Genomic DNA, 284,770 nt, shown 5'->3' with positions numbered 1-284,770 from the left:
ACCCCACTGCTGATGACAGCAGTGCTGCGGTCACTGAGGAAATGCCTCCCCTGGAAGGAGACGACGACACGTCCCGCATGGAAGAAGTAGACTAAGCGCTGCCTGAGGATCGCTTGGCTGTGTGTTCAGCACTCTGTCTCCATTCCCTCTAATATGTTTTCAAGTATTTCTTTATTTTTGTTAACGTTTAAAAATCGTATGGCATGGTAACTACATAAGGGGAGGATAAGATTTCTTTATACTAAGTGTGATACTGTGATACTTTTAGCACTAAAGCAGAGCTAGTTTTTTCCTAGTTTCATGTTGGCTTATTTTAACAGATGGAAGTAGTTACGTTTGTTGTAAGGTGTGTGTGTAACCTGTGTTAACTTTGTGGTCTGAAGTGTTTAGCTATCAAGCGGATTCTTTAGTAGACCAAAATTTTTTGTCACTGAAGTGTTCTGAAGTATATACCGTGATGTTTAAAAGAAACACTTGTTAAAGCAAGTTTTCATCTTCTGGGATATACTTTTTAAAACTTCCATCCCCTGTAGTTATGACTGCATGTGCCAGGCCTCTAGAAGTTAGTGTGTTAAGCTGAACCAACTTGATTGGATTCGCTGTCCGTACATAGGGCTTGTTTTCCAAAGAAAAATATTGTTTAGAGTAGCAAACTTATAAGCCTGCTCAGGCATGTTGTAAAGCCGCTGGAAAAGTAACTTGGAGCAAGTTTTGTGAGTGGAAATGCAGTGCTCAAGTCACATTCTGCTTTAAAAAGTTGTAACAAATATAGATGAATTAAAAAAATTATGCGTAATGTCTTACTTGTGGGGCTGGTCCCAGAATGTAAAACGTGAGGTGTGCACCTCTTGCCTAGGAGAGTCAAGGAATCGGGTGGTTGGGGTGGAGTCCCTAGAGCCTTACTGCTGTGACCTTAGGGTGCTCAGGCCCCATGTGTGGGGTGAGCCTCTATCCTTAAAAGACAGGAGAATAGTCTCCCCTTGGATGGTATTGGTGAAACGGGATGTGCAATATAAATATAGCCCTTTTTACTGCCTTGCCCTTATGAACCACACCTGTTGAACACCTTCCCACATGAAACCATCTCTGCTGCTTGTTCTCTGGTTCTTTATTGAGCCTCAGGAAAGGTGTGTCTGGCAGGCTACTGAAAGCCGTAAGCAGCACACAGCAGTTGGAGCGGGCAGGCGTGAGCATTGCAGTAGCTGGTGGGAGGTCTACCCAGGATTTGGACCTAAAGCCCGAGAGGCGCCTGGAGAGTCACAGACTGCGGAAGGTCTGTCGTGAATAGTAAGCACTGCTGGGTAGGAAGTGCCTGGTAAGCAGTAATCTTTAATCCTTAATCTAATGCAGCAGAAGTGTTTAACTCCTGTTAGTCTAAGGAGGACTTCCCTGATATTAGAGAATCTGCTTGCAATGCAGGAGACCCTGGTTCGATTGCTGGGTTGGGAAGATCTGCTAGAGAAGAGATAGGCTACCCACTTGCATTCTTGGGCTTCCCTTGTGGCTCAGGCCAGTGGCCCTGCTGTTGAGGAATTAGTAATTGAAGGGCAAAAAGGTTTTTATTTCCTAGCTCTAGTAAGGAGACTAAGAATTCCATTCAAATTGAAAGTATTAGATTCTCTATAGATGGTCTCCAGTGGGGAAAAAAAAATGCCCACAGAGCATTTCCCCCGTGAGTTATGGAAAGTGTTTATGGCAGGTGTGTAATTTGAACTGCCCCCTAGCAAGCCTTGTGCCAGAGATAGACCACGGAGACCACAGGTGCCCACCCCTGGGGGTGAGAAGATGAGGTAAGGACAACACCAGGCTGGGAGTGACCTCCAGTTGTCAGAGGGTCCCCAGCCTACTGCCAAATCCAGTTCTTCACACTTCGCAACTAGTCCCACCCTGATGAGTGTAGAGCGCGCTGGAAAGCAGAGATTGATTGGTATGTGCTCAGACGCTAACTCGACCAACTGCGACCCCCAGTGGACTGTAACCCGCCAGGCTCCTCTGTCCATGGGCAAGAGGACTGGAGCGGGGTGCTATTTCCTTCTCCAGGGGATCTTTCCTAAGCAGGCGTTGAACCTGCTTCTCCTGCACTGATAGGCAGATAGTTTACCACTAAGGCACCAGAGTGTAAAAGGTTTCTCTGACTCAGGAATTATGTGGTTGTGAGAAATCTACAAAACCGGCACAAGGATTCATCAACAGAGCAAAGTCCCAAGATGGGAGATCAATATATGAAATGCAATTTAAATTTTGTTAGGAAAAAAAATCATCAGTGTTATAAAATGTCTACCAGCATTTTAAAATTGGTAATAGAAAACAAAAACAACAAATTTTAATAGCATACTAAATAGGAATAAATTTTACAAGAAGTTATGCAAGACCCTGCATCTGAGAGCTGGAAAGCAGAAGACCAAGGTAAACAGAAAAGACCAAAGTAAACAAAAGTGAAAAGCCAGACAGAAAAAACACTACCTCCTGTGTGATATTTCATAGAATTTTAGAAAAGGTACAACTATGACGATGGAAAGCAGGAACCCTAGTGGGGACTTGACTGTAGGGGGTCCGGGAGGGAACTTGTGCCCTAAAACTAGAGACAGCTGCACAGCTCTGTGTGTGCATTAAAATTCCAGCTTAAAATACACAGAATGCGTGACTTTTAACCGTGTTTTGTACATAAACAGCAAATGAAAAAAAAGCTAAGCTATAGAAAGCAGTCTGTAGGGATTCAGAAGTGAGTTTGAGCAAGTCCTGCACCTCATTACTTCACTTGTAAATCAGCTAATATACTCGGGAGCCTGTTCTGGTGTTTTCCAGGGAGCAGGTGCCTGGTGTTAAACTGGGACTCACTACTCAGGCGGTCACCTTGCTCAGCCTCAGGTTCCCCCCATACTTTCTGCAGTGTAACCTGCTGCAAGCCCCAACCCAGGCCTCGCCCTTCTAGAATTTTCCCTAGACTGCCCTGTCCTTGCTGTTTTTCTGTCCTCTGAACTCACTAGTTGCTATCAGGCATAGATTCCTCATGGTTTCATTGAATACCAGCGAAGGACCAGCCCAACACACAGATGAAAGATGCATCACCAGGAGGTTTCCCTGGTGGTCCAGTAGTAAAGAATCCCCCTGCCAGTGCAGGGGACACGGGTTAGAACCCTGATCTGGGAAAATGCCTCGAAGCAGCTAAGCCCGTGTGCCATGACTATTGAAGAGCCTGTGCCCTAGAGGCCCTGCTCTGCAACAAGAGATGCCACCGCAATGAGAAAGCCCACGCACTGCAATGAAGAGTAGCCCCAGGTCACTGCAACTAGAGAGAAGCCTACACAGCAGTGAAGACCCAGCCAGCCAAAAATAAATAATTTTAAAGAATAAAAACTATAAAGAAACGCATCATTGGGGAAGGCAGCCATGGCAAAGGCCATGGAGCCCCAATTGTGGTTGGAAGCACAGAGCGAGGAGGGGCTCAGCTGGCGGGGCAGGGTGGGCAGGGGTGTGGGACGGCTCCAAGGGGGTGGTGTGTGTGGGAAGGGTACTCCAGGAAGAGGGTGACTGCTGATACAAAGAAGTGGGGGGGCACTATCCAGTGTAACCAAGTCTTGAGAGCCTGGATGTGTTAGGTCTTGAGAAGAGACCCCTGAGCGTCTGAGTGATGAGAGAGAGCTAGAAGGTGAGACCTACTGAATGCACCTTGAACAATCAGCCTTGGGCCTGATTGGAGACTGTCCAGCCACTTAGGTGATGGGAAGAGGGTCGCTGTGGTCTGCCATGGGGCTGCTTTTTCAGAATAGGGAAACATCCTCAACACCAGGAATACGGAGTGGATTTGGCGTGATGAGTCAGCACCACCATCTCCGTGAAGTTGTCTCACCTTCGTGCCAGGTGCACCCTCGTTCCAGCTTATCCTACACGTGGGAAAAACAGTCCTGAGAAGCCCAGGGCCCAGCCACACTGGCCATCCCACACTTCGGTCTGACAATCCTATCTTCAGTGATGGGGCTTAGGAAGAGCCAATAGGACCAGTCCTGACTCCCAAACATAGACGTGTGTGTTTGGTTAAGTATCTGTATCCAAAATACTTCATGTTTGGCACATGGTAGGCACTTAGATATCTGTTTACAAATGAGTCTCAGACCTTCACAGTTTACAAACACTTTAACTTATAGTTTCTAGTTTCTTTGTCAACTTTTCTTTTGTAGATTTCTTTTTTTTTTTTTAACCACTAAAATAATTTTATTGGGGTGTAGTTGATTTACCATGTTAGTTTCAGATATACAGTAAACCGAATCAGTTATACATACAAACACATTGGAATCCTCTTCTCTTACAGGCTATTACAGAGGACTGAATTTCCTGTGCTATACAGGTCTTTATTAGTTATCTATTTTTTTTTTTTTTTTTTAGTTCTAGTTTACTGCTACCAACCCATCTCACACATGCTCAGTCATGTAACCCCATGGACTGCAGCCTGCCAGGCTCCTCTGTCCATGGACTTTTCCAGGCAAGAACACTGGAGTGGGTTGCCATCTCCTTCTCCAACTTTTGTAGATTTCTAAAGTGCATGCAGAAGTGGAGAGAGACGAGTAAGTGTTGACAAGGACACAAAGTGATCGGAGCCCTCACACACCGATGATGGGAATGTAAAGTCGTGCCATTTTGGAAAACAGTCTGGTAGTTCCTGGAAAAGTTAAACATAGAATTACCATGTGATCCAGCAATTCCACTCCTAGGTATGTACCTAGGAGAAATGAAAACATATGTCCACAAGAACACATGCAGTCCTTCCAGGGTGTCTGTCCCTCAGGGGCTTTGTTCCAGGACCCCCGAGGACACCAAAATCTGAGGATGCTCAAGTCTCTTGTATGAAAAGAAGGGTGAAGTCAGCCCTCTGTGTCCTCAGGATATGTGTGCACACATTTTCGTAGCAGTATTATCGATCCTAAAGGAAATCGACCATGAATATTCATTGGAAGGACTGCTGCTGAAGCTGAAGCTCCAGTACTTTGGCCACTTGATGCAAAGAGTGGACTCATGGGAAAAGGCCTTGATGCTAGGAAAGACTGAAGGCAAAAGGAGAAGAGGGCAGCAGAGGATGAGATGGTTAGACAGCATCACCAACTCAATGGACACGAATCTGGGCAAACTGCAGGAGATAGTGAAAGACAGGAGAGCCTGCAGTCCACAGAGTCACAAAGAGTCGCACACAACTTAGAGACTGAACAGCAATTATTCATAAAAGCCAAAGGGTGGAGACAAACCAAATGTCCATCAACTGATGAATGGAAAATAAATATTCCATTGCAATGGAATATTATTGCCATAGAAAGGAATGAAGTACTGATTCACACTATAATATGAATGTACCTTGAAAACTATGCCAAGTGAAAGAAATCAGTCACGAAGGGCCACATTATTCCATGATCTCACTCATATGAAATGTCCAGAATAGGCAAATCCACAGAGACAGAATGTAGCTGCATGGTTGGCCAGCGACCTTGGGGAAGAGACATGGAGAGTGAAAATACTAAAAGTCAGTGAACTAAAATAAATAAATAAAAGTCAGGGAACTGTACATGTTTGAAAATTTTTGGCTGTGCAGGCTTTTTGTTGTATGATTCCATTTATTTGTTAAAATTTAAAAAAAAATTTTTTTTTTGCCTGTGTTGCACAGTTTGCAGATCTTAGTTTCCCAACCAGGAATTGAACCCCAGGCCACAACAGCAAAAGAGCTGAGTCGTAATCACTGGACTAGCAGGGAATTGCCATGTATGATTCCACTTGATATGAGGTATCAAGAGGAGTCAAATTCATAGACACACAGTACAAGGGTGATTGCCAGGGGCTGGGGGAGGGGGAGTTGGTATTTAATGCGGACAGAGTTTCAGCTGGGGATGATGGAAAAGTTCTAGAGATGGATGGTAGTGCTTGGGGGCACAATGATGTAATTGTACTTGATTCCACGACCTGTACACTTAAAAATGATTGTTGTTCAGTTGCTGAGTCATGTCCGACTCTTTGTGACCCCATGGACCGCAGCACACCAGGCCTCTTTGTCCTTCACCATCTCTTGGAGCTTGCTCAAACTCATGTCTATTGAGTCGGTGATACCCTCCAAGCATCTCATCCTCTGTGGTCCGCTTCTCCTCCCGCCTTCAATCTTTCCCAGCATCAGGGTCTTTTCTAATGAGTCAGCTCTTTGCATCAAAGTACTGGACTTTCAGCTTCAGCATCAGTCCTTCCAATGAATATTTAGGACTGATCTTCATTAGGATGGACTGGTTGGATTTCCTTGCAGCCCAAGGGACTCTCAAGAGTCTTCTGCAACACCACAGTTCAAAGCCTCAATTCTTCGGCGCTCAACCTTCTTCATGGTCCAATTGTCACATCCATTTAAAAATGGTTAAAATGGTGACATTTATGTCACATCTATTTTCACACACGAAGCGGAGGGAACTTTTGTGAGCCGCTACATTCCCGTCAGCCAGTGTCAACAATTATCGTTACAGATCTCACTTGAGTTTGGAATCTTCTTTTTTATCTATAATTTTATTTACTTATGACTGCTCTGGGCCTTCATTAGGCTTTTCTCTAGTTGTGGCGAGCTGGGGCTCCTGTTCAGTCGCATGGCATTGGCTCCTCAGTGCAGTGGCTTCTTGTTTCAGAACACGGCTCTAGGGCACACGGGCTTCAGTAATTGTGGTGCGTGGGTTTCGTTGCGCCTCAGCATGTGGGATCCTCCCATATCAGGGATCAGACCCGTGCCTCCTGCACTGGCAGGCAGATTCTTTACCACTGAACCACCAGGGAAGCCCTGGAATCTTCTAAGGATCATTATTCATCCCTTTGACAGATGAGGCCACTGCAGCTCCGAGTGGTCCTGGGTAAGAGGGGGGTGCCATGAATGGACCGTGTCTGCCACTACTCACTGCTTAGTGGGTTGTCCACAGACCCATGATTTTTTTCCCACACCAGCTTTCCATTCAATGATCCCATTCAAAGTGTGTGATTGATGGCACCTGATCCTCTCCCCGTCTGGCCTCAGTTTACCCTGCACCCTCCCCCTTTGACGCATTTCTCACCACTGTCCTGCAATGACTAGTCTGCAGTCCATCTTCCTGCCTCTCCAGTGCCTGTTGGCCGTGAAGGTTAAGTGTGTATCCAGTTTGTCCACTGTCAGCCCAGTGCCTCTGATATATATTTGTGGACTGAATAATTGGTGCACACAACTGGTACTTCCCCCTTTCCAGTGGGGATGGCAAACTGTTTAAACAATTGTATAATTTGGGAAGATGTTCATCCCTTTTCTAAGCCTTCAAGATCTTCTCGAACCTTTGAAAGTGTGATAGCAGGTTACTCTTCTATAGGAAGGAACATTCCAGGAAGCAGGGCTCTTTGTGAGTCATGGTGTATTAATAGCACCATCAAAGTCTGAACAAAGATCCTGTGACGCTGTTTCGGCTCCAAGGAGCTGAGCATATTTTCTGCCAAGTGTATATGTCTGCTTAGAACATAATCACCTCCTTATGAAAGTACTTTAAAGCCTCGACACTTGATCAGTGAAAGTTCTAGAACTTTAAACATGGCCCAAAATGCACTGTTTTTTTTTAATTCCAAGGGAAAAAATAAAAAGAACGAATCAGAGTGAAAAAATTGATGTCAGCTCTCCACCTTTTAAAAAGTTGAATGGATAGGGAATTCCCTGGCCGTCCAGTGGTTAGGACGCTGTTCTCACACAGCTGAGGGCTTGGGTTCAATCCCTGTTTGGAGAGCTAAAAGATCCCACATCCCACAAGCAGCGAGGTGCGGCAAAAAAAAAAAAGGCTGGACGGATGAAGCCAATCAAACACTTCACATCTGAACTCCATTCACTGTGCATGGAACCCCATGCGCCCATCATTGTTCCCATCAGCCAAGTGGTCGAGGCCAGTCCTGCCCACACTCCGTACAACCCGCTTCTGTCCCCCACCCAGGCTTTCTGAAGCAGTTTCTGAATTTCATTGAATCATTTCATCTGTAAGTATTTCATCTTTTCCTTAACATTTCTTTGTAATTCAAACAGACTCAAGGTGCTTGGCACTACAATTTAAAATGCAAAATTAAAAACTAGACAGGATGGGACGGCCCTGGTGTTGCAGTGGGTAAGAATCCACCTGCTAATGCAGGGGGGTATGGGTTTGATCCCTGGTCGGGGGAGACTCCACATGCCACGGAGCAACTAAGCGCCGTGTGCCCGTAACTACTGAGCCTGGGCCCCAGAGCCCGGGCCCGCGGGAGACACCACGCAGGGAGAGCCGGCGCCCCGGGCCGAGGGGCCGCCCTGCCCACCGCCGCTAGAGAAAAGCCTGCGCCGCAAGGACCACCCAGCGCAGCCAGAAATGAAATAAATAATAAACACAGATTCAAAAAATAGGGCAGGATGTTCATTTTTACCACCTGAATCTAACACCATCCTGGAGGTTTCAGCTAGGAAAGGTAGTCAAGATAAAAAGCACCCTGACTAGACAGATAGTAAAAGTGATCTCTGTTGATGACATGATTGTCTACATGGAAACCTGTAAGGAACACACACACACACTCTCACACTCACTCATACACACACTCACTCACACACACAGAGTGGACTATTACTCGGCCATAAAAAAGAGTGAAATACTGCCATTTGTGGGTAATGTGGAATATTGTGCTTAATGAAATAGTCCAGAAAAACAGAGACAAATATCATGTGTATATGAAATCTAAAAAAATACTACTAATGAATGTATATACAAAACAGAAACAGATTCACAGGCATAGAAACCAAATTAGTAGTTACCAAAGGGTAGAGGGAAGGGGGAAGGATGAATTAGCAGTATGGGATTAACAAACTACTATGTATAAAATAGATAAGCAAGAAGGATTTACTGTATAGCATGAGTAACTAAACCCATTATCTTGTAAATAACCTACAATGGAATATAATCTGTAAAAATACGGAATCACTGTCACCGGAAATTAAATACAACATTGTAAATCAACTATATTTCAATTAAAAAAATTAGTGACTGTGCAGCTAATATTTGTGGCATATTAATTTGGTAATTCCTTTCATCATTCACTGAAAAAAAACACTTTTGAGCAGTTGTTGTGCTGTGCATATAACCACTATCCCCAATAAAAAGAAATGCAAGGAGGCAAAGTGGTCGTCTGAGGAGGCTTTACACATAGCTGAGGAAAGAAGAGAAGTGAAAGGCAAGTGAGAAATTAAAAGTAAACCCAACTGAATGCAGAGTTCCAGAGAATAGCTAGGAGAGATGAGAAAGCTTTCTTAAATGAACAATGCAAAGAAATAGAGGAAAACAATAGAATGGAGAAGACTAGAGATCTCTTCAAGAAAATTAGAGATTTCAAGGGAATATTTCATGCAAGGATGGACACTATAAAGGACAGAAATGGTAAGGATTTAACAGAAGCAGAAGAGATTAAGAGGTGGCAATTATACACAGAATTATACTAAAAAAAATAAAAATCTTAATGATCCAGATAACCATGATGATGTAGTCACTCACCTAGAGCTAGACATCCTGGAGTGTGAAGTCAAGTGGCCCTAAGAAGCATCTCTATGAACAAAGCTAGGGGAGGTGATGGAATTCCAGCTGAGCTATTTCAACTCCTAAAAGATGATGCTGTTAAAGTGCTGCACTCAATATGTCAGCAACTCAGCAGTGGCCACAGGACTGGAAAAGGTCAGTTTTCACTCCAATCCCAAAGAAGGGCAATCCCAAAGAATGTTCAGACTACCGCACAATTGCACTCATTTCACATGCTAGCAAGGTAATGCTCAAAATCCTTCAAGTCAGGCTTCAGCAGTACATGAACCGAGAACTTCCAGATGTATAACCTGGATTTAGAAAAGGCAGAGGAACCAGAGATCAAACTGCCAACATCTGTTGGATCATCGAAAAAGCAGAGGAATTCCAGAAAAAATCCGGAACACCAGACAACCTTACCTGTCTCCTGAGAAACCTGTATGTTGCTCAAAAAGCAACAGTTAGAACCAGACATGGAACAATGGACTGGTTCCAAATTGGGAAAGGAGTACGTCAAGGCTGTATATTGTCACCCTGCTTACTTAACTTATATACAGAGTACATCATGTGAAATGCCAGGCTGGATGAATCACAAGCTGGAATCAAAATTTCCAGGAGAAATATCAACAACTTCAGATGTGCAAATGATACCATTTAATGGCAGATAGTGAAGAACAGGGAAACCTGGCATGTGCTGCACTCCAAGTGGTCTGAAGAGGATGGGACTTAGCGACTGAACAACGAGTACATGGCGGAGCGTAGGACTGAAAGTTCCTTGGCTCACAGGGTGACAGACAGTCTAGCGAACCAGGTAGAAATCAATAGGCAGCTTGATTATACCGTACAGGCTGGTCTGGCCCGCTGTGGGTGGGAGTGCAGAGAAATGGCTCCTACCCAAGACTTTTAGGTCAAGGAAGGCTTCCTGGAGGAGGTGCCAAACTAAGAGGAAGAGGATAAAAAGTCAGGGGTTGGGGCAAGGAGATGGAAGCCTTTCCAGCAGAAGTCGGAGCCCGGGGTGGTTGGGAGGGAGGGGTCTCGGTAACTTCCGGCATCTGGAAGGAGAGGTGGGGGCAGGCGCGGTTTTTAGGTCTGGATGCCGCCGGCAGGGAACGTGGGGTTACGGTTTGAGGGTCTTCTCCGGGCACGGGGGAGTCACTCAAGGTTTTGCGGCAAAATTGTGTCCGCGAGTGGAGCCGGGATGGGGGCGCCTAGTGCAGCGGGGTCACAGGAGCTTCGCGAAGGGGCCGCGGGGTCGAACCGCCGGAGCGCGGGGGCCGCGGGCGGGTGGAGAGCCGCGGCATGCGTTGTCATGGAGATGCCTGTGACGTCACACCGGTCGGGCCGCAAGACCCTCCTTCTCGACCCAGTGGATGGTCACACTGGGAACAAAATGGACATGCCATTCAGAAGGTAGGCCCGCAGTGACAGGCCTGTGCCCTGCGACCCCAGCTGCTCTGAATAAACAGCACCCCGGTGCCCACCTCACCTGAGCGACCTCACCCCGGCCCTCACTTTAGTAAACAGTCCGCCCCCTCGGAGTCACCCTGGGGAGCCAGTTCCTCGCTGAGCCTGGAGCCGCACGGGGCGCTGCGGATCTCGGGCAGGTGGGCGCAGGTGTGCGGCCACGGGCGCCGCCAGATGCTCCCGCCCCGCACGTGGCGCCTTTCCCGCGCGCAGGGGGGCCATTAAAGCCTCGCGGGCCGCCTTAGGTCGCGGGGGGCCTCAAGAGGCCCCAGCGGCCAGGAGGGGCCCGAGGCGGCAGAGCCCGGACCCTGCGTAGGCTCCCTGCCCTGTGGGCGGAGGACCGCCAGCCCCGGGGAAGGGGTGGCCCCTGCCGTGTGGGAGTGAAGAGAGCCTTCCCCCGTGGTGGGGCCCCTGACTCATGGCTGAAGAAGCCCGGCCAGCACTTTGGGGCATCTCTGGTATGAGGAGTGAGGATGGTTCCTCCTCCCTGGGACCGGGGTCCCTGCCTCGGAGAGAGCCCCCTTTCTTTCACCCTTAAGGAGAAATACCTGTTGAAGCAAAGCGAAGTGAAAGTCACTCAGTGTCGCTCTGCGACCCCACGGACTAGACCATCCACGGAATTCTCCAGGCCAGGATACTGGAGTGGGTGGCCTTTCCCCTCTCCAGGGGATCTTCCCAACCCAGGGATCGAACCCAGGTCCCCTGCATTGCGGGTGGATTCTTTACCAGCTGAGCCACAAGGGAAGCCCAAGAATACTGGAGTGGGTAGCCTATCCCTTCTCTAGGGGATCTTCCCGACCCAGGAATCGAACCAGGGTCTCCTGCCTTGCAGGCGGATCCTTTTCCAACTGAGCTATGCTGTCCTCCCCCTACTCCCCTGCCGGGGCCGGTGAGGGCTGAGGTACGGCCATCCTCAGGCGTGGAGTGAGGGCTTGAGAAGGGGCGCGGCTCCCCGCCAAGGTGGGGTGGCCTGGGCCAGTCCTGACCAGGTGAGAGTGGGAGGGTGACCCTGCCACCTCCTGGGACCTCTAGCAGCCTGGAAATTCCCCTGCCCCAAACCCACAGGAGAATTCTGAGACACCTAGGAATTTACTTGAAGCAGGAGACGTGGGTTCCATCCCAGGGTTGGGAAGGTCCGATGGAGGAGGCAATGGCAACCCACTCCAGTCTTCTTGCCTGGGAAGTCCCATGAATAGAGGAGCCTGGCGGGCTACAATCCATGGGGTCGAAAAGACTGACTATACAACAACATGACTTAGTGACTGAACAACAATAAAATTAATGTCTGTGTGGCAAATTGCCCAGTATTTTTTCAAAATAAAATATTATTCTAACCTGTAGTTCCCCCTACACAAACCAATTTGAAATAAGAAAACCTCAGATGGTCTCTGGCTTTTATGTGGGTTCTTTCAGCCTGAACGGGATTTCTTCTGTTTTGGGTGCAGAACTGGGTGACCTTGATGGATCCTGAGAGGAGCCTGGGAGCTCTGGAGAGGCCGACCTACACACACAAGGTACCATGAGATGTGGCCGCCTCTGAAACTGCCTCTCCCTTTAAAGCTTGGTCAGCACTGTCTTGAAGTGGAGTTGTAAGTTTTGATCTGTTGTTCAGACAGGAGATTGCAAAATGAAAAAAAGAAAAAATCCACTGTCATTTTAAAAAACTTTATCTCAGAATAATGGTACCCAAAAGTGTCTGATCAAAGTAATACCAAGTATGGTATGAACGGGTTCATCTGAAAAGTTAACGCTGGAGGGCTTCCCTGGTGGCCCAGTGGTGAAGAACCCACCTGTCAATGCAGGAGACACAGGTTCAGTCCCTGCTCTGGGAAGATTCCACGTGCTGCTCAACAGCCGAGCCCCTGAGCCACAATTCCTGAGCCTTTGCTCTAGGGTCCGGAAGCTGCGACTACCGAAGCCCGAATACCCTAGAACCTGCACTTCACAAGAGAAGCCAGCTCAATGAGAAGCCCGTGTACTGCAGCTAGAGAGTAGCCTATGCTCTGCTCACTGCAACTAGAGAAAAGCCTGAGCAGCAAAGAAGACCCAGCACACCCATAAATAAATAAAAACAGTTAACACTAGAGAAAGAAAACAGAAGAAACTTTCCCTGTAGTTTGTGCATGAAGATACAGATTTTATTGTCCCCTGCCTCTCCCAAGAACCTGACCGAATATACTAGGCAGAACGTAACTCTTTGGGGTGTGCATTCTTCCTTTCTTTATTTTAAGCCAGGGATCAAACCCAGGCCTCCTGTAGAGGAAGCAAGGAGTCTTAACCACTGGACTGCCAGGGAAGTTCCGGAGGGTTCCAGGAGGTGCAGGGGGTAATGTTCAGCCTTCTGGCCTGCCGTTAGCTTATTACACTTGAACAGTATTTCCTGAGCACCTGCTGTGGTGCAGGGGGTGGAAGTTGAGCTTGTGAAGGTGTCCTTGGAAGATGTACACACCCAGGATTGTTTCTGGTCAGAGTGTGTGTGTATGTGCAGGAGTTTATCTTTAGAAATTTGACCTTCAAAGACTTCTTGCTCTCTCGGGTTCCCAGTCCAGGAAAGGTGCTCAGATATTCGAAACTTGACCCAGATCTTGGTTTCACGTGGGCAGAGACATAAAGACCCCGCATACTGTGAAACGACAGACCATTTCCATGCTGCCTTAGAAACCACTTTTGGGGGAAGAGGAGCTTGGGAAATCTTTCAGGGCAAATTTTATTGCAAGGAAAAGACGCCTGTTTTGAACTGCTGGTTAGTTTTTGAATATTGTTAAGGGAGAGCTTTTTGAGTGTGTTTTTCTTTTAAAGCGGAAATGCAAAAGTGAGTAAAGCACGGAGGCCAACTTAGAGATGCCCAGTTCTGCACCCCAGACCGCTTGGTCCCCAGCGTGCCTCGTCCGTGGGGCCCTGTGGAAGCTGGGGGCGATGCGGTTCACGATGTTTTCTCTCCTTCTTGGCGGATTTTGAGAGCAGACTGGCTGAGCCCCTCTTTGGCCAAAGACCACTTTGCCTCTCTGTTCTCTTCTTCAGACCAGCGTTGCTTCCTCCCAACTCTGCTCGCAGAAGCCGGCCGTCTGGCTTCGCCTCCACCTTCTGTCTGCAGCCTCTGCTCCCGGACTCCTGTCTGCAGGCTGCTCCCGGACTCCAGGTAGGAACCTTCACAGGGGGCTCCAGTTCGGAGGCTGGCCTGTTCCTCTGGGCGCTCCTTGTAAGCGAAAGACTAGGGGGTCCAGGAAGGGTCCAGGAAGGGAGGAGGAGGGAGCCGACTAACCTGGGCTGCAGAGAGAAGGCCACCCCAGGCTCTGGGGCTTTGGACTGTTCGGGGAAGGCCCCTATCTTTTCCCTCTTTCTGCCTAGTGAACAGGCGTTTAAAAAATCATGTCTGTGCTGGGGCTTTGTTGCTGCGTATGGGTTTTCTCTTGTTTCGATGAGCAGGGGCTACTCTTGAGTTGTGGCTCATGGGCACTCACTGCAGTGGGTGTCTCACTGTGGAGCACCAGCCCTGGCGCATGGGCTGTAGTCGTTACGGCATGATGGCTTAGTTGTTCCGAGGCATGTGGGATCTTATGTCCTACGTGTGCCCCACATTGGCATTCAGATTCTTAACCACTGGACCACAAGGGACACATCAGCAGGCATTTTCTTTTTTTTTTTTTTCATTTATTTTTATTAGTTGGAGGCTAATTACTTTACAATATTGTAGTGGGTTTTGTCATACATTGACATGAATCAGCCATGGATTTACATGTATTCCCCATCCCGATCCCCCCTCCCACCTCCCTCTCTACCCGATCCATCTGGGTCTTCCCAGTGCACCAGGCCCAAGCACTTGTCTCATGAATCCAACCTGGGCTGGTGATCTGTTTCACCATAGATAATATACATGTTTCGATGCTGTTCTCTCGAAACAGCTCACCCTCGCCTTCTCCCACAGAGTCCAAAAGTCTGTTCTGTACATCTGTGTCTCTCTTTCTGTTTTGCATACAGGGTTATCATTACCATCTTTCTAAATTCCATATATATGCGTTAGCATACTGTATTGGTGTTTTTCTTTCTGGCTTACTTCACTCTGTATAATGGGCTCCAGTTTCATCCATCTCATTAGAACTGATTCAAATGAATACTTTTTAATGGCTGAGTAATATTCCATGGTGTATATGTACCACAGCTTCCTTATCCATTCATCTGCTGATGGGCATCTAGGTTGCTTCCATGTCCTGGCATTTTCTTTAAAACCCAAGTATAGTTGATTTATGGGCTTCGCAGGTGGTGCTATGTGGTAAAGAACCCCCCTGCCAATGCAGGAGACATAAGAAACCTGGGTTCGATCCCTGGGTTGGGAAGAGCCCCTGGAGGAGGGCATGGCAACCCATGTATTCTTGCCTGGAGTATCCCCATGGACAGAGGAGTCTGGCGGGCTACAGTCCCTGAGGTCGCAAAGAGTCAGACACGACTGAAGTGACTTAGCATGCATGCATATCTTATATTTCTTGGGGGTTCTCAGTCCCTTTGCTGGATCTCCAGGTTGGGAAACCTGTTGTCGGCCCTAGAACTTTTGCAAAAGTGCGAGAACTTCTTGGCTATAATTATGCTCCAGTTTGTGGGTCGTCTGCTCGGCGGCTCTACAGCAGGGCTAATGGCAACCTCCTCCAAGAGGACTCATGCCACAAGCCATGCGTTCCAGGGCTGCCGCAGCCAGAGCCCCTGTCCCTGCCGCAGGCCACTGCCGACCTGTGCCTCCACAGGAGACCCCCAGACACTCAAAGGCAGGTCTGCCTCAGTCTCTTGTAGGGGTCACTGCTCCTTTCTCTGGGTCCTGGTGCACACAAGGGTTTTGCTTGCAGCCTCTAAGCATCTCTGGTGGGTATGAAGTTTGATTCTAAACACGATTTTGCCCTTCCTACCATCTTGAAAAACATCTATTTCTGCTTCATTAACTATGTCAAAACCTTTGACTGTGTGGATCACAGCAGACTGGAAAATTCTTCAAGAGATGGGAATACCAGACTGCCTTACCTGCCTCCTGAGAAATCTGTATGCAGGTCAAGAAGCAACAGTTAGAACTAGACATGGACCGACAGACTGGTTCCAAATTGGGAAAGGAGTACGTCAAGGCTGTATGTTGTCACCCTGCTTATTTAACTTATATGCAGAGTATATCATGAGAAACGCTGGGCTGGATAAAGCGCAAGCTGGAATCACGATTGCTGGGAGAAGTATCAGTAACCTCAGATATGGAGATGACACCACCCTCATGGCAGAAAGAGAAGAGGAACTAAAGAGCCTCTTGATGAAAGTGAAAGAGGAGAGTGAAAAAGCTGGCTTAAAACTCAACATTGAAAAAATGAAGATCATGGCATCCAGTCCCATCACTTCATGGCAAATAGATGGGGAAACAATGGAAACAGTGAGAGACTATTTTGGGGGGCTCTAAAATCACTGCAGATGGGGATTGCAGCCATGAAATTAAAAGATGCTCCTTGGAAGAAAAGCTATGACCAACATAGACAGCATATTAAGAAGCAGAGAGTTGTTATTTTGCCAACAAAGGTCCGTCTAGTCAAAGCTGTGGCTTTTCCAGCAGTGATGTATAGATGTGAGAATTGGGCCATAAAGCTGAGTGCCAAAGAATTGATGCTTTCAAACTGTGGTGCTGGAAAAAACTCTTGAGAAACTCTTGGACTGCAAGGAGATCAAACCAGTCAATCCTAAAGGAAATCAGTTGTGAATATTCATTGGAAGAACTGATGCTGAAGCTGAAGCTCCAATACTTTGGCCGCCTGATGTGAAGAACTGACTCATTGGAAAAGACCCTGATACTGGGAAAGATTGAAGGCAGGAGGAGAAGGGGACAACGGAGGATGAGATGGTTGGGTGGCATCACCGACTCGATGAACATGAGTTTGAGCAAGCTCTGGGAGATGGTGAAGGACAGGGAAGGCCTGGCGTGCTGCAGGCCATGGGGTCGCAAAGAGTTGGACATGACTGAGTGACAGAACAACATCTGTTACATTCAAAGCTCCTCATTTATCCCTCCCTCTTCCCCTTTGGTAACCGTAGGGGTTACCTGTTTTCTGGGTCTTCTGAGTCTATGGGTCTGTTTCCGTTTTGTATGTGAGTCAGGAGAAGCCACATTATTTTTTTATTGGCTTGCTTCGTGGCTTGTGCGATCTTGGTTCCCCAACCAAGGATCGAACCTGGAACCCAGCAGTGCTGGTGCCAAGTCCTAACCACTGGACTGCCAGGGATTCCAAGGAGCAGCTCCTTTAGACGTCTGAAGTCCTGCAGCCAGGTTGGTAGCAGACTGGGTTTTGGGCCCAGGAAGCATGGTCCCAGGCCCAGCAGCTCTTCAGCTTCCAGGAGAATCTTTTTGGTTTCTGGCTTAGGGGTCCGGGAGGATGGTGGAGCCCCTTTAGGTTCAGTGGAGTGATGTGTGTGGTTTACCCCGGGAACACTCACAGAGCACTGGCCAGTGCTCTGCTCCGGGCCAGGCCTGGGGGACACAGCTGTGGACACAGCAGTGAAAAGCCCGGGCGAGTGTGAGTTGGTTGAAGGGACAGACAAGGAGGATACAGAGAATGTTAGAGATGAGGACCAGGGAGACAAGTGTAGCCTGCGTGTGAGCGAGAGGATTGGCGGTGAAGGTGGGGAAGATGAACTCGCAGGAGATAAGGCGTCTCTACCAAGAACTGGTGCCTTCGAACTGTGGTGCTGGAGAAGACTCTCGAGAGTCCTTTGGAAGCAAGGAGATCCAACCCGTCCATCAACTCTAACTGTTCACTGGAAGGACTGATGCTGAAGCTGAAGCTCCAGTACTTTGGCCGCCTGATGAGAAGAGCTGACTCACCGGAAAAAAACTTTGTTGCTGGGAAAGATTGAGGGCAGAAAGAGAAGGGGGCCACCAGATAAGATGGTTAGATAGCATCACCAACTCAATGGATATGAGTTTGACCAAAGTCTGGGGGATAGTGGAAGACAGAGGAGCCTGGTGTGCTGCCATTCAAGGGGTCGGACAGGACTTAGCGCCTGAATAACCCGGGAGATGGTGAAGGACAGGGAAGCCTGGTGGACTGCAGTCTTTGGGGTTGCAGAGTCCAACGTGACTGAGTGACTGAACTACAAAAGATAGGATGGAAGGGAGGGGCCGGTCAGATGCAGGTCGAGGGGGGCTGAGCCCTGGGGGTGGGAGCGCCCTCCGGTGGGCGCTGCAAGAAGGCTGGGTACAGGGGCAGGGCTTGGGCTTTCTCTGTAGCAGGGCATCGCTCTGGGCTGAGGATGGGGCAGGGCTAGGCGAGTGTGGGGGTGCGGATGGTGGTGAGGGGGTTGGAGGGGCTTGGGGGTGGGTAGGCCAGTGAGGAGACACAGAGGAGAGTGGCTGGGTCAGGGAAGTGGGGGCAGTGGCCGAATTCTGGGCTCACGGGAAGCACATTCCGTGTGGTTGCTCACTGAATGTGGGGCTTGGGAGAAAGGAGTCGTCATATGATGGGAAGGTTGTTGTAGCTTCCCCAAGCTGGGAGGACCCCGGTGGGGCCATTCTGGGGAAAGATCAGCCATTTGATCTTGGCCGAGTCAATTTGGAAGAACCTATTAGAGACCCTAGAGCAGGCTGGGCGTTAGGGCCCGGAGGAGTGGTGCGGGCGATGGACGGTGCGGGGAGTGGCCTGTGGGTGCGGCCTGTGTGTGTGGGCACAGGTGTGTGTGCATGTATTCGTGTGCAGACGCAGGTGTGTGCAGCGGGCAGATGCCGGGTGGGCAGGGACACTCAGGGTGAGAGCTTCCTGGACAGGACTTGCAGGTGGCGATTGTGTGGCTGGCGCTCAAACAGAAGGTCACTTCTAACTCTTCCTCAGGAAGTGTCTGGAGAGAAAGCCCGCGAACATCTCCCGGAGGGGGGGCCCCCCTGAGTTGTCAGCTGGGTTAGGTTGTGGTCTCTCAGCAGAGGCGGGAAGAGGGGAGGGTGGCTGCAGAGAGGCCCCAGGAGCGGAGGTGCTGCTCGGCGGCTGAGATGGGCTTGGGATCCTGGGGCAGAGCCCCCTCCCGGATGGAGCAAGGAGGGCGGGGTGGGCAGGCCCCAGCCCCACTTTGACCTTGACTCGGAAGAAGGGTCCAGGAGTGGCCAGGAAGGACTGCAGGGTGTGTGTAACCGGGTGGCTTCAATAATAATAGGTTTGGTTTCAAAGAATTCTCCAGTAGATCTGCATGATAAGGGCTTTTTAATGTAACCTGTGAGGGCGTACGGGGAGGGGGGGGGGTGGAGGGGAGAGTCCTGGGGTGTTAGGAATTTCCGTCTTTGCTCTGCTGGAGAAGCTTCTGGGCCAGGGAGTAGGGGGCCGGCCCTGAGACCTTGGGGCCCAGGACATCCCCCTGGTGACATATAGTGTGTGTGTCTGTGTGTATGTGTGTGTGTGTGTATGTGTGTGTGTGTGTGTGTAGGGAAAGAGCCCAGCCACTAGGACCAGCTGCTATCCAAGGCTGATGAGTGGGAAGATTATTTCAACCATTCTGGGGAAGGGGCAGAGATTTCCAGGAACTGGGCCACCACCCACTTTTTGGTCTTTGATGGTTGGAACGGTCCTGGCATCTCTGGGTGTGTCATCTAGCTTGAGCACGCACAGAGGATCAAGGTCTAGTGGAAGTTGAATTGATTCTATTTGATTCTAATCAGTTTCTGTTATACCCTCAGGCAATGTCATTCTTTCAAAGGTTGTGTTCTGCCCCCACCCTCCTGTTTCACCTTGGCCTAGAGAGGGTGTCTGACTCTTTCTGACCCCATGGACTGTAGCCCGCCAGGCTCCTCTGTCCATGAGACTCTCCAGACAAGAATACTGGAATGGGTTACCATGTCCTCCTCCAGGGGATGTTCCCGACCCGGGGATCAAACTCACATCTCTTATGTCTCCTTCATTGGCAGGCGGGTTCTTTACCCCTAGTGCCACCTGGGAAGCCCATAGAGAGTCCTAAGTAACTCACAGGGTGTATTCTTTTGGAAATCAAAATTAATTTGGGTTGGTTCTGTTAGAGGAGCCAGCTGAAGTTCCAGCCAAAGTCAAAACAAAATAAATGATGTAGTCTTTATTACAACCCAAGTATAGATGCTGGGAAAGATTGAAGGCGGGAGGAGAAGGGGATGACAGAGGATGAGATGGTTGAATGGCATCACTGACTCGATGGACATGAGTTTGAGCAAATTCCGGGCGTTGGTGATGGACAGGGAAGCCTGGCATGCTGCAGTCCATGGGGCCACAAAGAGTCGGACACAACTGAACTGACTGAAGTACAGAAGAGTCTCAATACTCTTGAGAGTTCCTGGGAAGCTTGGAGGTGAAACCACTTAATCCTGAAGGAAATCAACCCTGAATATTCACTGGAAGGACTGATGCTGAAGCTGAGGCTCCAATACTTTGGCCACCTGATGCGAATAGCTGACTGATTGGAAAAGACCCTGATGCTGGGAAAGATTGAAGGCAGGAGGAGAAGGAGGCAACAGGTGAGCTGGTTGGATGGCATCACCGACTTAATGGACATGAGCTTGAGCAAACTCTGGGAGACGGTGAAGAATGGAGAAGCTGGGCCTGATGCAGTCCATGGGGTCTCAAAGAGCTGGATGCAACTGAACGACAACAAATATAGAATGAAATGAGTCCGTGCTGATATGAATTAATGATTGAACAAATCAATCGTTCATTCGCTCAGTCGTGTCCTACTCTTTGCGACCACATGGACGGCAGCACGCAGAACTTCCCTGTCCTTCACCATCTCCTGCAGTTGGTTCAGACTCCTGTCCATTGAGTGGGTGATGCCAAACGATGAACAAATCAACAGGTGGGACAAAAACCACCCCAGCCAAGAAAGTTAGGCAGCTGCTTCCCTCCAAGGGGGCTGGCCTAACCCTCCGCAAGTGAGTGGGTGCTGCAGAGAGGGATGTCTTTCCAAAGAGGGCAGGATGGAGGGGGAGGTGAGACCAGGTCCCTGTCCGGTAGGGAAGCCTGTGGGGCATGGCCTCGGCAGGATGGGACACGCCAGGGTGACGGCTGCTCCCGTGACGCCCTCGACAGGAGAAGGTGCCTCACCTCCGGTGGTCCTGTTGCAGGAAGGGGGACCCCTTCCAGGGCCCGAAACTGGGCTCTTGTCTAACACTCGGAAATGAATTGTCCGAGGAGACACATGCTGACAAAGCAAGAGATTTTATTGGGAAAGGGCACCCGGGTGGAGAGCAGTAGGTAAGGGAACCCAGGAGAACTGCTCTGCCGCCTGGCTCGCAGTCTTGGGTTTTATGGTGATGGGATTAGTTTCCAGGTGGTCTTTGGCCAATCATTCTAATTCAGAGTCTTTCCTGGTGGCGCACGCATCGCTCAGCCAAGATGGATGCTAGCAAGAGGGATTCTGGGAAATGGACGGATACGCGGTGTCTCCTCTCGATCTTTCCCGAACTCTTCCGGCTGGTGGTGGCCTATTAGTTTCGTATTCCTTATCAGGATCTCCTGTCATAAAACAACTCATGCAAATGGTTACTATGGTGCCTGGCCAGGGTGGGCGGTTTCAATCAGTGTGCTTCCCCTAACAGTCCTCCACTCCCGGGGCCCCGCATGTGCAAGGGAGAGCAGGGGCGGATCCCCCTGAGGGACAGCCCACCAGGACGGTCAGGGTCATCAACGGCAGGGGCGTCCGAGACACTCACGGCCAAGAGGAGCCTCGGGAGACATGAACTAAATGTGATGGGGCGTCCTGGGTGGGATCCTGGGACAGAAAAACGACTTTGGGGAAAATTAATGATATCCGAATTTATGGACTTAATACAAAAAAGAAAAAAAAGATTTTTGGATCTTACCAGGAGCTTTTCTAGCCTTTAAAATGCGAATAGAGGGACTTCCCTGGTAGCGTAGCACAGAGGTTAGGAATCTGCCCGCCAGGGCAGGGGACACGGGTCCCATCCCTGGTCTGGGAGGATTCCATGTGCCAAGGGGCAGCTGAGCCCGTGTGTTGCAGCTACTGAAGTCTGTGCCCTGGAGCCTGAGCTCCCCGAGAAGCCGGGGCGTGACGAGGAGGAGTAGCCCCTGCTTGTCGCAACTAGAGAAAGCCCTCGTGTAGCAACGAAGAAGACCAAGCACAGCCTTTTTAAAAAGAAAGAAAGAAATTTAAAAACAAAAAGAATGAGGGGGCTTCCCTGTCTGTACTTCTGTTGCAGGGGGGTCCAGTTCGATCCCTGGTTGGGGAACCAAGATCCCGCAAGCCATGTGGCATGGGCAAAAAATAAACCAATAAAAATAAGTAAGCATCTTTAAAAAAAATAAAACGCTAACGCATATGGTGCTTTAGGGTCTGATTTGTAGCTTTTGCTGTTTCTGCCTCAGAACTGGTGTTCCAGGGAGTCCACTGTGGGGACCCCTGAGTGGGCCACGCATGGCGCCCTGGGTGGCGGGTGGTGTGTGTCTGTAAGGGATGTGTCTCCTGCAGGGTCTAGGGCGCCGGCCCCCGGGATTCTGGAGGGAAGCGAGTGACATGAAACAGCACGGAGGTGTGTGGTCTCTCCTCTCGGTAAGTCGCGCTGTGATCTGTCTTTTGTTTTCAGTGGATGTTTTCTCTGCTCTTCTTGGGCTGCATGGTTTTTAAAAAAATTGTCAAATGCTTTTGACGACCTAGTGCCTCTCGGGGAGGGAGTGCTCTCTGGGCTTGTCACCTTGGGCGAGTCTGTCCACAGTATCTGGGCTTATTTTTCTCATCTGTTAAACCAAAGCGGGGAGGACACGGGAGCTGGATGCGTGACCCCCGTCCCTGCTCCAGCCTAGAACTTTCAGTGTCAAGGACGTGTGACTTCACCCGTGACTTCTACACGACCGGGTGTCCGGGTGCGAAGGGGCTTTCCCCGAACCAAGGCGCTGCTTGTACGCGGCCCTCCCAGGCCACCAGCTGCCTGTGGCTTTCCTTTTAGTTAAAAAACTTTTTGAAAACTCCCTAGGTTTGTTTTGCTGAGCTATCACTCACAGTCACAGTCACCTCTTTGGGCACAGAGTCCTGACTTGTGACAACTGCATTAGCCCAGTGGAGACCAACAGCTCCGGGGCTCCAGAAAGTTCCCTACACTCCACGCCCCGGTGGTCAGCACGCCCCCACCCCTCCAACCACTGACCTGTGCCTTGTCCCCGATGCTCTGCAGTTAAGTGAAAGGTCCACCCCCCGGCCCCCGAGCCATGGCTGGTCTGCGGAACGGCCATCGCAGCTGCATCCGGGCTGCGTTCACAGCCAGCACCAGGGCCGGCTTCCAGAAGAGGCAGAGAAACAGGCTCCATCGCCTCAAGGTACCCCTCCCCTCTTGGTGGGGTGGGGACACGTGGTGGGGAGGGTGGAGGGGGCTGGAGGCCAGGGCAGACTGGGACCCCCGGAGAGAGCAGGAGCCCTTGCCAGGACCCCACCCCCTTCTCGGAATTAGTCTTCTCTGCGGTTCCTGGTGTCAGCTTCTCAGGTCTTCTCTCTCTCCCCCACAACTAGCGATGTTCAAATTCCTGTCCTTTGAGAGTCTGTCTTTTGATGAAGAACAAGAGTTGCTTTTACTGGTAGCCTGGTGTTAGAGGGGAAGGTTCTGGAATATGGGATACCAGCCTTGGGTTCTTCCCAGGGATCCTGAACAAGGCCTGGCCCCCCTGTGTGGGCCTCGGCTTCTGTGTCTACAAAGGGAGGGTTTGGGGTGGATGACCTGGAACCTTCTACCGTCTTCTGGCTTTGGGTCCAGCACATGTGCCGGGTGCTCTGTAGACTCGGGGGTCCTTCCCGGTGCGATGGTGGGCGATTGAACCTGGCTGTCTCCCGGTCGCATTCCTGGTTCTGCTTTCCCCTCTTGAGTGGCCCAGGTTTGCATCTTAAGTCCTACAAACACACTCTTGAAGGGGTCCCTGCCTGTGCTCAGCTTCCTGGGAGTGGGCCACCGTCCACGAGTGTGGGCAGGGCAGGACCGCTGGCTGGGGCAGTGAGCCCCTGGATCCTTGCCCCTGAACTTGAATCTGCTGTCTGCCCTCCTTCATAGAGAGGATGACCCAAACCCTTTGCTTTTCCAGGCCAGTCACAGGAAGAATCATCTGGACTTTGTTGAAGGCATCTGGAGAGAGGTACGTCCCCGAACAAGGCAGCCAGCAGCCGCTCCTGTCTCTGGGGATGGTTGGGGGCCCCCTCAAGTCCAAGTTCCCAGAGGCCAGGCCGAGGGCAGCCTTGCAGGCAGACCTTCCTCAAGAGGGCAGTCGCAGGCCTGCTCCGAGAACTCTGCCCAGCCCAGTGGTGTGGCTACATTTTAGAAAAAGCTTCACTGTGACATTTACATTGGTTGTTCATTCCTCTTCCCAATTTTTTAAAGAACAAAAGGCTTCAGGTAGTTTACCTGGAAGATAGATTGACGAGACCATGGGTTTGCAATTAGTCAATCTCAAAATGAATCTCAGTCAAATTAAATTCACTCTCACGGATCACACAGGTGTAGTAGGTAACCGTGGCCTCCTGGTGGTTTAAGACGCCAGGTGCCCCTGGAGAACAGGGCAGGCGTGCTGCTAAGTCCTTCTACCCCGAACCAGTGACTGGAGGGCCTGGCCGGGCGTTTCTTGGTTTGCCAGGAAAGATTCTGTGGGCTTATGAGGCCCACATGAGGCCCTCATCAGCACCCCCGACCCCACACCCAGGGGGGCTCTGGGCTGGGGCCTCTCGGGGACACTCACTGCTCTGCTGGGGGTGGGGTCACAAGAGCGAGTGTCTGCTTTGTGAATTCCAGCAATTCTGGCCAGTTTCTGGATCTGCAATGGTTACGGCTGCTGGTAGATTACGGTGTTTACGTTCATTTTCTCCTTCTGGAATAAATGAACGTCAGCTGTCCAAAGAGCAAGTGAGCTTTCTCGGGAGTTGTCACCACCCAAGGGAAAGGGCCCCAGGGGGGTCCCCTGCTGACTCGGGCCTGGGGTCCCTCTGTGCGTGTGACCGAGGCCGCGGGTCAGCGGGGAGGACGTGCTCATAGGGCGAGTCGTGCGGATCAGCCTGCTGGTTTGCGGGTGGAGCCCGTCTGGAAAGGTCTCCGTGCAGCAGGGGGTGGTCCCTGGTCGTGGGCACCTGGGCTTTCCGTAGAGACCGTTCCAGCCAGAGCCCCGGGACAGGAGTGAACGAGTAAGGAACAGGACCTTTCGGTCCCAGGTGGTGTGAGGAGGGTCCAGAAAGCTCTGCAGCCCCCGTTGGCAGCGGTAGAGGTGGGGGGTGGGGCGTTTGGCTGCCCTGGGGTGTCGCCTGCCCCTGAGGGGCCCATGGCCGGCCTTCGAGAACCACCCGGGCACCTTGGAAATAGTGAATGTTTTAGAGACTCATTTCCACCTCCTCGGGCGCCTTGGGTGGCCCCGTGTGTCGGGGGTGGGCGCTGAGGCTCCACAGCCTGCCCAGGTCAGGGGCCCGGGGCGGCCCGAGCGAGGCCCTCACCGGGGTCAGAGCAGGAAAATGAGCTCAGACTGAGGTGGTGGACAGGGGCTGCCAGAGCTGGAAGGAAGGCTTTAAACGATGGGGCTCGGGCTGGGACACCCCCACAGTGGGGCACCCTTGGGCTTTTAGGAGGCTTATTTATCAAATGTGTTAACAAGTATTTATTTATGTGGCTGCCCTGGGTCTTAGTTGCGGCATGCGGGGTCTTTCGTGGTGACATGTGAACGCTTATGTGGCTCACGGGATCTAGTTTCCCGACCAGGGATTGAACCTGGGCCCCCTGCATTGGGAGCACGGAGTCTTGGCTACTGGACCACCCGGGAAGTCCTTATCAAACGCGTTTAAAAAATAATTTAAAACATGTTTTTGCCTGTGCTGGGTCTTCGTTGCCGCACGCATGCTCTCTCCGGGTGTGGGGAGCGGGGGCGGCTCACTGCAGTGGTTTCTCCTGTTGCGGAGCCTGGGCCTCAGGGCCCAGGGTCTTCTGCCCTAGTTTTGCTGCTGCTCGACATGTGAATCTTCCCGGACCAGGGATCAAACCCACGTCTCTTGCCTTGGCAATTGGCTTCTTGACCAACTGAGCCCCCAGGGAAGCCCTTATCAAAGGCATTTTTGAAGATTTATTTGCAGGGCAGATTGTGCAAACTTTGCCAAGGTCCATGACGGAAGAAACTGTTTGTGCGTGTAAGGCGTGTATTCTCCGTGATTCACCCGCTCGCCGGCTCAGAAACCCTTTTGTTGTCAGCTTTTAGATCCTTACGACGCTGACTGGGAAGAGGCCCGTGGTCACGCCTCCTGTCATTTCAACGGCTGCTCCCTGGGTGCTGTGAACTGTGACGGGCCTCTGCACACGCTCAAGTCCAGGGGTCCAGGGGACGTGAGCTTAGAAGACCCCCTCTCGGCGAACCTTCCACTCCTGGTCCTGACAGCCACCGGCTGGGCCCCAGCAGCCCCGGAGGGCAGCGATGTGGACATGCAACCCGCAGAGGCTGGTGGCCTGGAGGCGCGGGGGCAGATGGCCCGGCTGCCTGGACCCCCGGAGGACACGGGGATGATGGAGGAGGACCGGGGGTCCCCTGAGGCTGGCAGACCCCAGGGCAGGGCCAGAGGGTCACGGCCGCCCCCCAGACTCGGGACTGAGAGGGACAGGGGGCCCAAGCTCATCCTCTCCAAGAGGAAACTGGAACTTTTACTCGCAGAGCCGGAGAAGAGTAAGCGAAAGAAGCAGTATGTGGCCTAGATCAAGTGAGCGGGGTGATCGGTAACGATGGGCCAGGGCCTCGGAGGTGAGGACGACGTTGATGAGCATAAAAAAAGAGCTTCCATGAAACACGTGGCTCCTTTTGTGTCTTCTTGTAAGGTTTGAACAACAGAAATGTATCATCGAGTTTCGGGGAACTGATGGTCTGCAATGATGCGGGTGTGTTAGTCATTTATGTTATAAATATGCAGGTGTTAGGCATTTATGTTGTAAATAACGCCTCTGGGCCCCTCCGCTGAGAGGGTTTCCAGCTCAGGAAAAGGGCCCACCTGTCTGTCAGAGAATTCCCTTACTTTTAGCAAATACGCCTGTATTTTTTTTTAAACCTTGACTCGGAGGCTGGGGCCTGTGGTCCTCTAGCCCACCTCCGTCCGTTCTGGCTGTGACTGTTTACCCCAGAGCTCCTCACGCGCGGCTGCCTCTGCAGGGCTCGGCTCCCGGGGTCGCTGAGAACAGCTGCAACACGGGGGGGCGTTCAGTGGGGGTGGAGGCAAGGCCGCAGGAGGGATTCTCCCAGCAGCCCCAGGGTCGTCCCATCCGCTTCTCCGGTTGTGTCTCCCCTGGGGACGGGGTCTGCTGAGCGTGGGGTCCTGCGATCGTGGCCCCAGTGGGGTGATACCTGGGTGTGGAGGTGCTTTTTCTCATGGAGCCTTTTAGGACCTTCCTGGCAGGGAGGATTGGCACCCCCCTTGCTGTGTTCGCTGCCCAGGAGCACACGGTCCCCATAAAGGGGTGTCCACTGAGGTGAGGCACGTGGTCTTGTCCCTCCTGGCCGGGGGGCCCCCCCGAGGCTCCTCCAGGGCACTGGGTGGGCAGTGGTGCCCAGGAAGTGCTGTCTGCCCTCCCCCAGGTCCCTTCTGGACCCCCTCTGCCAGCCCTGCCTGCTGTCCAGCCTGACCCGCCCCAAAGGCAGGTGAGGAGTGACCTAAATGGGGTCCAAGGGGACTGAGCTCACGTCAGGGTGAGGCTGGGAGGCAGCAAGTAGGGGCCCCAGGCACTCCTGGTGGGGTCCACGTGGACTCCCGACGGGGAGCTCAGTCCTGGGCCTGCGGTGCCCTAAACCCACCCCAGGACACTTGGGCACCAGGGTCTGGCGGCTGCAGCGGCTTCTGCCCCTGGCAGCTGCCCCTCCTCCCCAGCCAGGCCTTCGGGCCATCGAGGACGGCAGTCCTCCTGCACCCGGAATCCCTGCCTGGCACCAGCGGGCCCGTGTCGGGACCTGCACCGTAAACGGGGTGGGCGTGGGAGCATCAGGCGGGGCCCGGCGCCCGCAGCGGGCTTTCCAGGGGCTCTCCTCGGTGGTACCAGCTTCTGGGTGAGAGACCGGGGCGCTGCTAGACGCTCTGGGTGACGGAAGAGAAGCTAAAAAGCCCTACTTGTTGGCTCAGAGGAAAGCATTCAAAATGGGCCCCCACTTTCAGCCGAACACAGCTCTGGACGGCGCTCGGCCCCCCGAGGGACCCCAGAGCACGCGTCGTGGAGCCAGGTGGGCGGCTCTGGCCCTGCAGCCCCAGGACGTCTGGGGTGGGGGCCGGGCTAGAAAGGCAATGCCGTGGGGCCTCAGGCTGTTCCTCAAGAGCCCAGCTTGCTTCCCGCCGGCAGGACGAGCAGGTCTTTATCGCAGGGTGCCAGCACCCGGCCGGTCACCCAGCCAGCCGGGAGCTCCTGGGTCTCCGAACACGCTGGGAACCCGTTCCACGGGAGGCCGCGGGCTCCCAGCTGTCCCCAGGAGCCAGAGACGAGACGAGAGGCCGGAGCCGCGTCATGCTTAGTGTTTTATTTCATAAAACAAGCCCTGCCTCGGCCCTCAGAACCGCGGCCCTGGGTCCCTCCCAACCGTCCGGCTTCTTTCCGCTTCCTGCAGCTTCCAGCCTCGCACCGACGTTCCCTTGACAAGTCCGTATACTTTTAACAATGAACCTTCAGTACGTTTTAATAATGAATAAACATTAAATATTAATTTTACTGTTACACAAAGGGGACTAGAAAAGGCAGTCTCACTCGGTGCAGAGGACGGCCACGCCGCGCTCGTAGAAGCTGCGTGGGTCCTCCTTGGTGGCAATTTCGAAGTCGACTGTGAAGATGAGGTCGGCGCGGGTGAAGTTCAGGTAGACGGGCAGGGTCACCTGCGAGGAAGGCGGGGGTGCTGGCTGTGCGAGGGGAGGGGCTCCACCCGAGAAGGAAGCGATGCTGAGTCCCCCTGGGGAGGGGGGTCTCCACCCGAGAAGGAAGAGTGTCTCCACCAGAGAAGGAAGCGATGCTGAGTCCCCCTGGGGGCAGGGGGGCACGGCGGGGACACAGCCCTAGGGCACAGTGGGCATGCCCAGAGGAGGGAAGGGGGCACTCACCACGTTAGCCTTCTTCTCTGCGTTTGTCTGCTTGACCCAGCGCAGCTGCGTCAGGGGCAGGATGGTGGAGATGGCGTTGGAGAGCGACAGCTTGTTGTTGCCGCACGTGGCCCCTTGGAGCTTCAGGCCTATGGGGGTGGGGAGGGGCTGTCAGGACCCCGGGGGCCCCCGCTGTGCGGGCATGGCCTGGGGGCACCTCTAGCAGGCAGCCCGTGAGGGGCGGTGGCTGAGCCACAGGTTGGGGACAGGGCGCCCCCGCTCACCGGTGACCCCGAAGCTGCAGGCGTCCAGCGTGGCGCTCTGGGAGGTGGTGACGTTCACCTCCAGGCAGAGCTCCTCCAGGGACCAGCTGTTGGCCTGGGCCACGTACTGCCGGGTGGCGGTGATGTAGGCCTCGGGCACGAACAGGCCACCCAGGCACACGTGGATGTTCTGTGGGGAGAGCGGGGCGTGAAGGCCAACCCCCCACCCGAGGGCCCCCGCCCAGGCCCGCCTCGGCCTTGGGGAGCCGCCCTCACCTTCAGCTCCTTGGCGCCCCCGGAGGCGGCCGCCTGTGAGATGTTCTGCAGCTGCTTGACCCGCTCGCTGAAGTCGGAGACCCACTGGATGACGGTCATGCCGGCGGGCACCGTGTAGTGCGACCAGCTCCGAGGCAGGATCCCTGCAGGGAGGGCCCGGCCGGCGTCAGCGCCCACAGTCCCCCGCCGAGCGCGGCGGGGGGCCCCCGTGCATGTGACCCCCGAGGGAGTGAGTGTGGGAGCACCACCGCCCCGAGGAACCGCAGCTGCAGACACCCCCTCCCCGGCGGTGCGGCCAGGTCAGGCTCCCGAGCCGACGGAGACGCCTGAGGTCCTGCCCGGCCCGCCCTCGCTCCTCGAACTCGGGACTGCGGGAGGCGAGGCGAGGCCTTGGCAGAGACTCAGTGAGGCAGCAGGGCCAGGTCCTCGAGTGTGGGCCCGGGGGAGGGGAGGTCTGGGGCGATGCCGGGCTGCCCCGCGGAGCTCCCGGGCGCCCCCCGCGGCCCACCTTTCACCAGCTCGTTGATGAGTGTGCGGAGGTAGTTGGTCTGCTTCTTCCTGCCTTCGCACACCTGCACGACGTCGGCAAGGTCCTGGCGCACGTCCTGCAGCAACTTGGCGCCCATCTTCACTTCTCTCTCAAAGAATCGGAACAGAGGATCCTACGGTCGTTGGAAGAGAACAGAAGGCTGGAGTGGAGCGGGGAGGGGGGTCAGGGAAGAGGGAGGGAACCGGAAGTAACTCGGCCTTGGGGAGCCCGGGTTCACAGCATCGCCGGAACTCGACCTTGAACCAGACCTGGCGTGAAGCTGTGGGCACCTGACCACAGCAGCTCCAGACCACCCCGTGAAGAGGGGGAGGCACCCCTGCGTCCCGGAGGGTCACTGACCACCTCCACTCTCGGGCGTTCCAAGCCGAGCCCTCCGGCCAGGCCCAGGCGCATAGCTGCCCCGAGACAGCGCTGACCTCAACCGGCCCGGCCCCCCTGCGAGGACTGCCCCGAGCCCCAACACGAGGCGGGGCGCGGCACCTTGATGTTCTCCACGGTGCGCTTCAGGTGGCTGAGCGTCTGCGGGATGAGCTGCAGCCAGTTGGAGGCGGTGGTGTGCAGCGTCCGCATCCAGGCGGGGCGCCCGTCGGACGAGGAGTCGGGCCGCGCCTTCTTCTCCGTCTCCGCGTAGGCCAGGTCGTCCTCGTCCTCCAGCATCTGCATCTTCAGCATCTTGCTGATCATGTCCACACCTGGGCGGGGGCGGGGGCGCAGAGGACAGGCTGAGCCGGAGGCCTCCCTGCGTCTACGGGGGGACACTGCGCCTGTGAGGTGTCCCGCGGGCCCCTGTTCCTACGGCACCAAGGATGGGCGGGTGGGGAGAAGGCCCAGCACCACAGGTGGGGTCACGACTGCCAGGGCCGCAGCAGAGGCTGCGCGCGGACACCAGAGGCAGCTCCAAGACCCAGGTGTCCACTGTCATCGGGGAGCAGGCAGCCTCCTGAGCGCCCCGGGCTCGGCCGGCGCCCAGGGTCCCGGCCCCAGAGAGCGCGCCCTCCGAGCCCAGCGCTGAGCTGTCCCCTGGGGCTCAAACCTCACGGCCTCCAGGTGGGACACATGACCTTGGGCACCGTTAGCCCGGGGCCTCCTGCACAGGCCTGGGGGTGAGCGTCTCTGCAGAGCCCCGGCTTGCCTGGGCTCAGACACCCTCACTGTGGTGCCGAGGGGACCCCGCGGCTGCTCCCGGCAGGCAGTGCTGCAGTCAGCACCCTGCGTGCTCTCAGCGCACACTTCCGTACTGAGGGCGCCCACCCAGCCCCCGTCTCAGAGCCTCCTCTGTGTCCCGACTAAACCACGACTCAACCGCAGACAACCCCACCTCCCTCGTGGTCACCGTGGGGCCCACCACCTCGACCCCACAGCGAGAGGCTCGCGTCACGGTGGTCCTCAGGCCGGAGGTGGGCCCCACAGTGATGGGTCCTCGTTATAGAGATGAATCGAGCTGCTACCCAGCTGCGTGGCTTTGGGCACGTCGGTCTTCGCCCACAAAGAGAAGCCTGGGTCAGAGCGGTTCTCACACCCGAGTGTCCCAGCACCCACAGTTCTGATGCCGGGGTGGGGGGCCCGAGGACCTGCGTCTCTAAAGCTGCAGTCAGTCTGAGGCTGTTGGTCCAGGGACCACACTTATAAGAACCACTGCGTTAGATGATCTCTTGACTAGTCTTGAAGTTCTAATAAAAGTATATTCCAGAAACAGACTAATAGTTCTAAGATGTCACTTAATGCTAAGAACTTAAAAAAAAAAAAATTTGAACAGGAGGAAAGATGACATCACTTCTGAGGCCAAGACAGAAACCTAAATACAATCTCCAGACCCTACATACTCGCTACCGGGCCTGTGTCCCAGAACAGAGGCTGCAGAACAGGCCTGGCCTGGGCCGAGGGTTTCCCTGCCTCCCGGGGGGTGGTTGGAGGAGGAGTGCCCGGCCGGCCAGCGGGCCGGGGTACCCACCCTGTGTGGTGAGGAGAACCTTCTCGGCGTTGTTGGGCAGGCCCAGCCAGGAGGGCGTCTGCGTGTCGGGGAGCAGCTCCACCCACTGCACGAACTCCTCTCGCCTGGAAGAGCAGCACGTCGGTTAACACGTTCCTGTGGGGGAAGTGCCCGGAGCCCCGGCCCCCGGCCCGTGTGGTGGGGCGGACGCGCACCTGATGCCGTCCGGCATCTGGATGTCTTTGTGCCCGTCCACCTTGCAGGCCAGCTTGAACTCGCTGTCGAAACTCCGGGTGGTGAACAGGCGCTCCAGGAAGGTGTTGAGCAGACGCTGGTCGAACTCATTGTCCACCCGGCCGCCATAGATGGACTGGGCCATCAGGGTCTTGAGCGCGGACCAGGGAATCTTGTCTGGCGAGATGTTCTGTCTCCCCTGCAGGAGGAGAGGCAGGTCACGGCTGGGATGGAGGCGCCCTCCTCACAGGTCCCCCTCCCACGGCACGGCCCGCGCTTGCCTTGGCTGTGTCGTCCAGCCACGTGTCCACCGTGTCGCAGGCCGACCGCAGGTCAGACTCCCCAAACTCGTACTTCTTCGACCAGCCCAGGGGCGCGTATCGTAAGCGCTCCTGGATGATGGCGTGGAACCAGGCCAGCAGGAAGTACAGGCGGGCGCGCTCGTTGGGAGACTAGGCGGGGAGTTAGCAAGCACAGGGTCACCGGGACGCAGGCCTGCTCTAACTAAGAAGACAGTCCAGGGCTTGCTGCAATCAAGGTCTCAAAAAGCGCTCTGCACGTACTCGCGCTGGGACCAGCCTGACCTCAGTCATCAATGCGAATGGTGTTGCTAAGAGAACACCCCTCAGTTTTCTTAATAAAGACGTGCTCCTGATTACACTGCTAAGCTAAGTTATACAGCCGACAGAGTACATAGAAGACAAGTTTCTAAAAATGGCAGAAAGGGTGGATTATGGCCCAAAATAGCACTTAAGAAACAGAATTGATATAAACTTTTTTTTAAGGCCACGTTGTGCAGCATGTGGGATTTTAGCTCTCTGACCAGGGACTGGGCCCAGGTCCCCTGCAGAAGAAGTGCAGACTCTTGGCCACTGGGCCTCCAGGGAAGTCCTGTGATGCAAAATTCCTGCCACGACCCCCTCCTCCCACCCACAAGCCCTGGCCTCTGCTTGGCGCCCAGACAGCCGTGCAGCCCTGCACCCCAGCCCGACAGCAGGCTCTGCGGCGCTCACCTTGCATATCCGAGACACGGGGATGCTGCTGAAGGTCCTCAGCATGTTGGCCTTGACGCCCGGGGGCGGCTCGAACACGAAGATGCGGCCCGCTCGGAGCAGGTTCACGGGCACCTGCGGAGGACACGGGGCCCGCCCACCGTGAGCGCTCGGCTCCGCGTGCCCCGCTCACCCCCTGGGGCCAGGCCGGCGCCCTGAACCCCGCACCTTGGGGTTGATCTCCATGGTGAGGAAGAGCCGGAAGCAGGCGTGCGGCTGCAGCGAGTGCAGCTTCTTCTCCAGCTGCATCAGCCAGCCCGGGGCCAGGTGGACGTTCTTCAGCATCACCCACCTGCGGGCAGGGAGAAGGCCGCGGCCTCACTTCACGTCTCCGGCCGGAATCCTCGGGGACTCGGGTCTCAAAGCAAAACCAGACCAGCCTACCTGCCCGACTTCACAGCTGTGTTTATCGCCTTGTCTGCTTGGTTAAAGCCTTCTGCGGAGCCTGGGAACACACAGCTGGAGGGTCAGCAGGCGGACTTGGGCTCTGGGCCCCACCGTGATGTCCGGGGAGGGAGGGCGGAGAGGGGAGGGGACGGACCGGCCGCCCTTACCGATGGCGATGGACGTGATCTGCGTGTTCTGCTCGGCGGCAAGATCCTCCACGTGCCCGCTGGCGTCGTACCCGGGCACAGAGCACATGAGGACGGGCGTGTTCGGCTTGACCTGCGGGCCGGGAAGTCGGGCTTCGGTGAGGGGGGGAGGCCCACCAACAGCGCACCTGTTGGCGGGGAGGGCCCTGTGGGGGCTTGTGCAGACGGGCAGCTCAGAGCCCACGGGGCTGGCGCGCACCTCTGTGTCCACGATGTGGGTCAGGTCGAGCGGCTGCTCCATGATGGACATGAAGGACTCCCCGAGGTTGGTGGACACGAACATGTGTGCCATGGCCAGCAGGCGGTCGGGGCGGAAGGCCTGGATCAGGAGCAGGCGGTGGATGGCCTGCCCGATGGGAGCTGGAACGGGGCCGGGAGGAGGGTTGGCGACAGCACAGGCCTGAGATGCCCCCTGGCTGTCCCCGCCACGGGCCCCTGCCCCACAAACACCACCCCAGAGATCAGGACGCCCCCTCGTCCTCTCTGCCCGAGAATCGCCAGCACCCACCTCACCACGGCACCCTCTGGGCACAGCTGTGACAAGACCTCCGCCCGGGGCCTTCCATGGGTGACGGGCGGCTACTGACTCTGAATGACCACACGGTGCCCGTTCGAGAAGGACCCTGAAGAGCCCCAGAGACCCGGCAGCCACCGGCAACCTGTATCCATGCGGCCCCTGCTACCCCCTCCTGGGGCCCGGCTAGCCCGGAGCCGCACACTCAGAAACAGCCCCCCTCTCCTAACACCTAAGCCCGGGCAGAGACCTTCCGGCTAGTCCTCTGTTGGTCTTTCAGCAGGAGCTGCAATAGGAACAGGGAATTTTTTGCTTTCCCATGTCCACGCTGCCCCCGCAGGTTTTAGCACTGAGATGCGAATCTCAGGCATCAGTGACTTTCTGTCCCTGGCCTGTCCCTGCGTTCAGCCAGCAAAGCACATTCCACGCCCAGGTTCAGAGCAGCCACAACGGGGCAGGCCCTGAGGGCTTACTTGCGGGGTTCTCCTCACTCCAGAGGTACGGCACGGTCTGCTCGGGGGAACTGCTGTCCAGCCAGATGCCAAATTGCTGTGGGGACAACAGAGGACGCGTCGCCATGGGCTCTGCCCACCTCTGGGCAAAGCGGTTAGACTGACGGGTCAGACGTCTGACGGGAGAGAACGCAGCATGACGTTCCGGGCTTTACAGGGCAGGCGACTCCCTGGCGGAGGCCGGCTCCCCGCCAGGCACGCTCACAAGATCCTCACCTCGTCTGCCTGGACCTTGGCGATCAGATCCTTGAAGGCGGGCAGGCAGCTCAGCCTCACCACGGCCTCGGCCTGCTCCCCGGTCAGGCCCTGGATCTTGGGTGTCGAGCCTGCGCTCAGCACGATCTCCTTCCCCCTCAGGAAGTGCTGGAATTCGGCGTCGTAGGTGGGCTCCCTGGAGGGGGGGCAGCTGTCAGCTGGGGCGCCTCGGTGGGGAGTCCCGTCTGCTGTCACTGAGACAACAGCGTCCTCTGGGGGAACACGCGCTGGGGTGGCCAACTCACCCGACGGTGCCCTTGAGCTTGATCCTGGCCAGCAGCATGGCGAAGGTGATGTGGTCCTGGTGCAGCATGCCTCGGGCCACGCGGTTGAACGCCACCTGGAGACAAGGCGCGTAGCGCGCCATCAGAACGCTGCTGTCCCTGGAGAGCGCACCCCCGCCCCCCATCCCAGGCGCACCCCCACGCCGGGGCAGCCGGCCCTCGCTGTACCTGGAAGAGGTCCTTGGTGATGATGGACAGGCGCTGCGTGTGGTCGGTGACGCCCTTCAGGTTGGGGTTCTCGTACAGGACGTTGTGGTAGATGTCCAGGAAGAACTGCAGCGAGTACTGGTACAGGAAGTGGATCTGCAGGGGGCGGAGGGGGGCCGTGAGCGCCTGAGCGCGGGGGGGGGCGGGGAGCCCCCGGCCCGGTGCGGCCCGCCCACCTGCTTGAGGGACTCCATGGTGAAGTAGATGCTGCTGCAAGCGGTGGACAGCGGCAGGTACTGCTGGGACACGGTCTCCACCTCCTGCATCACGATGTCCGTCTCCTCCACCTTCCTCGTCACCTCAGCGGCCTCCCTCTTGAGGTTCTCCAGCGTCGTGATGATTGTGTCGTCGTCCAGGATGCGCCCCTTGACCTCGTTCAGAGCTTGCAGCAGAGACTTCTCCAGCTGACGCAGGCGCAGCTGAAACTCCCCTTTAAGGACCAGAAGGCGCAGAATTTACCCTGGTGCTGCCGTGAGGCTGCGACGCGGGCCCGGGGCACCTCGTCCTCGGGAAGCTCAGCCCCGACCCACACGGAGAGCCAGGGACCCGGAACCGTACCTTGGAGTTTCAGAAGGTCAGACCGTTTCTCATCCACGTCGGGTCTTTCTGCTTTGAGGACTTCGTTGAGACACTGGCTCTGCAGACTGCTACGGGTGACGGTGAAGTTGACGAAGGTCACCCGGGAGCAGAGATCAGGGGGAAACTCGACCTGCCAAGAGGGGCGACGGGCCGGTCAGCGTCGTCACATCCCTGGCCCTACCCATCGCTGCCCCGTCTCCATGGAGGTGGGCCCTGGGTCTTACGGTGGGGTCGCGAGTGGACAGGAAGATCACAAAGGACGGTGACAAGTCTATATCCTGGTCGCCGAGGGTGATCAGCACTCTGCCGCCCGTTCGCCGGACTTCGCGGTTCAGAACTGGGTTCAGAACGGGGTCGTAGCTCTCCACGTCCTACGTGTGTACACGCGAGGTGTCGCCAACAGTGAGTTTTACAGAGTGTGTTTCCATCCACATTCACCTGACTTCCTACTCCAGATAAATACACCTCCCCAGCAGCCACCCAGCCATTCAGACCCGCACTGCCTGACACGTGGCCGCTAGGTGCCCACGGCCACTTCAGCAGGTGAAGGGCTCTGTGCCTTGCTCTCAGCACAGGTTTCAGAGCCCCAGGGGATGGGGCCGTCCAGACTAAGTGGAGTTAGAGAGCAAACACTGCTTCTGCTGTGTTTTTACAGAGCTATCTCACAGCTTTATCGCTGCTTTTTCTTCTCTTTTTGGGCTGTGCTGCGCGGCCTGTGGGATCTTAGGTCCTCGACCAGGGACTGAACCCACAGCCCAGCAGTGAAAGCTCCGAGTCCTAACCACTGGACTGCCAGGGAACTCCTTTCTCACAAAGTTCAGAAGGTAGCATTGTACCTCGTGGCTCAAATCAACTGCGTTTGCAGATAACTAACAGCCCGAAGGCCTTCCCTCTGGCGGCGGAGAGGCACACACACCTGGACCAGGAGGGGGTTGCCGAACCTCAGCGCACTCTCCAGGTTCTTCCTGAAGGCATCGTCCAGGAAGCTGGTCCGCGTGATCTTCCGGTCCTTGTACTCATTCATGATGAACTCTGTGGCCTGCCCCGAGGGGTCGATGATCAGCGGGTACCTGGGGATGGGCAGAGGACGGGTCAGATGCCAGGGGAGCCCGAGGACGTGACGGGCAGAGCCCGGCAGGGTGGTGGGGAGGTCTCCTGGGCTCAGATGTGGGCTCCAGGTTTACGGGTGAGAGCACGTGACCGAAGGCTTGGTGCTAAAATCCTCCTTCTGAGGACCTCCTGTGGGGGGCAGTGACTCAAGCAGACTGCTCAGAACGGCTGCCGCCAAAGCGCAGTCTCTCCGCGGCAAGGACGCTGCTCTGTGAAGGCCAAGCATAGGCGCTTGGCTGGCTGGGAGGATTCGCTGGCCCGCGGGGCAGACTCCTGAGAGCAGGAACTGGCACCCCCGACCCTCAGGCCCACGAGCTGCAGGCGTGCGGGCCCTTCCACTCAGCACTCACGGGGACCCTGTAGACAGCTGTGATCACTACACCCATCTTATTTACGGAAGAGACGAGCCACAGAGGGGCGAATGTCCTCTGTCCAGGGTCACACAGCCAGTTCGGGTGTTTTAAAATACTGTAACGAGGGGGGGCTTAAAAAAATAAATAAATAAATAAATAAATAAATAAAATACTGTAACGCATGTGTGTGATTGCCCAGAACTCAGAGGCTAGCACAGGGCGCGTGGTGAGAACCCGCCGCCTCCGGCTTCTCCTGTGTGTGCACCCAGCCGGCCCTGCCATCCACTGCAGCCACCCTCGTGTGGGGCTCTGGAAGAAGGGCTCCCAGCTTCCTGCCGGGGCCGGGGGGAGACACACACTGTCTTCATGAACACTCACGCGTGCAGGCTTTGTGGGACGGGCACTGCAGTCTGCACTCTCGCGCAGGTGACCCACCAGGACACATAGCGTGGACATGCCCGCCAGCGCCCCCAGCGAGACCCTCTGAGACCTGAGGGTTGGTTCCTCTGGACCCCGGGGCAGCGGCACACAGCAAGAGGTACAGATAAGGTGAGACAAGAAGCTGGGGCTTAGTTTTGAAAACAGAAAGAAACCCCAGGGTGCCTGGGATTGGGAGCTGCCACGGAGGAGGGTCAGCAGGGGATCTCTGTGTAGGCTCAGTCCTGGGGCGCCTGTGGATGGCACCGTTGGCCCCTCCATGGCAGGCCTGTTCCTCCTCTGACTCCAGCCTCCTTAAGCCAAAACCAGGCAGCAGTTTCCCTTAACTCCGGCTAGACGTTTTCAGCTCTTACAATATTTTAACAGAGGGTCTGTTTTAATGTTCGCCCATCACAGAGCCACGCCCATCAACTTCACAGGGTTACGGGGGCCCCTCGTGCAGGGTCAGTGAGGATAGTCGCAACACAGGAACAAACCGAGCCGTGCACAGTCCGCTGTCAGAGGCAAGCGTGCTGGCCCACTGCCGACCTTCTGTTCACCTCTTCCCAAGGACGTGGGAGCCCGGCCCACAGACCTCTGCTGTCCCCCGCCGCGCACGCGCACGTTACCTGTTGAACCTCTTCAGCATGATGGCGTTTTCCGTGCACAGGTCGTCCGCGGGGAGCGAGCTGGCCTGCCAGCGGAGACGCTCGTCGGCGTTGGAGAGGTACTCGGTCCTCGCGATGTCTGTGCGGAACTGAGGGGGAGTGGATGGCGTGGCTTCCGGTGAGGCCGCGGAGAGCCCACCGACCCTCACGCGGCCCCGCCTTCTGAGCGTCTCTGCAGACAGTTACCTGGATGTTGGCTTGCTGGAGGTGGTGGGACCAGGTGGTAAACAAGTTCTGGCGCATCTGCTGGTCGAAGTAACCTGCGTAAGCGATAAAGGCGGCTGACAGGAGACAGTCCCCGGCGATGGTGGACATCTGGTTCTTGAAAGTTTCACTCGTCTTCTCCCACCGTTCCCGTTCAGCAGACAAGCTCTTCAGAAGAGCTGTGCTCCGGTTCACCTAAAAGGAATATCAAACAGGTTAGTTAGTGAAGTGAAAGTTGCTCAGTCGTGTCTGACTGTTTGCGACCCCATAAACTATAGGGTCCATGGAATTCTCCAGGCCAGAAAACTGGAGTGGGTAGCCTTTCCCTTCTCCAGGGGATCTTCCCAACCCAGGGATCGAACTCAGGTCTCCTGCACTGCAGGCGGGCTCTTTACCAGCTGAGCCACAGGGGAAGCCCAAATCAAACAGGACTTGTGCTGAAAAGTGCAAATTGGTTCCTGTCCCCTGCAGACAGGGTTCAGGCGGGCTGCAGAGAGAAGCAAGCTCAGTGTTCAGACCCCAAGGGGGTGGGACCCAGATCACATACGACTGGGGAGGAACACAGTCCTAGAGTCTGAGGGCCTAAGATGAGTGGAGAGAAGGAAGGGCCAGCCCTGGGACGTGTGTGTGAGCAGAAGTAAGGGCAGGAGCCTCCGGGGGAGGGCTGAGCTGGCGGGGCAAGACGCCCGTGGCAGACCGAGGAGCCAATTCTGGGGACCTGGGGGGAGTGTAGGTGTGAGTGATGGGAGCTGCAGAGGAGGGGACAAGGGGAGGGGCGGAGGCCCTGACAGGGAGGCCTTGGTGACATGGCAGACAGAGCCCGAGGCGTGAGGACAGGGAGGCCTTGGTGACACGGCGGACAGAGCCCGAGGCTGAGAACAAAAGGGTCTGGAGCCGGCCACGGTTGGGGGGTGGGGGAGTTCCCCGGCTTTAGACGGCTGGCAGCTATCTACCTAACACCAGTCAGTCAATGCGCAGGAAGGTGTCCCCAGGGCCCTACAGGACGTTAAAGAGCTTGTCCTCGAGAAGACCACGGCACGGGCAGCACTCGAGGACGCATCCCTTTCCCGCCAGGCGAGCCCCGTGCACAGCAGCGCTTCTGGGGCGGCAGGAAGCCGCGCTCCTGAGCACAACCTGACCTTGGCTTCCACGGCCGCCAGGTCCGCCTTGATGGCCTGGGCCTCGGAGATGAGCACGGCATACTCCTCCTTGTAGCGGGCGATGCTGGCCTCCAGGTCGCGGATCATCTGCTCCACCTCGTTGGCCTTCTGCTGGTTGTCCTTGGCGTCATCCTCCAGCTTCTGCAGCTCGTTGCGCAGCGGCTCCACGCGCTTCAACATGTCGGCGTAGTTAAGCTGCCGAGGCGGACGGGTGGTTTTTAGACGTGACCGGGTGAGGGGGCCCGCCCCTGGGGGCTCCTGGCCGGGCTGCTCACCTGGGCGATGGCCCACTTCACCATAGGCCCGCAGGCCAGGGAGGCCCGGTTGACGATTTCGTAGTTGTAGCTGGGGTTGGACATGTAGTTCTTCTTCATCTTCTCCCTTATGGCGTCACTGCAAAAGAGGTGCTGTTTCTAAGCACGTGGAGGGCAAAAGTGAAGGGGAGCTTTTCGCAAATCAAGAGCCAGTTCCCCTCTGCCACCTGGCTGACCACGGAGGACACTCCAGGCAATGGCGCTCACCTCCCACCCCTTCCCTGGTCCCCGGGGCCAGCTCTGCGCCCCCAGCCACTTGTGGGGATCGCAGGGGTCAAGGGATCAGAGAGCTGCCGTTAGGAGCGGGGAGAGGGAATCTGGCTGTCTGGGGTGGGAATGGCCTGGAGAGGCGTCTATGTGATCTGTGAGCCGACACTGCCTTCTGCGGGGGCCGCGTCCGAGACGCCCAGGCCCTGGTAGGCAGGAGAAGCCCTGGCCCCCGCCCGCCCGCCCACCTGATCTCCTCGGCAGAGAAGTTGACGATGGTGGGGATGAAGTTCTCCCTCATGATGATGGAGCGGATCTGCTTCCAGTCCGTGGTGCTCTCGCCCAGCAGCAGGCAGATGGACTCGAGCGCCAGCTTCACGGCGGCGGGCGGGTTGGCCATGGACCGCACCTCCACCAGATGCTGCTTCTTGATGGACTTCACGGCTGGAGCACAGTGGGGGCACGGTGAGGGGCCAGACCGCGCGACGCCCCGACTCCCACCAGGAGGGGGCGCCTGTGCGGGAGACCTGCGCCAACGTGGGGGTCCTGTCTAAAAGCCCCCTGGAATAGCTGCAGTGGCCAAAACAGCTACCAAGACCTTACGGTACTGAGCCCAGATCGCAACATTCTGGAAAACGGAGTTATCTGTAAAAATGTCTCAAAAATCCTGAGTCCTTTACCTCTATAAAGATGTAAATATTTTTAAAGAATTAAATTGCTCACTTATGTTATACCCATTAAATGAAGACATGTTCAGTCCATACTTCAGAAGTTGTCTTTACTGGCTGGCTGAAGATGTGGAATTAACAGCTCAAAAAAAAATGGCCAACACGTTCTACAAGCAGAAATATGCATTTTTTTCCAGCCTGAACTTTCATTAAAACACTTTTAAAAGTAATCATCTGGCAGGTGAGACCTAAATTAAATTCTAATTCAAATCCAACTCTGAATGAAAAGCCATGGTTTGGAAGGTCACTTCCACTCCTCTGTGGTGTAACGTGACGACCACAAGCAGTCAGGTGACCTGAAACAAGTCTGAGGCTGGTGGGCGGGAGGGCCAGGGTGGAGGCCTCTCCCGGTGCGGGGCAGACGAGGCCAGGGGCCCGGGTCGTGATCTCCTCCTGAGCATGTCTCAGCACATGGGGTGCAAGAGGGAGGTGGGGGGAGGCTGCCAGTAATTAGACTCGTCACTGCCGGCCACGACCAGGACACTAACAGTTACGGCAAAACTGCACACTTCATGACACTCCTAGACGAAATTCAAGCCAAGGATTTGCAAACAGTGTACTTAGGAAATCATTACCAGGTTAAGAAAATGTATTGATGAAAAACTTATCTTGTTAACTTTGTCTCATAAAAAAGGCCCAGGTGGTGCTAGTGGTAAAGAATCCGCCTGCAATGCAGGAGATGTAAGAGATGTGGGTTCGATCCCTGGGTCAGGAAGATCCCCTGGAGGAGGGCACGGCAACCCACCCCAGTATTCTGGCCTGGAGAATCCCATGGACAGAGGAGCCTGGCAGGCTACAGTTCACGGGATCGCAAAGAGTCGGACATGACTGAAGCACCTTGGCATGCAGGCACGGGGAAAGTGGACTAGCTCCACGGGGACTTCGCTGTCGAGATGAGGACAGTCTGAAGTAGCTAGAGGAGGTCTCTGAGACCTCTCCCTGACGCTCTCGCCCCGCGGCGGCACGCACCGTTCTGGGCCTCGATGACGGCCGGCTCCACCTTGTCCAGGTCCTCCTTCACGCTCATCTGCTTGTCCGCGATGACCTCCTGCTGCTTGTGCAGCTGCTCCTGGATGTCCTGGCTCATGACCTAGAGACAGAGGACGGCTCAGCCCTGGGGTGCGCGCTGCTCACTGGCTGAATGAGACCCAGACAGCACTGCTCACGCCGCCTGCGCACCCACACCACACACACACACGTGCACGCACACACGCACACACAAACCCGCGAGACGGAGGCGTGCGGCCCACACAGGCCACAGTCCCCGGGACAAGAAGCAGCACCTTTTTCTTCTCGGCCTCCTGCTGGTCCTTCACCATCTTCTTCAGCTTGTCGTTGGCCGCTGCGTTCTTCACCTCCAGCTCCTGGCTCTTTATCCTGAGGTCCCGACGCAGCTCTTCCACCTGAGGAGCAAAAGCCATGTCAGGGCAACAGAAACATGCAAGGCTCGCCCACACGCACGGGCCCGCTCCCCCCCGGCGAGGGCCGCTCGCGCTGCTGGACCTGGTCGACCGTCTCCTTGATCTTCCTGAGCCCCACGTTCAGGTGCATCTGCTGCTCCTCCAGCTCACTGCGCTTCTCATGGAACAGGTTGGCGTAGTGGTTGATGAAGTCCAGGTAGTGGCGGGGCGTGATGGCCATGGTGCGGCCACCTCGCTTGGCCAGCCGGGCGTTAGCCTTTTGGAAAATGAAGACCCTGTTATTTCTGCGCGGTTTAGCCTCAACACACTGTGACCGAACCTCAGAACGTGACTCTTTTGCTGGTGTGACGTGGTGGCATGGCCCCAGACCTCAGCAGTCCCGGCACTCAAGACCGGCTCCGGCTGCCTCCCGTGAGATGCCGAGAAGCCCTCCCACCTCTGAGCTTTCTCCTCCTGCTTCTCTGAGAGGAGGAGGGTGGTGCTGGCGGCCGCAGGGGTGCACTTCCCAGGAAAAGACCCCCCCTCCCCGACGCTGGTCGTCTCTACGTGGGTGTCAGCATACCTCCTCTACCTTCTGCTGATTTTCAGCAGAACCAAAATAAGAAACGGCATCGAGAGGGGTGAGGCAGATCAGCTGCCCCGGTCCCCGCCGGCGGAGGGAGGCGTGGAGAGGGCAGGGGGCAGTGGGGGTGGCCTGCGGGAGCGGGAGGGCAGGGCCCACAGGACGCCCGCAGGTCAGAGTGCTCTTCACAGAGCCCTCCGATGGGGGCAGGCTGGACTCCTTGATACAGAGTGCCCACTGAGGGACAGCTGGCCGCGGACAAGAGGTCACGCCCCGTGGGGAGGCCTCCGCACGTGGGGCTCCTGCTCGCTCACAGCCACGAGGCTCTCGCGCCACAGCTGCAGAGCAGGGAGGACGAGCAGGGACCCTGAGGGCCACGAGGCCTGAACCACCACCCAGCTGGCCCTTCACAGAGAGAGCATGGCCCCTGCCCCAGGGGAGGACGTGGGCCTGGAGAGAGAGGCAGCAAGACAGGGCAGATGGAGTCAACGTGGGGAGGGGGCCAGACAGCCCTGAACGTGCATCTGGGCCCCGAGCAGGTGAGACGTTGCTGACAGAGGCAGGAAACAGGCGGTAACGAGGCTCGTCTTTCCTGGGCGACGGTACAGTGTCAAAGCCAGAGCGCCTTGGGGGCTGCTTCTACGTCAGCTCAGTGCCACGTCAGCACGGTGGTCAGTTTCGCGTCTCCCGTGACCTCAAGACAGAACCCACCTGGTGCAGAGTTTGATGAACAAACACACAGCTGTTCACGATGGCCTCGCGGTGTGAGGGCGGCTGCGGCAGCTTGTCGTAGACGACCGGCATGTAATCGGGCACGACGTAGTTGGGCTTCTCCAGGTCCATCTTACTGGTGAACTCTTTGCCAACCTGGTAGAGAGCTTCTGTGGACCAGTCCCCAAACCAGTTCAGCACACACCTGCAAAGACGCCCAGGTCTCGGAGCAGCTCCCGAGGGGGCCTGCCCCTGGAAAGGAGCCGGGCGCGGGGGTGTACCTGTTGAACAGCGCGGGGGAGGTGGCCGCGCGGTCCTTGAGGCCCTCGGAGGACGGGTTCATGGTGAAGACGACGTGCAGGTTGCGGATGACCTGGCTGGTGAACCACTTGTAGAGCTCCTCGTGCGAGTCCAGCATCAGGCCCTCCTTCTGGGCCCCCTCCTTGCACTGGGTCATCAGGGTCGCGTACTCATCTCCCTCAAAGAGGCCGGGCACCTGGGAAACACAGTGGTACCATGGCCAGCGGGGCCTCGGAGCCCAGTGCCACGGAACGCGACCCGCTGCAGCGCGTCAGGGAGTGATTACCTCGCCGTTGGCCAGCAGGGTGTTCATCCGCTCCAGGAACCCGGAGTCCAGCACGTTGGACTCGTCCATGATGAACGCGATCTTCTCGTTTTTACAGCCGGAACGCCGCAGCACCGTGCGGAGGTCTTCGTCGAAGTCCTCGCCCGTGTACTTCCTGTGGACCTGCGGGAGCGGGGCGGGTCAGCCCCGTTCCCGCTCAAGGAGCTGCGGGCATGGGCAGGGAGCCACCGTGGGGATCAAGGGGCTCCGGCCAGACCCACCTTAATCTGGTACACGCTCAGCCCGTTCATCCAGGCCACGAAGCGTGACAGGGTGGTTTTGCCCGCTCCACTGACACCAATCAGAAGCAAGTGGCCCTGAGGCTGACGGAATATTCTGGAACATCATCAGAAGGGATGCAGGTTGAGGCTTTTATGCTCCACTCCCCCTTGGACACTCAAATGCTAACCTTTTTCAGGATCCAGTCTACAATATCTGGAATGCATTTCAACTTGTATTTGTACATTAAACATCTGTGGAGCAACTGTTATTTGCCACTGAGGCAGCAAAGGTCAAAAAAGACATGGCCCTGTCCCCAGACACTCTGGTAACTCGAGCAGGAGGGTGAGCGGCTGTAACCAAGGCAGGCAGGAGGCGCCTGGAGAGGCAGAATGAGGCTCTGCTTAGTGGGGATGCTGGGGACAGTAGAGCTGGACTCAGAGGCGAAGCGGGAATCATTGGCGGAGGCGCAGGGGCCTGTCAGGAGGCCAGCATGAGGCTTGGCATGAGCCCTCCCCCCACCATTAAATTAAGAGCAGCGTGGGTGAGTAGTGAGGCTGCAAAAATCAAAAGCCCACCGGTCAATCCTGAGCACGTGGTCCAAGACCTCGTTGAACAGGACCAGAGGCACGTCCAGCTCTTCCTCGTAGAAGACTTTCAGCCGGGCTTTGACATAATCTCTTAACTCCTCTTGGTCTACTGGGATGTAGTCCTGTAGCAAGGAAGGGAAGATTCACTTAACTAGGAAGAAATCACCTTAGTTCTTACAGCAAAGTGGATCACACCTCTACATACTGAGAAACTGTCATAAAGAAGGAGACAAAAGCAGGTATTTACAACATGGCAACAAAAATGGAAGTAAACTGGGATGAGATCTAAAGATTACATGGAAAATCTTTGTAGAGAAAATGGAATTTCACTGAAAGACATCACAGAACGTGTCAGTAAATGAAGAGACACACCACGGTCACGGAGAGAGAAACACAGGACTGCAACCATGCCAGTCCCCCAAGCAGCACGCGGATTCAGTGTGATCCCCGTCAGACTCGGTGGTGGAAGTCGCACTGGCGCGGCCTGACAAGCCAGCTCCAGATTTCATTTGGAAAAGGAAAGGCCCAGAATGGAAGGACCCCCGCCAAGAGAAGAACCATGTGTGAGACACTGTGATCCCAGCAGGCAGACTCACAGCCATGATCACGACCACGTGGCGTTAGCCCAGACAGCAACGAACGAACCAGCCAACAGGACAGAGCTCTGTAAAAGGCCCCTGCAAAAACCCAAGTGACAGAGCAATCCTGCAGAGCCCCAGTGCCAGGCCCTGGACACGCACTCGGGGAACCCCATACGCTAACTCAATTCAGATTGACTGAGGATTTAAATGACAGTGCGTTAAGAATGCGCATTCTTCCAACGACTCTATAAACAAAGTGAAAAGACAAGCCACTGGTAGAAGCTGTTGCCTGTCAGTGAAACAGGATTAGTATCTAGAGCCTAGGAACAAATAGGAAATTCCAGCAACACTGCACAAACCTCCCCTGTTCTTCCTGCTTCTGTGCCCTGCTTCCTGCAGCCCCTCGGTCTGCCACGCCCTTCCCGACACCCAGATGAAGGCCTGTGAACACTCACCTGAGCCCCCACGCCGGGGTCAGCCCTCCCAAGATGGAGCTGCTTTCACCCTGTGAGTCTGAGCTCCTAAAGGAAGACTGTTCTCAGGCCCAAGTCAGCACTGCCCACTGAAGAAATGCATGCCAAGGCTACAACCTTTTAAGACACCCTGCTCCCTTTCTGAGAAAAGGACAACCCCCGGCTATTCTCAAGACGTCAACTCTGCCTAGGATATCAGTACACGGAACACTTTCACACAATTTACCCACAATGCCTTGTTTTTGCTGTCAGGAAAGTAAAAGCAGGTGAGGCAAAGACTCCCTTCAATGCAAACACGCTGAACCACACCTTCTGGTGGTCAGCATCTGCTGCTCTCAGAGCAGCCTGCTCCTGGGATCGTCTGCCCTAAATTATCCATGGCTACAATTCTGCAACCCATCACGCCTCTGCCATGTGAGAGTTGGACCATAAAAAAGGTTGAGCAGCAAAGAATTTATGCTTTTGAACTGGGGTGTTGGAGGAGACTCTTAAGAATCCCTTGGACTGCAAGGAGAGCAAACCAGTCATTTATAAAGGAAATCAACCCTGAATATTAATTGGAAGAACTGATGCTGAAGCTCCAATACTTTGGCCACCTGATGCAAAGACCTGACTCATTGGAAAAGACCCTGATGCTGGGGAAGACTGAGGGCAGAAGGGGTTGACAGAGGACGAGATGCTTGGATGGCATCACCAACTCAATGGACATGAGTTTGAGCAAGCTCCAGGAGATGGTGAAGGACAGGGAAGCCTGGTGTGCTGCAGTCCACGGGGTCGCAAAGAGTCAGACACGACTGACCAACTAAACATCGCGCCTGTAACCATACCTTCCTTTAAGGTAAGTGCACATCAAAGATGCTTCTGATTGGATGACGATCCTAACTAAAAGGGCAGGGGAAAAGGAGGCCTGCAGACGCGCTGCAGACGCGTCACCTTGGACAGCCAGTTGCTGTATAGGATGGGCCGGCTCATGGCCTTCTCCTTGTCGATGTTGGGAAAGTGCTTCAGAGCAACCATGTCAATGTTCTCGTCGGTCCAGCGCCTCTCCTCGTCCTCCACGAGTCTGCAGAGGAAAAGACAGGCCGTGGTGAGAAAACACCAGGTTTTGAGGGTGCTGTGGGCTACCCCAAGACCTGGTCTTAGTCTTCTACTAGAAGCCTTCACTTTCTGCAATCGGAAGAACCAAAGAATCTGAACTCAAGAGGGCTTAAGTGATCCAGAATGTAGATGTTACTGTGCAGTGCTCAAACACATGAAATTAAAAATAAAAGAAAAATAAAGGAAAACTAAGAATCTGTCATAAAACAAAGGTTGTACAGAGCTATAAACAAAGAGTGTAAGAAAAAAGTTCTTGATATAAGTGGTTAACAGGTAAAAGAGAAAAACCAAAGCCCCAGAGACACATCTGCAAATCCTCTGTTGAGAGTAAAGACTAAGAACGAGGGAGGGCTCATGGCTACAGGACGGCACCCCAGGCCGTAGTGAGAAGGCGCTGAAATCACCTGTGACCTCTGCACTCTGACCTTGCATGGGGCCCACCCAACAGGGAAAGAGGTGAATTAAAACGCCTTGCCCAAGGTCCAGAGGTAACCAGCAGGGCAGTCACAGTGCTGACATCCCAGACAGGGAGTGGCCGTGATCGATTCCCAGACGCGAGGCTCCCCTCCACCACGGGGGCAGGCCAGCCTCGTGCAGACCCTAGCTCAGGCGGTCAACATAGCGGAGCATGGAGCTACCCAGACCCTCGGCTTCACCTGTCCTGGAAGAGCCGGAGCGCCTCATGTGCCCAGATGCGGATGAGGCCTTCCACAGGCAGCGTCTCCAGGGGCCGCAGGGCCTCGAAGATCCCACGCACCCAGCGGGTCATCTCCCGGGGTGAGTAGATGTAGTGCGGCTGTGTGTCCTGCGTGAACCGCTCCTGCGGGGAGACCAAGCCCCGCGTCAAGGTCCAGCGAGAAAAGCGGCAACGGCAAACGCTGCGCAACACGCTTATGTTAAACTGAAGAATCCAGACCCCATGATATTTAAGAAGAAAATGACAAATAACACTGGGGCTGTGATTTAGTACAGTTAGATCCAAGGTGCTCACTTTATGTTGAAATTAATTATGTCTTAAAACTTACATTAAGAAAACTAAAAGTAAATAAAACTACAGAAAAACTCTTAAAAAATGGACTTCCTAAGCTGAAGGAAAGCTTTTCTAAACATTAACTCAAAAAGAGAAACAAAGAAAAAAGTTTATGCTTCATGACATTTAAAACACGTAGTTTTACCTACAATCATACAAAGTCATACAAAGGCTGCAGTCATACAAAGTCTAAAGCATTTGCAATAACATGACAAGGGAGTCCTCACACAGGACTGCAAGCTAAACCATGTCTCAGTGCAATATCGGCAGCTCTCCTGCAGGAGCCCTTGTTAGAAACTAACAGAGGAATGCCAATCAAAACCATGAGAAGGGAGAAGGAAATTGCAACCGATTCCAGTATTCTTGCCTGGAGAATCCCATGGACAGAGGAGCCTGGCAGGCTACAGTCCATGGGGTCGCAAGAGTCAGACATGACTTAGCGACTAAACCACCGGAGGAAGACTACCCTCAATTTGGCAGCAAGTGATAACTGTCCTTAAGATTTCTTTTTTTTCCCCTGATAGAAAAAGAAAACACTAGGAAAATGAAAATAATAAATTTTCTATTCAAATGTAAACAAACAAACAAAACCACGAGAAGCACCTCTGCTCATCCAATGAGCAAAGACGGTTTGCATCAGCCTTTTTCCAAGGCTGACTGGACGAGGCACCATGCTGGGAGTGTAACTGGTCCAGCCTGAGTGTGGTGGCCACACCTGGTCACCACAAACACCATGGAAGAGAGTGCAGACCCACGTGCCCGGGCTGGGTCTGCTGAGACAGAAGTGTGCACAATTGCTTAGAAAGCGCACCGTCCAGTCTCAGCTTCACCAAGGAATGAAGACGCGCGTACAGGCCAGACCAGGACAGCAGAACAAAGGAGAAGAAGCGCCTGGTTGCGGTACCGGCTGAAGGAGTGACCTGATGAGGGCTCCACAGGAAGCCTCCAAGCTGAGTAGGCGCACCAGACGGAGCTCAGACTCTAACAGAGCCCTCGGCCCTGGGAGGGGGCAGAGAGGCCGCGCACCTGGGACATGGTGTAGAACTCCACCATCGCCGCGGTGAGCGGCTCCGCGTACGTGCGCAGCGACGGGATGAGCCGCAGCATGGCCCGGTTGAAGGTGCCGTAGATCTGCGTCAGCGAGGCGGGGCCCGGGTAATCCACGTAGACCACGGGCACGTGGCGCAGGAACCTGCGGGGAGAACCCGGCTCAGCGCGGGAGCAGCGTGCTCGCGCCTGAAGACCGCCTCCCTGCCCCGCCCCGCCCCGCCCCGTCGGGGGCTCCCTGCCCCGCCCCCACGCTCCACGTCCCAGCTCAGGGCGGTCTCGCACCGAGCAGCAGCTGCAGAAACCGAGTATGAAGCCAGCGGAGGTGGGAAAACGACTCGGGCTCATTTCAACCTCACCCGCCCTGCAGGCAGGTCTGGGTAGCTCTCTACTGCTTTCATCCTGAGTGTGTTTCCGAGGTTTCCAGCACAATGGAGGGAAACCCAGAGGAACCCCACTGACGTGCAGTATTTTGTTACCCTTTTTAATCATCAAAACCGTGTTTCTGTTATGCTATGTTTAAAGCAATCCTGGAATTGGTGTGTGTGAACCCAGGGAAGTCTACCAGCAGCGTCACCTGTGAGAAAGGGGCTTTCTCCCAGGGTCGGTGGGCGGGTTACAAGCCCCCACAAACTGGATCCTCTCCAGCTTCACCCAGGTTTGATCGGAGGTTCGGTAAAAGCCTCCGTGCTCCACCATCTGAGGAAGAGGGGGTGACGCGTCAGGAGCAGAGGTGAGCAGTAGCGTGGGCGGGGAGTCGGGGCCTCGCGGACGGGAGCAGACCTGTCTGATGAAGGATATGACCCTCTGCGTCCCGTATTTATCCATGTCCGGCAGGTTGATCTCGTCACAGAACAGCACCAGCCACTTCCCGAGCTGCACGGGGGCCAGGACAACCCCGCTCGGGGTGCGTCTGTACTCGCAGTAGTGGTCAAAGGTCTTCAGCAGGAGCTCCGGGGTGGTCGCGCTTGAGAAGTTAAGACCCACGACCTGCAGGAGGACAGAGGCCAGGGGAGCGGTGGAAGGCCGATCCCGTCCCTGGCCCCCGAGGTCGGCCGCCCGTCCCTGCCCCTTTACCTCCATGTCGGGCAGGGCCCGCAGGGCGCTGAAGAGCGTCATGGTCTTACCGGACCCGGGGGGCCCGCACAGGACCAGCGGCTTATGCTCGGCCAGCCAGGTGTAGAGGAGGGCCTCGTGGCGGACGGTGTCCAGAGTGGGCACCACCACGTCCGGGGCGGCCACCTTGTGCGTCTCCACTTCAATCTGCGGCACCTTGGCCTGCCACGGTGACCACTCCCCACTGATGGACACCTGCACACAGGCGGGCGAGGGTCAGCCGGGGTCCCTGAGCCTGCCCGCCTGCAGGACCCGCTCCCTTTCACCCAAGTCAGGACCTCCAAGTTAACCCGCCTTCCCTGTACCACGGAAGACTAAAGGGACAAGATCCCTCTATGACAGGAAAGGCTGATAAGGGCAGGCGAGGCTGCTGCGGGGTGAGAACCGGGGAGGACGCCGCCCTCCGGCACGTGCCTCGTAGTCGATGATGGGGATGTTGGGCGCGGTGGGCAGCGGCACCGTGGTGATCCTCCTGATATACTCGCCCAGCTCTGCCCTCATCTTCAGCCTGCTGTCTCCAGACAAGGACCAGAGGATGGCGTAGACCAGGTACCGCTGCGGGGGGAGGAGGCAGATCCCGATTTGAGTGGAGTTTCAACATTCAAGAAGAGACAGGTACAGCGACATCAGCCCTGAAGCCGCGGTGCCCGGAGCACCCCCCGCCGCCCCAGACCTGGATGTAGCGCTCCAGCTGCTCGATCTGCATGGGGAAGTCGGGGTGGTTGGCGTTGTACTGTGCCACGTTGCGGCAGGCCTGGTGCAGCATGGAGAAGAGGGCGCCCAGGCAGCGCAGGCGCGTCAGGTCCATGATGTGCTCCAGCTTGAAGGCGTGCTCCAGCGCCTTGGTGACCAGCCCGTTGGACGTGAAGTACGGCTGCATGATCGTCGCCGCGTCCCTCTGGATCTGCGAGGGCGGGTCAACGGTGCTTAGCGGCCAGCTTGCAAGGCTGGGGACTTCCACCTGCTCTAACCCCGGCCCGGGAGAGGGCCCCGTCATGATGAAAACAGTTTTATGGGTTGAAAAATGAGGAGTCGAGGCTTCAGTGACCAATCCCACTCCTTCATCCTGGCAGTTCTCAAAAATCACGTTTCCTGGGAACACTGGTTTTTACCATCGAAACTGAAAATAGGCCATTTTTCATTTGCAGAAAAATCTGAAAGAACTCTTTAAATTTACCATGCTCGTCTATGCTTTTGCAACTGTGACCACTGGCTTCCTCAGAAGCCGGTGTCAGACGACGCTGATTATGCTACCCTCCCATGAGTGCCAGGCTGCAGCGGGGGCAGCGCTGCTGTGGCGTGCCCGGATTCGTGAGGGTGGGGGACCCCTTGGGCGCGCACTCCCAGCCCCGCCCGCACCTGCAGCATTGGGGAGGCGGCCTCCTCGCCCTCGTCTTCCTTGCCCTTGCGCCGGCGCTGGGCCTCGTCCTCCCCCTCGTCCAGCGGGATGCTGCGTAGCCTGGCCAGGAAGTTGTTGAAGATCATGTCCGTGCTCAGCACGTCTTCGCTGAACCAGACCATGCCGCAGCGCGACACGGTGGCCAGCGTGGCATACTTCAAGTCCTGCACCTCAAACATGATCCGCACCTGGAGGGAGACCGGTAAGCAGATTTTTTTAGGTAGAGATCAGGAAGGTAAAGTTGGTTTACCTACCTACCTACTGAAAAAGCAATTTAACTCTAATCTCTCCACACTCCATTCAAAAGTAAAAATATCTTAGTCTGCATCATTGCAACACCCACCAACCTCTCTCCCTAAGAACCTGGGCAGGAAAAAAAACCTGCGTGGTTGGGAGAACGGGGAACTCCAATGGGACAGAACCATCGCTCCTGGACGGCGGGGCCCACAGTGAGGGGCTGTGGCCAGGCCCTTGCACTTGACCCTGCCAGGCCGGCCAGCAGGGCTTCCGTTTGCACAGGGCGTTGGCAGCCTCGCCGGGTCCACCGCTAGTAGCCGGTGGGGCTGAGAGACAAACCAGAGTCTGATCCCTGAGCCCTCACCTCAGGGCCGCCGTGCCTCACCAGGAGCGCCCCTTCCCCAAAACAGTCAGAGTCTACCGGGTGACGAGCTGAGGACAGAACCCGACAAATTGCATCAAGACACTCGTCTGCTGAGTGCGTATTCCTAGACCTGCATCTTGGTTTCTCAAGTAACATAACTGCTAATGGTGACCCTCTGGCGTGATAAGAGTACCCACTCACCCACTCAGAGGCCCTGCTGGAGCCTCCGTTCCCTCAACCCACCAGCAGATCCCATCGGCACGTGCTTTAACTCACACGCACAACTCAGTCACTTCTCAGTATCCCCACGGCCTCCCAGCTTACCCTGGCAGGCAAGCTACAGTCCTTGGTGACCCCAGGCCTGTCTCCCCACGGGTCCTGGCCCTACGTCCCTCTGTGCTGGCCAACCGCCCCCCTCCTCCCGGCATGTGTGGGCACGCCCAGGGGCTCCTCCCCCCACCAGGCCTCCATCCGAATGCCCGCGAGCCCCATGAGCCGCTCCCTCTGAATGCTGAAGCCGCCAGCGTCCCCGTGAAGCCCTGATGGAGCGACCTCCTGCCTCAGCCACACTACTCCAGCCTGCTCTCGCTGTGGCCCCGTGCCCACTGCTCCCTTCTGTCTGTGGTCACCTCTGTGAGCCCCGGCAGAGCAGGGGTTTTGTCTGTGCTGGTTACAGCTGTGTTTGTAGGATGTAGAAGGGGCCCAGCGCATGGTGGCACTCCATAAACATGGGGTCAGAGCACGAACACACGTCCACGTCAGGCCTGCGCACGGCTCCCCACCTATCAGGTGTTGTAATCAGAAGGACCCGTACCAGACGCTCATTTCAGAGGGACGACTGTCAGGTCCATGTCTAAATCCCTCACTGCGCCACTTCCCAGAAATCCCCACAACCCTACCCTCCAGGGCTGCAGGAAAGGCTGACTGACGATTACAGAGCGTGCCTAACAATCAGTGAGCAGCAGCAGGTTACGAATGAACCCTCTGGAACATCTCTCACTGGCCCTGTGAATGGAACAGCCCTAGCCTAGCAGAGAGGGGCCAACTGTGAAGCTACTGACACCCGGGCCACCCCAGGGCGGTGGGAGCCGCCCTCCTGGCCGAGGACACTGGGTGCGGAGTGCACGCAGGCCGTACATTGGGCGGGAGGCTGAGGCGCTCCCCGTTGGGCAGCGTCAGCAGCTTGTTGTCGTCCAGCACTGAGTTCAAGTTCTCCACCCACTCGGGGTCCACGTCGCCGTCAAAGACGATCCACTGGCGCTTCTGCAGCTCACCTCTCACGTTGTCTATGATCCTGGAGTGGAAGGGGTTAGGAGAGCGGTGACTCAGACTAAGACGCTCAGCTTGCACCCGTTTCTGAAGCGTTCCCAGGCTGTGTGAGAACAACGCACTGTTCCGCAGGGACAGGGCGCCAGGCCCTGGTTCTCTGGAGGCCCCGACCCAGCCCACGTGCACTCACTTTCTCAGAACATGTGTGAAGAGCCCGTCTGTCCACTCCCGGGTGTTGGGGTCCAGGGTTCCGTACAGGTGGTCTTTGCTGATGGCTTTGGGGTCGATGATGTGGGCCACGCCCTCCACACCCTCAAGCCTCTCCAGAGCCTTCAGAAGGACGCGCCAGGCCATGCTCTTCCCACTGCCCGAGGGCCCCACCATCATCAGGCCATGGTTGATCTGGGTGATCTGATAGAGCTGGAGAACCTGGGGGCAAACCCAGCGGCGCCGTCAGCACTCAAGAGAAGGCACGCGAAGGCTCCTCCCCGCTTCTCACTGCGCCCATCAAGAGACACGTGCTGGGAGCCCTCCAGGAAATGCCTGCGATCTCTAACCCGAGCCCTCCAGCCGGCCACAACCACAGCGGGTAGAGAAGGGTTTAACTGCACTGAGGAGCTGTCTGAGGAGTCAGGGAGGCCGCAGCCAGTGGAACGGGAGCTGCTCAGCAAGCTGCCTCAGGAGAGACCCCTGCCAGGAAGGAGAGCAGCTGGAGGAGCCCCCGGTCTAACCCGGAAGCGAGGCTCAGGCTCACAGGCACAGCCTGTGCACACGACACTCTTCTTCCTGAGTGACTCACAGTGGAGACGGAGGGAAGGAGCCAGTGCAGAAGAGAGTGTGAACTCTGTACCGAGGGGCATGTTGACGTTGTTAATTGTGATGCTGGACAGACCTGCTATCACAGACGCTTTTTTCCAGTGTCTGTCATTCCCCTTTAGCCAGCATTTTCAGACAGCAAACTATACCACGTAAGTGAACATTTCAGGTAGTTTTACTATCACTGCAGTTAAGAAAAAATCCTATGGGGGACTTGGGGACAAACGTTCACAAACCAGATGACACGCCTGGGGGACAGAGCCCCATCAGACGTAGCTCCTCCTGGGTGGGCAGGGCCGTCAGACGGCTCTTGGCCCCTGGGGGGCTCTGTGAGGCTCCAGCCCCACCGCCCCCAGGGGTCTGTGAGGCTCCAGCCCCGCCGCCCCGGAGGTCTGTGAGGCTCCAGCCCTACCACCCCTGCGGGGGTCTGTGAGGCTCCAGCTCTGCCGCCCCTGGGGGTCTGTGAGGCTCCAGCCACGAGGCCCCACTCACCTTCTCCACCCACATCCCGCCGACCTCCTCTCCGTCCCCGTAAGTCAGGTACATCTCCTGACACACTTTCTTGAGCTCCTCCCGCAGCGCCGTCATTTCGCCTCGGTGGTACTGGACGCCGGGGAACACGTCCGACAGGAGGCTGAAGAGCAGCGGGATGTCTTCGGCCACCAGCTTCGGCACCATCGTCTCACAGACGCTCTGGATCAGGATCTGTGGGGGAGACGGGCTGAGCTCCAGGGGCGGCGGCTCCGCGTTCCTGGCTCTGTCCCCGCAGCGACCCAGGGCCGAGGGCCCTGAGAACAAGCTCGGAGACCCAGCACCCTGCCCCACCCACCCCTGCCCGTCTGGCACGCGTCTCCTCTGTCCGTCCTGGGACATGGGAGCCACGACTCGGGTGCGGGGGAGGCGAGCCGGCCCGGCTGAGCAGGAAGACGCCCGCTCACCTCCTGCTCAGGCAGGTTTTCCGCGATCTCTCCTTCATCGACTGCCTCCCCGCGCTCCTCCTTCTCCCTCTTGATCTTCTGGATCCGCTCCCGTTTCACATTCCCCGCGCTCACCAGCACACTCTTCAAGGCTCGCAGGCCAAAGTCGTAGTGGCTTTGGGAAGAGAGCTGCTCGTCACACAGTCTGAAAGAGAAAGTGTTTCCTTAAGAACAGTATCCGCTGAGCACCAAGCAGCGTCAAACGTCAAGAAACGAGAGCGGACGTGTGGAAGGAAATGTAATTACACAGGCCAAGTTTAAATGGTGCGGTTAACACATGCCAGAAGCACGATTAGGAATGATGAAAAGCGACTCACTTGAAAAAAGGGACGATCTTGTTGGCGAGGACCTCGGCGGTGCGGAAGCCCTGAGAGTACAGCATGACCTGGGCGATGAGCTGACGGTCGGGCTTGGTCATGGCCAAGCTCCGGAACAGCTTCTTCAAGTTGTCTGGGAGGTTCGACCGGCCCGCGTAGCCGGGGTTCATGGTGATGAAGATGGCCATGTCTGGGCTCACCTTCACTTGTTTGTTCAGCAGCTCACAGGTAATGGGGGCAGAGGCTGAAATTCAGGTGATGGCGTTAAGGCTTGCGATGGTCAAAAAACCACCATAAAATCTGAAACCTCAAACCCAGCGCCCTGCTGGCCCGGGACCCCATGGGAGCCGCGGCCTGGCCTTTCGGCGGGCTCTCAGCAGCACGACACCCTCTGCCCGGGGAGACCCGTTTCCAGCCTCCCCGCCCACGCAAGAGCCACCCAGATGTGGCGTGGATCAAGTCACCGGAGCGGGAAGCCCACTACCCTATCTGCGCATCACCGCTGGGTGTCATGCGTCAGTGAAGAACAGAAACACAGCCTGACAGTAGCTACAGCAACAAAAACGGGTCCAGCTGTGATAAAGCCGACTGGCTTAGACCACGGGCATGGCCCTCGCCTAGAGCCATTAAAAACACCCACACACAAACCAAACCCCCACAGCTCTGCACACTCAGGGGCCAGGCTTCCTCCATAAGTGAGCACGCAGCTCAGAGGCACTCATTTCTCTGACACTTGTTTTATTCGGGTCTGGTAAGACGAGATACTATTTCTAGGGAATAAAAGGGAAAATAACGGGTAAACTACCCATCACAGATGTATTTAACTCCTCCAGCCCATGCGCCTAGGCTCTGTGTGGAACTAGCTCCCAGGGACCCCCAAACACATGACCAGGGTCTGGTCCCAACACTCCGGCCGGGAGGCCTGGCTCTGCGGGGACACGGTGGGAGCCTGGGGCCTCTGTCTGCAGAGGAAGGACCAGCCGCCCGCTAGCTGCCACGGGGCGAGGGGGGCAGTGCCATCCTGGGCCCCGCCTGCAACCGTGGGTCTGGGAGCTACACTGAAGCCTCGCGCATCTCTAACCCACAGCAGCGTAACTGGAGCAAGAAGACGGGCCTCACTCTTATCCAAGTTGGGGTTGGAGTGCTCGCGCAGCGCCTCCTGGATGCACTGCACCTGCTGCGACACGGCCGACAGCATCCGCTCCTCCAGGCGGTTGAACTCGTCAAAGCAGCCCCAGGCCCCCACCTGGCAGAGCCCCACAAAGATGCGCCCCATCGCCTGGAACGAGAAGAAGAAAGGAGCTAAGAGACGGCCTCGGTGCTGGCCACGTGGGGCTCCGATCTTGGCTTGGGTGATGGGTCCGACCCCGGGCAAGTCACATCCTGAAACCTGCCTGCTCCTCTTTGAAATGGGAATAATACCACCTTCCTCCCGGAAGAGTGCAGGGGGGTGGGGTAGACTGTGAAGGTGGAACCAGCTTCGCCGGTGAGGCAAGGAGCCCAGCCCTAAACGTAGCAAGTACTCCATACACAGCTGTACAGATATAATGTATTATTTTCCCTCGTCTCCCCAAAATATTCCAGTGACAAAGCTGACACTTTTCGTTGTTTAAAACAACCTTCCCTATTTGTTTTTCCTAAACACAGACACCAGAAAAATACATTACACCAAAGAGTTAACCTGGCGACGTGAAGCTCAAGTCGGTGTCACGCACCGGCTGGCCCCTCAAACAGCTCCAGTCACCCTGTTCCCAAAGGAGAGTGCTGTGTGCACGGCTCACGGCCCCCAGAGGCGCAGGCCTGCATCCCCACCCGGCCCTCAGCTCTAGGCAGTTCCCTCGGAGCTTCTCACCTGGAAATCAAAGGTCTCGTCACAGTTGAAAACTAAAACAAAGCGCCCCAGCTGATGGCCGAGAGCTTTGACAGACTCGGTCTTCCCGGTCCCCGCAGGCCCTGTCATGTGAAGAAAGGGAATCGAGAATAAAAGTGAGAACACGTCTTTAGCTTTAAGAACTGCAAAAAGCAATTCTTTTCCAAAAAATCAAAGTACAGTTCGCCCTCTGTCTCTACGCAAATCCCACTGGGTCCCACTGTCGGCCCTCCATATCCACAGGTTCCACATCCATGGATTCAACCAACCTCAAAAGGAAGCTTCAATTCACGGCTGGTTCAGTCTGAGGGTGTGAATCCTGTGAACACGGAAGGCTGACTGCACATCTATTAAAAAATCTGTGTCCAAGTGGACCCTCGCAGTTCAAACCAGTGCTGTTCAAAGGTCAACTACAAATGTAGTAACTGATGTAAAGATTTAAAGTTTAAGAATGTACCAGCCACGTAGTTAAGAAATACATTTAGATTATTTGCTTCATCTCTGAAAAGTAGGTTTACCGTTTGACTTCACCTGACCAGGTGCGTGGAGGGACTCACCGAACGGGGACCCCCCGAGCCTGGCCTCCAAGGCCTGCGTCATCGTCAAATAGCAGCGGTCGGTGAGGGGGGTCTGGACCAGCTTGTCCTGAACACCCAGGTACTCGAAGCCATAGTTAAACTTGGCATTTGCCATCTGAATCGACAGCTGCTGCAACACGTCGGTCTGCTTCGGGTCAAAGTAGAACCGCATCTGGCTGAGCCACTCGAAAGACTTGGCGTTGTCGACCTTGCTCTTGATCAGGGACCTGGTGACATCTCTCTGGTGAACCAGCTCTGTGATCTGAAGAAAGACTCACTTTAGGAGTTTATTGTAACGGACACTCCCTGCAGTACAGAAGTGCCTCCTCTGGGACTGCGCATTACTGAGGAGACTTTGAAATTGAGATCCTAGGTCCAGTTACGATGTAAATAAATATTCCGAAACATAAATTTACTTTTAAAAACAAGAGAACTGGTGTTCACACGATGGAATTACATAAAGAACTACAACAAAAACAAAGAAACAACAGAAACACCTTATTCTAAGTAAAAACTCTGCAACTTGCATAAAACATGATGGGAGAAGAGCAGTCTCTGACCTAACTGTCTGTCTGCTGCACAGGATGGTGCCAGCCCAGTGGTAAAGTGACGAGGCTCACAGGCACGCCTCCCGAGGGCGCTCTGGGAAGGCAGGCGCGAGAGCGTGAAAGCCCCGAGGGCGGAGCGTCCCTCTCTGTACCGGGAGTCACCTCTGTACCAGGAGGTCGTGCATTTGGCTCCTGTTCCCCAAGGTTGCCTTTCAATAGGAAGAGAGCGCCAAGGACCACCCAGCACTTGTCAACAGGCCATCGACTTGCTTTTCTCCCAGACGCCAATGAGGATATTTCTCGGGCTTGAGTTCTTTTAGCAGCTTGAGGGGAGGGCAGGGGAGCCTGGTCGGGAGGAGGAGGACTCACCAAGTGCTCCAGCTTGCGCCTGCGGAGTGGGGGCTGCTCCATGAGGACCGAGTCGGCCAGCACGTTGAGGGTGACCTCCACGTTGCTCAGCACGGAGTGCAGGGGGGCCGCGTCGCCGCTCCCGCCCATGCTGCTCAGCGCCGTCTCCACGTTCTCAGACCAGGCGATCTGGGCTGACAGGACCACCAGCTGGGCCTGGGAGACGCGGCACACAGGAGACCCAAAAGAGTGGTTTTAAAGATCAGCCGGTGTCCTCACCTCCAGACCGTCCCCCTTCTGCTGGACAGTACCTGGTATTTGTCAATCCAGGTGATGTAGGTATTTGGGTCAATTGATGTTGCTTTACCAAAGATCTCGACTTCAGTAACGGACTCAGCAAGGAGTTTGGCTAGCGTGACCCGCATCTCCTTCTCCACCAGCGTGAGCCACTCGTTGATTTTGGGATGTTCGGTGATTGACACGGGGGTTTTAAACATAACCTGAAATAAAGAAAACCTGAGAATTAAGGTGTGCGAAGACAGGAGCAAGGTTTTCTGAGTTACAATCATAAACGTTAACTACCTCCTCTCCTTCACGGGACGAGATGCCCAGGACAACAGAGTTGTCTTCATTGAGGATGATGCTCGAAACGCCAGCAAACATTTTCTTGAAGTGTTTCTGTAACTTAGCTACATTCTTACTGTTTCCAATGATTTCAAGCAAATCTTCATCACCCACAAAATAGAATCTAAAATCGAAACAGCATTTAAGTTGCTAAAACATGACACGTACAGAAGTAAGGTGAATCAAATAGTAAGAAAGGAAAGTGGACATGAATGGTGTGGACCATCTCCAGCCTGAATGCAGATCACATCCAGGTTTTCTCTAGCCCTCAGTAAAAGAGACACACTCACCTAACAAGACGCTGAAAAGAAATACTGCATTTCATATAATTCACTTCATGTCACCAATTTTTAAAAAACCTGCTCTATTTATAGTAAGTAAACTATTCAGAGGGCTTCCCTGGGCTCAGACCATGAAGAATCTGCCTGCAGTGCAGGAGACCCGGGTTCTATCCCTGGGTTGGGAAGATCCCCTGGAGGAGGACATGGCAACCCACTCCAGTATTCTTGCCTGGAAAAATCCCTGTGGACAGAGGAGCCTGGCAGGCTACAGTCCACGGGGTTGCAAAGAGCTGGACACAACTAAGCGACTTTCACTCACTCAAACTATTCAGAAAGAAAAAAAAAAAGCCACTTAGAAAAAAAAATCATCAGAGTGAGTTTTTTAAGAGAGGCAAGCTGCCTGGGAGGGGGAATAAGAGTTTAAATGGAACTTAGTATAAAAACCCACGGTAGAAAATAAAGAGGACTCACTCGATGAAAGGGAAACAGTATTCATCAAATGGGTCACTGGTAAGAAAACTCTTGATGTCAGAGTTAGCAACACACAGGCCAGGAGGGAGGAAACCGCAGAGCTGGACTTCCCTTCAGTCCACACGGGAGACTCCCCTCACCTGGGGAAAGACGAGCGCTCTCTTTCCAGGTACTCTCCCAGGGCTTTCTGGATCTTTCCCAGCAGGTCTGCCAATCTCTCCAGAGACCTCTGCACCCCCTGGATGTTCAGAACATCCATCACCAGGGGAGACTTGGATACTTTCTTCATCAGAGCCAAGAACTCCGTGCTGATGCTACAGGTCAAATTAGAAGCGAGGTTACTGTCAGCCTTCATGCAGAGCGTCCCCAGCCAAGCCCTCCCTTCTGCCCCCACCCCAGGAGGCCGAACCTCTGGAACCGCTGGGTCTCCACCGGCAGCAGGTGCTTGATGTCTGCACTGCCCGTGAAGATGCCCTCCAGGTAGACCCAGCGCCTCTGCACGTCGATCCACACGTCGAACAGGGCCATGATGCGGTTCAGTTTGTCTTCCCAGCTCAGGGCATCCTCCTCAAACACCTACCAGGCAAAAGAAGGCAGAGGTCAACTGCTACCCCTCTCCCCTCTCAGATACGCCAGAACTTACCCCAAGATGCAGACAAACATCCAATCAAGTTATGTGACTCACTTAGAAAAAGTGAGGTCCCTGGTAACTGAGCCTGACCATTTTTATTTTTAAAATATATATTATTTAGGCCGTGTAGCACTTGGGGTCTTAGTTCCCTGACCAGGGATCGAACCTGTGCTCCCTGCAGTGGAAGCCTGGAGTCTTAACTGCTGGACTGCCTGGGGCGTCCCCATGAGGCTGCGGGCATTATGGCAGATGTGCGGGAGGGAAGCCGCCATAGTAGTACCTTGTAATACGGAGAAAGTTTCATGGCGGACACGCTGTTGATGTGCTCTTTGACCTTGTTGAAGAGGTCGTCCCAGCCGCGGATCAGGCGACACTTGTTCTGATAGTTAACCAAGTCCAATTCGTACGTGTTCCACACTTCACGTATCTGAATTAAAACCCAAAGAGGTAGGTCATCAATGTATGGGCATTGGCCAGCCACATAAGTGGCCAGGTGAGTCAACAATATGAGGACAGGAGGGACCGCAGGTGAGACTCCGTCTCACAGCCCAGGTGGCGTCACAGCCTGACCCACACCTGCTTCAGGAACTCCTCCAGAGCCATCTCCCCCTGGGCCACAAGCAGCACGTCCTTGACCACAGCTTCGTTTTTCTGCAGGTCCACGTCCCAGATTTGGCCGAGGGTCAGCTCAGAAACAACCCAGTTCACGTGAAGCCGCTTCATCAGCTGTTTCCAGTGGCGGTCCTTAAGCGCTTCGGACTTGAGCTCGATCACCAGCATGTTTATCTGTGGGGAGAGGGAGCCGAGTCACCCGCGCGGCGTGTTTCCGGCTGACCTCCCAGCCCGCAGCTCTGGGTCACCCACCTTCAGGTAACCTTTCAGAAGCCTCTGCACAAACTCGTAGGACGCGTACTGTCGCAATCGGGCGGGGAAGTTTTTCAGCTGGTTCAGGAGGCCGTCTAAATTCTGTCGAAGCTGTCAAGAGAAACCCAAAATGGTATTCAGTTTGCCGACGTTCCTTTAAAGGGTGAAACATTTAAAAACAAGCCTTAAAAGAAATTTCAGATAAACGACTGGAAGGGACTTCTTGTGAGCTCGCGGTACAACTCCCTGCTTGCCAAGTTCCTACGTAAAGTCTCCAACTTCCACCATGTGAAGGGCAGCACGGTATCTGTGTTACTGACACGTACCTTTCGAGGCTGCACTGAAACCCACGGCTGCTCCTTCATCTGGTCAATCTGCTCCCAGACCTTAGAGAGCTCTGACCAAACGCCTTTGAGGTCCTGTAACTCTTCTAAGGCCACCTGCGATCAAGGACAGCAGAGCAGTTACACTTCGGGCGAGGAGCCACCTCGGACTCTGCCAGGGCCTGTGCAGCCGGGCTGGGGGCGAGGTCAGCACGAGGTGCCCGGGCCCACACGCCCGCGGGAGCGGCTCGTACCTGGACGCGCTCTTCGCTGCCGCTGAGAAGCCCCGTGTCAGTCAGCTCCAGGGCCTCCTTGGCCTTCGCGCACTTCTCGCGGTCGTCCTTCAGTCTGCCGAACTTCCCTTCGTATATGGTGAGCGCCTGCAGCGCCTCCTCTGGACGCAGGTTGCCCTGAAGCGGTCAAGACCAGCGAGTCAGAGCCAGGTTTCAGAGAGAGGGCCTGGCTCCGAGGCGCTGGAGGGGTCGCTGCGCTTCCTTGAGTGTGTCTGCATGTAAACGTTCAGAAGTGCGTGCTGGCGATGTGTGCCCGTTACTTCCAGGTCTGACCCGGGCAAGGGGAGCACCCGTCAACTCAGGCGTCCCCTCGCAGAGTACCGGGGAGACACTGACCTGGGTCCAGAGCGGGCCACCCCCACCAGGCACGCCCTCCCCGGGGGCACGGCCCTGGCATCAGGGACGAGGGAAGGTGAGGAGGAGAGCAGCATTCTCACCAGAGGCCGCTCGGCTTCTGCACTAACACGATTCACAGATCTCTTTCCACTTTAATAACCTTTGAGAATGACTATATCAAGTATCAATTCAGGTTCTTTATCTCTGTTTTGCCACACTGTGTGACTTGTGGGACCTCAGCTCCCTGACCGGGGGTGAAACCAGGCCCTCAGGAGTGAGAGCGCCGAGTCCTAACCACTGGACCCCCAGGGCACTCCCTCAGTGAGAGTTCTAACTGTAAGACGTCGCCAGTGGGGCGAGGCACAGATGTCCACGCTGAGGTGCTGCATTCTTGCCTGCTGATCAGCCCTCACTCCCCCGCACGACCTGGCAGTTCCGGCATCAGAGAAGCACAGCCTGCTTCACCCCGGGGCCCCTCGGACCAACCAGACACCAAGTGGGAGCTCAGGCCAGCAGCACGGATGGGCTGAGGGCAGGACAGAGGCCGACCCAGCAGATGTGCGTGTGTGCCGGGGGTGGCGGGGAGCCCGATCGGTCCCCAGGCCTCGTGTGGAGAATCGCAGCCCTGACCACAAAACCCGACCAGCACCTAGGACGTATTCACATCCTTCTCCTGCGGTGTTTACACGTGTGCCTCCATGTGAATTCCACCCAGCGAACCAGGCAGGCTGTTTCCTCCACGCCTGCACCCCATCCCGGCTGTCTGCACGCCCCTCTACTATCTAGGATGCATGCACATCCTTCTCCTGCGGTGTTTACACATGTGCGCCTATGAATTCCACCCAGTGGAATTAAGCGGGCCGTGACCTCCACGCCTGCGCCCTGTCTGCCCGTTTGCATGCCCCTCGGCCGTTGGCACACCTGCCTGCCCCCACTGGTCCCCACACGCCAGACTCCCCGCCGAGCAGTGAGGCACCAACACAATGCCCCCAGCACGCGTCTCCGTCTGACTTAAAATGCGTGTCCTTCCTGTTCCCTTCTCCCCTCTGGCTCCTGCGGGAGCGTGTCCCCCTGGGGCCAGGCTCCTCTCTGGTCACGGCTGTGTTCCTGCTGCCCAGAACACGGTTGGTGCTCAATACAAACTTGAACGAATGCGGAGGCCTGGCTGCGGCAGTCTCTGGGCACAGAGAGGCTTAACCTCTGCGACGACAGCGGCACAGCCCAGGACGGCCCCAGAGCACAGGCCAAGCAGTGGCGCCGGGGGACGCCTGGCCTGAGTCCACAAGAGGGACAAGTCCAACTTCTGAGTACAACTAAGAGGGTAACTTACGAGCAGAGAAACGTTAGGCGTTAGAAGCATTCCCTGACTTAAATGACTGTCGTGACGGGTCTGGGTAAAAAGAGGCCTATCTAAGCTGGTTTTCAGTTTCACATCCACTCTCTGCAAGGACGGCTCCCTTAATTGCAGGAAGGAAGCGCCCTCACCCTGGAGAGCTCAGCCGCGGAGGCGCCTCGGTCTGCCGGCAGCGACGGCCGGCTCTGTAGGCCGGGGAGCGGGCCGCGCGGGGCTCACCGTGACGGGCTTGGTTTTCTCCCAGTCGGTCAGCAGATCGGTGGTGCGGCTCTCCACGGCCCGGTCCTCCTGCACGATCTTCATCTGCAGGTTGGCCACCTGCTGCTGGATGGCAGAGTCCTTCCGCCTCATGATGTCGTTGAAGGCCCCCCACTCCCCCTCGATGTTGTCGATGTAGAGCCAGGATGGCGGGAACTGGAACCTCTGCTTCTCCAGCAGCCGCTGGCCATTGCGGTAGAGCTGGAGAGGGAACAAACGCACGGGGCTTTTTCCTCTAGAAGGGCAACAGGAACTACGGTCAGACTGCACCAAGAAGACACCCATGGGTACAGAACACGCCTGCTTTCCGCCAGGAACCTCCCCTCCCCACAGCGCTGAGGCCACAGGGCAGCAGGCGGCCGAGGGGCCCGGCTGGGCCAGCGCTGGGACTGCCCCGGCTGCACCGAGGCAGCCCCGAGCAGGGCCTGAGCGCCCCGGAACTGGGCTTCACACCCTAGGTCCAAACTATGAGAAGGAAATTGAAGTTTGAGGACTTGAAGATCAACAACTAAAATAAAAAGATTTCAAAAGACAAGAACCTGTGGTTCTCAAACCCCGAAGTACCTGAGGATCACCTGCAAAGCTTTTTAAAGTGCTGCCGCCTAGGACGCCGGCGTCCACCTTTACAGGATGGCAGGGGGTACGACAGAGACACCCCGGGGACCCCCAAGGCACAGCGAAGGACAGAGCTCACCTCGACTTGCTTCTCAAACTGCTTGATCTTCCGTTTCAGAGACTGCACGTAGGTGATGAAGGTCACCGCGTCGGAGGTGCTGGCCGTGTCCACGGAGTGCTGCTCCAGCTCCTGGCGGGACTGTGGGGGGACAGCACGGTGTCGGTCGGGGCGCCCAGGGGCCGGCGGGCTTGCCGCCCCGCAGGCTCCCGTCTCCTCACCTTGGAGATCTGCGAGTGGAACTCGGTCATGTTGGAGCCGAGCATCTGCCCAAACTTGCTGAGCACCTCCTTGTGCCACGAGTCGTACTTCAGGTTCACCTTTGACTGGACCTGCGGGGGGAGCAGTGTTCACACCGCAGCTTCCCTGCGGTCACACGCTGCGTCACGGCCACCGTGCAGGAAGCCGGCGGGGCTCACCTTGCCGTAGTCTATCACCACCGGTCCAAACTCTTTCTTGGTCTCTGCATTGTCGAAGGTTCCTCGGGCCTTCCTTATCTGGACCAAGAGAGCTTGCCACTTGTTGAGATCTTCCCCAAGCCGGTTATAGATGTTCTCGGCTTGCATGTCCCACAAGCACTGATACTGAAGCCAGACCTGCAAATGAAGAATGCAGTTTCGCACTACAGCTTGACTTCTCATTTTATGAAACATTAATACATATGGTCGTAATCTGTTAAAAAGGTTTGTGTTCTTTCATCACTGTTAGGGATAAACTCTCATTTCAAATGCTCAGTTTCTCAACCAAAAGAGAATAAAGTTTTCTGCTTTCCAAAATGATTAATACCCCAAAAGGTTCATTCTATTGTTCACTCCTTGCTTTAAAGTAGCAAACATTACCTCATAAATCGCATTATGTTTAGTCAGGACTTCTTAGCTGCACATTCATTCAGGCTCACACTGCGTCTAAGATGGATCACGCGCAGCGGAGGGAGAGGAGCGCCTCACCTTGACGTACTGCTCGACTTCGGTGACGATGCCCATGACTGCAGAGTAGGACTCCTCCAGGGCCACAGGGCCGTCTGGCATCCGCGTCAGCGCGTTCCGGTAGAACTTCTCTTCTTCTGTCAGTTCGTAGTGGACGCCCACCTAATGGAACAAAGCCGGAAATGAACACAGGGAGTGCATACAGAAATGTGAACCTCAGCTACCTTTCACTGAAGTCAACTGAAAGAAATGCTATTTAATGGATAACGTTCATTCATCCCAGTCACAAGTGACCCAAGTATATTTAACTCATCAAACCAAGAAAAGGAACATCAACCACAAGCTGGAAGGTGTGGCATCCCTGTTTGAGCAGGCGTGCCTCAGGAGCGGGGAGCAGGGTGTCCAGAGTGGGCCCCACGAGACCTGAGCCTCTCATCCCAGAGGGCAGGACCGAGGGTGTCGCCTCGGGGAGCGAGGGACCACCACCGAGTGTGAACACCAGCGTGCACACAGTCACTCGTCAGCGTCAACAACCTGCGGGCCAGTCACAGGCCAGGCACTGCTGCAGGCATTATGAACAGACAAAGACATCTGCTGGCACAGACTTAGGTTCTGCGGGAGAGGAGAGACAACCAAGGGAAAAGCAAAATACACAGGATGTCAGATGGTGAGCAGGGCTGGGGAGAAACGGGGTTGGGAAGGAATGCAGGGGGGAGGATGTATTTCACACAATGGGGGCACGGGAGGCCTCACTGAGGAGGTGACCCTGGGCAGAGACTGGGTGAGGAGGGGCACCGTGGGGACAGGGGATGAGCAAGGGCAGAGGCCTGGGGCCAGCGTCTGCCTGGCCTGTGTGAGGACAGGCGGGCCCCGCGCGCCGCAGCAGAGCCGGGGGCGGAGAGGCAGGAGGCAGAGTGCCACATGTCGGGGGCCCGCAGGCCCCCGTGGTGGGCAAGATGGGAAGCCATTACCAGCCTCCCAAAGCAGCAGCGTCGGGGTCCACACACACCTAAGAGGTACCCTGGGCTGCTGTGCTGACCGCAGCTTTTAGAGGGACGAGAGCAGAGACCAGTGAGGAGGGGGCTTGACTAGGCCTGCGGGTGAGATGCACCCTGCACGTCTGCAGCGCTGGACGCCACAAGAAACAGACCAGGGTAAGTCCTGAAGAGGCAGACGGTGGGCGTCCAGGGTGACGTCAAGATCTGCGGCCTGAGCAGGTTAGAGGGCGGGGAAGAGAAGACTGGGGGAGACGCAGGTCTGAGGGAGGGGACTGAGAGACGACACGTCTGCAGGTGGCCACGTGGAGCCGCGAGGAGGCAGCAGGGCCGGCCCGAGGAGTTAGGGCAAGGACCAGAGGAGACAGGAGCACGCAGGGCCAGCGCACGGCTGGTATTCATGACCAGCAGGCCGGATGGGACGCGGATGGCGAGGTGGGGCAGGCATGGAACACGCAGGAACCAGTGACGTGGACGTGCCGGCAAGGTGCAGGGAGAGCTGGGGGAGCTGGGAGTGAAGACTGGGCCCCAGAGGAGGGAGGAGAGAACGGAGCCACACGCACAGCTAAGAAAGGAGATACACTTGGGACTGTGTGGGGCAGTAGCCACGGGGAAAGTGTCAGATCACACTGCACCTTGTCCAGCTTTCTGCCAGAGCGCTGAGCTGACAGAGCGCTGAGCTGAGGTCCGGGGCTTCCTCACGAGAGCAAGGGGGCTCACCTGGTACCTCTGGCTCTGGATCCGGGGAAGAGATAGCACCACCATCTTCCAGGCGAACATCTCCTGGTACAACTTGTACCTGCACTCCTCGATGGGCGGGTTCAAATAGATGACCTGGTTGGTGATCCTCAGCTCGTGAACGACGTTCTGGAAAAGCAGAGGTGTCGTTTTGACTCAGCAGTCTATTTCAGTACAAGGGCTTTGATATATACCATTTTCTCTCTCTGAATCCTTACACTAGTTTCGGGTGAACCACAAACTCTGTTAAGTTACTAACAGATCCGGCCTTCTGTGAGTTCATGTTTGGCCTGCAGCCCTCCCCGAGAGCCTGGAGGAGGTCAGAGGGCAGCTCTGCATGGGCTCCTCCCGGGCGCCCAGCACCTGGGTGTCGGACACACAATAGGCGCTCAGTGAAGCGCCTGATCCGATGTGTGTGACGATGTCTGGACATGGAGGACCTTGCAACCTGAGAAAGCAGTGACCCAAGGCCGGCTTCACTGATGGGTTTACAGGCTGGGATCAGTCTGTGCCACCCACCAGTGCTTTGAGGCAATTTAAGAATTCCAGCTCAGTCTCCGCTACATATCTGATCAACTCAGACACCCTCACTTGCTTTCTGCACCTCAGTAATTTTTTTAAAAAAGTATGCCCTGGGGATGAATATCTGTAATATTCAAAAGTGAAAACATTTTAGGTATTAAAAGAAAATATGAAGTCTGGGTAGAAAAAAAAAAAAGGCAATTGTTTCTCTCAGATCAAAGTTTCTATTTGCCCAGTTCTATCAGGCTTCTGATTTGGAGACTTTCACTGGTAAATAGAACACAAAGACTGTAAACTACACAGAACTAATGTACGGCTTAATGGATCAGTATAAGGTGGACACGTTTATAACCACCACCTGTGTTACGTGCAGAGTTTAAACAGAACTTTCTGGGAAGCTTGCAGGCCCCAGTAGGCCCCCCCTCCACACAATGGGAAACAGCCGCATGGAGACAAGGGCTGCTGTCCAGCGTGCTGATGCATCCCTCCATGAGAATTCTACTCAGATTTTCATTAAAACTGACACTTTAGGGTCACCGTCTGAACTTCTGCTTGCAGCAGACGATTGTATTCAGTTCTTCAAATTGCTTCCTACGTACATCCTAGAAGAAGAGAAATTTTCCCCCAGTGTAGGTTCTAAGTTTTATTCTCCATTGAGGAAAATAACCTGGGACTTCGCTGGTGGTCCAGGGGTTAGGAATCTACCTTCTAATGCAGGGGACGTGGGTTCGCGCCCTGGTGGGGGAACTAAGGCCCCATGTTAATAATGAAGCCGTGAGCACAGCTACCGAGCCCGCACCGGTAGGGAGACCCCCGCACTGCGGCTAAGACGCGACACAGCCATCAGACAAAACGAGTAAAGCCCACTTACTCCTGAAAGCTGACGCAGAGCAGGGGTCTAACGCAGGCGTGAAGAGGACAGGTATACGCCCTCTCCAGCCTCAAGTGGTGTGATCACCAAAGCAAAGACACGAGCGCCAGCCTGTCGCTCAGTCGCGGGGGCTCTGTGACCCCGGGGATGGCGGCCTCGACAGACTCAGCTTAAGGACGGGCTCCAGTCAGACTCGCCGGGTCTCCCGGGACACTTCCGCTGGCGGTCACTGCTCCTCAGCCCCTTCCGTGACACTCTCCGCTTTTCCTGCCTCTCACGCCCTGGCACTTGGGGCGCCCTCTGTAGAGCGGTCCTCCTGCTGGGTCTGCCTGGCGCTGTCCTCACGGACGGTGGGGGGAGAGCCCTTCTCCTCACCTCACGTCACCCCGGGACGCTGACCGGGCTCAGGTCTGCCCACCGCAGTGGCCTTTTCACTGGCGCTTCCACTGGTGCTTTACTTCCTATGGGACCGGCTGCCCTGGGAGATACTCACCTTGATCTTTGGCTCTCCTCCAGGCTTGTGACTAACTTGAGGGGCATCTGTATCCATGTCAACCTCTGCTTTATCCTCCGCTTGTCCAAGGAGCACCTGGGTCCAAGCTCTCAGGCCAGCTTGCAGTCGGACGCCCAGTATCCTTTCGATCTACAGAGAAAACATGTCTAAGAACAGTGTTTCTCCCAAAGTTAGCTCGCAGAGCGTATTGACAGAAAACCGATGGTCCAGGTCCAGGACAGATTGTTCCTGACCACAAGCCTTCACCCCCAGTTCCTCAACCTCGTCTTCACCCTCCAGCCTCGGGTCACTGACCACCAGGCCGACTGTGCTCTCCACCTGCGAACTCCCGCTGACAAGTGACAAGACCAACACAAACACGCAGGTGTGGCGAAGGTCTTGATACATGTTCAGTATGACAGAAAACTTACAAACAGAAAACCAGCCTCACATATAAAACTAGAGAATATAATTTGGAGATGAAACCATTTTCTTTTTTAAATCGAGGCACAACTGATTTCGTTATTGTTGCTGTTCAGTTGCTAAGTCAGGTCTGACTCTTTGTGATGCCACGGACTGCAGCACACCAGGCTTCCCTGTCCTTCACTGTCTCCTGGAGTGTGCTCAAACCCATGTCCATTGAGTCAGTGATGCTACCTAACCATCTCATCCTCTGCCGCCCCTTCTCCTGCCTTCAGTAACTGACTATAACATTAGTTTTGGATGTACAGCATAAAGATTCAATATGTATACCTATTTGTGAAATGATAACCACAGTAAATCTAGTCAACATCAGTCACCAAACAGTGACCATTTTCTTTCAACAAGTGAAGGAAGTCGGAGATCTCTGATCTGTGAGGAGATTTCCAAGGACTAGGGCGTCCGCACAGCTTGCTTAGAGCTCCCTCGTGAGCCACTCAACCATCCTGGGAACGCTGTGGGGGCGGCCTGAGAAAACCTGGGACTCGCCCTCGATTCAGAAGACTGGGGCTTCTGAAAGCTCACTCTGTTCAGGGCCCACTGGAGGAATCGCTGCATTTTACTAATCCACTTTAGAGGAGAAAACCTGTGACCCACACACAACTTCAGAACTGACCAGCGACCACCTGTCCACTGAGTGATCTCTGCCATAAAACACCCTCCCTCCCTCCAGAGACTTCACAGATGCTCTGACATCCGTTGATGAGAAAGCCACACAGGGTGCTAAGTATGCTTCCAACACCCATCCCACAAGAGTGAGCCAAGATCCTCTAAACCAGGAACAAAAGGTACGTGGCTGCTGGCGGGCTGGTGGAGAAAGACAGGGTGGCCAGAGAAGGCGGCCCGGAGAGGAGGGCCAGGGAGAACCACCCCAATCATCAGCAGAGCTGACGTAGGAGGCTGTCAAACACCCAGAAGATGAGAGCACTCCTCTCCTCCCCCGGAGCGCCCTGCTTCCGGCGCAGGAGGAGGGTGACTGCAGCCGGCACCACAGTCAGCTCTGTCAGCTGCAGGGGATTTCTGGAAAGAACCGGATGGTCATGGTCACTGATAGCTTCCACAGAAAGAGCTTTTGATGATGAACCAACACTTATGGACCGGGGCCGCCCCCATGCAGATGGCAGACAATGTTACGTGTAGCCGGCGCCAGCCCACCTCCATGTCCAGCTTGTTGACCCAGATGGGCAGGTTGGAGTAGGAGTGCAGGTTTAGGTCGTCCACGGCCTTCTGCACTCTGTTCAGGATCTCGGAGAAAGTCTTGTGATCGTACATGCATGTCTCCAGGGAGCGGACTTCCAGGTCTATCTTCTCCTCGATGATCAGTAGATCGTCCACCTAAAGGAAGGTACAAGGGAGCTAACCTTACGTGCTGGCCTGACACCACACCCCCGTCTCCGAGGAGGGAAGGGAAAGGTATGGACGTCGGCAGCCTCTCCCCTTCCCACTCCCACTTCCGGGAAGGCGCCCTCTGGCTGCCCGTGCGGGAGCAGGACATCAATGCGCGCTGCTCAGCACCTTCCCTCCCTGGGAGCCAGCTGCTCACCAGACCAGTGGACTCCGTCCTGCCTGCGGCATGAGCAGGGCCAGGAGGTGATGCGGCACAGCCGGGCGGGGATCTGGGGAGGGGGGCCAGGCCTGGGGCGGGCCGCAAGCCGCCAGCCCGCGGTGCACACAGCTTTATCAGTGACGGGGCTCTCGGGCCCTTCACCTCTGCCCTGGCCCCCTACCTGAACGGGGACTGTCACTGAACGGCCTCCCTAAAGCCCCCACACCATCCAACAGCCTGGTGAGGGGAGAGCCTCCTTCCCTGCTTGGCGGACATGGCCCTGAGCTGTCGGGACCGTGGGCGACCTCTGTGGAGAGCTAACTGCTAACCGGCTGGCCCCCTCCGCGACGGGGAGGCCGGAAGCGGCACGCACCTTCTCCTGGAAGCTGAAGACCGTCTCCGCCAAGCGCTGCACGTACGGGTCGAGCTTGTAGGACTCCCACACCAGGGCGATGCCCTCGGCAATCAGCGCCTGCACCTCCTTCTTCAGGCCCGCCACCAGCAGGGAGATGGTGCTCCGCTCCTCCACCTTCTCGCACGTGCGTTCGTAGGTCCGCACGCTCTCGATCAGCGAGATGGCGAACGGGTAGAGCTGGTTCGCTTGGTGAGCCTTGTTCACGATCGCCAGCGGGACGCGGAAGCCCAGCCACTTGAGGTTTCGCACTTCTTTGGAGAGGGTGATGATCTCGGGGAGGAAGTTGACCTTTAGCTTGAGGACGTTGCCGGCGCGGCCCCGGACCCGTGTGCTCTCGATGGTGAAGATGCGGCCCGACACGCCCAGGTTGCGCTGCTGCACCTTGCGGGCCCAGTCGTCGAAGATCTCCTGCGTGTTGAGCTTCATGCGGAAGCTGTCCCCGTCCTGCTTCAGCTTCTGGCCCTCCACGTGGTTCTCCCAGCCCTTGCCCAGCACGTCCTCCACGCGCTTCATGTAGGCCGTCAGTTGCCGGTCGATCTGCTTGGCCCAGATGATGGATCCGGACACGGGTGGCAGGTCGCGCACGTGGCTCATCTTACACGCCTGGCTCTGCGGGTACTGGACCTTGAACTTGTCGTGAAGAGACTCAATGTCGTCCTTCACACGCTGGATCAGCTGCGTCTGGTACTCGCGGATGGCCCCGCGAATGTGAGGCCGGACGAACAGCGCGTTGAACCTGGAGAAGATCCGGAACATCTCGTTGGCGTTCTTGGCTGTGCCGAGCTGGTCTCGCAGGCGGGCGGTGATCCGGGTCTCCACCCTGTCGATCCTCTCGTCGTATCTCTTCATCGCGGCCTCCCAGGCCTCCGTGCCCTCCTTGGAGACGTCCAGCCCGTCCACTTCCTTGACGTTCTCGTAAGCCAGGTTGACCTCCTCTATGGCGTTCGCGTCGGCAGCGTCGAAGAGCACCTCGGCCACTTTCATGTCCTGGGGTTCAGGCACCTCCCCTTGGTTCTGCTGCGCAACCGCTGTGACCTGCAAGGACAGGGTTTGGAAGAAAACGGGTCTGCCAGGGGAAGACTTTTACCTCGTTGAGTAGCACACACCACACAAGGTGACCAGTCCACCACGTAAGCCTAACGTTTACTCAGACTTTTTACAGCCACAACTCAAGGCCGTGTAAGACACCATACTGAACGTTTTAACTCTGCTGTAAAGACCTTCAGACAACGTAGTTTTGTGGCCAAAGCTAAAAAAACACGTGTTGAGATCTGGGTTTTGGGTTCTTCCCTCAAACTGCACTGGGAAGCTCAGGACTTCACAGGAGTGCTACATACAAAGTTGGTATCCAATATACTTCTCATTTTTATTTCTAGAACTTCAGATTACAGCCCAGGGTCCACACTGCAGCACACGGGACAGGTAGAGCATGACAGTAAGTGAGAGGGTCCCGCTCAGCCCCCCACGCGCTCCTGGACAGACGGCAGAGCACACAGGCCCCGCGCCTCGGGACGTGGCGGGCCGCCAGGCACAGCTCACGCCACTTGCGCGGAATTCCACCGCGGGGCGGGGGCTTGATCTGGGGTCCACAGACGCCGCACATGAAGCTCAGACAGTCTGTGTATTTGGGGAAAATCACTTTCAGTAAGCCTAATTAAATCTAGCATTTTCTTCAATCATGAATGTAGGCAACCGTTATAGCTGTCCCCAGTGTCCTTCCACATCACACGGCAGCGGCTGTAATCCTGACAGCTCGTTTATGCTCACTACTTCAAACTCAGGCTCTCAGGCCTGGCACTAGGTCTTGCTCTTTTACATGTTCATGGAGAAGCACACAGATTACTGTCCACAGATCACAACTTCAAAACTGTGGACAACTGTTTCTTTGTAAACCTGTGCATTTTATTTTATATATTTAAAAACATTCTGAGAACTCCTGGCAATGACATTAGAGGAGCAAAATCTGCATAAAATGATTAAACAGCCATTTCAGGACAACGGACAACCGCCAGAGACAGCCAACACCTTGAGGTGTGCTGACGGCAGGTGAGAGCAGTGAGCCGACGGCCGTCCGGCCCGGAGGCGCGCCCGCCCCAGCTCGGGCAGGAAGACTCGCAGCTTTGCAGGTGGGCGCAGAAGAGCAGCTTACAGCAGGGGGTGCTGGGGACGTCCCTGGCGCCTGAGGGGATGAGAATCTGCCTGCACTGGTCCAGGGAGATCCCCCATGCTGTGGAGCCACTACGCCTGTGCACCACAACTACAGAGCCAGCGCTCTAGATCCCGGGAGCGGCTACTGCTGAAGCCCGGGCACCCCAGAACCTGTGCTCCCCAACAAGGGGAGCCACCGCGACGAGAAGACCATACGTGGCAACAGAGAGTCGCCCCCACTCACCGCAACTAGACAAAAGCCCATGCAGCAAGCAAGACCTAGCACATAAAATTTAGAAAACAAATAAAGGGGGGATTCTGGAAAAGACAGTCAGACAAGGGCCAGTGGAGTAAATTACATATACACACAGGAGACCCTGGGGAGCCCTGCAAGAACGAAAAGTCTGGACAGATTTACAACTTGCTGGCAACCAGAAGTTCTATAACCAGTGAAACGATCCTTCCAATGTGAGAGTGTTGCCAGCAAACCTACGGGACAAGAAATGGCAAAGCATTTCTTCAGGCTACAGAGAGAAGACGGCAGAGGTAACTTAGGTCGCAGAAAGAAATGAAGAGAACTGGAAAATATAAATCGGGGACAAATGTAGAAGATGATGTCATTATTTTTCTTTTCACCTGCTGATTTTTTCTAAGATATATGTGACTGCTTAACTTGTAACACTGTAGTGCTGGGTTTATAACATATGTAACAGTAATACCACATAATATACACGATATATATGCATTGTAAGAACAGCATTATTTCTCTTGTAAACATGACAAGCAGGAGGAAAGAGGTCTATATTGATTACGAGGTTCAGTCAGTATTGAGTACATCACGATAAATTAGAGACCGACAGAAATCCCTAGAGGAAATACTAAAAAAGAAAATTCAAAGAAATATAGCTGTTAAGTCTCTAGCAAACAGCAGCTCTGAATCCAAACTTATCAATAACTACGTTAAATGTGAACAGGCTAATCCTCCAATAAGACCATCCTGAGAATGCACGCCTGCACACGAGTTTATTACACACTTTACAAACAAAAAGGCAGTAATACACGTGGTTTACAAACGGAAAGTAGACAGTGATGTTTTAAAACAGGGCTATCTGAGAAGCACATGGCACGAAGGGCTGAGACACCCTAAGCTAGGACAAATCAGTCCCTGTCTCAAGTCTCTCACGGACACGGTAAAGGGTTAACACGTAAAACCAACCCACGCACACGTGCAGACATGGATCAGGACTGCACTAGGTCAGGAGACACCTAGTGCACTATTACCAACCCGCTCCACCCTCGGTGGCCTGCACTCCTCATTGGAGAATGAACCCAGATGGCAGGGTTTCTAGACCGGATTGCCCACCCCAACTAACACTACAGAATTCTCCGACTACAGGAAGGCTGAAAGAATCCTAAATACACACACGAAAGACCCCACCGAGAGCCTATGGTTAAACACCAACCAGTTAACATTGGCTATACATTGGCTTTATCACACATCTATCTGTTTACCAATTTGTCTACCTATACATGTATCAATCCACCTGCTCTTTCTGGACTGGATTGTTTAAAGGGAGAAAAGCAGTGCTCAAGAAAAGTGGTGAATTGAGAAGAGAAAAAAAAAAGCATGAAGAAAGAAAAGGAGTCATTTAATTGTTTCAATAAATCTGAGCCAAACGCAATTATTATCCACATTTTATAGATAAGGGAGTCTGAGGAAAAGAGGAAAACAATGAGCCCAGTCACATGGCTAGGTCAACAGCTGAATTAGGATGTAAACCGATGAGGTTTGGCCGTAGGGTCCATGCAGTTTGGGGATGGGAATGAATGGATGGAGAATGTTAAAGCTTGGAACGCAAACGCTATGATTCAGAACCAATAGATCTTCAAGCTGACTGTGACAGATGAAAATGGAGCTAGAGAAGTACTTCAGTGTAAGAGAAACAAGTAGGTGACTGTTAAAAAAAAAAAAAAAGAGTGAGTGTCACTCAAGCAATGCAGGCACGAAGTTTTAGACCGTGAGCCACACCTGCGGCCGCAGGACCCTGACGATGACGGCTCTCAGCTGCTCGTGCTGACGCCTGAACTTCCGCATCTGGTCCAGGCGGGCCTGCAGCTTCCTGTGAGCGGGGTTGATGCGCCACACCATCTTCAGGTTTTCTTCCCTCTTCCTTTTGACAATGTCTCTCAGTAACACCTGGAGCTTCTCGTATTCATCATCCCAAGTCTGAAAAACTTCAAAGCACGCGACCATAACCTGGGATATGATTTAAGAGGGGAAGCTTATTATTAAAGCACACTTTCATCGAAATGCCCTAAAGTTGGCTTCCTGATACATTACAACTTACTTTTTCAAATTCTTCGTAGGCAACATGCATCAGTTTCCTAGTGCCTAACACTTTGAGTAACTGAGAACTCAAGTCTCTTGAAATTGCCTCCACCAAACGCAGCGCCCTCTGAATGGGATATTTCGTGTTTCGGATCTTTCTCAAATGGGTGAAAATCGCAACAAGTGCCTGCCTTATTTTGTCCAGTTCAGTGGCAGACAGCAAGTCATTCAGAGGAAAATCTTTCATCAGAGGATTGTAGTCGTTCACAGTTTCCAAAGCCTGTTTCAGACCTAGATTAATAGAGACACAGATACACAGTTTTCACATGAAGTTTCAGCAGTTTCATAGCTTTCACATGAAGCCAGACAACTACAGGATACAATGTTATGTGTCAGTTACACCTCAGTTTTTTTTAAAAAAGTAACAGAGTATTCCTTCTAGGTTTAAATATTGGGTTGGCCAAAAAGCTTGTTCCGTAACATCTTATGGAAAAACCCAAATGAACTTTCTGGCGAACCCAATATGAGTTAGGTAAACTAGAATACATCCTCACAATGGAACATTTTGATGCTGCAAAATATTTAGTAAACACAGAAACTGTGCTGTTTGAAAAAACAATGCTATTAACAGGTGATCCCAGTGTGGTCTCAATTTTGCTTTTAAAGCGTGTCAGTTCATGCATACTCAAAGGCTGTGAGTGGTAGTCCCAGAGATGTCATCTTTGTTTGCTGTCTACACTATCTAAGCATTCTAGTAATACCACATTGGTTTTGTAAAGCTTGAATTTTATCAGCATTAAGAACACTGAGATTTAAATTTTATACACATGGCTCAAGCTAGTGGGAGTGTATTGTAGACATGGATCACAGGAAAACCTGGGTCCTGGTCTTTTTTTTTTTAAACTTCCTTTGGCCTAAGATTTTTAAAAAAGAAATATATTAGGAAAGATATAAAGGTTTTAGAGGCATTAAAAAAAATTCAAAGTATACATTTCAGTACTAGTGAATGTCCATATCTTAGTGAGCATATGAAATGTGGTCAAAGGAACTGAAAAGGTTTCCTCTAACATTTAAAATGTGGGCACCACAACCTTTTCGGAGGGGAAGGAAAAGAACATGATGACGACTGCTGTCCCGATGACTGGTTCTAACGTGTCTCTGGTGAAGAGCGAGGTCTGGCCACGTCCGGCACTCCACATCTGAGCGCCCGGTACACGCTCATTCAATGTCACTCTCCCTGCTGCCCATTCAGAAACTACCTTTATCCTGACAACTGTTCGGAACAGGGACGAGGGCAGAGAATGGGAGGAGGGGCAGGTGAAGAGCAGAAGAGAAAGTACTGACCAGCTCTCCTTCCCCTCTGCAGCCCTATGGGCAAAGAACTTCTGCTTAACGTAAACCCTGTTCCTGCCTGGACTGTCAAAAGCATGCGTAACTTTACAGTGAAAGAAGCGCAGCCTGTTGAGGGCACCAAGTAACTGGGACACCGAGGGGAGACCCCGGGGCTGCCTACACTCCGGCCTAGACTGGCTCACCTCCTCGAAAGCCCTAAAGGGAAAGGGAGGTAGGTGGGAAGATCATTTCCATCGCCTAGAGCTGGGGAAAGATGAGATAAGATGCAAAGGAGTAAGCAGTCAGGAGAGACAGTGCATCTATTACTTTTCACCACAAAACCCAGGTTGAGAGCTCACTGCATCAGCCTCTTAGCGCCAGGCTCGAGTCTTACCTGTGTCAGTGTCAAAGCTGACGGTGGCATGGAATCGCTTGCCGTGTTTCAAGATGTCCAGAGTCAGGAGAACTTCCGGGCTCTCTCGTTTCTCCTGGATGCGGTATAGCGCACGTTCCAAGTTCAGCCAAAAACTGATCTCCTGTAAGGCAGTTCCTGAGGCTGGATCTCGATCAAGTTTGGTCACCTTAAATACAAAATAACATTCAAGAGTACTCAGCACTTAAACAAAGGTAGAAAAAGGGTCATTGATTAAATATGTGCATTAAAATGTAGGGTCAATACTTCAAGTAGATTTCCGTCCTTGTATAATAGGTGGTTTAATTTGGAATCAAAGGACTGAGACCGCTGAGATTAAGGCTGTCTCAGGGATGGTATTTAACCACGTCACATGGTACCTCGGCCACTCCATGCGGTCGACATTAGTCCTCCACCAAGCACTCCCAGGACCAATGGGAGGGAGAACCAACAGGATCACAGAATTCACCTCCTTGACAAGAATGCGTACCGGTTTTCTCACAGATATTAAAGAGGAAAGCATTTTACATGACACTTCCAACACGGTGCACTTACCTTTTGGATTTCTCGGATCCAGCGGTTAACTCCAGACTGTAACTGATTGAGGAAGGTCGGGTCTTCAACCTTATCTCCAAAGTCTGTAACTTTTGGCTTCTCTCCACGCTCGTAACACTGCTTGGCAACGTTTGTGATGATCGGGTGAATGGGCAGGCTGATCTCCGGAATTTCAATGTTCTGCTGCAGGTGCAGGAGCCCCATCTCAAGCTCTGCAATCTTCTTCTCCACTGAAGGAGCCATTTTATCACCGTCCCTGAAAAGACAGAAAACATCTCACATTTTGGTGCGCTATCGTCTCCAAAGAGATTATATTATTTCAGGTCTGTCAAATATCAATGCTGCACATTAATGCAACCGATTCATATCCTCTGAGTTTACTAGCTTTATCCTCCCAGTTTCTGAATACTGCATCATTCTCTTCATGGTGTGTTATAAACATTAAGTAAAATACAACATTCAAACTAACGAAGGAAAACTGGTTTTTACCTGTCTGCCTTGCCAGACTCTCTGATATAGGACTTGAAAAAAGGAGCCACTGCATTGCTGATGAAAGAGTGCAAGGTTTCATATGGCGAGTCTTCACTGAGCGTGAGGACTCGGAGCTGGGAAGACACTGGCTTGTCTGCATCAATCACTGGAGTTCGTTTAATGAACGCCAAGCTGAAAGAAAGGAAAAGAAAACATTAGAACAAATAGTCTCATTCCTCATCAGTCTCAATGACTACAGACTTCTTTGTGCATGCAAATTAAAAATTCATTTGAATGTTTTAATTTCAAAATCATATTAAGAATAAATTGTTGCTTTTCTAATAGTGAAATACACTGCTTCTCTTTCTTTATTCACTTATGTGAGAACTATGGAATCAAGGTTAAGGTTGTAACACGTGATCATGAAACCAGGCCAAGTTAATTTGTCTTACATGGAGGTTGAGTTCATAATCTTGCCCTCATGAAAACAAACCTCCCTAACAACTGCAAGTTACAAGCTCTGAAGAACTTAAATCTGATCTCATTATAATCCGTCCCATTCATTTATGACATTAAATCACATGTCAGCTTGACCACAACAAAAGTCACCTGCAGGTTAAAGTGATGAGGGAACATTCCAGGCCCTTACACCTGGCCTAAACCAACTCTTCTAGTTTCATCTCCTGCTAGGCACCCCGTACCCGACTTGAGCATCCTTTAAACTACATGACCCATTCTCTACACAGCATGTGTTTTCCTGTAGTTGCTTAAGAAGCCTATATTCAACTGCTGAAATTCCAAGTTAACCTTCAAAACCCAACTCCAGCATCACTTCTTCTGTGGGACCCTCCCTAAGCAGAAGCGGTCTCCTTGGTCTTCTGGTTCCACAGTATTCTGCACCTCTAAGATTCTGCCAAGTCATACAGCTAGTGGTCTATCTGCCACTCTTCCTCCCCAAAGACCGTGACCTTCTGGGGAACAGGAGTTAGGTTTTACTCCTTTGCACACCCACTGCTGTTACCTTGCACATAACACAAGTGCTCAAAGGTGGCTGAACCAACAGCTTCAAGGGAAGCAATATCTGAATTTTCCAGTTCTCATATTATGTATATGGACTCTAGACACAATGCTTCCTGTTATTCTAAAAAGTCCATGAAGCTCCTGCTGCGACACACTGAGAAGGATCACAGTCACAACAGTATTCCTGCCGAAAATGTACAACTTGAGAGCATGGAGAAGCAACAGACAGATCCAGGGCAAGGGCGCTCCATCAAACTACTGTCTGCACTCAGCAAAGACACCAGTGTCATCAAAGACATGGAACTGGATTCTGGATCATGGGAGAAATACTGCAGGGGGAAGTACTGAGAAAACATGAATATGCACTGTACCTAGAGTAAACTGTTCTAAAATTTCGGCAATTTGAAAATTGTACTGAGGCAGTGGGCAATGATGTGGCTGCTCTTAGGAAGCGGCTGCAGAATGTTTAGGGACAGAGGGGCAGCCTGTGGATAACTCACTCAGGTGGCTCAGGGGAAGAATGATAATGCAGGCGTGGGAAAGGTTAACTGATGTCTGGGAGGTGCCATACGCTGTCCAGGCAACTCTGGTAAGCTTGAAATTATTCAAACTAAAAAGTTTTAAAAAGCCAGTGCAAAATAAACATTTATGTATTTGAATTTCAGTAAGTCTACTAGCATAAAAATTGGCACAATCTTTTTAAAAGGTGGGAAATCGGGCAAAGTGTGTTAAAGACTCTAATGGGGTATCTGAACCAGCAGTGCTATCTTTAGGGCTTTATCCTAACAAGAATCAGACCTGTATCCATGAATGTGTGCTACTTACTTATAATAATGAAAACTCAGATATAATCTCAGAGCATCATTAAACATGTTAAGTATTAATACACTGTGGCTCAAGGGCTAATGCCCTGACATGGCAATTAAAATACTTTAACTTTATACTGACTTGGAAATCCTCTTAATTTGAGTAGATAAAATCAAAGAAAAGAAACTGAATTAAAGAGTAGAAATCTTGAGAGTGTTTTCTTGGTAACTCTGACTTGATTAGGATTTACATTTAATTCTCACAAGTTTTATAGTCCAAAATAATGGTATATTCATACTACTCACCTATTGGACTTAACTCCATAGTGAATGTCTATGTTGATATTATAGGAAATAAATTCTTTTTCTTCTTCTCCTTCATCACTGACATCCTCTGCAAATCATAATAGACATTATATCAAATTCAAGTCAATATTTCAATTTTTAATTGAATTTATAAACTCCTCAGAGCCTGATGAGCCTCACCCCATCCCCAACCTGGCACTTACACCCCGTGTGACGTGGCTTGACCTAATTTTCCCCTCCACCCATTTTTTTCTGACTGCCGACAGATCCAGGCGCTTATTTGCTGTGTGATCCCAGGCAAGGTTCTTAACTTCCCGGCCTCTCTGCTTCCTTGTTTGTAAACAGGGGCGCGCTGGCATGCCTGGGCAGTTGAAGGACTGCCTGCGCGGATGCCCGGAGTAGGCCTGGCCTCAGGGGGTGCCGGCCGTGTCCACGCACCAAGGCCAGGTTCCCCCCACCCCATCCCAGCGGTCCCATCCCGGTGCTCCTGACACGCAGGCCACCCCCAACCCCCACCCCATCCCAGCGGTCCCATCCTGGTGCTCCTGACACGCAGGCCACCCCCGACCCCCACCCCATCCCAGCGGTCCCATCCTGGTGCTCCTGACACGCAGGCCACCCCCGACCCCCACCCCATCCCAGCGGTCCCATCCCGGTGCTCCTGACACGCAGGCCACCCCCAACCCCCACCCCATCCCAGCGGTCCCATCCTGGTGCTCCTGACACGCAGGCCACCCCCGACCCCCACCCCATCCCAGCGGTCCCATCCCGGTGCTCCTGACATGCAGGCCACCCCCCACCCCCCACCCCGGGTATTCTGCTCAGCTGTCTACTCAGCACCCTCTATGTGACAGGCATTACGTCAAATGTATCATACATTTAACCCTCACAACCCTGCGGGGGTGGCATGACTACTGTTATCCTTATTTTCCAAGCAAAGTATGTAAGTAAACTGCCTACAGACACGTGACTAGAAAGGGACAAAGGGACAATGCAGAAGTCTGATTACAAACCTGGGGTCCTCACGGGTCGACAGCTTGCCCTCCCCTCTCCATCAAGAAAACTGCTACCAAGAAACGCCCCCAGGGCCACAAGGGGGCGTTCACCTGGCCTTCCCCTCTGCTCTTAGAGCACTTTCAGAGCCTGCTCTGCTCAACCTATGAATGCAGCAGGAATTTTAAAAAGCTTACTGGAATGTAAAACTATGACAACTCAAGATCAATGCGAATAAAATTTCTGGAGAGTTAAAACTCAAAGTTGAAAAAAAATATAAAAAATTATAAAAAGGGGAAGTAATCCAAACCTCTAGACGTAGCACTAATCAACCAGATGCACACACCCGCTAGTTGAATTATCTCTGCAACATACTACATGCAATAACTGCATTAGGAAAAATAAATACGGAAGAATTAATCTAACTTGGTACATGTGATTTGCCTTTACTTCTAAGTCATGGTGTCATAGCAAAGGCAGCAGACTTAACTAAATGATCTTGGGAAAGCCATTTTTCTTCCCCTCAGCTTCAAATCTGTAAAATGTAAAAGCAGCATCAGAAAGGGGCTGGGTACTAAACTAGGTGATCTGTAAGGTTTCTATAAATGCTAAAAACTATGAGCAAAAGCAGCTTGCTTCTTTAGCTTTAAGATGACACAAATACAAAATTCACACTGAAAGCACAGAAAATATTGGTATATTAATCAAGAAGACAATACTCTTCCAAAAGGTTGTTTTTGGTATATCTCCAGGAAGGAGAAGTGAGCGGCAGAACAGTCTAGTGTGCCAGGGACTTCCTAGCTGTTTTTTAAACGTTACCAACTACCTCAAAAAAAAAAAAAACCCCAAACCAACCGAGTTTTCTAACTACTGAAATGTGGACATACCAACAGATAAGATAAATCATACTGCCTGAAACCAACCAAATATGTAACTTCAGTCTGTAAAACACGAGCACAAAGAATATAAGGAAACACTCCCAAACTAAAGCAGCTGTCAGGGTGGTGGGATTATGAAATAATTTTTCCCTTAATTTTTGGAACTTTCAGTAATGTTCTTCTATGGGTTACATAAAATACATATTAAAATAACACTCCAACAATAAACAGAAAATAATTACCAAAGGAAATTACTGACATAATTAGAAAATACAGTAATAACTTTGAATAATTTCTTCCTCCCGGACAAAGCATCATCCTCTATATAAATGAAATCAAACATGCTGACTGGGAATAGCATCTAACCACGTTGCCCGCACGTCCTAATGCAAACGGGGTTAAAGGAGGCGGGCAGGAGGCCAGGCGATGAGTCACGGCCGGCTCCGACTCTGTCTCCTTCTCAGGGCCCGCCCAGCCCACCCTGGAATCACACTGCATTGCAGCAGGAGGCACGCCCCATGACATCACCCTCAGACAAGGGTGTGCAAGTAGGTGCCCTCCACGGCTCCGTAAAACTGCCTCTGATGACAGTGACTGCTGGAAGTCGTCATTAATCAGCTGAAGACCACATTTTGAATTAGGCTTTTTAATCCTGTTCCCCATAAACACAAGGACCACACGAAGCCTGAGTGGGTCTGAGTCCCATTACGGAGAACTCAGGACCTTGTTTTGTAAATGGCCAAACAATTTAAACTTTCCTGCCTCTTCATAAATTATTACATATTCCAAAGAACAGTAATTTTACTTCTGCAGAAACATTAAAAAAAAAAATTGTTTGGAGGAGAGAAAGACACTTATTAGTTGATTCCTAACAGAGACGATCAATCCTGCAGTATTAAAGACATACACAAACACAGTCTGCATGTTTTATCAGGTAATATACCACTTTCCGTGAAGTCTGAGCCAGTTTCCTAACGATGCTACAGTTCCTGGTGAATACACAACAGACTGATACTGTGCTGCCTGTTAATACACGCACGGAACCGAAGCACCAGCCCAGTGTTGTGCCCGCCTCTCGAATTCCTCTGCGGCCAACCACCCTGATACACATTACAGCGGCCTGTGGACATCTCTCTGGTTGACTTCTGAGAGTCTATCGAAACTTCTAGAGATGTTCGAAATGTCTTTAAGCACTACTCTGCGCATACTTCTATTGAAAGATGACTGTATCTCAAACCGCAAATGATTTATATCATTACACTGTGAATTAGGTGAGCAATAGCCTCGCTGAATGAAATACAAACAGATACACGCTCACTTCCTCTAGGACTCACACCACCTCCCCCAGGTGGAGCGGGTGCGTGTCTGCAGTCTGGCGAAGAGGCCAGGCGAGGCTGGCCTGCCCGTGGCCACTCGCGCGTCCACTGTCCCCTCCCAACTTTCTCCAGCCACAGGGCGAGCCTCTTCGCAACCAAGCAAACGAGGCCACTCATTTTCTTTGGCCAAATTACTTGTTACGTGTTTCTGGTTCTCCTTACTTTTCCTCTTCTTTTCCTTTTAAAATCCCAACATACTGCTAATAGCACATTATTTTGGTCAATGGCGACCACACACCCCCTCCAATTTTTCTCCAGTGGTCACTCCAGCTCTTCTCTTTCACGTCCCTGGGACTTTCTCCAGTCATCCCCACGTCCATCCTCTGCCCTCCTTCAGAGGCTGTGACACTCTCGGGGAGAGTCCTGAGCCTCTTCACTCATAACACCACTAGGAATATGAAAGAAGGGTTAAACTCCATGTTCCCCTTGTACCTTAGCTAAGTCTGGGGCTCATTTTGACACTTCCAGAAAAACGAATAAGTCAGTAATGCCTAAGAGACGGAATGCTTTTTAAGGCTCATACTAAGTCAGAAGAACCGCTATGAAGTAAATAAAGATGAACAGCCCTTTTTAATGGATACCAAGGAAGTGAACAGATAAATTAGTTTTTAGGTTTCAGAACCCTCCTTAAAAGCATCCCTTTCCTAACTGGGTCCTAAAAGCCTGCAGTTTCGGTTTCCTCACTCATGATGGAGTAGGCTGGGCTACCTCTCTCCTGCTGCTTCCAGCCAGATACTTTGCAATGCCAAGCGACGAAATTTCCACTTGTTTTTAGCTCTCAAAAAGTAGTGACGACTGTTTTTCCTTTCCTGTCCACGAATTCCACTCGCTGTGAAGCACTGCACGTCTAAACTCACCCGCTGCAGACCACTGTGACCTCCCGAGGGTGGGGGGCCGCCTACAGCACAGGACAGTAAGGTCCAGGTTGAGGGACTCCCGGCCGGCGCGCCAAGACAGTGCGGAGTCACAGGAAACGGTTCCTGTTAATTTCTTAATCATCTTATTAACCATTCTGGGGTCTAAGCAAAGGCCAGAAAGGAATACATTTTACTCATCAATCTATTTCTTCATCTTTTAGGGAAATTAAGTCTTCAGAAAAATAATGTTTCAAACTCCACAAAAATATTCCCCATACATCTTTCTACACCACTACATCTCTAGGAGGGCTAGTCCTGTAAAAACCATGAGCTTTCTTTCATACTCTGGTCGCTGGCCAGCTCCGCACTAGCGAAGTGGAGGTAAAACCCCCTCAACCACGTCTGTCAGAAAAAACTAAAATTCCAAGTTTAGGCTGAGGATGGACTAAAGGCGGCCACTATTTTCAGTCTCATCCAAGGATACGACACCTGAGTGGAACACAATAAAACTAGAACCCCACAGCACCTGCACCCCAGACCCTCCTCACCTTCCCCCCGCTTCACCACCCAACCTCTCCTGGGGATGGAACTCAAACAAAAATGCACGTCAGGTAAAAAACGCTACAGAAATGTCACTGCCATCGTAAAATGCCCATCACGTAATGGTCACCTACCTGATCATACTTTCAAAAGTACGCTATGAGGAAAACACTTTTCCACAGGCCAGGAATTACAGGAGGGAGATTTCTCTTTTTACATCAAGGAGCCACAATTTAACCTTCCCTTTCCTACCAACTCTCCGCTATCAAAATAAAATTGTTAGGAACTTCCCTGGTGGTCCAGTGGTTAGGACTCAGCGCCCCAACTGCAGGGGGCATGGGCTCAATCCTGATTGGGGAATTAAGATCCTGCAAGCTGCACAGGGCAGCCCCCCCAAATAAACTGCTAAATTCATAACCTTTATTCTACACTGCAAGGAGTGCTGTACTTTACCAAAAAAGTTTAAAGCTAGAGGCAGCAGTTAAAAAAAAAAAGAAAAACAGAAATACACCGATTTTCAATATAAAAAATGCTTCCATATTCAATTATGTGTTTGGAAAATTCTTTCCACAAAAAAAGGGGGGTAAGTGAGGGGAAGATAAAGTAGAAGTAAATAAATTCATTGAATAAATGATATGACTTCATTGTTGGTGGTGGTCTTTATTTGGTTTAAATCATTCAGATTTGTTCTCAGTATTATAATGGAAGCCTACTTTTTCACTGTAAATAACTACTGGATGTTCATATTTGTTTAAAGGAGCAAACAGCAACACTAACTCAAAAAAACCACCTGGAAAACACATAGTCCTCCTACTATGGGACCTGGGCCTAAGCTTGTGTCTAAATTATGCTAGCGCAGCCAGGATGCTAATTAGACTTATGGGACCACATAAGTTTTCCTCAGATTTCTATAAGTGAAAAATAAGTTACAGACCAATTGAATTACTAGAGATACTTATGAGACTTTTATAAATACATGAATGAGGTAGGATTTCAATTTTAGACAGTCTCATTCCTTAGTCAATGTTCAAAAGTGCAAGTCATTATGGAGCCAAGATTCGAATGCCTGGATCCTGAGAGCAGAAAATGGACCACCAAGAAAACAGAGGCGATTTGTACCAGAAAGCATTCAACAGAAATAGGGTTACCCTCCAATAATTTTAGCAAAAGTTCAATCCTAAGATGTTGAGTCAAGTGAACCACTAAAGAGAACCCTAGAAGCAAAGAACAAAACTTACAGTTTATTGTCCGTAAAAAGAAAGTGAGACCTAACGTAGAAATCACTGATTTCAAAACACACACAGTGCAATGAAAATATGATCAAGAATTAGCCAAAAAAAAAAAAAAAAGAATTAGCCAAGGTCAAGCCACTCAATATACAGTAACAACGCAGATTAAAATGTATTTTAATAAAACAATGTATGTTCACTGAAAAACCACCACAAAGACAGACACCAAAAGGCTGACTGTGGTCATAACGAGGTCAAAGGATTCCAGGTGATTTTAATTATCTGTTTACTTTAATTTTCTACTGTGACCATATACTTTAAAAGAAAAAAAAAGGAAATGAGTTCAAAAAAAGTTTTTCAAACACTGGTGGTTTCCAAGTGGGAAGACAATCCCAAACATAAAAGAAAACCCTAAACAACCTTAATATTCATATAACATAAAATATGCCTGGATGGTTTACTAGCTTTGAACATTCTCTGTGGATCTAAGAAAAATTCTCCTTCCCCCTGGCTGACCCTCCTGCAGAGACCGACCAATGCTACAATGAAGCATCTACTGAGTAAGAAAAGTCTTTGAAAGAAACAAATTATCTGAAACAAATATAAGTCTGGGGGGAGGGGGGAGGGAACAGGACCAGGAAGCAGACAGCACAGCTCTTTGAGATTACAAGAAGCTTGCCCCCCAACACTTCCAGACAATGCCCCGTCCTCGGTCCTAAGCTAGAATTTACCTGGTCCTCATCCTCTTGGTTCCTGGATGCACCCGGCCACACCCATACTGAACTGTCAAGACACGCGGGCCACTGGCTACAAATGGTGTCAAAGCATCCAGGGGAAATCCTCGTCGAAGGCTAGCTCCCCTCTCAAGAGGAGTCCAGCCCTGCTTTAGGGAGGTCACTACTGGAGGAGACCGCTGGAATATGCAAACCTTTGGCCCCCTCCCTCCACTAGGTGCCTAACCTGTTTCAGTATACCTGCTGCCAAAGCAAGCACGGTGCCTAACCCGAATCCCTCTGCTTTGAAGATGGTAAAACGTGCCCAACATCCATAAGATGTTAGGGGGAAAACCCGAAGGAACTTTCTGACCAACCCAATAGATTCAAAGACCGCTGGGTCACCGTTAGGATCATCTTAAAACAAAGTGAAGTCGCTCAGTCGTATCCGTCTCTTTGTGACCCTATGGGCTGTAACCTGCCAGATTCCTCTGTCCATGGGTTTTCCCAGGCAAGAATACTGGAATGGGTTGCCATTCCCTTCTCCAGGGGATCGTCCCCACCCAGGGATCGAACCCGGGTCTCCCGCATTGCGGGCAGACGCTTTACCGTCTGAGCCACCAGGGAGTATTCCACAAATACAAGGTATGTCTGAATGAAAACAAGCAGACTGGAAACTGAGATGCTGGGTCCAGTCTCGGGAGGATTAGCTGGTGTGACCTTGGACCAGTCGTTTCAGCTGGGCCTCAAGTTTTCTCGAGTATGAAGCGGGGGTGGGGAGGGGTGCGGTGGGGTGATGTACCCCGCCTCGGCAGGGGACAGCGTGAGGTCCAAAAGGCCGAGCTGCGTGCGCTGTCCAACCCAGCACAGGGGAAGCCCCGCGGGGCAGAGCTGCCGTGGTCCCTGCCCTGGCCTCGGTACGGGGCGGGAGGTGGGCCGCCGGGCCCTCCCCCTACATCCGGGCGACCGAAGCGGCCACAATCCAGGCCGTCCGTCCGGGATCCCTCCCGAGGCCGGCGCGGCCTGGACACAAACCGAAACCGAAGAGCTCATGTGACAGCGGAGGCCGGGATGCAGCCTCCGCCCGCGCTCAGCCCGGGAGACGCCGGTCTCCACCCAACTCGGCCATCTTGAGAGGCCGAGCAGACAAAGCGAACCCATTGTCCCCGCGGGTCTCCGTCCCCGGGGGGGCGCCCCCGGCGGCTGCGGGCTTGGCGGGGCGCCCCCTCCGCAGCCCCGGGCCCCGCACCTTTGAGCGTGGAGCGCTCCACCAGGACCGTGTGCACCTGCGGGTCCGAGAGGAACTTGCGCATCTGCTCCAGGGCGCTCTTCTCCTCCAGCGCCGCCTCGAGCGCGGCCGGGGCCTCGCCGCCGTCCTCCAGCAGCAGCGGCACCAGCTTGCGCAGGTGCTTCTGCAGCACCGACACGTCGGCCACGTTCTGCACCGCCGACACCTCCAGGCCGGCAGAGCCGTCCTCGCCGCCGCCCCCGGACTCCGACATGGCGCCGCGCTCGGGACCCGCGCGCAGCGCTGAGGAGGCGGCCGCGACTCGGCGAGAGAACAAGCGAGCGAGCCGGCGCGCGAGAAAAACGGGCGACGCGGGCCGATCGTCCGCTACCCGCGGCCGACTGAGGGAGAGCGGGAGCCGGCTCCGCCCTAAAGGCCGCCGCCCGCCGTCCCCGCCCCGCCCGCCGCGGCCACGCCTCGCGCACCGCCTACGTCACGACGTCGCGCGCCCTCCCGGCGCGGCCACTGGCGCCTCGCGCGGAGCCTACGTCATGGCGTCGCGCATGCGCACAGGCGACCCCGGAAGCCCCCTCCCCCCACCGCGACGCCTTCTGGGACTCGTAGTTCCAGCGCTGGGCGGAGCCCCCGCCGTTCCGTCACCTCGAGCCGTGAAGGTGGGAACTTTCCTGGGCGCGGGGCGGGGTGGTCAGGGACTCCGTTCTGTCCTGTTCACTGCTGCGGCCTCAGGGAGCAGCACAGAGCCTGAGACACTACAACAATGTTGAATGGATGAATGAATGAGTGCATAAATGAATGGTGTTAAACCAGTTAACGCTTTTAGAGCACTTCTCTCTTGCTTGATGTTGTTCTAAGCCCTTAACCTGTGCTCTTTCTTTGAACGAATGAATGACTACGATGTATCGAGCTAAAACATAGCTCTCTGTGTTTTAGAACACATAGGGAGAGTGGGGATCTTTTTCAGAGGGGGAGGAGAAGAGGGGAGTGTCACATTGCTAGCCCGGAAGGAGGGAGAGTGGGAGGGGACATTCCCAGCTCAGGTACCAGCTTCTGCAAAGACAGAGGCCTGACTGCAGGAGAGATCTACGGGAAAGCCACAGGAGGTGACACTTGAACCGTGGGGTGAAGCCAAGCTGTTGTGGGTCCCGGTTGCTAATGGCAAAATGATTACCCCCAGGAGGCCCCGAGGACCAAGAGAGAGACCTACATGAGAGCATCCGCATAGAACGGTGATGCTCCCCTAGCATCCCAAGCTGGCACTGTTTCCGAGGGTCTCAGCCTCGGGGGCCACACAAGGTCGGGGCTGCGGTGCCTGCTCAGTAGGTCTGCCCCCGGCTCCGATCTACCTGGACCTCCTCTGGTACACCGAGATGACTTAAGGGCCAGAATCCATGCTGCTCAGTTTTTGGTTTAGAAGTGACAGTTATTATAAAGAGTGATAATTGGCTTTTGAAAGTTCAAACTTATAACTCTACTTTTTAAGTTGGGTGGAGGAAGGGAAGTCAAAGGCCCTATTTTTGTATCAAAATGCACAGTCAGAGAGCTAAGTCCTGATTGGTGGAATGACGATGGGCTGATTCGATTTCCCCAAATCATCTCTGGAAAACTGCAAAACATACAGTATGCCTATTCTTGCTCAATGACCGGGTGCCAAGTCCCAGGAGCTGCTGGAACATGAAGACTAATCAGACGAGTCTTTAAGCAGCTCATGGAAGAGGGGACAGGTTAATAGCCCATCCTCTTCCTGACCTCCATCAGTCCATTTTTTTGTGTGTGTGGAATTTTTTAAATTGCAGTATAGTTGATTTACAGTGTTGGGTTATTAATAGCTTCATATGTATAGCAAAATATATATACGTATATATTTTTTGTTTCCAATTCTTCTCCATTATAGGTTATTACAAGATATGAGTGTAGTTCCTTGTGCTATACAATAGGTCCTTGTTGTTTGCCTGATTTATACATAGTAATGTGTATATGTCGGTTCCAAACTCCTAATTTGTCTCCCCTAGCCCACCCCACTAGGGCTTCCCTGGTGGCTCAGATGGTAAAGGTAGGAGACCCGGGTTCAATCCCTGGATTGGAAGATGCCCTGGGGAAGGGGATGGCTACCCACTGCAGTGTTCTTGCCTGGAAAATTCCATGGACTGAGGAGCCTGGTGGGCTACAGTCCATGGGGTCACAAAGAGTCAGACAGGACTGAACGACTTAACATTTTCACCCCACCCTGCTATTCCCTTTGGTAACCGTAAGTTTGTTTTCTACGTCTGTGAGTCTATTTCCGCTTTGTAAATAAGTTCATTTGTATAATTTGTTTTAGATTCCACAGAAGTACTATCATATGATATTGGTCCTCTGTCTGTCTCATTTCACACCAGTCCACTCTTGTATCATATGCCTGAACAGACCTCACTAATGTTCCTGGGAAAAGACAAAGCACCTTTAGTGAGTTTGTGCTGTGATCATAATGGTAACGAAAAACAGTAATGCCACCAACAACCAGCTCTGACGGTGCGTCATTACCAGGCACTCTGCCGGGCGTTGCTCCCTGCCTCGTGTCCTTTGGGGTAGGGCTGGGATGGAAAAAGATCTATTAGGTGCAGGTTAGTGACCCCTGAACTGACTACACACCGTCTGGGCCCCAGAAACCCAGCAGTGACCTGGCAGATGGAGAGAGGCTGCTTGCAGCCTGCATGGTGACTCAGCACCACCCAGGAGACACACTTGGGCCTCCATGGGACTCAGATGTCTGCAGCCTGGCTCTGAGCCAGGGCAACAGAGTATCAGGCTCCAGAGGTGCAGCCCTATATGTCTGATGGCTTCAAAATTAAGTGTTATTTCTAAAAGGATGGCAATCAGAGGAACCTGAGTAATCAGGATCCGAACATTGATCAAATGTGCTTGCATTTCTGTTTTCCAAGGATGTTTTCCTGATGGCTCACTTGGTAAAGAATCCGCCTGCAATGCGGGAGACCTGGGTTCAATCTGGGTTGGGAAGATCCCCTGGAGAAGGGGAAGGCTACTCACTCCAGTATTCTGGCCTGGAGAAGTCCATGGACTGACTGTATAGTCCATGGGGTCGCAAAGAGTCGGACGCGACTTCCACTTTTTTTGCTGTTTAGTAAATACATAGTAAGAAGAATTGTCAGCGTTGATTGAGTGCCAGGCATTGTAAATTCCTTGTTCTGAGGGCTAGCTAGACTGCCCCAGGCTGACAGGGGAGGGGGTATTTTTGTGAGATGCCGCCTTGGCCTCCTGGGGCAGGACTTCCTGGGAAGCTGACTCTTCGTGGAGGTGCAGGCCATCCATCCAGAAGTGGCCTCTCCCCTTCTCCCCTGCATACTTGGTTTGCCATCTCCGCTTTCCCTTGTCCATAGTAGAATCTGCTTTCTGTTGGCAGTGGGCAGTGCTGGCGAGAGAATCCTTTCTAAGGTGATGGGGATGGGAGTAGCTGCTGGGCCACTTGTATTTTATCTGAAATTGGTGATGAACCATTCCAATGTCCATTCCCTGCCTTCTTGTACTGCCCCGGATGGCTCTTCAGATCTAAGTAGGGGACTCGCTCTTAGCCCCACCCACCTTTCCCCTCCTCCCGACCCTGGACCACACTGAGCTCTCAGCCCAAGCCCCGCTGGCCCAGCACTTTCAGGTTCTGCGCCTGGGGTCCCTCTCTACCCCGGGGAAATTCCACACTGGGCTCGCCCATTCATTCGTTCATTCATTTCATGGGCCGGTTCCCAGCACCAGCAGGGCCTGGACCCACATGGGCGCGTGGTTGGTTGATGGCTGTGAAACGAAGGCCTCACGCCCGGGGAACGGGGCCGGGTGGCAGCGGCGGCTGGTCCACAGGGCGCACGTTAGGTGTGGAAGCTCCCCAGCTGCTTGAGACCGGGCGGCGGCATCCCGGCGCCGGCGCGGGACTCCACCCACCGATCGCTCCCCCGGGCTGCAGGACACTTTGTGATGACGCTCGTCCCAGCCTCCACCCCCTTTCCTGTCTCGGTGCCTGGTCTATCTCGCGAGCCTCGGGGAGAGGCTGGAAGCGCCCCGGGCTCCTGGCGAGGTTGGGGCGCCGAGGGGGAGTGCCCCAAAGGAGCAGGGCGGTGTCGTGGCGCCCGTTAGTGGTGCCGCGGAGGACCCGCACTCCGGGGCCGTCTCCCGCCCGAGACCTCCTCCCAGCCTGCTGGCCGGGTCCATCCCAGGGATGGATGCCTCCAGGCTCACCTTCCCAAGGTCACCCGGGTGACCGATCCAGAGGCGCCAAGCGAGCAAGGGCACTGACGGCGGGGGCGGGGGGGATGCCCGCCCGTGGTCCCGCCTGCATCCCGCCACCCATTGGTAAAGTTGGGGAAATTTGCCTCTAAAGCAGGCACTTCAGTCTCTCTCCTGAGCCCCAGGCCCTTTGAGACGCCTCCCGCTACCCTGACCACTCCTCTCTGGAGGGACCCAGCCCCTTCTCTTACCTGAGAACGGTCAGTGTTCCCAGCCAAGGCCACTGCTCCCTGGGGGCGCTGGAGCCCACCCCCTCTCAGGGACATCGCCTCTGAAATTCTCCCCGCCCTCTCAAACATTCCCTCTCTCCCTCCTGGACTCTCATCAGCCGTGTCCAGCCTTCCCCAACGCACCCTTTCTTTGAAAAGAAAGAAGAGAAACCCCTGCCACACCTCCTGCCAGCACGGCTTATGCTTTTCAGCAAAACTCCTTGAAAATGAGTGTAGCTGGGGGCTGCCTCTCAGCCGCCCCCCGCCCCCACCTGCAAGTGCTGTGGTGAAGGTCACCAGATGGCCTCCACGTGGGCAAATCCACTGACCCCTTCTGGGTCCTCCTCTTTCTTGATCCTTGGGTGCTGTGGACACAGCGGGTCTTGTGTGTCCTGCCAACACCCTTGAGCCCTGTGACACTCAGTACAAATGTGCACGGTGACCCCCAACCTTGGGAGGTACTGTGACACTCAGAACAAATGTGCACAGTGACTCCCCACACCTTAGGAGTCACATCCGCTGTCGTCACATGGAGTGTTCCAGAAGATGCCTGTTCAGCCAGCTTGGCTGAAGTGTCAAGACTTTATACCTGTGCTGCTCGTTCTATTGAGAGATATATTGAACTTTCGGCGTGTAACTGTGCAATTGTGTCTTTCCACACAGCTCAATCTGTTTTTGATTCCTGTATGTTGCAGCTCTGTTATTAGACACATAAACATTTCACGTGGTTGTGACCTTTTCATGAATTGATTCCTTGAACATTATGAAATGCCTCTCCTAGTCCTAGTGGCATTATTTGCTCTGAAACGTAGTTTGTCTGATGTCAGCACATTCTCTCGTCTTTCTCTGGATCAGTGTTAGTCTGATGTCTTTTCCATCCTTTCAGTTCAGTTCAGTTCAGTTGCTCAGTCGTGTCCGACTCTTTGCGACCCCATGAACCGCAGCACGCCAGGCTTCCCTGTCCATCACCAACTCCCAGAGTCCACCCAAATCCATGTCCATTGAGTCGGTGATGCCATCCAACCATCTCATCCTCTGTTGTCTCCTTCTCCTCCTGCCTTCAATCTTTCCCAGCATCAGAGTCTTTTCCAATGAATGAGTTCTTCCCATCAGGTGGCCAAAATTTTGGAGTTTTAGGTTCAGCATCAGTCCTTCCAGTGAATATTCAGGACTGATTTCCTTTAGTTTTCCATCCTTTACTTTTACCCTGTCTGCACCCTTACACACACACACACACACACACACACACACACACACACACTTAAAATATTTATCTGGTTGTGTCAGGTTGTAGTCATGGCTCGTGGGATCTTCCATGTATCAGGTGGGATCTTGCTCACACACTCAGTAGTTGCAGCATATGGGCTTAGCTGTCCTGTGGCACTTGGGATTTAGTTCCCCTACCAGGGACTGAGCCTGTGTCCCCTGCATTGCAAGGCAGATTCTTAACCACTGGTCCATGGGGAAGTCCCTGCGCCTTTATATTTAAAGTGGGTTTCTTATTGGCTAATAGTCAGCTCTTGCTTTTTAAAAATCTGACAATCTGTACCCTTTATTTGGAGGGGGCCAGTTAGAGACATGGGGCTCCCAGGTGGTGCTTGTGGTAAAGAACCCTCCTGCCAGTGCAGGAGATGTAAGAGATTCGGGTTCAATTCCTGGGTCGGGAAGATCCCCTGGAGGAGTGCATGGCACCCCACTCCAGTATTCTTGCCTGGAGAATCCCATGGACAGAGGAGGCTAGTGGGTTACAGTCCATGGGGACACAAAAAGTCAGACACGACTGAAGTGACGAAGCATGAATGCATGCGTGATTGGAGATGTGGCTGGGTGAAGTCACCATCTTGATATTGGTTTTGTGTTTGTCCCAACTGATCTTTGTCCAGAATTGAGCTCCCGATTCCCCTCAATACCCCCTCCCAGAACTCCCCATCTCAGTGAATACTGCCTCCCCACCCCACCCCCACCCATGCTGGGTGGGGGGTCCCTCGGTGCCTCTCAAACAACTCCAGGCCCCTCCCACCTCCATCTGGTCCAGCAGCAAATCCTGCCCCTCTCCCCAGATGGCTCCCAAATCCAACCACTTTTCTCCAGCTCTGCTGCCCTGCTTCAAGCCCTCGGGCCCTTACCCAGGCGTCTCCAGGCACAAGGGAAACCGTCTTTGTAAACACAGACCGGAACGGTCAGCTTACCGCCTCGCGCACCTGTGGCTTGGCCATTTAGGCCCTTGGCTCTATGCCCACACTCACTTCCCATCTTGGTCTGCCTCAGCCCTGCTGAGCTCCTGTTGTCCTCAAGGCCAGCAGGCTGGCCCCAGCTTGAGAGTCTTCTCCTCTTTCTAAAATGCTCATCCTAACAGAAAGACTCAGACACAGAAAGCAAACTTATGGTGACCAAACGGGAGGAGTGGGTGAGGGGTACACGGGGCTGGGATTAACAGACTCATGCTACTATAAATAAAATAGATAACAGAGATTCTCTTCGTTGGGGTTGAGACCCAGGCGCCTCCAAGATGCCGGCTTACCACTCTTCCCTCATGGACCCTGACACCAAACTCATTGGAAACATGGCACTACTGAGTATCAGAAGTCAGTTCAAAGAACCTGCCCCTAGAGAGACAAAAGATACAGATATTGTGGATGAAGCTATCTATTACTTTAAGGCCAATGTCTTCTTCAAAAACTATGAAATTAAGAATGAAGCCAATAGGACCTTGATATATATATAACTCTCTACATTTCTGAGTGTCTAAAGAAACTCCAAAAGTGAAATTCTAAAAGCCAAGGCGAGAAAGAAATGTATACACTGGGAATCACTGATTTTCCCATTCCTGGAGAGCCTGGTTTTCCACTTAATGCCATTTATGCCAAACCTGCAAACAAACAGGAAGATGAAGTGATGAGGGCCTACTTACAACAGTTGAGGCAAGAGACTGGACTGAGACTTTGTGAGAAAGTTTTTGACCCTCAAAATGATAAACCCAGCAAGTGGTGGGCTTGCTTTGTGAAGAGACAGTTCATGAACAAGAGTCTTTCAGGGCCTGGACAATAAAGCCAGTCTCGGGTGGACCCCGGCTCCACAGCCGTGGCAGCATTCACAGCAAGATGTACACAGTTCTTTGCCTTTATTTCATAAAGTTTTATACAGAGGAGAGAAGAGCGTGTGTCTTTACTTGAAGAGCTCTTTATCAAGAATTTGGGGTGGGATGGGTGGGAAAGAATGAATTGTTGCCTGGTGATTTGAAATGTCTGCAGTATTAAGCTGGTGCTTAATAAATAATAATAAAGAAATTTCTAACATTTCAAAAAAAAAAAAGATAACCAACAAGGACCTCCTATATAGCACAGGGAACTATATTTAATATCTTGTAATAATCTATAATGGAAGAGAATCTGACAAAGAATATACATATATATATGGTGTTGCTGTTCAGTCGCTAAGTCATGTCCCACTCTTTGCGACCCCATGGACTACAGCACGCCAGGCCTCCCTGTCCATCACCATCTCCCGGAGTTTGCTCAAACTCATGTCCGTTGAGTCGGTGGTGTTATCCAACCATCTCATCCTCTGTTGTCCCCTTCTCCTCCTACCCTCAATCTTTCCCAGCATCAGTCTTATCCAATGAGTCAGTCCTTCACATCAGGTGGCCAAATTATTGGAGCTTCAGCTTCAGCATCAGCCCTTCCCATGGATATTCAGGATTGACTTCCTTTAGGGTTGACTGGTTTGATCCCCTTATAACTGAATCACTTTGCCGTATACCTGAAACTACAGCAGTGTAAATCAACTATATTTCAATTAAACTTTTTTTAAAAATAAAAATAAAAATATATTCCTCCAGGATCCTAAAGGGTTCGCTCCTTCTCTTCACCAGACCTCCGCTAAAGCAGGACCCTTTAGAGGAGCCTACAAAATAACTGCTCGCCCCTGCTCCCCACTGCTCCCCACTGCTCGCCCCTTTATTAATTGCTCCATTTTCCTTAGGGGCATGTTTCTCTGTACGAGATATACTTGCGATTCTTGCTCAGGGTCCACTCCTCCAACTAGAATGTGATTCCACGCAGTGCAGGGCTTGCTCTGGTTAACGCTGAAATGCAGGGCAGGCCAGTGCCTGGAACTGCATTTTGCTCACCATGAGTGAGGAGGGAGCCTCTGAGACCTGAGGAAATAGAGTGCTTCTGTTCCTTCCCAGTGAATTACAAGGTGATTCTAAAAAAAACAGAAGATTTTTAAAAGGTATGACTCAGAAACTGTTACTGAGAGCATAACAGGCAGGAAGGCCAGGGATCTCCAAACAGAGGAAATAGGCTGCCAGTGTCTCTTAAAATTCTGTGTTGCTGTGACAACACCTGGTTCCACCTGAACTTAACTTTTCTCAAACCTTGAGCTAAGAAAAGCCAATGCTTTTTTCTTTCTTTTTTTTTTTTTTCAATGCTTTTTTCTTATGGGAATGTTTTTCTTAAGCTATGTTAATGAAACTATGTATTTGCTTTGGAATTTGCCTTTCTTTAAAATGCTTCCACCTAAGACTAACTTTTTTTCTTTTCTCAAACCGTGGGCTAATAATAGCTCCACAAACCAGTATTCACATCAATTGTTTTATGGCTGGGGGATGACACACCTCATGCCATCCTATCTCAAAAATGCATTTTTTGGAGAGGCGCCTGGTGAAACTCCTTCAGCCTTGAGGTGTCTCTCTTATCTGAGTAATAGCTTTCTAGCAGACATACAACAGCTAAAACTAACAAGAGGGGGCACTCTTCATCCCCCTTCTGATGTCTGTGTCAGAAGCTTTCTCTGTCTGTTTTTCACTTTAATAAAACTCTGCTACACAAAAGCTCTTGAGTGATCAAGCCTGGTCCCTGGTCCCAAAGATAAATCTTCTTCGGAGATCACAAATCTCACACCGTTCACTGTAAGCTATCATCACCTGCAGATACATCAAAGCCGACTTGTAAAGAAATGGTCACAAAAAAAAAAAAAAAAAGAAATGGTCTTGACATTTCCACGATGCTACATACTAAGCACCCCTCCTGTCACACACACACTGTGATCTTCACTCTATGTCATTCCAGACCTTTGGAGCTTAGCTCCATCCATGGTTGAAATGGTACCCATGATGCATTTCTTTAAAAAAAAATTTTTTTTTAATTTATTTGGCTGTGCTGGGTCTTAGTTGTAGCATGTGGGATCTAGTTCCCTGACCAAGGCTCAAACCTGGGCCCCCTGCATTGGAAGTGTGGAGTCTTAGCCACTGGACTGCCAGGGAAGTCCCCCACAATGCATTCCTTCATTTCCTCAAGACTTTGGGAAGGGGCAACACAAATACAAATTTCTAGATGTATCTTTATCAAGAGTCACTTGGTGGGCCGTCTGGGGATTTGAGAGGCCACTTGTTGTGGGCTGAACTATGTCCCCCCAAAAGATATGTTGATGTCCTGACCCCTGGAACCTCATGTGACCATATTTGGATATAGGGTCTTTGCAGATGTGATCAAGTTGAGATGAGGTCATTCTGGATTAGCGTGGGCCCTAAATCCAGTGCCTGGTGTCCTCACGAGAAGAGGGAAATTTGGACCCAGACACACAGACACAGGATGAATGCCATGTGACCGTGGAGGCAGAGACTGGAACGATGTGTCCATAAGCCAAGGGTTGCTGGCCACCACCAGGAGCCAGGAGGGGCCTGGAGCAAATGCTCCTGAGTCTCCCGAGGGAACCAACCTGCCCATATCTGGATTTTGGATGTCCAGGCTTCAGAACTGGGTAAGAGCACATTTCTCTTGTTGTAACCACCCAGTGTGTGGTGATTTGCTACAGCAGTCCTAGGGAAATGAGTGCACCGCTATTCCAGAGACAGCTTCTTCATCTGACCAGAACACTGAATCCTGCATCATGGAAGCTTCGAGACTGTGGGGTGGGAGGAAGCTAGGCATCCATCTGCAGAAAATGAAGCTGTCTGAGACCTCCTGTGGCCGTGGGATAGATCACCCCACTGCAAGTCTGTCACCGTGTCCTCTGCAAAGTAGAATGAGCCAAAGACCTGTGTGTCTGATGTGTCACCGGCCTGCCTGCCTGCCTGCTCAGTCGTGTCCGACTCTTTGCGACCCCATGGACTGTAGCCCACCACGTTCCTCTGTCCGTGGGGTTCTCCAGAATACTGGAGTGGGTAGCCATTTCCTTCTCTGGGGGATCTTCCTGACCCAGGGACTGAACCCCTGTCTCCTGCATCGCAGGCGGATTCTTTACCGCGGAGTCACCTGGGGAAGCCCAGTGTGGCAGAGACGTGACCTTTTGGCAGCTCCCTTAGGAGCGTCGTTGCAACACGCTGCTGTCAGCATCTTTGTGCTGCAGTAGGTGATTCACTTGGATCCTGACACAGAGACAGTCTTGTCACTAAGTGGGAGGGACCTGCAGAGGGAGCTTGGTCTTCCGGGCCTCTGATGCCTGCAGCAGACATTGCAGGTGCAGATGGTGCGAGTCCACGTTCCGACCCTCGTGAAGAGTTTACTGGACCATGAGGTGAGGGATGACCGGCAGCAGGCTACGTCTCTTGTCGGTTTCCTGGGATTTCCTTCCTGAAAGGTGATTCATGCTTCCTCAGACACAAGCTCCTGCTCCGGGCCCTCTTTCTGTTCTATCCGTTTGTGTCAGCCATAAATACTAGGACCAGGTAGCAATTTGGGGGGTTTGGGTTTTTTTTAAATTTTTCATTTTATGTTGGAGTTAGCTGATTTATAGTGTTGTGTTAGTTTCAGGTGTACGGCAAAAGGATTCAGTTATATCTATTCTTACTCAGATTTTTCCCCATGTAGTCACTACAGAGGATTGAGTGGTGCTCCTGTGCTAGACAGTAAGTTTTTTTTTTAATTAAACTTTTTATTTTGTATTGGAGTATAGCCCGTTAACAAGTAGATCCTTGCTGATTATTTTATATCTAGTACCGTGTGTGTGTTAATCCCCAGTTCCTAATTTATCCCTCCCCACTCCTTTCCACTTTGGTAACCACCCTAAGTTTGTTTTCTATGCTTGTAAACCTGTGTCTATCTTGTAAATAAGTTCATTTGTACAAATGTTTAAAAATAATTTTATTTATTTATTTTTGAATTTCCCTGCTGCACACAGGCTTTCTCTAGCTGTGGCTAGGGGGGGCTACTCTCTTGTTCCAGTGCCCAGGCTTCACGTTGTGATGGCTTCTCTTTTTGCAGAGCACGGGTTCTAGGACTCCCGCGCTTCAGTAGGTGTGGTTCCTGGGCTCTAGGGCACAGGCTCAGTAGTTATGGCACGTGGGCTTAGTTGTTCCGAGGCATGTAGGATCTTCCAGGATCAGGGATCGAACCCAGATCTCCTGCACTGACAGGCAGATTTTTTACCACTGAGCCACCAGGGGAGTTCCTACCAATTTTTAAATTCCGCACATAAGTGATATCATTTGACATTTGTCTTTCTCTGTCTGACTTACTTCACTTCGTATAATCATTTATATGTCCACCCATACTGCCAATGGCATTATTTCATTCTCTCTTTTTTTTTAATGCCTGAGTGCTATTCCACTGTATATGTGTGCACATCCTCTCTATTTCTCTGTCATGGACAGTGAGGTTGGTTCCATGTCTGGGCTGTTGTAAGTAGACCTGCAGCGAACACTGGGGCATGTGTGTCTTTTTGAAGTATTGTTTTCTCCAGATACAAGCCCAGGAGTGGGATTGCTGGATCATTTGGTAGCTGTATTTTTAGTTTTTTATTGAACCCAGGGGGAGGCTTTTGAAATGATCTCCACACCATAGTCACAGAACCCAGTGGAGCAGACACCACCCAAGACCGGGGAGAGGATGGGTCCCCGTTCTGATCACAGGAGGCTGGGCTGGGCTGCAGTGACAGAGGACACACACATCTCAGCGGCTCGAACAGTAGAGGCTCATTTCCTGCCCCAGATACGTGTCCACCGGGGGTTGGCTGTAACCTTGCCCCGTGTGATCTTCTGAGATCCAGGCTGAAGGAACAGCGTCATCTGGAGCACTGTCTGTGGTGTGGCCAGTTCTGGCCGCTGTAACAGAATACATTGACTGGGGGCTTAACCAACAAATGTTTATTGTTCACAGTTCTGGAGGCTGGGAGCCTGGGTTTGGGGGTGCAGCATGCTTGGGTTCTGGCAAGGGCTGTCTTCCTGGTTTACGGATGGCTGCCTTCTTGCTGTGTCCTTACATAGCAAAGAGAGAAATCATCTCTGTAGTGTTTCTTTCTTCTTTTTTTTTTTTTTGGCCACATGGCTTATGTGGTCTTAGTCCCCCAACCAGGGATGGAACCTGGGTCACGGCAGTGAAAGCACTGAGCCCTAACCACTAGATCACCAGGGAATTCACTCTAGTGTGTTTTCTTTCTTTTTTTTTTTTAATAAGGGCACTAATTTCATTCATGAGGAATTCACTCTCATGAACTAATTCCCTCCCAAAGGCCTCATCTCCAAATATCAGCGTGGGGGCTGGGGCTTCAGCATGTCCCCTGGGGCAGGGTACAAACAATCAGGACAGGGGATACAAACAGTCAGACCAGAGCACCCGTTCTATGGCAGAAGGAATGAACTATGGAGAGAACCACATGCTGGCTCTTAGGTTTCTGCTCAAAAACGACATGGGTCACTTCCTCTCATATTTCATTGGTCGAAGCAAGTCACATGGCCAAGTGTGACATCACTGGACATGGATATGTAAACTCACAGAGAGGGGAAATGAAATGCTGCAGTAAGCAGTGAGATGTGAAGGCAAAAGGAGTTCTGTTTCTAAGAAAATGAAGTTGAATTTTTTGGGAAGACCAGATAAAGGCAAGTCCCTAAAAATATTGTTGAATTACATTCAAGTCAGATAAATGAAGACACTGGGGAAATCATAAACATCCAGGATTCTGTGTATCACCTGCTAACACAGTGCCTTTCAGCTCTCACACTGAAGAAACCATGAAATTATACACAGTCTATCACAGGTGTGGACTGTGCATGGAAGATGAGGAGGCATTTGAATGGGCATCTTCCCCAAACTAAAGGCTCCACAAACTTAAAAGCCATTGTGGACTCATTTAGTGTTCAGGCCAGGAAACAACCCACTCCAGGTATTTTAAGTAGAAAGGGATTTCATAGAGGGAGTTGAGTGCTTACAAAAAGGCACAGACATCAAGGTCTGATCCAGACCTGTGCTTTATGGCCCTGCCACAACAGCTGTCACCCAGAAGGCAGAGCTTGTTCCTGTCTGATCACCCACACCATGAAGCAGGTGACCAGGCAGAGGGGCTTAGGTCCAGCTACTGCCAACGTACATGTCTGCCAGAGTCTGCTTGACCCCCATTGCCCTAATCTCCTTGGAAAGATTATACCCAAGGCTTGCATGGATATGTTCAGTTGGTAAAACCTTATGTCCAACAGAATCCTAGCTGCAAGAGAGTCTGGGAAATGTAGGGTCTTTATTTTAGTGTTCATACCTCAGCAAATAGATAGAGAGTTAAATGAGGGTTGAAAGAAGCTATGTATCCAGTAAAATTGGCAAATACATGAATATACTTTTATATGTAAATGTATTTTTCTTTTATAGAGTTTAAAATAAGTTGTTAAGGGTGCAGACACTCCAATGATAAAATGTTATGATTCCTGGCTTTCACCAGTTTCTTCTTCTTGAAGAACAAGACCCCAGTGCATCAGGTAATTAGGTATTAACATAATTCAAAATATACAAAAAGCTTGCTGGGTAATGGGGTGCCCTCAGGAGGAGTGCTGGGAAGGGAGAGCTGGTTGACTGTAGAGAGAGTGGATTTGACTTGGGGAACTATGGTGATAGTCAGAAACCTTGAACTACTACTTAATGATAAAGATAATCAAAGCAGATAGCTATATATCTCTTCCTAATTGTAAAGGAGTTTTTTTTTCTTTTTTTTTTTTTAAAGGGCAGATGCCAACAACTCTCTTCCAGAGGCAGTGCTGTCTCATCAGTTTGGAGAGACAAAGAAAGTGTCCCCTGGGCATACCTTGCTCAGAGTAGGTGCCCCACCACGTGCCCTGGAAGCCCAAGGTTTTGTATCTCCAGCTCCTGGAACAAAGTTCAGCACAGAGCTAGGACTCTCTGAATATTTACTGAGTGAACGAACGCGCAATTATCCCTAATTGATAGCTGAGGAAACCAAGTCTCGGAGAGATTGCATACCTCACTGAAAATGACAAGGCTGGATGGTCATGCAGGCAGGCTACAGGAATGACATACTGGGCTGATTTCTCCGTGAGAGGGTAATATTTTGAAGTACAAGGAGTCTGATTTGCAAGGTAGCGTGGGACTCTAAAAATGACTGCCCCAAGTTGAAAACATGCAAAACCACCTTAGTCAGTGCGTGGGGGAGGTTTGCAGGATACCATTAATATACTAAAAGCCACTGAAGTGTACACTTTAAAAATGGTTAAGGTGGTGAATTGTATGTTATGTGAACTTTGTCCCAATAGAAATTGTTTAATGAACAAGTGATAGAAAAAAAAAAATCAGTGGGGAAAGTGTGATTGTTCTATGACCTTCAAAATATTAACAATTTTCTTCTTGGTTATAATTACATAGGGAAATAAAAAATAGTACAACTAACATTTATCTAGTACATTCTAACTTAAAACACCAGAAGCACGGAGAATTAAGTGCTCTGTTTCTTTGTACAAAGGTCACACAGATGCTAAAACTGGAAAGATCCAGAGAAGGTGAGCACAGTTTTGCCCAAAGGTGACACAAATTCACGAAGTGGTCTGACTTTTTACAACAGTGTGAGTGGACTTAATGCCACAAATTGTATACTTGGAGGTGGATTTTATAGTATGTGTGTTTAACCACAATTTTAAGAAAAACTTATCAGGAGTAGTTTGAACAGTGCTTGCCCCCTTCTGACTGTATAACTGACGATAGGGAACAAGCCTCTTTTCTCTGCCATGGTGAACTGTCAATGTCCTTTCTAGATCTGGACCAGCCTCTGACGTGGCCTTTGCACGTTCAATGATTTGAAACATCTCTGAGTTCCTTTACCATGAAGGTTTTTATTGGCATCACTTCCTCGGAGTCTTCCTCCTTCTCATCACTCACCAGGTTCCTCAGCCGCACACTCTGGCCCTGGAGCAGCAGTGGAATCCACACCTCCCACCAGTTCTTCCTTCTAGAATTGTCACATGCATACTAAGTCACTTCCTCCTAGACCCAGGGATTGAACCCACATCTCTTATGTCTCCTGCACTGGCAGGCAGGTTCCTTACCACTAGCGCCACCTGGGAAGCCCAGTTCACTCCAATTTCACTTTCAGCATTATTAGCAGTTTTTCACTTTCAGCATTATTAGCAGCTTTGGTACCTGTCCTGCACTTCCACCTTTTGGCAAACTCCCTGTGTCAGTGATACATTTTAAAAAATTTATTTATTTTAATTTATATATTTTTAGGTCAGGTCTTAGTTGCTGCAGGGGGGATCTCTGATCTTCACTGCAGCATGTGAGTCCTTTAGGGCAGGTGGCTCTTAGTTGTGAGATCTAGCTCCCCACCCAGGGATTAAATCCAGGCCCCTTTGCATTGCGGAGCACAGTCTTAGCCACTGAACCACCGGGGAGGTTCCTCAATTGATAGATTTCTGTAACATGTTAAGTGGGTTTGTCACAGAAGCCAACACAGCTACGGACGTTGCGGGCGGTGGGAACCGAGGGGCAGGTGCGCCGTGGGCGAGACTGTGAAAGCAGCACCGTGATGGGTTGGTGCAGGCTGAACAGCCCGCAGCGCAGTTTGTGCTTGAGGCAGTTACTCACGGTCACACACTGATATCCCAGCCACGCCGGGGGCTGCTGTTATTTAACTGGCCCACAGGAACTAGGATCTGTGCCTGTCGGAGCTGTGTAAGCAGGGGCCGCCTACCTTGTCACTTTCCTTCCCTCTTCCTGCTCCTTTGCCCCCTGCAAGTAGGAGCCAGCCTGGGCCCCTTGCCCCAGGACTGAAAGCGGAAGGTGCCTGTGGGTATTTCAGACTTTGGCTTTTCCCCTAAGTCCCAGACAACAAGGATGTAAGGAAGAGGAAGGAAGAACTGGTGTCTCCCTTGTGGGCAAAGTGTCCTGGAGAAGTGGTGGGTGATGAGGTATCCTGGGCTGCAGGGAGAGGTAGGTGAGGAGGTCCCAGGCCTGCTGCCCACGGGCCCCCAGAGAGCAATGGAAGGGGTGCGCTCAGGTGCAGGACCCCCGACAGGCTCACCAAAGCAGCCCTCGAGGCTGGGAGCAGCACTGTGGCATAGGATCCAGGGGCTGCAGGGACTGGTGTGGATGGGTGAGGAGTGGCCAGCAGGTCCCATCACCCCCAGCCCAGACCCTGTTCCTGCGGGAGTCCTGACTCAGGAACGTGCAGAACTCTGGAACAGACCCCGTGGAATCGTGGGATGGGAACTGGGGTCAGAAATTAGGCTGTTACAGAAAATGGAGCCAGTGGAATGGCCCGCACACGTTTGTGGCTGGACAGTCATGCCTGTAACAAGCATGGCTGTGCATCATCATGAGCTAGCCTGATCTGATGGCTTTATCTGACATCCACAACGTTGGTGAGATAGCTTACTATCACCGCAGTTTGAACACAGGGTGATACGGTCGAAGGCAGAAGTAACCTGCTTAAGATCTCATAGGTAGCAAGACCATACGAAGAGCTCAAACTCAGGTGATACTGCGCATGCCTAGAGCCCTTTAACCATCAAGACAGTGTGGGCTATCTCTCCCCCCCCCACCGTCTCTAATGTAGCACCAAGCACAGAGGGGCTGCCATTGCTCCCTCTCTTGCCCAAACATCCCCCAGCAGCCGCTCTCTGAGCCTCCACTTTCCATCTGTAAAATGGTGACCACTGGCCTAGGGTGGCAGCATGGTCATCCAAATATCTGCTCGGAAGGTTAAGCATCCAATTGTTCACTTTGACAAAAAAAGTTTCCTCCTTTACTTCAAGGGATGGACACATTTTACAGCCTCCCCCCGCCCCCGACCCAAATCCCCAGTGGTACTCCCTATCCGGTGAGGTGCAGAGCACAGGGCATGGTGTCTTGCTAGCTGGGACTTTGTCGAACCTCAGTGCAACGGTCCCTTTTCAGCATGAAGGCGGAGTGGACATGTCCACAATTTTATTGACAAGATAAAACCCCATTTGGCCCTGAGAGTGACAGGACGTAGTGTTTCATCAGCAAACACATACTATTTCCTTGACCCCAATAGATGCTGGAATCCCCTGTTCACTGCTAGTCGGCCTTCTTTAAGTCTGACAATTGCTGTTTCTCTATCCTAAGCAATTTTGTATTTATTTTCTAAATTGAGCAAGAAGGGGCTGTGGTTAAGCCACTTAAGCTCTCTCTACGTCTGTTCCTCGCCCGTGAAGACATGAGATGCTGTGTTTAGAAGCACATCGCCCAGTATTGCCTGGAGAAACTGTGCCTCGTAACCTGGAGGGTGGGGGCTGGTGGTACGTTGAAAATGGGCCTCTGAGATCAAGTGAGGTTGGGAATCCCTATGCTAAACAAAGCTTAAGGACAGGACTTTTCCGCGGCATGTGAAATCTATGCGAAAGCCACATGATTCTCTAGGGGGCAGGGAGGTGCGGTGTTCCCCAAATTACTTGGCTACGGAATGTTTTGGTGGAACTTGAAATCCAGCCAGTGTGGGGCTAGAGACCTCCAGGCGATGCATGGAGCACCCCAGCCCAGAGCAGACCCGGGTGCTCAGTAAACTGGGGCGGCGTTTGACACAGCAGGCGACCAGCGGCTCCTGCTGACAGTCCTCAGTTCCACAGGATGAAGGGCTCCGCAGACACCCACCAGCCTCGCTCGCAGGCTTGTTGAAGGATACCTTTCTTCTGCTACCGAGCTGCCTTTGGAGGGGTTTGGAATGTGAGGCTGGCATGGCAGGGGGTGGTGAGCAAGTTTTGGTTCTGCTGCGATCCTGGTGCTGCCATTACCAGCGGCGTGACCTTGGGTGAGTCCCCTAACTTCTCTGTGCCATCTTCCTCGTCTTTAAATGAAGCTAACGAACCTAACTGCTCCTGCAGCTCTGTGAGGAACCCGTGAGATAAGGCGGTAGAGCTGCCAGAACAGTGAGAGATCACTCACAGCAGCTCTTGTTAATGCTGTTACCAGTAATAGTGATGGCAGTGATGGAGCCCCGTCTGCACTGAGCCCTGATCCCAGGTCTGGGAGGAATGTAGGGCCTTCTGGGCACAGTTCTGTTTAGTTCTGAAGCATATACATACAGGTTTCCTTTATTGAAAAGCTAAGACCAGATATCTATTTTAAATTGCATATTTATTTCCTCAGCTTGAAAAAAAAAGTGTGGTAAAATATACATAAAACTGGGGCTTCCCAGGTGGCGCTAGTGGTAAAGAATCCACCTGCCCATGCAGGTAGACATAAGAGACACAAGTTTGATCCCTGGGTTGGGAGGATTCCCCTGAAGGAGGGCACAACAACCCACTCCAGTCTTCTCCCCTGGAGAATCCCATGGTCAGAGGAGCCTGGCTGGCTGCAGTTCACAGGGTCGCACAGAGTTGGACACGACAGAAGTGACTTAGCATGCATGCACTCATACATAAAATGGAAGCATTCTAAGTGTACAATCGGTGGCAGCTATCACCACTGTCCGTGTCCAAACAGACAATTTCTACTCTAAACAATAACTCCCCATCACCCCAGCCGGAGGCGCTGCTCTGGAAGGAACTCCTCCTCGGAGCACTGCCTTTTCCCAGAACCCAGGGCCCCCTCGGCTGCCACTTGTCACACACAACACAGAACGCAGCCCCCAGCAGCAGCTTCCGCCCTAGCATCCACTCAGACTTGAAGCCAAGGACAAAGGAGTTCAGCAAGTCTGTGCTTCTTTAACCTCATCTCTCAATACTGCGCCTTCACAATAAAAAAGTGAGGTGGACAATCACACGTGATGCAGTATTCTGGACGGGATCCTGACAGAGCAGAAACATACTGGGAAAAAAACGAAGAAACTCTGAACAAGCTGTGGACTCCAGTTAACAATAACGTGTCTATACCGTTTAATCAACTGTAGCAAACGCACCACCCATGTAAGATGTCAATAAGAAAGGAAATACCAATGTAAGATGTCAATAACAAAGGAAATTGTGCTGTGTGTGGTGGTGGCATGGGGTGTAACACAGGTACCCCTTTACTCATTGCAGCAAACCGAACACCTTTTAAGTCTGTTAAAGAAAGGGAGGCAGGGGCTGTTGTGATGACCGCATGGGTCACAGAGCCCCTCCTCTCGAGGGGGATCAGACCTCCTAACGAGGCAGTGGGTGGCTCTGGTTCTCTGGGGAAAGGGTCCCCGGGTGGCCATGCCGCGTCTGCTCAGGGCCCGCCCCTCCCTTTACGGTGAAACTCGCAGCTCCCGCCCGCCCTTCCAGCATCCTGAGTATGCTCCCAGAAGACCAGGGGCCTGGCCTTCCGGACACCGGGGTCGACGATGGAGATCAAAGGGGCACGAGGGCCAGGCGGTTCTCACTGACGAGAGCCGAGTCCCTTCTGGAGGAGCTGCATGGGTTCCTCCGGGTGCAGGAGCCACCTAGTGGAAGGCCTGCGGGCTGAGCAGGCGGACACCTGGGTCCAACCCTGGCTCCTTCGCGTCCAGGCTGTGTGGCCTCAGCACTGACCCCCTCTACGACGCCGACCCCCATACCGCTGCTGTTAAGACCTAGTAAGACAACACAGGGCGAGAAGGCGGTTCGCACCGCCACACACCCACTCTGGACGGCTGGCCCCGGAAGTCAGACAAGGACAGCGGGCTCTGCTCAGCGCGTAAACCGCGGTCAGCTTCCCGGGCGGTGGAACCGGGCACCCGCTTCCCGGGGCTGCCGAGTCCCGCCTGGCCTTCGCCCCGCTTCCTAGCCGGCGGCGCGTTCCACGCACCCCGCCTCCCCTGGCCTGGGGGCAGCCCTGGGCCTGTCTCACAGTTGAGGGCACTGAAGGCCGGACCAAGTTTCCGGCGGGCTCCTTATTCAGTCAGGGTTGGGACTTGCCCACGGCGGCGGCGTGCGGACGCCGGGACCCGCCGGAAGCCCGCCAGCTTCGCCGGCCGAAAGCCCGTCTTGATTCCATATCTCTCTAAGCCCTTTACCCCGGGCGCGGCTCTAAGCCCTTTACCCCGTCGGCGCGGTCACGTGCCCCGCGGCCCTGTGGACCGGACGCCCTGGGATTGGCCCATCCCTGCCAGGGAGGCGGGAATCTCTCTCCGAGATCTCCGTCCTCTGCGTGAATCTCGCTCGCTCGCGAGACTGCTGTCTGATTGGTGAGTTTAAGCCCCAGAATGCATCGGGCGGGGAGGACGTGCGTCTTCGTGCGCAGCTCGCGTCATCTTTCCGAGCCCGCCTGCAGTTTGCAGTCTTTCTCACCCGGAAACCTATACTCGGCTCCCTTGTTTCTGGCGAATGGGACGAGTTTCTCAAAATGGGCCTACGGGCCTCCCGTGGCCGTCCCTGCCCTGGCCCTAAAGGCCTGGTTCACGCGACCTCCTCCGAAGCCTTGGGTTCCGCCCTCGGTTTTGTCTTGACTTGGCTCGCGCTCCAAGCCCTGATCTGAGATTCCTCGTTCCATCTAGACTAGGGCTCCTTAAACCGGATACTTTGACTGGACTTTCTGGGATCCCCTTCAGATTATATGCAGGATAGGCCGTGTGGGAAATGGCAGTCCACTCCAGTATTCCTGCCTGGAGAATCTCATAGACAGAGGAGGCTGGTGGGCTACAGTCCATGGGGTCGCCAAGAGTCGGACACGACTGAGCGACTAACACACAGGCCGTGTAGGAGCCCCTGTGGGTTGGTGGTGGTGGGGCCTTCATCAGGTTTATATGCTAAGAACTCTGGCAGGACTAAGGGGGCCCCACTTAGTCCATCCTTTGGCTTTTTTTTTTCCTCAGCATAGAATCTGTCACAGATGTTAAGACGTGCTTATTAGAGGGAAGAGACTATCCTAACGTTATTTCTCCAAGTTACCCCGTGCACACGCCTCAGTCTGCTCCAAAGGAACACTTGTACACACTTGGTATTACCTGTAGACAACTTTTGATTGCACAACTGCCTGGTGGAGTCAGCCTCTTCTTTCCGGCGGATGGTTCAACCATTCATTCTTTCATCCGGCTTTGACTGAGCTTAACCAGCCAGTGGAGGGTGAAGCACAGCGCCAGACCCTGGAGGCACAGTGATGAACAAGACGGGCGCAGGCTCTGTACCCATTGAGCTCACGGTCTGCGGGAGATACAGTGAAGTTAGAGCTGAGGGACAGGTCGTGAGTGCCTCTGGATGGGTCACCAGGGAAGTCTAAGACTGAAGGATAAATAGCTAATAGCCGAGTCAGGGGGGAGGGGGGAGCAGCCTGGATAAGATGCCAGCTGTCACAGGAGGAGAGGAGAGAAGGTGGCAGGGCCAGTGTTTTGACCCTTGGAGGGTTGCTGGGAGCGTGCGGACTGATGAGAGGAAGGTGAAGAACTCGGGGTGCTCTCGCAGGAAGAGCTGGCTGGCTGTTTATGTGAGCAGTTCAAGGGCAGGAGGCAGTTGGGCAGACTGAGGTGGTAAAGGGAACCGCTGAACAAAGGCTGGTTGTGGAAATCTGAACATTGGCAGGAGCCTCTCTGGGCCTCAGTTTGCCCATCTGTAAAGTGTGGGGGCTGGACCCATCATTAAGGTCCTCCTACCTGTGATTCAAATTGAGCAACACTTGAGTTAGGTGAGGATTTAGAAGTGATTACAGCGTGGAAGGAGAAGGAAGGCAGGAGAGAGTGACAGACACAAAGGGGACACTGGGCAGAGCGGGACTCAGGGCCCTGCCCGGTCAGAGAGCCGGCCCTAGGGTCAGACCCTCGGTCATCCAGCTGGGGGACCTTGGGCAGTTCACTGCAAATCCCAAGGGCTCGAGTTTTGTCTTTATAATTTGGGAATAGTAGTAATAAAAATTCTGGGTGACACTGTTTTTGGGTTTTGGGGGAGACCACAGCCATAGCCGTAGGCAACTCTGAATAAAACAGCATTGATTGTATTACAAACATTAAAGATAATCTCTGGAAAAACAAGCAAGTTTGCCTCTGGGGAGTGGAACTGGGTGAGTGGACAGTTTCAGGCAGGGAGGGCGCAGAGGGTTGGAAGGAGAGGGTTTTTTGCCTTTTTTTTTTTTTTTTACTGCTTTTCATTTTGAATTTCGAACAACATGGCAAGTCAGAGAGTGATGCCAGGCCTTGGTATTTCTGCACTGGTCCCAGCTGGGCACACACCAGACTTGAAGGCAGAGGGAGCATTAGCAAGAACACATTCTGGATATACCTGGACACCTGAGTTCTGATTGCGGGTCTCCCACCAATATACCTTGGATTTATTTTCTTAAGCCTGGCGCGCTGCAGTCCCTGGGGTCTCAGAGTCGGACACGACTGAGCAATTGAACAACAACAAATTCATAAATTTAGAGACAAGTGAGGGCTTTATAGAGGGTAAACAAAATCTTAGGACCCCGCAGGCCTGCGTTTGGATTCACAGTCTATTAGTGACTAGCTGGTGAGCTTGGGTCAATCAATCCCTCGGAATCTCAGTGTTCCCATCTGAAAAGTGGGGATTAAGAACACTAACCTAATTGTGAAAATTCGATAAGATGCTGTGTGCAGAGGGAAAGTCCAGCATGTTGTAGGTGCTCAGTTAGAATTACTTCTGGGTGGGGGAGGGACGGACTGGGAGCTTGGGGTTAGCGGATGCAAACTGTTACATATAGAATGAATAAACAACAGGGTCCCACTGTATAGCACAGGGAATTATATCCAACATCCTGTGATAAACCATAGTGGAAGAGAATATAAAAAAGAATATATATGTATAACAATCACAGTACAGCAGAAATTAACACAAGATTGTAAATCAGCTTTACCTCAATTAAAAAAAAATTCCGTTCTCCCCTTCCAGCTTAGAAGAGCCCACCATGATCTGGACTAGGCTGGAGAAACATAACCGAGTTAATGTTTTTTTCATCTCTCAAGCTCTTAATTTCATTTAAAGGGTCTGATGCTGGGAGAATGCATCAAGAAGCACTGAGTGTTCAGTTTACCGCACAATCTGACCAGCAATTATGTAGAAACAGTTGAACATGAGGCGGCTCAGGCATCCCATATGCCGGAGGGTGGGGAAATCTCTGTGGGCGCTTCTGGCGCCCTCTGGTGGTAGAGAGGGAGACTGCAGATCAGCGTAATGGCCTGAGAGGCAGAGGCCCGGCTGACTCCAAATGTTGCATTGATAGGTGATGCATGATTTTTAAAAAACCAGGAACGTACATGTGTAAGATCAGTGCACATATTCCAGAAATATATAAGCTCTTGGAATATTTAATTTTTGCAATACTGACATTATATATAGCGTATGGTATAATACATATTGCTGAGTTGTGTCCTATTCTTTGGGACTCCATGGACTGCAGCACACCAGGCTTCCCTGTCTTTCACTATCTCTAGGAGCTTGCTCAAACTCATGTCCATTGAGTCGGTGATGTTATCTAACCATCTCATCCCCCTTCTCCTCTTGCCCTCAATCTTTCCCAGTTTCGGGGTCTTTTCCAATGAGTTGACTCTTTGAATCAGGTTTCCAAAGACATATATATATATATTTATTATATATAACACATATTCATAATACATATGAATTTGAGCAAACTCTGGGAGACAGTGGAGGACACAGGAGCCTGGCGTGCTGCAGTCCATGAAGTCGCAAAGAATCAGATACGATTTAGTGACTGGACAACAGTAATATATGTATATATATGTTATATTTTGGGATGCTATATATATGTATGCATATAATGTCATTCTATTATGCAAACTGTTTTGAACCTTGCTTGTTTCATCTAAACATATGTTTTGAATAACTTTCCATGTGAGAACATACAGTTTTAACACATTGTCCATTTTTAAAAACTGTCATGGAACTGTTGAAAACATAAAATATGTTCATCTTAGGCCTGCGGCTCGATATATCTTTCTGTGTGCACACTCCTAATGCATTCCTTTTTCCGACAGATGAAAAATGATAATAATCATAATAATACCCTGAATGTGTTCCAGGCACTACTGTAAGTGCTTGGAGAACTTTCATTAAAGTTTACACACTGTTCCATTCTACGGGTGGTCAAGGGTAAACACAGCTGACATCGGCTAAAATGGTGAAAACAGGTATCATTCAGTCACTACAGACTGCAGGGGGAAAGCTGAGTTCTGCTCTGACTTATGCAGAGGTTACAGGTGTTTTAAAGAGAGGATGAGTGGGTCAGAAGGGGCATGTGGAGGGTGGGGGTTCAAGTGCAAAATCACCAAGGGTGGGTGAGTGCAGATCAGACTGGGCGGCTGGGTCAAACTTCTACCTCCATGGGAGCTGTATCCTTCCTTCTGAGTCCATTTCAAGGGAACGACTTTCAGGTCCTTGAGAAAGACACTCCTGGGCTGTAGGAGGTACCTGTTCACCTCAAAGGGGCAGAGGAAGGTTCACAACTGCAAGCCCTTCTTAGTAAACGCTCTAGAAGGGAAGTCAGGGCCTGTGGTCAGGGATCGGCTGGAACAAATGGAAAATCCTCCTGGGGGAGTCCCCTGGCTTTCTCAGGCAGGTGTTTTAATAGGGAGGGGGGTCCTGGGGTCCTCCTAGGGATACTGCCTCATGCCACAGGACCCGGGCTGGAGTTTCATCATCTCTTCGTGCTGGGGTTTGGATGGAGCTGTTGTGTGCCAGGAGCTCTAAGTTCTCAGGATGCACCTTTATTTGCGAATAAGTTCTCTGTGGCTTCCACCACTTTTCACTGTAGAGAACAAGGCTCCTGTGACCATCTCAGGCTGACAGCCATCATTCTCTTCTGCAAGTGTTACTGGTGGCTAAGTGCCTAGAAGCCGACTTGCAGTGTGAAAGGCATGACATTTAGAAGATTTTTTTACAGATTTCTTTTGGGATGTGAATCGCTTTTAAAGTCTTTCTTGCATTTGTTACAATATTGCTTGTGTTTTATGTTTTGTTTTTTTTTTTGCTAGGAGACATGTGAGCTCTTACCTGTCCTGACCAGGTGAAGGGACCCTCTGCATTGGAAGGTAAAGTCATTTTTTAAAAAATTTACTTATTTAGTTAGTTGGCTGCGCTGGGTCTTCGTTGCTGCATGAAGCCTTTCTCTAGTTGCGGCGAGCGGGGGCTGCTCTCTAGTTGTGATGCTCGGGCTTCTTCGTGTGGTAACTTCTCTTGTTTGCGGAGCATGGGCTCTAGGGACTGTGGGCTTCAGTCGCTGTGGCACTTGGGTTTCATTGTCCCATTGCTTGTGGGATCTTCCTGGACCAGGAATCAAACCCACCTCTCCTGCATTGGAAGGTGGATTCTAAACCACTGGGCCACCAGGGAAGTTCTCAAAATATTTTTAATATTTAATATTTTAAACATTACCCAACTGCCCTTCTAAAGAGTTATACAGGTTGCATATCCATCAACAATAAACGAAAATGCTCTTTCCCCCTGCCCGCCCCGCCCCCCCCCACTGCAATGTGAATTTCTTTCTCAGCTCCATGGTGACCAGCGTATCCCACCAGGGTGGCTGACTTTCCATGGATGAGCCCCCTTCCCTCTCAGAGCCCTTGTTTTCTCGCTGTGAAACGGGGCGAGGATACATCACAATTACAGCAGGTGCCATCTGCTGGGCTTCCTCTGCCTGCTTTAAATGATCATCTCTTGAATCCTCCCAAACACCTCCAAGGACTAAACTATTATCTTCATTTCACAGATGGGAGCCTGGAGGGCGAGGGAACTGGAATCGCAGCCCGAACTACAGGCTGCAGGACGCTTTCCTCCCTAGAGCCCAGCCTCGGAGGGCCAGCTGGAAAGCGGCCATGAGTGGATGGGTCCTCTGGCATCATCGGGACTGGGGAGCGTTACGGTAATCGCCTGCTTGACGTCTCCTCAGAGCTTAGAGGGACGCACCCCAGGGAGGACCCATCAGAGGAAACTGATTCTTTTTCCTCCTTTATAGTGAGAGAAGGGCCAGCTTCCTCTTGTGAATTCTGGGTCATCACCTGTAGGGCCCTTGAAAGAGTAGGTTTCATGGAGAATTAATTCTATTGTTGTTGTTCAGTCGCTTAGTCATGTCCGACTCTTTGCAACCTCATGGACTGCAGTACACCAGACTTCCCTGTCCTTCACTGTCTCCCATAGTTTGCTCAAACTCATGTCCATTGAGCTGGTGATGCCATCCAACCATCTCGTCCTTTGTCGTCCCCTTCTCCTGCCTTCAGTCTTTCCCAGCATCAGGTCCAACTCTCACATCCGTTCATGATTACTGGAAAAACCGTAGCTTTGACTATATGGACCTTTGTTGGCAAAGTGATGTCTCTGCTTTTTAGTACACTGTCTAGGTTTGTCATAGCTTTTTTCCCAAGGAGAAAGGGTCTTTTAATTTCATGGTTGCAGTCCCCACCCACAGTGATTTGAAGCCCAAGAAACTAAATCACAAAACCTCACTCCTGGAGGAGGGGGCAAGCAGGTGGTGGGAGGTGGGGCCTCCCCCCCCACCCCGCCCCGTGCGGCCAGAAAGAATCACAGCACTGGCCTCACTTTCAGTATAGCCTCATTGCACACTCAGGATTCACTGAGAAAATCCAGGGGATCAGAGAGCTCCTCCTTCCTCTACTTGCCCCAAACCTGTGCCTCTTCGTGGATTCCTCCTCCCTTCCTTCTCTTAGCGCTGCATCTCCTTGCGAGCATGCATATGTGCTCAGTCACTCCAGTCGTGTTCCTGTGGACTGTAGCCCACAGGCTCCCCTGTCCATGAGATGCTCCAGGCAAGAACACTGGAGTGGGTTTCCATGCCCTCCTCCAGGGGATCTTGGTGGCCCTGGGCTTGAACCCATGTCTCTTACGTCTCCCACATTGGTAGGTGGGTTCTCTACCACCAGCAACACCTGGAAGCCCCCTGATCCCCTTGCTGCCCCTCTTTCTGGCAGGCCTGCCAGGTCTGGTCAAGGGCCTGGGTGGGCAGGGGCGGGTGACAGATGAGAGCAGTGTTTGGATTCCCGTCGCCTGGATGAGGTACCAGCTCTGCTCTGCTCAGGATGGGGCAGGCCAGGTGCCCTCCGAGTCTCTGTCCCCGGGCTGCCTCCTGGGTCCGCGCACAGCCCGAGAGAGACCAAATGGACATTCCCCGTGGGTGGCATGCCGGCCATTCTCTGTGCAATGGGGTCCTGCAAGCCTTCTCCGGGCACCGCCCTTCCTCCCTCTGCCATCCAGCCTGACTCCCTGGCACGGCAGGGTCTCCTCCGCCGGGTACCCCGAGTCCCAGCAGCAGCAGAGACTTGGCACCCTCAGGCGGCTCCAGCCCCTCCCAGCCGGTCCTCACTCTTTTGCGCGGGAGCCCCCACCCACCTTAGCTCTCGTCAGCTTGCAGGGTTTACATGTCACCTGCCTGTTCTAATCTTGTCACTCACTGTGGGTAGAATCCTTTTCGGTTGCCCACTGCCCACGGGCTCAAGTCCGCATTTCGCTGGCCCTTGCACACATCTACAGCCTCATTTCATGACCGCTGTCCCTGGGCCATCTGGTGACAGCATAGCCCAGCAGAATTTCAGGCCTCTCCCACCTCTAGGTCTTTGAGCGCATCCCTTTGCCGGAAATATTCTCCGCCCTCAGTGGGCGCAGCCCAGTGGGGTGCCCCTGCAGCACCCCACCCCCTCCCTGCCCGGGTGCTGGGGTCTGTGCTGCTCATCCCCACCATCGCTGCCTGGCGCATCCCATAAACACCGATGGGATGAGGGCCAAAGGGTCCTCTTCCCCACGGCCGCCTCCTCCGGGAGCACAGCCCCTCTCGGGCGGGCGTCCAGCCCTTTGTACCTTCATTCGCTTAACCGAGTGAGCAGAGTATCCCAGGGACAGAGCTGGGCACAGGTGACATACGATGAAAAACAGGTGAGGTCCCTGTCTGGGGGTGGGGGCTCTTAACTGAGAAACAAAATTGCAAATTGTATCAGGGCTCTGAAGGAAAGGGGGTGGACTGAGAGTAAGGGGGATATCCAATTCAATAGGGTGGTCAGAGAAGGCGTCTTTGAGGAAAAGACATGGCCATTTAGACCTGGGGGATAAAAAGAAGTCAGCCAGGCCACTTTGGGGATGGCATGGGCACGACAGCCTGTGCAAAGGCCCTGAGGCAGGAAAGAGGTGAGACTCAGACCAGTGATGGAACAGGTTGGCAGGAGTCAGATCAGGGGCTCTTGTTTCCATAGCAAGGAGTTCAGGCTTTAAATGTCTGGTGAAGCCGCTCAAGGGTTTTAAGCAAGAGGGTGAGGTGATCACCGTTTAAGATGCTCTGGAGAGAAGGCTGTCACACTGTCCAGGGGACGATGGAAGCCGGGGATGGAGGGCCAAGAGCGAAGTTTGGGTAAGGCAGATGGACAGGTGCACCTGGGAGGTGTGGCCTCCAGGATTTAAGACTCCAAGTGCAGGGAGAATCCAGGCTGGCTTCCGGATTTGACCAGCGGTGGTGGCGGCGCCGGTCCCTGGGATGAAGATAGCAGGGTCGCGGCTGGGAGGTGGCAGACAGGTGTGGCCCGTCCTGCAGCGCCGGCCCCTGTGTGTGGGGTCGAGACCGTCCCAGGCACCCTGAGGCCCCAGCACCCACACATGCACAGACATCTGTTGTTCAGAATTCTTTCCACTATCTTCACTCAGGTCACATCTTCACTCTTAGCAGCCTGGGTTTGATTTTTTTTTTGTACTCAAATTTTGCAAGGTCAACAAGTGAAAAATATGGTACTTTTTTAAAAATAGAAAATGTGTGGTTATAAATGACTGAGCACTTCTGGTACATCCTGGATAATGGGCTGAAGATGATTCAAAATGCTTTTCCTAAATGTTCTGAGAAACTTGGATTTTAATATTTTGGGCTTCTCTTGTGGCTCAGCTGGCAAAGAATCCGCCTGCAATGCGGGAGACCTGGGTTTGATCCCTGGGTTGGGAAGGTCCCTGGGAGAAGGGGACAGTTACCCACTCCAGTGTTCTGGCCTGGAGAATTCCATGGACTGTATAGTCCGTGGGGTCGCAAAGAGTCGGACACGACTGAGCAACTTTCACTTTAATGTGGGCCTTATTTATTTATACGTGCTGTGCGGCTTGGGGGATCTTATTTCCCTGACCAGGGATGGAACCTGGGCCCTGGCAGGGAAAGCCCAATGCTAACCACTGGGCCACCAGGGAATTCCATGAGAATTTTTTTTTTTCACTCTGAAAATATTTAAATTTTCACTTGTTAAAAAACATTTCTATATGAAACTCATTGCCTATCCTAAGTATTTCATTTTCCTAGAGAGATATTTAAAAAATTCACAACCTAGAAAGAATACAAGTGGCAGACAACATAGAGGATGACCCACAAACACACAACTCCGAGGCGTCATTAGACGCGTGCGACGGGCTGGGTACCAGCATCCTCTAGTTTCATCCGGGCTTTCCAGTCTCTGGGTCTGCTTCATTCTCTGTAAAACAAGGGTTTTGAACTAGACCAGGGTTCCTAGAATTCCAGATTCCGCAGGTCTGGAGGCAGATCGACATTGCTGCCGTATTACTAATTTTTCCCGGGGGTGAGGGTCGCACACAGTAGTGCCAATTGTTGTCAAGTGGGGAATTACTAGGCAACTACTATTAATGTTCGTGCTTCATGAAGGCTTAAGTGTGGCGGAGAAGCCACAGTGTGGAGGAGAAGCATGTCGGGTGAAGGACAGCTTCCTGACCCAGGTGGCACAGTGGTAAAGAGCCTGCCTGTTGATGCAGGAGATGAAAGAGATGGGGTTCGATGCCTGGGTTGGAAGATCCCCTGGAGGAGGAAATGGCAACCCATTCCGGTATTCTTGCCTGGAGAATCCTATGGACAGAAGAGTCTGGGGGGCTACAGTCCGTGGGGTCACAGAGAGTCAGACACGACCAAGTGGGCATAAAGGGAGGCTCAGTGCCCTGGAGGACAGAGGAGCCCTCCGTCATGCCCAGCACTGTGTGAGCAGACAGGCGCAGACAGGCGGTGGGGAGCCGGGCACGGCCATCAGGGATCCGACACGGTTCCCGTGTCACCTTAGATGGGGCAGATTTGGGGTCTCAGATCATGTCGACAAGAGCAAGGGGCTGGGAATTGGGAGACGTGGCTTTTCTGCTCACCGGGCATCTGTGGACCTGGGTCTCCTCACCCATGAAGCACCTTTGCTTTGAGAGGAAGTCATGCCCGTCTCCGGGCTGGAGAAGAAAGATCTCAAGGGAGCGATCTGAGAGTTACTGGACTTCGTCTTGGTTTGGGCAGTGGTAACTTAGAGTTACTGGTAACTTAGAGTTACTGGACTGCGTCTTGGTTTGGGTAGTGGGCCTGCAGTGTTCATCGTGTTATGAATGAACGAGTGAAGTCAGGAAGCCTCTTTTGCCAGAGATCCCCACCCTGGAGACTCCTGGGCCCCTGCCTGGCTGGGCAGGTAACCAAGACGACTGGTTACCTAGACACCTCCCCTCCCCCCACTCCTTCGTTACCAGGATGCCCTCGCCGACCAGCCTATTCTAGAAGCCCAGGGAGCAGGGAACACGTTTCCCCCACGTTCAGACTCTGAGTTGAAGGGGAAAATGTAAAGCGAGGCATATTTTCAGGTTTATTTGATGTTGATATTGAATACAAGTCACCTCTGGGCCACTCCCGGGTGTGGAGCTGTATCTCCCGGAGCGATGGAGCCTCCTCTTCAATCTCTGTCCCTCTGCCGGGCAGCTCATGAGTCTCCTCTCTGGAAGCTTCCACTTCCTCAAGCGGCTCAGTCGGAAAGCAGGTCTCACAGTTCAGCCGGCAGCCCCTCCTCTTCCTGTCTCCACGTGCCTGTGTGGTGGAAGCAGTCAAAGGCCCCGCACACAGGTGCCACCGGGCCGCCTGCTCTGCCCCGTGCTGGCCGTGGCCGGGACGGTTAACCCACCTCTCTGTGCCTCCCGCTCATCTGTGAGGCGGCTGGGCCCCCAAGGGCTCCCCTTGCCCCGACACAGGTCTGCCCTTTGCTCCCGGCAGGTCACCTCTCAGCCCTGGGAACGTCCTGCCTGATAAGCGTGTCGGTGTTCTGTCTGGGGGCCTTGGGCCTCCCTGGAGAGTCTGTGCTGATGGTGGGATTGGGGGGGGGCCGCACAGAATCAGCTCCATCTTTGGGGGGACTGGACGACCCTTGTCAGTTATGTAAGTGTGACTGACCCCCCGATGAAACTGGACACCAAGGCTGGGGCCACGATGGCCAGGAGGAGCCGGGGGGGGGGGGAGGAAGGGAGAAGCCAGGTGGCGGGGAGGAGGGAGGTGGGGGGAGGAAGGGAGGAGGGGGGTGGGGGGTGGGGAGGAGCTGGGTGGTGGAGCGGGGTGGGGAGCTCCCAGCCGGTCCCAGACCACCCCACTGGCTCACGCATCTCTCCCTGCGCTGACTTCCATCTGGATCCATCTGGATCCTTCTGCTCATGCACCGTGGGGACAGCAGCTCCGCTCACTTCTGCGTGCCCTTCCGGGGAGTCGGGGAGCCTGAGGTGCTGATGTTGGGGTGCTGAAACTGGCAACAGCCCCCCCACCCATGGCCTCTGAGTGTCAGGCCGCCCTCGGGCTCCAGGAGGCCTGTTTTCTCCTCTGCCCGTCATACGAGAGGCCCCCACCTGCCCTGAGGTTGGATTTGGCTCAGTTTACCCTCCACAGCAGGCTCTTTACTCCAGTCTTTTTGAAACTCACAGAGAAACAATCCTGGAAGAAGCAACCTCTAGGTTTCCTAGCGGAAGCGTTTACCACGGAATCATCTGGACTCTGACCAAGAGAGGAAGCTTTAAGTCCATCCGCTGGACAGGAACACTTCCTGTGGACACCGCCTGCTGTGTGCTCACCGGGGAAGTTCTGAGGAGCCTGCCTTCAGCGAGGTCCGAACACCCCGTGTCCCCTGGGGCTCTTTCCCCTGCTCGGCCGGAGTGGAAGCTTCCACTCACAGCCCTCCCTCGTGGGCCCTGGGGCTGCAGGAGGCCGTCACAGTTGCCCTTAAATTGACCGGGAATTTGAGAGATTTCTAGCAAGTGCACTCGGAGAGGGCAGTGAAGACTCACAGGGCTCCCGCCCGGGAGAGTGCAGCCTCAGGCCGACTCCTCCAGGCTACCTTTGGTGCCGGGCCGCCCTGTCCTGCCCCTTGATCAATGCCAACCCCCTGGCGCATATTCTGACTCTGCGTGTGCTGCTGGTGTGAGCACGTCGGGGGGTGTGTGTGTGGGGTGGGGAGAGGGGGTGCGGGCACGGGACGGCCCCGTCTGAGGACACAGCCGCTCCGGCAGCTGCACCAGTGCTGAAGGGCCGTCACACCGGTACCCTCCGCGGTGGGGCGCGGCCTGGGTGCGTCTCCAGAAGGGTCACCAGACAGGCGGGGACGTCCCCAGGGTGGTCGCCGAGCCCCGCTCCAGGAGCAACTCCGGCACTGTTGTCGGTGGGGGTGGGGTGGGGTGGGTTGGAGAGGAGTCACAGGGACGTTTGACTGACAAGGAAACGGAGGGGCCTGGGTCACAGCTCACCCGCGGGGGGCCTGAGGAGGGCGAGGCTGTCCCCATGACTCCAGGCAGCGGCTGATCCTGGGCGACTTTTCTGTAACCGCACCTGTGAGGACAGGGAGCCCCCGGGAAGATGAGGGGGGATCAGCTGGGACCCCAACTCCTCCTCAGCCATCCTCCTCTGCGCTCAAGGCTTTAACGGCCCTTCAAGAATCATTTTAAACGTCACGGTTAGGGCTCAGATAATTCCATTCCATTTCTATACACTGTTCTGACTCCCATTTGCCTACTCGCCAAACGAGTGGTGGTCATTAAAAAAGTCATCTCTACTTTTTTTCCATTAGAGAAGCAAAAAAAAAAAAAAAAAAAAAAAGAGCTTATGGAAGGCTCGGGGAAGACAGGGCTGTGGTGGACGGCAGGGTGGCCACCCAACCTGTGTTGAGCGAGGGCCTTCCAGCCCGCCCCTCATCGTCACCCGACAGCAATCGGCACCGGCTTGCCCAACACCATGGCTGAATTTAGCGTCATGATGAGCAGTAAAAGTCACAGGTTCTTTATTTAGTCCATATAATACACCATTTTTTAGAGTTTTTCTTCTTTGAAAATTAGATAAAAGAGCATATTAAATGGCAAGTGTATGAAGTTTCTCCTCATAAACAATGTCAAAACGAAAAGTTCTGAATTACAAAATGTTAAAAAATATGTAGGTACTTAACATTTCACTAAAGCATAAAGTTACAGATATTCTCTAAAGAAAAATAATTGTGCCACTTACCTATTTTTGCTGTTTCTATGAACTTTTTTTTATTCTGTACATAGGACATTTTGTACAAAATATGAAGTCTACATTTTTATTACTCATTACCATAAAACAAAGATACAATGTATGTACAATATTAAAAGGAAGCCATACTAAAGCCGCACTAAAAAGACACTCGGAATAGTGACATTTCTGATGTACAGATACGTTTTGGAAAGAGTGAAGATGCCAAACGCAGAACTTTATGAAGAAAAACAGTCACCAGTTTATTTTCAATGCAGTACTTTTGAAATCAATTTGGTACAGAATAAACAGTGTATCTATGTAATAATATGTAAGCTGAACAATTACACAGGGAATCTGAGTTCTAACTAGGAAAACTTTAAGAGGCCAAAATATTAAATAATACTCTCATCAAAGAAAATCATTTTCTCTCAAAACCTTTTTTTTTTTCTTTCCCTTTTTGGTGAATGTTTGTCTTCAATAAAGAGCAGAAGGAAAACCTAGACAAAAAGATGTTCCTAAATGCTGAGCTTTCCACGTCACCCAGACACCGAGGTTTTGGTTTTTTCCCTCGGGCAAGAGAGGCTTCCCAGAGACCTCTCGGGGACACGCCGAGAACATCCAAGTTGCGGGCATCTGAGCTCCGTCAGCTGAAGACGGAAGTTCAAACAATGGTTTATCGAGATACACAAGACGCTGCTTTATACAGTGAAAAGCACCCTTTTTCCCTCAAAAGGAGAAGGCATCTGAACTTTTTTTAAAATGATAAATTTCATAATGGCAAAGTGGAGGCAAAGTGTCAAGTTTCTCAGGAAGGTTTCTCCTCCCGCTTTCAGCTGGGGCGGCCTCCCAATTGACTACCTGCTCCGAACACAAGGGGTCCGCTCCCTCCAAGTGACAGGACCCAGGGAGATACACGCCGTCGGGGGTGGGGGGCGGGCGGTTTAAGTGAGACCCACAGGCAGGAGGCTCTGAGCTGCACAGGGAACCATGTCCGCTCCGCTCCTCACAGGGTCTGAGTGGGTCCCCCCAGACCTTGAGAGAGAGAGAGATCCTGACGGAAGCCTTTGAAGCATCAAGACATTTAACATCAAGTTATAGCATCTTACGCCAGAGACACAGGAAACTAGAATCACTGGTTGAGGGCAGCGGTATGCATCTCAAATAGCTTTCGAGCAGGATAAGTCAGTCAAAATACTGGCCACCAGGAGAGACATCAAGAACAGAGCCTTAAGTGTAAAGATTTTTCTCCGCGTGCTGGTCCATTGAAAACAAAGAGCTTAATACATGCAAGGAAGTCTGAAATATTTAGCAGCATTGAAGACCACTGAAGACTCAGACGCTGTATTTTCCTTTGAGGCATCGACTAAGGTGTCCTCTTTGCAATAGAGACTCCTTGGAGGCCGTCGCTGCTCAGCTGCTGCCGCCTCCGTGAAGCCCTGGGGACTGCACCATGGGAAGCGGGCAGGGGTTGCTTGCCCACGGCGCTGATTCTGTGACTTCTGCCCAAAGATGGCTGTGGCCTGCCTCAGGCCGAGAGCTGGCCTCACTCAAGATGATTCCCTTCTGACTTTCTACAAAGTGTGGAATTCTCAGAGAATTTTATCAATTGAAGAGCCTCATTCAAGGGTAACAAACATGTTAAGTAGAGAAAAATCATCTGCAAAGTAAGACATTGAACGCACCACTTTAAAGTTCCAATTCCAGGCAAGAGAAAGCTATTTTTTTTTTTAAACAAATTTCTCCTATGAGCTCACTCCCGGGACCCTGGTGCTGGACCACAGACCTGGAAATATGGCTTTTGTGACACGCAGAAGCAGCAGGGCGTGGTGCGCACGGCACTGGTCAGAGTAAAGTGATACCTCGGGAAGACACAGCGGCGAGGACGGTCACGTCACTTTCCCAGCGAGCTGTGTTAAGATCAACAGCATAGAACCACCTCGAGGGGATTAAAAACAAAAAACAGACCAAAAAAAAAAAACCAAAAAACCACCCAGAAAGAAAAGAAACTGCTGGCATAACAATCTGAAGGGCTGTACAGTCTTAAAAAATAGGTGACGCTCTTTTACAGTGTTCCTTTGATTTGAAAACCATTGGTATTCTCATAGGACCCACCTATCCTAAATGATCGCAAATCCCATTTGGGGAGAACGTGAAGGTGACGACTGGGGTGCTTTCCTTAGCTCTGATTTTGGGGAACCGTCTTACATGGGACCGTGCGGCGACCCCGGGGGTGGGGGGGTGGCGCGCACGGCCTGGGCGGCCACCATTGTTTGAACTCCTAGTCTCGAGCCGAGGCAGAAGGACGTGATTGCCTACAGACGGGGTTGGAGAAAGCTTGGACTTGAGTGTGACTGACTGGTATGGCACACGGAGTGTGTCTTCGCTCCGGGCGGGCGCGGGGGCTAGCGCCCGTCCTGGGGCTCTGGCTCCTCTGCGCGGCCGTGGGCCTCCAGGGTGCTCTTGGCGTGCAGGTCCTGGGGAAGCTCGGACTTGCGGCGCGCCAGGGGCCGCTCCTTCTTCGGGTCCTTCTGTGCCTGCAATGGAAACGCACGGCGTTGGCGACAGACCGGGCAACCCGGAGGTGAGCTCGCTCTGCTCTGAGCTGGCGCAGCCCACGCTCCGGGGCCCCCCTGAGGACTCCGGACGCCCAGAGGGCGGGGTGGCCCTCACCCCCGCAGTGACCGAGGGGGGACGCCTCGTCTATTAAGAGATAACCCAGGGACCGAGTGCGCGGTGTTGGCATCGCGGTCTTCTAAAAGGTGCAGTTTTGCCCAGGGTATTGGATACCTCTGTTTTGCAAATTCATCAGCTTTAGTACATCTCATAAATGGCAAAATCTTCCTAGTTCATAAAATGTCACCGAAACCATTTTATGGTTGTGTCCCTTACAGAGGCATTTCAGGAAGTCGAAATTTCCCTTGGAGGTAGATAAAAAGAAAGAATGAACAACACATTTAAACTGGACTCAAAGCCAGCAACAGGTCTAAAACTTCTATTAAATTTGAAAAAAGATACTTAAAATGAGAGGTATTAAGTAGGTCATGTAGGGGGAAAACCTTCTAGAACTTAGAAAAACTATACATTTAATTATCTACATAAAATTTCCTAACATTAAGGGTACGATATAAGACTCCCCTCTCCATTCCATTTTTTCCCTAAACTTAGGACATTTTGGTCTTACTAGGGGAAAAAAAAGAAGGAAAAAAATTAAATGAGCCCCTGTTTGCATGGGGATTTAGAGAATTGTGTCTGCAGAGAAAGGGTGGTCTGAAATACGGGGAGTTTAGATACCAACAGCATCCATTTCCACGAATAATAGTTAAATTATTCAATTTTGAAGTAGGGCCATTGCATCAATACCAGTATATCTGAAACAAAACAAGAAGCCATCAAAGTTACCGTATGTACCAAGAGGCAGCCGGTTTGTGAGGAACTTTGACAAGAACCACAACTTCCTTTTTAAGTGTCTCCAGCAAAAGGGAGATGGTACTTAAATAGAAGTACTCGGGTGGTGCTGAGCAAACAGCTACCAGAAAACACTTGTACTAAGTCAACCACTTGATAGCAAAAAGCACACATCTCTGACACTCCCCCGAGTGGCCAGCTTGCCAGCACCGCTGGTATGATATGCAAAGGATGCTTCTCTGTGCTTTAAAAAAAATATTCAGGGGCTTGCAGAAACCATATATGAAAAGTGCAGTTTTGCAGAGCTACTATTTCTTAACGGTTCTTTGCAAATTTATCTATGAAAACCATAGCAATGTCAAGGTTTGGAAAGAATTTTGTGTCACATCATTTTAGGATTGTTTCTAGAAATGTTATTTGGTTATTAAGGTTCATTTATGGCTAAAGGCAGGAATTCTGATTTTCTGTCCCGGAAACTGGTGTAAGATGGCTTCAGGACCGCCAGCACGTCGGGAGACTGGAGGCCCCAGTCCCCGAGGGGCTGCCCGTCATGGTCACGCCCCTTGTAAAAGTGCTCGCATCGGTGAAGCCTGTTTGCCTTCGACCCAGGAGAACCTCAGAGGGAAATTCCACCCTGAATTTTATGTCCGTCCCATGTTGAGTTGTAAATCAAGGCAAAGTGAAGCAAAACAAAAGCATTTCAGATACTTGAAATATTTAATAACTGCCGCCGACAGGCATTCCAAAGAGAAGAAACATTTTCATAGAAAAAGGCGATAGTAAAAACCTGGGAGCTGCAAACCAACAAATGCAAATTGAGAAGGCAAATGTGACCAGGGAAACTTCTGGAAGGAGAGAGAGAGAGTGAGGGACCTGCTGAGTCTTCCTATGTAACCATTTAAAACCAGGGTGTAAAGCAGAGAGCAGTTACACAAGCCACAAAGGTTAAAAAAAAAAATCAGAAACATGGGCGGCAGGAGAGAGACGTCATGCAGACGGTCACCCTGGACGAGTGACCCTGGTGGAGGGGTGTGCTGGTAAGCATGGTGTTGATGGTGGGGTGGACAAGACAGATGGAAATGCTGCCCTGGACACCTCCGCGGAGATGGGAGCCGGAAAGATCCGGTCTCTGTCCGCAGCGGGACAGCAGCTCTGAAAGGCCCAATCTATTCAGGAAGTGGGGAGGCAACATCAGGGTGGGCGCACGGTAAGAGTGCACGCTTTCACTACTTAATTTAGGACAGAACTCATCAAAGTCTCCTGAGGGACCAGATTCCTTTGTCTTCACCATCACAAGCTGGAATGACAGGGGGAAAAAAGGGAAAATACTTCATGTACACAGCATTGTCAGTTCTTTTCCTAAATATAGAAAAAGCCTTATAAATACACTTCTACGTACTGAGTGAGGAATACCTTCACTTCCCACCTTCCGTCTTTCTACACCTTCCTTAACTGCATGCTCGACACTGCTTTCCTCCCGACCGACTGTTAAAAATGAGAATTGCACAACATTTTAAATGTCTCTGATATATGAACGTCATTCACATGAACTTTACTAGCTCTCTTTGGAGGTTCTACATAGGGTTACACAGTTTTCTCAGAAGAAATACAAACCACAGTTCTGACGGGTAAATACGTAATTGAATTTCTCCGCAGAATCCCAACCCCGTACGCTGCACGACCAGTAGGGTCCCCTCCGCTGCAGAAGAGGCTCCTGCACTGCTGCCGTTTACCTCACGTGAGCTGTGAGCCCACATTCAAATTACTTCGAAGAAGTGTGGAGTTATTTTGGAAAAATAAACCCAGCTGAAAATAAACTGAAAGGGGCATCGAGAATGTTCAAATGACTAAATATAAAAACTGAAAAGCCTAGTTTTCAGCATAACCTCTTAAGTCTGTTTGGTCTCCGAATGATGAATATAGATTTCCCCTGCATCTCAGTTATCTTCTCTTTGCTTTAACGACAGTGTTTTTGAGGATTTCAGGAATATGACTCCAAATACTTTCAAACTGACAAGAGCCTGTCATATCAAATATTATAGCTAAGAGACTGCACTATAAATTTCTTCATCTAGGTAGGTTGCTATTTGTGGGGGGGGGGAGGAGTTCAACTGATCCATAGAAATCCATATTAAGTCTTGAAGTTGGGTGGTGTTAGTCTTCCAACATTATTCTTTATTCAGAGTTATCTTAGCTATTCTAGGTTCTTTGCATTTCTGTATCAGTTTTAGAATTAGCTGGTCAATGTCTTTAAAAAGAGAAGGGGGACTGTTGGGATTCTTGACTGGGCTGCATTAATTTGGGAGAGAACCGACACCTTAATAGCACAGTCTTCCAACCCAGGAATAAGATCCATAGACATTTAAAGGTAACGTGGGGCGGTGGGGAAGGGAGAGTTTTGTAGCAATGTCAATTACACAGAAAGCTCCGTCATATCATCTAATTTCAAGAGTTTCATGAAAATAAACTGGCAAACAAAGAGCTCTCCGAGAGACGCCCTGTCTACACCCGTGACTCAGGACTAGGGAGTGGATGAGCAGAGAGGCTGCTTCCTTGCCCACCATGCAGGGAGGCGGAGGAGACACGCCCCCCACACGCCCTCCAGGGGCCGCCGGAAGATCAGCCAGCTGGGAAGGAGCAGCCACTGCGGAAATACTGACTTTCAAAGGCAGTCTTTCTCAAGGCGAGAATGCTGTTTTGTGCTCTAAATCCCCTACAGAGTGGGTCCTGAGTCAGAAATATACCCAAAGGTCGCACGGTTATGTAATATGTTCATTATACTTTGGGAGTAGTCTATCCTCTTCCTGGGTTTAATTATCAAGTCAAATGACATCCCCCAAAGAAAACCCCTCCAGCCCTAAAATACTTAGCGTATCAGGACTGGCTTGTAAGCTGCTGGTTTCCCTTTCTGTGTTGTCGGGCCTGGGTGACCTAAAGACCACCGTGCGGGCAGACTGAAGACCACCCACGGGCAGGCTTGGTGGCAGGAGGGACGCTGACATTCACGTCCTCTGGCTGCCTGCAGTAATGATGCCAGCACTCATATTTCTAGCCCACCCGAGGCTGTAAAATCCAAACGGCGATCAAAGAAATGACTTCAAATTCCAAGTTAAAAAGAAAAATCAAAACTTAGTAGGAAAATTAACACCCCCATAAGACTGAGAAAAAAGATAAAGGTTTTCGTTTTTTTTCATTCAGGCTATTCATTGCTAAGAATATTGTGAGGAAATGATGGAATCCAAACTGGATTAAGTAAAAAATGCATCACTGATGTTTTTCCACTGTAGTTTCAGTGTTTGCATCCACCTGCCTTTATCTTAACCTGAGGTCAAGAGCTAGCCGGGCAGGAGGGGGCATGGGTGGGTCCGGCAGCCCCGTGAAAAGGGGGTCTGGGCCCCTGCTGCCCGGTTGGAAGACAGTGCCGGCCACACAGGTAATTGCAGACTGTCTAGCAGTCACGCTGAAAAGGTGAAATGCAATAAATGAAAATTATTTGCATCATATTTATTATTTAAGCCAGTATGTCCAAAACAGTAGCATTTCAACACCTTGTCAGTAACAGAGAGCTATGTATGAGGGCTTCCTAGGTTCTCTTCTGTGTACTACGCCTGGGAGTCCCCCGGGTGTGTTGTTGGCCACAGACGGCCACGGGTCATGCGCGCCTCTTGGCTGCTGTGTGGGGCTGTGCGGTCTGGATGGCCCTGAGAGTGTGCCCGTAGTGACGTCCGATCCTGTCTAGTCAGGAGGGGGACACAATTTACTTGAATGAAAAACAAGAGTTTAAAAGAAAAAAAAAAGAACCCTGAGCTCAGGCTGACCATCTCATCTCAAAACCATTTGCATTCAGAGTGCGGCTTAATTTTAGCCTAACTTGTTTTTACATTTCAGGATTGTAGCGCTGGGATTCTTTAGGAATTCTTACGCAGCTCAAAGGGGATTCCAGTTTCAGAGTCAGAAAGGGCCATGTACCCAGATTTGGGGACTTATCAGCTGCCTGGGCTGAGAACGGGAGACACCGCCAGAGACATGTGGCAGCTGAGGCGCTCCTCACAGGCAGGGGCTCCACCCGCTACCCTCTGCAAAGCCTAAATCGTGTCTGCTCTCGATTCAGCGACAGGAGCCTTTCTATGGACCAGAGGTGATCTGAATACGCATCTCTGTGAAGTGGAAAGAAGACCACCTGAGTGTGAGTACCCAAGAGAGCTCGTAGTGAGCAGGACCCTGCTGTTGACAGGACGAGAGCTCTGCCCTGCGTCCTGGGGCCCCGGGGGGCTGGCAGGAGCTCTGCGGAGAAGTTAAAGGGGCCGGCCCTGCGCCAGAGCAGGAGCCAGAGGTGGGCAGAGGGCGCACACGGGGCAGACATGACCGCAAACCTTCTGAGCTCTTGCTCTAGCTATGAGCTGACTTGCAGTTAAGAGCTGGGATCATTACTCTTAAGAGTAAACGTAGAAAATACATTTCAGGCACGTATTAACCCTTAAAAACTGTTTCTACTAACTTGACCTAAGATGGACGGATGGGACGTTTCCCGTAAGATGACCAACGTGTGAGTTTCCACGCTATCTCACACGGGAGGCGCCGTGGTCCGCCACGTGGCTAAAATCGCACACACGTATTATGAGCAAGTCTCTAAGGGGCGCGGCCAGCTGAGCTCTGCGCGCTTTTACCTGGCGAGCCTCTTCGTTCACTGTCTTTCTCAGCATCTGCACATCTTCAAATAAAGGCCCATCTGTCTCCATTGCCACCGGGACGCTGATGGTGCTCGCTTGACTATACACTGCATACTGCAATGCAAAGCGCGGAGTCACTCTCGGCCAGCGCTCGGGGGGGGGCGGCTCCAGGGCTCCGCCGCCCTCCCCGGGGCCCTCCTGAAGGAAGCCTCTGTGCGGGATGAGCCTGAGCCTGGCCTACACCTGCCCACCTGCGGGCGGGGACAGCAGCGCAGCCGCCTTGGTTCCAGACTCTCCCAGCCCTGGGCCACAGGACACCTGCCCTGAAGCCTTGGCCTTGATGCCCTGGGCCTGCTCACGGGGACCGCTTCCCATGGAAACCTGCGCCTCCAGCCCCCCACCTCTGCACCCGGCCTTCGGGCCTCATCATGCCTTCCCCACGTCCACGTCACCCTCACTCAGGTCCCCGTTTGCTCCACATTCTCCAGACTCGCCCCAACCCCAGCACAGATCACACCCGCCCTTTGACGCACACACTCTGTTCTCCTCCTGGACGACGCAGTCTCAAGCGGTTCCGCAGCTCACACCTCACCCTGCCGGCCTGGGCGGCCCTGCGGGGGTCCCAGTGCACCCACAAGCCAGTGGGGTCCCGTCGGGGCACCCGGGGATGCTGCTCTCCCCGGGCTCCAGGCCAAGTCAGGCTCTGGTGTGAAGTGAAGTGAAGTCCGCTCAGTTGTGTCCAACTCTTTGCGAGACCGTGGACTGCAGCCTGCCAGGCTCCTCCATCCACGAGATTCTCCAGGCAAGAGTACTAGAGTGGGTTGCCATTTCCTTCTCCAGGGGATCTTCCTGAACCAGGGATCGAACCCGGATCTCCCACACTGCGGGCAGACGCTTTAACCTCTGAGCCACCAGGGAAGCCCTGGTGTGAGCAGGATGGTTTCTGACTTTGCTTCTGAGAGTGTGACTGGTGGGTGGTGGTGGTGAGCGTGCCTCACAGGTGGCGGAAAGGCCTGACTGTCCTTAGCACCCAGCGTCCACTCGTGTGTCTGCTGTAAGCTGGGTGCTACTCCGAGTACAAGCTATAATGTGAGTGCTAGAAGCCTCTCGACTGAAGGATTTCCGAGGTCCTTATGCTAACCCACCGAGGCTCCGGGCCGGTGGGGGGGTGGTTGATTCACACTCCCCGCCCCGCAACGTGCCCTCCTATCTGGGTGGAAGGCTCTCCAGCCCACAACAAGCCCCTCCGCCTGGGCTGGGGGCCTGGACCCCTGGCCACCTGCCTCCCTCCCACCGGGCAAGCACCCGAGAGAACCGCTCAGCTCTTGGGGGCCCTTCTCCTCCGGACCCCTCAGGCCTGGGCCTTGCCTCTCTGACAGGACAGTGGGCACCAGGCTGTGGGTGACCTTGTGCCCATGTGCTGACCACCATCGGCCCGGAAGCCGCCCACCCCCTCCCGGGCCTGGGGCGCCGGCCAGCCCGGCTCCTCTCTCCTCCGCCGCGGCTTGGAAGACAGAACTGTCCCTCCTCATGCCCCCCGAGGGTCTCGCAGATTCCCGCCCTCAGCCTCCTTGCTGTCCTGGGAAAACAGGCTGCCCCCTCGAGGAAGCCACCTCCTCGGGTCCGATTCCCCCACTGTGACAGGCGCCCAGGCCCCTCGGCGCCCCCACCTGCCCTGGCCAGCAGCGACGCGTCCACATGTGTCCACAGGCGCCCCGGAGCACCCCAACGAGCTTTCTGAACACCGGAGGGGATCAAACCCACGGACCCTGCTGCCTCTCCAGCTTCGGCCCTGACTCAGACCACGCCCAGCCCCTCCCCGACGACGACACCCATCCACGAGCAGCTCGGCCTCCCAAGCGGTCCCATCCTGTCCTGACCCCCGGCTGCCGAAGCACCCCCAGCTTAGCTGAGAAGCGTTGGCCCCACCTGCAGGCGGCCCAGCGCTCCTGGGGGGCTGAAGTCCTGGTGGTGTGGGGACACCCGGCTGTGGCCACCCTATCCCCAGCCTTCCTCTACGTGTCCCTCTAAAGGCGCGACCAGACCCTCCCCAGCATCACCCCGTGTGTGTGTCACCTGCCTGTCTGGGTCCTCTCTGCTCCCACCTGGCTCCCCTCCTTGACACTGGGCCCCGTCTCAGGCCCATCTGTGTATCCTGGGACACGCAGTTGGCACCATTGGCTGAGAGAGGAGGGGGCCTCATGCGACTTGCCCTGCAGGACTCAGGCTGGGCAGGGCAGATAGGGAGGTGGTGCGTGGGGTTCAAAGCAGTATTTCAGCTTTCGGCCACGCCAGGAGAAAATCGGTGCTCCATGCAGAACCCACCGACGAGCGGCTGTGTGAAGGCAGCGCGGGGCTCGGGGCAAAGAGAAGTTCACACGAGGATGCTAGGCAATGTCTGCAGGAAGTCGGGGTCACTAGCAGGCTCGGGGCGGCGAGGGGGGTGGGCACGGGGGTCTCACCAGGAATAAAAACCTTCCCCCGCCCGCCGAGGCTGACGCTCTCAACAGGTGGGAGAGGGAACGCACATCCCCAGAGAGGCTCGTCTCCCACAGGAGAGGCAGGCAGCCAGGTCCTGCGCCCCTGGCCTGCCACGCATCGTCCTCTCGCTGCTGACGGACAGAACACAGAGCCACGGCCGCGTCTGAAAATCACAGAGGTGCACCTGGTCTGCATGTCACGTGCTCCCCGCAGAAGGGAGGCGAGCGTTAAACCGATGTATGGCTTCTTTTGGTGGATTAGGAAAAACACCGTCACATTAGAAACCTTCCGTATTTCACAACTTTACAAAACTGAATTACGTCTGATGTTAAAAACACCCTAATGCAAGCTGCCACAACTGCTAAGACAAACAACCCGAATCCCGAAGGACCACAGCTTTCCGAACCCAGCGGCCTACACGGGGACCTGCTGTCACATCTCAGGGCGGATGGGGCCTGGCTCCGGCAAACCCCAGGCTCAGCACCAGGCAGACTGCTAGAGTCCCCACCGTGAACAGGGGGAGGGCTGGGGACCACCTTAAATGAGGAAGTTGCTGAACCACTTCTCAGTCGGCAGGTTCCAGCTGCAGCGTGAGCCTGCAACCACCCAACTACCTACTTTCATTACAGAAATAGAAAGCAAACTGTATTATCCACAAAATTATTTACTGTTTTTGGTTGTTATAAATGGCAAGCAGTGATTCAGTTCAGTTCAGTCGCTCAGTCATGTCCGACTCTTTGCGACCCCATAAACCGCAGCACGTCAGGCCTCCCTGTCCATCACAAACTCCCAGAGTACACCCAAACTCATGTCCATTGAGTCGGTGATGCCATCCAACCATCTCATCCTCTTTCGTCCCTTTCTCCTCCTGCCCTCAATTTTTCCCAGCATCTGCTTAGAATTTAGAAAACATTTTCTCTCTCTTGAGAATGAACAGCGAGCACCAAGGCCCTGATTTCCAGCCCTGAGATCCTAGCCCATGAAGTATTTTCCGTTTCAGACAGTGAGCGGTGGACTGCAGTGTTGGGAGGGGCTGGGCCAGGGTGGAGGGTCTCACACACAGATGAGGGATGGGGCGGTGCTCGGCCCCAGGCTCCGCAGCACAAACGAGGTGCACCCGGGCAGAGCCCACCCCACGGACGCTGCTAACACAGACGCCGTGACACAGAGCGGCCAGAGGAGGGAAAATGCGATGGATGAACATTCAAGAAAGGTTCAGAGACAGGGGAATGAGGATGATATATATATATATATATATATGTTAGCAGGATCTCCCATGGGGTTTATTCCTATTTTCCAGGTAAAACAAATAAAATCAGACCCTCTGATCTGTACACATTTCACTTGTTTTTCAAGGGTGTGTGTGACGGGGGCCCTGATGACCTTGACTGGTCCCGAGGCCCCATGTGACCTCAGCACGGGTCCGTCAGAACAGAGCGAGGCAGCCGGGCACCCCGTCAGGCTCGGCCCGTCCACCCACATGCCCCAGACGCATGGCTTTACAACAGACGTCAGCCAGTATTTTAACCTGATGTTCAGCATAGATTCTGTTCTTAAAAGCATACACCCATAGCCATCTGCCTCAACCAACTACTGCACAGTTTCACAGTAATCTTAAAACAGCACTTCTGCATAAGCGCGTGGAATATAGACAGCTAGGGAATACAAATCAGCATGTTGATACAAAGGTGAAGGACATACTTTCAACTTTGAATGATGTGTCACTTTTTATTAAAACGCCACGGAGATTGAGAACCCACAGAACACCTGAGGTCACGATGACTTGTGCACGCTTCTCACCAAAGGCAATGAACAGGCTGCGTGTCATCTGGTTCACCTTATAGAACCTTTCAGGACTTTACGGGGTAGCTGGAGCAGTTATCCTCAGAAAACAAACATCTTTTCTTTTCTGGGGAGCTGAGCACAGCCCTGAGAATTCTCAGGGCGGCAGAGACTCAACAGAAAGGCTCTTCAGGGATGGTCAGATGGACACTCAGCCCCAGGAAGAACGCCTGCCGGGACCGTGCTCCAGTCCCCTGACCAGAGGACATGACCCCAGCTCCGGCCCCCAACCCTGGCCGTCTGCGGGGTGGTGTCAGCTGGCTCACCTCCATGGCGACACTACTTCAGAGCCGGCGGCCCCAGAAGACATGCCCGCCAGGCCCGCCGGCCAGGGTGCGCCGGGACGGGAGAAAAGGATTAGTTGCTAAAATGACAGAAGTCAGTCAACTGTTAATGAGAAAGGCTCAAGCCTGCAGAAACCTCATTTTCAGAAACAGGTCACCGACTTCATACTTCACCTATTTCAAATCCCGTTTTTATTTTTTTTTTCCCTGTAGAATTAATTTGATATTAAAAAGAAACTGTTTCAACTACAGCATCTATGATATTTGAGAGAGAAAAGCATACTGTAATCTGGGCCCAGAACAGAGGTTGTATCCTGGCTTTCTTTTTACCACAGTATATTTGAAAGGTTTGTATCTTATTTAAAAAGCATAATAATAATAATAATAATAATAATAAAAACGCCAATCCTGTGGTAAAAACATTCCGGGACAAAATAAGTACTTATACGAAAGTTGGAAAGTATTTTTATTGCGGACAGTTTCATACACAATGTTAGTGAAGTGGGTCTGTCTCCCCTCCCACAGTGAAGCCACACTCCTGTCTCACAAAAACACTCAAGTCACACCCTAGACGTTTTCATGTCACTCTCTTTTTTAGTACCTGGGGGTTTGCTTTGGCTAGGTTTTCTATTTTAACCCACGCTTCTTCTCGTTCTTTCATTTTTAGCTTCTCTCTGAAAAATAGTAAAATGTCGTTGGCGTTAGAGAAACGAATCAAATTCAAGAAAGCGTTGGGGCGGGGGGGCAGGGCACGGCTGGAACACGACACCTCATTTCCCCTTTGTCCCTGTCTGGTCTTATTTCACGTAGGTCACGGCGGTGACCACCAGGTATGCAATGGGGAAAAACAAAAACCAGAACAAAAACTGGGCTTAGAGGAAAAAGAGCTAAAATTACAAACACACCAAAATGTAACACGTCTAAGGATCTCGGCTCTTAGGAAGGTCTGCACCAGCACCTCCACGCCTGCTTCCTTCCCTGGCTTTGGTGCATTGTCACAGGATGCTCACGGCTTCGATGAGAAGCTTACATGCCTGTGAAGGGTGAGACCGCGCCCCAGCGTGGAGGAGCCAGGTGAGGACATCCTTACAGGGACACAGCACGCAGGTCCGCACCCACGAGGCGCAGCACCTTCAGGAAATTGCTCATCACAGGACCGACTCTTTTTTTCTTAAAAATCTAGAAAACGTGTAGCCCGATGGGTCAGGTCCCTTTCAGGGATGCGATGTCCCATGAACGAGGATGTGCCATCAGACAAGCCCCGGAGGTCATGCACTTCAGCCCTGGACACTACGTCCACCTGAGGCAGGAGGGGGCCCAGGTAGCCTGCAGATGTGAGGACACCACGGCCGGCTCCCTGCACCCTCCTCCTGCTGTTCCCGTCTCAGAGTCACCGTCTCAGACTCATTTATGTTCTGCTGTCTTTCTCTGTCCGCACGGCCCAGAGCAGAAACTCCGTAAGGGCAAGGGGTTTTGTTTATTCACAGCAGGGCCTGGCATACAGGTAAACACACGCTGAGGGATGCACACGGCACTTGTGATTCTGATACCGGAGGGAGCACGCTGTCACCAGCACAGCCCAGGGAGGGAGTCAGAGTGTGTCCCTGGACAGGTGTGGGCTGACATCCTCAGGGCACGGGACCAGGGCCCTGGTCTTGTGAGGGACTCAGGCACCAGACTCTAGAGAGAATGCCCGAACTTACGGAGATCAACAATCAGAACAATGAAGTCACGCTGGGTGAAGGTCTGGCTCTCTTACACAAAACTTACAGGACAGAGTCTAAATTCCTGCCTGATGACCATGAGAAAATACTACACATTCCTGTCTTTAAGTGTCCCCTGAGAAATACAAAGTTGACTGAACTGGTAGAATAAGGGAGAGAATAGCTAAGGTCTCTTTTTTGGGGGTGGGGGTGGGCTGTGAGGCTTTTGGGATCTTACTTCCCCAACCAGGGACTGAACCTGGGCTCTCGGGAATGAAAGCGTTGAGTCCTAACCACCAGGAAGGTGCCAGAGGACAGCTAGCTTAGAAAATATGTTTTCATCACAAAGATTTAATTTGCTTTCCAGTACAAAAGCGCAGATTTTGCTTTGAAGTGAAGAATAACTTTTTAGGACAAACTAACGGGAGAGGTTTATTCAGGATTAAGGGGAAAAAAATCCTTGAAAGAACAACTTTTGAAAAGAGCGACTCACTTCAGTTTCTCTGCCTTAAACTGCTGGGTGCAGTCATCAAACAGCTTTTGGTTCATCTCCATGAAGAGTTTCAGCGCGTTGTATATCAAGCCGTGTATTGTCCTGTAAGGAAAGCTTCGTGGTGAACCTCAGGATGCTTCATCTTTTTGGATCCCTCTCCCTGCCCTCCCCCACCACAGACTGCTTCCTCTCCTAGCCTGTCAGCGTATTTCAACGGTCCCACAAGCCTCCGAAGCTCTAGAGTTAAAAGCCTGTGACGTTTTGACTCCTTGCTGGTTTTCTCAGAGGCAGCCCTGCTCCACACGCCTCTCATTGCAGCGCCTGGGCCTTCCGGCTCACCGCCCTGGCTAAAGGCAGCCCAAAGTCACCTTACTGGGAAGCCGAATAAAAAAATGCTGAACCTTGAACAGGTGCAGTTAAGGCAAGCTTAATCATACAGAGAATAATGGAAACGTTTTACTTCCTGTAGACGTCGGCTTCCTTTCAGTCTTACTGAGGACAAAAAACTAATGCTGACACTGCCAAAGCACAGCTTAGGAGAGTGTTAAATGAAACTACGACCGGTCAGCTTAATCCCGCTCAGCTCTCAGACGCTGACACCTACGAGAGGGAGGGCCCCACTGTCCCCCTCCTGGCAGAGCCTCGGGAGGACTCTGGTCTCACCTGTCATCAGCTGCAGCCACGTGAGGGACCCCCCCAGTGATTCGGGCAGAGGACTGCCCCTTGGAGCCTGGTCAACCCACAGAATTGGGAGCAACAACCAAAAACTCGACTCTCAAGTCTTAAGTAGTATTTAATTCACGATAATGAAACCAGATCCTGTTTAAGTGAAAGTGAAGTCGCTCAGTCGTGTCTGACTCTTTGCGACCCCATGGACTGTAGCCTGCCAGGCTCCTCTGTCCATGGGATTTTCCAGGCAAGAATACTGGAGTGGGGTGCCATGTCCTTCTCCAGGGGATCTTCCCAACCCAGGGATCAAACCCAGGTCTCCCGCATTGTAGGCAGACGCTTTAGCGTCTGAGCTACTAGGGAAGCCCTAGATCCTGTTTAGAAAACATCTAACAGGACGTGTCTTTCTTTGCAGGGGGCAGGGACCTAAGCCACCACTGCCGGCCTTTGCCGCGCTCTGAACCACACCCAGGAGCTGGGGCTCAGCTAGAGGGCTTGGTTAGCACCCGCTGAGCTCAACAGAAGATGAACGTCACGCGGGAGAGGTTGTTGACAGCGACATGTGAACACTGACCGCTAGGCTGCTATTTCCACCGTCACGGCTGCTGTCTGTCCGACTCTGGCCGTCGGTACCACTGCCGGAACTGCAGCCGAGGGGCTGCTGCAAAAGTGTGCTGCGCGCAGAGAGGTGCCGGAGCCTTACACTGAGCACATGCTCTGCACCCTGACCAACCCCCGCAGCACGGCGACGCGCTTCACGTGGACTGACACTATCCTGATCGATCGGTCACCACAAAACAGTGGGTGCCGACATTTTCTCTCTCTTTTTTTTCTGGTTGAGCCAAGTGGCTTGTGGGACTTATAGTTCCTGGACTCGGGATCAAACCCGGGCCCTTGGCAGTGAAAGTGAGGCGCCCTAATCGCTGGACCGCCAGGGAAGTCCCAGTGCCAACATCTTCTCTACTTTTCAGGTGAGGACGGTGTGGCCGAGAGAGAGCCGGTGGGCAGCAGAGCAAGTCTGTGAGCCCGGACAGCAGGAGGGGTGAGGGCAGAGCCCGCAGACAGAGCGGCCCACCAGCTCCCAGCTGCAGGCTGGGCTGCATCCCACCCCGCCGTCCCCCCACAAACAAGAGGGCAGGACTGGGTATCAGAGCTCTGTCCCTCCTGCTTTAAACTTTGGTTCACTGATTGTAACAGAGAAAGGGCAGAAGATGGAGAAAGCGGAACCCTGACTCCTTGTTTACAAGAACAACGAGGGTGCCAGGGCAGCCCAGAGGACAGCGGGGCTGGAGGTCTCAGCAGACGACCGCTGAGCGGGTCTGTCTGCTCACCCGTGTGAAGTGGGAGGGCGGAGCAGGGCAGGGGCAGCCAGGTGCCGGAGACTCCGAGGCGGTGTGTGGGCTACGCGCCCCCTTCTCTCTGGCTGCTTGGGCAGTGGGCACAGGGAGGCTCACTAGGGTGAGTGTCAGCAGGGCTCCGGGGGCCCCCACGGGAGGGGTGGCCTCTGTGCTCCAGAGGGGACTGAGCCCCGAGGCTGTGACGACCTTTAACTCCTCTGGAGGGAACCTAAGAGGAGGCCTGGAAGATGCACCTCCTGGCCCTGCCCGGGGACAAGATACGGGTGGGGAGAGGCACTGCGCCCTCCGACGTGGGCCTGACTTGGGCACAGGAGGCCAACGGAAGGGTGAGATACAGCCCACACTTCTGCTGGGTCACAGCCCACGGAGAAATCGGCATCTGATTTTTTTAACTGATACTGAGACTCGGATTCAATAGTAATCGGCTTCAAGTATCAGGAAAATACTGTATGCAAAATTTAAAAATGGCCAGCGTAGGACTTCCTTGGTGGTCCTGTGGTTAAGAATCTGCCGGCCGATGTAGGCAGGCGGGGCACGTGCGATCCCTGGTCTGGGAAGACCCGACATGCGTTGGAGCAACCACGCCCGTGCGTCACGACTCCTGAGCCCGCGCGCCTAGAGCCCCTGCTCCGCAACAGGAGAAGCCACTGCAGTGAGGAGCCGGCGCACCACACCTAGAGAGGAGCCCCCGCTCGCCCCAACTAGAGAAGAACCTGCACATAGCAACAAAGACCCAGTGCGGTCAAAAAAAAAAAGCTACTTGAATTAAACAAACAAACGAACAGACAGGTTAGTTAGAAAGGGGTAAAAGAAAGGCGGGCAGCGGGCGCTCACTTGTTCCAGTGGGTCTTGGAGTTGCGGTATAAGGATGGGAACATGATGGGTAGGATCTTGGCCGCGTTGTCGCTGATCAGGCTCATGATGTACTCGTTGTTCCAGTAATACAGTGCCCGCTCCGCCACCTGCAAGGCAGAAGGGCGCGCCGGGTCAGCACACAGGTGGCAGAAGGGTGCTCACCGGTCAGCACACAGGTGGCAGAACGAACTCGACTGGACGGCAAGGGAGGGTGGGATCACTGCTGCAAACCAGAGTGCTCTAGACTGGAACCCTGAGGCGCCTTCAGCAAAGAGGCGGCTGATTCCACGTCCCTCAAGATCGCCGTCACTTATTTTTCCATGAGTTCGACCAACACTTCTGCTAGACACAGGCCAGATGCTGAGGCCATAAGTCACATGAGCTCGCCCTCCTTAACCATCAGCCGCTCAGCACCCTCTATGGGCGTCCCCACCCGGGGAGGGCGTCCCCACCTGGGGAGGCACCGTCTGGCCCTGAGGATTCCGCGGGGAGGCCTGCAGGCAGAAGCCCTTGCCAGCAGGGAGCTTGCGCTCTGTGGGGTGAACGCATGACGGCGAGTGGTCTGACATGTTAGTGCTACATCGCGTGGTGAACGGCAGCAGGGGAGGCAGGGAGAGCCGGTGTGTGTGTAGAAATGTGGCTTCTGCTCAAAGCCGGTGGTGGCGGGCCCGTCCCTGCCAAGGGCCAGCGGGAGGGGGCGTGAGACGGCCGCGGGGTGGCCGGCTGAGGACAGCAGGGCGGGGGACGCGGGCGGAGCAGAGGCCACCGTGGGGCCAGCTCTGAACCCGCCGGCAGGACTGAGCCGCCACCTCACCCTCTCTGGCCGGATCGCGATTCCCTGGAGACTGTGAGGTTCTGCTCCTTTGGTGCCTACATTTCTACCTTGTTCACAAAGACTTCACCGTAAATACTGTCTTGATACAAAACGATGGGGTGGCCAGTGTGTTAAAAGGAGGCAGACAGGCTGGAAGAGCCACCGGGATGACCTCTGACGGGGGCTGGGAGGGTGTGAGGGCGAATTGGGAAAGGCATGGTGTGGCTGCGGCCCCCATGCAGGGACGTGGAAGGGATGGAAATCAGAACCACCACTGTTTTCTAAAACTCAAGTGTCAGAAATGGAGCGCTTATGAAGGGAGGGAGTGGAAGCCCAACAGTTGCACGTCCTCTGTAAATACTGAGCACTCAGCTGTGGACAGTAAGCTTGTGTGTGTCTGGGCGCCCGGGGAACACAGAGACGGAGGTGGCTTACAGAGAAGCTGCCCTTAATCACTCTTACTGAGAAGCGTGTCTTTAGTGGCAGGGCAGGGATGAGGCACTGGAGGCTTATTTTATAGAGCTGAAGCCTCAACGTGTTTCAGCGGAAGCGAAAGCCTGATTGTCACCTTCAGATTACCTGAAGGGCAAAAACATGACAAGCGACGCCCGACGACCCACCGGCTCCTGATGGGACAGACTCAAGGCCGCTCTCTGAGGCGCCCTACCTGGAAGTGGGGGCTGGAGACACACTTGGCCAGCTGCCGGAAAAGAGGCTCCATGATCTTCACGAACTCTGACGGCTCTATGACGTCCAGAATCTCTTCCAATTCGTTCAGGAACATGACTTCTTTTGGACTGTGGGTCTTTGGCCAGTACTTGAGAAGTGCCATTACCACCTGCAGAAGAGACAACATACAGGGGTCATGGGGTCACGGCCTGCTCCCCTGTTCAGGAGGCCCCTCTGAGCAGCCACAGATGAGGTGGTGCTTTCTTCCCTATGAGAAGGAACAGTGATTCAGCGGTTGAGAACGTGGGCTTTTATAGTTAGGGTTCAAAGTGTCAGTGGCTCAGCTGTATCGGACTCTTTGCAGCCCCGTGGCCTGGTGCCGCCGGGCTCCTCTGTCCTCGCGATTCTCCAGGCAAGAACACTGGAGTGGGTGGTTGCCGTGCCCTTCTCCAGGGGTCTTCCTGACCCAGGGATTGAACCCGGGTCTCCTGCATGGCAGGTAGATTCTTTACAATCTGAGCCATGAGCTAGATCTAATCTTACACACTTTAGAATCACAGTTTTAATTTACATGACCCACTCTGTTTAACCACCATGTTAGTAAGAGTCAGATCTTAGGAAAAAAAAAAAAAAAAGACAAAAAGACAGGCAGGCAGGCAGGCGAGTTTAGAGAAAATGAGACCAGTGGAGAAACGCAGAGCGTGTGAATTCGTGTAAGTGTCTTCGGGTGGAGACACGTACATAGGCACAATCCATTTCTCTCTCAAATTGACTGTTCATATATATTTACAGATATACATACATGGGGCTTCCCAGGTGGCTTAAGTGGTAAAGAATCCACCTGCAATGCAGGAGATGTGGATCTGATCCCTGGGTCGAGAATATCTGTTGACGGAGGAAATGGCAACCCACTCCAGTATTCTTGCCTGAAAAATCCCATGGACAGAGGGGCCTGGCGGGCTACAGTCCATGGGGACGCAGAGAGTCAGACACAACTTAGCGACCGCACACACATACACACACATAGCTGTGTACAGTTTTCAATGGTGTTAAAACACATCCAAAAGAGAGACGTGAAGTACTGTGAAGTACTGATGCTGCTGGCAAGCCCTCTGTGTGGCCACGGGCTGGTGCCAGCCCCTCGGTGCCCCGGAGCCCTCCTTAAACACCAGGGGGAACAACGATCCTCGCCTTGGGGCCGCTGACAGGACTTTATTACTAAGCCCACACAGGAGCCGGTGGTGCGCTGGCCGCAGCGAGGGGCTCAGCCTGGCCCGGGCCAGGACCCCAGTGCAGGTCTGTGCGGCCGTTCCCTGGGAGGCACGCCCAGTGGGGTGGCAGCGGCCTGGCTGGGGAGTGTTGGCCACTAGGTTCCTTGCCCATGACACAGGCAAAGTTCCTGCCGGCAGCCTTTCTTTACCGTGTTCCTGCATTTTCCAAACTTCCTACCAACAGAGGCCGTTCACCCAAAATATCTGATTTGTGATGTAGACTAGCAGTATGCCTAAGAGTTGAGCTACCTTAACGATCCAAAACATTATGCACGTGTCTGTAACGCGCAGATACCTACTTGCACGTGTAACTGAACGACTGCGACCTGTCACCTAAGGCAGCCATCTACCCTCGTCACGGCCGTTTCTGGCTGCCAGCGCCAGGACTGCGGTGACAACCACCGCTCGCGGCCTGGCTTCCGTTCACTGCTCATCCTTGGCTCCGCATATCACGCCAGCTCTGCTCCTGGCCTGGGCGCCATCACCGCAGGTAGAACAAGGGGCTTCCGAACAACATCCGCTGAGGGCAACTCTGCCTTGATGCTTCTGACCTTCAGGCCCCTGGATAATCTTCTCTGTTCTTTTTTTTTTTTTTTTTTAAATTTTTTTTTTTTTTTAATTTATTTATTTGGCTGTGTAGGGTCTTGCTCGCAGCACATGGGCTCTTTCGTTGCTCCTCATAGTACATGGACTTCCTTGCCCTGGGGCATGTAGGATTTTACTTCCCCAACCAGGGATTGAACCCACATCCTCTGCATTGCAAGGCAGATTCTTAACCACTGGGCCACCAGGGAAGTCCTTCTCTGTTCTTACACTTTACAAAACTCCAAATTTACTCAAAAGGTGCCCCCAGTTTTGAAGTCTGGTATAAAAATTTATGACACAACTGTCTTTAAGAGGGATCATTTTAAAAAATGCATCATTTGATGATTTTCCCACTTTTTTGCTCAAAATCATGTTAGTAGACATTTGACCCCCACTCTACTCTGTGTATTGGAATCATTTTTAAAATTCAACAGGTACCAATCACTTCACAAACCTACCACTCCTTGTCATTTGACAAAATAGAATTTTACTAGGAGAAATATGCTGATCTGTGAATTACAGAACACAACTGATTTATCTGCCCGATGTCTCTGGGAAAGATCTTATTTCTGGAGTCAGCATTGTACACTGGGCTTACTTTCCACACTGCTTGGAACGACTTCTGACCACTACCCAGCCGATTCAGCTCCTTCCAAGGGTGAGGGCGTTCTGCAGGAGCGGGAGTCTGCTCAGGGACTGCTAATCTGAGCCAACAATGGCTCTCGCTGTCAGGCGCACTTCAAGACTGAGTTCTCCTGGGGAAGCCAACAGGCGGCCCGCTCCTGGGAGAAGGCTGGGGGTGGCGGTGGCTGGCGAGCCTGGCACCCTGGGAGCCCCTCTCCTGTCCTGGAACACCAGGGGGAACGGCCACGGGGCAGAACTCGATCAGCCTCAAGGGACAGGCGGGTGGAAGAGGAGCGTGATTCTACTTCCACCCACTAGCGAATGAGCCTCTAACTCTAATAACAACAGTGCACGTGTTCAACATGCCCAGAAAGCTTTTGGGCACTCTACACAATTTACAAATAACAACAACAACAAAATAGTTACAGATCACAAAGGGGTACATCACGGGTGCAGGACCGTGAGATGCAGGCTGAGTGCCCATCCCAACACCTTCACAAGGGCTACACCTTCATCAAGTTGTCTACATGCTTTTGATGCTGAAGTCAGACAAAATGGGCTTTCGATTTTTGTAACATGTGAATTCTAAAGGAAGGAAATTACTGAGGCAAGGGTCTGAACATTTGTAAACATTTTTTTTTACATTAACATCTTTAATAGCACTTTGTAATCAAGGGTGCCGTTACATTACCTGTGCTATAGGAAATCAAGAAATGAAGTGGTTCTGGGTGGAAATATTGGGGACTGGGTGTGGGGGACCTGAAGTAGCTTTGGGTGTGTGCCGAGTCAGAGTTTTCTATCTACTATCCAAGACAGAAGGACCCCACTGAAGCCAGGACACTGTCTGTCTCCTGCCTTTTTTCACACAACTACAATTAAAAGCTCTCACTGCTGCAAAGCTGTACTAGCTTTATTAGTGGGAATTTATATGGCAGTTCAGCTGTTAAAGAATCCTCCTGCAATGCAGGAAACCCTGGTTTGACTTCCTGAGTTGAGAAGATCCTCTGGAAAAGGGACAGGCTACCCACTCCAGTATTCTTGGGCTTCCCTGGTGGCTTAGACGGTAAAGAATCTGCCCGCAATGCAGGAGATGGGACCTGGGTTCGATCCCTGTGTCAAAGGAGGGCATGGCAACCCACTCCAGTATTCTTGCCTGGAGAATCCCCACGGACAGAGGAGCCTGGCGGGCTGCAGTCCCTGGGGTTGCAAAGAGCTGGACACGACTGAGCGACTAGGCACAGACACATACGCTTTATCAGCGTCCGTATGACTTCCATGTGAGACAGAGACAGAGACAGAGGCGGGGGTGGGGGCACTCACTGCGTCTTGCTGGAGCAGGATTAGCAGGTTCTGACAGATGGTGGTGGTGGGGGGCAGGGCGGGGGGTGTGCAGGTGGACGGAACCTGCAGGGGGCAGCTTGGTGAGAAAACCTTGTTCCGTGATAAATGGAGGGCAATAAGATCCAGTGAATTCTTCAGCCATTAGACAGTATGAGAAATATGCACAAAGAAGTATCATAGAAGAAAACTACACACTTTGTTTCTTATTTTTGAAGTAGGAATAGTAGGAAAAGAACAGGGTTCGTGTTAAGATTTCTTCATGTAACAGTTTGGAGAAGAACTTCACATATAGACAGGAACTAGGATGTGCCACTAGAAAGACGTTAAAAACGGCTTTTTTTTTTATTATTAGTGCCATCTCATTTTTCTTTCCCTATCTAAACATGTCATCACTTTAGAAGGAGGATAAAATAACACATCCTCGACCTAAATTGCAGTAAATACGTTTTGTGTTTGGTTCAGAAGTCTGGTAAGATTTGGGACATCTCCTGGGTTGGGGGGGCGTCCAGAATGCTGGACAGAGCTGAGGCAGAGATGCAAGGAACCCCAGGGAGGGGCTGCAGAGCAGGGGGGCTCCCACTCCCCCCGCAGGCAGCAGCTGAGCAGTATGACCAGGGGCTTTCCCTGAATTTTAGGGTGAAGGGGGGTGGGCACATTTTAAATTTAAAAGCTTAAAAAGAAAGGAGAGATCAGAAAGAGTTTAACTCAGGATACAGTACTAAGAATTTTCTATTTTTTTTCCACTATAAACATTACAATTTCAACGAGGAAACTGTGGAAGACCACTAAAGGGACAAGAAAGATTCAGGAATTACAGGAGTCGCCTTTTTCAGTCCAGTAGTGATTTTTAAAAGTGTTCAAACATTTAAACTGGCAGCTGACACTTGCTTTGTTACTCAACAGTAAAACAACCCAATTAAAAATGGGCAATGAATTTAAAGGTATTTCTCCAAAGAAACACAAATGGCTAATATATATGTGTAAAGATGCCCAACATCGTTGGTCATTGGGGAAACGCAAATCAAAAACCACGAGATACTCCTTCACACTCACTAGAATGGTTACAGTAAAAAGAATGGAAAACAGCAAGTGTCGGCAGGGTGTGGGTCAGTTCGAATCCTTGTGGCTGTTGATGGGAACGCAGAAGGGTGCAGCTGCTGTGGAGAGCGGAATGGCATTTGCAGAGAATTACCATGTGATTCAGCACGTCCACCTCCAGGTTTACACACAAGAGAACGGAAAACAGGACACGAAGAAATGTTCGCACACAGATGTTCTCAGCCGTGTTGTTCACAAAAGCTGAAATGTGGAAACAGCTCAGGTTTCCACGGACAGGTGAACGCGCTAACCAAATGCGGTCTAGCCACACAATGGGACACGATTCAGTCCCAACAAGGAATGAGTTCCTGGCACACGTGACCGCACAGATGACCCCTGGGCACAGGACACTGGGAGAAATAAGCCAAAGGACAGATCCTGGATGAGTCCACTAACACAGGGAACCTAGAGCAGTCAAATGCAGATAGAAAGCAGATCTGAGGTCATCACGGGGGGAGTGGAGGCTAACTGGGGCAACGGTGTTTAACGAAGACAGAGTTTCTGTCTGGGGCGATGACAACGTTTTAGAAACAGTGACGACAGGTGTGCAACATCGTGAATGCAATCAGCGCCGTTATCGGCTCAAAGGACACGAGTCTGAGCAAACTCCAGGAGACAGTGGACAGGGAAGCCTGGTGTGCCGCAGTCCACGGGATCAGTCAGACACGACTATTGCAACTGGACAACAACAAAACTGTAAACTTTAAATAACATATTTTGTTATATAGTGTATTTTACCACAATTGAAACTAATAATCTAGTGTATAAAAAAAACACTGAATCACACACGTGAAGTGGGTGAGCTGTATGGCATAGAATTACATCTCAATAAAGCTGGTTAAAAAAGCGTATGCAAACGCTTCAACGGCCGCCTGACACACCCGACTTTGTGAAAGCTAGGTTACAGTGGCCTTTGTATTTTTAATAAAGGTAAAATGACAGGAAACTTGGAAATCTAAACACCGACGGTGGCAATCTAACCTTCATTTATGACATAATGATCATAAAATAGTTACACTCTAACTTGCGGAGAATTTTCAAAACAGTAAAACGTCTTTAGTACAGGCATTTTGAATCCTTACTACACTTCCTCTGGCTGAAGTCAGTAGACTGTGCTCTTAAACCAAGCGACGTGGAAGAATTAAACCGCATGCGATTCAGCAGCCATGCTGTTCATTCAGAGTAAAAGGAAACTCGGGATAAGGTGGCCACCTTATCACATAAAACAATCACTCTGACAAGCGGACTTGCAATTAAAATTGCTACAGTTTGAAAACTCGCAGCACACGAATGGGACCAGTTTGCGTTTGTCAGCGCTGTAACTTAGCAGGGAGAGGCTGTCTCGGGGAAGGAGCCGGACTGCAGTCTGACAACTGAGACGCGTGCACGACATCGCGGGGCCCCGAGCAGAGTGGCTGTACTTACCGGCTCCGTGAGCGTGCTGTCCTTCTCTAAAAACTGCACCACACAGTAGGCCAGCTACGGCGAGAGAGACAGAGGGTTAACATGGCACGTTACCATGGAAACGCTGCATCACCGTCAGGCGCCTTCCCCACGCCCCCCACCTCCCACCCTGGGACCCAGGACCGATGTGCAACACAGGTCAACTGTAGAAGGAACATCAGGAAGCTGAAAAAAAAAAACAAAAAACCCAGGAGATGGTCTTTTAGACCAATACCACCAAGTCAGCCAGCCCAGCACTGGTGAGGACTTTCCTTGTGGCCTTTCAGAGACTGTAATGGATAAGTAATCTAACTGCTGGGAGAAAAAAATAAAATAAAGTCTGTTTCCATCTTAAATCCCTAAACTATTAATTTCTAATATAGAACAACTAATGTGATAACAAACTGGTTGGCTGTAAAGATGTTGCCAGTTAACAGGAAGCAGAGAAAAAACAGTGTACCTAGAATAGCTGGTTTCCCTGGTGGCTCAGTTGGTAAAAAATCCACCTGTGATGCAGGAGACCCGGGTTCGATCCCTGGGTCGGGAAGATCTTCTGGGGAAGGAAATGGCAACCCACTCCAGTATTCTTACCTAGAGAATCCCATGGACAGAGGAGCCTGGCAGGCTACCGTCCGTGGGGTCACAAAGAGTTGGAAACTAAACTAACCAACTGCCACCAAAGAATACACTTTGTGACCCCGTGAGGCACACCCCTCGAGGGAGGCCCCACAGAACGCGGAGGGGTGTTTCCTGGTTCTTGGACCTAGACGAGGACCCAAGACTTCCCGAGCTGCAGTCAGTGTGGCTTATTTCTGTCTACATGGTACTTAGAATAATAAGGGTGAAGGAAAATCCAAATTTCCTGGGGGAAACGCAGCCAGACAACCCGTTAGAAACCATTTATGGATTAGTTTTTCAGTGTCATCGTAAACAGAGTTTTACAAAGTTGTCTTCCTCCAAGAGGTCTTCCTTGACCCCTTCATCCTGTGAAATGCTCCCTTTTCGATGCTGACAACCAATTTTGAAATTCTCCATTCTTGAGAATTTTCCGATATTCTTAAAAAGCAGTCTCCTTTTACTCCCTTATCCTTTCACTCATCATCAGAACGCTGATACCCAAGTGCATATGTGATGTAACAGAGAAAACACTGCCTGCTGGAGGCTGGGGTTCAACATCCCAAGTTCACTGAGGTCCAAGCAGAGACGGCCACGCTCCCTCCCGAGGCCCCAGTGACCGTGGAGGCAGGAGCCCTCACCTGAGGATGGTAGACGCTCAGAGACTTCACTTTGTGCAAAGGCAATAACACCTTCAATAAGAAAATCTTGTGCTCTTCTTTTAGTGGTAAGGCAAATCCATTAATTATACTGCGAAAACAGAATTTATTCAAAGTTTGAATATTTACAAATTCCAGATTAAAAAACATATCTCACTGTTTTTCTTTTAGTTTTTGTGTTCAGCATGAAAACCAGCAAGCAAATTATGAGTGTCAGAGAAAAGGAGGGTGGATAGTAGCAGAAATTAAAAAACTGTTAGGTCCCTTTCAGGAAGCACAGCCATTTCTATCTTTGGAACTCAGAATTTAAGAATTTTGAGCTCACAGGTAGCTACCCGGAGCAGCGGGAGCCTCTGGGGGCAAAAGCTCCTCTGCCAGGCGGTGCTCTGAGACGGGCAGCTCGGGTGGGCACCAGCGCCTTCCCTCAGCCTCCACCATCTTTTGGAATTCTCACTCACTTCCCCAGAGAAATCCTGCCTCTTTACTCTAGTGCTGGCAGAACAGAGTCTGCGTGTGCAAAGTGGGTGTCATTTAGAAAGCAACAAGAAAGTTGTTCCCTTCTGCAGGGAAGGGGGTCCCCTGCTCTTAACCTACAAGCTGAAGCTTTCACCTGCAACGTCGAGGACTTACGTAAGTTGCTGAGAACTGCAGAAGCGGTTACAGCAGTTTCTCAACTGGTGCTCTGTTCATGAGCCTGGTGCACTGGGGCACTCAGCGGGGGTTAGTATGAAGTGACCACTGGGGATGATTTGCTCATTGAAATGAGGGGACAGGGGAGGATCTCGTGTGTGGTGTGGGGGCTGTCTGGACGCGTCACTCGACTCCCCTCAGCCTCGCAACAGCCTCAGACGTGAATACGATTACCTTCCCACTTTACAGGGAAGGAAGCAGGGGGCGCGAGCGTTAAGTAAGGCCAGACAACAAGGGTGCCCACTCCCACGCTCGCTACACTCCGCTGGGAGAGAGAACCCGGGAGTGTGTCAGAGAGGAGTTCGCCACGAGGGCTGCTGTTTGTTTTACATTTTATCTGAAACGCGAGGAAAGTTGTTTTCAGAATGACTGGACCTCAGTTTGCCAGATAACACTGTTACGGTGTTCCAACAGCTTTGGGAGTTACTAGATTGAACAGGAGGACGGTTTCTTCCCTGCAGGACTCCTCAGAACCTTTAGCTTCTAACGTGGACTGAATCCCCAAGTGAGGTGCTGGGGAAAAAGCACTTTTGGGCTTATTCAGCCGTGGAACCCTGAGGAATGCTATTTGAGAATCAGTGAGTTAGGAGGCCTGAGAGAAAACCTATTGGTCATCGGTTAAAAAAAAATGATAGGAAGCAAGAACTCTAGTTGGATTAAGACGATGACATTTTGGAAATGTTAGTTTATAAGAATACACATGAAAAATTTATAAAATCAAAGCAATTTGAAATACTAGCATTTAATCAATACTCCAAATATATAATAAACGACCTATTCTTCTAAGTGTCAGATGTAAACCTTCTTAATGTGGCTATTTTTAGCACTGCTCTTGAGGAAACAATTGAGACTGGGTTCCCATAGTAATGCTACGGAGGTACAGACATGGAACAGTCTACATATGGAACCATACGAATGGGAGAGGCCTGTCATCCAGTCCTGATCCAGGGGCTCACGGGCCCTTGCCATTAAGTAAGGCTGATTTAAGTTCCTCTAGAGGACGGCCTTGGAGAAGGCAATGGTGACCCACTCCAGTACTCTTGCCTCGAAATCCCAGGGACGGAGGAGCCTGGTGGGCTGCAGTCCATGGGGTCGATAAGAGTCGGACACGACTGAGCGACTTCACTTTCACGCGTTGGAGAAGGAAATGGCAACCTACTCCAGTGTTCTTGCCTGGAGAGTCCCAGGGACGGGGGAGCCTGGTGGGCTGCCGTCTGAGGGGTCGCGCAGAGTCGGACACGCCTGCAGCGCCTCAGCAGCGGCGGCAGGAGCAGCAGGGGCCGGCCAGCCCTGCCCTGGGGCGGGGGGGGTGAACGCAGTGACCGGATCGTTCTGGTGTGAATCCCACCTAAGGCTGTTCACTGCCAATAACAGAGACAACTCACCTTCCCAATATTTCCAGTAATTCTGCTATGCCATTGTGATGCTCTGTTTCATAAATAAATCTGGAAAGAGCAAGATGTCATTTAGAATTAGAACCCTGAAATCACGGCTGGAAAAGACAAAAATGCTCTGAAGAAGAAAACAACGCTTTTAGGAAGAAAACCACGTAGCCAGGCAACAAGAAGCACTGCTATTTGTGAAAACCGCTCTGGGGGCAGCGCTAATTGTTACCAGAGACTCCTCAAGGCCTGGATGTGCAATACTCAAGAGGGCAGGGAGCGGGGGCTCGCTCCGGTTTCTCCCGAATGTTTTATTTTGAAAGTTTCAAACCTACATCGGGAAGGATGTTTACAGTGAGCGCTGCATCTCAACCACCCGGATTTGACAACAAACAGCTTGCTGTTTGCTTTTATTTTTTGGCCACATCTCAAGCTAAGTTGACACCTGACTCAATTGTAAAGCCTCCGATATTTAGCATGGTCTCTGCAAAGGGTACAAGTTACTTCCTTATCACTGGGGCTATCTCCCCTACTTCCTCCCTGACACCCCACACTTTTCCTACGTTGCTTCAAGTGCCACCTTCTGAAACCCCTGTCTGAGCAGCCGCTCCCGTGGGCCCCGTGCACGGTCCCCGGGGCTCCCAGCGCCTGTGTCAGCCTGAGGCAGCAAACGAGGACTTACTGTAACCACGTCCCTGCTGCTAGGGCTGAGCCTGGCATCTGAGACACGACTGCTGAGTCTCCTGGGGCCAGGGACGGGAAACAGGACACCGTCTTCTCTCTCCAAGGGTCCCCCAGAAACAACCCGCTGCCGCCCCACAACCAGGCTCACCAGGAGTCAGCCTAACCCAGAACACGCAGCGAATTCTGCCTGAAGCCAGAAGGGTCTGGTGTTTGAAAAACGTTCCTGCCTAGCAGACAAAAACTACCAGTTTAGAGCCAGCTCCGGGACAAAAATAAGCTCATGATGATTAAAAATTTTCACTGTCCTTGTTTGAAACAAATGGAATAGTGACCTTGAGGTAAACAGCAGGTGGGACACGAAGTGTGACACGCTCCCGAGGAGCGGGTCTAACGTCTCTAGATTTTGGAACCGATCTTTTAAAAATGCGGGCGTGGGGTGGGGAGGGAACCTCTTTGGCTAGAACAGAGGTGGGTGATGGGCAGGTGAGGCAGTCCGTGGAGGCCCGGACACCAGCTTGGACAGGTCGGAGCGGAGCCCACAGGGACCTGGGTGAGGACTGCTGAGCCGCAGGGCACAGTGGCAGGGCCGCAGCGCGGAGCTGAGGCAGGGGTGTGCCCGTGAGGGATCGCGGCGGCTGGGCTGGTGAGAACAAGTCTGCACGGCGCGCGGGGCCGTGCCAACCTCAGACATGAAGGCCCTGCCCTGAGCTGGAAAGCCGGCCCCGAGGGAGCCCCGGCCTCCTCGGACGTCTGCACCGGGAGGCGCTTCAGCTCATGGAACTCAAGCCTCCCTTTGCTTCACCTGTTTTACCTTAAATACTTAAAAACAGCTCAGATGTACAAAGTTACATTTTTGTCCATCACGACCGGCCCACTTCCATTCCTATTCCTCTGTGTCCTCCGGGCTGGCTGGGCAGGCAGCAGCGGGGGCCCGGGGTCCTGAAGCCTGAGAGCTCGGCCCTGGCTCCTGACGCTTGGAGGCGGCCAGGCCCCTGGGCGCCACCTGTGACCCAGCTCCACCAGCGCTGACATTTAAACAAGGGTGGCCTGGAGCCAGAAGCCATTTTGTTTTCCCATCAACTTTACTATAGTCTCATCGATAAACTCTTAATTCAGACTACTTCATAGATTTGGAGCAGGTACAGGAAAGAGAAGGTTTCCCTGGTGGCTCAGACGGTAAAAAGTCTGCCTGCAGTGCGGGAGACCCGGGTTTGATCCCTGGGTCGGGAAGATCCTCTGGAGGAGGAAGTGGCAACCCACTCCAGTATTCCTGCCTGGAGAATCCCATGGACAGAGGAGCCTGGTGGGCTACAGTCGATGGGGTCGCAAAGAGTCAGACACGACTAAGTGACTTCACTTCATTTCACAGGAAAGAGAAAGCAAACACAGCCCCCTGCCTTCTTTTCCAGAGGGGAGCAAGAGAGCGGGTGCAAAACGGGAGGCAGCCCTAAGGGTCCACGCAGAGCAGAGCCGCGGAGTTCCTTCCACTTCTGCACAAAGGAGCCAGGGCTCTCCCCAGGCTGGGCTGAAACCTGCCCGTCAAGGACAGGGCCCCCCACAAACGGACCCCCTCTCGTGAGGGGGTGAGGCGCTCCGCACCGCACACGGAGGCGGAAGTTGCTCCCTCTTGAAGCTGGGCTATGTTCACCTCCCCGAGTCGCTCTGACCCGCACAAAGGGAAGAGGCCAGCTTGCCCCGGGCCCAGGCCAGGCCCTGTGGGGCACCGGCAGCCACGGCGGCCTCTGTCCTGCGTTCCCGGGCCTGGGCGGGTCACGGGACGCGGGGGCCAGCAGACGGCGGATCGAAGCCCCAGCTGCGGGGCCGCGTCGGCAGCCAGAGGCTGAGGCCCGGCTCTACCTGCCCCCTGACCTTTGGGCTCCACAGTGAACAAGTCGGGCACAAGCTCCCTCCCGGAGCCGTCACCCCTCAGCCGGGCGTGTCTGACTCCACACCAACGGTCTCTGGGAGGCGACCAAATATGTCTCCGAGACCGTCTTAAAAGCTGCAGCCGCAGCATGTGGGACGCGGCGAGCGGAGGGCAGCGCCCGGGCGTCCTCTCCACCTTTCTGACATGAAGTGAGGAGCAGGCGGTGCTGGAGGTGGGGATCGGGCTGGTCACGAGCCCACAGAACTGGCTCCCATCTAACCGCACCCAGCAGGGGCGGTTCTTACAGATGGGATCGCTGCAGACTAGAGGAGCAGGCCACACGCCTGGTGCCGAGCGGGCAGGGAGAGCTGGTGAGAATCGCCTGGACCACAGCCTGGTCCAGTTCACAGTCACGGCTCCCCAGGCTTGAGGCGGCCTCTCCTCCAGGCACGCAGCACCAACCGCTGGTTCTGCACAGAACAAAACCCGGCTGCCCAGGGGAGAATCCTTCGGGCAGAGCCTCCTCCGCTTTAGTCTGAAAGACGGGAACCGAAATCCTACCTGCTTGCTGGTGATTAAACAGGGGACGCTACCTTTTGATACAGAAGTACATCCGCCAAGGAAAGATCTTGTTAAAAAGGAAACATGACACCAACAAAGACAAAACAGGAACACGGCATTTAGGAAACACGACATCACCCCCTAAGTCACGGGTCCAGCCTGGGCTCCGCCATATAAACAGGCCGTGTGGAGCTTGGAGGGAGTCTGCAGGGAAGCCATTCGTGAGCTGGACAGCTCTGATGCCAAAACGCATGTCGAGTGTGCAGGTAAGGGAGGGGGGCGGTGCCAGACCCTGCTGACCGCGGGCGGGCGGGCGGGGAGAGGGACAGCGGATGCAGGCCGGCCCCGGCTATGGGACCCTGTGTCCCACCACCGTCTCAGCCCCTCTGCTTTCCCTGCTCGGTCACGGCCAGTAAAAAGGCCCCGGCCAGGCCGAATGGGGTGCTCTGTGCTGGTCACTCCCTCCCACAGAATCCGCTGGCCTTCCGACCTCATGGCAGACGCCCATCTGCACTGGGATTCATCACTACCTGAGGCATCCTGGAGCCGGGGACTTGGGGCTAGGCCGCCCCTTACTGCTCCCAGGGGCAAAGAAGGAACTATGCTAAGGGTTTCGTCCACTGACATTTATCGGGCACCCCCAGGAGCCGTGCGGGAAGCTGGAGCTGGGGCTGAGACCGGCAGCTGGCCTGATGCCTGCCCTCCCAGGAGACCAGACCACCCGCCATGCCGGGGCCTTCCCGGTGCGGGCATGTTTCCAGAGCCCGGGAGGGTGAGGAGAGGGCTGGTGGAAAACGGGAGGATGTGCGGGGCACCCGGGGCTCGCCCAGGACCCACACTCGCTCATCCGAGGAGTGTGCTGGCGTGGGAGTCGGCGGGTCTGGGGGCGTTAGGCACCCTCAGGTTCACAGAGGTGGTGGTGGGCGGGTGTGTGAGGGGAGAAGGGGTCAAGCTGAACACTTGGGGGACACTCCTCTCTGAGCCCTGGGGTGGGGCCCTCTTCCACCAAACCCGGGCCGAGCCGGCCCCCGTGGACCTGCAGGCCTGGGGAGGCCCTGTTCGCTGCACTGCCTCACACTGCTTCCAGCAGGGATGCCCCCAAAGAGCCCCCGCTTCAGCCCCCACCCTCCTCCTCCCACCAAGATCCACGGGGAAGTGTGCAGCTCTGGGTGGGTCCAGAGGGAACCAGGCTTGGGGTGGCCAGCCTGCTGACGAGAGCTGGACCACAGGCTGGGGTGTGAGCTGTGGGGTGGGGGGGTGGGGGGTAGGGGAGCAGGCAGAGAGCGAAGGGGCCCTGCCCAGCGCTGAGACAAGAGGTGTAGACGGGCCCCCGGCTGCTCACGAACAGCCACTCCTGCTCTTCAGCCTCTGAAGGAAACGGCGAGGTTAAGTGTGACGGGACCATTGGCATGCAAGAGGGAAAGGCTGCCGTGCACGGACTTACCTATAAAATATATTATTTATCTGTTTTCTGATGTAAGCTCTTAAGCCTAAGAATTTTCCATAGATTCTGTGAAGGGTAGTTTTGAGAAAATCTCTCTCGCGAGGATCTTCACTGTCAAAGAGCTCTAAAAGCTTCAAGGAGAAAAAGACACTCAGTGACACGGTAATTCTCTCTGGGTAGATTACGCAATTTGTAGCTTCAGCTAATCTGGGCCTTACCTGCAATACAAACTTCTGATCAATATATTTCTTCGCTATATTAGGTTGGAAATCTGCAGACTCTAAAAATCTTAAGAAAAACTCATAAACAAGCTAGGAGGAAAAAAAAACACAGTGAGTCAAATAACATGGTATTGCATTAAATGGAGATTTCAAAATATACCATGAGTTGAATCTCTGTCTGCAAATACTAACCTTAAAAAAAACCCACAGGCACGTATCTAAAGAATCCATATCAAAGCACATGGCTTAATTATACTAAGGATGGTAATTGCTTTACTTACAAGAACCACGGACTATAGCCTTCCGCGGCATCTACACAGTGACTCCCATGCCTGCTGTCGCCCCCGCCTGGAGCCCACAGAAGCCAGAAGCCGGGCTGGGACCAGCCTTCAGGTGGGATCTGCAGGTCCTGTCGCCCCAGGGTCCTGGCGGAAGGCCGGGTGCACAGGGAGTGGGACCGCTGGCTGAACGGGCCGCCAGCCGTCACGGCCACACGGCACTGAGGCGGGGACTCTGTCTGCCTCTGGCCCTTCCTGTCGGCTCCCCACCAAGCTGCTTCCCAGGGTGTCCAGCTCCCCGACTGCCCTCCTTCAGCCGACCCACACCTCCCGATCTAGCTCGTGGGGCAGGTGCCCTGCCCAATCCACACCTCCTTCTTCACAAATGTGTCAGAAAAAAAAGCATCCGTCAAGCAGGTGGGCCCCAGGACGCACCGCAGGCCAACAGTAAGTCTGAGGACCAAGCCTGAGACATGTCTGCCTAAGACCCGCGACCTCAGCTCAATGGTCACTTCCACTGAGAATATACGGACAGTCCTGTAGCTTTGCCGTTTGCGTAACGTGCCCAGACAAATAAAACCTGTTCCTGCTCTCTCTTCTGCCACAACACTTCCTCGGGTGTGCAGGTCTGCAGGGCCATGACCCTGAAACTCGGAGGCTCCCCCACCCCGGGACCAGCCGGGCGCGGGCTCTGGTCCTGGAGGAAACGCCGCACCCACCCCTCGGCTTGAGGCGCCCGCGACCCCGTACCTGCAGGTGAGGCCAGGCCGCTTCTAACGTTGGCTCGTCTTCCTCTGGGTCAAATTCTGCTCCCGTGGGGTTGGAGGAAGGTGGTAACGTTCGAAACATGTTAACTGCAAACTAAAATCCACATATTTTATAATTACAACCAGGATAGTAAAACGGTGTCCAGAGAATGTCTACAACAATCTTAAGACATTCTAATGGCAGCTGCCTCCCGTGGTGATCTGGTTCGTCTTAGCTTCAATGTGCAGAAGCGGCGTGGGTCTCCAGAGCCTGGGTCAACGCCGCAGCCAGACCCGAGGCCGAGACAGCCTGACACCGAGGTGCCTCCCTGACTTCTGGACAACCAGCACTGGTAGACGTCGCCCAGCAGGGACGACACCTCTTTTGGAACACGGAGAGCGTTCCGAGCGCTAGTGAGGAAAGCTGAGATCACAAAGCTAACCGTGAAGATCAAAGAGCTACAAACGGGGAGGACGCGGCAGAGGCCGTGTTGCCCTGGACGCGGTGTGCACCTTCTGGAGCCCTCCGCAGGGACGTCCAGGGACAAGAGAGGCCACAGCGCGACACGGTGGTCTCCGCGTGGGCGGCCAGAGGAGCCTTTCCAGAGAAAGGGCTGCAGTGTTGGCAAGCAGAGGAGGCGTCACATCGTAGGACAGCCCGGCCCGCGTGTCCAGGGCTGGGCCAGGCCGGGCCGGGCCGCACAGACGCAAGAGTCTTCTGGGGTCCAGGCAATCCCCCCGCGTGACTCTCTGCCCTCTGCCCTGCTCCCCACCTGAACTGTCCGTCACCACGCTCCCCCAGTCCAGGCTCTGATTAACCTCAACTTCATAAACATCAGTGGGCTTTACAACAGATGTTTTCTATACAAAATCTAGACTTCTTGGGCACATAGGGGCCCTCATGGTTAATAAGGATAAGGCACAACATATACTGACAGATTCCTGACATAAATAAAAGTTTAGTTTTTCTCTATCACCAATTCATAACCTATTTTTCTTTTATAGTCAGTTTATTTCTAGAAAATTTCTGTTTTGTTTGGCTGCGTTGGGTCTTGGTGGTGGCGCTCAGGATCTTCTCTTGGGGTGCACGGACTCTCTAGTTGCGGGGCACAGGCTCAGCGGTTGCGGTACTTGCCCTTCAGGTGCTCCAGGGCACGTGGGACCACAGTTCCCCAACCAGGGACTGAACTCACGTGCCTGGCATTGCAAGGCGTATTCCTAACCACCGGCCCACAAGGGAAGTCCCCTCATAGTTATCTGTTTAAATGTGACCTCACCAAATCTTTGAGCCAACCCACGCCAGTTAACAGAGCTCGACTCTAGGGATCAAAAGAAGCCCTCTGTCCCTGCAGCCCAGATACACAGAATCAAAACCCCCTAACCTACAAGGCAGAACCCCACTCCACAACAACAGTGAGGGTCTCTGCAGAGAGCTCAGAGCAAACCTGGCTTGTCAGAGAACAGCCTTGCAGGGACCAAGCGAAAACTCCGAGAACAGCCTTGCAGGGACCAGGCGAAAACTCCGTGGCGCCTTTTTTGGTTCGTCCTGTCTTTCTGTATCAGTGTTTTCCATGAAGAGACACACTCACTCCCCACATCATGGGCTCCAGAAGCCCCAGCACCAAAAGTCTGCTCTCCAAGCCGTGTGAGAGGTGCTCACACAGGTGGTCCAGGATCAGGAGGAACAAAGAATGGCTGGAACAAGGAACCAAAAGCCAGAAACAACTAAAAAAATTTACTAAAAATATGAGCAACGCTCTTCTTGTGGCTCAGCTGCTAAAGAATCTGCCTGCAGGGATTTCTCTGGTGGTCCAGTGGCTAAGTCTCTGTGCTCCCAATGCAGGGGGCCCCGGTTTGATCTCTGGCCAGGGAACTAGATCCACATACTGCAACTAAGACCCAGCTCAGCCAAATAAAAATAATTATAAAAAAAAAAAAAAAAGAATCTGCCTGCATTGTGGGGGACCTGGGTTTGATCTCTGGGCTGGGAAGATCCCCTGGAGAAGGGAAAGGCAACCCACCCCAGTATCGTGGCCTGGAGAATTCCAAGAATCGCAAAGACACGCCTGTGTAGTGCCCGGGGTCGTGAAGAGTCGGACCTGACGGAGCGACTTTCACTCTCACTTTCCTAAGATAAAAGTAAAAAGGGGCGGTGCTCCGGAGCCTGTGGACGGGCTGTGCGCACAGGACCCAGCAGAGGCCTCCCAAACAACAGGTGACCGCAGAGCAGACGCTGGGACAGGCGTGGCCAGGTCGAAGGGGCAAGTCTTCCTCCGCTGGCCCCCAGGTCCCCGGGACAGAGCGAGGGGACGCAAGGCTCCCGCCCACTGAGAGGCGCAGCCCGGCCCCTCTGGGCCTGCGGGGTGGGGCGGGGGCAGCAGAACCAGCCCGGTCGCCACCGCCCGCCGCCCCTCCTCCTGGGCTTCTGGGTGCGAGAGGACAGGGTCAGAGCGGAGCTAGGGACTGCCGTGGGGTGTGGCATTCCCGGGCCGGGCTTCCCAATCCTCTCCCTGAAAGTCACTGGCTGGGGGGCTCCCAGAGATTGGGGCTGGGAGCCCTGGATCTGGCGGGGAGGTGTCTGTGAACACACTCCGCCCTCCTCTCTGGGAGACTTGCTGGTGGGCCTGTGATGTTGGGGTGCAGGGCACCTAGAGGGGAGCGCACGGGCCACAGAGGTCAAAGGGGAGAGAGGAGTGGTCAGCTCGCCTGGATAGGGGCTGGAGGCTGGGACACACGGGCAGATAGCCGCCCCTGAGAGGGGGTCTCTGGGGAAGCCCAAACACTCCCCAGAGCACAGACGCCCCCGGGATGGGTGGTGACCTGGGCAGGGGCCAGGCCGCAGGACGGCAGGCTCAGGCCCCGCTCAGGGGATAGGCGGGGATGGTGAGGTTCTGAGCCGGGGGTTGAGTGTTAAACTAGGTGCGATAGCCGTAACCAGAGGAGCAGGAAAGGGAGATAATGACAGATTGTGGTTAAGGCAATGGCTGAAAAAAATAAAGCATACCCGGGTGACAGCTTAGAGTACCCATCATTCAATCAAACAGTGATCTGACTGTCACTGTGACGGCATTTAGTCCCTGTGGTCACACCTAGATCAGCTGACTTCAAGGAAAGATTACCCTTGAGAATGTGGGTGGGTCTCATCCAAGCAGTTGAGAAGTCTTCTAAGAGCAAAACTGGCTTCCCCGAGGAAGAAGCAAGTCCACTGTGCAGAGAGGCGGCAGTGCCCACCCCACGGGGTTCAGATCTGCCCCGTCTGACTCCACGTGTCCTAAGACAGAGCCTCAGAAATCCACCCACCCATCCATGCACCCATCCGCTCCTCTCCATCTTTCTCTGCTCTCTTATTGGTTCTGCTTCTCTGGAAGGACTCTGACTGATCCATCCTGGGGGCCTGCAAGGGGCCACAGACCAAGTTGCTTTGAACACAAAGTCCCCTTTTCAGTGTCCTGTGAGACTGACCATCTTTGGTCCAGGAAGTTTTATCACTGGCCAGCTCCAATGGATAGAAAATTACTTGTTTCACGCCACAACAACAAAACCCTCACACTCATTTCTACCCTCCTTTCCTACCACATTTCATTGAGCTAATTTAATGCTCTAGAAAAAGCTAAAGACATTAAAAACTAAAACACAGATAAAAGAGAAGAAAGCAAAAAAAAAAAAAAAAAAACAGGCCACCTCGAGCTATCCTCGGGTTTCCAACCCACCAACATTTCTTAGCCCAACAGCTTCAGGGGTCAAATGAGTTGAGCGCCATGGTCTGTCATCCAGGTGCTGTCTAGAGGCGTGGAGTTTAGCCTCAGCACTACAGAAGGCAATCATTGCCAGCATCACACCATGGAGATCAGCAGGAACCCGTTTCTGCCGTAGGTCTAGAAGCCTTCGTGCGGACCACGCAGACCTCCCCACAGCCTCTCCGCGTGCACTGCGATCCGGGCACACACAGCTGGAATCGGGTGTTGGACAGAAAGGGGCAGCGTGGCCTCAGGGGGCGGCCTCGCTGGGCCATCTTCTCACTCAAGACCAGGGCCTGAGACTCAACAGCCTACTCAAGCCTTGGTTTTCTTGCCTGCGGAAAGACAGTAAACCCCTGCTTTGCACGGAGCATGTGACAACAGATGTCGTGATGTGCGCAGGCGTGAACAGCCCCCGCACACGGCATGGACTGACCGTGCAGTAGGAAGCACCTACTTTGACAGCTCTCCCGACACTTCTACTTTCAGTATTTAAAGGACCCTGAAGATGCTCTTCTCCCAGTTGCTAAATTTACTGAGTAAACACAAACCAAAATGGCTCAAGAAGCGAGTTTATGGAAAAGTCTCACCATTTAGCAGTAACATGCAGGCTTTCTGTACCTGTCATATTCACTGCCAGTGGGTGAAGTAATAAAATATTCATGCTGTGAGCCACCTGCGGTACAGTAGACAAAATAAAGGTTTAAGATAGGAAGGGATACACTCCAAAAAGGAACGCTGATAATCTAATTTCAGAGACAAGGAAAGAGAGGTTGCTTATTCAGTTCTCTGTTTAAAACCACAAGGGTTCTCTATCGCTACTGATTCTGTTTTATTCATGTCAGTAGGATTTATAAAGGTGAGTCCACCAGAGGCCAAATTACAGCCCTTCCTCCTGTAATAGGAAGGTCAGGCTCTGAGGGTCATGTTGCGAAGAGATGCATTTTGGGGGTAGGGAGGAATGGAGGCCTTCCACGTTATATTTTAAACAGAAAGCTGTTATTTGACTGCAAATTATATAACTGGGAAAACCAACAGAGGCAATAGCCAGACCCTCACAGTTGGACCACCCATATGAAAACCAAAAATACACACCTCACAGCAACAGCCTCTTCACCACCAACAGGTAATGAGGAAACATGATTAACAGGTGGACCCCAGGGCATGTGGCCACAAAAATGACCAAGGGCCTGGGAACTCACAAGCCAGTTACAAGGCCTCAGAGCATGAAAACCCTAGGAAAGGCACTGAAGAATACCCGAATGAACAAGGGCCCTTCCCTTCTCCAGTGTGAGATGACATCGTATCACAAAGATGTAACTTTTCCACAAAGCAACTCATACTTTGAAAGCAATCTTAGTAACTCGAATTGACTTCTTAGGTGGATAATAAAAATCCTAGTGGCAATCTTAAAGAGAAAAACCGTCCCCTGCCTCACTTGTAAAATGAGATCAGTCTGGTTTCACAGCAGAATTCAGCGGTCATCCTGGGGAACGTCTGCTTGACTTTGACCCTCCAGCGCCTGCCGCAGCGCCTGGCACCTGGTGGGGCCTCAAAAACCTGCTGAGAGCAAGTGGGTCCTTTGGGAAAAGCACCGACCAGTCACCTTACTAACTGCAACACCAAGTTAATTACTGGAAACTGAAAACTTCCCAATTAAACCTTAGCTCTCCACTGCAGTGGCATTTCATCAGGGGAACCTCTCCTGACCCGGGCCCTGAGTTCAAGCTCTTCCATCATCCTTCCCCTCTCTTCACAGTCTGTGTCTCAAATATAACTGCATGGTCGGGTAATTCCTGATCTAATGTCTTTCCTCCGGTGCTGTTTTCCAGGGCCCATCGCTTCACGTTGCACAGAATGAGCACTCTATTAACATGGGAGGGGAGGGAAGTGAAGTTGGGTCCCCTCCTCCAGGAATCGACATCACCACTTCCTCTAAGCGAGAGCTGCTTTCAAAGGATGCAGCTTTACCTCCGAATAGACACCCGAGTGAAGGAACCACAAGCTGAGCTCTTACTGTGAACAGCTGGCTATTCTTACAATCAAATATGTTCCTAATCAAAGTTAAAGCTATGGAAATAAATACCTACAAATCTTTGTAGAATACTTAAATAAAGGAAATTTTCTCTCACGTTTTCAAACAACATACATTTAAATTTTATGACTATTTCACTATTAAGGGTATAATAGCATCTTCTTCAAATGAAAATATGTCATTTATAGTTATGCATATAAATTTATTCTTTAGTTTTTATTTTTTGAATTTCAGAACAGAACATTTACTTACAAAAGATAACACTAATCTGCAATACTTATAGTTCAGTTGGTGCTATTTAAAGATAACACTGCAATTGGAAGCTTCTCCTAAGCTGTTTACTCTGGACCTAGGTGACTTTTACATAGCTTCTGAACGATGTATTCCCCAATATCTTGCTATGAAAAGCCTCAACGATAAACAGCTAAATTTCATAGTGAAGAACCATATAGCTACCAAATAAATTTTACCATTAACATCCTTATACTTTACATATACTGATCTTTTTTTGCAATAAATTGTGAGAAAGTTTAGGAATGCTTTGGAATGGCAAAACTATGTATTCTGCATTCAATATGAGAGAAATGAATGGAAAAGGGAAGCTTCAGAGCTAAAGTACTTATCTCCTGGTCATGTATGCATAACCAACCATCTTCTTGCTACGTGCCATCTCCACTGACTAGATGTACACAGTCACACAATTATAAATTATGCACATAACCTTTAATTAGTTCATTTTTTAGAATCAGTGCTGGACCACCTGTGTGGATGGAGTTACATACTGACTGAGTATCTATTATAAATGAAGCAGAGACTTACACTTCCTGACAAGACTGAGTAACAGAAATGGGATTTGCTATACTTCCTGAAACAACCCAAAAAACTAAGCTAAAACATATGGAATAACGGTTTGCAAGGCATGGATTTCAGGCAGTGAAAGATAGAGATTCCTGAGAGATGGGAAACAAACGCCCAGCTTTCTCCTTCAACAGAATCCCCAGGGTGCAGCACGGGCAGAAAGAACCCAGGTGATGCTCAGCAGACACGGGTGTTAGAATCTGCAGGGCACCAGAGTCCCAGAGAGTACAGAGTTGCACAGAGACAACTCCAGAGACTGCAGAGGTCTCCTTAAACTGTTCAGCAGAGGACTGACCAGTACATCTGTGTCAGAACTATTGGAGCCTGCAAAAAGAATACCTGAAAAGACCAGGGACCCAGTACTCACCCAGGGCCAACAGCAGTGCCTGTTCCCACCAACCAGACTGGAAGAGTTCATTAACTCATGGAGTACTGGGCTCATAACCAGAGGGGCCTTATCTCAGCAGAGGGGATAATCAGCCACAGAGTGACTATGACCACAGTCCTTCCTTGTTGTTGTTCAGTCGCTCAGCCGTGTCTCTTTGTGACCCCGTGGACTGCAGCACTCCAGGCTACCCTGTCCTTCACCATCTCTCGGAGTTTGCTCAAATTCCTGCCCACTGAGTTGGTGATGCCATCCAACCATCTCATCCTCTGGTGCCCCCTTCTCCTTTTGCCTTCAGTCTTTCCCAGCATCAGGGTCTTTTCCAATGAGTCAACTCATTAGTCCTTCCTAACACCTCTTAAAGGCAAGAATCAAAAGGATCAAACTGTTTGCAAGTAACTTAACTGCATCCAAAGCAAAGCTCCAGAACATTAGAAGAAATAAGTAAGTATGCGATATTCATCAAGACAAAATCCACATGGTCAGGCATCTGATAAAAATTAATTACCAGACACATAAAGCAGCATGAAAAATATAATCTATAACAAGAAGGAAAACCAATCAATTGAACTGACCTGGGACTGATGCAATGGTAGAATCAACAGATAAGGCTAAAACAACATTCTATGTTTATAAAGTTAGGTGAAGACATGAAGATATAGAAAAGACATAAACTATATGAAATGAAGATGACAATGTGAGATGAAAAATTTACTGGATGGGAATTAACAAAAAAGCTGAGATGCTGCAGAAAATTACTGAACTTGAAGACAACAAAGAGAATCACCAAATGAAACACATGGAAAAAAACACATTTTCTCTAAAGAGAAAAAGAGCACCTCTGAGCTGTGGGAGAACCCTCAGAGGCCTCAGACACACGTTACTGGAGTCTCTAAAGGATTATGGTGCAGGGGACAGAAAAAAGTGTTTGCAGTGACAAGGGCCAAATACTTTCCCAAATTTGATAAAAATTATAAATGAACTCCAAAAACAAGAAAAAGAAGAAAACTACACCAAGGCACATTGTAATCAAGGTGCCTGATTAAAAAGAATAAAAGAAAAAGATCCTAAAAGGCAGCCAGAGGATAAAAAGGCACACGAGGTTCAAAGGAACAGAGACAGGAAAGGCAGCAGACTTCTCATGACAAACAATGCAAGCAAGAAGAGAGTGGGGCAAAACTTTCAAAGGCTTAAACTCTGACCTGCGGCTCTACACCCACCAGAGGTATTGTGGGTTCAGCTCCAGAGCACTGCAATAAAGTCAATGTCAAAATAAAGCTAGTCACACAAAGTTGTTGGTTTCCCAGTGCCTATAAAAGTTATATTGAAACCGTATTTTAGTATATTAAGTGTACAATAGCCTTATGTCTAAAAATGCTAACCATTATCTGAGCCTTCAGAGAGTCATCACCTTTTTGCTGTTGGAGGGTTTGAAGTATTTTGAGAATTACCAAAATGTGCCACAGAGACACAGTGAGCAAAATGGTTGGAGAAACGGTGCCGACAGAATTGCCTGTCACGGGACTGCCACCACCTCAATCTGTCAAAGCACAGTACATACAAACTGTGACAAAATGAAGCACAGTAAAATGAGGTATGCCTGCATATCCTTCAAAACCAAAGGCAAAAGAATGACTTTTTCAGGCAAATAAATGCTAGAAGAATTGATCATTGGTAGACCTCAGTGGTGGGCTTTCCTGATGGCTCAGCTGGTAAAGAATCCACCTGCCAAGCAGAAGGCTGCGGTTCGATTCCCGGGTTGGAAAGATCCCCTGGAGGAGGGCATGGCAACCCACTCCAGTACTCTTGTCTGGAGAATCCTGATGAACAGAGGATCCTGGCGGGCTACCGTCCGTGGAGTCGCAAAGAATCAGACACAACTGAATGACTACCCATAGCACAGCACAGATTTCAGAGGTAAAGAATCCACCTGCCAAGCAGGAGATGTGGGTTCGATCCCTGGGTTGGGAAGATCCCCTGGAGAAGGAAAAGGCAACCCACTCCAGTATTCTTGCCTGGGAAATCCCATGGACAGAGGAGCCTGGTGGGCTACAGTCCCTATGGGGTTGCAAAGAGTCAGACACAACTTAGCGACTAAACAACAACAACAGACGTCTACTACAAGAGAAATTTAAGAAAGTCCTTTAAGCAGAAGAAAACTGGTATCAGATGGATACTGGAATGATGAATACTGAAAATGGTAACTATCTGGTTAAGTATAAGACGGTTTAACAATTATTTAAATCTCTTTAAAAATAGAACTGTTTCCTAAAAATAATATACTGTGGGGTTTATAACATACGGAGAAGATGTACGGCAACAAGAGCAGAAAGACGGGAGAAGAAATGGAAGGCTGCTGCTGTAAACACATAGTCACTTAAAGACTAACTGTGACAAGTTAAAGATGCCTTCTAGAAAAGCTAAATACATGAGGTCAAACAATAGTCATAGTTTAGGACTTCCCTGGTGGTGCAGTGGATAAGACTCTGCCTGCCAATGCAGAGGACATGGGTTTGACCCCTGGTCCAGAAAGATTCCACGTGCTGTGGAGCAACTAAGTGCACGAACCACAACTACTCGTCCATGCTCTAGAGCCCATGAGCCGCAACCACCACATCCTGAATGTTGGGGCCTGAATATTGCAACTGTTGAAGCCCATGCCTAGAGCATGACCTCCATAAGAGAAGCCCCCACAACGAGAAGCCCGTGCAAGTAGCCCCTACTTGCTGCAGCTAGAGAAAGCTCTCACAAAGCAACGAAGACCCAGCACAGCCAAAAATAAATCACAAAACAAATTTTTTTTACAAAAACAGTCATAGTTTAAAAGTCAACAAAAGAGATAGAGTGTAATCACAAAAAATATTCAATTGGTCAAAAAGAAAGCAGAAAAAGAGGAAAAGGGAACAAAACCTAGATAGAATAAATAGAGAAAAAATACAGCAAAATGGTAGATTTAAACCCAACAATATCAATATTCGCAATGAAAGTTAATGGTCTGACTACCCCAATCAAAAGGCAGAGATTGCTTGACTGAATAAAAGTATAAGACTCAACCATATACTGTCTAGGATAAGTCCACTTTAAATATAAAGATACAAATTGGTCAAAAGTAAAAGGAAAGGAAAAGATTTACCATGGTAAACCTAGTCAAGAGAGAGTTGGAGGGGATATACTAACACACAAAGTAGGTTTTGGAGAAAATAATATTACTAGTGATAAAAGAATCATTTTACAGTTATAAAGGACAATTTAATTAACAAATAATACTAATACTTATGCACTGAATAACATGAAGCACTTGATGCAACTGCAAGAAAGAGAAATAGAAAATAAAAAACTCCAATTACAATAGCACCAAAAAATGAAATACTTATGAGTTTAAAAAAATACAGGGGAATCTACATGCTTAAAATTACAAAGATGACCAAAATGGGGAGATATTCTGTGTTCATGGACTGAAAGGTTCAATATTGTTAAGATATAAATTCTCTCCAAATGTACGTATTCAATACAACTCTAATTAAAACCCTTGAAAGATATTTTGTAAATAAAGACAAGTTGATTCTAAAATTGACTTGGAGAGATAAAATAACTAGAAAAGCCAAACAATTTGAAAAAGGATAAAAAGGTTGGAGCATTCACGTGACCTGATCTCAACATTTAATACAAAGTTAATGGACTTCCCTAGTGGCTCAGATGGTAAAGAATCTGCAATGCAGGAGATCTGGGTTTAATCCCTGGGTCGGGAAGATCCCCTGGAGAAGGGAGTGGCTACCCACTCCAGTGTTCTTGCCTGGAGCATTCCATGGACAGAGGAGTCTGGCAGGTTATAATCCATGGGGACACAAAGATTCGGACACAACTGAACGACTAACACTATCACTTTTCACAATCATGAAGATAGTATGGTATAGGTGAGCAGATCCCTAGATCAGTGGATGAGAATACAGGGTCCAGAAACAGACTCACAAATACAGCCAATTTTTGAATGACCATATCAAAAAGGAGGAAAGGAATTCAATGGAGAATGGTTATTCTCTTCAACAAATACTTGGACATACATAGGCCAAAAAATGAACCTCAGAGAAAATGGATCATAGATTTAAATGTGAAAGTAGGAATGTTTAGGAGAAAATTTTTTGAGTTTGGGTGGGGCAAAGACTTCTTATACATGACACCAAAAGCACTATCTGTAAAAGAGACAAATCATAAATTAGACTTCATCTAAAATGAAAAACTCTGTAAAAGACACTGTTAACGTAAAAAGACAAGCCGCAAACTGAAAGAAAGGATTTACAAATCACGTATCTGGCAAAGCATTTGTATCCAGAATATGTAAAGAAGTCTCAAACTCAATAATAAGAAAACAACCCAATGAAAAAAAATGGGCCAATGATACGAACACACACTTTCCTAAGGAAGATATGCAAACAAACAGGAAAAAATGCTCAGCACCAGGGAACTGCAGCTTAAAATCAAAATAAGATAAAAGGACTGGAGATCCCATATGCTGACGAGGAGGTGGAGCAACTGGAACTACTACACGTGACTGGTGGGAGCACAAAAAAATGGCACATTTACCTTGGAAAACAGCTTGGCAGTTTCTTAGAAAGTTAAACAAATACTTAATGATATGACCCAGCAATCCCATGCCCATGTGCTCAAACATAACATCAGATGTGTTACGCTAAGTTAAAGGAGCTAGACTCAAAAGGCAACATACTGTCCAAGTCCATTTATATGACATTCTGGAAGAGGCCAATCGACAGAGCTGGGGGATAGATTAGTGGCCGCCAGAGGCAACGGATAAGGGGAAGGTCTGATTTCAAAGGAGTAGCGCGCAGTGCTTTTTTGGAGGGCAATAAAACTGTTCTCTATCCTGAGTGGTTACACGACTATACATATTTGTCAGATCTCAGAGAACTCTTCACTAAAAAGTTAATTTTGCCATATGGAAATTTAAAATTAATTTTAAAACGTTACAGAAAGATACTGACTGGGTTCTAAGTTCTCAAACCTTCTTGGTTCACAATGCCCTTAGCGTCTTCATAACTTCTTCACTGTGCTCCTAGATCAAAAGAATAGCTATCAATTTAGGAGCTTAAAAACTCCTGCTTTTGTGAGGTACAACTGACACGTGTAACTGTACATAACTGTACAATTTGATACATTTAACATCTGCATACACCCATGAAATGATCATGCAAGATGATAAATGTATCCATCATCTCCCAAAATTTCTTAGCAGTCTTTTGGGAAAAAAAGGTACATATAAGTTGGTTGGCTGGAGGTAGGGGTGGGTTTAGGTAGAACTGGGAAAGGGTGGAGTAAAGACAAAGATTAACTTTTTTTTTCTTTTTGTATTTATTTCACTTATTTAAAATAAGCACACATTTAAAAATAATTTTAAAACATCCAACCAAACAAAGGGTAATTCTCTCAAAACAAGAGCCAATCTCCAAGAAACGGCTCACTGATATTTAAGGTAAAACAGGTATTCTCTGGGTTTCAACAAGCACTTGTTGCTTTCACCTCCCCTTAGCTCATCTAAGCGCTTCTTCACTCCTGTGTTACTGTGACTCTGGTAAAACAAAAGCAACTACGCACAAAGGGGGATGCATTGTTCACTGAAGGACTGATGCTGAAGCTGAAACTCCAACACTTTGGCCACCTGATGCGAAGAGCTGACTCATCTGAAAGACCCTGATGCTGGCAAAGATTGAGGGTAGGAGGGGAAGGGGACGACAGAGGATGAGATGGTTGGATGGCATCCCCGACTCAATGGACATGAGTTTGGGTAGGCTCCGGGGAGTTGGTGATGGACAGGGAGGCCTGGTGTGCTGCAGTCCATGGGGTCACAAAGAATTGGACACAACTGAGCAACTGAACTGAACTGGTGGTTTAAATCACCACCTTAAAGAAATCTGTGAACTACTGAAGCTTCATTTTTAATATACCACCTCCTTTCATTCAAAACGCCCTTTCCCCTCTCATTTGCAAACTATCTTTACCCTTACAACACATAAAACTTTCCAGAACACACTGTAAACATCAGATATAAAAACGGAAGGAGAGTATCTAACATCAGTCCTTAATTGGAGCACAAGACAATCACCAAGGGGATCTAGGCATGAAAGCTCCCGTAAGGACCAGGGAGAAAAACCCTCTGCTCTTATTAGAAAATGCTGACTTGAACCCCGAGCATAAAAGAAAACTTGCAAGGCACCATCTTGTCACTGACAAGCAGTACAGATTAAAATATGGTGATGAACTCATTTCCCCTGGAAACTCAACATGGATCCCGTAAAGACACCACACATCAGGAGGGTTTTTTTTTTTTTTTTTAAAGAAAAACATATTTACTGATTTTTGATGATGGCAAATGAGATACATGATCATATGAAATTTTTTAAAATTACAAAAATACAGTAAAAAGGGAAAATCCACATAAACACACCATGTAGAGGCAGCTACTATTAACAGTTGGCTCTACATTCCTCTAGAACACAGTCTGTCTCTGAGACAGTCAGGGCGGACCGCAGAAGGGCACCCCTGCATCTGATTCACTGACTTCTATGGAGTAATCCAGCCCCACAGAGGTGAGTGATTCCAGAGAGGTCTACCTTGATGTGAAGCACTTCTGAGCCAGCCACTCCACTCAATCGGTGACCAAAACAATTCCTTTTCGGACCTGCAGGCTACATTCATCTGTGACTAAGACTAGCCTCAGTGCCCTTGCCTTGGCAGGAAACTGTCGAGTGAGGGTTACTGAGCTCTGACCAGGACTTGCAAGGAATTTTAGAAGGCTTGCCGGGGCACTGCAAGCCGTTTTCTCCAGAGCTGACAGCCCCGGGGGTCGAGTTGTCACAGGCAGCACAGGAAGGCTTAATCTTGGGGCGGGGCAGGCAGACCCGGCTGACCCGGAGACGCTGGCAAGCAGCGCGGTGACCCAGGAAACGTTTCTGAGCCGCTCCCAGGCCGCGCTGGCAGAACTTGACAGGAGTGGTTCTCACAGCTTTTGGTCTCAGAACCCCTTTAAACTCCTGAAAGTTATTGAGGATCCAAAGAACTTTTGTTTATGAGAGTTCTGTCTATGGACGTTGACTGTATTAGAAATTAAAGTAGAGAAATTAAAAAAAAAACTTGCTCATTAAAAAATAACAAACTCATTATGTCAATATACATACATTTATAAAAATAACTACTTTTTTTCAAAACAACTAATTATTTCATAAAACAACTCATATTAAATAAAAATATTTCCTAAAACAAATTCAGTGAGAGAAGAGGCACTGGAGGGTCCTGAGAGGTCAGACTGCTCTCAGACATGGCCCATGGACTTGGACATGAACACGGTCCTAGTAAAATGGAACTTCCAGATTATAAATGGTGGAAGACAGAAGGGACACCATTAAACACTGTCCAGGAGAAACTGGCTTAACAAGGACTAAGGGATCCATGGGGCCGCAATGAAGCTTGGAGATACACAGGTGGCTTCGCAAACAATGTTTCCTTTGTTGGAGCATTGTTAAAAGGATTCAAGTGGGGATTTGCTGCATCTGTGGTAGCTGTAGGGGCTGAATATTACCTGGAGACCCAGAAAAAAGATAAGAAACATCACTGAAGATAATACCTGGAAATATATTTTAATGTCTTAAGTGGCACTGTTTCACATTTTTGCAAACCTCTTTATGTTTGGTTTAATTAAAAAAAACACAAAAAACACAAAGAGCTGAATTCTTATATCTGCTATGCTCAGAATGTTCATTTGGTTGAAATACAGGAAGAAAAACCTGTCTCCAGCATTTGGTAGTTGGAAAAGTGAGGGGTGATCAATAGCTCTTCTAGATAATTGTAGACTTCTTTGATACTTTACCAAAACTTGACAAGTGGTAGTGCACTAAAGGTTACCTATTCTGTGGAATCCTAAATCTTGTCAATGAGGGGTCTCTAATTCCTGAAAACCCTCTGATGTGTCTTGCACTTTGAATAGCTCTCCGGCCAATGAATGATTTTATAACATCATCTGTTCGTCATTTGGAAAATACTGGTCTCACTGAATTATGTGTATTAATGTATTGTAAACAAATTGCCTATTAGACTAAACTGCCATGCTTTTTAAAAACAGATTTATTGAGATATTCACATATCATACAATCCACCCCTTTAAAATGTACAATTTGATTGTCTTCCATATGTTCACAGGACTGTGGAGGCACCACAATGTCTAGTTCCTTTCACTGTGTATATTAAGGATCCCACTCATTGGTACTGACACCAGTCTCAGCAGGACGGCTTGCAGCACTGGGAAGCTGAAGTCTGCATTGGCAGATACAAATCTTCCAAAATTCAAAATTTCTCCTGAGAGCTTGAATTTTCTTTTTGAATGCTCAAATTTTAATCATTGACAATAAACATCATCAGTTATCTTATCTTCCTTAAAGTGACATTTTCATTTTACTTTGTGAGAAAATGCTCCCTGAAAACCCAAGTCTGAATAACCTTTTTGTTAGTCGTTCAAGTATAAATGGTATTCTGTGAAAGAACATGCTATGCTATTAACTTGGTTTTGCTTGAGAAAAATGCCAACGCCTGAAAAACAGATTCATTAGATAACTTAATTAAACACCAGATGGCTGACTATATTTTAAAAATGGCTTAAACATTGAGATAATGGAATTTTTGTAATTTAACCCAAGAATCTAGACTCCAGGAACTTCCCCCTGGGTATTGCTCCCTTTTCATCCTCCTCTCCCTGAACCTAAGCTATTTTAATCTGGAAAATAAAGGTTGAGCTTGATGATCTATAAGGTTCTGTTAATTTCTTGATGATCTATAAGGTTCACTTAATTTCCGTTAAATGACACATAAAAAGACACAGCACACAAGAAAAGTGCTAAACGTCACTAGCCAAGAGGAAAGCACAAACAGGAACGACCATGAGATCCTAGCTCACACCTACCAGGATGGCCACCATCAGACGGTAACAAGTATGGGAGACGTGGGGAAACCAAAGCGCTCATACCCAGCTGCTGGGAACGTGAAACAGGGCTGCCACTTTGGAAAGCAGTCTGGCAGCTCTCCAAACTGCTAAACACAGTGTTAGCATGACCTAGCAGTTCCTCTCCTGGGTAAACACACAAGAGAAATGAAAACACGTATGTACACAAAAGACTGCACGTGAGTGCTCACAGGGGCATTATTCACAACTGCCAAGTAGCAGAAATGACACAGATGTCCATCAATGGATAAACAGATAAGATGTGGGGTATATATTCTTGTGGAATATTATTATTATGGAATATTATTCAGCAATAAAAAGAAGTTGTGATACATGCTACAACATGGATGAAATGTGAAAACATTACGCAAAGTAAAAGAAGGTCGCGTACTGTATAATTCTATTTCTAAGAAATGTCCAGGTTAGACGAATCTACAGAGGCGGAAAATAGCGAAGCAGTTACAGGGGCAGGGGGGGAGTTAGGAAGAGTGGCAGTAACTGTTCATGGGTATGGGAAGTTTTTCAGGGGGATGAAAATATTATAAAATTACACGTGCTGATGCCTGCACAATCCTGTCAACAGACTAAAGTGAATTGTACATCTTAAAGGGGTGGACTGTACTTATGAATTACCCGTCAATAAATGTTAAAAAATACAGCAGCCCAGTGTAACAGGCAACGCATTTAAAAGAAGTAAGCATAAAGAGTGCAACATCTCTAGAGCTGTGGATTCTTCAAAGTCAGTGGGAATAAATGTCTGCAAAAATACTATGACAGTATTCATAAATACAAATGACTCCCTTTGGGTTCGATCCCTGGTTAGGGAACGAAGATCCCATGGGCCATGTGGTGCGGCCAAAAAAAAACCAAAACAAAATACACACCGGGCAACCCTTCAAGCAAGGCGGCTGAGTGCCACTTCAGGGGTCAGCACACCAGGGGCGTGGGCTGGAACCAGGAAGGGGCCCACCACTCCACCTGCCCCGCCGGGTCCAGGCACTGCGCGGTGGAGGCCTTCCGTCGGCTCTTGGGATCCTGCACCCGCTCTACCTCCAGACGGTCAGAAATGCTGCGGGGACCGTCCCCACACACTCTTGCACTGTATCTTTCCCCAGTGCCCTCCGTCTACGAAGCACAAACCCCGCCTGCCCCTCCCCTCACGCCCCTCGAGGGGAGGGGGCAGCTGCGCTCTCCTGCCCTCGCCGCAGCAGAGAGGACAGACTGACCGTCCCTGTTCTCAGGGACACGGAAAAGCGCCTCCTTGCGCGCACCTTCGGGGGACCGCCTAACTCCCCTCCGAGCAGGTTCCTCTCCCGCCTTCTTCCCACCACGTGGGCGGTCCTGCAACTCTCCCCCCTCCCCGCTTCCCCTTCTTTCACGGCCTCACCTTAACCAAAAACGACATGTGACCGATCCCGGCTCTGGGAGGGCGCACGTCTTGCTCACCACTCTTACTTCCTCATCTAAAAACGTGCTCAGGGGATGCTCAGCAAGTGTCTGCTATGTGCACCAGAGGCAAGATGCCCAGGACTCTGGAGACGGCCTGCATTGCCGGGTGGGGAACAAAGCTAAGACGGCGGGAGAGGCTGGTTATTAGGACACGGTTTTAAGAGAGAGGCAGGAAGCAACGATCGTTTCATCTGAAACAAGTCTCAAGAGCTTGAGGCATGCTAAGTGGTTCTGGTTCTGGTAACACACCACCTCGGTGAAAGACCCAGGAGAGACGGGGGCCAGTGGGCAGTGCAGACATCCAGTCCACACCTGGCCAGCCTGGGCCTCGATGCCCTTTGCGGACCCTTCCCTCCTGGGGAGAGAGCGGAACTCAGGGGCTGCCGGCAGCCCAGGCCCCGTCCAAATAGAAGAAGCTTCCACACGGGTCACTTAAAACAGAATAAATTGAGTGTTTATAAATATAGTAGTTGACATATATATACACTTAATTCAAAAATAGAATACACTTAATATACAGTAAAGCAGCATTTAAAGTGGAGAAAGGGGGATATTCATCACACGATGTAGGGACTAATGATTTTTCAATCATTTTAGAAGACACAGTTATATCCTCACCCTGAGACATTAAAAAAAAAAAAAAAGTTCCAGGAGGACTGCAAAGCATCTTGTGAACAAGAGAATTATCAAAGTGTTAGAAAATATTAGAGATTTCTCTTTGTGATTCTGGGGTTTGGGAGGCCCTTCCATAGTAACTGAGAGTGGAAATTAAGGACAGAAAAAGACATTCCCTGATTTTCCTTAGTCTGAATGAGAGAGGCTTTGAAGGATTTACTGATCAGTATACGGCTGCCGGGAGATAGTGAAGGACAGGGAGGCCTGGCGTGCTGCAGTCCACAGGGTTGCCAAGAGTTGGACACGACTTAGTGACTGAGCAGCAATAGGCCTGTGATGGTTCTTCAGGGCAGGCGTCTGCGGTGGAACCTGAATGGACCTCACAGCCCTAGGCGGATGACAGGCTGGTAAAGTCTGACCTTTAAGAGTTAACCGTGATAAAGAAAGCAAGTTTTGATCTCAGCTTCGGACACAACAGCCTGTGAACTATACAAAGAACATGACTTGCATTTCTTCTTTCCCAGAGCACACATACTAATGTAAGGAGAAACATATTTTAGGTCAATGAGCCTAGTCGATTTTGAAATATATAGCTTTGGGGGAAAAGAATCAGAAACTTACAGAGTTCAACGGAAATCAGGATTTAAAATTTTATATTACGCCACAAGGATTCCTTAGCTACCAAGGAGTAATATGTCAAAGACAGATAAAATAACAACAATTCAAAAAAACTCAACAGGAAACTAGAGTTCGGCATCAAACATTAGAGTTTTAAAAATGGTATCACATGAAATGTTTCTAGATGGTACTGACTGAGGTCACAGCAGGACCTGCAAAGGACCTAGAAGTGGGTTAGACAGTCTGAGACTGAAGACAGGGATTTGGGGGTCAGATGAAACCAACGGTGAACCAGCCAATCAGGGTGGACTGTCCCGACTCCAGCTTGGCCCCACCACTATTTTACCTCCTCCCAACCATCAGCATTTTCCTGCCCATGTGTGGACCACACGCTTACTTCTGAATTGTGCATAAGCACTGTTAAAGAGGGTAAGACAGTTAAGAAAAAAATGAAAGTTCTGACATTTCTACCCCACGTGGTGGCCGTGAGGATCAGGTGAAGTTAACACACGCAGGGCACAGCGGTCCTTCGAGTTCCCTCACTGCAGTCTAGGGCATGGCACAGAGATGTTCATTCTCCCAGGTGTCAGGACACATTTTTGAACAGGAGGATTTTTTTGGGGTAGCAAATGTCATGTTAGGCTTAAATGTCTTAGCATATTCTAAGTAAGTCAGAGTTCAGTCTGTCACCGAGGGTTGGGCACGCTGGTTAGACGGCAATTACTTACCATATGGACTACTTCTGGGTAAAGAGGCTCTGTGATCACATTCCGATTATGGGTGATATATTCTACCATTTCACTTAAAGCAGCTCGTTTTACTTCCTTCCACTTTAGGTCACTGAGCGGATCGGAAACAAAGTCAAAGAGGACACAACATTGACGTAACTTCTGGATAAAAAGCTTCTCTTGATCAGCAGGAGGAACATCTGAAAAAGGAGAGAGCAAAGTATTATCGATCGCAACAACACTTAACCCAGAATTACCGTGGCGCGCTTTTAAGTTTCCTACAACTTTTCAATTAATAGAGATTCGAGAAACAAGAGATGGGGGTGGGAGTGAATAGAGGTTATATATTCCTTAAAGACAAGGGAAGGAAAAAATCAGCTCGTCGCTGCTCAGATCATATGCTTCCCATGACAAAGTTTCCGTGTTTCTTAACTCTCTGAAGCCATGTCCAGAGTACTGTTCAAAATAAAATTCTTTCTCATGAAGTGCTTTCATTCAACAAACGTGACACTGCCGCCGTATCACATGCCGGCAGCGTAGCAGGAGGCAAAGCCCAGCTCCAGGGTGGGGAGAGGGGCGCTGCGGGACAGCTGCACACGGCAGGTCAGCGGTCACAGGGCGGGTGGGTGCCCCCTCGGGCCCGCCGCTGCTATACATTTACCGTGGAGGGCGTGGCTGCTGTCCCTTGGCCAGCCGGCCAGCAGCAAGAGGCATCGCTGTGGAGCTGCCCAAACGAGCTGCTCCATGCACACAGTGGGGGTCTCCACCCACCCGGGGGCCCCGTGTCCTCTGTCAGTGTGGGCGACGGCCAACACGCGTCACTCACGACGACAGCAACAGAAACAGCACAAACCTAACGGTATTACGGAGGGAGTGTCCACCGGGGCCAGGGGTCACACTGAACGCTTTATACACATCACACAGTTTTCTCACGTAATCTTTACAATGATACAACAGAAACGAGACGCGGGCACGGAGGGTCAGTGTAGGACTGGGAAGTGATGGAGCTCCATGTGACGTTCTGGGAGGTATTGGAAAGCCCTGATCTGCCCATGTGAGTGTGACAGCTTTCTGGGGTGAAGAGGAGATCGGCGGGGATATTAACAAACAAGATCTATTGACAAATTGACTGAAATGTGTCCAAGATCTGCCTGACTCAGTGAACCAAGATTTTCCACAAGATCACACTGGTGTTACACTGTTGGTCAAGGGCAAAATAGCCATTCAGAGGGCGAAACAGCCCACTGGGTCTTAATTTGATAAGGTGTATAGGAGCCTATTACTGTGGTTTCAGATTCCATGCTGCAGATTCCTTCAAGAAACCTCTCACTGGTTACTTTTTGCTGTGGTATCAAAGAAGATGTCCATAACGATCTGAAAAGCTCCTCCCTTCCCAATCTCGTGTCTTCCTGCATTGTTTCAACCAAAACATATGGCAACAGGCTGAATGCAGAGGCAGGCCGGAGAATCCGGCTCTCTCCTAGTAAGTCAGACATTAAAAGGACTTACAAAAGTAGAAAATGATACCACCCTCTCTGGTTTAATTTTTAATGTGGTCAATATCAGTAGTTAAGCCCGCATAAACAGAAGCTCTCTGGGTCCTACATAGTTCTGAGGGGTGTCAAAGGGTCCTGAGACCAAAGCTGCTGAGACCCCCGCCCCACAGGAGCCGGCACCTCAAGTGGGTCCCCAGGTGGCCCGGGCTTCCCTGCTTCCACCCACCTCTCTCCGCATCAGCTCCTCCAACCCACCTCACCTCCCTTTCCTCCACCAGCTGCCCCTCCTGTTTGGGGTTCTCGCTTGGGCCTCCTCACCTCCTGGTCAGACAGGACGCACTCCAGGGTCATCATGTAGCTCCCCCTGCCTTGAATGGTCAGCTCCCTAGGTGGGCATTTCCTCCCCCCACCCCGGGCTGCTTTCTGAGAGCAGGTGCCAGGCGACTGCCCCCTGGTTCTCTGTACCCCCCAGTGCCCAGTGGGGAACCCTGCAACCAGCAGGCGCTCAGCACGGCCCCCCACTTCCCGGGAAGCTCCCCGAGTCCCCAGACTGCACAGCCGGTCCAGGAGGCGAGGGGGTGCTGCCTGAAGGGTCCTCAGGGCCGAGGGACAGAACTGTGACCACAGACACTCTGAGTCGCGGTGGCCGAATCACTGAAATAGCTAACAGTCACCACAATGTCTAAGGGCTCTTTACAATCAAATATCCAGCTCTTTTCAACGAAAAGCTTCATTTTCTGAATGACCTCCGAGCTTAACTTCAGTCCTCACTCAATTCCACACCTGTACTCACCCTCCACTTTGCCAGAAACACCTTGAATGAGCGCATTTCATAGTTACAGCTCATGTACGTGGACCCTTCTGGTTTTCTCACACTGTAGAGCACCGAGAAGCCCGTATTTACCCCTAAAAACTACCTGATGACGACTCAGCCGTCGCCAGAACACTGGAACAAACCTATTGCAGTAAGAAGGAAGAGCAGAGTAAAATCTTTTTTCTTCATAAAATTTCTACCTGTAAAAATCCTTCTTAAAAAAACAAGAAAGTCTCAATTCTTCCAGGGTTCCAGATAGCTAAGGTGTTCAGTTCAGTTCAGTCGCTCAGTCGTGTCTGGCTCTTTGAGACCCCACGGACTGCAGCAAGCCAGGCCTCCCTGTCCATCACCATCTCCCGAAGTTTACTCAAACTCATGTCCATTGAGTCGGTGACGCCATCCAACCATCTCATCCTCTGTCGTCCCCTTCACCTCCTGCCTTCAATCTTTACTGTATTAAATATTTTTGTTTACAGCTTATTTAAAGTTTGTGAGCATAATCTCATGAACTCGTGTTTTAAAACCTCATTTGGCTAACATTTACAACTTTATTGTTTTTTAAAAAAACTATATTAGACCAATCAAAATAAGTAAAAAAACATTGCACCCACAGCCCCATCAGCTATTTCCTCATGTTCACTGATTTATTTGGCTGCGTCGGGTCTTTGCGTGGCATGCGGGCTCTCCAGCTGTGGTGTCTGGGCTCAGCTGCTCCGTGGCATACGGGATCTTAGCTCCCTGACCCCTGACCAGGGGCTGAACTCGTGTCCTTTGCATTGCAAGGTGGACTCTTAACCACTGGACCACCAGCTAAGCCCCTCCTGTGTTTTCTGAATGCATGTTAATTTAGGTTCTTGTTGGTCAGCATATTTTGAAAATCTTCAGTACTTGCTGCTGGGTTAATAGGACTGTACCACTGGGGGATAAAAATGAGTGGAGGTGGTGGGAGAATATGCTTTTTACCCTTGTGTATGCTGGGTCTCTACAGAATGAGTTATTTTGTAATTGAAAAATAAGCTCTTTAAAAACTATTATGTTAGCATTGCTGATCTTTTTTATTTATTTATTTTTTTTCTGTTTATTTTTATTAGTTGGAGGCTAATTACTTTACAATATTGTAGTGGTTTTTGTCATACATTGACATGCATCAGCCATGGATTTACATGTATTCCCCATCCTGATCCCCCCTCCCACCTCCCTCTCTACCCGATCCCTCTGGGTCTTCCCAGTGCACCAGGCCCGAGCACTTGTCTCATGCATCCAACCTGGGCTGGTGATCTGTTTCACCCTAGATAAAAAAATCTATTTATTTTTTAATTGAAGGATAATTGCTTTACAGAATTTTGTTGTTTTCTGTCAAACATCAACATGAATCAGCCATAGAGCATTGTGAACCTTGAAAGAAGAAAAAAGGTATGACAATACAGCCCGTACTTGACCTGACTGTTCTGATTACCATGTAATGTGAATCAAATGGTAAAAACTAACCGGACTGACGCTTTCGGTATATTACACTTCAGCATTTGGTACTCAAGACTGGTACTGACTCTTGAAGTAATAAACCACGACCCCAGATTTGACTCAATTTTTACAATTACTTCTATGAAGCACAATAAAAAAAGAATGGATTTTGAATTCTGCCCATGAGTGACAGTGGTTTACTTTAAACTGTCTACAGATGAGTAACACTGACATTCTTGTTTTAGGACACACTAGAGAGCGACCTTAAGCCCCAAAGAGAGCATCAACTAAAAAGCACAATATGAGACAAATTGTTGTAGTCCGCGGGCTCGGCCGGGAGCCCCCGTGACAGCGGTCTGGACGAGCCCCAGGATCCCACCCGGAAGCTAGACAGTGTGCTGAGTGAGACCTCTGATCTAAGAGAAAGAGGACACGAAAGGGACAATCACAAGGCTGGCTGAGAACAGTTTTAACGTTGATTAACATTTCCTTTCATTATTATTGTTTTAAGCTATGAGCAATAACATTTCTCTCTACAAATAACATCACAGGTACCTTACGTTTACATACATTTCTTCACTCCCTCCCTCAGTTGCTTTCACTGATTTCCTAATGTGAACGTGGGACACTTCCTGATTACTTCAAGGTAAATCCTTGATGATACCAGGAGCAAACCTGATGATACCCACGCAAAACCTGCAGGAGGCAAGGAGCGGAGAACAGACACTAACCCACAGCATCTGAAGAACGCATTACTCTTCTAAAAACATATTTACTAAAGGGAAGCCTGTAATTAATAACTGACGCATAGGGATGCTTCATGAGGGTCACCGTCAGACTGGGGCGGCTTCGTGAGTGCCCCTGGCCCTAGGGTGAGGGAGGGCAGCGTTCTCACCAGCGGCCCCGGGGCAAGCTAGTAAGGAGTGGACACCTTCCACTGACCGCTGACCCCCAAGATGCGGGTGAGCCCCAGGGCCTGTCCAGTGTGGTGACTGAACTTCTACTTGTGTTTTCTTTTACAAAGAATAGAAAAGTAAGAGGTACTAATATTTGACATAGGAGCCGACACACACTGGAGGTGTGTGCCTAAGACTGCTCTGCTTCCAGGCAGGAGTGATGGAGAGCCTGAGGACCGCTGGGCACGCGGTGAGGAGCTTCTCCAGGCCTTCCCAAGTGAGTCCAACACAACCCAGCAGCTCACAGCTGGCTCCACAGGTATTTACAGCATCTCTGCATCTCAATTACCTCAGGGATGGATGGACATGACAACACGTTGTAACTGCCAAATTGTAGGACGGGACACAAAAAAGTTACGTCACTGAACTGTCACTGTATTGGAAGGGGAGGCACGTGAACTCTGTCTCTGGGTAGAAATATTATCAAAGGAAAAAAAAAAACAGGGACGCCCACTTCCATATGACTCATCTTGGTGGTGAAGAGAAACATTCCAAGATACCAAAAGGACCAACTTTTGGCAGGACAGTCAGAGAGAGGCAGGCCTTTCTAGCGCGGAGATGATGGCTTTTCCCAAATAAACACAACCCCGATGAGAACTAAAGCCAGAGCTGCACGAACCGCAGCCCGGAGAACGTCACTTTGAGAAGATGCTGCCGGAGGCACGCCCGTGAGGGTGGGAACCACTTTGCAGTCACTCATGTACTCCGTGCCAAGCAGATGCGGCAGGCTGGCTTTCAGAGACCCCCGTGAGTCCCTCCTGTCCCCCAGCACCCGCCTTCCTGACAGCGCGGGGACAAGAGTCTACGAGCACGTGCCCATTCTAAGCCTGCAGACAAGAGGCAGTCCACACAAAACGGAAACACATACAGACTCTCCAGAAGGAGAGAGCCAATCCTTCAGCCATGGCATCCTGTCTTTCCAATACACTTATTCTGAGTACAAAGTGAGTGGGAATACAGCTGAATCCAATTACTACCAACTTGGAGTAAATCTGGGATTCGTCATTAATAGGCCTTAAATTCCACTTACTCTTGGCAAGTCTCCCCCACCAAGAAGAGTTCAGCAACACTGCTTTGATTTTGAAAGAGAGAATTCACGCACCGGGTTTTGAAGCGACTGTTTTCCCCACTGCCTTTCGCGTCTCCTGTCCTGAACCAAGTGTCTGCAGACAGGAGAGCCCTTCTGTCACACCGTCACCTGCCCCATGGCCAACACCACGGAGCCTCCCAACGGACCTTATTACCTGTCAGACGACGCTCCTTCACCTTGCCCAGCTTCACGTCTTGACCATGCATGGCCCTTCAAATTCCCCAGATCATTTCGGCGAGAACAGAAGTCTTTGCAGTACTGACTCTTTCAATCCACAAACACGAAATACTTCTCCAATTACTCTTTTCCTTAAATGTCTTTCAATACAATTTTATACTCTCCTCCTAAAAATACGTTACACATCACTTTTCAAGATTGATTCTTAGGTGTCTGTTACGTGCTGATGCTACTGTAAACTGTATCTTTAAAAAGACTCAAGAGTTTTCTAACTGCTGCTGTGGTTTAGGGGGAAAAAAAAAAGATTTGGAGTATGACTTTTGTAACCAGCTACCCTTTTGTGTGTATGAAAACAAATTTCCTGTATTTTTTAATTAATTAATTTTTAAGTGGAGGATAATTGGTTTATAATATTGTGCTGGCTTCTGCCACACATCAGCGTCAGTCAGCCACAGGTATACACGTGTCCGCTCCCTCTGGAGCCTCCCACCCCATCCCACCCCTCCAGACCATCACAGCTCCTACTAATTCTAATGACGTCTCTGTGAGTCCTGCTGGTTTTCTGCCTCTGCCACCTTTCATCTGCGAGTACCAATGCTCTTCTCTTTCTCGCCTGAGCAACGCTGCAAGGCAGCGGTGAGGCGTCACCTTGGTCTCTCCACTGTCTCCGAGGGAAGCTCTCCCTAGCTACCCAACCAGAGAGATACTGGCCACAGGACTCTACAGATAACATTTAGCAGATGAAGGAATTGATCTATAGGTTCGTGCGTGCATGCTTAGTCCTGTCCAACTCTTTGCGATCCCACCTGCCAGGCTCCTCTGTCCATAGAATTTTCCAGGCAAGAATACTGGAGTAGGTTGCCATTTCCTCCTCTAGGGCATCTGCCCAACCCAGGGGTCAAATTCATCTCTCCTGTGTCTCCTGCATTGGCAGGCAGATTCTTTACCACTGAGCCGCCTGGGAAGCCCCACTGAGAGGTCAGGGCCATCTCGATCCAATCCAGCAGTGACTTCTGTGAACTGATAAGTGATTCTAAAAGCCATGTGGTAAAGCAAAGGGTCGACACTAACCAAGACCCTCGGAGAAGAACAACAGGGTGGGCGGGGGGACTTGCTGTCCCAGAAATCTAGACTCACAGGCAAGTTTCATGAATGAAAACGGCCACCAAGAACAGGGCCTAGAACAGGCCTGTAGAGACGTGGATACTTGATTTACGGCAGGACTGGATCACAGAACGGTGAAGAAAGATCAGTCTTTAAGAATGCAGCTCTGGGACAGGAAGGAAGGAAGGAGAGAGAAAGAAGAAATCAGATCATATTCTATGCAAAAATAAAAAATAAGCTCCTGGAGGGCTAGGACTTCAGTCTGAAAGATAAAGCTCTAATGCTTTTAGAAAATAATACAAAAGAATATCCTATGTAGAGAAAGACTTCTTAAGACTTAAGGACTGTAGTCATTAAAAGACTGATGTAATGAACTATATAAAATCAAACATTGTTCTTCATCAAGACACCACAAAGAATGAAAAGTCATGCCACAGAGTAAGATAACTACTTGAATACATATAGCCAATGAATTAATGTCTGGAATATGTAAGCATTTCCAATAGATCAGTAAGAAATATGCAGAGAACCAATAGAAAAGGAGGCAAAAGTCTTAACCAGGCACTTCATGAATATGCCCCAAAGGCTAACCACTCGTGAAAGGATCACCACTCACTAATGGCTAGAGGAATGCAAACGAAAAGCATAAGCAAATAGTCTGAGGACACCCAGTGCTGGGGGCAGCTGTGTTGGGCTGGGCAGGGCTGCTGGGCAGGGCTGCAGGGTCTGGCATCACCAAGGACAGAGGGGACAAATGTGCTTGCTGGGAATTATATATATATTTTAAATACGTGTGTGTGTGTGTGAGCATGCATGTGTGTGCGTGTGTATATATACACACACACATATATATGTTTATACAAACCTAATGGAATTCAGACACACGTGCACCACAACATGTGTCAGAGAATGCCCACAGCGGCACTAACAGCTTGAACCAGGAACAATCCAGCGCCCGCCAGCAGTGGGCATTACGTAATACCCTTTAGCTGTGGCGAGGAACGCAATACAGCCACACACAGCACGGACGTACCCTACAAAATCAGGCAAGGTGAAAAGGACTTCTCAGTGTGATTCCGTTCATACGGAGGCTTTAGAAACAGGCGCCCCTGAGACCTGTCCGTGACCTCCGGGGAGCTGTGGGGGTGACTGGTGGGGGTGCTGGTTACAGGAAGACTGGCTTTGCAATGATCCTTCACTCTTTGCGTCTGTTGTGCACGAGTCTGCGAGTTACATTACAAACGGAAAAGGTTACCGAATACATGCACGTGGCAAAAAAACGCCCCCAAGAACACTCCGGAGCACACAGCGAGCCGTGAGCCTCCTTCCTCCACACCTGCCTGCTGCCTCCGACCCTCCTCCCAAAGGCAAGTGCCTGGAGCCCCCCGAACCGCCCGGCACACGCTCCACACACAGGTACACACGGGCGTCTCCCACACAACAGCTTCAGAGGAAGGAACACTGACGACCTCCAAACTAACCTTGATGGACACACAGACGATCCCAGCACGTTTCTAAGGTCCCTCCGTGCATTTCCGTTGAAGAATTTAAGCTCTGGATATGTTTCCTTTTAAAAATAAATTCTGAAAAAAATTCCCAATCCAGATGAAATCTTAGTGACCTCTAATTTTTTCTAACTAACTAAAGTGTCTCCCTCTTTCTCTCAAAGAAAGGGTCAGCAATCATGACTTCAGATGCATAATGTAAAAACGGCGCTACGACTTGTTCATCAGATCTAACGCGTCTGGTATAAAGCAGAGCAGAGCAGGCCCCGGCCTTGTGGAGCCTGTATCACAAGGAACTGATTTAAGAATGTATCCAGCATACACACGCCAGGCACGGTACCAGGCATGGCAGCCCAGAGACAAATTAAAGCATGACACTTGATCTAAAAGAAAAGAACAACTAAAATGTGTGAGAACTGCAATGATGCGTGAGGCGGGACGGGGTCTGGGGGTGGGGAGTGTGGTGCAGGGAAGGGTTTCTGGGGATGCACTTGAGCTTGGCCTTGGAGGGAGGTCGTCAGCTCAAGGAGGCGAAGGTTTGCTGTTGGGGGGCTGGGGCCCGCTCGACGGGGAAGACGATCCATGGCTGCTGTGCTGTGCAAGTCGTCCTGGTCATGTCTGACTCTGCGACCCCACGGACTGCAGCCCACCAGGCTCCTCTGTCCGTGCGATTCTCCAGGCAAGAGTACTGGAGTGTGCTGCCATGCCCTCCTCCAGGGGATCTTCCCCACCCAGGGATCGAACCCGAGTCTCTTACATCTCCTGCCTTGGCAGGCGGGTTCTTTGCCTCTAGCGCCACCTGCCCACCTCTCAAATCTGAGCTCCAAAAGACAGAACCTTACCTGAAGGCAACAGATTACATTTTATAAACCTAAATTAATCACAGTGGATCTTTAGCCATACATTTTTATAGAGGAGAAACTCTGTCTTGTTCACCACTTAATCCTTGGTATCTAGAACTGGCCAAGCCCACAGCAGACCCTCAAATAATCTGTTGAATTTGAAAAAGTTGATCTGAAGGAAACAAATACGGGTAATTTAACTGAGCAGCATCATAATTTAAATCATATTTATATTAAAATAATGAAACAGGTATCAGAGCAGAATGCAAAGCCCATATAAAACTTATGACAAGTTCTTCAAAGAAGCTGCTCGTGTGAGGCATTTCAGCACTCTGAACTCTTAGAGGTTTGCATTTTGATAGAAAAATCTGAGAAGTACTGCAAGTAGATAGATTTGAATCAGAGAGGGTATTTAAGCAGATGATTGACACAAACGTGACCTGGAAGTAAGATCTCTTCAGAAGTGACACGGGGGGACCGAAATGAAGATGCCAGAAGCAGAGGGATCTACTTCGAGGGAGAAAGCAACAATCTATGAACCAACTTCTCAGTCTTCTCACGAGGCAACTGTGACTCCAAGCATGGTTCCTCAGGGCGCTGGCCTGGCAGGGGTCGTTTTTGGTAATAATTATCTCTTGCTCCACAGATCCAAACTTCTGCAACTTGAGAGCCTGATAAATACACTAAATGAAACTCTCACTTCTCTGTAGACGATGCGATGAGACCAGTTCTACCTGGATCCGTGGTGCCTACGTAATTTTAAAATTGAGTGAACCCTCCCTCTCCAGTGGTTCCTCACTTGGCTGATGAAGTTAAAAACCATCATCAACCCTGTAAGTCTTTCTCAGTGTCACAGCGCAAGGGTCACAGTTCATCTATTCTAATGTTTACACGTTCCACGTTAACACCGTATAGACCAAGCTTCTCTTTCCCTTTCTATTTTCTTTCTTTCTTACGTGGTCCTTAAAACAAGGTTGGCCTTACAATCAACAGCGTCTTAGATCTGATGGGACTTCACTACACAGCCTGAGCTGCTGGGTCAGATATTTCATGCAAATACAGCCCACAGGCTCCCTGCTTCATGCTCTGTCTGTACTGCCCACACAAGGAGCTAGTAACCTGCTGCTGACGCGAAGGGGCCAGAGCGCCGGGCGCTGTCTACCTTCTGCTCGGAGAGAACCAGCCGCGGATGGCCAGCCCTGCATCCTGCCTCGCTGTGCAGAGCCGCCCTTCTCCGGTCCTTCCGGGTGGCGTTCCGGGCGCCGCAAAGTGGAAGCACTGCCTGCTCTAGTAATCTGGATGTAAATCTGGTGATGCAAGTATGCCAGCAGCTTCTACACCGCCACTTTCACTTTAAACATGTTTCGCTGGTGATAACTACGCCTCAAAATCCATTATGAACACTCCCTTTGCAAACCCCAATTCTGTAGTTTATCAGCTGAGCCACACACGTTCGTGAAGCTTACCTCCTCCCTCCCACAGGAAAAGACCTGCTCCCCGGGGCCGAGTCCAGGCTGGAAGTTGGCTCAGGACAAGCGCACCCCGTGTAAATCCGGCGTCTGACTGGTTTCCTTGCCAACCTGGGCGTGCCTCCTTCCAGCCTTGGAGACCCTTCTTCCCCTCTGGTTTTCCTGCAATTCTTCAGTCTTGTCTGTATTTACTCACAAAGCAGGTAACATTCACCTTCCTCACTGACCTTCCACCACTGACCCGCCAGCCCACTGTCCCTTTCTTGTGAGGCTACCGTGTAAACTTATAAGGCAGTTATTCTCATTTCAGGAAGCATCATCTGAAGCCAAGGTCTAGTTCATCTCCGTGCTCTGTACCCTGGAACTGGCAGCTCTGCCAGGGAGGCGGGCGGGGCGGGCAGAGGCTGAAGCAGAAGAGGGTCAGACTGAGGTGAGACAACGACCAGCAGAGACTGGTGTCCTCGGAAAAGCTCTTCATCAAGGCAAGAGAACTCGGGGGGGATGTCACATGGAGAAACAGACTGATTTCCAGCCTAGACCCTGCCGTAAAGAACACGGCGAAGTCACGACAGGATTCTAGGCCTGGAAATCCTCGAGTGGACACACAGGGACGTTTAGGAATGTGTCTGCACCTCCCAATACAGGTGATGCATAAGAGGCACTCAACCAATGTCCGCTGAGTTAGAGCCTCCGCTCTTTTGACAGTGAAAGATTAAGTCAAACTCCCAGGAATAAAGAGATTCAGTCCCAAATTTGTTGACCAAGGCTTTCTTTCCCGCTTAAGGACTTAGTTCTAGAACACCTCGTCGGGGAATGAATAAGACACTCACCCTGAGTACAAATTAGTAAACGCCCAACATCTCTGGTCACGTTGCTTCCTCCCTCACTGAGGCTGGCATTTCTGATGAAATATTACACAATACCACTGCACCTGGCGACCAACAGCACCAGCAACACAGCCGCTCTTATCTGAGGCACAAGAGCAGGTTATCACTTCAGGAAAAGTAACTGCTTTTTATTACACTGACAAATGAAAGACGGCCAAAGGAAGGCCACAGAACTTCTCATGTGCTTACCAGCGGACAGAACCGTGTGGAGTTGTGAGGAGGATATACCGAAAAAACAATAGAGGTTTTTCAGTTTTTATTCACGTTCTCTACTCCCCTTCTCTGTGTCTCAGATAGACGAGTGATTCTTTCTGGACACGAGCTCTCTTAGGACGGGCTGGGGGCTCTTCACGCATGCCTGGCCCAAGGCTGCGGCACGAAGGACCAGTGAAGGACATGGTCCGGTAAACCCTGAGGGGCTGTGTGCCCCAGGAGTCGGGAACCGGAAGTAGTGCAGGCGCCAGGACATCGGGGACCAGGACATCAGGGGCCACATGCACACCGCGGGTCACCCTCCCCCGGTGGGGGAAAGCTGATGGAGATGGTGCTGGACCCCCCTGAGCCCTCAGGGGAGTGGCCAGCTTCCTCATCTCACGTGCCCACCGCCCCATCCCTCGCGGTCTAGTATTAACTAATCAGTGCTAATATTTACCTATGCTGGCTTCCAGTCTTCAGCTCACAGCCTGTCAATTACTCCCTGCCCAGAGGCCGGTCCTGGTAAGGACGCCAGCAGTAAAGACAGAGGACAGCCCCCCCACACTCCGCCTCCAAGGCTCAGCACACCCACTCTGAAGGTGGGGGGTGCCCACGCTCCTCCAGGGCCAGAGAGTTAAAGCCTTCCCCAGGGGCTTCCCGACATCCCACACTGAACTTGGCCTCAACTGGGGAGGACCATGGAGGTAAAGGGGGCACAGCTGCTGTGCCCTCATCAAGTAACAGGCATTTGACCAATGTGCCACAAAAACCAGCGACGGGACAAGGACGAAACCAAGGATGCTTGTGGGCAGTGATCCGATAGCCCTGCGCAAGGTGGTCATCTCAGACTAAACCCTAATACTCAAGGTGCATCATCCAAAGGGCTGGCCGAAAGGTTCATCTGCCCTTGGAGAAAGACAGGCCACCTCAGTCGCCGGTGTTTTTTATTATTAGTTGAAACAGGAAACGCTCTGTGTTCTGGTGTGTGCTGAAAGACACTCAGCTGCTCCTTTACCACCGAGCTGACCCCAGCCTACACGGCAAACCGAGGTGATGCTTCTACTTGGTCCCTGCTTTCCTGACGTGCAGGGTCTGATGACAGGGAGAGCCTGTTGGTCTGACGCGGGCTCCGCCTGGCTCCCACACCAGCTGCTCTGGGACTGGGAAGAGGAGCCCGCCCCACCTGGGGGCATGGCGAGGGGCAGAGCTGCAGGCCGTGCCAAGGGCCACGGGCGGAGCCCGAATCGAGCAGGCGGCTGCGATCTCCGCGTCTGGGGACAGGACGGGCACAGCCCCACGGGGAGGACGAGGCGTGCTGAGAACCAGGGTGGCAAGGGAGAACACATGGGGAGGAGCTTCAGCACTGCCTGTTACTAACTTAGTGACCTTGGGCAGAAGGCCGAATCCCTGTGGGCCTCGGTTTCCTCAACTGGGAAATGGGGGGGGTAGCTAAGCAGTGGGGAGTGGGGGGCTGTGAACAGATGCGACGTGCTGCAGTGATGTCTGAAACAGACCATGCCCTCTATACGGGGTGCTTGTTTCTGTCTCCCGTTAATCAGATGCAGTGGCTTGTTAGCGTCTATTATTCCATCCTGTTTATGCGCCTATCCTCAGAAAATGTCTGCTACGGAAGCAACGTTTTTCATCCTCTCCAGGCGTTTCCGAGCAGGCCGCCAATGCCCTGCCCTCAGCAGCAAGCCCGGCACCTAACAAAGGCGGCTCTCAGGCTGTCGGCGTCGGGCTGCGCATAACACAATTACATGGGTGCTCTGGCGGGCAGGGCACTGCGGCCGCGCGCGGCTGCCCCGGCCCCTGGAACCGCGCGGCGCGAGGGCAGCCACGTAACTGCTGGCCAAGAGGGGCTGGATGGACCCCAAATCCAATTATGACCCGTGTGCCCGCTGGGTCTCGGAGGAGCCCATCTCTCTGATGAGTTAGCGGATGTTCTGGACTATCAATTTGTGGTGTAACTGGATTTGGATGGAAGAGATCCTTGAAACTTGAAGGGTTTATAAGGAATGATGGTGGGGCTGGGTTTTCTGGGTGTGAGCCTGCTGCCTGAAGCTTACCCGGGTGAGGAGACAAGATGAACTGGAAGGCAGAGGTAGGCCAGGTCGGCAGGAGACTCCGCCGTGCCCTGCGGTGGTCAGCCACTCGACGTTTCTGGGCCGCGGTTTCTGCATCTAAAATCTAAGGTTCTTTCTGGCTTGATGAGACTGTGCAAGACCGCTGCTCTCAGAGACTGGGGTGCTGGCAGCAGTTTCCAGAGCGGAGACATGAAACTACAACAGGTCTCTAGAAACAATAACTCATCTGTGGGCACCACAGGGAGGAATACATATGAAACCAAGAGCTTGAACCTAGACGTGAAACCTTTCTGCACGCAGCCGACCACCAGTCGACATGTGTTAACCCCAGCCAGACGTTTAACATTGAAACAGTACATTTAAACCAATTTACTCAGTTTAAATAGCATTTTGAAAAAGAACTATCTTTAAATCCTTGAGATAAAATCCTTGAAATACAACTTTCTGAAATAACAGAACAACTTGCTTACAGCAATGATAAAACTGGCTGTAAATGGGTGTGTAATCCAAGAAGCAGCGATTCTGGTCTCAAGCTGGCAGGTCAGGAGCCCAGAAGGGAAGCCCTGTCCTGTGGCTGTGGTCAGGTCCAGCGGCCACTCTCTCTGCCGGCGGGTCTGGGGACTTCCAGCCCCAGCTCTCTGCCTGCAGCTCTGCTGCAACTCCGTCTAGCTTCCTCACCTCAACTGCGTAGAGCATTTCAGATTTTATTCTATTTTTTTTGCTGGAGGTCTAATCTTATTTATTTTTGCTTGGGGACTGAAGAATTTCCTTAAATAATTTTGAAAATTTAGTTTCCTATTGTATTTTATTTTGCTAATTTTCCAAACTGTCTTCACTTCACATCCTGGAGTGTGAAGTCAAGTGGTCCTTAGGGAAGCATCACTACGAACAAAGCTAGTGGAGATGACGGAATTCCAGCTGAGCTTTTTCAAATCCTAAGAGATGATGCTGTTAAAGTGTTGCTTTCAGTATGCCAGCAGATTTGGAAAACTCAGCAGTGGCCACAGGACTGGAAAAGGTCAGTTTTCATTCTAGTCCCAAAGAAGGGTAATGTCAAAGAATGTTCAAACTACCACACAAATGCACTCATCTCACATGCTAGCAAAGTAATGTGCAAAATTCTTCAAGCTAGACCTCAACAGTACAACTTCCAGATGTATAAGCTGGGTTTAGAAAAGGCAGAGGAACCAGAGACCGAGCTGCCAACGTTTGCTGGCTCGCAGAGAAAGCAAGAGAATTACAGAAAAACATGCACTTCTGCTTCACTGACTATGCTAAAGCCTTGGACTGTGTGGATCACAACAAACTGTGGAAAATTCTTAAAGAGACAGGAATAAGAGAATATCTTACCTGTCTCCTGAGAAACCTGTATGCAGCTCAAGAAGCAACTGAACAAGACAAGGAACAATGAACTGGTTCAAAGTTGGGAAAGGAGTGTGACAAGGCTTGTTTATTTAACTTCTATGCAGAATACACCATATGAAACGCCAGGCTGAATAAATCATAAGCTGGAATCTAGACTGCCAGGAGACATATCAACAACCTCAGATATGCACATGATACCACCCTAATGGCAGAAAGCAAAGAGGAACTAAAGAGTTTCTTGATGAGGGTGAAAGAAGAGAGTGAAAAGGCTGGCTTAAAACTAAGCATTGAAAAAACTAACATCATGGCATACAGTTCCATCACTTAATGGCAAATGGAAGGGGAAAAAGTGGAAGCAGTGAGTGACAGATTTTCTTTTCTTGGGCTTTAAAATCACTGTGAAGAGTGACTGCAGCCATGAAATTAACAGATGTTTGCTCCCTGGAAGGAAAACTTGTAGTAGTTGTTGTTCAGTCACCCAGTTTTTTCTGACTGTTTGCGACCCAAAGAAAGGCAGCATGCTAGGCCTCCCTGTCCCTCACCATCTCCCAAAGTTTGCCTAAGTTCATGTCCATTGCATCAGTGATGCCATCCAGCCATCTACCTCATCTTCTGACGCCCTCTTCTCCTTCTGCCCTCAAACTTTCCCAGCATCAGGGACGTTTCCAATGAGTCAGCTGTTTGCATTAGATGACCAAAATACTGGAGCTTCAGCTTCAGCATCAGTCCTTCCAACGCGTATTCAGGGTTGAACTCCCTTAGGATTGACTGGTTTGATCTCCTTGCTGCCCAAGGGACTCAGGAGTCTCCTCCAGCACCACAGTTTGAAGGCATCAATTCTTTGGTGTTCTGCCTTCTTTACAGTCCAGTGTTCACAACTGTACGTGATCACCGGGAAGACCACAGCCTTGACTGTACAGACCTTTGTCGGCAGAGTGACGTCTCTGCTTTTCAACACACTAAGTTTGTCACAGGTTTCCTGCCAAGAAGCCATCGTCTTCTCGTTTCACGGCTGCAGAGTTAAAGAGCTGGCTTAAAACTAAATATTAAAAAAACTAAGATCATGGCATCCAGCCCCATTACTTCAAGGCAAACAGAAGGGGAAAAGGTGAAAGCAGTGACAGATTTCCTCTTCCTGGGCTCCAAAATCACTGCAGATGGTGACTGCAGCCATGAAATCAGATGACAAAACTAGACAGCATATTAAAAAGCAGAGAAATCACTTTGCTGACAAAAGTGCATATAGTCAAAGCTATGGTTTTCCCAGTAATCATGTACGGATGTGAGAGTTGGACCATAAGGAAGGCTGAGTGCCAAAGAATTGATGCTTTTGAACTGTGGTGTTGGAGAAGACTCTTCAGAGTCCCTTGGACTGTGAGAAGATCAAACCAGTCAATCCTAAAGGAAGTCAACCCTGAATGTTCATTGGAAGGACTGCTGCTGAAGTTGAAGCTCCAATACTTTGGCCATCTGAGGCAAAGAGCTGACTCATTGGAAAAGACTCTAATTCTGGGAAAGATTGAAGGCAGAAGGAGAAGGGGGCGGCAGAGGATGAGATGGTTAGTTAGCATCATCGACTCAACAGACATGAATTTGAGCGAACTCTGGGAGATATTGAAGGACAGAAGAGCCTGGCGTCCTGCAGTCCACGGGGTCACAAAGTTGCTATTCCACTGAGCGACTGACTAGCAAGGACATCTTCACTTTTATCTCTTTTAAAGACTTCTAATAGCTCACCATCCCTGAGTACTTACTATGTGCTAGGCATTATTTTAACTCTTCTAAGCCCAGGAATCGAGTTACACAAAGAAACGGACCCACACAGCGGTTAACGTGACAAATCTCAGAAGTGACAGGGCTGGCGTCTGAGTCTAGGCAGTGCGGCTTCAGAGCCTCTGCAGGGGACAGTTCCGGCCACACTGGTACCATCCACTGGCCAGGAGCCCTTTCAAACCTCCCAGGCTGGTCTCCACGTACCCGCTTCTTACAGGAAGAAGTGTGGCCTTGCTGCTCCTGGTCAAGATAAAGACTGTGACTGTCCCCCAGTCTCTGTAAACCTTAACAAAACGTCAACAAAAACATTATTTCTAGGATCTTCAAAATGCCTCAAAAAAATCTGTGAATTAAAATCAGCAGTGCTTAATATAAGTAACTCTGACATGGGCCAAGTTCCCCATTAGCTCGTATTCTAGATGAGAGGGTGGCCCGGACAAAGGAACCCTTTCAACATATCGTCAGATGTCTGGGATTTTGCCTGAAGTCCCGGGTCTCATCTAATAACACTACCGGCCAACTAAAGATCCAAACCGTCCGCTTTCCCTTCTACTGATTCTCTTGGATGCTCAGCGGACTGTGAGATGTGCCCCACGCTGGCAGCCACGGAGGGGACACAGCACCTCAGCTCCGAGGTGGGATCTCACCCACCAGCTCTCTGCCCAGGACTGCCTCTCAGGCACCCCAACCCCACAACCCTCTTCTCCCCACAGAACACTGCTGTTCCGGCGTCCGCCAGACAGGCTGCCTCAGACGGCCACAGCCTCGACTGAACAGGTCCGGGCCATCGTCAGAGACTAGAGACAGAGACGCCTCCGCTCCTCGCTGTGAGTGTGCTGTGAACGAACCCCTAAAGGAAAAGGCTTCTCCAGGAAACTGGGAAGAAAGGGAAGCAGAACAGAAGGCCCTGCTAGACCTTCTAACCTTCCTCTGAGGCTTTTTTTTTTTTTTTTATCACCACAGGCTCACTAGTGAGCTGAATTTAAGAAAGTGATTTTCCAAAATTCGAGGACTTTTTCTTGTAGGTTTTTGGAAGAGTCCTCTTGGGAGAGGAGAGGGTAGTCATAGCCAATTAGAGGGTCGATTTCTGATTCCTCCCAGGTTATAATCAAGAGTCACTGCTCTAGTCTCCAATCAGATTCCCGATAAGACCAAATTGGTATCTTACCACATAAACCCTTCTACAAACCCTTACCACATAAACCATTCTACAAATGTCCCCAAGCAACTTGACAGCCCGTGGACATTAAGCAAGCATCATATGACCTCGTGGTTTAAGAGATTTGGATGTCAGGACTGGCAACGATGCTGAGGTTTTACCTACAAGACACTGGGTGTGGGAAGAGAATTTCCCCTGGAATCACCCCCTGACCTTAAGAGGGAAATGCTTTCTCAGGTCAATTTCTGGTGGCCCGCGGGATGTCAACAGCCACACTCAGATGCTAATCAAGGCATCACTTCATGTCACACTTTTTCTTCCTCTCCTTTTTCTGAGAAGGCTATTTTTGGCCCAGATTGAAAAGACCACTTCCTCCTGAAACTGGCCTCGGTCTTGCTGTCCCCGCCTCTAACCTCACGCCCAGCCTCCAGGGCCTCAGCACAGAGGACAGGCGGGTCGGATGGAGACAGGGCTCTCCCGTCCTGTCCCGGAGACAGGCTTCGAGAGGCATCTCAGCCACTGCGCTCCGGCCAGACTCACAAGGTGACCCTTGGTCTGTGGCAGAACTGCCAGGACCGCTCCAGAAATGGTCGGTCGGAGGAACAGACCACTTTGGATTCAGTGAAGATGGGAAGCCCAAACCAAAGCACTCTGAGGCACGACAGAGAGAAAACGTAAAACATATTTACAGTGCTCTGATGTTTCTGGCAGTCTGTCCGCCTGATCCCAGGACAAGTTGACGAGAAATCTGTTTCAGCACAGTCAGTTGCCCTGATGGTTGGCCAGGAGAGACAGAACTCAAACCCAGGACCTCTTATTCTACCATACGGTGTCCTCTCAAAAGAAACCAAATGAACAAAAGCGGGGGAAGAGGCTCTTGGGCAAGACAATCAGGGCCAGAAGTGAACCCACGGCGGTAGTGTCTAAAGAACTATCACACCACACAATTAGTCGTCATAGGCAACTTTCCGATCCTGTGACAATTTGTGCCCAACTCTGAGAGTCGGGGGATCTCCCCACTGACCCCAAGCAACCCCGTCTTAAAACATCTGCTCTGGTCATGACCGGCTGGCCAGGACTCCCAGGCATCAGCGGGGCTGAGTGCCTCTCAGGCCGGTGAGGACCCCAGAGCAGTCCCAGGGCCGGCCTGAGGGGCAGACCCGGGCGGCGGGTTTCTCTTGCACCCTGTCCCCCGCTCCCCCGCAGCCTGGGCCGAGAGCAGACGACGTGAGCCCAGCGCGAGGTTCTGGCCAAGCCAAAGCTTCTCTCCTGAAAGCTGAACTACCGCAACTCCGCTTTCACTAGCTGGGGGTCTGAATTTGGAAACGAGGGAAGAACTGGGCAGATCTGATCGCAGCGGCTGCTAACATGCCTGGTTTCAGCACGTCCCACACTCCGTGCTGGGGCTCACACTCTCGTCTCACTGAGAGCAGAACCCACAACGAGTCCTTGAGAGACGGGGTTATCATTCCCAGCGTACAGAGGAGCATGCAGTTCCTCAGTGGTGAAGTGACTCGCTCGAGCTACACCACCAAGCATAGAGGGACGCAGAGAAGTCACCCAGTGAGTGAGGGCGCGAAGGGGCGCTGAGGGGGAGGTGAGGAGGGGGAGGAAGACAGCATGGAAGGCCGGCGTGTGGCCGCAGGAGGCCGGACGGCTGTGAGCCCGGCCCTCCCCTGAGGGCTCCTGGGACCCAGACCCCTCAGTCTCCAAGTCCAGAGCCAGCGGGGCTCTGGAAGCAGACAGGAGGCTGGGGGGCTCTCTGGAACAGTCTGCTTGGGATGAACTCCACGGGCCTATCCCAGGGTTTCTGTGCTTCAGTTCGGTTCAGTCGCTCAGTCGTGTCCGACTCTTTGCGACCCCATGGACTGCAGCACATCAGGCCTCCCTGTCCTTCACTGTCTCCTGGAGCTTGCTCAAACTCATGTCCATTGAGTCAGTGATGTCATCCAGCCATCTCATCCTCTGTCGTCCCCTTCTCCTCCCGCCTTCCGTGCTTCAGGCATCCCCACATCTGTGCACAGTCGTGCTACTGCTTACTTGGTGTTTTTATTTAAGTGGACACACTTTTTACTAGGCCTTGTCCTAAGCAACAATAATCTAAGAAATTGTGGACTTGACACGCTAATTACATACTTTTATATTCATCAATATACAACGTTTAAAGTGAAAGTCGCTCAGTCGTGTCCGACTCTTTGCGACCCTGTGGACTAAACAGTTCATGGAATTCTCCAGGCCAGAATACTGGAGTGGGTAGCCTTTCCCTTCTCCAGGGGATCTTCCCTACTTAGGGATCGAACCCAGGTCTCCCGCATTGTAGGCGGATTCTTTACCAGCTGAGCCCCAAGGGAAACCCAGATAATGCTTAAAATACTGTTCAATTCTGAACTACTTAAAAAGCATCTCTTGTGCTACCAGCAGCGTGAGCCGACCATTTCTGGAAGCACCTTGGGCTACCCCAGCGCGGAAAGAACAAAACAAAACTCTTCTTTGACCAAGTTCATGCCTCTCTCTGTTGACTCTTACTACCCAGCAAGGGCATACTGAATGAGAGGCAAGATCATCCAACCCCTCTTGTACATTCTGTTTCTCTCACTGAGGGAACAATTGCTCTCAGCCTCTGCTGACCCTCTGCCAGTCTCTGGGTCTATAAATATGAGACTATTTAGGAATCCCGTGTCAGAATCTTTCCATCAATCCCAGGCAATCAATTAGTTCTTTTAGGTTTTGCCTTCAAGTCTACGTCATAGTATTGCTGCCAAAATAAGAATGTCTTCAGACAAATTAAATTCAGCTTTAACCAGTGTAAGTAACAGATGAATTCTTCTACTTATTTAAGGAATAAACTACAATAAGGTGGGCATGTCCCACCTCACAAATCAAACAGGAAGGTAAGCACCTTCTTTTGTGTATTTTGCAACTGTTTTAGCGTTATAGACTAGAAGCCAGCTTAAGAAGATACTACGCCCATTAGACCATTAGTAGCATGAATTTTTTTTTCCTGAAATTGTGCTAAACAGCTCGATTCAAAGGTTGAACTGACCCTCCAAACTGGTTTCTAATACAATTTTTTTCTTTAATATACTGTTGTATATATTTTAATACTTTAGGCCTCACTGAATTCTTTTTTGGAAGTAGCTAAAACAATAAAATGTCCTAGGTAAGTATGCAAGCACGTCTTACACATTAAGCTATCATAAACACCAACAAGAAGGCTCATATTTCATTTGTTGTAAAACAAGACAAATCACCAAAGCTGAACAAGGCTTTGGTGCTTAAAACCATCTCTTGTGCCACCAGCGGTGTGTGCCAACCATATCTGGAAGCACCTCGGGCTACCCCAGTGTGTAAAAACCAAACCAAACCCCTTTCCTGCGGGCTGCTCGCCCCCTGCACGGCCGCCTCTCCTGCCCACCACAGAGCTTTCAGGTGCGGCACCTAGATTGTTCACATTCTTCACCTGGTGTGACAGGCATGACACAAGAGTGCTCGGAAACGCATGCTGGACGAACACATTTACGAGAATGTGCCAACAGGGCCCGGGCCCGGCCCCTACCCTCTCACTGGCACCCCGGCGTGTCTTCGCCTTCCTGCAGTTCCCTCTGCCAGCTACCCCACGCCCTCATCCCATCCTGACCGCTGCAAGTCCAGCCGGCGGGCAGACGCCCCCTTGGTACCTCACTGAGCATCCCTTCATCCTCTCCCCCTGCAGCCCCACGGCTGCTTTCCTCTGACCTTCTCCACAGATATGTGGTTCTCTTCTAGTCATCCCGTCTACGGGCTCCCTGAGGGCGGGCCCTCTTGCTTATCTTTGTCTTCCTTGCTTTCTGAACTTGAACTACCCAGTCATACCTTTCAACTCAAGGACCTGTCACAGGAGCTATAATTTGACCCAACTTGATAGAAATCATGTGTCTCTTTGAATCCCGTAACAGAGTTATACTAAACTTTACCTAAATACCATTGCTAGAGGAGACCCACTGCACAAACGCCTAGCACAACATAGAGCCTGCACTGCGTTCCTCTCCGGGTCCAGGAGCCCCGGAAAGCTCTGGTGAATTTTTGGCTGCTCTGATTTACGCGGGTCTGGGCGAACCCTCAGCGGTCGTCAGCCTGAAAGCAGGGCTGAATCGGGACAGACCCTCCAAAGCCACAACTGAAAATCTGTTTACAGTTTCGAGGTGGATCAACCTTACGGGCGATACGCTGGTCTCGGGATCCAAGGGAGCAGCGTATAGCTCATAAATCCTGTGCGATTCCACCTGGGAGAATGGCAGATTTCACTGATGTGATATGTTAGAGGGGCTACAAATGTGAACTGGCGATAGGAACCCGAATTAACGGATGAAGACATTGCCTCCTCCTGTGGACAACAGCCAGTTGAGCCTCGGAGAACAAGCGGCAGAGGAGAGGCGTTGTGAAGGCTCACACTGCAGATTTCCACCAGGTCAGGACACGGAGGCTGCCTGCCTCGACGGCAGGCCTGAACGAAGCAGGTGTTTTCTTCACAAAAGTGGAACTCTTTCTCACGAAATGATACCGAATCTGAGGTTCAGATGACACCCTGCGTGCCCTCATTTTGGTTCTGGCTCTTAACAGACAAGAACGCTGAGCAATCAGCTGTGGCAGCTGAGGACAAAATAGAAATGACTTCAGAAAGTTCTCTTTTTTTTTCTGTCACTATGGACGCTAAACCAGTGTTCAGTTTCCAGTACAATTTCGACGCCGCAAAGCAGAAAACGATACTGACAAGAACCAGGAAACAACAAGGAGGGGCCGAGTTGCCAGCAGCCTGTGAGGAAACACGGCTGGAAGGCACGGTCTGAGGGCCGCGGGGGAGCGGACTGCTGTGGAGCCATGTCTGACTCCCTCCCGCCAAGACCCGTGTGCTCGGGACTGCCCCGCTGTGAGCAGGCTCGAGGCACGGAAACCATTTAAACACTGCCAAAACTCGACACATTTACAAACATAAAGTCAAAGTTAAGAGGAAAAATCACCTTCATAAAAAAAAAAAAACAACAACAAAAATCCACCTTTATGGATGGATTCTAAGAGATCCTGAAGCTCTGTTACTTCAGGAAACTAAGGAGCCTGAACAGTGGTGAGTATTCCTGTCCCCCCAGAACCCCAAGTCCAGTGTGGTCCCATCCCAGCGCCTCTGTGGGCTCTCCGTGGGTTTCCTTCTGGAAACAGCAAGGAAAGAAAGTCTAAACACAACAATACTGGCTCGGAGTTTGTAACAAGGGTTCTTCACTTAAAAATAATGTAGGACCTTTTCTCTCCATTCTTTTTTGGGGGCAGGGGAAGACAAATTTCACGTTCCCCTTTCAAGGGTTACAGGACAGGACGTCACGGACAGTCTCCAGCCTGGTGGCTGGCGTCCCAGTAAACGACAGGACAGAGCCACCGACAGAGCGGCAGGAGAAACTTTATTCCGATTTCTCCTGATGGCGAGTCTGAAACTTCGACTTCCCAGGGTGAAAGGTTGTAAAAAGCTGGTGGATATGTGTTGTGAGGTGAGACTAAAGAATATCTTTGAGTTTCAGTCTTAAAACCAACTTTTTTGCTGTCCCAAAGCAGAAAGTCTGTCGATCTGGTTAGCTTCTAATGATAATGCTTAGAGACACAAATTAATAATATATACCGGCGTGTGTAAGCACATATCCCGTGCTCACCTGGATTCATATAACCCCGACACACCCCCCCTCCCACCTTCCGGCTCATGTATAATTACAACATTGAATAAAACGACTTTAAAAAAAACTGAGGAGAAATTCACATAACCTACAATTAACAATTTTAAAGTACATAGTTCAGTGGCATTTAGTGCATTCACAGTGTTGTGCAATCACCCCTCTCTGGTTTCAAGACTTCTTCATCACCCTAGAAGAACTCCCTCCCCCAGCCCCTGGCCACCACTGACCTGCTTTCTGTCTCCCTGGATTTGCCTCTTCTGGAAATATAAAGGAAATAAAAAATGGGCTTTTAAGTTACATAAATTGTCTGAAATATTATGTGGTAATTCCGAATGTAAACAAGGCATAAATTGGAGATTTGTGGCTTAAAGCGATGTTCTGAAGTTTGATTTTGCAGATCAATAAAATTTCACAAGGAATCTTAAAGACTGACATTGGCTTCCTGCCCTAACTGACAAATAGGAACATTCTTAGAAAAATCATTAAAGACGTTTTAATACCAAAAAGGACAATCTTAGACTAAAGGAGAGGCCTGTAAATTGAATTAGTTTAGCTGTGTGAAACTAATCACCTTTACCTCTGCCTGGACAGGAAGAAGCCTTGTCACAGAGCCGCACAGGCATCGGGAAACGACTGTTCCCGGCCGTCACCATCAATACACCTGAATCTACATAAAAGAAGGAGGGTGCTCCTGGCCGAGCACTTGACCTTCCAAGAAAGGATAACTTAGGGAATGGAATGGATTGCACCCTGCGGGAATCTGTTTGATGGCCGAGATCGACAAGGTGTAAACCTGCCTCAAGACTCAAGAGAAACGGGCGGCAGCCTTGAGGAGACACCAACACGCTGACAATCAGGTAGCTCCACCTCAGACAGGTGGACGGACGCCAGCCTGGGGTCTGCAGAGGCGACTGAGAAGCAGACGGTCAAGGAAACAACCTTTACAAACACAAAAGCTCTACTGGGCAGGCTTCCTGCAACTCGGCCTTTTAAACTGGGGCATGTGATCTGAGCAGGGGGGCAGGGATGTGTGCACAAGACCACAGGATAAACACGACACACTTCCTGGAATATCCGTCTTAAAAAGCAGTTAAAATCACGTCAAACATCTTTATATTAAACTATGATAATTATAAACAGAATACAAAACTGAAATAGCTTTCTGTGACAAGACTCAAGACTTCAGAGACAAACATTCTGGGGGCTCTTACTAGACCAGAGCTGACTCACTGGAAAAGCCCCTGATGCCAGGAAAGACTGAAGGCAGGAGGAGAAGGGGACAACAGAGGATGAGATGGCTGGATGGCATCCCCGACTCAACGGACATGAGTTTGAGTCAACGCCGGGAGTTGGTGGTGGACAGGGAGGCCTGGCATGCTGCGGTCCATGGGATCGCAAAGAGTCGGACACGACTGAGCGACTGAACTGAACTAGACCAGAATAGGACATGGCCCCAGACTCCCAACAAGAGCAGGTTTCTCCCCCAGTCAGAGAAGCTTCCAGGCAGAGTGTGGAGTGCACTGTCCTGACCTAACCAAGGCTCGCCCAGACAAGGCTACTGAGAGAGGCCAGGAGAGCTGACAAACTGGCCCTAAGAACTATGTGGAAATGCAAGGAACCCAGAATACAAAACAGTTTGGAAAAAGAAGAACAAAGCTGGAGGACTCCCATTTCCTGATTTTTAAAACTTCCAACAGAGCTACAGGAATCAAGATTCTGGTACAGACATATAGAGCAATGGAACAGAATAGAGTCCAGAAATAAATCCTCACATTTACGGTCCACTGATTTTCCACAAGCGTGCCAAGTCCATTCAGTGGGGAAAGAACAGCCCTTTCAATAAATGGTGCTGGGAAAACTGGATAGCCACATGCAAGAGAACAAAGGTGGACCCTTACCTAAAACCACGCGCAAAAATTAACTCAAAGTGGATCAAACACCAAGTGAAAGAACTAAGGTGGTACAACTTTTTGAGGAAAACACAGGAGCAAATCTCTCGATTAGGCAATGATTTCTTAAAAATGCCACCAAAAATCAAAAGCAACAAGAGACACATTAGATAGACTGGATTGCATCCATATTAAAAACTCTTCTGCTGCAAACAATAGCATCAAGAAAGTGAAAAGAGAACCCAGAAACTGGGGAAGAGTGTTTGCAAAGCATGTCTACACTAAGGGATCGTGATCACAGTCACCACCAGGGTCTGCTCCCTGGAGGCTGCCCACACCTCACCCACCCCGTCAACTCCCCCTCAGCCTCGACCCTTTCCTCCCTCTGCCAGTCACCACACTCCCCTCAGTTTTCTGCAGAGGGCTCCCCTCTTGTGCCATCAGAAAGCCCAAAGCCATTCGGCCTCATCTTCTCCAACCTCCTTCTTAAATTTCCCCTCCTGCCCTGGAAATTTCTGCAAACCCTCTCTGCTGAAGACGATGCTGCAATTTGGGTTTCCAGCAGATCTGGCTTTGACAGCCTTACCACTCACATGCAAGAAAGGGAGCGGGCTGACCGCACCGTGACGACACCTGAAATACAGCAAAACTGGTTCACTGACAAAGTGAAACGCAACGGGGAAAGGTCAGTTCAGCCAGAATTGGACAGTGTGAGTGAGGCCCTGGTTAGGAAGTGGAGGTGACTGAGAGCCTTCCTGCATCCTGGGCTCTGCAGTGAGGTCGTGGACGTCAACGGGCTGGGCCAGAGCTGGCCAAGTGAACCTCTGGTCACGTCTCAAATCCAAGTCCGTGACGGTGGCCTTTCCACACCGTGTTCCAGCTAGTCAGCTAGGAGCACAGCACAGGAAGACGGAAAGATGAGTAGCCACACATGCCCTCCACTTTAATGCTTTGTCTCCCTTTTACTTTTTTGAATAGGAATACGTTTACAGCGTACACACACACGCGCGCGCACACACACACACGCACAGTGACAACCCGGGCATTTCCCTACCAGAGGTATCAGCTTCTCGCCTGTCTTTGAGGTTCACTGTGTTAAGTAACCGGGGCCCTCCCTTCCTGCGTGACAACCATGGTCTGCAGCTCAGCCTTCTCACTCCCAGCTCCCTGATGGTCTCCGCTTCTGGTCCACAGAGATGCTGCTTACTTGACAAAAACCCTTTTCCGGCGTCTCTCTCACCACACCCATCACAACACACTCCCTGATGTGCTGAACGAGTCACCCCTGGTCCCTGCCAGCGCCAGGGGACCACCAGGGAGCTTATCCCGGATGACATCGGTGAGGCCTCCCTGCCCCCGCCCCACCTGGCCAGACCACTCTCTCCTTCCCGGTGCCAACCTGAAGGCGCCCAGCAGCGCCGACCACCAGGGTGGTGACTTATAAATATTTGTTTGGGAAAGGGAACAAAGCTTTAGGGGGCCAGAAGGCAGAAGGTCACAACTGAATTTTGTTCTCTGTATTCCATCAAGTTTTCCTTCCCATCAAAACAAACCTGGTGGACTAAAAATTTGGGGGTCTTAATTTTAACCTTATCTGGCACAATGAAGGCCGTAGGGCTGCTATACTGCCAATGCCGAATTCAACAAGAGCATGTGCACAGAGTTCTTGGAGCAAAGAATGAGGAAGGAAACATCTCAGAGCTTTATGAAGATCAGGAAAATGAGTTCACTGGCTTTTAAAGAACTATTTTTAAAATGCAAACATCCTCTCAATTGTATACATCATCCAAAAGCAGCTGTCTTTTCTAATGTTTCCCCTTGGACAAATGCTTATTCTACCACAGCCAGTTTCCAGAGAAAGAATGTCTCTCCTCCCTACCGCCCGAAAGCTCCAAATTCTATTACAACAGAACAATATATCTTACTTTGTTCTAAATTCTAAGATCACTCAAGAGGAATCTTTAGCAGTAGTAAGTTTATGTTCAGCATTGAAATACTCTTGTTAGCTATGGTGAAAACACAGCTTTGACATATATCTCTTGGGATGTGCAAGGTCCTTGGACCAAGTGGAAAGCAGTCCCGGAGACTGTGTTTCTTCAACAGGTGCTTCCAGGTTATGCTAAGGGCAAGTGGATGCACTTTAAGGCTCCACTCAGTTAATTTCATCCATACCCACAAACCCCCGAGGCACGGCCCTTACCTTCAAGACCCAGAATCTGCATCTCTTGCTTTTCTAGATGACACCATAAGATCAACTAACCTGCTTCCAGCTGCACGGCACTCGACACCCCTGTGAGCAACTGAGGGCAGAAGGCACCGCGCTGCCAGATCTCTGTGATAAAGGGGCTGAGAGAGCAGCCGTGCGCACATCAGAGGGGTGTGGGCCCAGAGTTGTGACTCAGAAAACCCAGGAGCTCGTCCTTCTGACCTCGGGCAAGTCCGGAACCTCTCTGCTCTGGCTTCCACAACTGTAAAAGTGGGACTAATAAAACCTGTTTGCTGCCTCGTAGGAGAGAGAGGATGGTTAATGAACACCTGCAAGGTGCTCTGAAGATGAAAAAGGTTCCTGGGCGCTAATGACAAACGACCACAGCCTCCACCGGCCCCTGGGCATCACACAGGAGGATGAACTGCCCTGAGTAAGCTGGCCTTCCTAAACAATCTCTCTCTAGGCCATACAATTTCAAAAAGCCCTGCCAGAAACGGATGATGGCAGTGCTTAGAGTACCAGACACGATGCAGGGCCACGCACTGGGACGGCCAACACCCGAGTTGCATCAGCCCTGGCACTGCCCTGCCTCAGTTCTGCAGACTCCTAACCCGTCTAAATATTTATCTGGGTGGCGTGTCTGAGTTACTATGGATGTCACAGTCAAGACGAGTAACTGCCTAAAAAGTCCCTGTTTCCTGGCAAAGAACACATTACTGAATATGCTTCTTAAATGTCCCTTTGTATTTTTTTTTAACATTGATGTAGTGTTAAAATTATAATCCTGGTTTAGCTTACATTTCACTTAAGGGCTCTCCTCCTTTTTTAAAACAGAAGAAAGGCTCAAATAAGCAGGTGATTAAGCCAATATACTAAACAACAAGACTAGAGACTGAACTAAGTTGGTATTTGGCTTTAAAGACACATGTGAGCACATACATGTGCATACACTCCCAAAAGGTGTTTTCCCAATCCAGGTAGACGGGACAATCATGTTATTTAATTGGGTACTGACAGTTGCAACGCATATCAAATTAAATGCCAAAATTCAAGATCAATATTTGAAAATTTATATTTAAGTGGTGCACAAAACTTAAAAGTGAAATATTCAGAATTCACATCCACTGACACTGTATTATTTGAATAAGAAAAGTCAGCCCAAGGAAAGTTACATGCCTTAGAAAAGGTCAGTTTCAAGATCTGACGGCCTCATCTGAAGAATAAATGAGACAAAATAAGAAAGGCGTGCTTAAGGGGAAGAAGCAGGCAGAGAGGAAGAAGATAAGCAAAAAGACTTCAGGACTTTGCAAGTTTAACTTTGGCTTAAAGTGTAAACTTAAGTTAACCTTTGTTTAAGGTGAATAATGCTTCTTCAATAAAATGTCATTTGTGACTTCATTGCAAAGAGATAATGTTTTAAAATTTATTAAAGTCATAAAAAAAGAAAAAACCAAAAACCCAGTCACTCAAGTTTTCTACCAGCACAGCCTTTCTCTCAAGGATAAAAGGAGCAATCTGCTTATTCTCATCATGTGCTCTGTCCTCAGGGACAGGAGGCTGGAATTTGAATCTCAGCTCTTTTCTTTCAATTCCCTTGAAAAACAAGTAATTTAATCAAACACATTTAAAAATATAGCACATTCACAGACTCAGGAAGGTCTGGAGACAAGTCAGGGACCCCAGTCACCCCGTAAGACACACGGTTAGGCCTTAGCCTTGAATTCGATAGCTCGACTGCGGCATGACTGGGTCTAATTTAGGAAGGGGGTCCACTAAACTGACAAGACCCCAGTGTTCTCAACATCTAGGAAAATATTCTAAAAAGCAGGCAAAGGAGGGTCAATGGTGTTCTCTCAGGTAAGATGACTCCTGGGGACCAGGCCTCAAGCAGAGAGAAGGGGCCACATTTCCAGCAGGGAGGTGTGGGAGAGGCAGCCCAGCTCCAGCTAGACGGGCCTCGTCACCCACCGCCTGGCCAGGCCTGCTCGCGGACACTCCCTCGGGACCTCTGCGCGACGAGCACGGGGCCTCTGTGCCGCCTGGCTGCGTGCTGCAAGCGCCCGGGATCGCCCCTGGGACGGCCCGGGCACCGGGCAGACGCTCCACTCGCTGCAGCCTCCTGCCAGACGCCCACCTTGTCCCAGGGTTTAAACCGAATCCGCAGAGAAGTGCGGGACCGCACTCTAAGAGTTTATGTGGTGTATGTATACACAGTGCAATTCAGGATACTATAATGTTACATTTAGCTAAGAGCATCAGGAATTAGCTCACAAAGCTATCAACACGTTAAAACCTTGTATAAGTTTAGTTTTCCAAAACTACTATCATGCTAGCTTTTTTGTCTTAAGAAAAAAAAAACACCCCAGGGAATTCCCTAGTGGTCCAGCGGTCAGGACTGGGCACTTTCACTGCTGAGGGCCTGGGTTCAATCCCTGGTCGGAGAATCCACAAGCTGCGAGGCGCCGGGAAAAAAAAATCCACAAAAAAACAGAAAACAAAAAATACTATATACTTCCAGTCAGTAGATAAATCCACATTTACGTTACTTAGTGTGAATACAGACACACACACACACATGTAAAATGATATACAGCAAACTCCAAACAATTTGCTCTGAGATGCCAGGGAAGGTAGGAGACTCATTTTGGGGATAAGGCGAGGGATAATTTTAGTTTTATTTCCAATTAAAAAAAAATTTCAAAGTGGCTGTATTCACATATGGATTTTTAAAAAGATCAGAAGAAGATAAAAGGGAGCCAATTAATGCCAAAAGAGAGGGCCCAGTCCTGGGGTGACTCCACTACCCACAAGCTGGGCAGTTACTGGCTCCCACTGTGGCCTGGAAGACCTATATACATGATTAGCTAACTAGTTAATCTGGAAATTTTTTTGTGTTGAGAGAGGAGGAGAAAAAAATACAGAGGCTTGGTAAAAACAGGGTCCAGCAAGTCCAGCTCATGCTACAGAGCTTTCCTGGGCCGAGGGTTTTCAATTGTTTTTGGTGTCAGAATCAGGTCCTCTAAAAACAGTCTGGAGGACCCTGAAGAGTGTGGATCACATGGATTCTGCTTACTGATACCAGATTAGAGAGGATTTAAAACATGTACTGACTGATTCACTTAAGGTAACAGGCTCATTTCATGTTAGCTGAAATATTATCATGACAACAACTGTATTAAAAAATAGCAAGAAAAGTGACACTGTTTTATATTTTTGCTTATCTCTTTATAAAGTCTGACTTAATAGAAGACAGGTAGACCTGCATTTCTGCTTCTGTACTGTTTGTCTGATATGCTATTTTGGTTGAAGTATACAAAGAAGAAGCCCAGCCTTCAACCACATGTTTAGCTGGGAAAGGGAGGTATTTCAATGACTTTTAAAAAAACTGTGGTTATTCTTCTTTGAGTCTATGCTAATGTTCAACAAGCGGTAGTTTCTGAAAGCTTAGCTGCAACGTGGAATCTGAAACCATACTGATGATGCTTCAGTGACATCAAGCTCCGTGGTATGTCTTGCACTTTGAATGTCTCTCCTGCCCACGCATGTCTGCAGCATCTCTGAACGTGTTGGTGTGCAGTCATGCAGCTCTTCCGTCATTCAGATCAAGAAGCCCCGTTTGTTAGTATCATCAGAAGTCGTCAGCACTGGGAGCTGTCAAGCTCACGCTGGCAGTTTCCCAAAGTTCAAACTCTTGCTTACAAGTTCGAATTTTATCATGGGCAACTAATAGTGTCACTGTTGTTCCCTGAACTGACAGAATTCCTTCATTCCTTTTCAAGAATGGGCTTCTCTGGTGGTTCAGCTAGTAAAGAACCCACCTGCAATGCGGGAGACCCTGGTTTGATCCCTGGGTTGGGAAGATCCCCTGGAGGAGGGAAAGGCTACCCACTCCAGTATTCTGACCTGGAGAATTCCATGGACTGTGTAGTCCATGGGGTCGCAAAGAGTCCAACTCGACTGAGCGACTTTCACTTTCACTTCACTTTCGAGAAAGCATGTGTCAAATATTCAGGTTTTACTAACCCAACGTGTCTGTCTCTTCTTCTTTCAAGTAAAAATAATGTTCCTGAAAAAAGTGGCCAGTTCAGCTTGCAACTCACACAACTGTGCAGTGTCCCTGGAGACCATCTCAGCACCGCAGCGTGCCACAGAATGTTATTAACCCACAGAATGTTATGAAAAGGTGTGTGAGCAAAGGTTGAGAGCTAGTAAAACTAACCACTTCATGCTTCATCAAGGATAGTCCTGGGTCAGACTCGTGTGACTTGGTGGGCTGCGTGGTGGTCTCCAGCTGGACACCACAGCCTGCTCCGTGAAAGGAGCTATTTTACCCACCACTGCCTTTGCACCATCAGGGCAAATGGCCACACAGTGAAAGAGGCAAAAAAAAAAGGCTGTCGTATTCTTGAGAAAGGGCTTCCCTGGTGGCTCAGATGGTAAAAGAATCTGCCTGCAATACTGAAGACCACTGTGACCTTGCAGCTCCCTTGGAAGTATCTCGGGGACTCCAGGGGCCCACTGGCCACTGCGTTATGCAAACACTGAGGACACCTTCAGAGCTGTGAATACAACGTTATCATATGCCACCCCTGGAGAAGCTTGGCCTGCTACCAGAAGGAGAGAAGAACAACTTCTGGTTGTATATATGCCAAAATGGTCTACAAACATACCCAGCGCCTCCCCCGGTCCCCACCTCTTCCTCCTCCTTGAAGTTACCAAGCATAAAGGACCAGCAATTTAGGAAAACTGGGCTTGTTCCTTAGGAAACATTACTATCCTCATAACTTTATAAGGTGAACTACCGTAACAGAACACATTGCTAGTGAATAACACAAGCAGACAAAAATTCAAATGAAGTTCACATGCATGAATGACAGAGCGGACACTGAAAAGGTTGATCAAACAGGTGTAACAACTCAAGTTCTATTAGAAATACTGCAATGTTAAACCTTGAAACAGTAAGGTATAAGGTTATAGTTTGGATCTCAGCTGGTTCAAATACTATCTTTTTTGGGGGGGGGGGCGGTGCATGGCATGTGGATTGGCCAAAAAAAATTTTTTTTTTTCCCTAAGATGCTTCTTGTAACACTTAGTTGTCTTTTACTTCATTCGAAACAATTTCATTAAATTGTATTGTGACAGGTGTCATATCAGCATGAGTTAAAAAAAAAACCAAACATCAAAACTGGTGGACTGTGTAGCCATTTGTAGTAGCCATTGAAGATGGAAGAAAAAAAAGCAACATTTTCAGCATATTATGCTTTATTATTTCAAGAAAGGTAAAAAGGCAACTGAAATGCAAAAAAAAAGATTTGTGCAGTGTATGGAGAAGGTGCTGTGACTGGTGGAATATGTCAAAAGCGGTTTGTGAAGTTTCGTGTTGGAGGTTTCTCGCTGGACAATGCTCCTTGGTCAGGTAGACCAGTTGAAGTTGATAGTGATCAAAGCGAGAAATTAATTGAGAACAATCAACATTATACGCCACAGGAGATAGCCGACATACTCAAAATATCCAAATCAAGCATTGAAAATCATTTGCACCAGCTTGGTTATGTTAAACGCTTTGATGTTTGGGTTCCATGTAAGTAAAGCGGGGTGGGTGGGGGGGTGGACCTTGACCATATTTCCTTATGTGACTCTGCTTAAACATCACAAAAAATGTTCTGTTTTTAAAACAAATTGTGACAGGTGATGAAACGTGGATGCTGTATAATAATGTGGAGTGGAAGAGATCGCGGGGCAAGTGAAATGAGCCACCATGAACCACCCCAAAGGCACCGGTCTTCATTCAAAGAAAGTGATATTGTGTACATGGTGGAATTGGAAGGGAGTCCTCTAGTATGAGCTCCTTCTGGAAAACCAAATGATGGATTCCAACAGGTATTGCTCCCCGTGAGACTAACTGAACGCAGCACTTGACACGAAAAGTGTCTGGAATTAGTCAACAGAAAATGCATCTTCATCTTCCATGAGGATAACGCAACAAGACTACACGTTGCTGTGACGATCAGGCAAACACTGTTACAGCTTGGCTGGAGTTCCGATTCACTGGCCATGTCAACCAGACACTGCACCCTTGGATGTTCTGTTTATTTCAACCTTTACAAAATTCTCTTAATGGGAAAAATTTCAATTCCCTGAAAGACTGTAAAAGGCACCTGGAACAGTTCTCTGCTCAAAAAGATAAAAAGTTGTGGGAAGATGGAACTATGAAGTTGCCTGAAAAATGGCAGAAGGCAGTGGAACAAAATGGGTTGTTCAATAAAGTTTTTGGTAAAAATGACAGGTTTATTTTTAACCTGAAAATTGAAGGAACTTTCTAGCCAACCCAATAGTTCCCAGGGACTGAATTTGCGTCCCGTGCATTGGAAGCTCGGAGCCTTAACCACGGGACCACTTAGGGAGGTCCCATTAAATACTATCCTAATTTAAAAATCCCAACACAAAAAAGGAATTCAGGAATTCTAACATAATGGGATTTGACCATATGACAGTAAACTTTTGGAAGTCAAATTACTAAAGCATCAGAAAGCAATATCTGCTTTTAAAAAACGAACGGGAAATGACAAGCGAAGTCATCCCATTTGAGACTAACCACAGAAAAAAATCTCTAACTTCTTAAAGGAGAATTCTTTATAAATCTTATGCTAAGCTGGCTTTCTTCAAAAGAGTTAAAATTGGGGTGAGGAGAGGACTGTAATAAATGCTGATTTCTTGTTACAGGCCGGACCCCTGAGAGCGAGAAGTCTGAATGGGGGTCATCAGTACATGCTGAACAGAGTGGCTGATGATGATCCGAGGGTCGCCTGATGAAGCATTTCTGTACACGATCTACAAGCAGAACACGGCGCATACTCCAGGATCATCAGTGATACGGACTTCCTCCAGGTGGTGAAACGACAAGCAAATTGCAGGAAGAGAGGCTTGGTAAACGGGGGAGGGAGAGAGCAGACAGAGACAGAGGAAGAGATACAGGCAACACGGTGGCAGAAAAATAAAACACGCTGTGGTTAAGGCGCTGGGCTCTAAATTACCACCATGACCTAGAAAAGAGATGATAACCGCGGCAACCACGAACACGGCCCATGGTCTCACAGTACTCCAGGCACTATGCTAACTGTTTCATATATATTCACTCACTTAACTAACCCTCATAAAATCCAGAGAGGTAGATCCTTTGACACCTCCCCCCCATTTCTGGCAGGGAAGTGAGTGAGCTTGCCTGAGATGGCTCAGCTAACCCGCGGTGGGGCGGGGACCTGGGCCCTGTGACTTCTGAACCCCTGCCTTTAACCACTGAGCACCCCGCCTGTCAAGTTCAGAGGGAACTTTGCTTTTACCTGAGAGTGTGCTTTATACTGTTACATTTTAAAAGACCAATAAAAATGCCAATAAACATTAAAAAAAAAAAAAAAGAAAGGTGTACACTCAGCAAAACACTGTTCGGTAAGATGGTGCGGCTGTCTCTGCAGCCTCCACGAGTCAGAAACCAGGGGACCCACCCACGAGGCACAGGGCTGCAGGGTCTCAACCCCACCCCACCCGAGATGGCCAAGCCCCTGCCTCCCATTTCACCACCGGCCACTCAGTTGTTAGCAAGGGAGTAAAACGAAAAACAGAAGAAAGGCTGAAACTTGAATAGGAAAGACCATTGCTCACTACTTAGGAAACAATTTCTAAGTAATTACATGTCCTTTGCACATTTTTTTCTAAAGCGGAACATTTTAAAGACATTTCAAACATTATGAAGAAGTTTAAACCTACATGGAAGGCGAATACTTGTATTCACCTTGTATACCTATATACCCACTTCCCTAGATTCAACAACCAGGGATATGAGCATATTTGCTTTGCAGTTACTTTTCTCTTTGTTGTTGGAAGTAAGGTGCAGAGATCATGATACTTCACCCGTACTTAAATACTTCCATCTGCAATTCCTAAGGATGAGGAAAGTTCCTACAAATCAGAATCCCTTTAAAACTAACAGTAATTCCATAGAAAATTCCACATCGCCCTACTCAACTTTCCCCAACAGCCACATGGATGTCTTCTGCAGGTTTGATTTTGTTTTGTCTTTAGAACAAAGATCTGATAGAGTCACTCACTATGTTCGACTATTACATCTCTTGTGTTTTTCTTTTCAACTAGAAGGGTTTTTGATTTATGAATAATTCAAGGGCCTAAAACAAAACCAGATTTTTCTGGCTGTTGCAGTTTGTCCTTGCACACGTGAGCCAATGTCTCTCCAAGATGAATAAGCAAGACTTTTCCTTAAGTACATTAGTGAGAGAAACTAGCCCAGTCTTGGCAGTTCTCCGCATCCTTGATGGTCCTTTTCCATCTGACAGAGAAGAGGAGGTGAGGTGGGCTTTGTGTGGAAGCAGACGGGGGAAGATGAGGCAGGGTTCTGCGTGCCGCTGCCTGCACTGGCCTGCGCCCCAGACTCTGGTCTGGGATGTTTCTGCATGGCCAGGACCCAAGCTGATGGAAGGGTGCCTTGCCCCCCAAAGATTGCTCTAGCTGGGTCTCCAAAAAAGGCCAAAAGGAAATGCCAGAAGATGATACACGTGGCTGTGTTTCCTCTGGGAGAGCCACCAGCAGTGGTCTGGGGACGTGGAGCCGGTGGAGGGGCAGGACACCAGACTTGGGATGTACAGGCTGGTGACCTTAGGGAAGAGTGTCAAGGACGTCGCAGCCACCTCCCAGGCAGCAGTGCTGGAAGGAACAAGTCAGTGTTCACAAAAGCTCGTCACATCTGGCAGGTCACTACTGGCCTGGGGGAGAACCGCCCTGTGGGGCTACCTGACGTATGGAAATGGAGTGAGGTGCACCCCAAACGCTGTGCCTGGGAGGACTCGGACCGTTCCTAGATGCAAAACACCCTTTTCCTGGCTACTGACCATACCTCCTTATTCTTCTACATAATTAGCATCTTTTAATGAAAAAAATATGATTAGTTCAGAGAAGACTAATTAACAAAAGGTGTGCGGGCTTTACATAAACACACACCGCCCCTCAGAGAGCTCTTTGTTACTCTGGTTACGTTCCTCGATGGCAGGAATTACAGAGAGAGAAACAACTTCACGGAGAGGCTCACTCCAGCTAGCTTTCAAGGTGTCCTTCTAAAAAGTCGCTTCACAGAGAGGGACAGCTGCGCAGTAAACACCGTGGGTCTGGTTCTCTCTCTCTGGAGAGAGAGTGGCTGGTGTGGTCTTTTGAGGGGGGCTTTCATTTTCGGTGAAGAAAATGGCAACCCACTCCAGTACCCTTGCCTGGAAAATCCCATGGACTGAGGAGCCTGGTAGGCTACAGTCCATGGAGTCGCAAAGAGTCGGACATGACTGAGCGACTTTACTTACTTACTTCCTTCATTTTCGGTAGTCAGTGACCCGATTTCCTTGCTAATCCTGGGGGATGAGGACAGTGCGGGGCAGCCGCCCTCACGACGTTTCCAGACTTCAGTCACGAAGGAGCGGCCCACGCCTGCGAGCCCGTGTGCAGAGCGGGGCTCGGCGGCACGGGCTAAGTCATCAGGTGGGCTGAGGCAGAAAGGAAGCCCTGGGCCTTGACCCCCACACTGCCCCGGATCATTCTCCTCCAAGTTTCTATCGGAAAGGTAAACACCTTTCCTTGAATTGGTGACTCAGGAATACTTGTGAGAAGACAAACTCTTCCGACAATCAGACTTCCGTTCCCCAAGAAAAAGGGGTCTACACAAAAAGAACAATTCGCTCCCCAGCCCTCCACCAGGCCTTGGCGACCCATCAATCTTTCAGAGACTGGACTCGCTGACCAACCCCCAGATCAGAGCACGCAATGGCTTTCCTGAGGCTGGAATAAAAGCCAGCTGGACCCAGATGGAGAGCAGGTCTTCCTCTCTGACCATCAGCAGCTTTCCTGGCACGACTATTCTTGCCTTAAACCTGGCTCTGGAAGTGACAGACACCTTACTGTGCTTAACCGGCAATTAAAATTCAAGGAATAGTCTTGACTGGTGGCGGGGTTGGGGGCTGGGGGAGGCAAACTATGTCCCAGGGGCCAAATCTGGCCAGCCCCCTGTTTTTGTAAATAAAGCTTTATTGGAACATGGTCATTCCTATCTGTGGCTGCTTTCACGGCCAAAAACATTGACTCTCCAGCTTTTCCTGAAAGAGTCTGTCGATCGCAGTCTAGAACTGTGCTGTCCAATACAATAGCCACTAGACATGTGTCTGTTTAAATGTCAAATAGCCAAAACAAAATAAAATTAACCACTCCGCTTCTCAGTTGTACTAGCCACATTCTGAGGGCTCAGCAGTCACCTGTGACCGAGGGCCGCTGCAGTGGACAGCACAGAGGACATTCCCGCCACCACAGACGGTTCTCCTGGTCGGCCCTGGGAGGACAGGATTTAAGTCATCAAGCTAAATTTACAGCCACCAAGTTCCAGGTGACACCTCTCCTTCTCCAGACAGAAAAGTTTAGGCTAAGTTTCAACAACACGTTCCTGTCACACTTCTTAGGACATGCTAATTCACTATATTAACCACAAACTCTAGGCTACGTAATAGGAGATGAGTGTCAAGCCAACTGGGGTTACTAACCATTCCAGGAACTGCATTGTTTATGGACCGTAAGCTCTGAAAGCTGGGCCATGGCGCTTGCTTCATACTCTGAATTAGGAACCTGCTTGGCACAAGGTGATAGGGACTCAAGTATTTGCAAAATGAATGAAGAAATGAATCCTAGGCCCCAAAACTGTCATCCATCAGAGGCCAGTGAAACAGATGGATATTGATAAGACGCTGGGGGAAAAAACTGCTATTTCTACAATCCTGTGGCAAAAGGTTCTACAAACAGCTAAACTTTCTATTTTAAAATGAATTAAAGAAAAATTCCATACAAAACAACTGCCTCGGTTGGGATTCTGGCCCTACCACTTACAGGCTGTGTGTCACGGGCTGTTCTTTTCCCTCTGTGGGGACGACCCCTCTTCTCTAAATGCATGGGGGCGTGGAGTCGGAGGTGAGCCCCAGGGCTGCCGGGCCCCCTCCCGGCCCCAGGAGGCATCAGGCCCCCTGCTCGCTCGCTTTCCCACACCTGCCCAGACTCAGCTCCTGTGCGCCTCCTGCCCCGGGGCCCCTGTGTGGGTCCCTCCACTAAACCATCGAGGCCTCTGGGGAAGGACCCTCAGCAGTGGACACGCAGAGGAGATGCTAAGTGGAGGTGAAATTGATCAAGACTCTAAAAGCCAATAAAGTAAAAACAAATTTTGCTAAACCACTCATGAATATGCTTGCTCTCAAAAGTCCTTATGAGTAAATCAAGCGTTTTTCAAGTTTCAACTAGTTCACTGTTTGAACCAGAAGTTAAGTTTTACTACCGGTTATTCCTTGTTAAAAACTCAAGTCTCTTGTAGGTTAGTACACTTCACTACTTTTCCCCTCACAATTAGAGAACAACCAGCAATTCAACCAACAGCAAAAAAAAAAACAAGCCAAAAAACCCAGATTGGTCAGAGTAAAGTCTTAAAATTAAAAACAAACAAAAACAATGTGGTATAAGATATAAAATCAAATATTCCAGTTTGTAATAAATGCATAGCTCAAAAAAAAAAGATGTACATTAAACTCAAACTAAAAAAAAAAAAAAACGTGTTATTTATTAGAAGATACCTTAAAAGTTTAAAAATAAACATTTCATGTGCAGTAAAATTTTCCTATTGCTAACTCAATCAGTCCCTGTTTAAGAACTTAAATGGAAACACAATCATTTTGTTTCAGCCCGTTTGGCTCCTGCAGCTAAAACAGCTGAGTGCTGTGGTCGACATCTGCTCTTTCCTGGTTGCACTGCAGAACAAAGTGACCTACAGGTTGGTCACTGTGGATGTTAATTGCCACCAGCTTCATTACAGAGGGTTTGGAGAGAAAAGGCAACTCTATCTTATTCCAACAGACTGGGCATTCATGTAGTTTTATCTTCCTTCCCTGGGTACACCCTAGGATCTGAAAAATCTTGCCTGGCATTTTAGTCATACAGACCATTAGTCACCTGGAGATCTTTCCCCCACCCTTCCTTAGCACGGGTCCTGACAGTTAAAACTGTTCTGTTAGGACAGAGCTGTGATATTTATATACATTTTTTTTTTTTTTAATTTATATACATTTTAAAGTGATTTGATGAAGCTTGCTTAACTATCATTTTCTATTTCACCCAATTAAGAACAAAAAATTTGTATAAGACACATTTTAAAATGTTTAAGAAAAAGTATATTATTATCCTGATACCCATGTTTTAATATAACTATTAATCACCGTGGTAATTGTGTGTTTAAGCTAAATTCTGTATAAATTTTAAGCTAGATTCTGAATTCAAATTTTGTATAAATTACAACTGGCAAACTGTAATTATTGAAAGTGATCTATACACACATTGAAAACTTGCCGCCACTTAAAATTTTAAGGCAAATGTCAATATAGAGCCTAATTAAGTGCAAAGTGTCTCCTACTATCCCACAAAAAGGCTAACAGCTCAGAAATTATGACCCACAATGGATTTAAGTATTTCAAAGCACAAGTGTATTTCTCTTTTAGGCTCCATGGCAAGAACGAAAACGATCCTTTTAAAAAAGGAAGTTCTTTTCTGGTCATTCCTGCATGTTTTCTGACTGCAATTCATCTTTAATTCAGGGATGTGTCCCCGGTGAAACCTTTGGGGTGTTAATTAAGCAACACATTTGTAACAGAAACTCTGCGCACGGACAACTTGGCCAGGCGTGCCGCCCGCCTCTCCTTCCTACCCCCACCCAATGCCTTCCCCGGGCAGTGACTTCACATCCTTTGACATCAGCACGGCTCTGAAAGGGGGATGGGAGAACGAGCAGAAAGCAGAAAAACCAGCTTTGAACTATGCATGCAAGGCCTCTCTCAAGACTCAAATTCTGTAAGTAGTTCGTAAAATGCCAAACTGCAGTGACACACCCAGCCTTCTCCGGTTAGGTCTGCCGCAAAACGGGGTGAATTCTGCTAGAAAGGACTTCCTGCTTTTCTTATCTGAAGCACAATGGCCATTTATTAACTAACCACAGAAGGTTCCGTTTCAGTGAAACACACAATAACTTACCTCGAATATGGAGAAGGGCCACGGGCTGGAAAGGCCCATTGGAGTTGGCCGCATCCACCACCATCCTGCTGCCCGCTTTATTACATGTCAACATCTAGACTTCAGCGGGAAAGGCAATGTACTCCTTAAGGCAAGAAACCAGCCTCCATTTTAGTTTAAAAAAAAAAGACAAACTGAAGCTCTCTGCAGCTGGAGGGAACTGGCTGCTTCGTGATGTCAGCAGGCACGGGGCTTGCTGATTGGCCAGAAGCTGCAACTTAAAATGACACTAAAAAAGCTGCAAATGGAAAGAGCGTTCTGTTTGGCTGTCAGTGTGTGTGAAAAGCCTGGACATTTTTTGGCTTTCTCAGTCTTCATTTCTCAATAACTTTTAGGCAAAGATCCCATCTCTCAAGGGGCAGGACTGAGGCCACAAGTCCAGCCAGACTATAAACAAATGATTTGGAGAGAGCCACCAAAAAAAAAAAGTATGCATGTATGTCTACGTGAACTTTAAATTTTCGCATTTCTCTGTCTGGTACCCCAAATTCACTGGCACCTTACACCCACCTGGCCACCTCCTGTTTTCTAATTACTTTAATATCTGTATCATATTTAGCATTTGGGCAACCTAATTTTTTTTTAATGCAAATGGCTATTTAAACATTACACAATCCCAATTCATTAGTTTGGACTCTTGTTTTATCAACCTTTCCTACTACCGAGTTATGAACTAATAATCCTCAAACAGTGTCTTTTTTCCCTCAGGGTCTAATTTTTTTTATTGGAAAAATTCAGTTAAAAAATTACATGGAAAGTGAAAGTTTTAAATGCAATAGCTAGAAAGTGCTATAAATTAAAGGTATTTATACCACCTGGCTGTGAAAATTAAAGTCATAAAATAAAATGCAAGTGTTTATACCTTAAAAGGGTCAACATACCACTTTATTTCTCAAATTTTGTTTAAAGTTTTTTAATTAAAAAAGATATTGCCCTTATTTTTATGGGGCTAGTATTAAAAGCTGTTATTCAGATCTTAGTCTCCTATCTTCAAAAGAGGTTAATGTAAAAAGCTGCACCAAGAAAAGACATCACTTCTGAATCAGAGTATCCTAGGGAGGGGTGTATGTGTGTGTTGGCGAGACGATTCTCTACAATAAGAAGGTTATCACTAGCTCCAAATGAAAGTGAATATGCTATGAGAAAAGTCTCTGTGCCAGGCAGAACTGAAAAAAATGCCTCACTCCACACACACACACACACACAAAACTAAGTCTGTCCAAAAAAATTCCTCACTCCACACACACACACAACTAAGTCTGTCCAAACCACATCTTCTTGCTTTATAAGTTCTCACACAACTCCCACCATCCCCACTTTTCCCAGTTTGTGAACAAGAACCAGAAAGCTCTTTGGGTTTCTAAACGTGAGTCACAACAGTGAGAAATGGGCTAGGGTCTGCAGCCATACCTGCGGGCTGGCATGCACCCCATTTCAACCAGCAAATGAACTACAATCGTTCAGGGGTGCTTATTAGCTGCCCCCACACTAAGAAAGAAGGTAGTTTTTTACTGTGCGGATCAATCAGTTCAGTTCAGTTCAGTTGCTCAGTCATGTCCGACTCTTTGCGACCCCATGAACCGCAGCACGCCAGGCCTCCCTGTCCATCACCGACTCCCGGAGTCCACCCAAACCCATGTCCATTGAGTTGGTGATGCCATCCAACCATCTCATCCTCTATCATCCCCTTCTCCTCCTGCCCCCAATCCCTCCCAGCATCAGGGTCTTTTCCAATGAGTCAGTTCTTCGCATCAGGTGGCCAAAGTATTGGAGTTTCAGCTTTCAACATCAGTCCTTCCAATGAACTGTGTGGATCAATAGCCGTTAAAAAATACTCAAATAAAAGCACACCAAATCCTACCCTGGCCCCTCGTCCAAAGAGCTGAAAGACGCTGCTGGATCCCAAAGCTGGGCCATGAATTCACTTACAACAAGCAACGGGGAGTGGGTGTCATGTGAGAGGGCTCTCCCCACCTGAGCCCACCTGCTGCCCACCTGCTGGCTCCTCTGCTCTCTGAACAGCCTGTGCCCCGAGGCACGTACCATGAATTTAGATCCTGGCTGCTGACCCTCTCAGTCCATCAGATGCCGCGAGGATGGCTCTCTGAGGACTCACTATCACCTCGCACTCAGATGAACTCAGACTCAAGTGCAGCCAGGATCGAGGCTTGCAGGGGGCTTCCCGAGGGGTCTGAAAGCAGATGCTTAATGCAGATCTGTACCCTAAAGAGACGGAGAGTTATTTGTTCTCAACCAGTTTAATATTTCACATGAGAAGAGAGGGGGGAAATGTGCCTGTCCTAAGACTGTGCTGATGAGTGGAACTGCAGAAGTAACAGGGAAAGGCTCCTAGAATCTTTATATAAAATATACAGATTAAAGTCAAAGTAAAAGGGAAGACACTTCTTGATGTATTTTTCCTAATGATCTTGGATCAAAAGATCTCAACTTTATTAGTGATTTCCCCCCATGCTCTTTTGAAGCCTTATGCATACATATCAAGTAGCACTTTAAAGAACTTGAAGTCTGTGATCTGAAAATCACTGATGAAATAAGAGTCTAAAATATAAATAAGCAAACAAACAAATAATATGGAGAAAGACAAAAAAAGAACATACCTTAAAGATAAGGTATATTTCTGGACTGGAAGCACACATATGATAAATAAGCTGATGTTAGCATTTCCCCAAATTGACTTATAGTTTTAAAGCAATTCCATTCAAAATTCAGAGGAGGCTTCTTATTTTTCTGGGTAATTCTAAAGTTCACTTGGAAAAATAAAAAGCAAGAAGAATGAGAATACCACTTATGAGAAAAGCAGGTCCTGCCAACTATAAAGTTTATGAACTTAGGACAGTGTGATGTGGACGGAAGAGACAGGTCTTGGGACAGAAAGCAAAAGCCCCTGACACAGTGAGTGTAATTATTTATATGAGTGCATCATCTGCATAAAGAAGGAAGCTCAGACCCATGGAAAGGTGACGACTACCCAGATAACTAACGGTTACATGTGGGCAAAAATCTAAGTCTTCACCTCACACCAAAATAAAATAGATGGGTCAAATTTAAAAAAAAAACGCAGTTAAATTAAAAAAAAAATCAAATCAGCCCCGCCCTCAAATCCCCACAGCGTTGAGAAGAAAAGGGAAGTGACTATCAATTCTCAAGCTAGAAAAGGATAATTAAAAAACAGTGGACAATGCTTAGGGGATATTCCTCACATTAAAATATTTACAAAATTTCTACATGTTCCCTCCAAAAGGAAATATAAATGCTATAATTACAATAAGTTAATAATATACTGTAATTTACTCGAAAAAATTGGGCAAACTCCGGGAGACAGTGAGGGACAGAGAGGCCTGGGGCACTGCACTCCATGGGGTCCCAAAGAGTCGGACATGACTCAGCGACTGAACGACAACAATAATCAGAAAAAAACTAAGACCTCAGAGTTCAAATGATTCAGTTTGCAAAAGAACTATAACTGTTATCAACTGTTGCCGTTCAGTTGCTCAGTTGTGTCCAACTCCTGGGGAGCCCATGGACTGCAGCACGCCCGGCTTCCCTGTCCTTCACCATCTCCCAGAGCTTGCTCGGACTCATGTCCATTGAATTGGTGATGCCATCTAACCATCTCGTCTTTGTATGAAAAAAAGTATTCATCTGTCAAATCAGCCATAATTTAAAAAATTATAATTAATACTGGTAAAGGCATGTTGTAACCTTGACAACAAATCTATAAATTGTTCTGATCCTTTTGGAAAATAAGGATTGGCAATAAAATTTGGCAATATGTAAAGATTCTTTAAGTAATTTAACTTCTGGGAGTCTATTCCAGAAATGTAGTAGCCATGAGTGAGCATCACGTTTTAAAAAAATAGTTATTTAAAAATTTGTGCTAAAGTACATCTCAGGTGGTGCGAGTGGTAAAGAACATACCTGCAATACGAGAGATGTAATGAGATACGGGTTTGATCTTGGGCTGGGAAGATCCCCTGGAGGAGGGCACAGCAACCCACCCCAGTCCTCTCCCCCGGAGAATCCCATGGACAGAGAAGCCTGGCGGGCTAGAGAAGCCTGGCTGGCTACAGTCCTAAGGGTCGCAAAGAGTGGGACCCGACTGAAGCAGCAGCATGCACACACACATAACGTGAAATTTACTGTCTTTACCATTTCAAAGAGTAACACTCTACGTGGCATAAGTACATTCCTAGCCTTGTGCGACCATCACCACCATCCACCCCCAGAACTGCGTTCATCTTGCAGGACAGGAGCTCTGTCCATACTGAGCACATCCAACCCCAGCCCCCTCCCCTCGGCCCCTGCACGTTCGGTCCCTGTGACTATGACGACTCTGGCTACCTGATATTTAATGTAAGTGGGATCATGCAGCTTTTGTCCTTTGGTGACTGGATTATTTCACTCAGTGTATGTAAGGTTCTGCTGTGTTGCATCATGTGCCAGAATTTCTCCACTTTTTAAGAATGGATAATACTCTATTGCAGGGATATACCACATTTTGTTCTATTGATCCCTTGATAGGCACAGGCCACGTGTGCATTTTGGCTGTTGTGAATAACGCTGCTATAATATGGATATACAAATATCTAAGTCTCTGCTTTCAACTCTTTTGGGTATATTCCCCAAAGCGAAAAATACGGTAATTCTGTTTTTCATTTTTTGAGGAACTGCCATGCTGGTCTTCCACATTGCTGTTGTTGCTCAGTCAGGCCCGACTTTTTGCGACCCCATGGACCGCAGCAGCCAGGCTTCCCTATCATTCACCATCTCCTGGAGCTTGCTCAAACTCATGTCTGTTGAGTCGGTGACGCCCTCCAACCATCTCATCCTCTGTCGCCCCCTTCTCTTCCTGCCCTCAATCTTTCCCAGCATCAGGGTCTTTTCCAGTGAGTCAGCTCTGCTGACATCAGGGGGCCAAAGTGGCAGGGTCATTTTACATTCCCACCAGCACTGCACAAGGGTTCCAGTTTCTCCACATCCTTACCAACACTGGCTATTCTCTGGTTTTCTGACAGCAGCCATCCTAGTGGGTGTTAAGTGGTATCTCACTGGTTTCAATGTGTGTTTTCCTAATGATGAGAGATAGTAATTATGTTTTCATGTGCTTATTGGCTATTTCTGTGTCTCCTCTGGAGAAATGTCTACTCAAGTTCTTTGCGCATTTTTACATTGGGTTGTTTTCTCATTGTTGAGTTGCAGGAGTTCTTTATAAGTTTTGGATATTAATCCCTTATCATATAGATGACTTTCAAATGCTTCTTCCCATTTCATGGGTTGCCTTTTCATTTTGCTGATTGTGTCTTTCGCTGCACAGTTTTAAATTCTGATGCAGTCCAATTTATCTACTTTTGCTTTCCTTGCCTGTGCTTTTGTGTTATATCTGAGAGATCATTGGTAAGTCTAATGTCATGAAACTTTTCCTCTATGTTTTCCTTTAAGGCAATATTAGGTCTTTGATCCACTCTGTTATATTTTTACACTTGGTATAAAATAAGGGTCCAGTTTCATTCTTTTGCATGTGGATATCCATTTTTTTCCAGCACCACTGTTGAAAAGACTGTCCTTTTCCCAGAGTGGTGGGAGCCTAGAAAACCAGGTGACGATACCTGTGACAGTTTATTTCTTGATCTCTTATACTCTGGGTGTATATGTCTTATTTTTTTTTTTAATATTTGTTTATTTGGTTGTGCCGGGTCTTAACTGCAGCACGTGACCTCTTAGCTGTGGAATGTGGGATCTAGCTCCCTGGCCAGGGATTGAACCCGGACCCCCTGCACTGGGAACACAGAGCGCTAACCACTGGACCACCAAAGCGGTCAGCACCGAACTGGTTTGACTACTGTAACTTTGCCCTAAGCTTTGAAATCAGGAAATGTAAGACCTCCAATTTTGTTCTTCTTTGTCAACATTGCTGTGGTTATCCAGGGTCCTTGGAGATTCCATGTGAATTTTAGAATGGATTTTTTTCTATGTCTGGGAAAAAACACTGTTAGGATTTTGATCGAGACTGCAATGGATCTGTGGATCTTTTGAGCAGTACTGAGGTTTTAACAATACTCAATCTTCCAATTCACGAACACACATCTTTTCCATTTACTGGGGTCTTCTTTAATGGCTTTCAGCATACAAGTCTTTCACCTCCTATGTTAATTCAAAGTATTTTTTTAATTTTGAGAGCATCACATTTTTTATTTATGATTCTAAAATACCAGAAACTACCTTAACATCAAAGGGATTATCCCACACAGTGAAATGTTTTTACACATTTACCAAAAGTACTTATGAATTTGTAAAGTAAAAATAAGTGAGCAAAGCACTATATAATTTTTCAGAAATAGTATGAACATAAAAAGAAACATTTTCAAAATATCAACGGTAATCACCGTGGAGTGTTATGGCTATGTGTCGTTCTTCTTTCTGAAACGTCTCTACATTGTTCAGTATTGCTAAAATAAGCACACAATATTTTCATTAAAACTAACAGCTAAAAAGAAAGACATATCGAGGTTTTTTTTAAGCTTTTTAAAAATTAGCTGATCAGTCTTATTGTCATCTCATTTACGTTTTGGCTGTGCCACGGTCCATGTGGAATCTTAGTTCCCCAACCGGGAATTGAACCTGCACCCCCCGCGCTGGATGCACAGAGTCATAACCACTGGGCCCCCAGGAAAGTCCCAGGACACACAGATGAACTGAGAGCAGGAGGACTCTCTTAGTGAACGCTGGTCCCTCAGGCACAGGCTAGGACAGAGAAGGGCCGTGGTGGGGACCTAGGAAATACGATGCAGATTTACTGTGCTGCATAAACGAGATCAAGTATGTAAGACACACACAAACGAAGAGTGGCCTAAAGCAGGCGGGACAAACTGAACCACAAACACGAGGATGCTGGCTGCTCGTCTCAGGGAACCCGTCACAGGCTACTTAAATTCTGACTGCACTCTGCACCGAACCCACAGGCTCACCTAGGCTTCCGAGTCCAGGCAGCCTCCAGCGCCCTCCTCTCGATGAAACAGGGACTCAGCCAGCGCCTGTGCCCGGGGAGAGGCCGCCCTCACCCTCCATAACCCCAGGCTGGTCCTTCTTGCCTCACCTGTCGGGGGTGGGGTGCGTCTGCGATCCCCCCACCTCCCTGGCTGTGTGGAGGCGCCGATGCCACCGATGGGGGGGGGCGGTCGCCGAGGAGGATGAAGCCGCCCCTGAGGCAGGATCCGCCACACGTGCTCAGCCATCCCGGGGAAGGGGCAGTGGGCACCGATGCGCTTGAAGAAGCAGGGTCTCGGCCCTGGGGCTCAGTGTGAGGGCAGAGGCGCCGATGGGATCCCTGTCTGGACTAGCCCCCTCCGGGAAGCCTTCCTCTCCCCATCCTGGGCCACTGGCTGTCTTCCGGCAGCCCCAGGACCGCCCCGAGCACACAGCAAGCACCCCAACACACTCACTGCACGGAGGCCCGAGTCAAGCTGTGACGCCCCATTCTGATCCTGCCAAACTCCCGCACCAGTCTTCCCAGCTTGTCCCCGGAGTGCAGAGCTAAGAGGGGTACACCCCTGACCACCTGGAGAAGGACAGGTTCCCCCACTGAGTGCAGAGCCCTTGCCCAGCGGCCCCCAACACCCTGTCGGGGCCCAGCCCCCATGCCCCCCACGGTGCCCTCCAGCCTGGCTTCTGGACGCTTTCCCTGCCCTGTGGAGGGCTTGAGCTGACTTTGAAGAAAGGCACCTTTCTGGGCTCCGTGCAGAGCTCCTTGCAGAACTGCCAAGTGGGCAGACAGACTATAGCTCTCAGTGCATCTGTCCTGCATGGAGGCAAACGTGGGCATCTGTACTGCACAGACATGGGAGGTTTGAATAGGATTTCCTCTTCATTCTCGGTTTCCTCCATCACTTTACGTGGGTCTTAATTTACAAAAGAACTGTCTGTAGTTACATCCCATTTGGGGGTAGCATTCCTGACTAAAATGTTCATGTTTTCATTTCTAAATTCAGCCAAAGGTTTTAATTTTCATCTCCCCAGGCAAATTTTATAGGCAAATTAAGTACGCTCATATTTTAGCGAAGAAGCTTTACAGTTTCTTTTATTAAAGGAGGACTGTCCTCTGAGCCGACGCTTAACTGGAAACGACATGAGCATGGGTGATGTATGTTTTGTTGGGTAGGAAATCTAACCCAAAAAAATTTGGCTTCGCTTACAGTTTAAAATAGCCTTTTTCCTTAGGCAGATCAAAGATACCTAGCATTCAGCTGTGTTCAAAGGTTGCCAGGGCACTTCTGCTTGCCAACAGCAAGGTCAAAGGGACGCTTGCTAGCTGCCCTGTTGATCTGAGTGAGTCCTGCAAGTGGTTTAAAGGGTGGACAAGCTTATCTCAGAAAAGGCCAGCGGGGGAGCGTGGGGCGGAAGAAGCAAAGAATCTGCCCGGAGGGCGCGGCTGGAGACCTCTGCTTCTTTGTGCTGTCCCCGCAGCGGGGCTGGAAAACCTTTAAAGCCAAAGAAGTCGTCACACCCCTTCCGTGTTCTGAGAAGATAGGAAATCCACGCGCGGTACCCAGAGCCGAGGTGACAAGCCAAGCGCGTTCAGGTCAACTGTTAGCAGGAAACCGTATTTCACGAGGAATAGTCCGAGGTGCAGGGAGCGCTGAGCCCCGGAGGGGGTCCAGCCCCACAACGGTTCCCAGAAAACTGCAGGATGCGGGGAGGCCCCCGGGCCCAGGGTGCTTTTCACTCCTTCAGAAACCTGTGTCTCAGGGATCCATGGCAGATACTAGACTGGGCACAGAACAGACACGCAAACTGCCCCTGCCTTCAGCCGACACGTCAGACAGGGCAGCGTGTGGCATGTTCTGCAACCCAAGGGTCCATCGTGATGAACAGATAAACGGTGCTCCATCCACAAAATGGACATCCCCAACTCAATGGACACGAGTCTCAGCAAGCTCCAGGAGATGGTGAAGGACAGGGGAACCTGGCATGCTGCATTCCAGGGGTTGCAAAGAGTCAGACACGACTTAGTGACTGAACAACAACAATCCACACAATGGAATGTTATTCAGCCTCGAAATTCAGGAATAAAATTCTGTATGAGTCCACTCATATGAGGTCCCTAGAAGAGTCAAAATCACAGAGACAGAAAGGAGAATGGTGGGTACCAGTGCCAGAGGCTTCCCAGGCGGCGCTAGTGGTAAAGAACCTGCCTGCCAGTGCAGGAGTTACAAGAGATGTGAGTTCGATCCCGGGGTCGGGAAGATCCCCTGGAGGAGAGCACGGCAACCCACTCCAGTATTCTGGCCTGGAGAATCCCGTGGACAGAGGACCATGGAGGGCTGCAGTCCATGGGGTCACAAAGAGTCGGATACGACTGAGCGACTTAGCCTGCAGGCAGGGGCTGGGGGCGGGGAAAGTGAAAGTTGTTCAGTCGTGTCCGACTCTTTGCCACACCATGGACCATACAGTCCATGGAATTCTCCAGGCCAGAACACTAGAGTGGGTAGGGAGAGGCAGTAACAGGCCCAGAGTCGTTGGGGGAGGAAGAGATGGTGGCGATGGGCACACTGCATGGATGCCACTGAACTGGACACTTATGGATGGTTAAATGATAAAATGTCATGCTGTGTATGTTTCACCACAATTTAAAAGATAAGGCAACATGGGGGGAGACAGGAAACACGGGGGGAGACAGAGCCAGTAGGGCACGGGGCTGCCCCTGGAGAAGGCAGAGCACAGGGAAACCCAGGCCTGGAGGGCCCGGGCAGGGGGTAAGAACACGCAAAGAACGTGTGTGTGTGTGTGCGTGTGCGTGTGTGAAAGATGCTGCGAGAAATCCAGGTGAGGTCTGCAGAAGGCCAGCGTAAACACTAAATGCGGGATTACCGCAGCCAGTTGCCACCAGTTCCCTGAGTTCTGCTGAGAAGGGGCTCACCGAGGATGACAGACAGAGGCTGAGAGCGACCCTGGGGTAAGAGCCACACCCGTGGCTGGAGGAGAGCGGGCAGGAGGGCGCCCCGGGGGCCAGGCCGCGCTCGGGGCTAGGCTCAGGCTGACGGGAGATGGGCCCGGGGCGCCTCTGCGACAGACGGGTGCAGGCCGGAGCGGGAGGGGGCTGCAGACGCCGTGTCTGGGTCTGTGGCCTCCCTGAGAGCCGGGACCACCTCTGCTCATCGTCACTGTCCTGACCGCCTCCCCGCGCTCCGACAGCCCAGGCGGTCAGCAAACATTTGCTGTGAGCTGGCGCCTGGCTCGCCGAGCTGTTTCCTCCCCTTACTGGCGGCATCGGGAGAAGACACAGCACCGAACACGTAGCAGAAACAAGACAGATGAAAGCTGAGTGTCTGAACCCAGGAGAATTAAGAGACTACCAGAAAAAGGACTCTGGTAGCTTCTCACTCCATTTTTATTCTTCAACTAATGAGCAAGGAGGGTATGTGTTCTTAGTCGTGTCCAACTCTTTGTGACCCCAAGAACTGCAGCCCACCAGGCTCCTCTCACCAAGGAAATTTCCAGGCAAGAATACTGGAGTGGGCTGCCATTTCCTACACCAGGGGGTCTTCCCGACCCAGGGACTGAACTCGCATCTTACATCTCCTACAATGGCAGGTGGATTCTTTACCAACGGTGCCACCTGGGAAGCACGAAAACGCCTCTAAATAGATGCTAATTCATTTTTCGGCAGTAAAAATGGTCACTTGTGCGGCAAGACGCTCACCTGCATGAAAAATACACCGCTTTGAATTTAGGCTTCAGCACTGCATTTTCACAAAATGGGGGCAAGACTCATTTGTAACTGCTATTCCAAAGTCAATTTCTAAAATCTTAGATAAGTTCTCCCAACAATCTGACAACTTCTTCCCCAAAAGGCCTAACACTTAGCGGTTCTAAATTTCTGTCCCATGGTCTCCGATGAATCGTTATTAAGCCCTAATTGTTTTGTTCAGTCATGTCCAACTCTTTGTGACCCCATGGACTGTAGCCTACGAGGCTCCTCCATCCATGGAATTTTCCAGGCAAGAGTACTGGAGTTTCGTTATATCGTTGATTTCTCCAGAGGTCTGTTTTTTCTAAAGCAAGGAGAATGGCCCCAGGAAACAAAATCCATGATTTATTAGTCACCTAAAAAATTCGGTCTCTTCATTTAACACTTCGACCTTCCAGACCAAAAACATTAAAAAAAAGGACTAATTCAGAGAAATCTTTGAATGAACAAGACCTGAAGGCTATATTCAGCCTCACTGTTACAAAAAACAAAGATAGGAAATACTATTTTCCACTTAACAAATGACTTCAGCATATAAATGGCCGGGGTATTAGAAAGGTGCAGTGGGACGGCCTCCTACACTCTGGAGGACGAGTTCGTGGGACCGCCTCTTGGAAGTATCTGTACAGGGTTCTTGAAGACGAGTGGCCTTTGATCAGTACTTCCGCTCCTTGATTCCAGCTCAAGGAGAGGTTCAAAGGTGTGAACGACAAAAGATTTACATTAAAGCACGGTTTACAACAGCTGAAAACCAGGGGAATATAAACAGTATAATTAATAAATGCTTCTATTTCCATTAAAGTCAGGAACAAGACAAATATGCTTGCTCACACCACCAACACATTAACATCTTACTGGACTTTTCGGTCAACTCAGGAGAAAGACACTAGCAGTATAAGAACTGGAAACATAGAGGTGAGATTACTTTTACATGCAGCTCTAATGAATAGCTGGGACATCAAAAAGAGTCAGCTGAAAAACTCCTGCAAACAATAAGACAATTCAGTAAGGAAGCAGGATGTGAAAGCAAAAAGGTACAGAGGTCACCAGCCTCCACAGAAATAGTTACCAGCTGTTTGGGAGCCATCGGAAAAGGGGACCCCACTTACAATAGCAGCAACAATGGACTATCTGGGCACGCACTAAGAAATGTGCAAAACCCTACAGGAGGGAAACTTAAAGACACCCCTCAAGGGAATGACAGTGGCCTTAAACGAACAGAAAGATACTACACTCTCAGATGAGGGGATTCAAACATCCTCAAGATGCCAATCCTCTCTAGACATTTTTAAAATTTAATGGAATCACAACAAATACATCAGCAGCTTTTTTTTTTTTTTTTTTGGCAATGAAATGAACCAATTCAAAGTTCCTATTGTTTGCAATAACATCATTACTGTTGTGAGTAATTTTAGTATGATACAGCAATAGAATGATATTAGAAATCAAGATTTTCAGTGTAAGGTAGAGATACAACTATGAAAATTCAAGAAACATGTGAAAACACCATAATGTTATAAAAGCACAGCTAAAATACACATATATATATTCTAGAATATATGTCCGTATTCTAGCTCCCTCCATCGAAAGTGCCTAAAGGCAACAGCAGGCCAGTAGCAATGAATACTCCCTAGTGCCCTAATTTTGGTCTCTAATATTATTCCCCACTGAAAGGAATCATGGCTCTTTGAAAAATGGCTAATTCCAAGTCTGGGGGGACGGGGGACATCTTACTGTGCCAGAAACCAGGAGACAAAAAGGACACCACGCCAAAAAATACACAGCAGCTCTCCCAAATATCAGACAATGGTTAAGACTATGCACCTGCACGTAAGAAGGGATATGGTTTTAGTAGATTAAAACACACTGACATCAAGGAAACACATAATGGTATTCACGAAAGAAAAAGCAAAAAGACCTTTCGTTTCCACCATTTGAGGGAAAACTGGTAACTCAAAGGCAAAGATTTAAGCTTCTCCTCACTTTCCAGTAGGAGCTACATGTCAGGATAACCAAATAGGCCCCTTTGGTAAGAAATGGCTCTGCTTTTAGAAAGATGCCAGACTAAACGCTGAAATCTCCAGTGCAACTGTTGACTTAGACAAGGATTATCAAGTGGTGTTTAAGGCACTGGCATGTGGTTGATGGGGAAGAGGCACTGCAGGGTGCCAAAATACACCTTGCAGATGATCACGAGCACTTCTGAACTGCAGGGGAAACGCCGGGAACCGGAGAGATGGGGCGTGTCACCACCTCCTACGGCACAGGGACAAAATGTGGCCTCCCATCTTCACAGCACACACAGCATGCTTCTCGCCCAACAGGGAAGCTGTCTCCGGAGTTACACAGCATCACTTCTGATACAGTCTGTCCCAAGAAAGGTTTCCGCTTTCAGGAACGACCGGGAATCAGGGGGATATTTCACAAGGCAATCTCCTTGGCTAATGTAGCAAGTCATACAATTTGTTGTGGTTTATGGCACTCCCAGACTAGTAGTGACCCCAGGCGTTGTGCAGAAGCAAAAACAAATCCCTGCTGAAGAAGATACCTTCATCCTAGGTTTTAGTTTATTTCAAATGTTTGAGTACAATGACCAGCACACACCAAAGAACAATCAGGAACATAAGGAAGGAAGACAGCATGAGCAACACGTGACAAGGACTTCAGATGCCGGTATTATCTGACACAGCCTACCAAGCAGCTGTGCTGACTAAACGACATGACGTCTGCAAGAAAATAGGAAAATATTTAAAAAATCACACAGCAGATTAGAAATAGAACTTCCATAAATGAAAAAAGTATACCTGAAACCCCAAAATTTGTGACTGTATTTTATGTTTCATTTATTTTCACTATATTTTATGAAAGTATTAGATGGGTTAAAAACTAAAAAGGAAACTGGTCCTTCACCATGGGTGACATGAAACTCTAATCAAGAACATAGCACCATTTCACAAAAAGGCTGAAAAATACAGATGAGGAGCAAAGAAAGATAGTAAATGAAAGATTCCAATATCTGTTTCATTAGAGCCAAAGTTGGACAGGGAGAGAAACAATATAGAGATAACAACTGAAGAAACAATGGTATATTTCCTCAGTTGTGCGGGAACTTTCCACACAACTGAGGAAATATAACAATCCAAGATTCAAAGTGAATTGCAAAAAAAGACAGATAAAAAAGAAGTCCATACTTGGACACCTGGTAGTGCAATCACTGAAAAAAAAAATCAATTTAAAAAAAACATTTTGTACCACCAACTGACTTCGTTGGTGGTACAGTGGGTAAGAAGCCAACTGCCAGCCAGAGGACACAGGTTCGATCCCTGGTCCGGGTAGCATCTATGCCACGGGCAACTGAAGGCTGTGCATCACAACTCCTGAGCCCCTGCCTTAGAGCCAGTGCTCCGCAACAAGAGAGGCCACCACAACGAGAAACCCCCACACGGCAACTGGAGGAAAGCCCACGGAGCAAGGAAGACCCAGCAGAGTCAAAAATAAACAAACAGTGGTAATAAAAAAACCCAACCATGTCTTGGTCAAAAATCAGAAAAGTGGCCAGAAATCATAAACAACGCTTTCCAAAAGAATGAATTTGGCTTCTCAATGCTAATGGGAGTCAAAAGGCAATGAAATACTTGTCTTCAATGTACTGAAGGAACATAACAGTCCACAATTAGATACTCAGTGATAAACAAAGTGTTTGCTGCCAGCAGATCCTCACTAAAGAAAATTCTAAATGATGCATTCAAACAAGAATTTGACCTCACATAGAAAGTCTGAGATGCAAAAAGGAATGAAGACTAAAAAGATGAAGTAGACAGACCTAAGCGTTTATCAACAGAACAAAACAGTAATGATGTTGTGGAGGACTTAAAATGCTTGGAATTCAGATATCCCAATAACGGAGAAGTCCAAAGAGATGGCAGTAGCAGCCTACCTCTTCTGAGGCATAACTGACATATTATATTAGTTTCAGGTATACAACAAGTTGTTCAGTTGCAAAGTCATGTCCAACTCTTTGCAACCCCAAGGACTGCAGCACGCCAGGCTGCCCTGTCCTTCACTATCTCCTGGAGTTTGCTCAAATTCATATCTATTGAGTCGGTGATGCCATCCAGCCATCTCATCCTCTGCCACCCCCTTCTCCTCCTGCCCTCAATTTTTCCCAGCATCAGGGTCTTTTCCAATGAGTTGGCTCTTTGCATTAGTATCTACTGCAAAATGATCACCACAATGAGTCTAGTTAACAGTTAACATCCCTCACCAGACATAGCTACAGAATATTTTACTTCTTGTGATGGGAACTTTGAAGATGTCATCTCTTAGCAACTTTCAAATAGTCACCACAGTATTATTAACTATAGTCACTGTGCTGTATATTACATTCCCCACAACTTCTTTATTTTAACTGGAAGTTTGTACCATTTGAGTTCCTTCACCCATTTCACCTACGGCTCTACACCCCACCTCTGGCAACCATTTTTTAAATTAAACTTTAAGGATTAGGTTTATAGAAAAACTGAATGTACAGAGTTCCCATACCTCTCCCCTAGTTTCTTCTATTACTAACACCTTGCAGTAATGTGATAAATTTCTTACAACTGAAGAGCCAACACTCATACATTAGTACTAACGAAAGACCACAGTAAGGATTCACCTTGTGTTGTACATTCTATGGGTTTTGACAGATGTAAAAAGCCATGTATTCACCACATACAGAGTAGTTCACTGCCCTAAAAATCTCTTGTGCTCTGTCTGTTCATCCCCCTGTTCTCCCAACTACTGATCTTTTCACTGTCTCCCTAGTTTTGCCTTATCCAGAACGTCATATAGTAAGAATCGTACTGGATGCAGCCTTTTCAGACTGGCTCTTTTCACTTAGCGCTCTGCACTGAAGCTTCCTCCCTGACTTTTCATGGCCTGGCAGCTCATTCCTTTGTACTGCTGAGTAACATGCATTATCTGGATGGACCACGGTTCGTTTATCCACTCACCTACTGAAGGGTATCTTGGTTGCTTCCAAGTTTTGGATATTATGAAAAAAGGGTGGCACAGCTTTTTTAAGCACCCCAAATTCTTGCATAAAAGTATACAGTGCAACTAAGATGGCCAAACAAATGCCCGTGGCCAACATCAACAACAAAATTAGGTGAAAATGTGTCCCCCAAAGACACGTGAGCACATGGGTTAGACCACCAGCAGCCACAGGCGGGTGTGCTCTCGGTGTCTGGGGGAAGACGTCAGACAGAAGCACAGCTGAGAGCTCTGAAACAACCAAAGAGCCGGGTGCACCCCCTTGAGAACAGCGGCTGAAGGCAGGAGGGGTCTGTACACCCCACAACGGGGGAGGGCAAGGAGTCCACAGCCGGGACTGGAGGCGGCCCCGGGAGCCCTCGACATTCAGCAGCTGCAGCCTCCTACCAGAACTAGGTCACACTCGGGACAGACTGCTGGGGACAGGATCCAGAGTGGACAGCAGAGAGGGAGGAGAGGAGCTGGGGAAAGCGGGTCCGGTATCCGCAGAAGAGACCAAATCGGGGCGCTCAGGAGGTAAGGCACCACATTTTTGAAAATTCCATAAAAAAATAACTGGATCTAGAGCTCCAGAGCCCCAGCTTCGCTTTATCTTCACACGTGCTCAAGCACCAGGTGGGATCAAAGTCAAGTCCCACATGGAGTTCTTACAAGGAAAAAGCGAAAGGGGACTGAACGACACCTACGCAGCAGTAAAAGCTTGACGGGGAGACATCCCACGAAGACGTGAAGAACTGCAGCCTAGCATTTCAAGACGAGACAAAAGACACTACAGGAATCACATGATGTGTCAAAGGACTGCATGAATATTAATAGGAAAGCTCAGAGGTGGGTAATAACTCTGCAAAGAACTAAAAGAAAAAAATCATTTCAGAAATGAAGATTCACTGAAGAGAATATGAGAGCAAATAAACACAACATAAAATGCCTCGCAGGTAATAGCACATAAAAAAGAGGGAAAAAAATTAAAAAAGAAATGATAAAAACCCAGAGGGAGACAACAATAGAAAAAACAGGCAAAGAAGATTCGGTGTTTGTACAACAGGAGTCTCCAGAGGAGTAAATGAAAGCAAGGGACGAAAACAGATCCTCAAAATAATAATAATCCAAGAAAAGTAGACTTGGTGATAACACTGTGAAAGAATGTGGCACATATGTGGGAAAGTCAACCCAAAATGATATATTCTGAAATCACTGGACTTTAAAGAAAAGGAAAAGAAAAAAACTGTTTAGGCATCAAAGCAAACAGACCAAATAACCTGTAAGAGAAAGAAAATTAAACTGACATCAGAGTCGGACGGACAGTGGTGCTTTATTGCAGAAGGAAATGGAGAACATCCTTAACATACACATGAAGAGAAAACGTGAACCGGGGACGTTCTACCCAGACCCTCTCTGAAGTCTGAGCCAGAGGCTCCTAGAGAGGACGCCGCACAGCCAAGGACCGAGAAGCAGCGCAGAGATGGCCGTGACCTCAGCTGTGCGAGAGGGGGAGGGAGGCAGTGAAAAGATGCAAAAATTTTAACCTTTCAGTCATCGTACTGGTCACAACGTTGGTATTATTTGTCTGAAAATACACTCTGTATAATGTGGGATAAAAAGAAAGTTGCTCAGTTGTGTCCGACTTTACGACCCCATGGACTATGAAGTCCATGGAATTCTCCAGACCAGAATACTGGAGTGGGTAGCCTCTCCCTTCTCCAGGGGTTGAACCCAGGTCTTCCGCATTGCAGGTGGATTCTTTACCAGCCGAGCCCAGGGAAGCCCAGGAGCACTGGAGTGGGTAGCCTATCTTTTCTCCAGCGGATCTTCCTGACCCAGAAATCGAACCAGGGTCTCCTGCATTACAGGCGGATTCTTCACCAGCTGAGCTATCAGGGAAGCCCAATGTATAAATAAATAAATAAAGTGAGTGAGTGAATAATTATCTGATAATTAAGTTCTATTTATTATCTCTGATGTCCCTGAGAACCAGAAATCTCCATGTGACTAAAAGGAGGTATAAGACAGAAGTTAAATAAATGCCTGAACTTGAATGGAGAGTATCAGCAGGAACTCCTGATGTGCTATATCCTGAAAAAAACGTTATTTTCTAGTTGGGTCTACTGAAAAGTCCTGTAAACGGTGACCATTCCAATAGCAACGAGAATGCTGCACTCAGACTGTGGTCTAGAAATACCATCCCCCACTAAAAGAAAGCAGGGACTTCTTGGACAATGGCTGATTCTAAAACTTGTATGGAAATGAAAAGAGCCAAAGCAATTCTGAAAAAAAGCTGAAGGACTTAGACTACTCTATACCAAGACCTGCTAGGGTGTATTAGCGCTGCCCGGACACAGCCCAGGCAAGTCCGTGGAACAAAACAGGGCCCGGGAATGGGTCTGCACAGCGATGGAACTTCATTCCCAACAAAGACAACACCGCAGTGAGTGAAGGGAGGGGGACCTTTCCAACAAAGGTACTGTGCCAGGAAGCCACACGGGAAAAAGGAACTGTGATCTCTAACATCACAGCAGGCACAAAACTTAATTCAATGTGGACTGTACAGCTCAAGGTGAAAGGGTAAAGAAAGTTTTAGGAAAAAATGACGTAAGACAACATTTTCATTACTTGGTAGAAAGCAAAGATTTATTAAACAGGCCAAAGTATTGTTAAAGTGCTAATGTCTTTGAGAGTGAAAACTCAAGATATACAGTAGAAGAAAATGTTCAGTTTTCATATCTACAAGGACCTACATCTGAACTCCAACAAATCTCTATGTTTTTTTAAAAAAAATCTTAACAATCCAATGAGAAACAAAGGCCCAGAGACTTAAACCTGCACTTCACAAAAAAATATATCTGAGCAGATGATAAACCTACAAAGAGATGCTTACCTTCATTCATCATCAGCTGGCTTTGAAACCAGCTCACCAGGATGGCTAAAATGAAAGACAAACTACAGTGGAACGAGGTATTTACAACACGTATACAGCCAACAGGAGAGAGTTCATATCCAGAATAAAGAACTCTTCAAAAAAATTAAGAAAAATGTCAGGCAGTCCAATGGGAAAGGACCAATAAACATTTGTAAGGGCACCTGGCCTCATGATAGAAATGAAAACTAAACCAACAGTGAGCATCTATAATGAGATCCTGTTGGCCTGCGGTAAAGTAGGCATACAGATTGATATGATAAAATTGAGAGTCCAGCCAGAAATTAATTTTTACATTTATGGTCAATTGGTTTTTGATAAGGATACCAAGGCAACTGGGCTTCCCAGGCGGTGCTAGTGGTAAAGAATCTGCCTGCCAGTGCAGGAGCATAAGAGACTTGGGTTCAATTCCTGGTGGGGAAGATCCCCTGGAGGAGAGCATGGCAACCCACTCCAGTATTACTGCCTGGAGAATCCCATGGACAGAGGAGCCTGGCGGGCTACAGTCCATGGGGTCACGAAGAGTCGGACACGACTGAGTGACAGCATGCACGCACGCACCTTAGCATGCCGCCCTAGTGGCAGAAAGCAAAGAGGAAGTAAAGAGCCTCCTGAGGAGGGGAAAAGAAGAGAGTCGAAAAGCTGGCTTAAAACTCAACATTCAAAAAACTAAGATCATGGCATCTGGTCCCATCACTTCATGGCAAATAGACTGGGAAAAAGTGGAAACAGTGGCATATTTTATTTTCTTGAGTTCCCAAATCACTGTGGACAGTGACTGCAGCCATGAAATTAAAAGACGCTTGCTTTCTTCTTGGGAGAAAAGCTATCACAAACCTAGACAGTGTATTAAAAAACAGTCATCACTTTCCTGACTAAGGTTCATTTAATCAAAGCTATGGTTTTTCCAGTAGTCATGTAGGGATATGAGAGTTGGACCATAAAGAAAGTTGAGTGCTGAAGAATTGATGCTTTCAAATTGTGGTGCTACAAAAGACTCTTAAGGGTCCCTTGGACAGCAAGGTGATCAAACCAGTCAATTCTAAAGGAAATCAACCCTGAATATTCATTGGAAGGACTGATGCCAAAGCTCTAATACTTTGGCCACCTGATGTGAAGAGCTGACTCACTGGAAAAGACCCTGATGCTGGGGAAGACTGAGGGCAGGAGGAGAAGGGGATGACAGAGGATGAGATGGTTGGATGGCATCACCGACTCATTGGACATAAGTTTGAGCAAATTCCGGGACATAGTGAAGGACAGGGAACCCTGGTGTGAGTCCACGGGGTCACAAAGAGTCAGACATGACTTAGCGACTGAACAACAAAGAGGCAGAAAGCAAATCAGAGGTTGCCTGGAGCTGGGGACAGGAGTGGGCGCTGATGGCAAATGAGCACAAGGGAATTTTTTTGAGGGGTGATGGAAATATTCTGAAACTATGACTACATTGTGGCAATGGCTGCACAACTCGACATGTTAATTAATATAATACACATTTCCAATTATAATTAGTGAATTCTATAGTATGTAAGTTATGCCTCAATAAAACTTTTAAAAAGGCTATGATTTTAGAAAAAAGAGAGAAAAATCTATGGGCAGAGCTAAAATTATATTCAGAGGAACACATGGCTGTAAGTTAAGTGAACTCTGTATATAATAACTGAGGAAAAAAAAATAAAACGAAAACGGGATAATTAAAAGTGGGAATGAAGTATATTGAAAAGGAAATAATCAGAAGAATAAATGAACTCATAAGGAGACAGCACCAGCACAGAGGTAGAAGAAATTAAAAGATTCACTAAAGAACACAATGTGTGAGTTAACACATGACCTGGCCTAACCTGACCTCACAAGGGAGGAATCTGCAGATTTGTCCCTGAGCAAAGCACTAGGCCCAGCTGAGTTCTACCGCAACCTTTCACCCTATGCCATGGGCTGTAAGATGCATCTGTTATTCCATGTTTGGTCTCTGCTAAAATCAGGTGGCATCTTACAATCTCTGAGAGAGATGGCGTGAGAGAGCAGTATACAGTTCTCTAGTCTGTATTCAGGACAGAGCACGAAGGGCCAGGACTCACACTTTGGATCTGATACGACACAGCGGTGCAGAAAGGGGAGAAAAGCTAGCCCACCTTCACGCAGTCAACACGGAAGCAGAGAGTAAGGAAAGCTAAACTGAACGTGGCGCGCAGAGAAGTTACACTGCGACCGTACTGAGGTTTATCTCAGTAATGCAAGGACAGTTCAAGACCAGAAAATTCATCAACACAACAGTTATTAAATTAACATCTTAAGGAGAAAAACCATACGGCATCTGATAAAATTCAGCGGCGGTGCTAGAACGTGACCCGCCAGCCACGGCGATACCGAAACAGCGATGCTAAATGGGGACCGTGGAGCGGCAACACGCTGCGTCAGCGTGATTTACCAGAAACCAAGGGCTGTTTTCACAGGAAACGAGGAAATGCTGGCGCCGTTCACCCAAGTGGGAGACAACAGGGAGGCATGCTGTCACCTCTAACATCTGTGTTACTGGTCCCGGCTGAAGGCTTAATAACACTAAAGTCACCAGTGTTTGTTACAAATATGGGAAGAGAAAAATACCTAATTACAAATGACAGGACTATATATACGGATGCTAACAAAAATATTACTAAGGTTAATAAGAAAATTTGGTGACAGAATAAGAAAACATTAAAAAACCAACAGCTTCTCACTAGATTAATAAGAACGAATTAGAAGCATAAATGGAAAAAATACAACACAAGAGTGACAAAACCTAGAAGGCACTTAGGAGGAAATTTAATGCAAGGGTAAAGGATCCCAAGAAAAATCATAAAACCTTATAAAAAGTCAGAAAACAAGAGCTGAAAAAGGGAGGCAGCGTACCACTGTCCTAGATGGGGAGAGTATCATAAAAATAGAATTCCCCCAGTAATTATATCTTTAATGTAATTCCAGTCAATTCCTATTTTTTTCTGAACCAGACGAAAGTTGCTCTGACATGCTTGCAGAGGCACTCATGCTTTAGGACAGCCAGGAAAGATGCACCAAACGAGACCAGTGAGGGGCCCGAATTGGCCAGGGTGAGATTCGGGCTACGTGGGTGTATCTTTCCTTCTGGGCGCAGGAAAGGAAGGGGTCGGCCTGGCAGGGCACAGCCTCGAGCGCAGGGGCCAACCTCCAGCCGGGACAGGCCCGGGGGACAGCACCCGCGCCTGGAGGCTCAGCCACAGCGGTGGGAAGCCTGTCCACCCCCGACAGCTGCGGACTCTGGGAGGGCCTCTGCAGGGCCTGGGAGCAGGGACAGTGGGCGGCCCTTCACTCACTCACAGGGGGTCCCCCCTGGTGGGGGAGGCGCTGGCCCCAGCACAGCAGGCCCTGGGGTTTTGCTGGATGGGGCACCCCCGGAACCTAGAGCAGGGCTGGTGTGGGCGTGTTCTACACCGTATCTGGTGAGTGACTGAACAGCACCGGAAAGGCATGGACTATTGGGGAGGGAAGACTCCTCCAAAAGGACTTACTGGGCACGTTATCTACTACACAGCTAAACCAAATATAAGCCCGATACAAGCTCTGCAAAACGCAGTGAGAGGAGAGCCTGGATTCCTAGCAAGTGAAGGGTCAGAAGTACATCCATGGATCCATAGTCCTTCCCTCCATCCACCATTCCACCCCGCTCCCCCCACCCACCCTCCCCCACACACTCCTCTCTCTCTCCAGTCACCCTCTCTCTCTCCCCTGACCCTCTCTCCCCGACCATCCACCACCCCCCTCCATCCACCCCCTCTCTCTCTATCCACCCCTCCTTTCCTCCATCCATTCCTCCTCATCCACACTCCATCCACCCCCTCTCTCTCTATCCACCCCTCCATTCCTCCATCCATTCTTCCTTATCCACCCTCCATCCACCCCCTCTCTCTCTATCCACCCCTCCTTTCCTCCATCCATTCCTCCTCATCCACCCTCCATCCACCCCCTCTCTCTCTATCCACCCCTCCTTTCCTCCATCCATTCTTCCTCATCCACCCTCCATCTGCCCCCTTTCTCTCTATCCACCCCTCCTTTCCTCCATCCATTCTTCCTCATCCACCCTCTCTCCATCCACCCTCTCCCCCTCAAACATCTATACTGAGCTCTGGCTCTCTGCCCTGCTATGTGGAAGGCACGGGAATACACCTGTAAAGATGACAAGCTTCCTGCTCCAAGTTCATACACAATGAAAATTAACCACAGAAGACCCACTGTTAGGAATTTAAGGTATGAAAAATGTTTGATGCTTTATTACACTAGTCTTATATGTTAGCAAACATAAAGCTCTTCTGAGCTTCATATTTGACTTTGGGGTCTTACCTTGCTTCCCCAATAAGATTTTATGTACTTCGACCTCAAAATCTCCTAGAGAAACACTTTTAGGGACTGAATACCCCCCAGACGGAAAGCAGTGGCTGGGCTGGGTTTGGGGAGAAACTTGAAGCAAAGAGCACTGTTCCCTGACTAACCTCAAGCAGGAAACCCTGGGTAGAGGTAATCCCCAAGTGACCCATAAGGAGAAAGTCCATAAAAGACTATTATAGTCCTCACTTCTCCAGCACCAGAACAACGAAGAGGTTCTACTATAGTTTTTATAATTACTCTACTTGCAATAACTCCTTTCTGGATTTCCAGAGTTCTAAGACAAATGAAAGAGGAGAATCACTTAAAACTGGCTAGCTTAATTACAATTAACATGAAAAGATTTAAGTCTTTCCTCTGTGTGTGTTAAGTATTTTACACCCGTAATGTACTCACGATTACATTTTCATCGTAAATAGCTCTGGAATTTGAACTATTAGTTGGTTAAGTTAGTGGCATTCAACCTGAAAAAACTCAATGAAGAAGAAAAAATAACCCTACAGAATTTAAACACAGCAAAAGTGTAAGAAGATAGCAAACCATCAAAATGTTGCTCCTTACCCCAAGTGGGCAAACTTTAACTTTCAAAAGATGAATAATAAAAATTACCTTTTAAAGATGGTAGTTTTTGAAGTTCTCTATTATTGCTGGCGCTAAACCTGGAAGAATTTTGCCGTTTGTCTTTCTTCACTATGGGCTGAGGGGCTGGCACTTTTATTTTAGTAGATACTGCAGACGGCGTAGCAATAAGGCTGTTTTTCCTGCTGGGAATCTGTTTCCAAAATGAAGACAAAAACAAATAAGTATGTCACACAGTTGTAGTTTATAGCACAATTAGAAAGGGAAAAATACACATAAAAAAGGCAAGTTTTGCTCTGGGATAGTCTCTTTCACGCTACTAGAAAACAACTCAATCGCTTACAAGCCGCTGGAGTCTGCGGTTACATCCCAACCCAGCGAGGCTCTATTTCCAGAGATTTCACAGATAGACCTAATTCCCTGCATCTTCTTTTGAACTTCTGACTATAGGGCTGAGGTATACATAGGTTGATGACAGTGACCCTGGAAAAATGCTCATATCCTAATTTCTGGAATCTATGAAAATGTTTCCTCATTCATGGACAAAAGGGACTTTTGCCCACTCTTAGGTATACAGCCAAATGAACTGAAAAAGTGGTGCTGGAACAAAACCTTGTACACCAGTATTCACAGAAGCACTATTCACAACAACCAAAGACAGGGAAACCCATGTGTCTGTCACATGATAACACACAACATGGTATATCCACACAACGGAGTATTACTCAGTCATGAAAAGGACTGATGTACAGAGACAAGCTGCAAAATAGATGGACCTTGAAAACACCACGCACAATGAAAGAAGCCAGTCACAAAAGGCCATATATTGTGTGAACCCATTTGTATGAAGCAACCAGAATAGGAAAATCCACGAGAGATGGCCGGGGAGTGGTTGTCAGGGCCTAGCAGTGGGGGAAGTGAAAAGTGAAGGCTCGATGCTTAGAGGGCTTCCTTCTTGGGGTGAGGACAGTGTCTGGAGATAGACAGCGGTGACAGTTGCACAACACGGTGAATGTAGGAAATGTCACTCAGGGTGCATTTCGTGCTGTGTATCTTTTACCACGTATGAAAAAGGGTGTCATCTGCTCCTTTTCAGCTCGGTTACGGGACCTCCTGCCCCACAGTCGGCCCACCGTCCCAGGCAGAACCAGGAGCTTCCTCGTCCTGTGCCCCCCCCCACTGACCTCTAAACGGGGCCTGGCACTGGGACGGGGGTCTCCCCTCCGAAAGAAGACTGGCGGCTCTCGGACTTCTGAACCATGAACACCAGCTTGTGTCAAGGGCAGTGCCAGCCACGCTCAAGGGAGGAGCCGGAGTGGAACAGAGCGAGGCACAGCACAGCCGCTAACCCAGCGCTCCCAGAGCGCCTTCGTCCTTCCGGACGGACGCTCACAGCAGCCCAGGAGTCGCCGGCGAGCCCTTCCAAGGCTGCTCTGGGCGCTCCTGTCGGCTCAACAGCCACTGACGGACAACAGGGTGCTTCCCCAGTCTAGGTGTTCACACGCAAAACGAAAACTCAATCGTCCATCTGGCAATTACAAGAAATTCTTCTAAAGAAGAATGATACCGTTTAAGCTACTTGACTTGGGTAAGATCTAAGCAGACTAACTTCTTCCTTTCTTTGTCACTCCGGGAAAGGAGGTAATGGGTAGTTTCGTTTTTATGTATTGACCCAGTGAGGTGAGAGGTGCTCCAAGACTGACTTCAGCCTTGTTTATTTTTGGATCAGTGGTGGAAAATGATCATTATTATTAATATTTGGAGACGCTGCATGGCCTGCGGGATCTTAGTTCCTACACTAGGGATGGGACCTGCACCTCCTGCCGTGGAAGCAAGGAGTTCTAACCACTGGGCAGCCAGGGAAGTCCTGATGGGAAATTTATCAAACTCCGAATTATTTATCAAAAGAGCTGCCCTTTTCCTTCCACTGGACGTTGCTGCAAGTCAGCAGGCTCCAGAAGTTCTGAAGTGAGGGTGCAGACCCCCACCCCCATGTCAGAGGCAGCTGCATTTCTAGGTGGCATGTGGGGGCCTCGGGATGACCTGAGCCTCAAAGTGAAGCCCCGTCAGTGAAGTGGGTGCCGGGCCCACTCTTCTCAGCTCAGGGCCTCTTTACAGGAGGGCTGTGTGGACTCTGGAGGGGTGGGCGTCTATCACTGCTGGGTGTCGGGACCCTCGAGGCCTTGGCAGTGGGGTCTTGGAGGGCTGGGAGGGGCAGTCTGTCGGGCGCCCCTTGCCCAGCCCCTGCACCCCCAGGAAGGGCACAGCAAGAGGCGTGTCTGCGGGGGCACAAGACCGCCCTTCCCAGGTCTTGCAAGCAGCCCAGGCTGCACCTCGGAAGCTGGAGGGGCTTCCTCACCCTCAGGAAAAGTGGTCCCCAGCAGTTTCTAACGTGGGGTGCACCAAGCCCGAAGGTCTCTGGACCCAGCAGTACGCCCAAACCCCCAACTTCCTGTGCAGCCAGGCAACTGCACCCCCATAAAATCAGAGTGGAAAAAAATGCGGACAGCAGATATATGGGTATTTGTCAGCTTCTCAGTATTCTGAGCTATTTCATTAAAACAACAAAACAGACAACTGGATTTGTGATAAAGCCTCATTCCTAGATGTTTTCCCATATAAGGGATCACTACTAAACAAGCACCTCTTTCCTGCCATTTAAACACTGCAATTTGAAAAATTCACAATTAGCTGAAAGACATTTATTGCTCATTTCAACAGGGCCAAATCACTGGCCTCTCAACGGCTTCTAGGTGGGGAGTGGGGTAAAAAACAAAGGCATATCTCTTTCACAGAGCACAATCACCACAGGTTTCAGAGCAGAGCCCGGAAACTCACAAGGCAGCATCAGTGCCCAGCCTCTCACCAAAGGGTTTCTCTTAAGTACTGGATCTGGAGTCCACTAAGCCAGGGGTCAGTGAGTTATGGCCCATGGGCCAAATCTGGCCCCCTACCTGTTTTTGCAAATAAACACAACCACACCCATTTATTCACCTACTGTCCATGGCTGCTCACTTGCTACATACAACGGCAGAAATGAGTAGTTGCCAACAACCCATGGCTGAGGGTGAGAAAAAAGGAAGAACAGAAGAGCGTTTCCTGATCGAGGTCAGGCCTGCGCTCACACTTAATGGTGTAAGTCTTAAACAAGTGATGATGAAGGCAAGGAAAGTTACAACCTCCAATCACAAGATCTGCACGAGGAGTCGCTGATGCGTCTGAGGACAAGACAGCGTTCCCTAGATGTCTCGAGAGTAGAAAGCAGACGGAGGGGTGGGGCCAATGAAGCGAGACCCGGGCAACCTCGCTCTGGAAGCCACCCAGCGGGTGAGGCTGGCGGGAGAAGGCAGGTGACCTGCTTCCACAGAGCCCCCAGACTCAGAAGTCCTGGGCACAGTGTGCGCAGGAGTTAAGTTTGGGGCTGAAGGGGCTTCCCTGGAGGTCCAGTGGTTAACTGTGCGTCCAACGCAGGGAGCACAGGCTCAATCCCTGGCCGGGGGTGACTAAGATCCCACATGCCGCGCAGCACGGCCAAAAAAAAAAAAAAAAATACTTTAAAAGAAGAGATATGGGGCTGAAAAGGAGATTACTTTTTGGTCTGAACACTGACTGTCCACAGCCACTAAACTATGTCTGCGTGACACTGGAGAACCAGCTGTCTGTGAGAGAAGAAAGGCGTTCTCCGAAGAAACCAGACTGTCCAGGAGAAAACGAAGGCTGCGAGGGCAGGAGCCGGCCCCGCAGGGCACAGCTGTCTGCATTCTGCCCTTCAGGGGTCAGAAGCCACAAGAGCCAGCTCTCAGCTCAGGCCTGTAAAGCCAGTGGTCAGCTGACAAGCCCACCCAACTGCAGCGCCCACGGCTAGCCGGGCCCGGCCTCACCCTCCCAAGTGCGGACGAGGAACCCTGGCATCTGAGGGGCTGGGTCTTCAACCTGCAACGTGCCTCCCTGTTCCCATTCTCGCCCCTCTGGTTCCCACCCAGCAGGTGCAGAGGTCTTTGGAAACACTTAGGTCGGATCATCTCACGTCCCTGCTCACCCCGTTGTCATCCTTAGAATAAGAATCCAAGATGCCGCAGACGAGCCTGAGATCCTGCCGGGCTTGGCCTGTGCTTCATCTCTCCAACTCCTCCTCGACGCGCCTCGCTTCTCTCCAGCCTGCCTGGCCTTCTTTCTGGTGGACACACCATGCTCCCTCCTGCCTGGGCCTTTGTACCAGCTGCTTCCTCTGGCTGGAACACCCTCTCCCAGATCTCTGCATCTCTGGCTCCTTCTCTACCCTCAGGTCTCACCTTTGCCCTCGTCTCCCTGGGGAGACGGTCCCTGACCACCTGCAGGAGCTTCCTGGCTTCCAGCACAGGGGGGCCAGAGGTGGTCCTGCCCACCAGGGGTGTCTGCAAATGGGACACATGTGGATTTGGTGTCACGAGGACCAGCGGGAGCTGCTGGTGTCCGGAGCCCTGGGACCGCGGCTCTGCCCAGCGTGAGGCGGTCCCACACCAGTGCGACCAGTGCCCCTTAGATGCAAGAGTGTACACGGCACTCACCAGGAGCAAAGTGCACGCGTGCAGGGGCCCTGCTGGGTCCTGCGCCGAATCCCCAGCACCGCGATGGTGCTCAGCGCACAGCGGGGCCTCAGAACGTGCCTGCCGGGTGACTGGGCGCATCTACTGAAGCCTGCAACGTAAGACACGATGGCCACTCGGCTGGCCAGGTGGGGCGGCGGACTTTCCACCAGAGAACCACAGCCCAGCTTGTCGGTAACCTTGCGGGTAGGCTGCGGTGTGGTCAATGCTGCTGTGACTTACTTGAAGCCTGGACTGGCTACCCTTGGGTGCTATGCCAAGGTTGAGCTGGTTCCTCCACCTCCTGCTGAGATCCCTACAGCTATTCAGAGCTTGAAAGACACTGTCTATAGTGCTCAGACTGGCAGCTTCAGACAGTGCAGTTAAGGAAGCTCTGTTGGATGGCTTAGTGGCCAACGAGGTGTGAGTGTGGTTTTACGTTGGGGAGATTAGGGGCAAGCGTGGCATCACGGGCTGTGATGTCTGAAGACCAATTTTTCACATGTGATTACATATGCTTTATTATATGACTGTTTAAACTATCACACAATTGTGCTCATTTCATATGCTAGCAAGGTGATGCTCAAAATTCTTCAAGCTAGGCTTCAACAGTATGTGAACTGAGAACTTCCAGATGTACAAGCTGGATTTAGATAAGGCAGAGGAGCCAGAGCTCAAACTGCCAACATCCACTGGATCACAGAAGAAGCAAGAGAATTACAGAAAAACATCTGCTTCATTGACTATGCTAAAGCCTTTGACTGTGTGGCTCACAACAAATTGTAGAAAATTCTTAAAGAGATGGGAATACCAGACCACCTTACCTGTCTCCTGAGAAACCTGCATGCAGGTTAAGAAACAACAGTTGGAACCGGATATGGAACAATGGACTGGTTCTAAATTGGGAAAGGAATACGTCAAGGCTGTATATTGTTACCCTACTTATTTAACTTATATGCAGACTACATCATGCGAAATGCTGGGCTGGATGAAGCACAAGCTGGAATCCAGACTGACAGGAGAAATACCAACAACCTCAGATATGCAAATGATACTCTAATGGCAGAAAGTGAAGAGGAACTAAAGAGCCTCATGATGAAGGTTAAAGAGAGTAAAAAAGCTGGCATAAAACTCAACATTGAAAAAACTAAGATCATGGCATCCGGTCCCATCATTTCATGGCAAATAGATGGGGAAACAATGGAAACAGTGAGAGACTATTTTCTTGGGCTCCGAAATCACTGCAGATGGTAACTGCAGCCATGAAATTAAAAGATGTTTGCTCCTTGGAAGAAAAGCTATGACAAACCTAGACAGCATATTAAAAAGCAGAGACATCACTTTGCAAACAAAGGTCTGTATAGTCAAACCTATGGTTTTTCCAGCAGTCATGTATGTGAGAGTTGGACCATAAAGAAGGCTGAGAGCTGAAGAATTGATGCTTCTGAACTGTGGTACTGAGGAAGATTCTTGAGAGTCCCTTGGATAGCAAGGAGATCAAACAAGTCAATCCTAAAGGAAATTAGTTTTGAATATTCATTGGGAGGACTGATGTTGACGTTGAAGCTCCAATACTTTGGAAATCTGATGTGAAGAGCTGACTCATTGGAAAAGACCCTGATGCTGGAAAAGACTGAAGGCAGGAGAAGGGGACGACAGAGGATAAGATGGTTGGATGGCATCACCGATTCGATGCACATGAGTTTTAACAGATGCCGGGAGATGGTGAAGGACACAGAAGCCTGGCATGCTGCAGTCCTGGGATCGCAAAGAGTCAAACACGACTGAGCAACTGAACAGCAACAATTATGTGGGTGTTCCTGGACCATGTGTGAGTAGACTGGTGTTTGAATAAAAGAAGACAATGTGTCAGGAAGGAAAGAAGGAGAGAAGAGACAAAGAGAATGCTAGCTGAGGGGAAGAAGATGACTCTGGGAGAGAGGAGGCTTACCCCGCAAGCAAGCAGAAAGGCCTCGCCCTTCAGAGCCCAGCCTCTCCCCCTCACCACACAGCCCTGTGCCCTGCTAGATCTGGAAGAAACCAGAACAGCCCTGCTCTAGGATGTAGGGCTCAGAGTGGATCAAGAAAAACACGAAACTGCGGACTTCTGGACTCTTGTTTTTAAAATCAAGTGTGTTTCGATTCTCGCCGCCCCCCACCAACCTGGAAATAAAGATAAATGTCTAAAAAGAAAGAGGAGAAGGACACAAGCCTGTTGCTTCCCTGGGGCTGTCCTGGGTCCACTCCCACGGGGAGGGCGTGGCCTTGGGCTGAGTATCAGGGGTGGGGCTTTAGAAGGCAGGCAGGGCCTGGGCCTCTTTCACACCTCACACCCCCTTGTCACTGGCCTCTTTTCTCTGATTTTACCCATTTGCTTTTTTGGCCAGTGTAATGTCTTCTTGTCTCTTAAATTTAATCTTAGGTTTGATCTTTTACATTAAGAAGAGTGACAGCTAACAAGTTCAAGGCGCTCACACTGGAATTATTTTGAAAGCCACTGCTGGGGTCTGAGGCCACTCTGTCCAGTAGAGCTTCCTGCCAAGTGGGAACTGCCCCCTGTGTGCTGTCCAGCAGGGGAGCCATGGCCAGATGTGGCTGCTGAGCACGTGGAAAGCAGCTGCTGTGACCAAGGAACTGAACTTCTGAATCTGATTTATTTTCTGTTAATTTAAACTTAGCCACGAGTGTCCAACAGCTAACTCTTGGACAGCGCAGGTCTAGCATCTTAGCAGTCCAGATACACTGACACTCCCACTGGGCAAAACCAGCTTTAGGTCAGAACTGGTTGGTGCCCCTTAGGTGGTGCTAGTGGTAAAAGAGCCCGCCTGCCAATGCAGGAGGTGTAATAGATACAGGTTCGATCCCTGGGCTGGGAAGATGCCCTGGAGAAGGAAATGGCAACACAATCCAGTATTTTCTTGCCTGGAGAATCTCATGGACAGAGGAGCCTGGTGGGCTACAGTCCATGGGGTCGCAAAAGAGTCGGACACGACTGAAGAGACTTAGCATGCACACACAATGCCCCTTTAGAGCCTTGCTCAAGCTTATCTTTAAAAAGCACATATAGGCTTCTCTGGTGGTCCAGTGGCTAAAACTCTGCACTCCCAGAGCAGGGGGGCATGGGTCTGGTCCCTGATCAGGGACCTAGATCCCACATGATGCAGGGAAGCTCTCACACGTGGCAACTAAAGCTGCTGGAATCAAATAAACAAATATTTAAAAAAAAAAAACAAAAAAACCAAACCACTTATGATAAACTCTTCTCAGACGGTAAAGAATCTGCCTGCAATGCAGGAAATCTGAGTTCGATCCTTGGGTTGGGAAGACCCCCCCCAGAGAAGGAAATGGCAACCCACTCCAGTATTCTTGCCTGGAGAATCCCATGGATGGAGAAGCTTGGCAGGCTACTGTCCAAGGGGTTGCAAAGAGTCAGACATGATTGAGTGACCAACACTTCCATCATGACAGAGAAAAACGTGAAGTCCTCTAACTGAGAGCTTTTCTTCCTCCCCTCTTAGAGCATTTACTTCTAGGCCGGCTCTCTCCCGCCCCCAGGTGGAGAAAACGAAGATGACGCCGTGCCCAGGGTTTGGGAAGCAGCACATCTCAGCAGCGGCTGTTCTGGAAGCTGAGCTACAAGCAGGGCCTGGGGAGACTTGGCTCAACACCACCGGCTGACAGGAAGACGCCAGGCTGTTACCAGAACGCTGGGCCAAGCCAGACAGCATAGTGTCCCGACCTGGGCAGGTGCCCAGGACTTAAGGAAACACCGGAGACGTTTTGAGAGTGGCCATCTTTCAGAGGAATGTTCCCCGTGACTTAGGAAAAGAGCCCCGTGATTCACGCTGCTGCAGACTGATTCACCCGGCGCCCCACGCCGGGGGGAGACCTCGCCACCGCCGCGGGCAGGGCTCCAGGCCCTCGCTGGGAAATGGCAGACCCAGGGGCTCCCACCAACGGGGATGCTTCACGTTATCTCATACAAATCACTTCAAGGACTCTTTCAGGCTTACTTGTCAGGCAGTGGGGCTTTTACTGAAGAGGAGAGGGGTGCTCACTGACCTCTGCTGGCTTTACCTGCGAGGCACTCCCCACGTCCACCGCCGCACCCCACACCCCGCGTGTGCTCGGGGGCTCCTGGGCCTGCTTTAAACCCGCTGCTTTCCTCACCCATGGCTGCAGGGAGCTCTTTACAAGAACATGCCCCACCTCGACCCATCCGTTCAGCAGCTGCTATGGGCGAACGATGGGGGCCACGTTACCCCCGAGTCTACTCAATGTCCGAGAGCAACAGGTGTGACCCTTCACGAATAACAGGAAACACGCTTCACTGGTGAGGACGAGGTCCTCCTTCTTGTCTTCCCCAGTGGCTGCACAGGACAAGACACACTCAGAGTTTTGTCTCTCTTTCTGTACATGTACACACACAACTTATACAATATGTATGTTCTACTGAGAAATATTCCCAAAATAAATTTAAAATAAGAACGATAAAGCACCCAAGATTTGTGGATACGAAGGGCCAACTCTAAGTTACGCTGGGATTTCTGACTGTGCAAAACGGCTGACACCCCAATCCCCATGTTATCCAAGGGCCAACTAAATCTTTTACAAAAATCTTTAGAAACATCAGAAAAAAGACCTAAGACGATAATCTTCAGATTTGTGTGTGTGCGTGCTGAGGTGCTTCCGTCGTGTCCGACTCTTTGCAACCCCATGGATTGTAGCATGACAGCTTATCTGTCCACGGAATTCTCCAGGCAGGAAAACCGGGGTGGGCTGCCCTGCCCTCCTCCAGGGGATCTTCCCGACCCAGGGTTTGAAGTCGCAGCTCCTGTGTTGCAGGAGGATTCTGTACTGCTGAGCCACCGGGAAGGCCCAATCTTCTGCTCTAGTATAATGCTATTTATTTGAAACAAATTATACTGAATGAAAATTCTGCATTAAAATTCCCTTAGAGGATCAAGGAGGCGATAAATAAATAAACCTCTTAACAGGAGAGATTTTTTCCTTTCAAATTTACAGAATCAGAAAGAAAATAGCCAACTGATTGATTGGAAGCTCTCCTTCCTTCCTGGACACTTTCAAAATCTACCAAGTACTTTTGACTCCAGGTCCTAATACGTCTGGCAAGTGCAAAGAAGAATCCAGTTAAAGCACTGTCCTTATGGTCTCAGTCTAGTTGGGGAGGTAAATCTCAGGTAAATTAAAGTTGCCCGAGGCACTATACGTGGTAAATAATCGGCAGAGCAAATAACTGCTATGCAAATTGAAAAGATGGGGAAAAAACATGTTCCAGGATGGTGAGAAAAAGTTCCCTCTAAATTTCAGAACAAATGAACCTGAGTTGGAGACACAAAGATGAAAGTGGGAAAAAGATGAGAGCAGCAGTCTAAACAACAGGTCTCCGAGTGGGCTCCCCGAGGCCCCGGGAGGGGGTCTCCTCTTTTTACGGTAACGTTGAGACATGCTGTGCCTTTATAACCATCATCTTGCTGATTTCTCACAGGCTACCAGACACGTGATATCAAAACAGACAGGATGCAGGCGCAGACTCAGGAGACCAGCTATCTTCAGTTAAGCCAGATATTACAGGGATTTGCAGAAACACAGAACAATGCCATTTTTCCTACTGAACTCTTGTAAATAGTCATTTCTCATGAAAAATATGCTATTTATGTCAACTCATCACAGGTGAGGTATAGGTATTAAATAAATTAATGCATAACAAAAAATTTTCTCTTTTAGTCTCTGATATGAAATGTGTAGCTCTAGCCCACCTCAGTCAGAGCTCTCTGGGACCCCCACAAATTCTGAAGGGTGTGAAGGGGTGCGGGTGCCTCTGTGTCTGAGCACAGCTCTTCCCATGAATGTGCCAAGCACGACTCACAAGCAGGCGTGCGTGATTTGTGCAGAGAGCCTTCTAGAGCAGTGGCTGCGACACAGGGCCATTGTGCCCTCCAGGAGACACTGGGCCACGTCGAGAGGCATTTTCGGGCATCACTGCTGGAGATGGGGAGCTGCCGGTGCCTAGTGGGGCTGCCCAAGGATCCCGGGGGGGCTCCTGAGCGCACAGCACCACAGGGGTGCACCTGGCCCCCCATGGCTGCGGTGCTGAGGGTGGGCTGCCCTCTCAGGAGCAGTGGGTCTCCGGTGGGAGGCACTCCGGGTCCGCCAAGTGTCCAGCTTGTAGCACAGGACAGGAGCGGGCACTAGAGAGGGGACAGCTCTGGGAGTCTTACTCCCTGAGGACAGTGAGCTCCTGGCACCTCCAGACCCCACGTCCTTTCGATCCGACCATCCTCTCTGCAGAGCCGCCATCCTCCTGGACACCTGGGCCCTAAGCAATGAAGATGCGGAATTCCCATTCCCAACAAAATAACTTGTAGAGAGTCTCTTGGACAGCAAGGAGATCAAACCAGTCAATCCTAAAGGAAATCAACCCTGAATATTCATTGGAAGGACTGATGCTAAAGCTGAAGTTCCAATACTCGGCCACATGATGCCAAGACCCCACTCACTGGAAAAAACCCTGATGCTTGAAAGAACTGAAGGCAAAAGGAGACGGGGACAACAGAGGATGAGATGGTTGGATGGCATTACCGACTCAACAGACAAGAGTTTGAGCAAAGTTCAGGGCATAGTGAAAGACAGGGAAACCTGGCATGCTACAGTCCATGGAGTCACAAAGAACTGGACATGACTTAGCAACTGAACAACTAACAACAAAATAATTACATAAGAATTTTTTAAAAGTTGTTTTTTTCTCATGCCACCCAGTGGCATGAGAGATCTTAGTTCCTTGACCAGGGACTCCCCTGCAGTGGAAGCGCAGAGTCCTAACCACTGGACCGCCAGGGAAGTCCCGTCAAAACAGATTTTAAAGTACTCCTCCTTGGAGCCCTCTCCGAGTGTCCCTGGAGGCCAGTTTGGGGTGGTATTGGAAAAAACCAGGAAGATGATGACGGGAGAAGGGGCACGGGAGGCCCCCGGTGAGCCTGAGTCCAGAATTCAGCCTCCACGCAGAGGCTTTGGTGTTCTGGGGATGGGAGTTGGGGACTCTCCTCTTGGGATGGGAGGACTACGGCTGTCCCCCCGAAAACACGCTCAGCAGCAAAACTTCCCCGTCCTTTTTGAGCACTTTCAGGAGCACTTCCCCGTCCTCCTCCAACCTTATGCAGCTCAGAAAGCCCGCTACAGACTCACGTGACTAGAGAGTCAAAAAACTTTTCATGGACAGGCATCTTTCACAAAAACATTATTCCTGTTAACATGTAACAGGCATTATTGTCACTATTAGGCGAATTAATAAGCATCTCTAAAATTTCAGTTTACATTTCTAAAACAGGACTCTGCCACCGATGCCGACGGGACCCCAGCAAGTCTGGCTCCCTGTCTCGGGAACCTTGGTGGGAGGGGGTGGGGAACATAAAGGGACCAAGGGACAGGTCTGGAAGGGGCCAGAATAAGCTCCCAGGTGGGGAGAGAGGGTTGTTCAGCTTTCCTTTCAGCAACAGATATTATGTAAGAGTTGCTGTAGAGACTTTCAAACAAAACTGAGCTGAAACAGGATAAGGAAGACACAGGACTGGAGAACAACACTCCAACGACCTTTAATGTGCTTACAACCAATCACTTTACAAAAAGCATCGATGCTTTTTAAAACGTAACTTTGGACACAGTACACAAACTGAAATAACGATAGCAAAACACACAGTCGCGTGGTCTGATCCTCTGCAATGCACTCTGGGAATCTCCAAGCGGTTTACCAGGATTCTAAATGCTCAGCCAATGAGCCCAGCTGTGTGTCTACAGACTTGATGCTGCGCTGAGGACAGCTACTCAAAGATGAGTTCGCTCTGTCCGTCGCCACAGGTGTACAAGGTCAAGGTCCCCATGAACTCATCTGTGTCCTCACTCCTTAAAAGCGTGCTTGAAAGAAACCAGCAGGAAGTAACAGGCGGAAACTGATTCCCAGGACACTTATGGAAAAGCAAGTCAAACATTAACCATTCTGTTTGAAAGGGGAAAAAAAAATCTACTTGGAAAAAAAAAAAAATCAAAGATGTACCAAATATATGTTGGTCAAGGAGTAGAAATTTCTACTAAAAGACAGAAGTTGAACAGCAGCAGTTACGACTTTTAATGCTATTTTGCTGCCCTGAGAGATATATCCTGGCCATATATCTTGCGGGGAAAACTTTCAAGAGGGGTCATGCCTGATCTATCCCATGCAGTTAGAAATGGCCAAATGTGAAACTCAGCAAGTCATTTTAGAGATGAGGAGACAGGGCCACGGAAGTCAGGTGCCGCTGTGGACGGCACCCAGGAGTCAGCATTCGTGCTCACGAGCCCCGGCTGAGGCACTGCTCCCAGCCATGCTTGTGCTGCCTGCAGGACTTCATCTTCTTGCTAAAGACTCATGCCTTTAAATGGCCCCCATTCTAACCACAAAGCGGGCTGCGACGCTAGCCACCAGCTCCTTTGTTTTCCTTGAGGCCAGATTGTCACCAGCCAGGACTTTGTATAAAGACCGTCCCCCACACTTGAAGTGGCTGGTATGCTGTGTCAGCCGCAGGCCAAGTTCTTTCACGAGTTCTTGGTTGGGATGACTTGTCTGCCCTAGACGAGCACCCGCTCTGTACCCCTCGGGTTGTGAGGTCCAGGATGTGCTAACTGTCCTAACGGAGGTGTGTCTGCAGGGTAACCTGAGCCAATGCCGACCGTGAAGGTGACGTGACACCTCAAAGGTTCGAAAAGCAGCGTGGGAAACTGTAAGTAAGTGTTAGTCATGCCTGACTCTTTTCGACCCCATGGACTGCAGCCCACCAGGCTTCTCTGTCCATGAGATTTTCCAGGCAAGGATACTGGAGTGGGTAGCCATTTCCTTCTCCAGGGGATCTTCCCAACCCAGGGATCGAACCCAGGTCTCCTGCACTGCAGACAGATTCTTTACCGACTGAGCTACAAGGGAAGCCCGTGGGAAACTATAAACCCATGTGAACCGTTCACGTTTAAACATTCCAGCTCAAAGTAACATCGGCAGACAGGAGAGGAAGAGAGTGTGCGATGGTTTCATTCACCCGTGTGAGTCAATCGCACTGGCTAAGGGGGCGGGACTAGAAGTGAAGGATGGACAGGAAGACACAGGGGAGAGAGACAACAGCGGGAAAGCAACGGCCAACTCAGAGTCCAGAGGAGCGGAAGAGTCTTGGCTTGCGCTCCTGCAAAATATACAGTGACCTGCCAAGTGTCAGGCTTAATATGCCATGTTGCCTCTGGGATCCTGAGGAGGAAGCAGTGAAGGGCCCAACATTTCAGTACTTTTCAGTGGTAATTTCAAGCTCTGTAGCTCCAGCTCTTAGACAGTAGCGCTACAAAAAATACAAAAAGATAAGTTGGGCATCACACTCAAGACACTGCAGGCCACACCTCAAGACTCTTAAGCCACTGACAGTCTAAGAACTCAATCCACCTTAAACAGGCACTTGACTTAGGAGTGGTTTTGGGATTGCTGAGTTTCTGAGAAGTTGTATTTTTTTTTTTTCCCCAGATTCAGACTTAACATCTTCCGTCCTTACAGTCAGGTTCCTTTCATTCAAACGGGAATAAATGAACCATACTCACTGATCTGTGTGTGTGTGCAACATAACAGAGACAGGTATGTGAGCAAGAAAGGTTTGGGGCAGCACTAGGAAGACTAAGCAGTTTTCATGAAAGATCAACAAGCCCAAAAAGGGAAAAGAAAAGGCATATACCTTCGCACAGCAGCTAAATTTCATTTAAATCAATTTAGTCAAAAGAGTGACATGGAAGTAAGCCAAATCAAATGCCAGAATGCCACAGTGAAACGCGACTGTCTGCTATAAAGGAAGGACAGGGGAAGATGGGCACAAAGATACTGGCATTTAAGGAACCTTTTGGATTTCTGTTTTTTGCTTTGGGGAGGGCCACAGATTTCCCGGAGTAAACCACCTCCTGAAGAGGAGGGGCACTTAGAATGTACCAAATGATAAGGAAAAGATAACCTGGGGCTAAATATATTAAAAAAAAAAAAAAAAAAAGGCTAGTGCAGGTAATGGCCTGTTAACTTATTTCCCAGACAGAACTGAACTCTATTCTAATTTGGCTTATAGGAAAGGGTCTGACATTTGTAAATTACTGTGATTGGTGATAAGACTAGGGACCTAAACAGTCCAGCTCTGGAGAACTATGACACCAAATTAAGCAGCTTCTCTGCTACCAAGGATTCAAAACAACCCATTAGCTCTGCCTGGGTCCGTGCAGCTCCCAGACCCTCAGCCCAAGGTACTCTAGCTCAAACGGTCACAAGGAAGAAAAGGTAAAGCCAAGCGCTGGCTCTGTAGACGCCCTCAAAGCACACTCCCACCAAGTAGACACAGTCCCCACAGAGCACTCTGGCTGCTTTCTCAATAAGCCCAAAGGCAAGAAGCAAAAGAAGTCAGAATTGGCCAATACAAAGAAAAACAATGTGAAAGATGACGGACGATTGCACAAAAACAGCAATACCAGAAAACCCAAACTATACCAACACTGTTAGGGACAGAGGCTAATGGGACAGGACACTTACAGCAAAGTCTGCACCCTGGAAAGCAAGGGTGACGGGAGGAGGGGAGGACGAGCTGCTGAGACAGACCTGCCTGCGAGCATGCTCAGTCGCTTCAGTTGTAGCTGGCTCTTTGCGACCCCATGGACTGTAGCCCACCAGCTCTTCTGGCCATGGGATTTTCCCCACAAGAATACTGGAGTCGGTTGCCATTTCCTCCACTAGGGGATCCTCCCAGCCCAGGGATCAATCCTGCGTCTCCTGCATTGCAGGCAGATTCTTAACCACTGAGCCACCAGGGAAGCTGAGACGGACCTGGCCCCTTGCAAAGGAAGAGGGAGGATGGGAAAACTGAAAGGAACTTGAACCCAGTCTGGAAGAGTCCCTGATGCCAGGCTCCACAGCAGGGCTGCTAGATTTCAGGTGGTGGTGGTGGCAGGGGTGGGGTGGTGAACTTAAATATACCAGCTGCACCAGTACACAACTTGTCTGCAAACATTCTTATTTCCCTAAAGACAAATAATACAAAGCCAAATAACTAAAATAGAGGACTATGAGCGACAGGAGAAAAAGATCTCACATAGGGAAACATTTCAGAAGAGCCTAGATTTTCTCACCCTCAGTTTTCCTACCCTAAAAAGGTGTTTATGAAAAAAATGGAAACAATACTTAAGAATAGTTACCTCTGAGTCTATTATGTCTTGTCCTTCTTTTGAACTTTTTCCACTTTTCCCTGGTTTGGGTGATTCCTGAGAAACATCAAGCAGAATCAATTAGGCTTCTCAATTTTTAGACTGCGACACATCAGATAAATCAAAATGCAGTTTCACAAGTATTTAGACAGTTTAACTATGGCTTTTGATAGCTTTCATCAATACCGTCACGACTTACTTCCTTTATATGGTTGAGTTAAGAGACCCAGGATTGTGATGTGACACCCACCGGCCCACCCAAAATTCAGATTCTCCCTGTTTTCTTCGTCTGCATTATCTGGCGCTCAAAACTTGAAGCAGAAACAGGTAAACGCACGTTTGTACCATGCTCTTGATTCTGAAAAGCTACAGAGATCCACCTGAAGCAAAATCATACCCTCCCCACCCATATGCAAACGCAGCACAGTCACAGCCGTCTCCGCCGCCGCCACCCAGGATAATAATAGTATTTGAGAGCCCCAGAGCGTCCCTCTGGAGGGTAAACCGTTCTCCCCAAGCATTAAGCCCGGTCCATTCGCTGCCCTCCTCCCCGGCCGGGGGGATCATGCTGAGACGCCTCCACCCCGGCCTCGGAAGCCCCTGTCCAGGAGCCTGCGAGGATGGGTCAACCACCTCCGCCGCCCCACCTGCCCTCTCGCGCCCATCGCGCGCGCCGCCCCCCAACCCCGGCCGCGCCCCCCACGCCCCCGGCCGGTCCCGGCCTGGGCTCCGCGGCCCCGGGTGGACCCGCTGCCCCCCGCCCCCACCCCGCACCCGCGCGATCCCGGAGCCCCGCCGGGCCCCACTCCCGGGCCGTTCCCCGCTGCCCCCCCGCGCCCGCCCCGTCCGGCGGCTCCGGGGCCCGACTCACTTTCTCCTTCTTGTTTTTATTCGGCATGGCTGGTGCGGACCGCCACCGCCTCCCCCGCCGCCTGCCCCCGCCCCGGCCGTCGCGCCTCCCCCTCACGGCCGCCGCCGCCGCCGCCGCCGCCGCCGCCGCCCGGGGACTGAGTCGTTCGCTTGCTCGCGGTTCCCCTTTTCCAGGTTCCCAGAGGCTGCGGCAGCCGCGGCGGCGGCAGCGGCGGCGGCGGCGGCGGCGGAGGCAGCGGCGGCTTCTCTCCGCCCCTCCCCCGGCCCGCCCCGCCCCTGCCCTGCCCCGCCCCGCCCCGCGGCCCCGCCCCCGCCCCGCGGCCCCGCCCCCAGCCGGGGGCCCCGCCCGCCCCGGTCCGGCTCCGGCCCCGCCCCCAGTGCACGGCCCCGCCCCGCCGCCCTCCCGGCAACCCGCCATTGGCCGAAGCGCCTCACGTGTCCTAACGTTCTTGGTTCTCCCCGCTCCTTCGCGCGGCCTCGATCTCCCTCCTCGCGCTCCGGCTCGGGTCCGTCTCACGCAGGGCAGCGGCGGCGGCTGGGGAGGGAGCGTGGGGCTTCGGCTGAGGCGACAGACCGGAGACTGCTGTGGAGGTTCGGGACAGATAGAGCAGGGGGCACATTTGAAACGGATGGCAATAACTTGTGCGGCCAGAGGGACGCGAACGGCGAGTTCGGCCCCTGGCCGCCGCGGCGCTGGGTAGCTGCTGAGGCGGCCCGGCAGCCACGCGAGAAGCGGTTTCGCGGGTTCCCGCTAGGCCCCGCCTCCTGGAGGCCGCCCCGCCTCCTGCGTTGGCTCCGCCCCCAGGAGGGTCCGCCCACCTCCTTCTGTGTTGGCCACGCCCCAAGGGTCCGCCCCGCCTCTGATGGCCCCACCTCTGGTGGCCCCGCCCCGCAGGTCAGGCTCCTGCTTTGCCAGTGGGATTTTATTTTATTCTTTAATTTGGCTTGATCGTAAGCCATATGAAGAAACCTCTGCATTATGACCAGGAATCACGTGGTTCATTTTACCTCGCTGATAGCTCTTGGGAGATGAGTTTTCCAAGGAAAGTGGGCTAACTTTTTGATATTCCCGCAGTTTGTGTAGTGCAGAAATACTTTAGGTATTAAGACTCTAGGAGTGAGCGGATTTCACGTGCAGGGACCGTTGGTGTCTCACCTGTGAAGATTAGGAACTGAATCTTATCTGGGCACTTCGAAACCATTGTGTTCTCTTAGGCCTGGGTTTTCACTCTTGAAAGTTGCCAGGCAAAGCACTTTCGGTTATCCTGTGCGGCTCTGCCGTGAGAAACCTAAAAGAAGAAACGAAGAACTAATGTGAGGAGTGTCGTGGGAGGTCCTGAAAGTAAGTTCTGCATGCAGGTGTCTGAATGTGTGCCTTTAGACGAATATCCTCAGGTAAATTGCACAGCCCCAAACAGCTGTTTGTGCAGAAGAAATGGTTTTTGATTGGTCTTTTAAGTGGGTTAATAGTTTCTCAAAAAAAAAAAAAGTTTAAAAAAGTGTGGAGAGGGTAGAGCAATGCCTCTGGTTAATAACACTTCATTTTTATAATGACATATATGCTGACATTTAATAAACCCAGTGTAAGTCAATATCAGAAAGGATCATTCTGAAACTGTTAGTTGATGACCACAGAGTTCTAAAGGGGCTCAGGGGCTTCCCTGAGACTTGTCTGTGCCACCAGTATTCTTGTATCATAGCCCTTGATGCAGTATTGCCTGTCATTCATTCATTCAACAAGCATTTTGTTGGATGCCCACTGTGTGCAAAGCACAGTGCAAGGGATACCATGGTGAACAAGGCGTGACCCTTGTCTTGAAGCACACCAGATCCTTGGGGGTGGAAAGAAGAAAGTCAGTAATCACAGGATGTGACATGGTGACACGGCAAGCCTGCACGGTCTGGAGTGAGAATGGCCTGGCTTGTAATCGTGAAAGAACACAGGAGTATTTCTATGGCCGGAGATGAGAGTGAAGGAACAAAGACTTCTAATTAAGACTAGTAGGCTTTGGCAAGGAATTGGACTTCTTTTTGAATGTATAATGGTTCGGGGTCACTAAAGGATACTAAGCTGGGGAGTGACTGGCTCACATTTGCACGTTAGAAGACATTGTGGCAGGAGTGTTGGGGGAGGGGAACAACCAGGCTCTCCTTCTGGTCCAGATGCTGCCTGTGAGGCCTCCTGATGACAAAGACAGGAGGAAGGATCCCAAATACCCTGGAGGCCAACTTGCTCAAGGCAGGAGAGCCAGAATAGAAGATGAAAGGCTGGTGCCCGTGTTTGTAGTTTGGGTACCCTCGTGATGAGGAAGGGACATAAGGGGACAGGAGTGGAGAGCAGGCTTTTGAGAAAATGTGATTTCAGTCTTGGGACATGCCAAATTTGAGCTGCAGCTGCAACATGCTAGTAGGGGTGTTGACTGCAAATGGAAATGCAGATCTGACAGAGTGTCAGTGCGTGTCGGGGTAGATGTTTATCAGGTCAGCTTGAGGGAAAATGGGCAAGATATCAGAAATAGTTACCACCCAGTGGCCTTGAAACCATAGTAACTGGAGAAACTGGAGTCAACACTGTAAACCTACCATGTGTGGTCCTCAATGGCCGTTGAGCTGGTTTTCATTTGTCCACGTTAGAGAGGGCCATCTCATAGCCAGTGTTACAGCCCAGGTTAGTTATATAATGTTCCCAGGGGATGCTGGGAACTGTGCCGTGTCCTGGCTACTGTGGCATTTACAGGAACGCTGAAGGTAGAGGTAGATCCTGGTTTCAAAAGAAGGGATTCAAAATAGGCTGTTAAAGCCTTGATGGGAGGAGAGTTTGGGAGAGATTGGATATATGTATATGTATGGCTGAGTCCTTTTGCTCTTCTCCTGAAACTACCACAACATTGATAATTGGCTATTATTGTTGTTTGGTTGCTAATTCGTGTCTGACTCTTTGTGACCCCGTAGACTGTAACCTGCTTGGCCCCTCTGTCCATGGGGTTTTTCAGGCAAGAATACTAGAGTGGGTTGCCATTTCCTTCACCAGTAAATTGGCTATGCCCAATACAAAATAAAAAGTTTAAAAAAAGCAAACAAAAACCAAACAGGCTGTTGAACTTCCTTGGTGGTCCAGTGGTTGAGATTCCACCTGCCAGAGCAGGAGACACAGGTTCCATTCCTGGTCTGGGAAGATCCCACGTGCCATGTGGCAGCTAAGCCCATGAGCCACAACTGCTGAGCCTACGTGCTCCAGATCCAGTGCTCTACAAGAGAAGCCACTGCAACGAGAAGCCCGTGTACCACAACTGGAGACTGGCCCCTGCTCACCTCAACTAGAGAAAGTTGTACAACAATGCATGTACAGCAATGCAGACCCAACACAGCCAAAAATAAATAAATGCATTAAAAAAAACAGGCTGTCAAAGGGATATAGAGATAGTGCGTGTGTGTTCATACTCACTCGTGTGTGCATGTGTGTTGTGAGTGCATGTGTATCTGAGATGCTCCGTGTTCATTAAGTCACTGCCCATATTACACAAAACCCCTTTTCTTCAGACTCCCACCCTTCTGGAACACTTTTCCTGAGGATGGTCCCTAGTGACCCAGAAATGCTTTTTCCATGTCTGGCTCCTCTGTACGGTGGATTGCTGCATTTGTGGCCCCGAGGTCTCTCAGGGCCACAGAGGTCCCGGAGGACTGGGGTCCTTGGTTGCACGGCAGCCATCAGCCGCAGGACCACAGAGCCCTGCCACTTCACTCAGGGGCAGGGGGTTGGCTGGTGCAGAAAGGCAGGGCAGAGAGAAGATGGTTCCGCCCCAGTCAGCCGTGGGGCCCTTTTGTGCGCCCACCCTCAGGACTCCTCCCCACTCCCTTACCCTCAAAGACGCCTGTGAGGAGCCTGCCCTCACACGTTCCTCTGAGGCTGGGCCCGCCTCGGTCCCGCCTCCTCCTCAGGAGGTCCCAGAGCCTCCTGTCCGGGCTCCAAGGATGTCAGCCTGGGTCTCATCACGTCACTTACTCAGACTTTCAGCTGAGGTTCCTGGGGGAGTGATGACGTCACAGGCGTTCTGGGTTTCCCAGGGCCTGGTGTTGGTTGAAAAGACTGATTTCCCCTGCTTCTGTGGTTTGACCCATCATCTCTGACTGTTCTGTGACCTCCCCCTGCCTCTTGTCTCCCCATCAGCCTGCGGTGTGCCGACAACCCCCTACTCTGTCCAGTAGGCTCCCCATCCCCACTCCTCCCTGCTCCTGGCCAGGGGCTGCCCACAGCCTGGACAGGGCAGTAACTTCTTCAAGGCCACCCCGGAGCCTTCTCCACTCTAGAAGTTCAACTCGTTTACTCCCCCTCTACTGTTTCCTTACTTCATTTGCACAGATTGGTCATTAAACACTCATTTCTTGTGGAATTTTGGTCTATTTATTCACACATTACAAATTTGCAGAGTAGGAGTGGAGGGGTAGGGAATACATTTCGGTCAGATTACACTGAAATGAAATGTCCACACGGAATTTTGACCACAGAGCCCAGCACACAGTCAGTTTAGTTGCCACCGAGTGACAACGATTTGATGTGAGGTGCTCTTCAGTTCTGGGGATCCAAGGAAACACCCCAAAGTCACCAAGCTAAGGCCCAGGGGCACACAGACTACTCAGTTAGACTAAGAAAAGTCTCTAGCTTGGTCCCTTAAGAGCTGCGATAACTGCCAGCGGTCAGTTGGTGAATCACCATCTGGCAATCAACCACCCAACTCTGCAGGGTGTCCTTGCTATGACAAGCCTAGACAGCGTATTAAAAAGCAAAGACATCACTTTGCAGACAAAGATCTGTATATGGTTTTTCCATAAGTCATGTACGGATGTGAGAGTTGGACCATAAAGAAAGCTGAGTGCCAAAGAATTTTGAACTGTGGTGCTGAAGACTCTTGAGAGTCCCTTGGACTGCAAGGAGATCAAACCTGTCAATCCCAAAGGGAATCAATCCTGAATATTCTTTGGAAGGACTGAAGCTGAAGCTGAAGCTCCAATACTTTGGCCACCTGATGCGAAGAGCTGACTCATTGGAAAAGGCCCTGATGCTGAGAAAGACTGAGGGCAGGAGGAGAAGGGGACAACAGAGTATGAGGTGGTTGGATGGGATTGTTGACTCAATGGACTTGAGTTTGAGCAAACTCTGGGAGATAGTGAAGGATGGAGGCACCTGGAGTGCTGCAGTCCAGGGCGTCACAAAGAGTCGGACACCGCTTAGCAACTGAACAACCACAACTGTGTAGGGTGAACCTGGAGGATTTTCCCCATGAAAGCCAAATGGCGACATATTTATGAAGGTTCTAAAACTTAAAGTTTTGTAAACTGCTCTAAAACAATCTATCAAAGTCATAAAAAAAAGTTCCAAAAATGTTAATTTCATGAAGTATAGAAGAAAACTGGGCAACTACACAAAATATAATTTCATTTTCATGGAGATAAAATCCCTTTCTTTTTTTCCTCCCAAATCCCTAAGTCCAGTGGAGGAGATAAGACAGGACAGAAATAACCCAAGGTGGGGAGAGAACACCGTAAGAGCATTAGAGACCTGGGATTAGGAGGTTTCTGAGAGAGGTGGGCAGGAGGCAGGCAGCAGAAAGCTTGCAGGAAGGCCAGGCATTGGGGAATAGCTGCAGCGTGTTAGTGCTGAATTTGAGTTCTTGTCCAGAGTTTGGTGTTAGTGACTTCAACAGGCGGGAAACAGACCAATCAAAAAGGTCTAACTAGGAATAAATGAATGAAAGGTCTATGGATAGAGGCAGGCAGAGGTCAAGTCAATGTTGGAGGGAGGGCACAGCATGGTGGCGAGGGTGATGGGAGCTGTCCATGTCCCCACGCCTACCTGGGCAGAGGCGGGGCCATGGTGTTCCCTGAGCCTGGCAGACTCACAGTCAGAGCCCTCTGTGCAGGGAGGGAGGCCAAGGAGGGGGAGTAAATACTCTGACCTCTCTCCTCTCCCCCACCCCCTCACCAGTGCCTCCCACTGGTGGCCCAACCACCTGGAGCAGTGGGCCAGAGAACCAGCGATATGGTCCCTGGGATGGAGCAGGGCAGAGAAGGGTGTGTATGTGGTTGGGGGGGGGGGTGCCTCTGGAGGGACCTTAAGTGAGAATAACCCCATGTCATACAGGAATGGGAAATTAGGAATCAAAAGACGCAGGTTTACGTGTCAATTCCCTGTGATCTTGACTCAGATGCTCTGAACCAGTGGTTCTCAAATGGGGGTGATTCTGTGCCCCGGAGGACAGCTGACAATGTCTGTAGACATTTTGGGTTGTCACCACCGGGTGGGGAATGGCTGCTACTGACCTTTAGTCGTTAGAAGCCAGGGATGCTGCTAAACACCCTACAGTGGACAGGGCAGCCCCCACAACAAAGAATCCTTCTGCTCCAAATGTCAACACTACCAAGACAGGAGGTTCGGGGAGTTGATGATGGACAGGGAAGCCTGGCGTGTTGCAGTCCATGGGGTTGCAAAGAGTCGGACACGACTGAGCGACTGAACTGCCTGAACTAGACAGGGAAACCCTGGTCTAACCCCACATATAACAGATATGACACAATCTGCCCGGCTCCCTTCGTGGTTACTGTGAGCACAACAGAATATGATGGGCTGATACTGTGTCTACACACTCCATTTAAGAAGAAATTCTCCATCTGGACAGAACGTTACCGTTTGCTGAATGCACTTACACACAGACACACACGCACACATACACACGTTATTGCCATCTTTCTGCCCTTGATGTGGAGAAAGAGAAAACCTCAACTGTGATTTAAAGACCTGAGAATAAGACCTTGTCTAGTGAGCAAAATTCCTCCCAGACAATGACTTCATGCCGGGAGACTTGAAAAGACTGCCTTTCTGCATGAACCACTGTCCAAGTTTTAACTGAGAGGTAATGAGACTGGGTGTTCATTGGAAGGACTGATGCTGAAGCTGAAACTCCAGTACTTTGGCCACCTCATGCGAAGAGTTGACTCGTTGGAAAAGACCCTGATGCTGGGAGGGATTGGGGGCAGGAGGAGAAGGGGACGACAGAGGATGAGATGGCTGGATGGTGTCTCTGACTCGATGGGCATGAGTTTGAGTAAACTCCGGGAGTTGGTGATGGACAGGGAGGCCTGGCATGCTGCGATCCATGGGGTCGCAAAGAGCCGGACATGACTGAGCAACTGAACTGAACTGAAGTGAATGAGACTGGCTTCTGAAAAAATTTTTTTGGTTGTAAAATACACATAAAATTCATTATGTGAGCCATTTTGAAATCGCAGTTTAGTAAGTATACTCACATATTCACACCCAGATTTTTTTCATCTTGCAAAACAGAAACAACTTCCTGTTTTCTCTCCCCGGAACCCAGTCCCTGGTAAGCACCATTCTACTTTCTGTTTCGATGAAGTGGAATCACACACAGAGTTGACCTTTCATGACTGGCTTGTATTATGCATACTATCCTCAAGGTTCTTCCATTGTTGTAGTATGGGCCAGAACTGCCTTCCTTTATAAAGTTGAATAATAGCTCATTGTATGGATATACCACAGTTTTAAAATTTATTTATTCCTTGATGGACACTTGGGTTGCTTTCACCTCTTGGCTATTGTGAAAAAGGCTCTTATGAACATGGGTACGTAAATATTTCTTTGAGATCTTGCTTTCAGTTCTTTTGAATATATACCTGGACATGGACTTGCTGGATCATATGGTACTTGTATTTTTAATTTTTTGAGGAACTGCTATACTTTTTACCATAGAGGCTGTACCATTTTATATTCCCATCAACAGTGCACAACGGTTCCAATTTTCCCACATCTTCACCAACACTTGTTTTTTTCCTTTTCGTTAGTAGCCAACCTAACTTGTTTGTGTGAGGTGATATCTCATTGTGGTTTGATTTGAATTTTCCTGACAGTGAAGTTCAGCATCTTTCATATGCTTGTCTATTTGTGTATCAACCCTGAATGTTCACTGTAAGGGCTGATGCTGAAGCTGAAGCTCCAATACTTTGGCCACCTGATGCAAACAGCCGACTCATTGGAAAAAATCCTGATGCTGGGAAAGATTGAAGGTAGGAAGAGAAGGGGGTGACAGAGGATGAGATGGTTGGATAGCATCGCCGACTCAATGGACGTGAATTTGAACAAACTGGGAGACAGTGAAGAACAGAGAAGCCTGGTGTGCTGCAGTCTATGGGGTTGCAAAGAGTCAGACATGACTTGACAACTAAACAACAACAACATATCCTCTTTGGAAAAATATCTAGTCGTGGGCATTTTTCAATCAGGTTGTTTTCTTGTTGCTGAGTTATAGGAATTCCTCATATATTCTGGATATGAACCCCTTATCAGATGTATGATTTGAAAATATGTGTGAATGATTCTAAAACAAAAAAGAAATATTTTTGTACCTTGTGCAAGATCTTAGCACTCGCAGTGATGGAGCAGCCACATTATCCGGTTTTTAGAGTTTTTCTTCACTCTCAGATTGTGTTGTTGATAGGACTGTATTTGATAATCCTACTCTTTGCCACCTCATGAGCTGTAACAGAGAAATATCAATATAGAAATATCGATAACCTCAGACATGCAGATGACACCACCTTTATGGCAGAAAGTGAAGAAGAACTAAAGAGCCTCTTGATGAAAGTGAAAGAGAGTGAAAAAGCTGGCTTAAAACTCAACATTCAAAAAATGAAAGATCATGGCATCCAGCCCCATCACTTCATGGCAAATAGATGGGGAAACAATGGAAAGAGTGAGAGACTTTATTTTCTTGGGCTCCAAAATCACTGTAGATGGTGACTGCAGCCATGAAATTAAAAGACGCTTGCTCCTTGGAAGAAAAGCTATGACCAACCTAGACAGCATATTGAAAAGCAGAGACATTACTTTGCCAACAAAGGTCTGTCTAGTCAAGGCTATGTATGGATGTGAGAGTTGGACTATAAAGAAAGCTGAAAAAAAAAAAAAAGAAAGAAAGCTGAGCACTGAAGAATTGATGCTTTTGAACTGTGGTGTTGGAGAAGACTCTTGAGAGTCTCTTCGACTGCAAGGAGACCCAACCAGTCAATCCTAAAGGAAATCAGTCCAGAATATTCATTGGAAGGACTGCTGCTGAAGCGGAAACTCCAATACTTTGGCCACCTGATGTGAAGAGCTGACTCTTTGGAAAAGACCCTGATGCTGGGAAAGATTGAAGGTGGAAAGAGAAGGAGATGACAGAGGATGAGATGACTGGATGGCATCACCGACATGATGGACATGAGTTTGAGTAGGCTCCAGGAGTTGGTGATGGACAGGGAGGCCTGGCGTGCTACAGTTCATGGGGTCGCAAAGAGCTGGACACGACTGAGCAACTGAACTGAATTGTAGCCCGCCAGGCTCCTCTGTCCATGGAATTTCCCAGGCAAGGATACTGGAGTGGGTTGCCATTTCCTCCTCCAGGGGATCTTCCCGATCCAGGGATCAAACCTGTGTCTCCTGCATTGGCAGGAGGACTGTTCATCACTAAGCTACCAGGGAAGCCCCACTCCTAGATGGCAGTGGGCAAAAACACTGTGCTCATTCTCCGTTTTGAGGCCACATAGGAGAGACTGTTTATGTTAATCACTGATGACTCCAGATTACACAAAAGGGCCAAGAGGAGGCTGATAATGTCAGACTCTTCCAAATCACTTACTCTAACCCTGACTATTCATTGGAAGGACTGACGCTGAAGCTGAAGCTCCAGTTCTTTGGCCACCTGATGTCAAAAGCCGACTCATTGGGAAAGACCCTGATGCTGGGAAAGACTGACAGCAAAAGGAGAAGAAGGTGGCAGAGGATGAGGTGGTTGGATGGCATCACTGAGCCAACGGACATGAGTTTGAGCAAGCTCTGGGAGATGGTGGAGGACAGGGAAGCCTGACCTGCTGCAGTCCACGGAGTGACAAAGAATCAGACACGACTGAGCAACTGGACGACATCAACAGCCTCCTGTTAGATGGCGCCGACTAATTTAGGAAAACCATGGGAGCAAACGTGCTATTCCATCCTAAAAGAAAGTCAGAGGGAAAGTTGAATTCAGAAGAGAGAATTTCTGTATGCTGCAACTGGCCACTCCCTTCCATCCTCTGCTGTTGTTGACACTATTGCACCACGTGGTGGGCAGAGGGGCCTCTCTCAATTCTCAAGGAGTTGTGTCCCAATCACGCTCACAACACTGCTCAGGATTCCTTGGTTTCAACTAACAGGAACCCTCCACACTACCTCGAGTGAAACATGGAGAGTTACCGGCAGGGCCCTGGGGACACAAACACGGAATGAGGGTGGGCCTGGGTCCCCGCAGCAGGAGGCCTGGGCCTGGGAGCTGTGTTTGACAGCCAGCCCCCAGTCCCCCGAGGTCCATGGAATTAGGGAGGGAGGGTTCACCAGAGGAGAAGATGCAGGACAAACGGGAGAACAGCAGATGCCCAGCAGTGCCATTTTCTAGGCCTCTTGAACCTGAGTTTCTTCTCCCGTCATGAGGGCACCAGCGGAGCGTCTGCGTTGCTGACCCATGAGTGCCAGGCGCTTCATGGGGCTGCCTTGTCCTCAGACACGCTTGTGCCACGTCATCCTGCAGCCACAGGGAATTAGCCCAGCCGGAGGGACCGCAGATAAGAGGGCCAGTCCTTGGTCTGGGAAGCAGTTTGGAGTGTGTCCTGCTGTCAGGAGGCTTGCTGGGCCATCTGAACTAAGAAATGCAGGGAGAACGGGGCAGAAAGTCAAAGGGGCTGAAGAGTCGGGAAGGAGGGGGAGCTCGGGAGGCCATGTTGGTCGAGTTCAAGTCAAACTTATGAGGGACGGAAGGAGGAGGAGAGACGCAGGGATGAGGAGCCAAGGAAGTCATCTGCTAGAGCGGCTGGAAAACCCTAGACAGGCTGGAAGCAGTCAGAGGTGCAGAGGTCAGAGCCGGCTCAGAGATACAAGTGGCCTCCAGCCGGGTTCCCAGAGGCCGGGCCCCGTGGAAGCCTGTGTCCTCGGCTTTGCGTTTGAGTCTGTCCTTGGAATAGCTTACGTTGGACTCTTTCTAAGGCTAGTCTTCCAGCTGAGTTTCTCTGCTGGCAGCCAAAAGGCCTAATGGTAGTGCTATGACAATTTGGGGGCTTCCCTGGTGTCTCAGATAGTAAAGAATCCACTTGTAATGCAGGAGACATGGGTTTGATTCTTGGGTCAGGAGGATCCCCTGGAGAAGGGAAAGGCTACCCACTCCAGTGTTCTTGCCTGGAGAATTCCATGGGCCGAGGAGCCTGGTGGGCTACAGTCTATGAGGCCACAAAGAGCTGGACATGACTGAGCAACTAACACACACACATGACAATATTTGTATCCCTCTCAAATTCATGTTAAGGCTCTAGTTCCCAACATTATGATGTCTGGAAGTGGGGTCATCGAAAGGTAATTAGTTCCTGAGAGTGGAGCCTTGATAATGGGATTTGTGCCCTCATAAGATGCAAGAAATCTTGCTTCTTCTCTCTGTCTCTGTCTCTTCCGGTTTCTGCCATGTGAGGACCAACAAACCAGGAAGTAGGCTCTCACCAGACACCAGATCTGCTGGGGCCTTGATCTTATACTTCCTAGTTTCCAGAACTGTGAGATGTAAGTGTTTGTGGCTTAAGCCACCCAACCGATGGTGTTCTGTTACTGCGGCCCAAACTTCTACAGTGATAATGATACAGGTAGATGGCATGAATGGCCCTCCTCCCTGTCTCCACACCCTTTACCACGCAGTTTTGCCGGACCCTCCCACTGTCTGTGGAGCACACGCCCCTGCCTTGTGACTTTGGGATCCACCATGGATTTGCACTGGCCAGTAGGATGAGGCAAAAGTGAAGGTGTTCCTGTCCCAAGCCTCACCTTCAGCAGGTCTGAGTGCTCCCCTTGGTCTCTGGGCTTCTGCCATCACCATCGGAAGAATGCGCCCAGGCTAGCTTCTGGTTTGGAAGAGGTGCGTGGTCTTTGGAGTAGGACTATCCCTGCCAACTCCACCTGCATTAGCCACCCTGGGCAGACACAGATGTGGGGCTGATCTCCACCAAGCCCAGTCTGGGTGAACTGACTGTCCTGTAACCCTCAGGTCACCCACGGATCTGTGAGATGAAAAGTTGTCTACTTAAGTCTCTGAGGTTTGGGGTGTTTTTGTTATACAGCACATTAGGCAATAGCTGTAAGATCTAACTAGACTATCAAAGTAAAGATTCAATAACCTCCCAAGTTCACCTTTTCTCCTATCATTTGTTCACCACTTATTGCACTCTTCCTGTGTTTCTGGAGCTGGGATGATAACAGTGAAGAGGACGAACAAGCCGCTTCTCTTAGAGAAACTACATCCTGATGGGGAAGATACACAGTGAATATGTAGGCAAACAGATGAATGAGGTCATCTTGGACATTGAGAGACTATAAAAAAAATAAAAACAAAAACAAAGCCAAGTGAGTAATGCTTTAGCCCATGCCATCCAAAACAGTAGCCACTAGCCACATGGACACTGACATTTAAATTAATTAAAATGAAATAAAATTTAGAATTGAACTCTTTAGCCACACTAGCCATTTCAAGTGTGCAGTAGACACGTGTCTCCAGTGGCAACCACACTGGACAGAACAGACACAGAACATTCCCATTATTCCAGAAATGTCCATAGACAGTGCTAGCTAGGTTAGACTCAATCAGGTGCCTGGTCAGGCGACAGTGGTGGCTATTTTAGCTACAATGATCAGGAAAGCCTTCTCTGAGAAGGTAAAATTTGAACTTATACCTGATTTAAAAAAAAGTCAGCCGTCTAAGATATTGGCAAGAGCTTTATAACCCAAGGACCAGTTGGTGTAAAGGCCCTGGGGCATTAATGTTATTGTCCGACTCTTTGTGACCCCACGGACTATAGCACACCAGACTCCTCTGTCCTCCACTATCTCCCAGAGTTCACTCAAATTCACGTCCATTGAGTTGGTGATGCTGTCTAACCATCCCATCCTCTGCTGACTGCTTCTTCTTTTGCCTTCAGTCTTTCCCAGCATCAGGGTTTCCCCCATGGCTAAGGGGTTGAAGAATCTGCCTGCAATGCAGGAGACGCGGGAGGCGCCAGTTCTATCCCTAGGTCGGGAAGATCCCCTGGAGGGGGGAAATGGCAATCCACTCTGGTATTCTCGCCTTGAAAAAAATCCCATGGACAGAGGAGCCTGGCAGGCTGCAGTCCATGGGGTCGCAAAGCAGCGAACACAACCAAGCGATTAAGCATGAAACACACTGAGGCATAAAGACATTGGCAATGCAGTCTGACTCAGACCATTGTTTCAGTTGATGGATGAGGGTGGATGTAGGCGAGGGTGGGGATGGGGGTGGGCAGAGAAAGCCAGAATGCTAGTTGGCAGCCTTCACAGGGGTCCTGGCTGGACATAGGGTTGACTTAGGTTGTTTTCTCCATTGTAAGCTGCAGCTGGTGATGACCTGGGTAATTTCATGTTCTCATTATTTGGGGCTATCCTGCTACTGAGACGACACTGGCCAGCACGATAATCCTGTATTTCATAGATTGCTGCTTGACTCAGCTTTGACAAGGTAGGGACGGCCTGGTTACAGGGTTCTCCCTTTTCTCCATTTTTTCAAAATCTAACTCACTCCAAAGGTAAAATATCTGTTGCACAGATTTCAGCAGGCACCAGTAAATAGGAGAAAAATGAAAACCAATTATAATCTCATATTTGTGTGTAATCTTTTTTTTTAAGGTTTATATACATATGTATATGTATTTTAAATTTATTTATATTTGTCTGCGCTGGGTCTTGGTTGATTTGCTTGGGCTTTCTCTAGTTGTGTCTAGTTGCGGCATGCAGGCTTCTCTTTGTGGTGACTTCTCTTGTTTTGGAGCACGGGCTCTAGGTCCGAGGGTTTCGGTAGTTGTGGCTCCTGGGTGTGGTTGTGCCACGGCATGTGGGAATCCTCCTGGGCCAGGGATTGAACCCGGGTCCCCTGCCTTGGCAGGCAGACGCCTATCCACTGTACCACAAGGGAAGTCCTATGAGTATATACATATATTTTTAATGCATTCATTATTTTATTTTATATTATTTTTTGGCTGCACTGTGCAGCTTGCAGGATCTCAGTCCTGACCAGGGATTGAACCTGAGCCAAAGTGATGAAAGCCTGGAATCCTAACCACTAGGCTACCAGGGAACTCCCTGACACCTTCAGCTTTAGGACTGAACTTCATGGGTGCAGCACTTGTGCCTCCTTTATAGATGGCTGCGAGAATGTGTGTGTTAAAAAGCAGAGACGTCACTTTGCTGACAAAGGTCCATCTAGTCAAAGCTATGGTTTTTCCAGGAGTCATATAGGGATGTGAGAGTTGGACCTTTATAGAAGGCTGAGCACCAAAGAATCGATGCTTTTGAATTGTGGTGTTGGATAGGACCCTCGAGACTTCCTTGGACTGCAAGGAGATCAAACCAGTCAATCCTAAAGGAAACCAACCCTGAATATTCATCAGAAGGACTGATGCTGAAGTCCAATAATTTGGCCACCTAATGTGAAGAGCCAACTCATTGGAAAAGACCCTGTTGCTGGGAAAGATTGAAGGCAGAAAGAGAAGGGGGCAACAGAGGATGAGATGATTGGATGGCATCAATCGACATGAGTTTGAACAACCTCTGGGAGATAGTAAAGGACAGGGAAGCCTGGCGTGCTGCAGTCCATGGGGTTGTAAAAAGTCAACATGACTAAGCCACTGAACAACAACAACAGTGAGAATGAAAGAGAAAATAGTGCCTCTTTATGCATCTTTCTTTTTTTTTTTTTTTTTTTTGTTTTAACAGCTCAGCTTTTTATTGAATGTGTTACTAAAGAGGTTTAGTCAAAAAGACCAAAGCCCATGTCATCATCAGACTCTTCAGATTCTTCTTTCTTTGCTTCTACTTTCTTCTCCTCAGCTGGGGCAGCAGCGGTGGCTGGGGCAGGACCTCCTGCTGGTGCAGCACCAGCTGCCGGGGCAGGTCCACCAGCCCCCACGTTGCAGATGAGGCTCCCGATGTTGACATTGGCCAAAGCCTTTGCAAACAAACCTGGCCAGAAAGGCTCAACATTTACACCGGCTGCTTTAATGAGGGCATTGATCTTATCCTCCGTGACCGTCACTTCATCGTCGTGCAGAATGAGGGCAGAGTAGATGCAAGCGAGCTCCGAGACGGAGGCCATGGTGCAGGCGAGTGCTAGGTGGGGGCTGCCGGGCGCGGTGCTAGTCGCCGGATGAAGTGAGGGCCTCACCCCAAAACGGCCTTAGCTTCCTCGGAAGAACCGAGCACCTTAGCGGCGGCGGAGGAAAGAGCTCTTTATGCATCTTTCTCCCTCATCAATCTATAATCTCCTTGGTTGTTGTTATTGTTGAGACACTCAGTCATGTCCTACTCTTTGCAACACCGTGGACTGTAGCCTGTCAGGCTCCTCTGTCCATGGGATTTCCCAGGCAAGAATACTGCAGTGGGGTGCCCTTTCCTTCTCGAATAATCTCCTTTGGAACAGGAATCATGACATATTCACCTTGATGCCTCTTCCCTCCTTCTACCCCCAAAGGAGCACAGTGCTTGGTATACAGTAATCACTCAATAAAGATCATGGAACTGGACTGTCAGGCAAGGTTGCACACTCCTTTTGCAAAGGACCCTTCGTGCATTCTCACGGGAACTGGCATGTTTTAGGCACTCAGTAAATGCATTTGGATGGAACTTGAACACATGTCCTCATTTATTTCTTACAGGCCAGGAGGCTGTGGCCAGCTGCTATAATTCATGCTGGTTTCTTTGGACCCTGGAGGAGCAAAGAAAAGTGGCATGAAGGCAAAAGGGGGCCATGTGCCCAGCAGATTCCCCCTCAGACACTTGGCATCTATAATTTCTCACTGTTTGCAGGGAAAAGACGGCAATCTAATTTACACACCCGGCATTCTCCTTGTGGTGCAGAAAACGCTTCTGCCCAGCGTCACTCAGCCCAGTGTCCCTCAACGTCCACATGCCGCAGAGGCTGTTTTCACCCCAAATATGTTGCTTGCTTTTCCGCCTTCCTCCCTTTTCCCCTCCTTCCCTCCCTCTTTGTTTCTTTCCTTCCTTCCACCAGTTTTAGATGAACTACAGGGTTATTAGAATTAAAATTTTGTGCAATGCATCACATGAGATGCCTTTTACCTGCAGTCGGCTCTGCCCAGAAACTGTACCATCCTCTCAAAACCCTCTCCAAAGCCGTGATCTGCACCTGGGCAGGGTGGGACGAGGCCACGAAAGTCAAGCAGATGTTGCCACTTCGGGGCCAGATCCCGTAGCCCACAGAACAAGACAGGCTTGTCATGGAGAGAAATAGATGAGGCCGTTTTGAACCTAAACTAGGATTAGTTGCTCTGTATGTTGCTGAAGACTATAAAATAGTCAGCACGCCCGCGCACAGACTTGTACCTTAAATAATTTGCAGCTATTACATATCCAGAGCTGAGTCCACGCGATAGGCATTGATAAAGTTCCTACTGTGTGCCTAATGGTTAACGAGGAGCCGTGAGGACTGTAAGAGTCTGACACCGATTCCACTAAAAACGGAGCTGCGAGGCCTTTCCTGGTGGTCCGGTGGTAAAGAATCCCGCTGCTAACGCAGAGGGCATGGGTTCGATTCCTGGTCCGGGAAGATCTTAGTGGGATCTTAGTTTCCTGACCAGGGACTGAACCCGGGCCCCCCAGCCATGAAAGCTCCAAGTCCTAACCACTGGGCCTCCAGATGCCGCGGGACAGCTAAGCCTGTGTGCCACAACTACTGAGCCCGTGCACCTGGAGACCCGGCTCCACACCTTGAGAAGCCTGTGCTCGGCAGCTGGAGAGGGGCCCCCTCTCGCCGCATCTAGAGAAAATCCACACAGCAATGAAGACCCAGGGTGGCCATAATTCATTAATGAATGCATTTTTTAAAAAGGACTTCGAGAATAAGACTCCTGTGAGGAAGCAAAGGAAGACTTGATGGGAGTTGGCCATGCAGACCCCTGGCACTCAGGCACGGCCCCCGGCATACCGTAGGCGCTCAATGATGGCTCATGGTGAGAATCAGTCCGCAACACCTTCCCTTTACAGAGCACCTCTGTTGTATTATCTCATTTTGGGATGTTGCCCAGGCAGGGGTGTTAGTGTCGCAGGACCACACCCCAGGAGGCTGAAACTACAGATGGTCATTGCCTCCCAGGTCTGGAGGCTGCAGTCTGCGCTGAAGATGCCGGTGGGGTGGCTTCCTCTGTGGTTCACGAGGGAAGCCAGGCTTCTCTGCTTGGCTTCTAGACGGCTGTCTTCTCCCTGTGTCTTCATGTTGTGTTCCCCCTGTGTGTGGGTCCCAGTTTCTCTTTTTGAGGAGCACACCAGTCGTATGGAATTAGGGGCCTCCCCTGATGACATCACTGCAACTTGATGACCTCGGCAAAGACCTCATCTCCAAATAGGTCATGCTCTCAGGTGCTGGGAGTTTGGATCCCAGCGTGGTTTTTTGGGGGAGGTAAACAATTCAAACCAAAACAGCAGGAGCCAGTGGGGGCAGGGGACGCAGAGAGAGGTCATGTGGCTGGGAGAAGCCCACACCAGAGCCTTGTGCTTCAGACTCCGAGTTTTCCCGTGTCTCTGAGGCCCCACCAGGAACACCAGGTGGAGGGACTGTCAGAGCCGTTGGGACCAGAGCCGAGAGAAACTGGGGCCCAGAGGGAGTGTGACCCTGGAGGAGGGGGGCCTTGCAGTGCAGTCCATGTGGAGCTCCCCAGGTTGCCTGGGGGAAACCTCACGCTGAAATCGAGGTTGCTGGGGTGGCGTCTCTCAAGTATGATATCCTCAAGGTCAGGTTCTAAACCGTGTGACCAGGGGGGTTGGTGGGGAGGAGTAGCGCTGTTACAATAAGGGGAGAAAAGGTGGAGAGGGGCTGCCTAGGAGGCCACAGGAGGATGTGGGGGCAGTTGATGAGAAAATGAGTCAGTCCCTGAATCCCAAGAGCTGTAGATCTTGGAGGAGTTCAAAGTCACAGACCCGGGCTATGAGAGGGGTTTTCTGCAGGTGATAAGTGTGGGGGGCGGGGGGTGGGGTGGGTGCAGAAAGGACTTCTCCTGTGTGATGAGAGCACTGGGGGGCCTGAACCATAAGCCACCTTGCAGGAAGGGCAGCCTGAGCTCAGAGAGCCCGGGGCCCCCAGAGAAGCATCCAGGCCTCTTGGGAGAGGTCTCCTGCTCACGGCTGCCCAGACAGAGCCTTTCTTGTTCACACTTGCTGCAGCCCGAGCAGAATGGCCTTGGGGCCGCAGAGCACCTGTCAGCCCTCCTTTTTTTTTTTTGGGCCTCCCGATGCGGGTTGTGGGATCTTAGTTTCCTGACCAGGGACTGAACCTGGGCCCCCCAGCCGTGAAAGCTCCAAGTCCTAACCATTGGGCCTCCAGGGAAGTCCCCACATCTCTGCTCATTTGACTCTGAAACAAGCAAAGGTCCAAGGCTGCTGCAGCTGAATCCCAACTGCCATCTGTTTCTTCTGCTTCCAGAGCATGGTGTCCCCACTAGCATAACCTAGTGATGGGGGGAGGCCTTCTCCTGTGGAACTGGTCCACGAGCCTCAGGAGCAGCAACAGTGCTGGGGGCCGGGGCTGCGGGTGTGTGTGTGTGTGTGTGTGTGTGTGTGAATCTGCCCTGAAATATGGAAAACTGCTCTCCCTGAGTAAAGTGGGAAGAAGACAATTTTGAACTGTACAAACTCAGAATTACAGATTATTATCATTCAGAGAAATGCATGCTCATAGTTATAAGTTTGTTATACAGACAGCCGTGGCAACCAGACTCACAAAGAATCATCTAGAAGGCCTCCCTGGAGACCGAACTGAAGGAAAAAGTAATGATTTACTGTTTGTATCTAGAAGGTGGGCTTCCCGGGTGGTACTAGTGGCAAAGAAACTACAGGAGATGTAAGAGACATGGGTTCAATCCCTGGGTCGGGAAGATCCCCTGGAGGAGGGCCCGGCAACCCACTCCAGTACTCTTGCCTGGAGAATCCCATGGACAGAGGAGCCGGGCGGGCTACAGTCCATGGGGTTGCAAAGAGTCGGACACGACTGAAGTGACTTAACAGCCATGCATGCACCTGGAAGTCATGTGAGGCCAATTGCATGTTCCACCGTGGTCCCAGGTTTCCCTTTTTCACAACGTGACAATCACATTCCACCCCTCCATTGCCTTGAAACTGAGGGCGGGTAATGTGGGATGGCCACCAAAGCTGGGTCACACAAGGCTTTCCCTCAGGACCGTGCGCTTAGAACCCAGCTGCCATGCTCGAAGCAAGGCAAGTGCACACGTGGAGGCCATGTGTGGGTGTCCTGGCAGCACCCTCCGCTGAGGTGCCAGCCCACGACAGCGCCAAGCTCGCTCTAGGGCAAGCTGCCTACTGCCACACACCAGCAGGAGCACCAGCTGAGCCCAGTCAACCCCCAGAACCCGGGGCGGTGATGACACTGTACTTATTGAAAATGCTAATTGTCGTGTTAAGCCACTAAGTTTCGGGGCTGGTTCATTAGGCAGCAATAAGGAACTGGAATAGATGGAAACGGTGCTTAAAGGAGGCAGCCAACCAAGTGAACATGATTGATTTCACCCCATTGTTTACACATGACGTGCTTGGATATGCACACATAATATTGCCTATTAGATGCATAGTTACCTCTGCCCACTTAATGATCAGCGAAGCACCCTGAGATGGGCCGGTGTGGGGTGCAGCAGGCACATAGAATATCAGCGGAGCCCGAGGCCCCAAAGACAATGCAGCATTCACTCGTTAAGCAGATATTATTAGGCGTGTTTACCTAGGGGGAACAATCTGTGAAATAATAAATCTGCTGATTTCTATTCTTCTCCCTTTGCAGTCTGAGTTTTTATTATTTTCATCCTAGCACCAATCGGAAAACCACAATGTCTAAATATTGAGATGCTGTGCTTCCAAAAGCTGCCAAGATGTACTTGCAACATGAGTTTCTCTCCGGGGCCCTAAGTTTTAGAGAGCAATCTGAATGAGTCAGATCCTTGTGGTCAGGGGTGATGCAAGGCGCTCTGGTAGCGACACCGCACAGCCAGGCTCAGCTGCCTTCTGGGTGCAGGCCCTTGCTCACAACCTCATTAAATCCTTAGAACAATCCTGCAAGATGGTAATGACTATTCCCACGCCATAGACCTGGGTACCTCTCAGGGGTGCGTCCAGTTATGAGTCCTAAAGCTTTCAAGCTAAGGTGGATCCTGGAAGGGAAAGAATACACTTTAGAATACAAGGTGAGGTCCCAGGCCCTGGGCTGGCCCATGTGAACCAGGGGTCCCAAAGGTAAACTGTTTAGCTTCCTTTGAGCCTGTAAATTATGATGCTGGAATCTGAAGCCCTGGGTGTCCATGCAAAGTCCAAGGTATTTCTGTGATGCGCCAGTCTTCCTGTGTCATGAGCAACAGCAGGCCATGTCCAAGCTCGGGACGCGGCACTTTCCAAGGAGTCGGGTCTGTGGGAGACAGCAGTGTGAGCTGGACTCTGCTCCCAGTTTCTCTGCTGCACGGTGGCCAGCGGCTGCCAGAACAGCAGGGTATCCAGGCACCTGCCTCATGGTGGGGGTCCTTCAGCCATGGTCGCTGCCATCTGGGGTCACTCCATGCTGCCTGCCGGTGCTAAGTCACTCCCATCGTGTCCGACTCTTTGAGACCCCATGGACTGTAGCCTGCCAGGCTCCTCTGTACACGGGATTCTCCAAGCAAGAACACTGGAGTGGGTTGCCATTTTCATCTCCAGGGGATCTTCCTGGCCCAGGGATTAAACCCGCGTCTCCTGCACTGAGGTGGATTCTTTACCGCTGAGCCACTGGGGAAGTCCCCAACCATCCTGCTCTCCTGCTGATTCTCCTGGGTGGCTGTCTTTTGCTCTCACAGGTGGGCACAGGGCATTCCTTCCAGCCTGTCGTTTCCTCCTCCCACCACTTGAAAGCACGTGAGAAAGGCAAGGAAAGCCTCACGGCTCTGCTATCGACAGGAGGCCTTCTCTTCCTTCTGAAAGTAGCAACCGGCTCCATCTGGTCTGGCTGAGGCTGGCTGGTACCCGCTGGGCACCAAGGGTTCCCGGAAACCCATCTTCCTCCCACGCTTTCCCCGGTGTCCACACCCCGGCCAGTGATTCCTGCCTGAGATGCCTCCAGGAAAGCAATTCTTCCTTTTATTGTTGAACATTGCCCTCCTCTGGCTCCTCCTTTGAGCCACCCCTGGGGGAGAGTTTATTTCCACACTGCAGGCTGGGAACAACACTGCAGACCCATGCAAGGGGCTGGCAAACATTTGTGGGTGTTAGAATCTTTTTGGGGGGGAATTGTTAAAACAAGGGACTTCCCCAGTGACTCAGCGGTAAAGAATCTGGGTGCAATGCAGGAGACCCAGGAGACGCGGATTCGATCCCTGCGTTGGGAAGATCCCCTGGAGGAGGGCATGGCAACCCACCCCAGTGTTCTTGCCTGGAGAATCCCATGGGCAGAGAAGCCTGGCGGGCTACAGTCCAGGGTGGCAAAGAGTCGGACACGGCTGAGTGACTGAGCGCACAATGGACTGACATTAACTGCACATAATTAAGGTGAACAATTCGGGAAGTTCTGACGGAGACACCCACCCGTGAGATCTTTGCCATCATCCAGATAAGGCAGATCGGGCACCCCCAGAGTTTCCAGTGTCTGCTTGGAGCCCTCCTTCCTGCTTCCCCAAAGCCCCCTCCCCTCCCAGGCAACAACTGGGCTGCTTCCTGTGACTATATGTTATACACATGTCCTAGATTTGTATACAAACGAAATCATGCAGGGTGTGCACATTTTACATCTGCTTTCTGTCACTCAGCATCATGATTCTGAGATTCATCCAATTTGCTGCATTTATCAATAACAGTGTTTTCTGGGCTCAGCCCCACCATCCTGCTTGGATGTCATTGGTTCCATTTGCTACTGGAATTTTGTTTGAATTTTGTGTCCGTATGCATGAGGAAAAATGGTCTGTCCTTTTCTTCTTTCTCCCCGGCTTTGCTTTCTTCTTTTCTTCCTTTAAAAAACAAATCATGGTTTTCGTATGAAGGTAATACTGGTCTCATATGAGTTGGGAAATACTCTTTTTCAGTTTTCTGAAAGCGTTTCGGTAGAATGAGTACTCTTTCTTTCTTAAATGTTTAGTAGAATTCGCCAGTGAAGACATCTGGGCCTGGAGCTTTCCCTAAGGAAAAGTTTTTCACTATAAATGTATTTCTTTAATAGATAAAGGTAATGAAGAGATACTAATACACCTACTCAGGTTATCTGTTCCTTTTTGAGACAGCTGTTTTGTTTTTCAAGATGTTTAATCTTTTGTTTCTTGGGACCATCGAGTGTCTAAGTGTGTGTGTTCAGTCACACACATACATACTCAACAGTATCCAACCCTGCGAGTTATGTACTGCAGCCCACTCAGGCTTCTCTGTCCATGGGATTATCTTGGCAGGAATACAGGAGAGTGTGTTAGTTGCTCAGTCTCCTGTTTGACTGTTTGCAACCACATGGGCTGTAGCCCACCAGGCTCCTCTGTCCATGGGATTTTCCAGGCCAGAATACTGGAGTGGGTTACCATTTCCCTCTCCAGGGGATCTTCCTGACCCAGGGATTGAACTTAGGTCTCCTGCATTGCAGACGGATTCTTCACCACTGAGCCACTGGGGAAGCCATTTTATTTATTTATTTTTACAATTTTATTTTTGGCTGTGACGAGTCTTCGTTGCTGCTCCGGCTTTCTCTAGTTCCAGCGAGTGGGGGCTACTTTTTGTTGCGGTGCGGGAGCTTCTCACTGCGCTGGCTTCTCTTGTTGCCGAGCCCGGACTCTAGATACGCAGGCTTCCGTAGCTGCGGCTCCGGGGCTCTAGAGCGCAGGCTCAGTAGTTGTGGCTCATGGGCTTAGTTGTTCCACCGCATGTGAGATCTTTCCAGATCAGGGATCGAACCCTTGTCTCTGCCTTGGCAGGCGGATTCTTTACCACTGAATCACCAGGGAAGCCCTCATACATTTTGTTTACATATAAGTTATAAAATCCTACAACACATCATTTTGATTTTGTGTAGATGGTACATTATACTTTAAAAAATTTGAATAGTAAGAAAAAAAGGCAAACCCACATAGTTGACATTCCCAGTGCTGTTCATTCCTTTCTGTAAATCCATATTTTTACCTGATGTTGTTTTCTTCTGCATAAATGACATCCTTTAACTTGTTCTATAGTAAAGATCTGCTAGTAAATACTTTAAGCATGTGTGTATGTCTGAAATCATCTTTATTTTGCTTTCATTAAAAACCTATTTTTTTTTCTGGGTGCAGAATTCTAGGGTATTTGTGGGGTTCACTTCATTTGGCTTCACATTCTCAAGGATTAGTATGTTCTGTTGCCTGATACCCAGTGAGTTGAGAACTCTCATTTCTTACATTTGGTCCAGTTTATTTTGGTTGTTTCAAGTAGGAGGGTAAATCCATTCTCTATTACTCCATCTTGTCTGGGAGTAGAAGTTTTCATCTTCTTTTAAAGTTGAAAATACTCTTCCAATTATCAAATGAGTTCACACTCAATGAAAAAGAATCAGAAAATAACAAAAACATAAAGAAGAAAATATCCGTCACTCCTAATGTCATCTCATCCATAACCACTGTTAATGTTTTGGTCTATGCTTTGTCATCTGTTTTCTGTGTTTTTGTGTGCATGTAGCAGGGTCAGAAAACCACTCACAGTACATCAAATGTGCAAAGAAAACAGAGCTTCTTTATTTTCCTACTTAATTAATCTGATCGTTTTTGAGATATGCCATCTGCTGGGTAATAAGAAAGGGGAAAAACAGGAGTCCATTCTAGTAACTTTAGTCTAATGATTTTAATGTAAACAGTTGTTTTTTTCTTTTTTTTTAAGAAACTCATCGTTCTTAGGCTGAAATGCTTGACCAACCAGATATCTTCCTGCTCTCATCTTTGACTTCTCGAGACTGCCTCTGGTATATGGGGGGAGAGCTGTAGGATTTCTGGGTCCTGTGGGTAGCCAGGAGGAAGGGGTCCTGTGGTCCACATATATTCTCCAGGTTCTCCCTGATCTGAGCTGCAAAATAGTTGGCCTGGCTGCTCCATGGAACAGTGGCTGCTGAGGGGCAACGATGACAGGAGACCAGTTCACGCAGGGATCATGTAGGGTCTTGAGGGCCATTGTAAGGACTTAGCTTTTATCCCAGGTGAAATAGAGACATGGGAGTGGTTTACTGCAGTGGTAAGAGATGAAAACCTGACTAAAATGGGTTCAAGAGAAAACGGGAGAAGAGAAATAGGAAATAGCAAAAATCAATACTTTCCAAGACTTACTGAAAAGAGGAGGGAAATGGAATGAGGAATGATGAGTTTGTTTTCTTGTTTGTTTCAATGGGAAGTAGTGGGAGTTATTCAATAGAGAGTGGAATGAGGGCTGGTGGGAAGTTGCTAAAGACTGAGGAGCCTGGTATCTAGGTGGGGCAGGGGTTGGCCTTAGGGCACAGCCAGGGTACCATAGGGCAGGAAGCAGGGCAGATGTGGAAGGGACTGTGTTGACGTTCTTGGATAGCTTCCCTTTCTCAGGGAAAAAGGGAAATAAGTTCATCAGCTAGACGCAGTGTCTTGAAATGAGGAAGGAGCTGTTGGGGCTTTGGGGAGTGACAGCTTATGGAACCCCAGTCGGGGAGGAAGGGAGCCAGGACCTGGGCTGGGGGAGGTGCAGCTAAAAATCAGGAAGAAAAATTAGTGACGTGTAGAGCTCAGTGGATACGGACTTGTTGGCGTGCATTGTTGGTGGGAACATAAATTGGTACAGCCACTGTAAAAAATGCTTCCCAGATGGCTCAAATGATAAAGAATCCTGCCGAAGCAGGAGCTGCAGGTGTGACCTGGGTCAGGAAGATCTCCTGGAGAAGGAAATGACAACTCACTCCAGTTTTCTCACCTGGGAAATTCCATGGACAGAGGAGCCTGGTGGGCTATGGTCCATGGGGTCACAAAAGATTTGAACATGATTAGAGACTAAAACAATATATACAAATATGTATATATGTATGTATATATGT

General features: G+C 50.5%; 5 protein-coding genes, 2 long non-coding RNA genes and 2 pseudogenes across 15 annotated transcripts in view; 6 read left to right on the top strand and 3 right to left on the bottom strand.

Moving 5' to 3' along the window:
* HSP90AA1 (heat shock protein 90 alpha family class A member 1) overlaps positions 1–803 on the top strand; it is a 5,299-nt gene extending 4,496 nt beyond the window's left edge. Inside the window, exon 11 of the mRNA XM_043922096.1 lies at positions 1–803. This exon is cut by the window's left edge and continues 15 nt beyond it. Coding sequence (XP_043778031.1) covers positions 1–95 — 95 coding nt within the window. The 3' untranslated portion in view covers positions 96–803.
* Positions 804–10,856: 10,053 nt separating this feature from the next.
* LOC122706939 lies at positions 10,857–26,769 on the top strand. Of its 2 annotated transcripts, XM_043922542.1 has the most exons (7): positions 10,857–10,955; positions 12,455–12,523; positions 14,031–14,148; positions 22,455–22,535; positions 23,155–23,296; positions 24,050–24,100; positions 26,185–26,769. In XM_043922542.1, exons 5-7 carry the CDS (start codon positions 23,189–23,191, stop codon positions 26,677–26,679), a joined length of 654 nt encoding a protein of 217 aa, XP_043778477.1. In that variant the 5' UTR covers positions 10,857–10,955; positions 12,455–12,523; positions 14,031–14,148; positions 22,455–22,535; positions 23,155–23,188; the 3' UTR covers positions 26,680–26,769. The 2 variants fall into 2 exon arrangements, with proteins under 2 accessions (XP_043778477.1, XP_043778478.1); XM_043922543.1 differs by lacking the exons at positions 10,857–10,955; positions 12,455–12,523; positions 14,031–14,148 and having other exon boundaries at positions 22,283–22,535.
* A 1,688-nt stretch (positions 26,770–28,457) lies between these two features.
* Positions 28,458–90,749, bottom strand: DYNC1H1 (dynein cytoplasmic 1 heavy chain 1). The gene is made up of 78 exons (XM_043921229.1): positions 89,942–90,749; positions 82,107–82,194; positions 79,993–80,166; positions 79,504–79,759; positions 78,931–79,117; positions 77,224–77,495; positions 76,905–77,132; positions 72,686–73,762; positions 71,922–72,101; positions 70,287–70,436; positions 68,383–68,529; positions 66,689–66,829; positions 66,161–66,337; positions 65,963–66,073; positions 65,763–65,882; positions 65,030–65,269; positions 63,082–63,237; positions 62,831–62,944; positions 62,505–62,615; positions 62,217–62,426; positions 61,921–62,067; positions 61,419–61,585; positions 61,150–61,323; positions 60,216–60,381; positions 59,945–60,133; positions 59,655–59,849; positions 58,717–58,999; positions 58,142–58,242; positions 57,409–57,568; positions 56,290–56,533; positions 55,934–56,117; positions 55,488–55,700; positions 54,370–54,608; positions 54,048–54,204; positions 52,270–52,497; positions 51,584–51,814; positions 51,325–51,465; positions 50,872–51,105; positions 50,578–50,784; positions 50,372–50,493; positions 49,774–49,939; positions 48,374–48,537; positions 47,553–47,682; positions 45,554–45,687; positions 44,978–45,092; positions 44,718–44,879; positions 44,413–44,627; positions 44,132–44,336; positions 42,941–43,114; positions 42,721–42,840; positions 42,407–42,527; positions 40,958–41,153; positions 40,464–40,581; positions 40,168–40,383; positions 39,011–39,223; positions 38,786–38,913; positions 37,193–37,346; positions 36,501–36,647; positions 36,256–36,406; positions 35,874–36,127; positions 35,659–35,793; positions 35,452–35,546; positions 35,168–35,342; positions 34,913–34,988; positions 34,125–34,285; positions 33,887–33,998; positions 33,717–33,777; positions 33,501–33,624; positions 33,294–33,407; positions 32,562–32,732; positions 32,262–32,479; positions 32,068–32,171; positions 30,597–30,808; positions 30,075–30,228; positions 29,567–29,709; positions 29,312–29,480; positions 29,049–29,176; positions 28,458–28,826 (listed from the first exon to the last, which is right to left on the bottom strand). Exons 1-78 carry the CDS (start codon positions 90,192–90,194, stop codon positions 28,698–28,700), a joined length of 13,938 nt encoding a protein of 4,645 aa, XP_043777164.1. The 5' UTR covers positions 90,195–90,749; the 3' UTR covers positions 28,458–28,697.
* Positions 90,750–96,913: 6,164 nt separating this feature from the next.
* Positions 96,914–97,644, top strand: LOC122706195 (annotated as a pseudogene).
* A 3,225-nt stretch (positions 97,645–100,869) lies between these two features.
* LOC122706196 lies at positions 100,870–105,028 on the top strand. The gene is made up of 3 exons (XR_006344337.1): positions 100,870–101,001; positions 103,998–104,104; positions 104,347–105,028. It is a non-coding gene; the product is annotated as an uncharacterized LOC122706196 (long non-coding RNA).
* Positions 105,029–110,614: 5,586 nt separating this feature from the next.
* Positions 110,615–122,343, top strand: LOC122707056. The gene is made up of 4 exons (XR_006344592.1): positions 110,615–110,718; positions 115,468–115,524; positions 116,202–116,354; positions 122,183–122,343. It is a non-coding gene; the product is annotated as an uncharacterized LOC122707056 (long non-coding RNA).
* A 1,163-nt stretch (positions 122,344–123,506) lies between these two features.
* On the bottom strand, positions 123,507–259,799 carry PPP2R5C (protein phosphatase 2 regulatory subunit B'gamma). Of its 8 annotated transcripts, none has more exons than XM_043922708.1 (16): positions 259,615–259,795; positions 258,735–258,800; positions 242,950–243,112; positions 177,919–178,118; positions 158,497–158,607; positions 157,466–157,558; positions 157,248–157,378; positions 152,695–152,754; positions 150,602–150,710; positions 149,328–149,381; positions 142,982–143,152; positions 141,480–141,607; positions 138,619–138,720; positions 137,024–137,096; positions 131,813–131,929; positions 123,507–126,274 (listed from the first exon to the last, which is right to left on the bottom strand). In XM_043922708.1, exons 1-16 carry the CDS (start codon positions 259,639–259,641, stop codon positions 126,143–126,145), a joined length of 1,737 nt encoding a protein of 578 aa, XP_043778643.1. In that variant the 5' UTR covers positions 259,642–259,795; the 3' UTR covers positions 123,507–126,142. The 8 variants fall into 8 exon arrangements, with proteins under 8 accessions (XP_043778643.1, XP_043778648.1, XP_043778649.1 ...); XM_043922707.1 differs by lacking the exon at positions 123,507–126,274 and adding an exon at positions 126,281–130,880 and having other exon boundaries at positions 259,615–259,799; XM_043922710.1 differs by lacking the exon at positions 123,507–126,274 and adding an exon at positions 126,281–130,876 and having other exon boundaries at positions 259,615–259,797.
* LOC122707055 lies at positions 172,835–173,131 on the top strand (annotated as a pseudogene).
* A 14,647-nt stretch (positions 259,800–274,446) lies between the features above and the next one.
* LOC122706841 (60S acidic ribosomal protein P1) lies at positions 274,447–274,963 on the bottom strand. Its single transcript, XM_043922357.1, has one exon. The coding sequence runs from the start codon at positions 274,832–274,834 to the stop codon at positions 274,490–274,492; it is 345 nt and encodes a 114-aa protein (XP_043778292.1). The 5' UTR covers positions 274,835–274,963; the 3' UTR covers positions 274,447–274,489.
* Positions 274,964–284,770: the final 9,807 nt, after the last annotated feature.

The sequence above is a fragment of the Cervus elaphus genome, chromosome 13 (assembly GCF_910594005.1).
Source record: "Cervus elaphus chromosome 13, mCerEla1.1, whole genome shotgun sequence".
Lineage (NCBI taxonomy): Eukaryota > Metazoa > Chordata > Mammalia > Artiodactyla > Cervidae > Cervus > Cervus elaphus.
The sequence above is the reverse complement of the archived record's forward strand: the minus strand, read 5'-3'. Positions and strand labels throughout refer to the sequence as shown.

What these genes read in the sequence shown, in the direction of transcription:
- LOC122706939 (XM_043922542.1), top strand. Translation starts at nt 23,189, where the DNA reads ATGGCTGGTCTGCGGAACGGCCATCGCAGCTGCATCCGGGCTGCGTTC. An exon ending in ACAGGCTCCATCGCCTCAAG is followed by an intron (nt 23,297 to 24,049) that starts GTACCCCTCCCC and finishes TTGCTTTTCCAG; the next exon opens with GCCAGTCACAGGAAGAATCA. An exon ending in TTGAAGGCATCTGGAGAGAG is followed by an intron (nt 24,101 to 26,184) that starts GTACGTCCCCGA and finishes TTTTGTTGTCAG; the next exon opens with CTTTTAGATCCTTACGACGC.
- DYNC1H1 (XM_043921229.1), bottom strand. Translation starts at nt 90,194, where the DNA reads ATGTCGGAGTCCGGGGGCGGCGGCGAGGACGGCTCTGCCGGCCTGGAG. An exon ending in TTTCAGTGCAGCCTCGAAAG is followed by an intron (nt 62,616 to 62,830) that starts GTACGTGTCAGT and finishes TTCTCTTGACAG; the next exon opens with CTTCGACAGAATTTAGACGG. An exon ending in TGTCCACTCGCGACCCCACC is followed by an intron (nt 36,407 to 36,500) that starts GTAAGACCCAGG and finishes CCCTCTTGGCAG; the next exon opens with GTCGAGTTTCCCCCTGATCT.
- PPP2R5C (XM_043922707.1), bottom strand. Translation starts at nt 259,641, where the DNA reads ATGCCGAATAAAAACAAGAAGGAGAAA. An exon ending in ACCCAGAAGTAGTCCATATG is followed by an intron (nt 158,608 to 177,918) that starts GTAAGTAATTGC and finishes TGTGGATTTTAG; the next exon opens with TTTGCAGTTAACATGTTTCG. An exon ending in TCTCCAGCCCCCACTTCCAG is followed by an intron (nt 141,608 to 142,981) that starts GTAGGGCGCCTC and finishes TCTGCCTTGCAG; the next exon opens with GTGGCGGAGCGGGCACTGTA.
- LOC122706841 (XM_043922357.1), bottom strand. Translation starts at nt 274,834, where the DNA reads ATGGCCTCCGTCTCGGAGCTCGCTTGCATCTACTCTGCCCTCATTCTG.